The following is a 288,358-nucleotide window of genomic DNA, read 5'->3' on the forward strand; positions in this document are numbered from 1 at the left end:
GCTTGATGAGCAAGGTGATTGAGAAGCTTCCTATGCATGGGGAGTAAGGTGCTTGAGTAAAAAATATACCCTACAAACTTAATGAGAAAGGTGCTTGAGATGCTTCTTATGCATGGAGGTAAGGTGCTTGAGTCAAAAAGAGACCCTACAAACTTAATGAGGAAGGTTCTTGAGAAGCTTCCCCATGCATGAAAGTCTCAAAGTTAGAAGAATCTTTGACTTAACCTCCCACTCACTCAAAGGGCACCCCTTTTCTCAAGGGGCACATGGGACACATGTCAGACTCTCCCTATGCTTAGCCACATGGTGTGCTTGAATGCTATTGGTTGGGCTAAAGAGGGGTCCAATGAGCTTCTAGTTCCATCCAACAAATATCTAGATATTTTCAAGCTCTCTCTCTCTCTAAGGGGTAAGGAGGACACTTGTCCAAAGACTACCCATGTACTTGAATGCATGTTTCATGTGATTGGCTAGGGGGGAGAGGGGTCCAATGAGCTTGAAGCATGTGGAAAAGCTACAACTCGCCCCAAGCAAGCAAGGGGGTTGTTGGGGGGATATACACCACACACACACACTCATTTTGTGGATCATTCTCACTTGATGAAAGTTGAGGAACTCCACCCCCTTCTCCAAGCTTGTGAGAGGTGAGAGCCTACACCAACACTCTTGGTTATGGAATGCAAATCCAACCAAGAGCCATGCTTCAATGCTTAAGTTTGCCATCTTCTCCATCTTCATTTTTATGCTTTTATGTATGCTAGCAAGAAGAGTGATGATAAGTGAGGAACTATTTCTTTCTCCTATGGAATGTTTCTTCTTCCTCTTCCCTACCCTCATTCCCCGCTAGCTCTCTCCACCTTCGAAGGTGTTTGAGGCCTTGGGACTAAGGCTTGGGATAGTTAATGCTTTCTACAAAGTTTATGTTATGCTTGTGATGCATGAAGCTTTCCATCTTCATTGTATCACTTAGTCACAAGGAACACAAAGATTGTATTGTATCAAGTCTCTCTTGATGGGAAAAACTATAATACAAATGCCTATTGGAGGGGAGACCGGGCTCCATATGAATCGGGTACTCAATTGTTGTCATGTTCTCTAAACTCTCTCTCTCTTGAAAAAGTATTGTTCATGCCAAGTTAACTAAGTACCATGTTTATGTTGCTACCATCAATTAAGTTCACCCGCTATTATGCTCACAAAGTAATCTCACAAAAGTGCTTCATCTAATTTCCTAATTCTGCTCCTCTCAAAGTTCATAGGCCATTTCCATTACAAATTCTAGTGAAGAAAATTGCTTTTGCAAGCACAAGTTGTGCCTCTTCTAACATCCGTGTCCAAAAGCTTTGGTGGAAATATCTTTGTTGCATTTTTCCAAGTCTAACCTCGTTCTCATGCTTAGAAGAAACACAGCTACTAGGTATCGTGTCTCCTTGCGCATGTTGTTTGTTCAACTCTGTTTGCTCTTGGTACATATTCATAACAAACCTCTCTAGTTGGTGTCTCTTGCCACCCTTCTTCTTGAAATCTTCTCTTAAACGCTTTCCAGCTGTAGGTGCTTGAGGAAGTATGCATGTGCAATAGCTCTTTTGAGGCCACCCAAAAAATGCTCTATAATATGTGGAGACCTACCTGATTTTGTGATCATGCATAGTTTACACTGCCACTCTAAATACCGACTGCATATGTTGTTTGCAAACTCCCACTCTTTGCGAGAAGCTTTTATTTTTCTTTCATGAATGTGTACTACTTGTACCGACATTCTCTTACATTGCTTGCAATTGAAATTTGAAGGTTTATGAATCATATATTCAGTTGCAAAAACTATTTTCTACTTTTTAATATATATTACAAATAAGAGTTTTATTAAAAGCAAATTTACACATTACGCGATTTGGAAACAATAATTAACTTATGTAAAAATCACATTATCTGTATCTAGTGGTGGTAAAATTTTATTATTTGCTCCATTGTTTTCACATGTAACAATCACAATATCAAAATATATCGGCATTAGAGTTTGAGAAAATGTCACTTTATATATACAAAATTAGATAAACATAGGGCAACAAAGAATAATCAACTCAAGCATGGTAATGATGTTAATTATTTGCAATACACAAATAAAAATATGTATGATTTTACTTGTGTAGTAACAATCTTTCATAGTACATGATGCACTTTCTATTCGACATTACACATTAAAAAAGACTATGAAATCTTCAATGCAAACACACACTTGAGGACTACTTTAACCCAATCAAGGATTGTATCCCCTTCATACATTTGATCAAATATATAAGAACTAATTTCACTCAATTAAGGATTGTAGATCTTATATTATGTAGTGATAAACAATATACATCAAAAAAGCCTATGATGTGTGAAATGCAAAACTTCAAGGACCTTTATATACCCAATACACTAGTACAAGATGTCCAACCCTTGCCTAATGACTCATTTTTAGCATAAAATAGTCTTCTAAAACCAACTTCAACCCCTTTACATACCAATGGCTTTGCTGCGATGAGCATGACCCTAGAGAGATCCAAATTTGTTAAGTATCGTACCTTTGTTTTTTGTTTAATCTTCTACAATATGGTTACAATATTAAGAATCACGTCCAGTCCCATATTAAGAACTATGACTCAATAACCTTATATTAGTTCACAAGGAGAATTAACTATACTCATCACAAGGATACGCTCCCCAAGGATTTGTTTAGTCAAAAGACTGAATATGTCAGCCTTTTGTTTTATAAAAGGTAGCTTGTTGGGATTACTGGTTTGGGCAGTTTTTGCAAGTTAATAGGAAATTCATGTGAATATTTAACGTGATCACATGTTTTAAAGAGTGATCATTCAACTTTATTAACATGTCCACGCACTACAACACGGCGTTGTCAAGAAGTAGGCGGTCTTGCCAGGAAGGCACCGGGCCTCTTGCTATGAGAGTTTGTGAGGACGCTCAAGGGTTATGAGAAAGAGCTAAGATGTAGATAACATAGCTTCTAGAGCTAAAGAAGAAATGTAGCCAAAGAAGCCGCTCACTTTTCCTTACAAACACACACGTGATGGAGAGAACTCATGAAAGATAGTCAGAACAAAACAAAAATGAAAACATCGAGATTACGATCATATCGTATCATGGGTAGGATAAAAGGGTTAATGGATGAGTTAATGATATTTAATCTTTGTTGTCCAAATAAGCTACGGATTGCTCCTTGGAACTGTAGCTTTGTGCTTACTATAATGTATATGTTTTGTCTAGCGATGGGGATTAGTTGTGAGTACAAATCCTCTTGATTCATAATAAAATAACCACACTCACATCAAAAGAGAAGTTATAGTCAATAATAGGTAGTATGATGGGATCTGGTGAGAGAAGTATTTCGTTGAGCCTTTCAGGACCAAATACAAACACTATGCGTTGCTGAAAGTGAATCTTTCGACTAATCCAAATGTTGACCCTAATAGATTAAACAGAATGGAAATGAAAGAAATCACCTCTATGTGGATTATGGTTATTCATCGATGATATACTTAGTATGTTCAAAGATAAAGGTGTGAAAGAAGTGAAAGGAGAAGAAGAAGAGAGTTTCTCTCCCAAGCCCTATTGTTGCCCTTAGGCAATAAGGATACTGCGGGGAGAGAAGTACCTGAAGCAAGGAGATTCTAGAGTTTGTGGAAGAGAATGAGAACCTTAAGAGAGAGAGGTGCTTGTGAAAGATGAAGATATGGTTACTAACCTTGTGCACATAATTGTTTCCCGCAAGAAGGTTGTGCCCGTTACATTGACAAGATTGCTGCTTGAATACCTTCCAATGAAACAATTAGGACACAACAAGAGAGATGAATGGAGGAGTAAAGATAGAATTAGAGATAGATCTAAGTGTGGTTGTGGTATTAAAGATAAATAATGAGAGATAGAGAAGGAGTTAAAGACAAGTATTGGACTAGATATGCAAATGAAAGAAAAACTAGCAACATATATCTTACATGAGAGCAATTGCCACCACCTTAATGGAGAGAGAAGATGAGGCAAGACTTCAGCCTTTCTTCAAGAGAAATAGGTGAGGGAGCCATGTTTTACATAATCACTTGATTAGGCTAAAGAGTTAGCCCAAATCAAATGTTCTTTGGATATTTCTTAAAATGGGAAATATTAGGACTCAAAATATCATGAAATTCAGCATTTTTGGTCATTGAGGCTCCATGTGGGTGCATGATGTATATGGGCCCCACCTAGGCATCTTCTGTGTGGCTCCAACAGGGGGTCCCAACTTGTGTGTCTTGTCCTTCAAGGCATCTTTGAGGTGTCACATTCACATGCTTATGTCTTTTATCCTCTAAATATCTTATTTTATGGAAAAAGACCAAGATTACCTCTTTTCACTTGATTCACCTGTTTACCATCTCTTCTTGCAGTGTAGTTGTGAGAGGGTTTTTCACTAGTTTCCCTATAACTTTTGACCTGTAACTAGGATTGACATGCTTCAAAAGGAAAAATTGGCCTACTAAAAGAGCTTGACTTGGTTTTTTCCTTTTCTCCATGCCCTTAGGTCAGAATTTTCAAATTGGGATGGTCCAAGAAGCTTTGGATCTTCCTTTTCATAAAGTCTTCTAGTAAGCCCTTTCCTCTTGTATGTATCCAAGAAGGTATGCATTATTGAAGGGTTATATTATTAGATAAATGTGAAAAGAAGAAAATAATTTATATATGGTAGGGTATAGCTGAGATATTAGAAGAAATATACAAATGTTTTTCCCCGAGACAAAAAGAGGCACAATCATTGATACTTGCTTGCAGTACTTTCTAATAGTAATGTACATTTATATTACATCAAAGTTAAATACTAAGGTATGGTCGAAAGCTTTTATTTATGCATATGAGTATTATATGAAGTATACTTATGCGTCAAAAAGTCACAAGATAAATCGTTTAATGCCCGTTCCCACTATATACGTGCCACAGCACGACATCCACCCCCTCTAAACCTGCACATCCTCTGGTATGTGCCATATTGTCTCTTTGTAAGATCAGCCCTCTTCTACATCTTCCTTGATTTCTTCTTCACTGGATGATTCATGAGCTTCATGTTCACTTTGATCTTCACTTGTGTTTTGCTCTTCTTCTTCATCAACATCTTCTAGATCATTGCCTCCTCTTCTCTTAAACATTTTGATCCTTTTTCCTTTGTCAATTGCTTTGCTCCTGAGTCGATGTCGCTTATCAAAGTAGTCTTTGTTTTTCAACCTTGCATTTTTTAGTCGTTCTTTTGCAGCTTCAATGTCTCTAGGTCTTCTCTCTAGTTGCCTTATACACAGTGCAAGGAGATCTTCCTTGCTAAGCCCCTCTTGCCAAGGTAGTACATTCCATGTGGGAATTGTATCTTCAATCGGCATCACTCGCTTTTGACCATACATTAGCTCCGCAGGCATGTAGCCAGTTACTGAGCTATGTGTTGTACGATCAGCCCATAAAGCATATGGTAACAGTTTTGGCCACTCACCAACTCTTCCTTCACAAGCCTTGGCCAAAGCTTTGATGATAGGAGGATCCCTTCTTTCACTCTTTCCATTGCCTTCAGGGTTGTAAGCTGTGGTAAGAGAAAGCTTGATTCCTAATCTGGTAAAGAACTCCCTTGCTTCCTCAGCATCCAGCTCACCTCTATCTGCAGTGATCTTTCCCACACAACCATAACGGAAAATCACCTCATCAAGAAGGAATTTTCACACAGCTTGTGTGGTTTTAGCTCTTAATGCTCTTCCTTCAACCTGATTAGTTAGGTCCTCTCATGCAAGAACCAAGTATCTCATCTGCCACAGTCCTAAAGGCATTGTGACTCGATCCACAACCCATTTATAGTGCATGGCTACTGGATATGTAGGGTGCAATCCATCACGATGTCGGACATTTGAATACATTTAACAAGTTACACATGACTCTACAAATTGAGATACATCTTTATACATACCCTTCCACCAGTATTTTTCTTTCAACTTGGAGAAGGTTGCCCACACACCCCTGTGTCCAGCCCATAGACTCTCATGAAACTCTTGCATGAACTTTACTTGAGTCTCTTTTTTACATATAACCCGTTGTGGTGTAGCACCCTTTTGTTTGGGATGCTTCCACAAGTAACCATCCCTCAAAAAGTACCCATATGCTTTCCTGCGTATCCTCCTGAATTCTTGTTCAGACCAATCATCCTGTTTTGCTAGAGTACTCAAATAGCTTCCAATAAGAAGCCAATCACCTTCATAAAGATCTTTCAAGAACAATTCAAGTGTATTAGTCATGCAGACATAGTTACCTTTGACATGAGAGATGGAATAGAACTTTGTGCCCACATCATCTCCCTCATCAATCATCTGTGACTCATCTTCATACCTTGCCCTTGATAGCATATCTGTCACTGTATTGTCTTTACCTGCAATGTGCTTGAACTCGGGATTTAAGGACTTAATGTAGGCAATCCACTGCAACATAGCAATGTCTGGCGTTGAGCAGCTTGTAATCATCCTAAGAAGTGGTAGACAATCTGTTTCTACAACTACACATGCACCAATTATGTACTCTTTCCCACGTTTCAAGGCTGTAACCATACCCCATAGCTCTCTCTTTATCTGTGGATAGTTTCTTTGGCGAGCACTTAGTACCTTTGCTCCAAATCTTACCACATACCTGTGTCCTTCTTTGTCATCTTGCCATATTGCCCATCCAATCCCTGTAGGACTGGTGTCTACTGTCACAATTACTGGCCTTTGACACTCATAGTCTACCTTTCTCAAAGTCGTTGCTGACTGGAGCAACTCCTTTAGCTTTTTCATGGATTTTACATGTGCTACTGTCCATTTAAACTTTTCATTCTTTCTAAGCAGCTGATAAAGAGGATCAGCTACATGTGCATAATGTGGAATCCAAATAACATAGAAGACACATGCTCCCAGAAACCTTCTAACCTCAGTGATGCTAGTGCATGTTTCTTTCATTCTTTGGATGGCATCTACCTTTGTTGGACAAGGTTTCCTACCATATGGCCCGCACATGTGCCCCGCAATGAGCACTTCATTGACACCAAACATAGACTTTTTCCCTGACAATGTAAGATTCACTTCTTCCAGCCTAGACAAAATTTTATCACAATCATTTATGTGATTTACCACAAACCTACGACATCCCTTGAGATCCAAAGCTTCATCTTTGTCACTTTCTTCACATCCTTTGATAGGCAAATCATCAATGAAAGGCATTGTGATTTGAGGAATAAAGTCAAGTAAGACCTTATTCATCCCATTCATCATATGTGCAACCGAGTTGGTTGCTCCCTGTGTGGCAAGGTACACATCCTTACCAAACCCAAAGGTGTCCTCATGGTTGTCAAGTCTCTACTTTCAATTGCAAGCTGAAATTGATCATACCCTGAGTAGAGATCCCCCATTGAGTAGATTGCCCTCCCTGCAAACGCCTCCGCAAACTCATCCACAATTGGACATGTACCTACATTTCTAATTGTCACCTTGTTCACTGGTTGCATATCTTGGATGAAGCGTAGAGCTCCATTCTTCTTTGGAAATGTGGACCACCTGTTTGAGTATGGAGCACAAGAAGGCTCCAAGATTCCCATTTTGATTTTCTCATTCAGTAGCTCTACTAACTTTGGCAAATGAGCCTTTGGAACCGGAATAGATCGCAGATTCCAAGGCACATGAGGTATTGTGAAAATTACCATTGGAGCTACAATAGAAGGATCAACACATCCTATCTCATGTGGCTCAAATGCAAAAGCCTTACCATGCTTTGAAAGCATTTCTTTGAAGCACTTTGTCTCCTCCTGTGTTAGAAACTCCTCGCAACCAATCTGCAACTCTTGAAAAGACTCCTTTGTGAAGGTATGCCCAATCTTTTAAGATTCCTCAAACTTGGTTGTAAAGAAGCCTGCTCAATCTTTTCCCTGTTGTTGGGTGGTAAGGGTGAAGCTACGGTTTCACCTTCTTCGCTACACTCTTGTATTTAGTTTCAACATGGACTTCTGGGCCAATTGTTTGGCTTTCTTTAAAGGCTTCTATTACTTGATACATTTCCATAGAGCAAACTTCCACAACTTCATTTTCAAGATGCAAATTAGACCCCGTTATACCATCAAGCTCACCCATAGTATCTACAAAAGAAACTTGTTCACACAAACCCAAAACATTTTCAGTAGGCTCTAGCAACCCACTCTTTTTCATGCCTATTTGTACATTATGCACATATTGCCTCTCACATCTCTTCAAATCTTCAAGTTTTATAAAACATACTGATCCATTCCTTGTTACCAAGGAGCCCGTTGAAAAAGTTTCACCTATTTTTGGATCAGGCGAGACCCTTTTTCTTTCTGTACCACTGCAATCTCGCTTTACAATGGTACTTGACCAAAACCCATCATTTCTCTATGATCATGAAACTCTTTGCTCACCTTTGGTAGAGGATTTTCTCTGAGGTTGTCACAATTTCTTTCATGGTTTACAAAAACTGTGAGAAATTGGACAGCTCGTTTACCATCTTTGCTACGTATCCTAGCATATGTTGAACCATCATCCATTACCTTTGTTTCCATTCGAACTCCCACAATGTAGGGTTGTCCAAGGATGAGATGTCATAAAATCTAATATCTAACCAACCCAAATGATTTTCTCATATTAAATTGATCACTTAATGTGGGAGAATGAATGGGAACAAGTGTTAAGATATAGATATGTGCTTATAGATCTATCTCAACACGGGGCCAATAGTAAAGGGGCCCAAATGGGAGATGGTCTATCAAGAGCAAGGCTAACCAATGGAGCATAAGACCTTAGGGTTAGCTTCATTGAAGACCTCCGTTTTGATAGAAAGGCCATGCCTACTTGCTATCCATAGAAAGCATCATTGCATTGCTAGCACCTTGTGCCGTTGTAATTATATGCAATGATCACAAGCAAATATACTAGCTTCAGCTCTTTCTAAACATAGTAGTTGATGTTATAGCAGAAGTGTAAACCATGCTTTAGTGAAATGAGTCCACAATACAACCATGCCATGCATGCATATAAAAAAAAATTTATGATAAGCCCTTGGCTTCAATGACGTCTCCATAATGTGAGCAGATGCCATACATGCCTTGAATGGATATATCATATTTGGTCATTGCAAACCATGATTGTGAGCTTATATCCTCTTATTGCCAAACATAAAAGTCCTTTGACCTTAGGTAAGCTAGGGCTGAGCTTGAGGTGGGAACCCGGCCCAAGCTCGAGGTGCTTGTCGTGCTTGAGGTGCTTGTCCTGCTTGAGGTGCTTGTCATGCTTGAGGTGCTTGATTAAGATGCTTGAGGTGCTTGACTGGCTCCATGCTTGAGGTGCTTGACTTGGTGCATGATTAAGGTGCTTGAGGTGCCTTGAGAAGCTTGCCTGAGATGCTTGTGGGAACACCCCCTACTTCAAGTGCTTAGTCATGCTTGATGACTAAGGGGCTTGCTCATCCAAAGTCAAAAATATCTCTACAAGGAGGGGGGCGACCCTACAAGGGGGGAGGGGGATGAGAGAGAACACACACACACACACACACACACACACACACACACACACACACAAGGGAAGCCCCAGCTTGAAGAGGCAGCAAGGACACTTGTCAAGTTCCTCCCCATGTTGCCCTCATGGTGTGCCTGAAGCCTATTGGTTGGCCACCCAAGGGGTCCAATGATAATTTAGGATATTTAATTAATTGATTTTTCATTTATCAAGTCCTCTCGCTCAAAGGGGAAAGGGGGACACTTGTCCCAAGGCTACCCATGTTGCTTGTAATGGCTCCTGCTTGTGATTGGCTAGGCCTGGAGGGATCCAATGAGCTTCAAGCATGAGCTACAAGGGGGGGTCAACCCAAGCAAGCTAGGGGGGTGCTTAGGGGGTATACTCACCCACACACACTCACAAACACTCTCATTGTGTACTATGCAAAGTGCAAGAGCTCCCTCTCCTTCTCCAAGCAAGTAGAGGTTGAGAGCCTACACCAACACTCTTGGCTATGGAGTGCAAATCCATCCAAGAGCCATGCTTCAATGCTTGAGCTTGCCATCTATTTCTTCTTCATTACTATGCTATTATGTATGCTAGCACAAGAGTTATGATAAGTGAGGAACTAGCTCTTTCTCGTATGAAATGTTTCTTCTTCCCTCTTCCCTACCCTCATTCCTTGCTAGCTCTCTCCACCTTCGAAGGTGTTTGAGGTCTTGGGACTGAGGCTTGGTATAGTTAAAGCTTTCTTCAAGTTTAGGTTATGCTATGATGGTGATGCATGAAGATTTCCATCTTCATTGCTTCACCTAGGTCACAAGGAACACAAAGAATGTATTGTAACAAGTCTCTCTTTATGGGAGAAATCATAATACAAATGCCTATTGGAGGGGGGACCGGCTCCACATAAATCCGGTCCTCAACTGTTGTCATGTTCTCTAAATTCTCTCTCTTGCAAAAATATTGTCCATGCCAAGTTAACTAATTTCTATAATTATGTTGCTATCTTCAATTATGTCTACCCGCTATGCTCACAAAATCATTTCTTTAAAGTACTCTCATTAAATTCCGCTATTCTCAAATTGAATAGGAAATTCCATTACATTGGTATCAGAGCATTTGGTTTCTCTTTTCTTGCTTAAGAAGAGAGGTCCTTAAGTAGCCTATAAATGGTTGATGTTGTTAATTATAATAGAGTAAGTGGAACTGGGATCTACTATCGGTTTTGTTAAGCCCACTATGTGGGGGATGGTGCACACCTCGGGAGCTTTGGACTTAATAATGGAGTCTTTTTAGACTTGCCTACGGCTTTACCATTATTGAGCCATAAGAAGTCCGAAAGGAGCTAGCCCTTGGCAACTCTGCTATGTTAGACCTACTCCTCTACTCTCTATAATTAACCACTTTGAGCCGTGGGTGTAGATACTTAAGAGCCGATTTTCAAAGGCTAAGAGGAGTGGCAACTAAGGTTTTGAAATGCCAAAGCATACACTAAGTATAAGCATAAATTTTGTTAACATGACTGACAATAATCAATAGAGTAGAATGAACATTGATAGCTTTGATTTTGCACATGAAGGTGCTAATGATGATGCTCCCATGTTTGTGAATTATCTCGTCGCTAGGTTGCAGCAAGCTATGGGCAACCCTGCTTTGCAAGCCGAAGTTACTCAACAACTTCGTGCTTATGGAATTTCCCTTCCTCTCCCAGAGGAGAGAGAGCTTAGGAGGCCTCTTGAAGAGACCCCCAAAAGAAGACTCTCTCCCATTCGAGAGGAGGAATCCAAAGAGAAAAAAAGCAATGAAAGTCTAAGTTCTTCTGAAGAGGTGGCTCCACGAAGACGGCGGTCTAGACGATCGCCTACTCCTCCCAAGAGGAAAAGAGCAACCTATAGTCCTTCTCCTCATCACTCTGAAAGGCAAGAGAGGAAACAAAGGAAGAAAAGGGCTAGGAAGAGGTCACCCTCTTCTCCTTCTTCTTCACCTTCCTCCTCTTCCGATGAAAGTTATGGCTATTCTCCTAGAGAATACAAGAGGGGAGGACATCGCAAATCATTTCGTGCATGGCGAAGGTCACAAAAGCTAAAGAAGTTCAAGGAGGGAGGAAAGAGTATCTCTTTTCTCACCTACGATGGCACCTTTGGTGCTACCGACAAAGTGTTGGCCTTCATCCAGCAATTTGATGCGGCCTTTGGGGACGAGGGCTTCACAGAGTCCTCCAAGCTACGCCATGTAGCTATGCACTTCCAAAAATCAGCTCGTCAATGGTGGGCTAGCCTTCGTGGCAATGGAGAAGCCCCAAAGACATGGAAAACTCTACGAGTTTCCATCATGAAGCAATTTCTTCCAAGCGATACTAAAGATAAAGTTCTTACCGAATGGCACAGGTTGAAGCTTCTCTCTCATGAGTCTATCAACAAGTATGTAGACAAGTTTTGGGATTTACATCTCAAAGCTACTGTCTTTCAAAAGATAGACTTTGCCGAGCAAAGACAGCAATTCTGTGAGAGATTACCTAAAGAGATGGCCGAATACATCAACTCTCAACGGCCTGGTACTATTACCGAAGTAATCCATCACACCATGGTTGCTTCACACATCAATTTCCATCAAGGGGCTAGACGTAATGTCAAGCCCATGGAAAACAAAGATAAAAATGATGCAAAGGGGAAATCCAATGCACAAAATAATTCCCAAGGCACTTCCAACAACAACAATAACAACAACAACAATCGGTCCAAGGAGAAGGGAGTTTACAAAGGTAAAAACAAACTCTCTCCTGAAGAGCTTGAAGATTTTCGCAAGGACCATAAATGTTTCAAGTGTGGGGAGCAAGGACATGGCTATCGTTCTTGCCCCAAGAAGAATACTCGCAATGAGACTCCTAGGGCTTCCACCATCGAAGCTCCAAAAGAGGATGCTCATTGCAAAGGATCATCACTCTCCTATGCTTGGGGAAAGGTAAGAGAGCATGATGCCTTCATCTTGTTTGACCCTAGCTCTACTCTCAACTTCATATCAATAGAGTTGGCCACCAAGTTGGGCATTCAAGCTTTTGAGATGGGAGATATAGTAACAGATGATGTAGCTTTCAAGGGACAACAGCCTCCGTTACTCCCTTGATTGGGAAGTTGAGGCTTCATGTCCAAAGCTATGTCGACAAAGAAGACTTCTTCATCTCTCCTCTCCAACATCAGGATGTTAACCTAGGGGCACCATGGTTTGATCACATGGCTGCCAACATGAAGTTCCCTGAAAGGAGAATTTACTTCACCTACAGGGGAAAGAACATGTATATAGATGCTAGATAGCGTGGTCGCACTATTCCACTTGTAAATCCTCTTTCTTTTGATAAATCAATGAAGAGCTCAGTTTCTGCGTACATGATTTATGTCAAAGAGTCTCTAAAAGCTAATAATGTTTCATCAAATGAAAATGATAGGAATCAAGAAGAGTTAGCCTTGTCTACTTTTCTAAAAGGATTCCAAGATGTGTTCATCGATGATATCCCTATGGACCTACCTCCAAAATGAGGGGATGATGACCATCGTATTGAGCTCCTTCCAGGAAGCTCATCGCCTAACAAACCTCCTTATCGAGTCTCACAAGCTCAACAAGAGGAGATTATGAGGCAAGTACAGGAATTGGTAGACAAAGGGATGGTGACGCCTAGTTCCTCTCCCTTTTGTTCTCCAGTCCTTTTAGTGCAAAAGAAAGATGGTACATACCGTATGTGTGTGGACTATCGAGCACTAAACCATATCACTATCAAAAACAGATTTCCCGTGCCTTGGGTAGAAGATCTGTTTGATAAGATACAAGGCTCTACCTACTTCAGTAGGATTTACCTTAAGAGTGGCTATCATCAAATAAGGATAGTGGATGAAGATATCCTAAAGACCGCGTTTCGCACAACATTTGGTCTTTATGAATATCTAGTCATGCCTTTTGGCTTGACTAATGCACCAGCTACTTTCAATCGTCTCATGGAGAAAATTTTTAGACCATATCGTAAATTCACTGGAGTGTTCTTTGATGATATCATCATCTACTCCAAATCTTTGGAGGAACATAAGCAACATCTCCAAGTGATTTTTCAAGCCTTGAGGGAAAACAAACTTTTTCTCAACCAAAAGAAAAGTGAATTCTTCCTTCAAGAGATTCAATATCTAGGTCATATTATCTCTCACGATGGTATTCGTATGGATCCATCAAAGTTAGAGGTAATAAAATCATGGCCTAACCCAAGGAATCTACATGAGCTAAGAAGCTTTATTGGTATGTGTGCATACTATAGACGCTTCATAGCAAAATTCTCTCAAGTAGCAGGACCACTACACGACTTAACAAAGAAGAACGTTAAGTTTGTATGGACTGCTAAGGAGCAAAATGCTTTTGAAAAACTCAAAGAGAAGCTTACTTCCCAACCAGTCCTCGTGCTTCCGGATCTCTCAAAACCATTTGAGGTCCAATGTGATGCTTGTGGTGATTGCCTTGGAACGGTTTTGCTTCAAGAAGGGCATGCCATAGCATATGAGAGCCGAAGGCAGAATAGTGATGAACGAGTCTTGGGCATTTATGAGAAAGAGCTTTTAGCTGTTCTACATGCCCTAGATACATGGAAGCACTACCTATTGGGGACTCCATTTATCCTACGAACCGACCACCAAAGTCTCAAGTATTTCATGACGCAAACCAAATTTTCCAACAAACAAATGAGGTGGGCAAATTTTCTTTCACAATTTAATTTCCATATTGCTCACATAGCTGGTAAGCACAATCAAGTTGCCGATGCACTTTCACGATGACCAAAAGTTAATGCGGTGTCTATAGCTACTCACAATGATCTATCCTCTATGATAGATGAGTATGCTACTGACCCTGACTTTAGAGACATAATGTCATCCCTTGCTTTGGGGAAGAAAGAGGAACCATTCACCTTGCAGGATGGTTATCTTCTCAACGGCAATAGGCTATGTGTTACCCATTCCCTTCGTGAGAAGGTTATGTATGAATCCCATGCTCCTCCATATGCAGGGCATAGAGGTATTCAACCTACTCTCCGAGGAGTAGAGACGTATTTCTATTGGCCTACCATGAAAGTGGACATACAAGAGTATGTTTCAAAATGTGTAGTATGCCAAAAGACCAAGTATGATAGAGGGAAGCAACTTGGATTACTCCAGCCATTGCCTATTCCAAATTCACCATGGGAGAGTATATCCATGGATTTCATCTTTGGATTACCCAAGTCTATCCATGGGAATACAGGAATATGGACAATAGTCGACAGGTTTAGCAAGCAAGCACATTTTATTCCTATCAAAAAGACTATTAAGGCACATCAAATAGCAACTCTCTTCATATCTCAGATTTTCAAGCACCATGGATTACCCACATCCATCGTGTCAGATAGAGATCCTAGAATGACCAGTAATTTCTGGAAAGGTCTCTTTGAAAATCTAGGAACAAGATTGAATTTCTCTTCGGCCTATCACCCACAAACGGATGGCCAAAGTGAGATAGCCAATCTTACGATACTCGATCTACTCAAGAATTATGTTACCGAAGTAGATCAACGCTCACAATGGGAAAAGTATTTACCTCTAGTAGAGTATGCCTACAATAATATTGTACATACTTCTACGGGGAAAGCACCTTTCGAGATCATAGAGGGAAGACCTAAAAGTCCCTTGCTACTCAAAGTACATGGGAAGATCTTCGCCGCCGATGAGTATAGCCATGACCTACAAGAATCTTTTCAAAAGATTAGGGAGGCTATAGCCATCTCTCAACAAAGGCAAAAAGCTGCTGCTGATAAGCACAGAAGAGCCTTAATGTTCAAAGAAAATGATTGGGTCTTACTCAAGTTTCATAAGGCTCGATTAAGGCAAACGACGGGCAAAAATCCTACGGGCCATCAAAAGTATTATGCTAAACTAGCAAAAAGATACTATGGTCCTTTCCAAATCTTGAAGCCCATCAATGAGACAGCTTATCAACTCAAGTTGCCCAACCATTGGCTTATACACAATGCCTTTCATGTAAGCCTACTTAAGCCCTACAAAGGAGAGCCACCAACTGAACCAATTATTGAAGACCCTCCCGAAGTTGAAGACCAAGAAGAGGTGCTACAACCCGAAGCTATCCTTCGGCATGAAGACAAGGTACTACGACATGGTAAGATAATCCGACGGTATCTTATTAAGTTCAAAAATTATCCTTTTGAAGATGCTAAATGGATGCAAGGAGTACAACTTAAGGATAGTATGAACCTTGTCAATGCTTACAATGCTACATTAGATTAAGCAATGTACAACTCTCTTTTAAATGACTCATGTTTTTGTCTTATAAGACTAATCCTCTTTTTAATTGTGCACAAATTTAACTAGTATGCATGCTTAGAATCATGTTTGTGATGACGACGTCTCTCAAACACCAAGTAGAATTTGTCACTCTACTTTGGGAGAATGAAATGGACTAAAGAGCAGACATGCTTGCGGCAGCTATGTCTCCCAAGCACCAAATGGATTAGTTATCCATCTTGGAAAGATGTCGTAGGGTAAAAAAGGGATCCTCTACCCGCTAAGTACGATTGACTAATGACTAAGGATTTATCTCTTCTACCTCATAGTCGAGGACGACTATGATTTCAAGAGAGAGGTAATGTCATAAAATCTAATATCTAACCAACCCAAATGATTTTCTCATATTAAATTGATCACCTAATGTGGGAGAATAAATGGGAACAAGTGTTAAGATATAGATATGTGCTTATAGATCTATCTCAACACGGGGCCAATAGTAAAGGGGCCCAAATGGGAGATGGTCTATCAAGAGCAAGGCTAACCAATGGAGCATAAGACCTTAGGGTTAGCTTCATTGAAGACCTCCAATAATGTGTGTAAAAGTCCTTTGACCTTAGGTAAGCTAGGGAGCTTGAGGTGGGAACCCGGCCCAAGCTCGAGGTGCTTGTCGTGCTTGAGGTGCTTGTCCTGCTTGAGGTGCTTGTCATGCTTGAGGTGCTTGATTAAGATGCTTGAGGTGCTTGACTGGCTCCATGCTTGAGGTGCTTGACTTGGTGCATGATTAAGGTGCTTGAGGTGCCTTGAGAAGCTTGCATGAGATGCTTGTGGGAACACCCCCTACTTCAAGTGCTTAGTCATGCTTGATGACTAAGGGGCTTGCTCATCCAAAGTCAAAAATATCCCTACAAGGAGGGGGGCGACCCTACAAGGGGGGGGGGGATGAGAGAGAACACACACACACACACACACACACACACACACACACACACACACACACACACACAAGGGAAGCCCCAGCTTGAAGAGGCAGCAAGGACACTTGTCAAGTTCCTCCCCATGTTGCCCTCATGGTGTGCCTGAAGCCTATTGGTTGGCCACCCAAGGGGTCCAATGATAATTTAGGATATTTAATTAATTGATTTTTCATTTATCAAGTCCTCTCTCTCAAAGGGGAAAGGGGGACACTTGTCCCAAGGCTACCCATGTTGCTTGTAATGGCTCCTGCTTGTGATTGGCTAGGCCTGGAGGGGTCCAATGAGCTTCAAGCATGAGCTACAAGGGGGGGTCAACCCAAGCAAGCTAGGGGGGTGCTTAGGGGGTATACTCACCCACACACACTCACAAACACTCTCATTGTGTACTATGCAAAGTGCAAGAGCTCCCTCTCCTTCTCCAAGCAAGTAGAGGTTGAGAGCCTACACCAACACTCTTGGCTATGGAGTGCAAATCCATCCAAGAGCCATGCTTCAATGCTTGAGCTTGCCATCTATTTCTTCTTCATTACTATGCTATTATGTATGCTAGCACAAGAGTTATGATAAGTGAGGAACTAGCTCTTTCTCGTATGAAATGTTTCTTCTTCCTCTTCCCTACCCTCATTCCCTGCTAGCTCTCTCCACCTTCGAAGGTGTTTGAGGTCTTGGGACTGAGGCTTGGTATAGTTAAAGCTTTCTTCAAGTTTAGGTTATGCTATGATGGTGATGCATGAAGCTTTCCATCTTCATTGCTTCACCTAGGTCACAAGGAACACAAAGAATGTATTGTAAAAAGTCTCTCTTTATGGGAGAAATCATAATACAAATGCCTATTGGAGGGGGGATCGGCTCCACATAAATCCGATCCTCAATTGTTGTCATGTTCTCTAAATTCTCTCTCTTGCAAAAGTATTGTCCATGCCAAGTTAACTAATTTCTATAATTATGTTGCTATCTTCAATTATGTCTACCCGCTATGCTCACAAAATCATTTCTTGAAAGTACTCTCATTAAATTCCGCTACTCTCAAATTGAATAGGCAAATTCCATTACATGAGATGATATGAAGATGTATCCTGTACAAAGAAGTTTTGGTCAATCTTTACATCACCTATTGTTACCTTCACACCTGGACATGCTGCATACAATTCACCGGATGAATTGTTTGCCACTTTTACCATCTAGCCATGATCTGTGTCCATCGGCCATTTGCACTTGTTGTAGAGACTCTTTGACATTATGTTTATTTCTCAACCATGGTCAATCAAGGCAACAAATGGCTCTTCAAGATCACCTACCTTGACCAAAGTTTCTGTAGTAGCCCTTGCCCAATGACTTCGTGAATAGTAACTCCTAGGAATATCTTCAACTTCTTCATCTTCATTTGAGAAATGCACTTGCTTCACTCTCCCACTAGATTGGTAGCATCCTACCACAGCTCCATCATCCTCCTTATTTTGCAGCTGCATCCCTTGTGTCTTCGAGGTTTCCCCTTCAACCTGTGGATAAGAAACTTCAACAAGGGTTTGCCTCTTCCTCTTGATGATGTCAATGATCTCCTCATGGAATTCACGCTTTGCAATGCCAAGAACTTCTCCCAGAGTAAACTCAATCTTGCTATTCAAGATCCTTTCCTCCAAGACTTTCTTTAAATCTGTAGCAATCTCAATATCAGATTGTAGTTTATAAGTTGGGCCTTTTGTCTTACCTTTTGTTGGCTCTTTCTTCTTTCCTGTTGTAGACTCCTCCATGAGTACTTCAGGTGGAGACGCTCCTTGTGTTGAGGGTGTTTGGGAAGGCATTGAGTCGCTTCTTCCCCCACTTCTGTAAGCTCTTTTTTATGGTCCTTCATCAGCATTCTCACGTCTGCGCTTCTCTTCTACAATCGCCTCATTTTGTTGGCATTTTGTAATGTAGGCATGCATTGACAATGAGTCCACTGGATCAGTCCATCCTGTTTCTAGACGTATGCAATCACCTGCTTCATGTAGAATCTCTTTTGTAAGCTTTACCTTTTTAGCTAATTGCATGACATTTGGCCAAATTTGACCATGATGGTCACTCGCCTCTTCATCATTAAGGTGATCAATTTTTACTCCATAAGTAGCTGCCTCAACTGAAGAGCTGGCACGGTTAGTTGCCATATCTTCAACTAAGGTTTGCATTCCCCCCTTCCCAAAGTTAGTTCTCAAGGGTAGACCTGTCTCTCTTAAGTGGATTTTATCATCCTTAAAAAAGACAACATCTTTTGACAAAGCATCACTAAAATCATCACAATCCCTTCTTACATGGTCTGTACTATCACACCAAATACATCTATTAACAAACCCTTCTTTGGGCTGCTACCTTTGCCTAGGAAGTGGCCCTGATGGTTGGCCTTTTTCTTCAAGCTTTGCAAGCTTCACCTTCAAGTCAGGCATTCCCTTCACAAGCTCATCTAGCATGGACTCATCAAACTTAGGAGCGATAAAAGTAGGCTTTACCATTTTGTCAGAAGTTGAGGTGGAAGGACTTGTAGTGTTTACTACCATCTTGTCCCTTCTTCTTTGTCGTTTGGCAAGCAGTGAGACAGCACCTTCAACCTCATTCCAGTCGGTCTTTAGTCCTTGCTCAGCATCTTTATCTTCAAGAAGAAGCTCCAAATTTTCTTGAAACTCTTTACCTGTAGCTTGTAAGAAAAGATATGTCTTCTCTGCATCTAGTGTGGCCCTTTCTGTCCTTGTGAGTTGTGCATAGCGCCGTTCAAATTCCCTAAGTAGCTCTGTTATTGATAGTCCTTGCTTTGGCTTGACTACCCATTCTAAGAATGTCCTTTTGGTCACTCTCTCTAAGTCCTCCATGAAATATTCCTCCTTTAAAGCTACTTTGAGTTCTTCCCAATTTCTCCCATGCCCATCTTTAATTGCCCTAACATGCTCCCTAATTTCTGAAGCAACAACTAGCTCAAAGATTTAAATCATCTCACCTTCTGACACGCGATGCAGCTCCATCTCTTTCACATACTCGCGTAAGTACTTGGTTACATCTTTGCCATTGAACTGATCCATTCTGTTGAAGACCGCTTGTATGGCCTTCGTTGCTGAAATCTCCCTTCTTTTAGAAGCATGTTGTTGTTGCATGAACATTGCAAATGCTTAAAACATTTGCATTGTTGCTGGGTCAAAATGCATACCATGTTGCTCAACATGATCACCCATGGTTACGCACAAACTCTCACCCTGACAGTTTCGCGTCAGGTTCACTAAAAATATGTAGGGAAGTAGGCGGTCTTGCGAGGAAGGCACTAGGCCTCTTGCTGTGAGAGTTTGTGAGGACGCTCAAGGGTTATGAGAAAGAGCTAAGATGTAGATAACATAGCTTCTAGAGCTAAAGAAGAAATCGCCTCTATGTGGATTATGGTTATTCATCGATGATATACTTAGTATGTTCAAAGATAAAGGTGTGAAAGAAGTGAAAGGAGAAGAAGAAGAGAGTTTCTCTCCCAAGCCCTATTGTTGCGCTTAGGAAATAAGGATACTGCGGGGAGAGAAGTACCTATAGCAAGGAGATTCTAGAGTTTGTGGAAGAGAATGAGAACCTTAAGAGAGAGAGGTGCTTGTGAAAGATGAAGATATGGTTACTAACCTTGTACACATAATTGTTTCCCCCAAGAAGGTTGTGCCCGTTACATTGATAAGATTGCTGCTTGAATACCTTCCAATGAAACAATTAGGATACAACAAGAGAGATGAATGGAGGAGTAAAGATAGAATTAAAGATATATCTAAGTGTGGTTGTGGTATTAAAGATAAATAATGAGAGATAGAGAAGGAGTTAAAGGCAAGTATTGGACTAGATATGCAAATGAAAGAAAAACTAGCAACATATATCTTACATGAGAGCAATTGCCACCACCTTAATGGAGAGAGAAGATGAGGCAAGACTTCGGTCTTTCTTCAAGAGAAAGTGTGGCACTAAGATGAGTGTGTCACTACGGAATTGAGCTATTCTCACTCACTCATAACTTGCCCCAATAAAGAGAAGGTTGCCCTTTTTATAGGTGAGGGAGCCATGTTTTACATAATCACTTGATTAGGCTAAAGAGTTAGCCCAAATCAAATGTTCTTTGGATATTTCTTAAAATGGGCAATATTAGGACTCAAAATATCATGAAATTCAGCATTTTTGGTCATTGATGCTCCATGTGGGTGCATGATGTATATGGGCCCCACCTAGGCATCTTTTGTGTGGCTCTAGTAGGGGGTCCCAACTTGTGTGTCTTGTCCTTCAAGGCATCTTTGAGGTGTCACATTCACATGCTTATGTCTTTTATCCTCCAAATATCTTATTTTATGGAAAAAGACCAAGATTACCTCTTTTCACTTGATTCACCTGTTTACCATCTCTTCTTGCAGTGTAGTTGTGAGAGGGTTTTTCACTGGTTTCCCTGTAACTTTTGACCTGTAACTCGGATTGACATGCTTCAAAAGGCAAAGTTGGACTACTAAAAGAGCTTGACTTGGTTTTGGCCTTTTCTCCATGCCCTTAGGTCGAAATTTTCAAATTGGGATGGTCCAAGAAGCTTTGGATCTTCCTTTTCATAAAGTCTTCTAGTAGGCTCTTCCCTCTTGTATGTATCCAAGAAGGTATGCATTATTGAAGGGTTATATTATTATATAAATGTGAAAAGAAGAAAATAATTTATATATGGTAGGGTATAGCTGAGATATTAGAAGAAATATACAAATGTTTTTCCCCGAGACAAAAAGAGGCACAATCATTGATACTTGCTTGCAGTACTTTCTAATAGTAATGTACATTTATATTACTTCAAAGGTAAATACTAAGGTATGGTCGAAAGCTTTTATTTATGCATATGAGTATTACATGAAGGATACTTATGCGTCAAAAAGTCACAAGATAAATCGTTTAATGCCCATTCCCACTATATACGTACCACAGCATGACAGCGTGCAAAAATCGGCGCACATACCGACTAGTTTTAAAAGTAAAAAGTGATGAAATAGGCTTCAAAAAAGACGCCGGTTTCGTCACGTCGGTATAAGTACCGGTATACCATGCGTCGAAACAAACTATAAAATGAGTGTCGGAATACGCAATGAAATAACCGCCGAAAATTGTAAAGGATATTCCGACGCTTGTTCCGAAGTCTATACCAGTGCATATGCCGTACTCTGTACCGATGACCAAACCTGCAATTTTTTTTTTGGACAGAGAGAGCTGGGAATTGATTTTGCTGCATGTATTGCAGCAAAAGAAAACAACCCTCTCTGTCCAAAGGAAAAGTGCACAAGCAACCACACTCCACCTACAAGCTGACGCTAAAGAGCGAGTGTATGGCAATTAGCAAAATTGTAAGAATAACATAACCACAAAATCAAAAGCTTGATCATGGCATAATGACATAAATATTTTATAACCATGATTAAAACATGAGTCGAAAACTACAAAACCATAAACATAACGTGTTTGCCATACCATAACCATTACCATAACTTGCTTGTCATACCATAACCATAACAGCCATACCATCATTGCACAACCAGAACCATAAGCATAAGCATAAGCATAAGCATAACCATAACAATAACCATAACCATAACCATAACCATCACATGATTGCCATACCATCATAGCAAAACCCCTGGGGCGGTCACTTTTTAGAATGTGTATGATATCACGTGAGTTAACCGGAGAGGATTAATAAAAGACCAAAATGTATAAAAATGTATACATACAGAGGGAGGTGGGGTTTTTTAAATAGGCTCACAGTGTAAGTAGAGTATGTATATTGGGGTATTATTAATTACCTCTTGAACGCACGTGATATAGGGGTCTTTTGATAAGTGACTGTCCCAGGGCAAAACCATAACCTTAACTTGACTACCAAACCTTAACCATAACATCTGTGCCATATCATAAACATAACCATAAACCATAAACATAAGTACTACAAAACTGTAAATATGCAAACAATCACTGAGTGAGAAGACCCTCATGGTAATGCCTCCCAATCGACGTCCTCTTCCTCTTCCTGCAGCAACTGGGTCAAAAGGGCCACAAGTCCATGCTTGTACCAATACTTCTTCTCTTTGCGTGTCGGAGGGCGCTTCACTGCAACTTCCTGCAAATTATGATTTAATCATTATATAATCTTCAAATAACATATGTATTTTCAATAATTAAAATGATATGTATAATACTTACAAACTCATGTCGAAGCGTATTGTAGGCTCTACTCCCAAGATGTGATGCTCCAGCAGACTCCAAAAGTGCTCTGGTTGCATCTCTCTGCTGTTGAAATCTCTTAGGATTGTCTTGTGTCTCTCTAGTGCAATCCTCGCCCACTCCTCTGCGTCCAACCATGTCGGCTTGGGACTGTCGTCATTGTACCTGTCTCTCACCTCTGACCGACGGTGTGACATTGTGGCCTTTGCCACAGTCAAAATCCAGGAGTTTGAGACTGGATCGTACCCCTTTTCCGGTCTTTACTCCCTGTGAATGGCCTTGACGATGTAATTCTTTCTTTCAAGATCGAGGTTATCCCAAACCTCCATCACAGAGTGACCAAACTGAATCGTACAGAGCTGTTGAATCCTCTGTCTCATGGCCTTTTCGACCCTATCTGTCTGCCACAACAACCCCATCCCTACTTTTGTACACCTTGCTAGGATCATGCTCGTGTGATCCCCAAGGTGTACGTGGTGTGCCAAGCAGTGAAATATCTACTGAAGAGAGTGGTGGACGCTCTCTCGGTGGTTTGGACGCATCGGTAGAACCACTACCACAATAACGACCACCTCTAGAACGACGGCTACCTTGTCTCGAGGATGAACCACCCGTCGATGTAGGGGGCACACGAGTCCTAGGTGTAGGGGACACATTACACTGAGGTGTGGGGCCGCTCGGTGTAGGGACCGCACTAGTCCCGAGTGTAGGGTAGGCCGTAGTAGGTCTAGAGAGACCTGCTGCCCAAAGGTGCTGTGCCATTGTGATCTGCTCTGGTGTGCACTGAGACAAAAACGAGCCCATCTGCTCGAGTGACATGCTGACCGGAGTGACAGGAAAACTAAAACTAGGAGAGTATAGCTCATCATCATCGGCCATGGCTAATTATACACGAATAGCACCCACAAAATATGTTAGTTTACAGAAGAAATGCTTAATCAATACAAATAACAAATCAACGAAGCTGCAACACAAATGAATGAATCTAAAGTGTATTGTAGACTAATAAAAAGAGTTCCTAGCAAAAATCATTAGTTAATCTCTCATCCTCTATGAGATCTGATGCACCAAAGATGTATATCTCAATCTGTACTTTTGCATCTTTGTCATCGAACTCTACTTCTTTGTCACTCTTCGCATCAGCTTCAATATTTGACACCTCATCTCTCGGTTCAAACAATTGCTCACTGTTGACATCCACCTCAAAATCTAAACTTAAAGTTTCTGTTGGTCCTGCGCTTTGTTCATGAATCACCTCTTTGACCTCAACGTCCAATCCTTCACACACTTGCTTGCTACGTGGAGCAACTTGAACGACATAGAGCCAGCAGGGTTTAGACAGATCATTCTCATCATTTTTTGTCCATAGTGGATCATGTGTGAACACAGCTTGTTCACAATGCTACGGAAGTACAAATGTATCCCGCGCATTTGTCCACACCCGCCTAGAGTTCACTTGAATCAATCCATTCTTGTCTTTACGCACAGTTGCATTAGGGCCGCTGGTAATAACTTTGAACCACTTGACATCAAAGATAAACATAAACTTTATAAAACTAATCTTCAAGATTTCTTGGATGTAGCCAAAGTATTCAAGTTAGCTAGTATGTGTTCTCATCCCTGGCACTACTCCTACTTTCTTGGACGAAGCTTGCCCTAACACCACTATCGAAAGTGACCCTTTGTTCGTCGATTCGTTGCACTCTAAAGTGTTGCATTGTGATGTCCATCTTCCTAACGATGCCTTTTCCCTGCGGCTCATCCCTTGTCACCTTGATGTTGACCTCAGTAGTCCACATTAGAGGCATCTCTGGATCAATTGAGACCAAAAATTCACTGATGAGGACAAGAGACTCTTGTACAAGCCATCCTTCAGCCATGCTACCCTCAGGGCGAGCCCTTTGATGAACAAACCCCTTTAAAGTCTTCATAAATCTCTCCAAGAAGAACATCCACCTGCTATGGACCACTCCAGCAACTGCAACTTCATCGACCACATGCATTAGTACATGCATTTGGATGGTAAGAATGTTTGTTGAAAAGTACTTCTCCACCATGCACATTGCTTCAGTAGCATTTAAGCGTGCTGCATCGATGTTGTCTTCTCTTATCTCTTTTGAACAGATCCAGCGTACCAACTCACTGATTTTGTAGATTGTTCTTCTAATGTCATCTATCAAATAACCCTTTATGGCAATTGGTAAGATGAATTGTAAAAATTTGTGTCAATCGTTGGACTTAAGACCATTGAGATTGTCATCTCTCGTAAAAACCGTTTTCAAACATTGCATGCATCCTGTGGGAGTCTTGAATGAAGATATAGTCTTCTTCATTTATTGCTCTTCTGCACGACTCAGAACCCATGGACCTTTTGGTATAGTAAACTTTCCATTGGGTTTAAGTCAAGGCCATGCCGTCGATATGAACGGGATGACTGAGGTTGGTTTGCAATATTGCGTTCAATGTTGTTGTCTTCTATGTTTTCAATGATGGGATCCATGTCAAAGAACGCATCCAACATCTGCTCCATCTCTACTTCTTGAAATGCCACATCAGGTATTGGTTGAGAGGACTCAATCGATGGTTGCTCGTTTAAAAATGGTCTTCTCTGGGATGAAGTTGGAGCAATATCTACTTGCAGAGTTTGACCTTCAATCTCTAGACCATGAGATCTATAACGCAGGTCTTGTAGTTTCTCAATTGGAAAGAGACCGTGATTGCGTATGTGTTGGTCGTAGTTTTTTCATGTTTGAAAGATCTGATGCTTGCAATGCGCACAAGGACATGCCATCCTATTGTCCATACTTTATCTACCAATGATGCAACAAATAATTAAAACACTCTAGTTGTTATAACTACACACTACTAAGTACATGACAATAAATGACAATCTCACATTCTCTAGCCAGGCCCGATCCCCGCACACCTCGGTCTAGAGGTGCACGGAGATTAGGACCACGGGATAATAATCTCGTCTTTATTGGTCAATGACTATATATTAAGGTTCTTGAAGTCTGTGTGCACTTTTGAAGTCCAATTTGCCACTAGCTCGAGCTCTAACAATCTTACATTCAACTATTTGCTACTAGCTCGAGCTCTAACAATCTCACGTTAGATCCTCGCACACCTCAGTCTAGAGGTGCACGGAGATTAGGACCACAGGGTCAATGACTATATATTAGTTTTTTTGAAGTTTGTGTGCGCATAACCTAACCTATAACCAAATTAAACCTAACCTATAACTTCACCTACAACAAAACCTAACCGAAGTTCGTTTGCGGTTTATGAAGTATACGAGTCATTCTTGAAGTCCGTTTGCGTTTTTTCTACTATTTACCGCTAGCTCTAACCTAACTTATAATCTAACCTAACCTATAACCTAAACTCATTGGTTCCTCTACATCTCGGGTCTTACCATTATTATACAAGACTGCCTTCATCCTTATGAACAAGAAGAATGGAGGCCAAGAAAAATGCTCTATGTTTTGCTAAATGAGTCTATCTAGACCTACTCTCTCTCTCTCTCTCTCTCTCTCTCTCTCTCTCTTTCCCCCCCTCCTTAGTAGACCCTAAAAATTGAGCACTCAGGAAAACTTAAGTGTATAATCTACCCGAGCTGAAAAAAGTTCAAGGTACCCTTGCACATCCCAAGGAAGAGAAACCATCATGGTGGTTTCTAGTCCTTAAGGAAAGGCTCTAGACCAATCAACTCATTAAAATGAAATGCCAAAATCTAACTAACCTTTCGAGCTTGTTCCAATTGCCAGCTTGCAACCTTTTGTTTGGCAATGTTCGCCCTAAGTGAGTTGAAACTGTATTACATCAAAAAAAGTTACATCAATCTTCGAGCAACAAGAGTGCCATGGGGGCCATTAGAAAAGTAGCAGCAACAATCAAGATGAATAGGAAACCACCCAATAACTACAACCAAAGAGATCAAGCTAAACGAGGAGCCTACCCATAAAGACAAGTGTACATAGATGCAAGACCCAAAGGGAACTTGAAACTTTCCTCTATAAATAGGTTCAAGTAGTAATAAATATGTGCGCTAATAAAAGCAAGGCCCACACATTTTGAAGATTGTGACAAAAAACCTAAGAGTTTTAAACCACGAGGAGCTTCACCTTAACACATAGAAATCTAGATTTTGGCATAAGTGGTCATGTAGGTAAATATGCAACCTCAGCCCACCTATGATTTCACATGTTTAAATGTAGCAATACATAATCTTATTACTCCTCCCTAATAAAAATTTTAATTAATTCATTTATTCAAATGTAGTCTTAAAAGAACTGCAGACGAACTCATGCTAGAAAAAACTAAAAATAATGACATGGCACATCTTTGTTAGGGATTGCAATGTGTCAATAGGGATAGGGCTTGCGTGTTCTCCCACAAATTTTTCGACTCATAATAGACATTACAACACACTATGTCAAAAATGCATACTTATTGAAGTCCAATTAGAAAGTATTACACTCATGCACTTTCCATTCTTTAAGATTCCATCCTTGAAGAGATTCCTCAAGTAACACCCTACGTATGTAGTGTAGGGTTGGGTTTTAAGAAGGTTGTCACACCTTCATAGAGGAAGGGTTTCTTGTGTTGTTTGCTTATCATTGGGAAGAGCTAAAAACAAATTTCCCATAATGTGTATTTTCATGCCAAGGGCACACCCAAGGGGGGTCATGGACCTGGGTCAAGTCTCGGTGGTCAGTTGTCAATGTAAAATAAGGGATTCGAGGGTCAAGGGTTATATATGGGGAGTTGGGTGGTGAATCCGGACCAAGGTAGTCCTCTGGGTATTTTACTGGTATCAGAGCCCTATTTTGGGAAAGAGGGGCGTCGAGCCACCCACTCTTGCATGCTCATGCAAAGGAGGGCGTGTACGGTTGCATACTAAGCAAGGAACACAGTCCCTAACGAGGGGGAAGAGGCACGAGCGACCTGTGCAGAACCGTGTGCAGACAGGCTTGACATGAGCGCGAGGCCGAGGGGAGCAGTTCTTGTCATAGGCTCGAAGGTCGGGAAGCAACAGAATGCTCTCTCTCTCTCTCTCTCTCTCTCTCTCTCTCTCTCTCTCTCTCTCTCTCTCTCTCTCTCTCTCTCTCTCTCTCTCTCTCTCTCTCTCTCGCCCTCGACATCCTTCTTTTCATACATAAGCGCCCAAAGGCCTTTGGACTTAGGGCAAGGATATTTTTGAATTAAGGGCAACGCAACACGAAGCTGCTCGACAAGGGTTTGGAGGGTTTGGCAAGCTTTTCGACACATCAACAACAAACCACCAACTTTCTGCAGAAATTTTCCAATTTTTTGGAAAATTGGAAACCATATCAGTGAAGCGGTTGAATTGAAGCAGTAGGATTTTGAATATACATTTTACAGCCGACCGCTTCTAAAGCACATTTCTTTGCTTGTTTGATTGAGAAAAGGGGATTGTGCGTATTGACATCGGGCATGATTTTTCAAAATTTTTGCCTCTGATGTACCAAACTAATTAACACGGTTAATTGATTGCTGGTCGCGGCGGTTTCTGGACTTTGCGACTTGCTCTTCATCAGCAACAAACGTGAAGGGACGCAAATACCTAAAAATCACGTAATTAACAAGGCTAATTAGTGATGGTTCACGGTAGCGGCCACAAATATGATGGATTTACATCACATCTTTTGAAGCCAGGTATTCTTCTTTTCCTAGCAGTGCACAATCACCATGGATTTGGATATCAACATGACTTTTCATTTCGAGCACCATACGCCCGATCTTCTCAATGATGGCTCACGACAGGATACTCTCATGGAGGGTACCCGCAAAGCTACGGGAGGAGATGACGCTGACGAATTGCATGATATTCAAGAATTTCGAGCACTTCAAGCATGTATATCGGTGATGGAAAAGAATTCTGCATCACTAATTGATAATGTTTGTAAATTATCCACTTTAGGTACAACTTATGCAACACCAGGCCAAGGGTCCTATTGACATGCACATGCATGAGCACGTAGCCGATCAGGGGCAGGGTTCTCCTAGTCAGGGACAAGGTCCCCCTCCGGATTCTCTGCACTCTCATTGTGAAGGAGGTGAAAAAGTTGTTGGAAGATACAAAGCCACCGACTTTTAAGGGAGAGGAATGAGAGCGCAATAAGGATGCAGTCAATATCTGTCTCAGCAAGTGGGACGGAATTCACGACTTACGGCATAGTCCGGATGCAGTCAGGGCACTGCATCCGGAGAAGGCAAGGCCTATAAATGGTGGATGACTCTCAAGGAGAAGAACATCATACCACAGACTTGGGTAGCCTTTGAAGCTATATTTAGAAAAGATTTTTTGTCCATGAATGAGGTAGATAGAAATTGGACGGCTTGGGACATGTGTTCCATGCGCCAACATCCATCATTGCTTGAATATATCTTGCACTATCAGGATGATATCCTCAAGTTGGAAGGGTTAGACACCTTTCAACAAGTACGTGGGTTTATCCGTGGTCTGACGCTAGAGCTTAAGAAGCACGTCAAGTCTCAGGACCCTAAAACACTTGAGGAGGCCATAGTGCAAGCTCACATTCATGATGATCCAAATGATAAGAAATCACATAGTACTCATGTTCCTACTAATACACAAGGTAATACACGCACACAACATGTGTACAATAAAAGGAAATTTATAGTAGGCTAATAGCATGTTTAGGTGGTACCAAAAAAGAGTGTCTTAGGATGAAATGGGTGGTGGGTTATTCATTTTCATTTCATATAAAGGAAAGATAAAATCTTTTTTGACCGAGAGGTTGGAATCTAGGCGAGCTGGTTCCATTTCACTTTAATACTAAAGCTTAAAGTAGCAAACTACCTGCGCATTTACATTCCCTCTCGTTGCCACTCCTCTGGGCTCTCTGCAGTGCTGCCTCAATGGGTCCCTCTGCCTCTTGTGCCCATCTCTCTCTCTCTCTCTCTCTCTCTCTCTCTCTCTCTCTCTCTCTCTCTCTCTCAGTCCTCCATAGCCATTGTAGGTACTTGTGGGCGCAGCACAAAGCCATATCAACCAGCTCCTCATTGCCAGCCATATTCGACTTCAATGAAACCTCTCTCTCTCTCTCTCTCTCTCTCTCTCTCTCTCTCTCTCTCTCTCTCTCTCTCTCTCTCTCTCTCTCTGTCCTCCATAGCCGTTGCAGGTGCTTGCGGGCGCAGCACAAAGCCATATCAACCAGCTCCTCATTGCCATCCATATTCAACTTCAATGAAACCTCTCTCTCTCTCTCTCTCTCTCTCTCTCTCTCTCTCTCTCTCTCTCTCTCTCTCTCTCTCTCTCTCTCTCTCTCTCTCTCTCTCTCTCTGTGTGTGATTACTATGGCACTGTTTTGACTGTCTTCATTGTCGTGTCATTAGCATCCTTGCACGTTTGACATGGAATCACATAATACTCATAATGGCGGTACAAACCCCCTTTACCTTCCTCCATTATCTGCTACACAACATATCCATCTTCTGTCGAGTCTACAAAACTACTGGGCTGCAAAAAAGAGGGAACAAAGAAACATGCAAAAAATGATGGCACGAGCGTGAGAGGATGGTGAAATTGATGAGCAAGAGGCAAAGGAAATCTATAGGGCGGTTGCTAAGTGTTAGCGTAATCAAACAAACGGGCTTTTCGAGGGTCTTCAATGGAGCATTCCACAACAACTTCTCAGTCATCCAACGTTCTCAGTGTTGCAACCCGCATCAGAGACAGTTGGGAGACCGGTTTTCTCTAGCATTTGTCATACATTGTCTGAGGTGAAGATTCCTCGTTCAAACAATGAGCTATTTTTGAAACGGGCTACTTTCATGGCATGCCTCAATGGAGTCAATGGGACAGACAATGTAATGAGCAATAATGAAGCCAAAACATCTTCAAAGTGTGTCACAATGTGTTACTTAGTAATTTTGGGTGTTTGCCAAAGCTTTGAAATGCTTTATAAGTGTCTCAAAGTGCTTCAAACTGCATCACTTAGAGCCTGCAAAATGCTTGAAGCACCAAAAAGTGCTTCAAAGTATTTCAGAGCACTTCCAAAGTGCACTAAAGTGCTTCATGGTGCTTGAAAGTGCCACAAAGTACTTTAGAGTGCTTCATAGTGCTTTCTAAACTCTAAAGTGCTTTGGAGTGCTGCAGAGTACCATAAAGTGCATGAGAGTGCTCTTAAATAGCACTGAAGTGCTTTCAAAGAGACCTTAAGGTGCACTTCAAGGTGCTTTCAAGTGCCCAAACGTGCTTTAAAGTGTTGCAAAGTGCTTCAAAGTGCTGCGAAGTACTTCAGAGTGCTTGAAAGCGTCAAAAAATGCTTTACAGTGCTTCAAAGTGCCACACAATTCTATTTAGTGCTTTGAAAGTGCTTCATAGTGCTTGAAATTGCCATAAAGTGCTTCATAGTTCTTGAAAGTGCCTCAGAGTACTTTGAAGTGCCACAAAGTGCTTGAAAGTGCTTTTAAAGTGCCACCAAGTAGTTTAGAGTGCTTCGAAAGTGCACCAAAGTAGTTCAAAGTGCACAAAGTGCTTCAGAGTGCTATCAGGTGCCTCAAAGTGCTCTTAAAGTGCACTGAAGTGCTTCAGAGTGCTTTCAAGTGCCCCAAAGTGCTTTACAGTGCTGCAGAGGGCTTCAAAGATCACCAAAGTGCATGATAGGTTGCTTGAAAGTGTCTCGTAGTGCTTGAAACTACCACAAAGTGCTTCATAGTGCTTTCAAGTGCCCTAAAATGCTTTAAAGTGCTGCAAAGTGCTTGAAAGTGCCCCAAAGTGCTTCAGAGTGTTCTCCAAGTGCATTGAAGTGCTTCACTAGTGGACATAAGCTCAACAATACAAGAAATTGAAGTAGAAACTATGAATTTCCAAAATAGACACCAACTCCCACTGCTCAACCAACCCCACCTCACTTTGGTTGAAAAGGTGGAGAAATGACATACCTACTTTTTTTGTGGACAAAAGGTGAAGTCATACCTACTTTTGCGAAAATACACCTTGAGGTGGTAGTAGGAAAGTGTTGCAATTAGATTTCAGTACTTTATAGTATTTTTAAATGTCTTTTGTGTGGCAGAGGGATTTGTCATGCGGTTCCAGGAGGCTTATCCTAACATTAGGATGTCCCTTAGATGCTTTGAGGGTCTGAAGCCATACTTCGTACGTAAGTTGAAGGACCGCAACACCTGCTGTTGTGAATACCATGTTCAATTTGTTTACTTGAAGGAAGACTTAAATCAGATGCACCATGGAAGATACGGGCTACATGGAATGTCATTCTTTTGCAAGTGTCTTGTGTGCAGTCCGAGTGGTGGAATAGCGCAGTGCACATCATCAAAAGCCACTTTTTCATCCTTGACAAAACTATGGGACTCTGTATTGTGTCCAAAGCCAACTGATAGTGCTTTTCACCACAACAAATGTCTTTTGGGAACATGCACTTATTGCGGGATTGAAAGGCTCTTGTTGTGTCCCGTCGACGAGAGTGATGGTATCTCTAGAATGACTGTCAAGATTTTTGACAAGGTTCCAACATAGGAAATGGATGAAGAAGGTCTAGCTAAATGTCGAAAAGACCTCGTGGTTCAGCAGCTCAGTCCGATGAGTTCATTTTTGTGCTTCGAGGTAAACTAGGGAAGTTCATCAAACACAACTACTTGTACATGTGGCAAGCTCAACAGTTCAAGGAGTGTTTGGCCAATTTTCCTGACGATGTAACGGTGTCTATAGTGGATTTTGCAGAGAATTACTCCTTCAAGGTGCAGAATGAGATCCAGTCAATGCGTTGGTATTCATCTCAAGTCACAATCTTTGTTCACATTTCATACTTACGTGATGTGCTTGGTGATTGATAAATGTTGCATATTTGACCCACACCACTTTCTATATTTAATTGTAAGCACAAATGAATGTTTTTTGATAGGAGAGTTACAAAAATGTCAAGCACATATATAAGTAGTTACCATGGAATATTGCATGCACCCTGCTTATTTCTTTTTTCTTTGTAGCAAATCGCACACATCTCATGCGAGGTGATACAAATGTCCTTATGAGCACACATGGTCACTTGGCTGCCTTTGAACCCATGACCCAAGTCACAGAGGTCAAGGACTCAACCAACCAAGCTAGCTCCTTTGGACTAGAGTATAAATTTTAGTGAAATATCCACTGCTATTTTTCGTATGTGCTTTTCCACCTCAACAAGTTACTCACAGGCCCTCTCGCAAGTCTCCTTTTCTCCCAATGTCAATATGACTACTCCCCCCTAATTCTTTCATCTGCTCGTTTCTTACTTTTTCAATCGAGTTGTAGTCTATTCAATGGAAAGCCTCATCTACCTTGAGCTTTTTGCGATGGCTTCCTGATATGCCGAGTCGACGGGGGTTATGAAGCTCTCTTTGGACACAAAGTAATTACATTTCTCCACACGGTAGAGATGCTTTGTTGTAGCATGCGCCGCTTTGGACTTAAGCAAATTATTGTTTATAATATTCTAAGCTTGTGAATTTTATAAAGAGGTTAATCTATTCAGTTTTAATAAAGAATATTTTTTTCATCACTTTTTTGTTTTGGTCAGTGTCTCTGAGAATTCACTAGGAGTAACAGGGAGATGTCACCTACGTGCACCAACATTACCTTTTTAACCCCTACATAGGGGAGCTTCCTTTGTAAAATCTATCTTTCTTGCCTTTTAAAGCCCCCCTATTGTACACTCACTTGATACCATACAATAACTCCACGGTTAGTCTTCCTCTTGGATCATGCAAGCCACAATCAATGCACCCTGGCCTTGCACAGATTTGGCACCATAAGCATGAGAGTCATCACCACAAGAAAGGAGAAATTTTCAAAATCATTCATCCACATCATTGTGTACATTGCGCACGTTCAAGTTATGTTGGAGTGTCCCAACAAGATTTGCCTAGTATTACATGTTTGATCATGTTGCCAATTTCCATAAAGTACATGTTGCCTCAACAATGCTCAATAACATAGCCATCTCAAATGAAATGTTCACATCAATAGGTGCTGCTAGAAGCCAAAACGTACAAATCATGATGTCTACAACTTAGTTGCAGGTTCATGAACCATTGCAAAAACTTGGATTTGGCTCCAACCTCATCGACCAACACAGGGTACTAGTGGGATTACTTCAACTAACAAGGAGGTGCAAAGTGGTGAATTTGGGGTTGATGGAAGTTGTGTAGCTTGTATGGCCAATGCAGACACAATAAAGGTATGGGATGGGGCTACTGTACACTAGCACGACCATATCAAAATCCATACAATGTGTAGATACGGAGGCATATGCAATGGAGTAAACATATAGGGGGACTAGACGAGTTCCAAAAACGAACTTTGAGCCCTCTCAGACATGTTATTCACCCTGTATCTTTTGTTATGGCATTCCCTTACTCATCAATAATAGCCCTCCAAGCCCTCATGCTTTGCATTAATTTGATTGAATTCCTCTAAAAAAAACATGTGAGAGAGAGAGAGAGAGAGAGAGAGAGAGAGAGAGAGAGAGAGAGAGAGAGAGAGAGAGAGAGAGAGAGAGAGAGAGAAGCCCTATGATGAAGAGTGGTGGGCACGTATAAGCTGAAAGCGGCTCTTGAAGGACATGGAGAGGACATGACGTGAGAACTAGAGATGACTACCTACCACCATTTGAGAGAGGGGGGAAACAAAGGAGAAGCTTTAGGTACGAGAGGGCTTAAACGAGGCCATACTTGCAGTACTATGGAAGAGCATTCCAAATATCAACTTACCGATGAGAAATTTAGGTCTTTTAGCTTGTCCTTGAATACCGTGCATATAGCAAAAACTAGACTACATTACATGCCTCAACTTTCATTTTGTATAAATTTTGCATTATGCCAATTCTCCACCATATTTCCGTGCTAGATCCACTCATGCTGCACACAATTTACTTTTTGGATTTTTTATAAAACTTTCATAGTATGAAAAGTTTAATCAATGTCTTACTTGTTGTGTACCTCCTCGAAGGAGCAATTTTTAAATTGCACACTTGGTCGATTGTGAGACATTGTCATAAGGTTAGCACATTCTCTCGATGGATTGGTTCCACTTGTGCTTCACACAAAAAATGGGTGTTTAATTATCTTTTTAACAATTACAATATGTATTCCATAAGTCAAGCAATTTACCAATTTAGTGTCCTATTATATCTAGAGAACATAAATTGCCATGACAAGGTCAACCATGCATGACGAGTTCCATGTGCTTTTCAATGCCAATTTTTGTGGGCAGTGGACTTGACCTCTAACATCACAAGTTAACAACTAATGAGGTAGCCATGAGCTTCATGCAGATTTAGAGTCATTCTGTGGCTTTTGTATATTCTCTTGTGCTTCTAGTTTGAATGAGATGGACATCACTGGAGCTACATGGGACGGGTTAGCAACTGTCTGCAATATGAATGCATCCCTACATAAGTAATGGTCACGCGAAGCATAGTTATAAAATGAAGATGCCCCATGCATAGTAACATGTATCTATCATATGTAACTTTGCAAGTCTTTTGGCATAGTTGCACAGACTGCATCATGAGCATAACTGGTGTCCGCGTGACCACATTCTTATAAATTTCAAGAGTAAGATTGCCCCCCTGGGCCTTGGGTAAAAGCGCGCTTTGGAATCTAATTAGAGAGAAGCACGAAAAGCCAACATTATAATATTTTTCGCACGAATCGCAAGCTTTAAAAGTTCGTAAGGTGATGCGGACAGGACCCCTGAAAGCAAGCAAATCAAAACACGGGGAGCAAAACGTCGAAATGGGTTGCTGGTCCTAAAAGGCGGCCGGCCCACACACACGCAACAGAAACAGGTTCTGAGGCTTCCTACTTGGAGGTCTGTAGTCAACATTGTTTTCGTCACGCTTCCTTGGGGAGTTCCAGCTTCCTATTCCTACAGGTCTCTCTCTCTCTCTCTCTCTCTCTCTCTCTCACACACACACACACACACACACACACACACACACACACACACACACACAATACTCTCATGGGTTCACAACCCAAGAGAGCTTCTTTAGAGCTTTGACGCTTTGTCGCTTGTGTATGAGGCAGCTGCTGTTTCTGTCTGACACAGGCACTCCCTCAGGAAGATGCAAGCGCACCTATCTTGGCCTCCCCGCAAGCACATTTCCTTCCATTACAGGTACACCACGCTCCATCATCATCTTTTTCTCCCCCATGCCACGCACAGGGACGTTCACACCCACCCAACCACCCACCCACAGAAAAAACAGCTCGCATGCTTATACACACATGCATGCACGCGCACACGCCCCTACTCTAAAAGAAAACAAGAACATAGCTATAGTATTGTGTACGGTAGCAGGTGGACTACTGTGTGTAAAATGGCTGATTAGGGCCCATGACGGACTCATGCGGAGGGCTTGAGTCTGAGCTGGTCCAATAGAAGTGGCCATTATGGTGGGCGACATTCCAAGAGAGGATACAGTAGGGCCATGGAAGCAATGTTGCATCCTGATCACAGATGCACCATAGAGCGATAGGGGACTAGAGGATGAGCCCATAGAGTGATCCTAGTACATATCTCATGTACAGAAATCAAGCCAAGCCCAGGGGGGAATCAATCTTGGATCTTTCAAACGCTTAATAATACTATGAAGTTATGAACTCCATAGATAGCCAGCTAGCCCTTAAGTATCTCTCATGTACCTGAGTGGTTGCCTACATAGACTACTCTTCACTCTATACACTTTCTGAATGTAGAGAGCGCTATTTTACTTTTTCAAAATACCAACATAGCAAATCAAACAAAAATCAACGGACAATCATTTACTTAGCCATGCAAGTAGAAGACAAACTTGCACTCCTCCTAACTTGGAATGGCGAGTGATTTTAAACAATTATTTAGTCCATTTAATGTTGCATTTGCATCACATAAGCCGCTTGATCACACATGCGGGTAAAATACAACCACTTAACAATGCAAGTGGATCTCATGTATTTATTCCTTTGAGGAACCTCATAGGTGGGTCTAATTCAATTCTTCCCACTTAACTATGTAAGTGGGCAAGATTCCAAAGCGATATTGAACAGAAAGATGTAAACAAGAAAAAAAAGAATTATTTAAAGAAGTGGTTAACTAGTGTTGGTTGTAGGAAGGCTATAGTTATTGGTTTGCCATGAGGTTGAAGTATGATAATCCGCTGAACCCTGATGCTCTTCTCGGCATACCACGGCTTAACAAAGTGGATGCATTGCACTTTTCAAGCTTCATAATACGAAACTTGCGTGGCAAGATTATCCTAGACATGCAATGCAAAGAAGCAATAAAAGAAGTGGCCCTTGTGGTTAACTCTCCTTCAATTTGAGCTCGAGTATGGTTTAATTATAATCTGAACTTTCTTGCAAAGCCTAGAAAAGAAAGTTCTTTGTTGCTCTTGTAAAATTCATACATTTTTTGTCCTTGAATTTAGCTTGATATAACTTTTGGAGGAGACTTCTTAGTTGAAGCCTCAAAGAGATTTAAAGGAGTCTAGCCATTGGCCGGGCTTTCTTGGTAGATGATTGTTCCTTTGATTCACCATTGTTGCGTTTGGGGTAGAGAGATGTAGTAGCCTTGTTTGAAAGCAAATCAAACACTTGTCTTCACTCTGTAATGTCTCCCGTTGAAAAAAAGACGAGATTGGTATCATATGATTTCTATCAATTCCCAAAAGGGTTTTTGATTTGACAAAGTTAAGCCTCCCTTTCACCATGAGATAGCATGTTGCAACATTTGACGCTTAATTGGATAAGCAAAATTCTTTTTGGAGAGAGGGGAGTCTTATGGTATAGCCTTCTGTAAGGTGCAGCGGAAAGAATGTTGAACTTTGCTCAAGATGAGTGCTCCAACTGTGCTCAAGGGTTCCTTTTACTTACGGAAGGGAGAACCTTCCGTTCCTTTAGTGAGAGAGTGCAATGGACACAAACAAAGTGGATGAACACTGTGAATGAAGGTACTGAGAATGAGAGATAGAGAGAGAAGAGAATACGACACGGGAGATGCTGTCAAACCCTCCTCCACGGGCTCCACTCTCTATGGCGAGAGCGGTCTACTTATGATTGCACAAATCTCTACAATGCTTGTACTTGACGACGATGTCGACGACGACGAGACAGACTGAAATCTGAAAACGCTACTGGCTGAAAACTGCAAATCTTTATCTGCTGAATTCTGACTCTGTCGGTGACAATGTCGATGGCGATGATGTGACGACAATGCGCTGAAAAACGCAGATGCTGAAATCTGTGTTTTCCGGGCTGAAATTGCAAACTTCGCGGGATTTGACCGTGCGGCGAGGATCTGCTGCTGGAAGGTGAGATCTGCGACGTTCGGGACTTCTTCTGCGGGTACTGACTGCTGAAAACTGAAAACGCTGGTGTTCTTGATGTCCTTGTCACAAAGGTCTGTAAAAACGCTGCGGTTGATCAGCAAACTAAAAACGCTAGGGCTGATCTGCTGTTGTGAGGGAATCTGCTAATGCTAGGGCTGATCTGCTGTCTGCTGTCGCCGTGAATTTGTAAGTGCAAAAACGCTGGCTGATCTAATGTCAAAACGCTGGGCCTTCTGCAATGCTAAAAACGCTAGAGTTGTTGCTGGGATTGGTCTTGCTGAGAAGTTGCCTGTTGAGCAAGGTGCTCCTGCTGCCTCTTCTGCCAGAAAGTGCTAGCTCTGGTTTGCTTATATATTATCTTAACAAAATTGCCCTATCTACTTTCCAATAAAAGTCACTTAAAATTAACAAGTGAAAAATGTCAAAAATAGGAAAAATAGGTTTAATGCACTGGAAAATTCCCTGATGGATTCTGATGGTAATGCTTATGATCATGCTGTGTGCAACCAGAGGATATGCATCTACTCTAAGTGTCTGGACATGCACGGTTTGCAAACAGACTCACAAAAGTGACAGATCACTTCCTATTCTAGACTGACTTGACTGAACTGAACCCTTGTCATGAAGTAGCTTGTCCACGTACACACAGGGTTAGATGTGTCACGTGATATCCCTTCCTTTTCAAAGTGAGGTACTGGTACCGAACTGTATGGCGTCGAGGGAGATCGCCAACAACCTCCGGAATCCTCGAAACGAATCTTCGTCGGCCCACTTCGATGCGTGGGTCATGCGATACTTGAACTTCATAAAGGTCTGCAATGCTTGCTTCTTTGGGCTGCGCCGAAAGCGACACAAAGTCTTCTGTGGCTCCTTCGATGCCACAACTTCGTCGATAGTCATGTGTCTACCTTCTTCAAGAATCTCAGAGGATGAAAATTCCTGAAACCACCTCCAACACAAAAACATGAACATACCTTTTCCATGTAAAGTGACTGGAAAAACACTACTCTTCTGTAGAGCTTGTGCATGCAATGTAGATGAACATAGAGACGGAGTGCCAAACCGTTCATCAAACACACGCAAACAATGAGATCGAATCTTGACTTTTTGATCTAAATCAATCAACGGTGGCAAATCATAATGGAAATGCCGATGCTTGATGCTCAATCCTTCTTGTGCTCTTTCGGAAACTGTGTCATGCCAAGGAAGAGACATGGAATGCGACTTCCTTGAATGCATACTTTTCAGCTTTTCATGAGAAATCCATCTGTGCTCATTCATGAGTGAATCGTGCTCAACGTACAATATGGCATGCCTATGAAAAGGGATCACATAAAGACGCTGACTAAAATACAGGAAACGATCACGAATGAAACACTCGAACAATGCGTGCTGACTAATCATTCGAACACATAGTAGTACTTCTTGTGGGGGTTCTTTGGACCTAAGCTCGAGAGCCAAGGTCGGTTCTTCTTGATCGATTGAATCATCCTGTGGGGTTCTGTGGACCTCAACTTGAGAGCCAAGATCGGTTCTTCGTGATTGATCGAATCTGCAACGAGGTTAGCTTCACTAGAAAAAGTATCAACTAACACATCATCCTTGTGAACAATCACATCATCTTCATGCAAATCATCATACTTGTGAGAAATCACATCTTGATCATGCAAATCGTCATGCTTATCATCATGCTGATCATTATCATGCAAATCATGTGTGTCATGCTTGGGAGAAGAAGAGACTGAGAGAGTCTCCTTTTCTTGAATCTCTTGCATCTGTGCTTGCACTTGAGAAAAGAGTTGCAACATCTCTTTCATGTGTCGGTCGTTCATTGCTTGTCTTGCTTTGTTCACACGATCAAATTCTGCTTGTCTTTCTTTGTTCTCGCGATCAAATTTTGCTTCTCTTTCGTTGCGTTCACGCGCTCTGGTTGCCATTCTTTCTTTGTACTTACGATCAATCTCTGCTTTTCTTGCTTTGCGTTCTAACTCCCTGTCCATCATCATCTTGTCGAAAGCTGCCATATGATTTGGTGCAATCTTTGGCGTAGATGGGGAAGGGTCGAAAATACCTCCTGGTGAGGAGAACTCTTCTTCGCCACTCCCATGCTCACCACCTTCATGCGAAATATCCATTCCGCTTCGGGTGATGACCATCCACTGAAGTCTTGGGTTCTTAAGTTCCCTAGGAACTTGGGTTCTTGTGGGTCTTGGGTTCTTGGGCTCTCGAGGTTCTGAGTTCTTGAGGTTCTTGAGGGTCTTCTTTCGCTTGCAATCTGTGTTAGAGAAGGATCTTCTTTTCACCCGAGTTCTTCTCTTTTCCGCGGGCGCACCCCTTGGCGGCATTGCGCTCACACCAAGGTTGCTTTTTTCCACCTCACGTCGATTGGCCGGCCGCTAAGTGCATGGTCCGCTCTCAATGAGTGAAAAGAGGCACAAGGGGAGGCTGGACAAGCCCTTCTTTCTTGGGTTTCCCGTCACTCTTCAAAAACACGATTAGGAATCGACACGCCCAAGAGAACTTGGGTTGTGCAACCGCAACAAGCAAAAAAAATTCTTGTGGTTCTTTTGGTTCTTGTGACCAATGTAACGTGCAACGGAAAGAATGTTGAACTTTGCTCAAGATGAGTGCTCCGAACTGTGCTCAAGGGTTCCTTTTACTTACGGAAGGGAGAGCCTTCCGTTCCTTTAGTGAGAGTGCAATGGACACAAACAAAGTGGATGAACATTGTGAATGAAGGTACTGAGACTGAGAGATAGAGAGAGAAGAGAATACGACACCAGAGATGTTGTCAAACCCTCCTCCAAGTGCCCTACTCTCTATGGCGAGAGCGGTCTACTTATGATTGCACAAATCTCTACAATGCTTGGACTTGCTGACGATGTCGCGACGATGAGGACGACGACGAGACGGCTGAAATCTGAAAACGCTACTGGCTGAAATTTGCAAATCTTTATCTGTTGAATTCTGATTCTATGTCGGTGATGATGTCGATGGCGATGATGCGACGACGACGTGCTGAAAAACGCCGATGCTGAAATCTGCGTTTTCCGGGCTGAAACTGCAAACTTCGTGGGATTTGACCGTGCGACGAGGATATGCTGCGGGAAGGTGAGATCTATGAGGTTCGGGACTTCTTCTGCGGGTACTGACTGCTGAAAACTGAAACGCTGGTGTTCTTGATGTCCTTGTCACGAAGGTCTGCAAAAACGCTGCGGTTGATCTGCAAACCAAAAACGCTAGGGCTGATCTGCTGTTGTGAGGGAATCTGCTAACGCTAGGGCTGATCTGCTATCTACCGTCGCTGTGAATCTGCAAGTGCAAAAATGCTGGCTGATTTGATGCCAAAACGCTAGGCCTTCTGCAATGCTGAAAACGCTAGAGTTGTCGCGGGGGTTGGTCTTGCTGAGAAGTTGCCTATTGAGCAAGGTGCTCCTGGTGCCTCTTCTGCCAGAAAGTGCTAGCTCTGGTTTCCTTATATATTATCTTAGCAAAATTGCCCTACCTACTTTCCAACAAAAGTCACTTCAAATTAATAAATGAAAAATGTCAAAAATAGGGAAAATAGGTTTAATCATTGGAAAATTCCCTGATGGATTCTGATGGTAATGCTGATGATCATGCTGTGTGCAACGAGAGGATATGCATCTACTCTAAGTGTCTGGACATGCATGGTTTGCGAACACTCACAAAAGTGCTAGATCACTTCCTATTCTAGACTGACTTGACTGAACTGAACCCTTGTTATGAAGTAGCTGGTCCACGTACACATAGGGTTAGATGTGTCACGTGACACCTTCATATTGATTTTCTTAGAAGGGTTCTGCAAAGAAGAAGAGTGGCAAGCAAGTATCCTAGTTGTAGTTGTCAAGATTATTTGTGGAGACTATCTTCAGGTTTTCCCAATTCATTAGGAGTTGTACTTCAAAAGGTTGGTGTCCGATACTTCCAAGAGAAGAAGTCTTGAACATCTACAAAGGTTTGGGAGCATTCGGCTTGGTCGAGAGATCACTCCATCACTACGTAGTGTTGTCTTTGAGAAGCAACTCAAGTAATCTTTGACACTGGAGTATAGACTCATATTGATAAGGATTATCCAGAGGTCTTCGTTCTGTGTTTTATTCCAAAGAAAGTGAGAAGATTTTGAATTGCACTTTGTGGATTTGGATGGTGTGCTTTAGCCCACAGTGCATTTAGTATCATGGCGGATATTTTCTTGAGCCCCTTCGGTGGTTGCTTTGTCTTTTGGATTTGTGGTGTGATAATTGCTCTCCCTAGTGCATTCGAGCAGTAGTACCTTTGTTTTGTCTTCTAGATTCATCTCAGGAGATTGTATCCTTCAGGACACACTTACCTAGTACCTCCCTTATCCTTGGACTAGCATGTAGTTTCACACAGGTGGATAGTGGTCCTTCTTGGACTAGAAGTTATAGTTAGCTCGAGTATTCTTTGAAGTTGGGAGATGCTCTTCTCAATTCTCCTAGATTTGGTTCTAGGTTCCGAATGTATATTTTTTTTCAGATTTACCTACATTGGATGATCCAGTTACACAGGTAGAGACTGTTGGAGAGTTGTGGCAGTTATCTATGGTAGAAGGGTTTTCCCTGAGGTGGATGCGGAGTTAGCTTGGGAGTCAATTTCCGCGGACTACTTCCTTTTAGTTCTAGTGGTTCCATGTGGAATAGACATAAGGATCGATAGTCTATTTGGTGGCTTTCTTTAGCACCTTGTTCTTCTGTTGCAGAGCTTGGGTGCAGGGTCTCTTGATCTTGCAGTATTAGCTATAGTCTCATTATTGATGGGTCTTCCTTTTTGTTCCCAATTCACTCTGAGAGTGGGGTGATATTATCTTGGGATGTGTTCCATACAGATGAAGATGAGTAGCAGTTTTTACTCTTGAGTCTTGATGAAGTTGCTTCATATACAATTTGCAATTCATCATGCTATATGGTGGTTGGTGCAGTTCTTTAGTTCTATGTCATCGGACAATTGATTTCTCAGTAGCCTCGTTGTGTGCATTCTTCGGACTTCTCGTAGAAGCTTGGAGATTCTGGCACGTGGTATGTGACGAAAGTGTAGGTTTCTGCCTCTTTCCTCGAGGAAAATGATTCGGATACTGTAGTTTATGCCTTTATCCTCAGTTTTGATGCTTTCTCTTGGAACAGTCAGCAACAGTACCTTTTTGCAAATGCTAGTTGTGCGACTTGTGAGTCGGTTGAGTTGAGGAGATTCTTGTTAGATCTGGATTCTTCTCTAGCGGACATCATTTTACTTCTCGGGCATCTTTTAGAGGTAGTGGTTGGATGGTATAGCAGCTGCGTATTATTCCATCTCGGAGTTCTATTATTGCAGATATCCTTGTCCAAAAATACCCTCTCTTTATAGTTGCAAAGTGCTCACTCAAACTTCCTGGTGTGACTTCCTTTCCAAGAATTGAGAGGGGGCGTTAGAGTTATGGAATCTCTTTGGATTCGTCTAGTCAGCCCTGATTTCTCCCGAGGATAGGTGACGCAGAGTGAGGGTTGTCTTGTGGTTGTACCCGACCAGGGTGAGGTTGTAATGTGCAAGATAAGTTATTCACGATAAGCGTTCTCGGGCATCTTTCAGGGGTAGTGGTTGGATGGTATAGCGGCCGCGTAATATTCGATCTCGGAGTTCTGTTGCAGATATCCTTGTCCAAAAAAAACCTCTCTTTAGAGTTGCAAAGTGCTCACTCAAACTTCTTGGTCCGACTTCCTTTCGAAGAACTGAGAGGAGGTGTTAGAGTTATGGCATCTCTTTGGATTCGTCTAGTCGGTCTCGATTTCTCCCAAGGACAAGTGATGGAGCATGAGGGTTGCTTTCTGGTTGTGCCAGACCAGAGTGAGGTTGTAATGTGCAACATAAGTGATTTAAGGTGATAACTTAGGAGGAGTGCTCAATGTGCGGTGAGTGATAGAGAGAAAAATTTCACGTGCACAGCTAACCCTATGTGCATGTGGACAAGTCGTAAATGCTATTTCTAGGGTTTAGGACAACCTAGGAAGTGTTCTGGCATCCTTGCGACCCTATACGCAGGACGTGCATGTCTAGGCACTTTAGAGTAGCTACATACCCTTTCATTGCACATGAGCATAACTAGTGTCTACTAGCTGTAGGCACTTGGGAGTGTTCCCATTAGTACCAAGCCTAGGTAATAACTGCATACAAAGCACCTCTTATCAATAGTTCATCAACTTATTAATAAGTGACATATTAGCATCATTTTATAAAGTCGTGGGGCTCAATTTGACACTGCTCGACCCAGACTTTTGCATCTATATAGGAGGTCCCAAGGGCCACCTCTCTAGACATCCAGTACCCATAGTACAAGTACCCGCATCACAAGGATCATCAGCGTTTTTCAGCCATCAGCCCACCACCAACATTTGCAGCAGAACCAGCGCAACATTTTTAGATTTCAGCACTAGCCTCATCGTCAGATCGCAGTTCTAGGCCAGATCAGCCCTAGCATTTCAGTTTCCAACCCTTAGCCTCGTAGATCCAAGCATCTACAACAAGATGCCGTCAGTATCTCAGCATCTAGGACCATTGTATTAGCATTCGTGCAATCTAAAGCAAATACCTCTCTAGTGATAGAGAGGGGGGCCCTTGGAGGAAGGTTGGTGTCAATTTTCTCCCTCTCTATCACTCTCAGAACCTTCACTCACAGTATCATTCTCTTCTCTCTCTAGTCTTTGCACATCTATCATGAAGTAAAAGGAACTCTCATAAAGGTAAAAGGAACCTTGAGTACGCACTGAGCACTTATCCTGAGCATGCACCATCAATCACTTCCGCTGCACATTACATTGGTATTAGAGCTGTTTGGTAGTGTTCGGTATCATCACTCAAGAAAAGGACCCAAAGAAACTCTCTCAGGTTTATTTTATGAAAGAATCTTGGTGTCCCTGCTCCGGGCTTACTGGCCACTCTCACCCATAGTCCATCGCACATCGGGCGCGCTCCCGTCTTCATGTCTGTGTCTTAAGGGCCATTAAGACATAAAAGAATCGCATAATTTTTTTTTTGCTTGTTTGCGATTGCACGTAACCCAAGACCACTTGGGCGTGTCGATCTCTCTGGTCTGTTTTCGAAGAGTGATAGGTAACCCATAAAGAAGGGCTTGTCTAGCCTCCCCTTGTTCCTCTTTCCACTCATTGGGAGTGGACCTTGCACATTGCAACAGGCGAATCGATGTGAGGTGGGAAACAACTTTGGTGTGAGCGTAAGGCCACCAAGAGGTGCACCCGTAGGAAGGAGTTGAGCTTGGGTAAGAGAAAAGCCTTCTTCAACGCATATTACAAGCAGTACCAAGTACCAAGAATCCCAAGTACCCCAAGTACCCAAGAACCCCAAAGCACCCAAGAACCCAAGTACCCTTGTCACAAACTGCTGACGTGTCAAGCCACTGAAGAACGGAGCCAACTTGCAGATCCCAGCCAAGGAGCCTAAACCCTAGCAACAAAAGAAGTTCTACCAACTTACAAAGTCTTGCTGTGTGGCCCAATTTTAAAAGAAAGTTTCCACCAACTTATGGGACCCCGTTCGATGGGGCCCAAGGGCCTAAGGGCATTACAAATCAAGCTAGCACACACACACACAAAATTTTTGCGTAAAAACTTGATGACATGGCAATTGTGTTGACGCTCGCGATTTGCATTGATGATGTGGCAAATTGTACGGATTTTCGTGAATCGTGTTGACTATTGATGACATGGCAAGTGTATGGATTTTCGTAATTTGTACTGACAGCTTTTTAGCGCCATTTTTTGGACCATAAGTTTTTGAGTTTGAATGCTTTTCATGTAAACTGCTTTTAAGGGCCTTTAAATATGTGTCATGGGCTCATTCTCGGGCATGCTCCTACGTGGAGGTGCAGAGGATGGAGTATCGGCGTTGTACAGTGTTGAAGCAATATAAAGAAATACCGAAAGGAGCGCCAGGGTTTGGGGCCAATGCTCTCGTGGGGTGGAACTCTGCCACTCCGCGTCTTGTGTTTTGTGTCACTCTCTCTCGGTTCAATTGTTTTGAAGCGTCTAAAATCTGTTCAGTCTGTTCTTTCCCGTTTGCACGTGGTGCGCCTTCGCTGCCCCTCCCGTTACAACCCTAGTACTCAGTGCATGGTCATCACCATGAGCGGGATGGATACTTTGCATGAAGGTAATGAATTATGAAAGTGAGATTGGAGGAGAAGAAGTCCCTACACTAGGAGGACCATTTCCAGATCCTCCTCCGTCCCCATTTACGCCACGGATTGCACCAAATTCTATGGAGGCTTTGGTAAAGTCTATGATGGAGAGGATGCTACAACAAGAGGCTCAACGAGTCGTGGAGCAGCACGCGAAGCTCAACGTATAGCCGCTAAAGAAAAGAGGGCAGCTATTGAGCTAGAGTGTGAGGTGCTACGAGACCAACGCATGCAAGATGTGGTCCTGCAAGTGCTTTCCTTGAAGAATGACCCACTCAAGGAGATTGGCGAGTCATGATGTAGCCCAAGTAGAGATGACAACTACAACAATCGAGTCATTGAAAAGTTGACTTTCAGTAAGTATGATGGTAAGATGGATGCTTCTGTGATTTATTCTTGGTTGCCTCAATTTAATGCTTACTTTGTGACTAACAAGAAGAATAGTAACAGTAAAGTTTTGACGTCGCCATGTATTTGTTGGGTGATGCCATTAATTGGTATCAAGTTTGGCAAGAGGCACAACTTGCTAAACATCTTGAGCATGCCACAGATGGAGCACTACTGTCTTACAGTTGGGTCGACTTCCAAGACAAGCTCAAGGCTTGTTTTATGCCACCATAGTACCTTGATCGGTTGAAAGAGGATTGGAGAGGCCTCAAGCAAAATGGAACTTCGTTATGTCTTTTTCTAACCGTATCTTGCAGATTGGTGTTCAATTGCGTAAGTCGGATGAGGATTACATAGAGGCTTTCCTCTTTGATTTGGATGAGTACATCAAATACGATGTGCAAGTCTTCCACCCAAAGGACTACAATGATGCTATGAGAATCGCTCTTGCGTAGGAAATGAAGCACAACAAAGGTAAGCCGAAGGAGAACAAGTCAAGTACCCTCAAAATCAGCAGAATGGTAAGAACCACAATGCGTCTCCTTCTCAATCTTCCACTACACCTAGAGCATAGAACACTTATCACCTAACAATGATAATAAAGGAAAGGCTAATTTAAGTTGACATGTCACAAAGTGATGACGTGGTATGAATGACAAACTGGTATGACCAAGTGGACGAGAGAAACTGAATGGACTAACTTGAAGAACCTATGATGCACCGGCTGTGGGGCCCGAAACCCTAATAGACAGAAGCTTGAATACTGAAGGAGATTTTCGGAAAATGCGTTGACATGCTGATGTGGCAGATTGTACGGATTGTTGATGTGGCACGATTGTACGGATTTTCGGGTTTTACATTGCTGTGTTGACGTGGTAGGACGATACTGATTTTCTAAATTACACTGGCAGCTTTTGCAGCTTTCAGTGCTAGCTTTTGGGGTGTTGTGCTTTTGAACCTGATGCTTTTCGGGCTCTGCTTTTTGGGTAACCCTTGTAAGTTTATAAAAGCCCTTGGGCCTCTCACTCTGCAAAGCATCTGGACGTAGAGTCTGAGACTAGAGGACCCTCTAGAGTTGTACTTTGCAATGATCAATAATAAAGAAATATCGAAAGGGGCACCAATCTTTGGGGCCAATGCTTTTGGGCGCGGAACTCCGTCATGCCGTGTTGACTCTCTCTCTCTCTCTCTCTCTCTCTCTCTCTCCTGCCCCCTCGCCACCCTCGCCCTCTCTCTTGCCCCCTCGCCCTCGCCACCCCAACCCACCTCGCCCTCGCCACCCCAGCCCATCACGTTCGCCTGCCGCCTGTTGTTGCAGAGTGTGGCAGAGTGCCCCAGTCTACACCCCTAGCCTCCTCGGCTATTGCACACCCCCCAGTCTCCTTGTATACACCCCCAGACCCCTCGTTTGCTGCACACCCCCCCATCACCCCCGCCTACCTCGTCCACGTCCCCCCATTGGGCTGTACCCCACATCCTGCTGTACCAAGGCCAGAGCTGAGATGAAGTGACTGAGGAGGTACATCCAGTACAGTACCCTAGTGGACAGCAATGGCTCCAATGGACAAAAGAGAGGTGGAGGAGATGATCGCCCGGGCTATTACACAAATGAAGGACACCGACAAGGCATTGAATACAGAAGTGAGGAGGATGACCGAGAAAATCAAACAAATGGAAGACCACATCAAGGAACTCACCGAAGAGAAGAATGAATGGAAAAAGGCATTCGAAGGTCTTCGGGACACATTCAGCATGGAAATACACAGGGTGCAAGAAAGTATCAACCACTTACGCATCTCCAAAGAGGAAGGGGAAATTACAAGCTTAGAGGACATTGAGGTGGAGATCAAGAACAAGTGGAAAGCAGATATAAAAGAGGAAATTCAAACAGAAATGGAAGCAAAACAATCCGGATGGGTGGAGCTGGTCAAGAAGAACATCAAGAAAGAAGTACAGGAGGAGGCACACCTGGAAGAACACCGAAGGGTCCAGATCACACTTGAGGAGGAGCGACTACGCCAAATGAGGAAATACATCAGGAATACTGGCCTCAAGGAGGGTACCTCAGCGGAGGCGGATGCACAAGAGCTTTGTAGCCAATTAGGCTACAAAGACACCATGCCTTTTACAAAGGCATGGCGAGCTGGGCGGGATACTACTCGTGCACGCCCCTTGATATTACAGTTACGAGGAGATGAGGAGCGTACCACTTTCTTCCGTAAAAGGGTGCTTTTACGCGGCCTACAAGGGGGACACATATTCATGGATGAGGATCTCACTAAGATGCAGATCGAACACAGAAAATCATGTATGCCCAGGGTCCTCCAGGCAAGGAAAGAAGGCAAGAAGGCCTTCTTCAGGGATGGTAGGATCTTCATCGATGGTCGCCCAGTTTCATAGGGATTCGCGACCCATGAGACACAGGCTAGGGCACATGAGACACCACTCAGAGGAGCAGTATGGAACTACAATGGAGCTTTATGGGCACATCCAGAGCGCTTGGAGGAGATCGTCAGGGAGCATGACTTTATATGTTTCACTGAGACTCATGACAGCCTAGAGAGAGGACTACCCCACAGTCACAGGGTTTCAGTGGGAGTCGACCTGCAGACCCATGACCAAGCAGGGTACGGCTCGAGGTTCAGGAGGGGTGGCCATACTGTTTAGACAGGGACTACATAGACGGATACAGGTGATGGGCAGAGATGAGGAGGCGTGCTACATGTGGGTACGATTGGAGCTCACCCACGAGAGATGGTTATACATTGCCATATGTTATTTTTCTCCACATGGATCACGATATGCCATACAGGATCTATACTCCCGATTGTCGGAGGACATATCTCACTATACAGCACTCGGAGAAGTTCTCCTCATCGGGGACTTGAACGGGAGGACACAAAGCCGACAGTGTGAGATATATGACATGGAGCAGCCAGACATTATGAGGACACTAGATGCTGGGGAGATGGGGGTCAGCAGGCAGTCAGCGGATGAGGGTTAGGACAATACTGGATATGGCCGCCATCTCCTGGAGCTTGGTAGCAGACACCATCTCGTTATTTACAACGGGATGGCGAGATGGCCGGACTCTGGGGGATTTACATGTTTTCCTCATGGGGGAGGGGAGAGCACAATAGACTATCTATTGGGTTCCATTCCTACAGCAGATATCATACACACCTTTAGCATTGCACACCGACCCTTAGGGGCCGACCACACTTATCTTACTTTCTCCCTTTTAGCCACCCCCTACTTTGATCCGCCTACTCACAGCCACACTTTTACCACTATCTCTTTCACTCATGAGCTTACACCTGTGTATGTACACCATTTACATGAGCACCTTCTACATCTTAATCCCATGGCACCTCTTGACACACTTACTTCACAGATCACGTCTATTCTACATGAATCAGCCATCCGTAGTTTCCCGCATCATACACACACACCCCCCCCCCCCCGCACTGGTACTATGCCCCAAAACAGATGGTATGATGACGAGTGCTGAGATCTTCACAAGCAGTTGCGTGTACTAGAGGCTCGTGGAGAGATTGCACATCGGCAGGCTCAATGTAGGATGCAGACCCTTACCCGTCGTAAAAAACGGGAATGGGAGGAGCACCAGTATTGGGATCTCTATCATCTACTCATGAGCCAGGACAGTGCGGAGGCATGGCGTCGCCTCAGAACTCCTAGACCATCCACACCCATTCAGGACCCGGTGACATGGCACATATACGTAGAGAGCTTGTACCAGATTCTAGATCAACCACCTATACCCACACCACAGACAACACGTCCCATATCATCCACTTTCTTCACCCCTCTCATGGTGAAGAAAGCCATCTCTCACTTACAGCATGGTAGGGCCAGAGATCAGTCAGGATTACAGGCAGTCAGGATTACAGGCAGAGCATATTATATATATGGTCGGGACACACTAGCACCACTCATTGCCCACCTCTTCAACCGGGCGCTAGCTGAGGGATTTCCAGAGTCGTGGACAGAGCACACTATCGTGCCTATCCACAAGTCTGGAGACACTATGGACCCAGGTACTTATCGCACCATTATGATTGGGCCGATAGTGGCCAAGCTATATGGTGCAGTGCTGGAGGCAGAGCTCAGTTCTTTAGCCGAGGGAGAGGGCATGCGGACACGAGGGTTTGGCTGGATTTCGCCGAGCTTTCTCCACCATTGATCACATCTTCACTCTACGCTGTCTGATTGACCAGACACGAGTGAAGAAGAGGAGACTATATTGCTGCTTTGTGGATTGCCGCAAAGCATTCGACACAGTACTTAGAGAGAGGCTCTTTCGACGCCTAGCTGCCTTGGGGATAGAGACCGAGATGATATGGGGGATTTATGCATTGTATGAGCATGTATCTGGCAGAGTGAGATGCCCTAAGGGACTATCTGACACCCTTGTGAGCACCATCGGTGTGAAACAAGGTTGTCCCCTATCACCTACACTCTTTGGTTTATATATCAACGAGATTGTGGACTTCATTTTACAAAGAGGAGGAGAGGGAGTGGAAATGACACGAGACTGGTTATTCCGACATGGCATTGATATTGACAGACTACCACCACTCCATTATGATACTCAGGCTCCGACCTACTCTCTCTCACGTTCTGAGAGAAATCGGGTCATCAGACAGGAGATATGGCATACCTACATTCAGCGGACATGGTGTCAGCATACAAACGTCCTGCCGCCGAAAATGCTCTACTATTATGAGCATTTTCTGAGGCTTACTGATCAGGGTTTCATTGAGACCCCACGATACATGCAGGAGCATATGCCACACCGCTCACGAGTGAGCATCGGCCAGCTTCGAGTCTCATCACACCAGCTGGAGATTGAGAGAGGTAGAGCCAGAGATATACCACGGGAGGAGCGTATATGCCAGATATGCCATACAGAGGTAGAGAGTGAGGAGCATTTTGTGATCAGATGCCCAGCTTACAGAGAGCTGAGGGAGAGATATGACATTGGGGACTCCTTACAGCAGTGTATGACAGACTATGAGCAGAGGAGATTTGGCCAGTTCTTAGTAGCAGCTTCAGAGATCATAGAGCAGTTACTACAGCCACCACAGAGAGGGGATAGTAGGGTCCAGACCACTTATCACACAGTATTTTCACAGAGCAGCACCAGATCCTATTACACCCCATACCCGGGGGGGGGGGGGGGGGGGCTCACCCTTCAGCAGGCAGGGCACGACGCAGACCACGACTCCCAGGATACAGGACACCTCGATATCATCGGAGAGAGATTCTGAGTATACTATCTCTACACCAGCAGCATCTAGAGCAGAGATATTCATCAGCATCTTGGGAGACTGCACTCCAGAGCTGCTTCAGGCCACCGCCACCGATGTACCACATACTGTCCCCTACTTCTGTTGCATGTTGTTAGTATCCTGCATTTCATGATTGTACTACCTTGTTGCATATAGATGTTCTGGATACACATATGAGCACGTCCTACTTTAGGGCCGCCTATTGTATACTTCGCATTACACATACTACACCACATTCCATCATCCCACACCACAGGGAGTAGCTTTACACTTCATGTTCTTAGTTTGTACCATTTTATTTTTCTCGATGCCTGACGCATCAACACATGTATAGGATGTTGTCTCATAGGTCGAGTTCGGCCTTTTGAAGACGTTAATAAAGCTCTCTCTCTCTCTCTCTCTCTCTCTCTCTCTCAAAGTTCAGTGGTTTTGAAGTTTCTGTTTGTGTGTTGCTATTGATTTCTCGCTTGGTGTCCAAGCTTGTAACAGTGGTATCAGAGCTCAAAAAGATTCTTCTACAGAGGATCCAATCCCTTTTGCAGTGCACATAGTTTCCCGAGGAGAATTTGACAGAGTAGACAACACTTTGTTTGACAAAGAATTTTCGTGTCCCGACCTCGGACTTATTAGCCACTCCCACCCATCGTCCATCGTGCATCGGGCGCGCTCCCGTCTTCATTGCTCTGTCTTAAAGGGCATAAGCCATAAAGAATCCATGTGTTCTCTCGGAGAATCTGACAGAGATAACCTGAAATGAACTGGGAGAGTGGATCTCTCTGCTACACGGACCGCCTATAGACGAGCGTCGGACGAACCACCTGACCATAGCCACCATCCGGCAGCTCCCCCGTGCTGTGGGGCCAGCGTCCGAGGACGTAGGCGCGCACCTGTAAGACCGAGCATCCCATACCACCCGGCCTCACCTCCTCGAGGTGACCTCCCGCACTCCTAGCCTCGCGGGCTAACCACTGGCACTCTGCCAGTGGGGGCCGATAACTGCAAATGGGGCCTTGGCCTCCCTTATATAATAATGGCCGGCCACACTATGTCCGCCCGGACACTGGACGCCCATCCTGACGGCGTCTGGGCTAGATCCCCTCTCCCAAGATCGGGACATAACATACTTCCCCCCTTAAGAACCATTGATGTCCTCATCAATGAAGTGGGGATACTGAGCTTTTAGACCTCTAACTGGTTCCGAAGTAGCAAACCTTTCAGATTGACCCTTCCATTTAAGTAAGTACTCGTCATAAGTCTTTTGGCGCGAATGACGGGTAGATGATCTAAAAATGCCTCTGATTCTTGAGGAATATACTTAGTTTGCATATCTTGCCATACGTTTTCCTCGATGGGCACAACAACGTCGGCTTCGCCTAATTTTAGTTTAAAGCGGCTGACATGAAACACTGGATGTACACTAACATCCGAAGGAAGAGCCAGCTTGTAGGCAAGTTGGCCAATTTTCTTTGTGACCAAGAACGGACCACAATATCTAGCTGAAAGCCTATAATGCTTTCAGCTAGATAGTCTTGGAATCCTTGGGTATCTTCAGATAGACCCATTGTCCCACATCAAGAGTCCTTGGAGATCTCTTTTGATTTTTTTACTGTCGACTTCGTTGGTATAAACTTCGCCATTTTTGTGAGTCTATCGACCACAACCCAAATAGCGTCATTGCCCCGACTAGTATTTGGCAAACCAACGATAAAGTCCATGGAAATACTTTGCCACTTGGCATCTGGGATTTCCAATGGATGTAGCAAGCCAGCTTTCCTAAGGCGCTCTCCTAAGGCGCTCTGCCTTATTGACCTGACACTGGGCGCACTTCTTCACATAGCCCTCTATGTAAAAGCGCATTCTTGGCCAATAGAAATATCGCTTGACCAAAGCCAAAGTTCTTTGAATGCCTGGGTGCCCAGTGCTAGGAACATCGTGGCATTCGCACAAAATCCTTTGTCGAACCTCATCGGTTTCCGGCATGCAGACTTTTCCATTTTTGAACAATAGTCCACCTCTAATGGAATATCGTCGCTGTCTCGTCTCTCCAGCACGACTCACTTCGGTCTCCGGATCACCCAAGCCTGTACGCGAGTCATGCCCCGCTTCGACCTCGTTCCATATCTTGCCAAAATAGCCATCGGAATGACATAGCCCTCGAAGATAGAGATAGAAATCCGTCGAGATTTCAGCCATAGACAAGGCATTGACCTCAAGAATCCTGCTGAGCGCATCGGCAACTCGATTGCTGGATCCTTTTCTATAACGGATCTCAAAGTCAAACTCTTGCATAAGCTCAACCCATCTAGCCTTTCGGCCTCTGAGATCACCCTGATCACAGACATAGCGCAAGGAGTGATGATCTGTCCATGCAACAAACGTAGAGCCATACAAGTAGTGCCGCCGTTTCCTCAAGGCGTGGACTACGGTGTAAAGCTCCTTCTCATACATTGGATAACGCATCTCAACGTCAGAAAGTTTCTTACTTTCAAACGCAACATGACGTCCATCTTGGTATAATGCCGCACCAATGGCATAATCACTAGCATCCGTCTCAACCACAAACGGTTTGCTAGGATCCACAGTGTGCAATATTGGCGCAGTAGTCACCAAGTGCTTTAGTGTCCGAAAGCTCTCGTCGAGACGCTCATCCCAGACAAGAGGGGGATTACCCTTACGATGAGGACCCGAAGTCTTCGGCCCTTTCACACCTCCTTTTAAAAGTTGTGTAAGCGGAGCAGCAAGTAATCCTTGATAAATTTGCAAAAGAATCCAGTAAAGCCTAAAAAGGACTTTACTTGGCGCACATTCTTCATAATGGGCCAATTTCACACTTTATCCAACTTTTTAGGGTCAATGCGAATACCATCGCGAGTAATGATGTGACCCAAGTACAGAAGCTCTTTCCTAAAGAACTCACACTTAGAAGCCTTGGCATAAAGCTTCTCAGTTCTCAATACTTCGAGAACAGCGCGTATATGCGGTAAGTGCTCAGACAAACTTTGGCTGCAGATCAAGATATCATCGAGAAATACAACAACGAAGTTGCCTAAAAACGGTCTCAACAGATCATTCATCATCTGCTGAAGCTGGAACATCGGTCAAACCAAAAGGCAAGGCCAAGAACTCGTAGTGACCATAACGCGTATGGAAACCTGTCTTAGGAATATCTTCCAGTTTGATCCGTATCTGATGATAGCCTGATCGTAGGTCTATCTTTGTAAAATACAATGCGCCATGGAGCCGATCTATCAGATCGTCCATGCGTGGGAGCGGATACTTGTTCCTGACAGTGAGCTTGTTCAAGCCCTTATAATCGACGCAGAAGCGCATAGTGTTATCCTTCTTTCGAGAAAATAACACTGGTGCTCCCCACGGGGATTTACTTGGTCGAACAAAACCCCTGTCGAGATAATCTTTCAGCTGTCGCTGAATCTTGTCCGCCTCGGTTTTACTAAACCGATAGGGTTGCTTTGAGAAGGGCTGACTACCAGCCACCAACTCAATGACATGATCTACTCCTCTCGAAGGCGGCAAGCCAAGAGGTAGATCATTAGGAAAAACATCCTTGAAACCAGTCATGATTTCTTGGCTAAGGTTGGATTCGTCGGAATCCCCAAGTTCAACAGAGGAACATGAAACATTTTTACGAAATTCAGTGCCAGAAGTACCAAACACTAACGAATCAAACCAAGCAGATGGTACACATTGATAAAAGTCAACATTAGAAGACTTTGTTTCTTTATACATTTCCAAAGCAGTAACAACTGGTATTGCAAAACCATTATTTACAGACTTCTGATTACAAAGCGACACAGATACATGAGGCATGTCCTGCTTAACAAAAACAAGAGAGTGATGTATATAGTCTATATACAATGAGTCTTGTTTATCATAAAACCATGGAATTCATAAAATAACATATGCTCTGTCCAGGCGCATGATGTGGAAATCCAGGTTCTCTTTGTAATCAGCCAGCTCGAGCAACAAATCTGGAACCATCCGATTCCATATATCCGTATCCTCGCCACGAGCCATCTTTATGCGATACTCATGGTCACTGTCCCGCGTCCGCAAGCTCAGTTTCTACACCAATTTTGCATCCACAAAATTGTGTGAGCTTCCATTATCAAGGAGTACGGTCACGTCGTGACCACTGATCTTCCCGGGGAAACGGAGAAGATCGTGCTTATCAAACACTTTGGTGCTAAAAGTACAGTTAGTGCATGAATTGTGCGCTAAATGATGGATTTCAACTTGAATAACATCAGAGTTACCTGAGATCTCGTGAATCTAAACCGAAGGACAACCTTGCGGTTTCTGTGTCTTCTTCTTGGGGCAATCTTTGATTTGATGACCTGTTTGGCCACATCCGAAGCAAGCCTCCCTTCTTCACTGCATCAGCAACTGAAGCATTTTTGGCTTTCTTCTTCTCTTGAGAAGATCTCGGCGGTGATGTGGACTTATGCTGGAATCGGGGTCGCTTCCTCGAAGCACCCTCACCGGATTGATGGTCTGCAGTTCTTTTCTTCTCATAGTTCGCTCCATTTATCAAATGGAACATCTTGGCCTTTGCCACTGCATCCTCGACGTCAGTAGGGGCTTTGTCCTTGATTAAGGCCCGACGGTCATCCTCATGTAATCCCAGTAGGTACATGTGCACAGCGTGCGTAGAATCCACCTTGCAGAAGGTGAGCGCCTCTTTGAAAGCCGTGGTGTACTTATCAAAAGACAAAGCTTTCATCTAAAGACTGTGCAGTTTGGCGTAAGCTTTCAAAGGATCGATTTTGGCGAAATCCCGCTTGAATTTCACATAGAAATCAGCCCACGTCGTAGGCTTCTCTGTCATGTCGCGCCACCAGGTAAGGGCCTTACTGCGCAGACAGAGAGGAATCGTCTGAATCCTCTGTTCATCATGCTCCCCATGGAGATCAAAATACGTGGTCCATTGATGCAGCCAGTTATTTATGGCTAGTTTCGTACACTCCCTCTCTTCCCCTGAGAAATTTGTAGTTTTGTACGGAATCGTGGGAGTCAGACCACCCTGTGGATGCCCAAAAGCAGCAATCTGCATCCGCAATTGATGGAGATGGGTTTCGCCCTCAAAAATACGCGCAATCGTTGACTGAGCTGTATTTTCTAGAGTAGTAAGCCGGGAACTAAGCCCTTGCACGACCCCTTCGAGAGAGGCCAAGCGAATGTTCGTTTGAACGTTCGCGTTTTCCAGAGCGGTAACACGTTGGTCGAAACTCTAGAAAGTACTTGTAATCCATGTGTAGAGAGCATGCGTAAATGGAATTTGAACATTACCTAGCGCGTCGTCATGCTGCACATCCGAGCTGGAGGAATCCATGGCAAAGTGCGTGAAAAATTGGAAGTTTCACGCGAAACTGGGCCTTTTCTGCACTTTTCGGTCGCGAGAAGTTGAACTTTGAGGAGCTCTACGCGTCGGCGTGAGCGTTCGAAGGCGAGCAGGTGAGAGAGAGGAGCAGTGGGAGAGAAGCAAAGGGCTGAAAATTGAGTTCTTCTGGCAAAAACTCAGTCTCTGTAAGAGAAACATTAAAACGGTTAATTGATAAAGGGGATAGCGTTCAAAAAAAAAATCAACACAAAAAAGAAAGGGCTGCATGTTGCTGCGATGCGTGGAGGGAGGGAGGAAAGTGCGCTCGCTGTGGCCTTCACACGAGAGGTAGTCTACCTCAGATGCCAACGCAGCAATCACCTCCACGCTGGCAACGCTCTGCAACTGTTCCCTTTCTGTTTTTTTTTTACGCTGGATTACAGCCAAGGCCAACGCTTCCTCCTCTGCAGACTCACAACATTAGGCTACTCTCTCTCTCTCTCTCTCTCTCTCTCTCTCTCTCTCTCTCTCTCTGTGCTTCGCACAGAGAGAAGGTTATAGAGAGATTAAAAAAAATACAGTATGCTGAATTTTCAGTCCAAAAATCAGCAGGTGAATGAATAAGTGACTGATTTTCATCAAAAATCAGCAAAATTGACAAAAATCCTCTGATTTTCAGCACTTGCACCTGCTAGATCGCTGAATTTGATAAAAAATCAGCAAAAAGCACATTACACTCCACCTGCAAACATGCTCATGAGAAGAAACTAATCGATTAAACAATTATATCATCGAAAATGATATAAAACAGTGATTATCCGACTCTAACCAGCCCGTAGGTGTGCACACAATCCTTCGTGCAGCCAAGCTGGCTCTGATACCATGAAACGAACGTGGAGAGTGGATCTCCCGGCTACATGGACCGCCTACAGACATGCGTCGGACGAACCACCCGACCATAGCCACCATCCGGCAGCTCCCTCGTGCTGGGGCTAGTGTCCGAGGACGTAGGCGTGCACGTGTAAGATCGAGCGTCCCATACCACTCGGCCTCACCTCCTCGAGGTGACCTCGCGCACTCCTAGCCTCGCGGGCTAACCACCGGCACTCTGCTAGTGGGGGTCGATAACCGCAAATGAGGCCTTGGCCTCCCTTTTATAATAATGGCTGGCCACACTGGCTGTGTTCACACTACGTTCGCCCGGACACTGGACGCCCATCCCGACGGTGTCTGGGCTTGATCCCCTCTCCCAAGAGCCGGACATAACATAACCCCTCTCGGTGGGAAGGCAAAGAAAAGTTGAAATTTGGCACGGGAACTGAAGAAAAGAATGAAGAATTGGGTAAATTTCGGTGGGAAAGTTTTCTCGAGCGGAGTACAAACGTCAATTGCAGGTTGACATGTGTGTGAAAAGACTGATCAAGTACTCTAGAGACCTGAGATTTATGAAATAGCTGAAGAATTACCCGATTAATGAGATTCACTCGAGATGGCCTGAGGTTATTGATTTTCCTCTTTGGTCGGAGAGAAAGTTGAAAAGGATGGACGAGTGCAAAAAAGTGACAGCTGTACTTGCAGAAAGAGCTGGACAGAGCTCTCGACAAGAAGATGAACCACATAATGAAAGGCTTGAAGCACTCTCGGAAGGAGAGGAAGTTGGTGGATTTCCCCGGTTATTTGGGCCGGAAGTTGAGTTTTGAGGTGGCAAGCAGATCCAAGAAGCGTGCTTGTTTCGAGGATGACCCAAATTTTTCTTTGTCATCACAGAGTTCCGACAGTTTGTCATCCTCTAGTTCCAGAGAGGATGAGAAAAGGCGGAAGAAGCAGAGAAAAAGCAAGAAAAGTAGATTTGTGAAAAAGTCTAGAAGGCATGGGAGGCCATCTAGAAGTTCAAAGGAGGAGAGCTCGTCCTCTTCTGACAGTGACCAGATGAGCAAGAAGACCAAGGAGTTCAAGGAATGGGGTCAGGCTGTCGGGTTTGAGACGTGTTCAGGGTACCAGGACACCCATCGAGCCCTTGAGTTTGTAGAGCAGTTTGACGTCGCCTTCTCTAGAGGTCGGTTTACAGAACACTCCAAGGTGCGAAGGGCGGCATCTTACTTGAAAGGAAATGCACAGACATGGTGGTCTACTTTGTTGTTACGCAGAGAAGCACCTGCAACGTGGTTAAAATTCAAGAAAATTTTCACGTCAACTTGGTTATTAGATGGATATGAAAGAGATGTCATCACGGCTTGGCATCACTTGGGAATGACTAAGAAAGATACATTGCTGCCAGAGGTTTTGGGATACTTATTTTTCCAGTGTCTTTGTTTCGGAAGATTACTTTGAGGGACCATATTGAGCGGTTTCGTTGTGGTTTGCCAAAAGAGATTCGAGAGTATTGTCTAAACCAGAAGTTTGACTCTATTCATAGACTTATGGGACATGCTAAGCAAGGATTTGGAATGCATGCCGGCTCATCCTACGGACAGGATAGAATCCACCTCAACAGAGCAAGAGTCTTTCAATGAAGAGAATGAATCATTGGAACCGAATGACGGCTCATCACACGATTCTAGAGCAATAAGAGAATTAGACGGCAGCGCATCCGCGGATTCTGCCGAATCAAGAGAACCAGATGCAAGTTTATCGAAGGATTTCGAAGAAGAAAGGGGATCAGACGATAGTGCGTCTCAGGGTTCCGATGATTGAGACTGACGTGCCAATGGACAGGGGAGGCTAGCGAAGATACCCACATGTCCCAAGGCACAAGGAAAGAAAGGAAAGGGAATCAATTGGTGGATCAGAGAAATCCCCAGATCTAGATTGAGGTGCCAAGGACAGGGAGGCACCAACAGGTCACAGGGCACGAGAAAAGAACAGAAAGGTAAGCTAGGGCCACCGGATAATTTGGTCAAGGGTACTTTTTGGCCCTCAATGCAAAGTGGATGGAGAAAGAGAACCTCACAAATTCACTTCAGAGAGAGCTGTACCTTGAGCTTTTGGGCTATTAGCAGTTTCTATGCCAGAAGTTACCGATGAATCAGCAAGGTTGAATTTAGTGTTGTGCAGATTGCACAAGAGAGGAGCCACTCCTCTCCTTTGTCACAGATTGTCTAGATTGAATAAAGTCACTAATTTCTATTTGTCAGGTGCAGTGGAAGGGAATAAGGATTTGCTCGAATCTAGTACTCCGCAGACAAACACAAGGGACACTTTACTTCTCTTGAAAGAATTGAACTAAACTGAAAGAATGATAAAGACAAGAGAGAGAAAAGAGACGACACAGGGATGTCGTATTCCAACCCTCAAGGGCCCCCTTGCTCTGTTGCCAGAGCAAGTACTTTCTTTATTCTTGCACAAATGCTACTACAATGATGTTGATGCTAATGGGTATTGATGCTATTGATGCTGAGGACTATGACAATGGCGACAATGGTGTCGTCATCAAGCCCGGGATCTGCAATGATGGCGACGAAGGTGTCGTCGTCAAGATAGGGATCTGCGATGACGATGACGAAGGTGTCGTTGTCAAGATAGGGACTCTGCTGATGGTGATGGTGTCGACAACGACGGCGTCTAGGCTGAAAACTGAAAATGTTAAGACTTCCTACTGCAGATCTGCTATTGCTGCGGCACTGCGGCTTGGATTTGCAACCGCCGAGTCGCACTTGGGCTGAAAATGCAAAACGCTAGGCTGATCTGGGTTTTGCTTGGCCTATGCGGTGAGGATCTGCAACGGAATGGGGAGGATCCGCAAAGCTAAGGGCTGAACTGAAAACGCTGGTGGCTGATGGCCGAAAACGCTGATTTGCTGATGTTGAAAACGTTGGGCTGAACTGCTGAGAAAAGGTTAGAGAGCGTGAGGGTGTCTCCGAGTCTGTTGCGGTGCGTGCCCTTTCTGTGTCCCTGCTTCTACTGATTGCCCAATGGGTTTCATTTATAGGAATTATATGCTGCGTAGGGCAAGCTTCCCAACAAACATACAAAAAATAATTCCAAAAGTCACTTTTAATAAAATGACTTATAAGAGGCGGTTCACGCAGTAAAATGCCTGCATGATGAAACGACTGCCCTTGTGCAAGAGAGGGTATGCAACTATGATCAGCCTTGACATGCACGTCTTGCTAGAGGCTCACAAAGTGCCAGGCTCAGGCCTATGCTAAGACTGACGCTAGACTATGGTAGAAGCGTGTCCACGTGGCGCAAGTGAAGTGCGCACGTGCCCCCCCTGTTAAAAGCGAGGCACGATTGCCGAACTTCTATATGTACTTCTGATGCTGACTGATGAATGCTTTTGATGTTGTGGATGCACAAACCAATGCAAATTCCTCCGAAACAAGGGATTGATGGTACTGCGAGTGCTATGGGTACTGCTAACGATGCAAACACCGTGTAAGGGTCATTGTCTAGCCTTACTATGATTGCCGAATATCATCGTGGGCTCTATACCAGATAGTGTTGACTCTGCCTGTTGTAGCAAGAGCTGTTCCCCGAACACTGACTGTGGATAAAACATTACCCGTGCTGATGGATCGAGGTGTGGTTCCGGAGTCCTTTCCAAAGGTTCAATGACGAGGGAAATGGATGCACGCTACATGCGAATGCGAATGCGAATGCAGAAGAGGTGAGAGATCCTGTCTCCAACTCCTTCCATATCCGCATACAAAGCTGGGAGATCTTGGTACTCAAGATCTGGGTTTTCATGTATCCGATATCAATTTTCCTTCAAAGGCATGACAATGAATATGGGATCTGGTAAGTCCATGGTTGGGACTCAAAGATTCTTCAGGAAAAAAAACTGGGAGAGGTTCTTTGGGTTCTTGGTTCTCGATTCTTCTTGGGTTCTTCTTTAGGTTCTTCCCTTGAGTTCGTGAAGATGAAGCACACAGAGCTTTGATACCAATGTCAAGTAGAACGCACATAGAGCTCTGATACCAATGTTAGTTGCAGCGGAAGAGAATAAGGATTTGCTCGGATCTAGTACTCCAGACACAAACACAAGGGACACTTTACTTCTCTTGAAAGAACACAATTGAACTGAAAGAAAGAGAGAGACAAGAGAGAGAAAAGAGACAACACAGGGATGTCGGGTCCTAACCCTCAAGGGCCCCCTTGCTCTGTTGCCAGAGCAAGTACTTTCTTTATTCTTGCACAAATGCTACTACAGTGATGCTGATGCTAATGGGTATTGATGCTACTGATGCTGGGGACTATGACAATGACGACGATGGTGCCGTCATCAAGTCCAGGATCTGCGATGATGGCGATGAAGGTGTCTTCGTCAAGATAGGGATCTGCGATGATGATGACGAAGGTGTCGTCGTCAAGATAGGGACTGTGATGACGATGACGATGTTGATGATGTCAATGATGACGGCGTCTAGGCTGAAAACTGAAAACGCTAGACTTCCTACTGGGGATCTGCTATTGCTGCGGCACTGCGGCTTGGATCTGCAACCGCCGAGTCGCACTTGGGCTGAAATGCAGACATGCTAGGCTGGTCTGGCTGAAAATGCAAAATGCTAGGCTGATCTGGGTTCTGCTTGGCCAATGCGGTGAGGATCTGCAACGAAATCGGGAGAATCCGCGAAGCTAAGGGCTGAACTGAAAACGTTGGTGGCTGATTGCTGAAAACGCTGGGCTGAACTGCTGAGAAAACGCAGAGGAGCCTGAGGGTGCCTCCCAGTTTGCTACGGTGTCTGCCCATTTTGTGTCCCTGCTTCTTCTGCTTTTGTTGTGTGCCCAATGGGTTTCGTTTATAGGAATTATATGCTAGGTAGGGTAAGCTTCCCAACAAACTACAAAAAAGAATCCCAAAAGTCACTTTTAATAAAATGACTTATAAGAGGCGGTTCACGCGGTAAAATGACCGTTCTCGTGCAAGAGAGGGTATGCAACTATGACCGGCCTGGGCATGCACGTCCTGCTAGAGGCTCACAAAGTGCCAGGCTCAGTCCTACGCTAAGATTGATGCTAGACTATGGCAGAAGCGTGTCCACGTGGCGCAGTGAAGTGCGCATGTGACATCCCCCCTTGTTAAAAGTGAGGCACAGCTGCCAAACTTCTATCTGTACTTCTGATGCTGATTGATGAATGCTTCTGATGCTGTGGATGCACAAACCAATGCAGATTCCTCTGAAACCAGGGACTGATGGTACTGCGAGTGCTGTGGGTACTGCTGGAGATGCAAACACTGTGTAAGTGTCTATGTCCAGCCTTACTACAAGTGCAGAATATCAACCTCAACTCTATACCAAATAGTGTTGACTCTGCCAGCTGTAGCAAGAGCTGTTCCCCGAACACTGACTATGGTGAAAACATTACCGGTGCTGATGGATCGAAGTGTGGTTCCGGAGTCCTTTCCAAAGGTTCAATGACGAGGGAAATGGATGCACGCTACATGCGAATGCGAATGCAGAAGAGGTGAGGGATCCTGTCTCCAACTCCTTCCATATCCGCATACAAAGGTAGGAGATCTTGGTACTCAAGATCTGGGTTTTCGTGTATCCGATGCCGATCTTCCTTCAAAGGCATGACAATGAAGATGGGATCTGGTAAGTCCATGGTTGGGACTCAAAGATTCTTTAGAAAAAAAACTGGGAGAGGTTCTTTGGGTTCTTGATGGTTCTTGGTTCTTGAGGTTCTTGATTCTTTTGGGGTTCTTTTTTAGGTTCTTCCCTTGAGTTCGTGAAGTCGAAGCACACAGAGCTCTGATACCATTGTCAGGTGCAACGCACACAGAGCTCTGATACCAATGTCAAGTGGAGCGGAAGGGAATAAGGATTTGCTCGGATCTAATACTCCGCACACAAACACAAGGGACACTTTACTTCTCTTGAAAGAATTGAACTGAACTGAAAGAAAGAGAGAGACAAGAGAGAGAAAAGAGACGACACATGGATGTCGGGTCCCAACCCTCAAGGGCCCCGTTGCTCTGTTGCCAGAGCAAGTACTGTTTTTATTCTTGCAAACGCTAGTACAATGATGCTGATGCTAATGGGTATTGATGCGACTGATGCTGGGGACTATGACAATGACGACGATGGTGTCGTCACCAAGTCCGGGATCTGCGATGATGGCGACGAAGGTGTCGTCGTCAAGATAGGGATCTGTGACGACGATGACGAAGGTGTCGTCGTCAAGATAGGGATTGCGATGATGATGTCGATGGTGTCGATGCCGACGACGTCTAGGCTGAAAACTGAAAACGCTAGACTTGTTGGCTGCTGGGAATCTGCTACTGTTGTGGCACTGTGGCTTGTAACTGCAACCGCCGAGTCGCATTTGGGGTTAAATGCAAACATGCTAGGCTGATTTGGCTGAAAATGCAAAACGCTAGGCTGATCTGGCTGGAACCGAAGACGCTAGGCTGATCTAGGTTCTGCTTGGCCGATGCGGCGAGGATCTGCAACGGAATGGGGAGGATCCGCGAAGCGAAGGGCTGAACTGAAAACGATGGTGGCTGATGGCTCAAAACGCTGATTTGCTGATGCTGAAAACTGTGGGCTGAACTGCTTAGAAAACGTTGGGGAGCTTGAGGGTGCCTCTAGGTCTGCTGCGGTGCCTGCCCTTTCTGTGTCCCTGCTTATTCTGCTTCTACAGAGTGCCCAATGGGTTTCATTTATAGGAATTATATGCTGGGTAGGGCAAGGCTGCCAACAAACTTACAAAAAAGAATTCCAAAAGTCACTTTTAATAAAATGACTTATAAGAGGTGGTTCACGCGGTAAAATGCCGGCATGATGAAATGACTGTTCTTGTGCAAGAGAGGGTATGCAACTATGACCGGCCTGGGCATGCACGCCCTGCTAGAGGCTAACAAAGTGCCAGGCTCAGTCCTACGCTAAGAGTGACGCTAGACTATGGGAGAAGCGTGTCCACATGGCTAAGTGAAGTGTGCACGTGACACTATTTGAGATTTTAGGGCACTGACGGGCTGACAATATTTGTGGAATGACTTTATGAACTGTGTTCACTGAATTGGAAATTTCCTTGATTGAATTGAAACATGTTATCTTTCATGTGTGTATTGTTAGAGATATGAACAGAAAGATAAAATGTTTGCAGCATTTTGTTTGATGAACGATTTAAACTTAGTGCATCTCGACATCTGTTAGAGATTAGTGAGATCTAGATGTGCTACCTAAGTGAATGAAATTCTAGTGCATCAAGGTGTCTATCTGAATGCGATGACCGGATACTCTTGCGAGTGCATCAAGAGTTCCGAAAGGATGAGATGGCTACACAATGATCTAGCTGCATCAAGCGTTCTAGACGAAATGAGATGGCTAGATTGAATGATTGAAACACAAGTTCAGTGTGAACTAAGTGTGTGATTTGTGGATTGTATGCTATGTGGATGTACTATCTTGTGGGGATGGTCATGGGCATGGTTTGCTTGATTGAAATGTGAAAGGATATGAATTTGATAGTAACAAGATTTAGTAGATCAAGACATCCGTAAAAAGATTAGTGTGGTTTGGATGTGATTGCTAAATGGTTTCAATGATCAGGATCTGTATCTGAGACCCTCGACAAACATGTGATTGATCAGTCACTGTTGTCTTTGTAGAAGTGCTGGATTGGTGGAGTTTCGTGCATCATGAGTACATAGAGTCAGTGTCTACTGAAGAAAGTTTCTACCTTTTGGTTGTTTTTGCGAGCGTAATCGAGGGCGATTACAATTCTTTCAAGAGGGGGGGATGTCACCAAGTGATGACGTGGCATAACCAACTGGAAGAGAAAAGGCTGAGTGGACGAGAGAAACTGAACGGGCTAACTTGAAGAACTTATGAAGCATCAATTGTGGGGCCCGAAACCCTAAAAGACAGAGCTTGAACCCTGAAAGAGATTTTCGTAAAATGCACTGACATACTGACATGGCAAATTGTCCGGACTGTTGAGGTGGCGAGACTGTACGGATTTTCGGGTTTTATGCTTTTGCGTTGACGTGGCAAGACTGTACACTAGCAGGTTTTGTAGCTTTCAACGCTACTTTTAGTGACCAGAGGGAATGCTGTGCTTTTGAACTTGATGCTTTTGGGGCTCTGCTTTTTGGAAAACCCTTGTAAGTTTATAAGAGCCCTTGGGCCTTTCACTCTACAAAGCATTTGGACGCAGAGTCTGAGAGCAAAGGACTCTCGGGAGTTATACTTTGCAGTGATCAATAATAAAGAAATACCAAGGGGGCGCGAGTGGGCCAGTGCTTCTGGACGCGGAACTCCGCTGTGCCGTGTGTGTGTGTGTGTGTGTGTTAAATCTTAGTGGTTTTGAAGTTTCTGTTCGTGTATTGCTATGGATTTCTCGCTTGGAGTGTCCAAGCCTGTAACATGACACCTCATGAAAAATCTGCTAAAGGGAATAGTAGGAGGTTGGTTAAGTCTTGAAGAACGAACCAAGTATGGTAAAGAAGGAAGATGTTTTTAGTGTCACACTAAAGAAGACATGAAAAGGGATTGTCGTAAGAAAAAATCCACAAAAGAACCCAAAGAATCCACAAAAAAATCTAGAGAACTCACATCATTTGTTAGTGTCATAAATGAGAAAACTAATTTGCTCCAAGTTTCTAATGTTTTTCTAGATGAGTCTCTCATGAAGTGTTATGATCATGTGAGTAGTAAGCACATTGTGATCTTGTTTGACCCTGACAGTATGCATGATGTGATTAGGTGAAGAGCGCACATTTAGAAGCTATTCCAGTGGACCCTATAGCAGTTTTTGTGTGACGATTGTGAGGTATTCTTTATGTCTCTATTAACTTCCTCGCTTGGTTCTCTTGCGGATACGAAGACGTACCAGATCAAAGACCCCTGTTCCCAAAAGGATGTGCCTCTTTGCCCAAGAGTCACACCTATTCGGCGAATAGCCATGCCTCTTCAGCGAATGGCTGCACCTCTATGTCGAATGGTCACGACTCTACAGAAGAGAGACACGACTATTGGCGTAGAGTATGTCTTTTGACCTATGGTCATGTCTCTTCATCGTCTCTTCAGATTCTATATAAGAATGCCCTTGTAACACATTTCAATCAATCAAACACGTTCAGTCTCTGAGTCTCTTGTTATCAAGTTATCTGCAAAACGCTGAAGTGTGATGCTGATGCAAATATGCTAGGGCTGAAAATCTTCTGTTGCGGCGGAAATCTGCTAACTGCTGTGGAATCTGTAAACGCTAGGGGATTTGTTGTCTTCTGTTGTTGTCGGGAATCTGCAAATGCAAAATCGCCAAGGCTGGTCTGTCTTGCTGAAAACACTCACAAAAGTGTCAGATCACTTCCTATCTTAGATTGACTTGATTGAACTGAACCCTTGTCATGTTGTAGCTTGTCCACGGATACATAGGGTTGGATGTGTCACGTGACATCCCCTCCTTTTCAAAGCGAGGTACTGGTACCGAACTGTATGGCGTCGAGGGAGATCGCCAACAACATCTGGAATCCTAGAAAGGACTCTTCGACGGCCCACTCTGATGTGTGGGTCGTGCGATACTTGAACTTTATAAAAGTCTGCAACGCTTGCTTCTTTGGGCCGCACCGAAAGCGACACAAAATCATCTTCAAGACTTCCACTTCGTCTATAGTCATGCGTCTACCTTCTTCAAGAATCTCCGAGGATAAAAATTGCTGAAACCACTTCCAATACAAAAACATGAACCTACCCATTCCATGTAAAGTGACTGGAAAAAGACTACTCTTCTGTAGAGCCTGTGCATGTAATGTAGATGAACATAGAGACGGAGTGCCAAACGTTCATCAAACACACGCAAACAATGGATTCGAAACTTTGTGTTTCTGATCTAAATCAATCGACTGTGGCAAATCATAATGGAAATGCAGATGCTTGATTCTCAATCTATCTTGTGCTCTTTCTACGACTGTGTCATGCCAAGGGAGAGACATGGAATGTGACTTCCTTGAATGCATACTTTTCATCTTGTCATGAATAATCTGCATACATCCGTGCTCATTCATGAGTGAATCGTGCTCAACGTACAATATGGCATGCCTATGAAAAGGGATCACATAAAGACGTTGATTAAAATACAAGAAACGATCACGAATGGAACACTTGAACAATGCTTGCTGACTAATCATACAAACACATAGTACTTCCTGTGGGGGTTCCTTGGACCTAGGCTCGAGAGCCAAGATCGGTTCTTCCTGATTGGTTGAATCTTCCCATGGGGGTTCTTTGGACCTAGGCTCGAGAGCCAAGGCTTGGCAGATCATTTTCCTTCCTTGTTCTCAGGGGGGTTGGGGATCATAGACCCAACACAGTAGAGCAGAGCCCTTCTTGGGAAGTTTGTTGTCAGAGGTCTGCTTCCAGGGGAGGAGCCCTGGAAGGAGTTTTTGCTTCAGCGGCTTAGAGCTAGAATGCCCTAGGCTGGAGGCCCTTGGAGACCTTCCACCAAATTTTCGGCAGAGTTGGCTTGAGCAGGAGACTCGAGGACCGTTTTGCTGTGAGCTTGCTTTGCTCCTGGGAGCAGCTGCAGAGAGGCCTGGAGCGTACCACCAGCCTACTTGGATGGAGGAGTGCCTGAGACAGCCCCTTGTCTGGAACCCCACGGTCAGCACTCAGAGAGGCCACTTGGTTGGCAGAAGGACTCATGTTTCTTGGGGTCCCATGGCAGAGGGTCCAGCACGCACTTTAGACTGGCTACAGTTCTCAGGTTTGTGAGAGGAGCTTCAGAGCATCTAGCTATACAGGGCATGTGTAAAGTGCAGCGGAAGTGAATGTTGAACTTTGCTCAAGATGAGTGCTCCGAATTGTGCTCAAGGGTTCCTTTTACTTACGGAAGGGAGAGCCTTCCGTTCCTTTAGTTAGAGACTGCAATGGACACAAACAAAGTGGTGAACACTGTGAATGAAGGTGCATGAGTTTGAGAGATAGAGAGAGAAGAGAATACGACACCAGAGATGTTGTCAAACCCTCCTCCAAGGGCCCCACTCTCTATGGCGAGAGCAGTCTACTTATGATTGCACAAATCTCTACAATGCTTGGACTTGCCGACGATGTCGACGACGAGACGGGCTGAAATCTGAAAACACTAAGGGGAAATCTGCAAATCTTTATCTGCTCCATGTCGGTGACGACGGCGATGACGACGATGCAACGACGACGCGCTGAAAACGCAGATGCTGAAATCTGCGTGTTCCGGGCTGAAACTGCAAACTTCGCGGGATTTGACCGTGCGGCGAGGATCTGCTGCGGGAAGGTGAGGTCTGCGAGGTTTGGGGGTTCTACTGCGGAGTTTGACTGCTGAAAACTGAAAACGCTGGTGCTACTGCTGCTTCTGTCGCGAAGATCTGCAAAAATGCTAGGTCTCTGGCTGATCCAAAAACGCTTGGCTGATTTGGGGTTCAGCGGTGGAAATCTGCTAAGGCTAGGGCTGATCTGCTGTTGTGGGGGAATCTACAAACGTTAGGCTGATCTGCTGTCTACTGTCGCCGTGAATCTGCAAGTGCAAAAACGCTGGCTGATCTGATGCAAAAACGCTAGGCCTTGTGCAATGCTGAAAACGCTAGAGTTGTCGCGGGGGTCGGTCTTGCTGAGAAGTTGCCTGTTGAGCAAGGTGCTCTTGTTGCCTCTTTTGCGAGAAAGTGCTAGCTCTGGTTTCCTTATATATTTCATTAGCAAAATTGCCCTACCTAGTTCCCAACAAAAGTCACTTAATAATTAAGTGAAAAATGTTAAAAATAGGGAAAATAGGTTTAATGCATTGGAAAATTCCCCTAATGGATTCTGATGGGAATGCTTATGATCATGCTGTGTGCAACAGGAGGATATGCATCTACTCTAAGTGTTTGGTCATGCACGGTCTGCGAACAGACTCACAAAATGCCAGATCACTTCCTATTCTAGATTGACTTGACTGAACTGAACCCTGGTCATGATGTAGCTTGTCCACGGACACATAGGGTTGGATGTGTCACGTGACAGCATGAGAGGGGTGCAGAGCGTGTGTCAGGACATCACAGAGGCAGTATCAGTTGAGTGGCTTACACCTCTTGAGTCTAAACGCCCTGATGGATGGGGGCCTTCACACGACTGGAGGTCCTCATCGTAGTTCGTGCTTGCTCAAAGACTGTACCCTCCATGTTTTTTGAACTACAGGGCGAGGGTCGCTTACATAGAGTCTCAGTAGAGGCCCCACAAGTTGCAGGCTGTTGTTTTCAGAGGATCCATGTTGTGGGCATCTATGGGAGGACTTGTGTCATAGATCGTGACCCCATTGGCACGAGTGCAGTGGGACCCTGGAGAGTGGTTTTGGAGGGACCCTTTCTCCTCAGCCGACCATCTAGGTGTCCCTTTCTTTCAGTACATTGTTCGAGTGGGACGTCACATACTGGCAGCACGGAGAGGCTCGTCCTGTTGCAGCACCTCATTGGCAGGAGTAGGGTCTCACATCTGAGTTCTTGATAGCTTTTTGGGCGAGGTTGTGGGATGCCAGACAGTCGCGGTGAGTCACGTTGTTCCAGTGGTGGCTGGTTGCACATAGAGCTACAACAGTAGGGAGTTGGCTTGTACACAGTGGCTTCTCGGCAGCATGTGCAACTTGTGACCATCCTTTGGAGAGTCAACGTCACTGTCTTTGGGACTGCCCTATGGCACGACAAGTTTGGCTTTGGGTCCTTCGGCTGATGCGAGCTCTCTCCACAGCACAACAGTACACTTGGGGGGCAGCTGCTTGGTTCACTTTCACGGGCCCTGCATTACAATTTGAGGTATCCTCCATTGGCAGGATGATAGTGATACAGGGGTGTCGACCCACACTCCAGCTTGCTATAGAGCTTACTCCACAGGAGTGGTGCAGTGAGAGAGAGGAGTGTTGGGAGCTTGTCTGTGGCGTGACACTCTGGTTCATCTCGGGGGCCCGCTACTTCCGCATCTTTGAGACTCGCCTTGTGCCACCAAGAGAGACTGTTCGAGATTTTTGGTTAGGGCTGATCCATACTCTCAGGGGACAGTTTGAGGGACTCCAAGGCAGCTCCGATCGCATGCGGGAGCGTAGAGAGGCGTTCCTTTGACTTTGGCACCCTGGGCCTTTCTTCATCATGGTCTAGGGTGTACTCAGATGGCACTACCGTCCCCTTGTGTGGCTTTTCCCTCCTCTCATCTCCTGATTTAGCCTCATTGTACATATGTTGTTTTTTTCATTGGGAGAGTCTCCCCTCATGATTGTTGTAGCCCTCTCTAGTAGAGGTGGTTGTAGCCCTATGGGCAGTTTCATTAACTAATAGAAGGATCTCTTTCTTGGATTTTTTTTTTTGCGTACCACATAATTCGCGTTTGGGAAAGATGATTATTCGAGAACATCATGAAGTACCTTATGCTGCTCATCGCGACATCAACAAAATGTACAAACGATTGACAACTGTTTATTATTGGCCTCAAATGAGGCAAGACGTGGTGAACTTTGTCAAAGCTTGTCACTCTTGCCAAACTATGAAGGCGTCGCAACAATTACCACAAGGATTGTTACAGCCTTTACCAATTCCAAATGAACGCTGGGAAAGCATCAACACGGACTTCATTACAACATTGCCCAAATCTTCAAAAGGCAATAATCAGATATTGGTGATAGTGGATCGGTTTTCATACCTTGCAGAATTACTACTTCAACACCAGATGTTGCTTCATTATTTGTGCAACATATATTTCGAATCCGTAGATTACCAAAATCAATCATTTTTTATCGAGATCCAAAGTTTACAAGACATTTTTGAACCTCCTTATTCAAATCATTGGGAACGAATCTTTTATTTTGTTTAGCTTATCATTCACAGACTGATGGGCAAATTGAAGGAGTGAATCAATTATTGGAGGAAATGTTACGACATTATATACAGACGCGACTTAATTCTTGGGAAGAATATTTGCCATTGGTGGAGTTTGCTTACAATAACTCCTTTCACTCTGCAATTGGCATGACTCCCTTCCAAGCAGCCTTCGGACATACACCATTGATTTCTACAAATTTTGTGATACAACATAAGGTTGCTTTGGTAGATTAATTGGTAAATGAGATGCAAGGCATTCTTATTCAAATCAAGGACAGGTTGGCACATGCTCGACAGACTTATCAAAAGCAAGCAAATAACATCGTCGCCATATAGAGTTTCAAGAAGGTGACTTGGTGTTACTATATGTTGCTTTGCATCAATATAAGACAGTGAAGTTTGTTTTTCCCAAGTTACGGCCCAAATATTATGATCCTTTCAAGAGTTTGAAGAAGTATTCTACAATCAGTTACAGACTTGAACTTCCACCAACATGGGGAAAGATTCATCCAATATTTCATATTTCTTGGCTAAAGAAATATATTCTAGGAGATTCAATTATTCCAGATGTCTCATTCTATGTTCTAGACATAGAAGGAGAACACTTGATTCTAGTTCTAGAACTTATTCTTGATGTTCGTCAGAAGGAGACAAGACGAAAGATTACTACAGAATTCTTAGTCAAGTGGATGGATCTTGATGAATCAGATCATAGTTTTTTCATGCGGCAACCATGCGTCTCACTTGGGCGGGTATGGAAGCCCGATATAAGCCCGATTCAGACCCCCCGAAGATTCCATACGTGGAATACCATATGGCACTAAAAAATTAGTGTATATATATATATCTCATAACAAATAGCAGTTAAAATTAAAATACTAAACTCTAGAGAGTAGCCCAAAGCCACATAATGCATTAAAACATCATAGAAACTTGAAAATGTAGAATCTAGCTAAATCAAGGAGTCGGGAGCCGAGAAAGAGATCAAGATCTCTGATCAATAGATACATCAAATGATCAATGAATCATGATCATACTAGATGGCAAAATATGGAGCCTCCAAAACCAACAAGACTGTGTAGTGAGTACTCCAAAATTCAAATGACAAAACATAAATAGAGCCTAGAGGGTGGAGTCGAGCCGCTCCATGCTAAATAGTGAATCCAAAACATAAGTAGATTGTAGAGCTAAGAGGAGTCAGGACCGAGGCTAGAGCAAAATGCAATGAGCTCTAACTCTCATCAAAGGCCACCTCCTCATCATCATCGTCATCATCCTCATCCTCATCCCAAGCCTCATCCTCAGCAACGGAGCATGAAGTCCCAAAATCACTGGGCATGCTAATCGGAAGAGACTCCATAACATAAGCAGTGCTCTGTGCAATAGCCTCTTGAATCTCCTGCAACTCAAGCAAACGATCCTCATCCTTCTCTTTGTTAAGCATCTCCAATGTCACCTCCATTCTCTCATAGCCGCGCTGTTTGATCTTGCATAAGAGCCTCAAGTTGGTGTGTATGTAGACAAGCTTCTCGGTATGAGCAGGAAGTAAACTATTTCTTCTCTTGGTGTGAATGAGAGAGAAGGTGCTCCAATTTCTCACATGGAGAGGCACATGTCCCTTGAGAAAGCACCTTAAGTGCAAGATTCTGCAATGTGGGCGTGCAAGCCCCAAAAGTCTCCCACCATTTTACACTCTCTTGCATTCTCTTTGGATCCTTTGCAATAGGATGAGCAAACGACTTTCTTTCAGTGAGGAAAGTGTCCAACTCATCAATGAGGGTACCCTGCATGGTCAAATCACCCTTGGTATACCTGTCCAAAAATGTCATCCACCCGTCATGAACCTCACTATCATTGAATTGCCCTCTTCCTCGCCATATAGGATGCAACAAGTATCCCACAGCATGCAATGGTAAGTGCATCATATTCCATCTATCAACGCATAGGTCCTTGATCTCTTGCATCCTTGCCGCATCAATACCTTGCATGTTTTGAATTTGCTCAACCATGCGATCCGTAAGCTCATACACAAGCCCCATGGTGGCTCCTTCCCTATCAGCCAAACGAAGTATCTTCAAGATGGGAGCACAAATCTTCAAAATCAACTTGGCCTCTTGCCAAAAGGATGCATTAAACACAATGTCCGAGACCACTATGGCCTTTGCAGTCCTGGATGCCTTCATTTTCACAAATTTTGCATCAATCATAAGCCTACGCACACCTTGCATACATCTCTCATCCACAAGACTAGCCAACATGATGAAGTAGTAGGCAAATCGAGTGGCCGATGGCTTCAACAATTCCTTCTTGCTAAGCATTCGAAACAATGCCAAGATAGTGGACTTCCTTGTGACAAATGTGACAACCTTTGTTGCATCTTCAAGAATTTTTGCAATCCAAGGGAGCTTCCCAATATCCTCAAACAAGAGGTCCAAGCAATGGCATGCACACCTCGTGAAAAAAATGTGTTTCCATTTCTCTTCCACCATTTGCCCGGCCTCAACACAATTAGTTGCATTGTCCATGCATACCTGCACAACATTGGAGGGTCCTACCCCAATAATCACATCCTTAAGCTGCTTGAAAATAAATTCTGATGTCTTTGTCTCCCCAGATGTGTCCACAGATTTCAAAAACACAGAACCATGTATAGAGCATGCAAGAAAGTTAATGATAGACCTGCGTCTAGTGTCAGACCATCCATCACATACAATTGTGCATCCATGTTTTTTCCATTTCTCGCGCACACCCATGATCTCATGACCAATGCATTTGACCTCATCATTTAACTCTGTGGTGCGCAAAGCATTGTATGTGGGAGGCACATACGATGGACCAACTTGTCCAATTGCCTTGACCATTTCCAAAAAGAAAGGACTCCGCACTTTCCATTCAGGAATGTCCTTTGCATAAAAAAACCTGCGCAAGGCTTGATCTGCTTGCTTGCGTGCTTGCAAGCTAAATGCACTTGCCAAGGGCCCTTGTGCAACCTTTCTCTTCTTGCTCGAGGACCCCACATTTGATTTGGAAGCCGAAGTCCCAGTGGCACTTACATGAGCACTCCCTGATGCATGTGTACTCATTGAGTCTGAGGCAGAGGCATTAGCTCCCAAATCATCCACCAAGGCATCTACAAATGCATTTGGGTCCTTCCCATCATTCTGTACATCTACATGCAATCTTGTGACCACCTCTTTGATGTCCTCTGGCACCTGTCCACATGGGCCTACACCATAGCCAGAGAGGGACAATAAATGTGCACGAATACGGGAGGGACCGCCGTCCCAAGTATGCCCACAATACTTGCATTTACATGTAAATTGCCCTTTCTTTTGAGGCTTCAATTGTTCTACATACTGCCATTCGGGACGCTTCACTCGGCCCATATGGATTCTGCAAACTTGCAAGGTGCACATTGCAAAGTTGCAAACCTTGACAAAGTGGAGGCCTCACGAGTAACGGACGGCGTAGGTGAAGAATCAGCCGCGCGCGGGAGAGTGTGTGGGCACTGGGTAGGGCTCCCGGCTCGCGGTCTCGAGTCCTCTCGGCTCTCAAGCTTTGATGGGGGCTCTCTCTGCACAAACGGGATGGCTGCAGGTTTTTCACAATTCGCGCAGAGGCGTTTTGGGCCACATTTGACAAATCGGGGGTTTTTTTGCCAGCGCGTCAAAAATCCCTTGCTCGTGTCCGAAAAACTGAACCATGTGGCAACCATGCGCGCACGTGTGAGGATGCCCGATTGGGCAATCGGACGCGCCTGGAAAAAACTATGAATTAGATTCTACATGGCAAAGTGATGAAGAGATGCAACAATACCCTTAGCTTCTATGAGAGTTCTTTGATAAACGAATGTCTATAATTTAATATATACGGTTTTATTTTAAATAGGAGGGAATGTCACGATTTTGACATATTCTTTATATCTTCCTCGCTTGGTTCTCTTGCAGATACGAAGATGTACCAAATCAGAGACCCCTGTTCTCGAAAGGATGTGCCTCTTTGCCGAAGAGTCACACCTATTCGGCGAATAGCCATGCCTCCTCAGCAAATGGTTGCACCTCTATGCGGAATGGCCACGATTCTATAGCAGAGGGACACGACTATTGGCCTAGAGTCATCTCTTTTGACCTATGGTCACGTCTCTTCATCGTGTCTCTTCAGATTCTATATAAGAACGCCCTTGTAACACATTTCAATCAATCAAACACATTCAATCTCTGAGTTTCTTGTTATCAAGTTTTGTTCAGAGTTGAGTTTTCATCTAAATTAAGTATGAATAAACACACATAGTAAGCGTGTTCTTCACATTCTGGATTTGCCCCTGGCATGAACTCTTCAATCATGTGTGAATGTCCTAAAGTAATAGTCTCAGTACGTCAGTTTTCGTCATAAGTTTGTTGTTTCTCCTCTCTTTGGATGTGATATGGTTAGCTTTGGGAGCAACTTGTAGATCAGGAGAGCCAGGAGGTTCTAGTATCGGCGCACATTTGTGAACACGATTGCAACACCTGTGTGCATGGACATCCATTAGACTTGCTAGGACGAGTATCAAAGCACTTCTGCGGGCATCCATATCGGCATTAGCCTAGGACTAGTGGCTCACATAGCTGGGGTCTTGCATTGGCCGCAGACTCGAGGAGCATGGGCCAGTGGATTTTTGCAGCCGCCTTTCATGAGAATTCACTTGAAGTGACTTGGCACATTTTCTAAGTTACAATGGGATGCAGCTCAAACCTTATAGGCATGTGTGCATATCAACTAGTTGAATCTCCCTTTGCTACCACTAGCTGAAAGACTCGAGGCTCATCCAACCACACATGTGCTGTGGGAGCTCCTGAAAGTCTCTGCAAGAAAGAGAATAATTGTGGTCAGCAACTCTTTAAATATACATGATGTTTGGGAACAATCGAATGTGAGAGTGAGGCCTAGTGTATTATTGTGAGATGGCTTTGTATGTTTTCGTCCATGTGTGCAATTTGTAACGCCAAATCTGTTGTCATTTCAAGTGTGGAGAATTTTTGTGATGGTTGGTTTGCAGATATAAAACATTGTTTTCATGTTTCAAGGGTCCATTAAGTAATCCTGTTTACTTTTAATCAGGCATCATTGGGGGTTAAGCATTCATTGAACTAACGGTCTCTTGCTGTTGAGCATTCTGGATTCTGGTTCAATCAACCGCTCATTAGGGTCCATTGGCAGAAAACTTTTTTTGCTTCTTAGCACCACTTTCTAATGGTGTAGGAGTAGATTTTCTGCAGGCATTTCAATCCATAAAACAATTTTTTTAAATCTGTTTTCATTTTTATTTTAGTAAATTGCAATATATGAGTTGATTTGAACATAAAAAAATTCTTGATCTTCATGCAGATAAGAGAATCCTTCATTTTTGGATTTGGCAAGGCGCTATCAAATAGGAGTATTCAAGCATGGGAAAGTATCCAGTTGGGCCTACTGCCTGTTCTGAAAATTCATCATGCCATGTTCTTATTCAAAGCCTCACAAACTGGGCCCCTATACTAGTGTTTTCATTCTGGGGCTATGCCATGATTGTTATCATTATTTTTCTGCTCTATAGAAAATTTCAAACTCTTAAACGATCACTTACACCTGTAATCCACAAGGAAGGGCCATTTATGAGCGGTTCTGTACACTTTGAAAACTCAGCAGAAGAACTCGGGGCCAAAGAGGATGTTCGGCTTGATGTGAACAATAGGGATCTACATATTACAGGATATGAGAACACAGCTTTTGGAGAATTTTGCTACATATTGTGCTGTGTAGTTTCTCTTCATTGGCTGGCTCTTTTCATACTTATTTTCTTTGATGCTTACAACCAATGTGAAGTGGGTGGCATTGACAACCTTTGCTTCTATGGAAATCATGTTATCTTTGGTTCCTATGAATTCAATGCAAAGGTAAACTTTGTCCGAACTTAAGATTGATTTCTCGAGTTTCTTGCTTTTAGGCTCACAGATTTTCCTGTTTACTTGCATAGATTTTTTTTGTTATATGGTGGCTTGCAGCCATATGGTTTATAGGTTGGGTTATCAATCGCGGTAGAGTCAGGAATTGGTTTCGGTTGCCATGTACTTTGTCGCAAGCTCATGTTGTCAATGTCTGGGCCCAAGACCAACGAGAGGTTCTCTCTGTTAATGTCTCTTTTGTAATCCAAATGGTCCGCATAATCCAGGTTGGAATTTTTATCTTAGTTGACATAGATTATGGAACTAAAATTTTTGCATGTAACATACTCTATTTTTGCAGAATAAACTCATCCCACTGGAAAATAGAGGTCATTTTGAAACACATCTTGTTACAAGAACAGCACAAGGACAACATTTCTTTGTGTTTAGAGGGGAAAGATACCTGATAAAAGGGAACTCCATTTTGAAGGCGAGCATACGAGCTGGAAACTCTTTTTCGGACTTTCACCAGGTACCCTCATCACTTGTAGTATCTGTTTTAAACACGTGCACACACTCTTTTTTTTTTTTTTTGGTAGATTACTTTTGAATTTCTAGTGGGAAATCAAAGTAAATCATATACAATAAATACCCAAGCTCGTAGTGAACAAAGGCATAGTCAAAACACATCTGGGACAAGGGCATACAATGATGGGTCAATCTCCTGTAGAGACAGACAGACTGATGCAAAGATTGTTTGAAAAAAGAAAAGGTTTGAATCGGCAACTCACCAAAAACACACCAATTTCTGGACTGCCAAATCGTTACACATGGCCCACTACAGGGGCCAATAAAAAAAAGCTCTATACTGTTTGAGAGCAGGAGTAAGAATGCCAAACTGCCAAAAATGTTTCCCAAAAGACATAGAAGGGGAACAAGTTCTCCAAGATGAGCCGCCATCTCAGTAGAAATGACGTTGGCCTTGGCTTCCATGTCGAAAAATATTAAGGCCTCCTGATCTTGCACCTTGCCCCATGTTGCAAAGCTCAATAAAGTTGATTCGGCAAAATAAGTCCATAGTTACCCTAAATTTCTGTTGAGCAAAAGGCAGAGTATTACAAGCAAGGAAAGTGCCATGGATGTGGCAAAGTGGGCACATTTTACCGAAGTCTCATAAGGAGGAGCAAACAGATGACACACCAGAAACATACAAAGCGGTAGAGGAGAGAGCTGCAAAGAAGGGAAAGACGAAAGCAGAACTTGTACCGGATATCATGAGGACACCTAAAGACCATAATGATGATTTTTTACCCTTTCCTCATCTGAAGATTTGGATATAGGTGTAACTGTAGCAAATGTCAAGAGCCGGTCAACATTGATTAACCATCCAAAGCATGGTCTATAAGTTGCTGAATGCTCGAAGACTTTTGCTCTAGACAGTATCTTTGATGTTTTTTAGGTAGACAACAACAATATCGCCCTATCTGTTCTCTGAAGGGAGACCTCCGGAAAGAAGTTGTTGGTAGAAGAGTATCCCCAAATCTTTCACTCTAGGTGGAAAGTGTCGCTCCTCCTCCGTCCCCAGATGATTCCATGCAATCAAAAGTTTTGCTTCATATTGTGGTGTCAAACAGAGAGACAAAAACAATCTCCTAAACCCCACCCAACTGCGAGGTGCTTTTCCGTGTACTAAGACAATCGACCACCATGTTTGTATGTTCCTCTTAAGATGGGATGCTGCTTTCCTGGCGTTGGAAGCTTCATTAAAATTGCTTCCAGAGAAAGCAATATCAAACTATTGGATAAAAGAATGCTTTAGTCGTAACCTTGAACTTGGAGAAAGTATCAAACTTGGCACTTTGACTGTAAGGTGCAGCGGAAGTGAATGTTGAACTTTGCTCAAGATGAGTGCTCCGAACTGTGCTCAAGGTTCCTTTTACTTAGGGAAGGGAGAGCCTTCCGTTCCTTAATGAGAGAGTGCAATGGACACAAACAAAGTGAATGGACACTGTACGTGAAGGTGCATGAGACTGAGAGATAGAGAGAGAAGAGAATACGACACCAGGGAGTTGTAAACCCCTCCTCCAAGGGCCCCACTCTCGATGGCGAGAGTGGTCTACTATTGATTGCACAATCTGGTACAATGGCTGATGCAAATCTAAATGCTTGCTATGTCGATGTCGGCGGTGTGGACGACGAGGACGATACTATGGCTGAAATCTGCATGCTTCGAACGATGACTCGCTGCGGTTGCAAAAACGCTAATGCTGTTGACAAAAAACGGCGGTCTGATGCGGTTTGTTGCTGATTTCTGTTGGTCATAAAAATGCAAATCATGCAGGTGCATTACGCTGTTCTGCTGGGTATGCTAATGCTGAAATTCAGTCCCTAAAACGCTGAGGTTGCTGTCCTTTTTACTGCTGCAAGCCCTTGCTGAAAACGCTGCTAAGCGCTGGCCTTCTAAAGTGAAATCGCTGATCTTGCTGGGCTTCACAAGCGCTGAAGGCTGAGGGTTCCAAGGCTGAAAACGCTGAAGGGATGAGGTGAGGGAACGCCAGGCTGAGGGTGGTTCTTGTCTTGCTTGAGAAGGTTCTCCAGAGGCCTCTTACACTGAGTGCTTGATGCTCTCCATCTTCTGCCAGAGAGTGCTAGCCCTAGGTTGCTTATATATTATCTTAGCAATATTGCCCTACCTAATTCCCAACAAGTCACTTAATAAATAAGTGAAAAATGTCCAAAATAGGGAAAATAGGTTTAATGCACTGGGAAATTCCCTTTATGGATTCTGATGGGAATGCTGATGATCATGCTGTGTGCAACCGAAGGATATGCATCTACTCTAAGTGACTGGTCATGCACGGTCTGCGAACAGACTCACAAAAGTGCCAGATCACTTCCTATTCTAGACTGACTTGACTGAAGTGAACCCTGGTCATGCTGTAGCTTGTCCACGGACACATAGAGTTGGATGTGTCACGTGACATTGACGGCCATCCTTGAATCCTTTCTTTCCTCTGTGAGGCTCTAAATCATCATACTTGGTTGGCCCAAGTATATGGCTGTGCTTTCTTCCAAAGGTAGAGCCAAAAGTAGAGGATCTGTCATCTTAGTCATCCTCTTCTTTCGAATTGTCATAGCACCATCTAGTTTTACGAGACTCGGTTTATCAATGCTTTTGTTTCCGCGGTCGCCTCTCTTCTTTGTTACTAGAGTCCTTGTCCTTGAAGTGAAGATGTCATCACTGTTTTCTTCTTGACCTCTCCTTTGTTAGGTCGGAAAAAGTGGGTTTTCTAGTCAAATAGTTTGGAAAATACTTTTTTTTTTTTCCGAGAAAAAGATCCTTCTATTAGTTAATGAAACTGCCCATAGGGCTACAACCTCCTCTACAAGAGAGGGCTACAACAATCATAATGGGGAGACTCTCCCAATGAAAAAACAACATATGTACAATGAGGCTAAATCAAGAGATGGGAGGAGGGAAAAGCCACACAGGTGGACGGTAGTGCCATCTGAGCACACCGTGGACCATGGTGAAAAAAGGCCCAGGATGCTAGAGTCGAAGGAAAGCCTCTCTGCGCTCCTGCATGCGGTCGGAACTGCCCTGGAGTCTCTCGATCTGTCCTCTGAGAGTATGGATCAACTCTAGCCAAAGATCCCGAACAATCTCTGTTGGTGGTACAGGGCTAGCCTCGAAGATGCGGAAGCAGCGGGCCTGCCAGATGAACCAAAGTGTTAGGCCACTAATGAGCTCCCAACACTCCTCTCTCTCACTGCACCACTCCTGTGGAGTAAGCTCCGTAGCAGGATGGAGTGTAGGTCGATCCCCTGCATCACTATCATCCTGCTGGTGGAAGATAGCTCAAACTGAAGTGCCGGGCCCGTGAGAGTGGACCAAGCAGCGGCTTCCCCCAAGTGTACTGCTGAGTTATGGAAAGGGCTGGCATCAGCCGAAGGTCACAAAGCCACACCTGCTGTGCCAAAGGACAGTTCCAAAGACAGTGCCGCTGACTCTCCACAAGATGGTCACAAGCTGCACATGCGGCCGAGAGACCACTATGTACAATCTTGCTCCCAATTGTTGTAGCTCTGTGTGCAATCAGCCACCACTGGAATACATTGACTCGTCTCGTTTGTCTGGAGTCCCACAACCTCTCCCCAAAAGCTGCCAAGAACTCAGCTGTGAGATCCTCCTCCTGCCAATGAGGTGCTGCAATAGTTTGGAAAAGACTTGGACTTTGACTTATGTCCTTTGCTTGTTGCTGAATGTCCCAAACTCTTCATAGTTTACTCAATTGGTGCTCTACTCTCGTTGAATATCCTCCATTGAGATGGGAGGGTGTGAATTCTTAACACCTTCCGGCTTGTCTTCTTCTTGACATGAGTTTTGGGTTGGTGATTCTAACAGACTTGGACACCCCAAGTCGAGAATTTGCACGACACGAGAGAATCACTTAAAAACACTAAACAAACTTAATCACAATTCACTTGAGTCGACATGGCCCGATGTAATTTTGTGCCCAGAGGTATTGGCCCCAAAGTTTGGCGTCCCTTTCGGTATTTATTTTTATATTGGGCGGACATGCCACGTCATCATTTTGTGACATACCCTCTCTTGAAAGAATTGTAATCGCCCTCGATTATGCCTGCAAAGACAGACATAAGCCATAAACCAATTTAGTAGAGACTGACTCTAAGCACCGACGCACTAGACGGCACAAATCTAGCACTTGCACAAAGACGACAGTCATTGAACATCAAATCACATTCAAATCAAATCACATAGAATCCATTGAGATCTAGGACCATGATTCTTGGCAATGTGTTTAGCAATCGCATCTAGATCCAAACCTGACCTCATTGATGTCGGATTAACTGATTCTTATAGCGATCATGTCTATAGAATCTCAAGACCGAAAGGCTGCAATCATTTCGTCTTTCAAACTTGCACTCAAACAAAATCACATGAGAGATTACACATAAATCATATTTATTTCGGGAATTCCCATTTCCAAGTTTTTCATTCATAAAGTCACACAATAGAAAACTTCTAGCACATCAGTATCCGTGAAATCCAAAGAAAAATCAGTGACTTTATTCCATCTGGGTAATCTGTGACAGAGGAGTGGAGTAACTTCCCTCTTGTGCAGTCCCGTCTACACCAGATTCAACCCTATTGGTCTGCGGGATCTCTTGGAATAGACGCAGCTAGACCGAAAGCCTCAAGGTAAAGTTCCAATATCTGAGGAGTATCTGCTATGTCCTCCTCTTCCATCCACTTCGCATCCAATGCCGGATAGTTCTTAAATTTCACTAAGAACCGCCGTATCACTTTACCTTTCACTTTCCTTTCCTTGTGAGCCAGTATCTCCTTGCTCTCTTCTACTTCAGGTTGCGCCTCAGGCTCCCCATTTACTGGCACCTCACCTTTGAAAGGTTTTAAGAGACTCACATGAAAAGCATTGTGAATCTTTCAAGTATCTGTCAACTTTAGTCTGAAGGATACATCATTAATCCTTTCTTGAATCTGGAAAGGGCCATAATATCTCATACTTAGCTTTGGAAAAAGCTGCTACTTTCCCTTTCTTTTCGTAAGGCGTGCCTTCTCAAATCGTAAGAGCATCCAATCATCTTCCTTCAACTGCAAGTCGCGCTGATGTTTATCAGCTGCCTTCTTATGCCGTGCTTGAGACTTCTCAAGAGCCTCGCGAACCTTGGCAAAAGCAGTGTCCAAATCTCTCGTATATTGATTTGCTTCAAAAATCTTATCTTTGGTGCTTAGAAATGGAGGAACCTTCCTAGCACCCTTGATTACTTCAAATGGCGCCTTTCGCGTCGATGAATGAACCGTGTTGTTGTAGGCAAATTCCACCAAGGGCACATACTTTTTCCATTGAGTCTTTTGATTCAAATGTAAGACTTAAATAAATCCAAAACCATTGAATTTGCGATTTGAGACTGGCCATTTGTCTGTGGGTGAAATGAGGACAAGAATTGCAACCGCATGCCAACGTTCTCCCAGACTGCCCTCCTAAACAAACTCGTTAATTGGGGGTCTTTGTCCGAGACTATGGACTCAGGCATGCCATGTAACCGAAAAGTCTGTGAGATAAACAATCTCGCCAAATGGTCAGGCTTAACTGTCTTCTTTATTGGAATAAAGTGAGCTTGCTTGCTAAATCTGTCAATGACTGTCCAAATCCTAGCATGCCCACTTTGGGTCTTGGGAAGATCAAAAATGAAATCCATAGCAATGGTTTCCCAGGGGTGGGAGGATATGGATAAAGGTTGTAGAAGTCCTGGTGCCTTATGCCTGTCAAACTTGACCTTTTGGCATACCAAGCAATTGCGAATAAACTCGTCCACATCCTTTTTGATCCTCGGCCGTAAAAGTAACGTTCAACACCCTTCAAGGTGGTATGTATGCCGTGGTGGCTCGAAAAGGTGGACTATGGCACTCTGTCAAAACCTTTTTTTCTCAAAGGCTGTGTAACACACAACATCGTTTTCGGCATCAAATAGCCTGCAACTGTCTCCCCACTATGTATTCGCTGAAAGATTTGTGCAAAATCAGGATCTGAGGCGTACTGATCTACCATATCCTTGAAGCTTCGATGATGTATCACGGAAATAGCCAGAACCAAGGGCTTTTAAGACAATGCATCTGCCACTAAGTTCTTTTGTCCTTGAATATGGACTATTTGGAAGTGGAACTGTGACAATATGTTAGCTAATCGCATCTGCTTTTCCGAAAGCTACTTCTGCGGAAAGAAGTAGCATAAACTCTGATGACTTGTAAAGACGGTAAAATCAGCTCCGAGTAGATAATGTCGCCACTGCGTAAGAGCATGGATAATTGCCCATAGCTCTTTCTCATAAATCTGTGCCACCAACTCAGGACGTGAAAACATCTTGCTCTCGTAAGCAATGACATAGCCTTCTTGCATCAAAACTGCTCCCAGATTGTGACCACAAGCATCACAATAAACTTCGAATGGCTTTTGCAAGTTTGGTAAGGCCAATACTAGTTTCTCTTTGAGAGTCTTAAAGGCTGCAATCTTTGTTGGTCCCCAAGTAAAAGGAACCCCTTTTTGAGTTAGCATATGCAAAGGAGAAGCAATCTCTGCAAATTTTTGAATGAACCACTGATAATAAGAGCACAAGCCCAGAAAACTTTGAACTTTATGAACATTTTTCAAATCAGGCCAATCACGAATGGTCTCTACTTTGGCCGGGTTCATCTTTACTCCTACTGAGACGATGTGTCCCAAAAAGTGTATCTTTGGCAAGAAAAACTCGCTCTTTTTTGCATTGATACCAATCGATGTCTTCACAGTGCTTGGAAAACCTGTAGAAGATGGTGTCTGTGTTCTGCTTCATTCTTGGAGAAAACGATGATGTTGTTAAAGAAAGTGCCCACGAATGATTGGTACTCTCTGAAAATCCTATCGATCATTCGGTTGAATGTCGCTGGAGCATTCGTAAGGCCAAATGGCATAACCAAATATTTGTACAAACCAAAAGTTGTCCAGAAAGTTGTCTTGTAAACGTCCCCTGGAGCAATGCAGATCTGATGATATCCACTCTTCATATCAATTCTACTAAAACAAGAGGACCCCTTAAGTCTGTCGAGTATATCATCGATCCTTGGAGTAGGAAATCTGTTCTTGATATAGGAAATTTGTTCTTGATGGTGATTTTATTGAGAGCTCTATAGTCAATGCACATTCTCCAAGATCCATCTTTCTTTAATACTATCAATATTAGTGAACAGAAAGGTGAAGTGCTAGGTTAGGTAAAAGAACTTCTTGAAAAGGGTCTCATCCGGTTCATTGTTTCTTCATTTTGGGCTTGGGTTTGGTGGAGTACTACCGGGAATCAAATCAATCGTGTGATCCTCAGGACGAGAAGGTGGTAACTCGCCCGGTAGGCCTTTAGAGAAACAATCAGCCTGTGAGTGTAGAAATTCTTGTCTTTCCTTTTCTAAGTCCGACATATTTGACCTTTGTTCATCAATTCAGTTCTTTCAAGAAGATCGAGTAAACAAAAAGATTGGATTTCACTAATTTGGAAATGGCCGAAGCCGATACAAGTGGGATGAACTTGCCCTTCAACTTTACATCAAGTATCCTTCTTATTCTTAAAGTCGCTTTCCTGGCCCTATAATCGACCCGGCACTGTTCTTGTGGAACCAAGGGTCTTCAACGGGGAAGGCACACACGACAGGGAGTGGCGGAATTCCACCCCAGAGAGTATTGGCCCCAAACCTTGGCGCCCGTTTCGGTATTTCTTTATATTGTATCAACACAGTACAAGCTGGTACTCCACGCTCTGCACCTTCTCCCAGAAGAGTGCCAGAGAATGAGCCCTAGGGCCTAGTCTCATATTTAAAGGCCCTGGGCCATTAAAAGTAGTTTACGTGAAAAGCTTTAAACTCAAAAGCAACTGGTCCAAAAAGGTTCAAAAAAACTTCCAGCATGATTTATGGAAATCCATACAACTGCCATGTCAACAGTCAGCGCAAAACGCGGAAATCCGTACAGTTCTGCCACGTCAGCAGGCCAGCGTAAAATCTGGAATTTTGTACAGGATGCCACGTCATTAGTCAGTGTAAAATCCGGAATTCCGTACAGCAAGTGCCACGTCATCAGTTTTCCACTTCTTCTTCTACTGCTTCTGCTTCTTAGGGTTTAGGCCCCTCGGCCGGGATCTGAAGGTTGGCTCCATTCTTTAGTGATTTGACACGTCAACATTTTGTGACAGACTATGGGTTCTGTTCATCGAGTCCGGACAGTACTGTCCTTAGAGTGTTGTCTACTGTTGTTGTCCACTCTTGTCTGCTATATTGTCTCTTGTGGTTGCCTAACTTGTCTACAGTGGTCGACTGCTGTTTACTTGTCATATTGGTCACAATAATGCACAAAAAAATGGTGTCAGAATGATTTTATAGGATATGAATGGGGGAGATACCTCTTGAATGGCCTTTTTTTTTTTTTGGTTTAGAGGTCCTGCAGGGGTTCTCATGTCTCATACAAACGAACTTCTGTGCTATCTCTGGTGATTGTTAGGAATCAGGAATTGGAGGACATTAATGGTTTCCTGTCTTATTCTACTGCTTAACATGTTTTCTACAGATGATTTCATCTTCAACTTGATATTTCTAATTCGCGATATATATTTTGAATGGAAATTGTGTTTTGCCTAGAAGCATTGGGTTTTTTTCCATGCTTGTAGCAATCTTTCTGTGATTTCACTTTCAACTTCATCTCTCTCACGTACAGAACATCTTATGAATGTGGTGGCATGCGCAAATGCCACTTAATTGAAATCTTGGGCTCCTGTTTAGGGTGAAGGAGGCTTGACTCAGGAAGAAGCAGAACGACGTTTTAATATTATTGGCAAAAACGAGATACCTTTCCAGCCAGAAACATTGATGCAAACAACATGTGAAGAGCTGTTTTCTCTATTTCACGTATACCAACTTGTCATGTACTTATCATGGTTTTGGAACAGTTATCTTTTTGTTGCAGCACTTATGGCAGTAGTAGTGTGCCTGAGTGCTGCAATAACAATATATACAAAGCACCGGAGTCAACTTGCTATTGCTAAGGTACCAATTTTCTTCTTGTTTATAATTGTTTACTGGCGTGTGCATTCTAGTACTAATTCAATGTTCTCCAACAGCTAACCAGGTATGTGACACAAGTAAATGTTTTTCGCAATCAAACCTGGTGTAGTGTGGATTCTCGAGACATTGTCCCAGGGGACGTTGTAAAAGTAGCCGATGACTGGCTACTACCTTGCGATCTTGTTATCATTAGAGGTTGGTTGCTTGTTTCTTTTGCTGCCAAAATGAATCTCATCACCTTTCTGTCAGTTTTACTCCTGTACTGCTTTTTGAAGGTTCATGCATCTGTGACGAGAGTGCTTTAACTGGTGAAGCAGCACCAGTGCAGAAGTATCATGCACCAAATAATGCAGGTATTTATCAAGCTGAAGGTCATGGTACTCGACATACATTATTTTCTGGAACAAGAGTGTTGCAGGCGGGGAGCCGACAAAATCACAATGTTTTGGCTGTTGTAACAGCAACAGGTATGTGGTTTTGTCTCCTGGTCAATTCGAGAACATACCGTTTTGGGCTAAATTATATATTTACTGTTGGGCTTGGTTTTGTTAGGCATGGCAACTTCTAAGGGGAAGCTGCTTGCAGCAATATTATACCCTGAGCAGATGCTTTTCAAGTATGATGAGGAGTTGCCAGTGGTGGTCATTCTTCTTCTGATATATGCTCTTGTCTGCTTCATTATATCACTGTTATTTATGGTATGTCAATGTTTCCCTGTAGTGATGTGACTCCAGGACACTGTATGTGGTCTTAAACTCTGGGTTGTAGAATATGACAGGTGCAGAGACTATATGGGTTACCAAGTGGACTTACTGTATAGCTATTGTCAATCAAATTATGTCGCCATTGCTTCCTGTAGCTCTTGAAGTTGGGCAACTGCAAGCAGTTGAACGGCTCAAGGTATGTCCTATCATCGTAACATGGATTTAAGAACTTATTCATTTGGTAGGTAGCAAACTTTATCTTTTTTATGTGCAGACATGTGGCATTTTCTCCCTAAATCCCAGTCGCATCGCCATTGCTGGAAAAATTAGAGTATTTTGTTTCGACAAAACAGGAACATTGACAAAAGAGGGTTTGGACTTCATTGGGGTACAAGGACTTCAAAGACATGGTAATGAGATTTTGTTTGGATCTGTAAAGGCATTTGACAAGGGAGATGAGATTGACAATTTGACACGACATGGTCTTGCAACCTGTCATGCTGTGTCAAAATATGGCTCTAGATATGTTGGGAATGAAGTGGAGGTAATACTGAACACATAAAGTGCGCTGCTACAAGCTCTGTCCAATTAAGGCATGCTAAATTAGTCTTGCTGTATTCATAACAGGTAAAGATGTTTCAAGCAGTGGGTTGGGAGCTGATAGAAAATTTCAATGAGCCAGACGTTGTGTATGATGGCAATTCCGAAAAACTGAAGGTTATAAAGCGCTATGAATTTGATCACACAAGGGCAACTATGAGTGTGGTTGTGCAGGACATTCAAGGCTCTTTCGCTGTTTACTGCAAGGTATCTGTAAACTCTTGCCTTTTCTTCTTGAGTAAAACCGAAACGACTGAATCTCATATTCTTTGAGAACATGCTTGCAGGGTTCATTTGAAAAATTACAACAACTCTGCTTTCAAGAGAGCCTACCAGAAGATTATCTAAGAGTGGCACAGAAGCATGCTCTTGATGGCTGCTATGTACTCTCCCTGGGATATAAGTATATACTCACATAGTTATTAGTGCTCTTCACAGCATTTTCCTTAAGATTCTGAACACACCTCATCTGTGAATTTTGCAGGAGCCTAGGGGATGGACTTGCACTAGAAGAGATTTTGGAAATGCCAAGAGACGTGTTGGAGATGGAATTGCAATTTGTCTCTCTTATTCTTTTCAGAAATGAACCAAAGGCTGACAGTCAGGTTGCAATCAAGTCTGTCAAGGAAGGGGAGGTAATTTTCCTTGTTTGTACCTGTACTGACTTGGCATTTGAATGATATATTTGAGTCGGGTAAGGAAAAATGGTGGCCAATTTTTTCATGGACAAAGCCATCACTTGTGGTTCTCCAGCTAAGTACTTGCACATCCTTGAATTGCACAAAGCCGTCAATAGCCATGCAGCATGTCATTCCGAACAGAACTGATAATTGGTTACTGGCTGAATGACCAATAGATGCCATGGCTTCCCAAGGATGTAGAAAACTTTTTGAAGTAATTTTTGACAAGATGCATTACTCATTGTATTCAACATAGGCTCGAAAGTGCAATATTTCAAAGAAACAGAGTACAAAATTATCGAAACATAAAGGAGCATTGAACTTCAATGGAGCCTTCCCCAACAAGATTTTGAACATCTCCACAAGCTGCCACAACATTTGAAGAACTACGGGAAAGAACATGTTGGGGTTCCATACTCATATAGTCAAGACCTTGGTAAGAAACCATCTTCATTCTATCCAAGGACTCCATGTAGTGGAATATGGGGCTGATTGGAAAGTATAGCCTGTATCATCAAGATGTAACCAAGACCATAGCTCTTTCTTGAGCACAGAGTACTTGAAGGTGGACCAAGCCCCCTACACTTAAATGTGTCCATCAGCGGATGTGGGAAGAAGATTGCAAAGACTTAGAACATACATTCAAGTCTCCCATAGCAATCTTTGGCCTCCCAAGGCCAAAGCATCTGTGAGAGTGGCCACATACATTGCAACAAGCCAAATAATCTCCTCTTGATATTGAATTTCCAAGATATTGTAACGTCCATGTGCCACGTTTGTGCTAGCGCAGGTTGCAAAGAGGAGTTAACCAAAGACAAAAAGAAGATCCATGCTTGTCAAAATAAAAGCTACATAGCCATTATGATGAAAAGCAGCTCTTTCTTTAGTATGAATGATTCTTGTGCTCCACCACACATACAAATTTCAAGTTGAATTAAAAGGAATCTTCCACAATTTACATTGTTTCTGTCAAGCACAAATGCCCTGACCATTCCAAAGAGCCAATTTCATTGTGAAAGGATCATTGACGAGATAACATCTTGCCCTCTTTGGCTTTGGCTGCCAAAAATACCATTCAACCATATTATTACCAATCGCGTGCAACGAAGAAGGTGGAGGGTTTGTTTAAAGAATCCGTCTCTTGCATACGTGCTAGCCCATGGCGTAACCACTTTTCCCAATACTCAAATTGCAAAGCAAAAGAAGGTTGCATAAACATAGTCTCAAATTATGTGAGTGAGATTGATTGTCTCCTTGCGATTGTGTTGGAAGCCTATCTCGAACTAGAGAAGGTTGACGTTGTAAAGACTGTCATGCAAATGTATGAGGAGGTTTGGCCACCAAGGCCCGACTTGCTGTGTGCCCCAACTCAACATCTAGATTGCAGCCCTTGCAGGAGACCACTTCTTATCATTGGTCCTCTTTTTGCAGGGGTTGTTTGCCTTGGTCATCAAATATAGTTTGCACACAGAATTAGTTGCTTGGCAGTAGATCTGTTCATATATTCATGTGAAGACCATTGTGAGCGGGAACTAGTTGCTACAAAGAAACATCTTGAGATAACACAGGCTCAAAAACCGTTAGCATGCAACTAGAGGGTCTCTGGGGGAGTCCTCTAGCTCATGCAGATGCTTTTCAATGCTTCTTTCCTTGGGGGAGGGAGGCAGGGGATGAGCCCATCTGGTCCTCTGGTCCCCAAGTCTGACTTTTTCTCTTGTTTGTCTGGCTTGAGATAGTCATGGTCATGCATTCAGTATTTCGATACTGTTTTCGCTCTATTTTGTGATGGTATTTTTTATTACCTTCAAAAGTAGTTAAGAAAACCTTCGGCTGACCATTTGCTTCTAGGCTTTTTACCCACATGAAGCTTTGTCTCCATGCAAGGCGCCACGAAGGGGACTTTCATACAGGCCTTAAATTTGATGCCCAATCCTAGGCTTCTGGGAAGGATTAGTGATTTCTTACTGGTAATTTTTGGTCTTCTTGTGACTTTTCACACAAAGTAAAGCTTCAAAAGGCTTTGACATCTATGGTAAAGGATTTGACATCTAGGGTAAAGGAGCCAAGTTAAGGGTACCGAGATTGTGCTCCAAAAATCTAGAGCGCTGGTGGTCAAATGTGAGCAGGCAGGAGTGCCAAATGTTGCTGTAGACTTGTAGTATCAACAGCAAAGGCGAAACTCCTTCCGATGGAGATTTATGAAACCCTTCGTTAAAAAATAGGGTGTTAGTGCTGTTATGTGCAGCGGAAGTGATTGATGGGGAATCCTCAGGATGAGTGCTCAGTGTGGACTCAAGGTTCCTTTTACTGAATGAGATAGTTCACTTTACTTCATGAGAGTTGTGCAATAGACTAGAGAGAAAAGAGAATGACATTGTGAGCGAAGGTTCTGTGAGTGAGGCATTAAAAGTTGGGTGGAGCAGTGCCAAAAATGACCTCCCATGACCTTGAAAAATAATGCTAAATGTCACTTACTAGTAAGTTGAGGCACTAAAAGTTGGGTCGAGCAGTGCCAAAAAATGACCTCCCATGACCTTGAAAAATAATGCTAAATGTCACTTACTAGTAAGTTGAGGACCTACTAATAAGAGGTGCTTCATGTGCAAGTTTACCTAGGCTTGGTACTAACAGTGCTATATGGGAACACTCCCCAATGCCTACATTGAGTAGACACTGGCTGTGCTCATGTGCAATCAGAGGGTATGCAGCTAATGTAAAGTGCCTGGACATGCAGGTCCTGCGTACAGGCTCACAAGGGTGCCAAAACACTTCCTAGGCTGTCCTAAATCCTAGAAATAGGAGTTAGCTTGTCCACATGCACATAAGGTTAGATGTGCACTTGACAAGTGTGCAGGTATTGACCCCCTCCAGAATTGGGACAACCCCCAGCAGGATTTGAACCTTTAACCCCCGAATAAAACCACGCCACGTCAAGCTAACCATCCCATCTCTCACACTTGAGTGATTGAAAGTTGGTTCTTTTATGTATTCTGAAACTCCCCGTGGAGAGTCTCCCATTTGGGGCATGTCCGCTTATCGGCCCTTTTACCCTATATCGCGATACCGGGTCACATACCCAAATCTTCCATTGATGATTTGCATCAAAACTTAAGTCGTCCCCGTAATGCCTTGGCGTAATTGGCGAGCTTGATATGACACCTCAAATGGCCCTGGACGCCGAAGTGGGAGTCATAGTAACTCATGTGCCTAGATGACTTCATCTACAATTACATCCACTCTGGACAACTACAATAGTGCATATAACACTGTCTGAACCCACCATCCACGTCTTTGAGTGCTCTAATGTGCTCCTCCCAGCCTTGAAGGCCATGCAAGTGAAAAGAGAACTAGGACTGCTGCAAGAAAGACCCAACCCCTGATCTCATCCTCTCTAAAGAAGAATCTCGTCAAAACTTCTCATGATGCTCTTAAAATAGAGGTCAGAGTCCTTCTGTAAGCTCTCTTTTTCCATTAGTCCTCGCTACCAGCAAGTTAGCAACTGATAATTATGCCTGGAGTGAAGCAAGCATCAAGCAACTTCATCTACCACCTCCTCAAAGTTGAACCATGATCTCTGCCCACAAGAACTAATGACATCTCATGTTTTCCACACTTGCTAAAACTTTTTTGGATTCTTTTATTCCTGCAAGGTTGCCTCTTTATTACTAGCTGCACCAGAAAATGACATGAATGTGCCAGCTGTCATGCAAGCCCAACCGTCTCTATCAATCTATCAGTCAATCACAATCTCAAGACGTTTTCCACCCTTGTTGCTGAAGCGTGAACCGAACTATTCTCTAGCTGCTGCATGGATAATTCTTCCCAGCCCTCCCCCTCCTAGTCAATGATCTCCACAGATTCTGAAAATTTGGAAATCAGATCTTGCAAAGACCTCTAAATATGCTCCTCCAATGATACAAGTACCCAGCTCAACAAGTCTACCATGCATCTCCGAAGGTTGCATTTCAATTGTGCGTGTACAACATAAACATTGAGAAGTTTTCCGAGTGTATCCCATGCTTGCATAGCTATATGTTATCAAAGTTTAATTTTGATGTATTTCATGGCCTTTCTCACTCTAGAGGGACACCTTGTGCTCACCTGGTGTTCACGTTGCTAGGGCTCTTGCCCTTGGACACTTGAATGCATCTTCCTCCTGGGGTGGGCCAGGGACGAGGAGGAGGTTCCTAGTTGGTTGCTACTCTCTGTCGTTCCCAGCATGTGGTGCATCAATTAGGTGGCCATGGTGATGCTACGCATGGCTCTTGCCCGATGGTATGCGGCCCTTGCCCAACCATGTAACATGGCTAATATTTGGAAGGGATAAGCACCTTCCCCTGTAAGGCCCTCTGGTGTGTCGAAAAAAAAAAATGATTGTACGCGGGAGAGCACATATCGAAGGACAAGACAATGAGGCATGCAACAAAGTGCATTCATGGCCAAGGAAGTGTCAAAAGATGAATGCAGCTAGAACAGTGTTCTTAAAAACCTCACGAGAATCTTACGAGGCTTAAATGAGTTCCAGATTGATCTAAGACGGCAAAATATGGCCTACGGTGGGTGGGAATGGGAGGTAAAGTGGGTAGAAGGGCATGTGGATGGGCATTAGGGCTTAAAAACATTCATTTGCCTCTTCAAAAGTCCCAAAAGAAGCTAAATCTCCATGTTCATACTCCCATGCTTTGAACTCTTCCACCTCTTTACTATTTTTGAAAAGGGGGGAAAAAACAGTCTGCACTAAATCGGTCATAAGTTGCTCGTACGAGGTCCAATTTGAAATTTATTTTAATCAAAATTTAGTTCTTTTCAAGCTCTTCAACTTTGTAAAAGAAATCAAAAGCTAATTGGAGATTATAGAGGTCATATGATAGGTTAACAGAGACCATCAAGAATTTCAAGAATCTTCACTAGTATGCCATATACTATGCTATGGAGCTTCTTCTTTTCAAGCTCATACCAATGGATTTCACTCCTTTCTTCTGCAATATACTTGTATTGATTATTTATGATGCTTGGGAGAAGAGGAGAATGACATATGATGCCCTAAGAGCACGAGTAATGAAAAGCCTTTTGAGTCATCTCATGTTAATCTTTTTCTTACTTTTGGCTATATGTATGCTAGTAATATGTGTGGAAATGATGTTTGGTTATGTAGCCAAAAACGTGATCTATGCTAAGGTGCATTTATGCCTAAAGCAAGCTAAATCTAATTAAGGTTTCAATCTACATCACCCACCCAACCATAACTTTCATTCGATTTAAAAAAAAGCTGTTGAGCCATTAACTGCACACAAAAAGCATACATCATTGTTCCTACAATTTGACACATGGAAAATTGTCACCTGTAACACAAGTTCGCAAGATTGTTTCCTTGGCTGTTTAGTCATGCAATCACAAATTCTCTATGTGTATTAAGCATGCGCTTCTCAAACTTGGAATGCCTAACAATGTTTCTCCATCTCCAAGCTACGACCCAAAATCTTGTTTACAGGATAGGAAGCAAATTAACATGTATTATCTGCTGAACCAATCCCTTGTTGTTATTAGGTTCGTCCGGTGATGGTGACTGGTGACAATGCTCAATGTGGGTACTATATTGCGAAACAATGTGGAATGGTAGCACCATGTGCACAAATTTTCTTAGGCGAGGCAGATGCTGATAGCAGGTTCTAAAAATGTAGTTGCAGTAAGCAAGTCAATCAAAGAGTTTTCACAGCCTCATTCTCATTAAAAAAATTTGTTGACAGTATATTTTGGGTTCCGATGAGCGCACAAATGGATGACATTATGGAGTCTGTTCAGACTGCTGCTTTATTTGATCGGCACCAAAAAGGGCTTGAAAGTGGAGTGGTTGAGCTTGCTGTTACTGGAAAAGTATTCAATATTCTGAGAAGAAGTGGATGGATGGAAAAACTTCTTTTTTCAGTTCGCATATTTGCTCGATTCAGCCCGGAAGATAAGGTAATTCTTTTATGCCGAGTAACAATCAGCTCTCCAACATTGTCATTGTCAAAAAATTCACTTATGTTCTATTTTGAGAATAGGTCTCGATATTTTATCTCTATTGGCAGGTGTTTTAAGCATAACGTTCATTGGCTTGAGGCAAATTACTTTTTGGGTGCTTCGTATCATTTGCATTCTTTTCATGATACAATTTGACTGCACACTAGAAAAGACAACAAAGTCCAATTTTTTCTTGCAGTAAGGACAAAGAAATGTATGCTCAACCACATGCTAAGGGCCTTTTTCTTACATTTGTCTTGAATTGTCGATTTGTGCTAGTATGAAGATTTATGTACTTCAAATAGCATTCATGATAAAATCCTGACCAATAGGGAATATAACAACCATGGACTCTGCCCAACCTGCTCTCTGATGCTGATGTGTGGATCTGCACAGTGAAACTGTTGTGGCTGCAAGGATCGGTCTTTCCTTTACCCAAAGTGTTGCATCTCAAGCATAAATTTGGCCAGCCTTCAACCGCAAACTTTTGACTGCACACTGTATTCTCCCACTCAAATTGAATGCTATCTAGAAACTCCATGGAGGCGACAACAGCCACTTTAATGAAAGCAATATACTTGACCTTCAGTGTATGCCAGAGGGCATGCCAAAAACAGAAACAAACTACTCTTATCACCTTAGGCGCTCTGAACTCAGGTGGTAACGTGAGAAAGAAATCTTCGCTGAGAACTATGGAAGAGGAAGGGATTCCTCAAAAAGAGGCCTACTCGAGGATTGAGATGCTAGGATAGCATGTCATGGCATCCTTCTTTGATACTTCCGAGGAGATGTTGAGAGAGCTAGACTCCAGAGAAATGGGGCTCTCTAGGACCTCAGAGGATGCTGAGGAGTTTACAGAGTATGGGAGATACCTGATCGAGATGGGCACAACCCATGGATTGGCCATTTTGAATGGCCTTGATAGATACTCCTCTTCAGGCAGCTTGTTACAAGCTCGGACACTCCAAGCGAGAAATCAATAGCAACACACAAACAGAAACTGCAAATAACTAAACTGAACTTCAATAGAGATAGAGGGAGAAGAGGACACGGAAAGGCGGAGTTCTGCCCCAAACGCACTGGCCCCAAAGATTGGTGCCCCTTTCGGTATTTCTTTATTATTACTTCGCCAAGGTACAACTCCCGAGGCAGCTTTTTGGGAGAGGTTGTCGGACTCCAGATAGCCGAGACGAGTCACTTTGTTCCAGTGGCTGGTCGCACACAGAGCTACAGCAGTTGGGAGCTGGCTTGTACATAGTGGTCTCTCGGCTGCATGTGCAGCTTGTGACCATCTTGTGGAGAGCCAACGTCACTGTCTTTGGGAGTGTCCTGTGGCACAGCAGGTGTGGCTTCGTGTTCTTCGGCTGATGCCTGCTCTTTCCACGGCTCGGCAACACACTTGGGTGGCAGTTGCTTGGTCCACTCTCACGGGCCCGGCACTTCAGGATGAGCTATCTTCCACTAGTAGGTTGATAGTTATGCAGGGGGGGCGACCTACACTCCAGCCTGCCACCGAGCTTACTCCACAGGAGTGGTGCAGTGAGAGAGAGGAGTGCTGGGAGCTCATCAGTGGCCTAACACTCTGGTTCATCTGGCGGGCCCGCTGCTTCCGCATCTTTGAGGCTCGCCCTGTACCACCAGCAGAGACTGTTCGCGATCTTGGGCTAGAGCTGATCCATACTCTCGGTCAGAGCTGCCCTGGAGTCTCTCGAGCTGTCCTCTGCATGCGGGAGCACAGAGAGGCTTTCCTTCGACTCGGGCCTCCTGGGCCTTTTTTCACCATGGTCCAGGGTGTACTCAGATGGCACTACCGTCCACCTGTGTGGATTTTCCCTCCTCCCATTTCTTGATTTAGCCTCATTGTACATATGCTGTTTTTTCATTGGGAGAGTCTCCCCATCATGTTTGTTGTAGCCCTCTCTTGAAGAGGTGGCTGTAGCCCTATGGGCAGTTTCATTAACTAATAGAAGGATCTTTTTCTCGGGGGAAAAAAAAAGGTACAATTCCCGAGGGTCCTCTTCTCCAAGACTCTGTGTCCAGATGCTCTTTGAAGTGAGGCCCCAAGGGTCCTTATAAACAATGCAAGGGATGCCCAAAAGTCGAGACCCAAAAGCATCAGTTCTATAAGCATTAACTCGTACAATAGTGCCACGTGGCAACCAACCAGCGCAATTTATGAAAATCAGTCCAGAGTCCAAGCTTTTGACTTTTTAGGTTTTAGGCCCCTTGGCCGGTGCTCCATAAGTTTAGGCCCCTCGGCCACACTTTCTGGGTTAGTTCTTCTTGCCCTCTCGGCCAGTTTTTTCAAGTTGGGCATTCCACGCCATCACTTTGTGACACATCTATCTTCACTCGCTAGACATGGTGATAGCATCGTGGGTTATGTTTTGGCTCCCACATCACTTATACCACACATTCGAGACTTATAGTCTCGCCATACTTAATGGAGTGGCTGCAACTCATACTCATATATATCTTTTGTAGCAGATTTTGTGGCTTTTGCTTTTGTAACAGGCTTGGACACTCCAAGCAAGAAATCAATAGCAACACACGAACAGACACTTCAAAATCACTGAACTTTGAAAGAGAGAGAGAGAGAGAGAGAGAGAGAGAGAGAGACGACCTGGCGTAGTTCCGCGCCCAGAGGTATTGGCACCAAAGTCTCGGTATTTCTTTATCATTACTCATTGCAAAGTACAACTCCCGAGAGACCTCCGCTCTTAGACTTTGCATCCAGAAGAAGGGCTAACCCTCTCTCGCTAGGCGACCTGTGGAAAAGGCATTGCCAAGAGATCTCCTAGCCGCCAGAGAGGGACCGGTCTCTTGAGCCGACTGAGGAACTGGAGCAGGAGGGGGGGGGGGGAAGAAGGAGCTTGGGAGAGTGGAGGAGAAGAGAGGCGGGATGGGGCGACAGAGATACGAGGCGCGAGGTGGAGAGGCGATGGGAGCAGAAGGCGGGAAGGATGAGGCACAGGGGGGGAACTCGGGGGGGGGGGGGGGGGGGAGGGAGAAGCGGAGGTGGGGGTTGGCATAGGGATCTCCTCCTGCTCAAGAGGACCAAAACGGTTCCCCGTGGGAACCCACTGCTGTTGAGTAGGCACCTGAGGGCCACTCTGAGTGCTAGGTTGACGCTGTGGCCCCTGGCGTCGGCGGCCATGGGCTTGCTGCCACCCCTCCTCTGTTGGAGCCCTAGGCTCGGAGGGTGGCTCTGCATCTGCACGCTGTGCCGCTGGCTATGGCTGCGGCCTCCTCCGTGGACAGGCCTTCGCTAGATGGCCCATTTGTCGGCAAATGAAGCACTAGTTCGGGAGGCCCGCGTAGTCCACACTTTGTCGAAACCAACCCCCACTCACTCGAGGTAAAAGGATAACCTTCGGGAGCGTGTGGGTATCTCTGACCAAAACTCGAACTGAGGGAATGCCAGCCGCCTTGGCAGCTACTGATGCTGTCGTGCGAGGTGTCTCCAGGACTGTCCCAATGGCGGAACCGATCTTGGAAAGAAGTGGTAGGTACTCCCTCTGTAAACCCGGAAAGCAGACTGAGATGGGGATGTTTGCCTCCTCCACTAGAACATCCGAAGCTGGGTCAAAACCATGTCGCCACTGTCGAAAGTGGGCACGTGATGCTTGGATGGCCAGTGGACTCATAGCTATGACCTTGGACGCCATCTCGGAGCACTCAAACTTGATCTGATAGTAACCCCGTCCGAGAATCTGGACATCCAAAATCTTTCCCACCTCTGTGTGAGAAGGCGGGCCTGGAGAAGGTCTCGCATCTCTCCTCTGCTAGGTTGGGTGCCGAGAATCTTGTAGATGACCGAGGTCGCCTGCAATCGCTCTACCTCTGCGGCAAGGCTCGCTTGCTCTGTAGGTGAGAGAGCAAGTCGAATGGTGGGCTCAGCGGGGTCGGGCGAGGGGGCTTCTGGCGAGTCTCTCTGTAGCGAAGAGGGGGGGCGGGGGGGGAGGATTTATTTATTTATTTATTTTTTTGGCGGGCTGTGGTGAGCAGGCAGGCAGTGTACAGAAGGTGGGGCTGAGGGTGGGGGCGGCAGCAGGGGCTGAAAACGGGCGAACAGGCTGGGACAGGGGCAGCGGGGGCTAAGGGTAGGCGGGAGGGGGGAGGCAGCCAGCGGGAAGGCCGTGCAGCGCTGGGGGGGGGGGGGGGGGGGGGGGGGGGGGGGGGGGGTTGTTTAGCGATGGCGCAGCGAAGAAACACAGCAGTAGCGAGCGAGCGTCCCGGATGCGTTGGGGTAGAGAGATTAAACTAATTCTTATTGTGATCATGTCCACTAGAATCTCAAGAACGAAATGCTGTCGTCTTTCAAACCTGCACTCAACACAATCACATGAGTGAGCGCACATAAATCATATTCGTTTTCAGAAATTCCCATGTCAAAGAACTTCTTTCATAAAGTCATCCAGCAGAATACCGTCAGCCCATCAGTATCCTTGAAATCCAAATGAAAGTCAGTGACTTATGTCACGTATGCACTTCACTTGCGCCACGTGGACACCCTTCTGCCATAGTCTAACATCAGTCTTAGCGTAGGACCTAGCCTGGCACCTTGTGAGCCTCTAGCAAGACGTGCATGTCCACAATTGCATTACCCTCTCTCAGCCCTATAAGAGGAGGAGGGGGGCACCAATGAGCAACAAAGGAGGTAGCAGAAGATGGTGCACCAAGTGTTGCACCCGGCAGGTGGTCTCTCTCTCCGCAGTACCCTCAACACCAGCAGCATACCTGCGTTTTTGATCATCAACCATCAAGACCCCAAATTCAGCCAGCGTTTTTGGTTTCCAGCCATTGGTGTTTGCAAAACAGCCCATTAGCCTTGTAGATCTCGTCATCGCGTAGCAGATCCTCGTCGTACCGTCAAATCAGCCAGCGTTTTCAGTTTTAAGTCCTTAGCACAAGAGTTGTCATCGTCGTCATTGTCGGCACAGTACCCGATCGCAGCAGATTCCCAACAATCTCAGTTTTCAACCCTAGCGTGTTCAGATTTCAGCCTCAGCCTCGCATCGTCGTCGTCACGGCGACATCGTCGTGTCTGTGACGGTCATCGTCGTTGTCAGCATAGTCGCCGTCATTGACATCATCGTCTTTGACATAGACTAGCAGTACCCGTCATCGACATCATCGTCTTCGACATAGACTTCATCAGTACCTCGTCATCGACATAGTCCCCATCAGTACCTCGTCGTCGACATCATCGTCATCGACCTAGAACCTCAGTAGCTCAGTACCCTTCAGTATCATAGCACCAGTACCCAACATAAGTAGCATCAATACCCATTAGCATCATCATCTCAGCACTTAGTCATTGTAGTAGCATTTGTGCAAGAATAAAGAAAGTACTTGCTCTGGCAACAGAGCAAGGGGGCCCTTGAGGGTTGGGACCCGACATCACTGTGTGTCTCTTTTCTCTCTCTCGTCTCTCTCTTTCAGTTCAGTTCAGTTCTTTCAAGTGAAGCAAAGTGTCCCTTGTGTTTGTGCGGAGTACTAGATCAGAGCTAAATCCTTATTCTCTTCCGCTGCACCTCACATTGGTATCAGAACTCTATCTGTGCGTCAGCTTCGTGAACTCGAGGGAAGAACCTAAAGAAGAACCCCAAAAGAACCAAGAACCACCAAGAATCCAAGGAACCACTGTTTTTTTACTTTTCTTTCTTGAAAGAATCTTTGAGTCCCGACCATGGACTTACCAGATCCCATCTTTACTGCCATGTCTTTGAAGGAAGATCGACATCGGATACACGACAACCCAGATTTTGAGAATCGGGATCTACTTGCCTCTTATGCGGATATGGAGAGAGTTGGAGACAGGATCCCTAACCTCCTCTGCATTTGCATTCACATGTAGCGTGCATCCACTTCCGTCGACAAGAAACCCTTGGATTTTTCTGCGAGCACCCTTACCTTTTAGCTTCACCCGCAATGTTTTCACGACAGGATTATTCGGGTGGTAGTGCTTGCTTGCAAGTAGAGTCAGTACAAAGCCTGGTATTCTGCGACAATAGTAAGGCTACCTAGTAGCTCATATGGTCGGTGTTTACATCGCAGCAGTACCTACATCCATAGTATCCACCTGTTTGGAGGAATTTTCATTGGTGATACATCTACAACATCAAAAGCATTCATCAGTCAACATCAGAAGTACAGATAGAAGTTCGGCAGTCGTGCCTCACATTTAAAGAGGGGGGGGGGGGGTTGTCACGTCGCACTTCACTTGCGCCACGTGGACACTCTTCTGCCACGGTCTAGCATCAGCCATAGCCTAGCTTAGGATTGAGCCTGGCACTTCGTGAGCCTCTAGCAAGGCATGCATGCCCAGGCCGGTCATAGTTGCATACCCTCTTTTGCACAGAAGAATTATCCCGTCATGAGCATTTTCCAGAGCATAGAACCGTTTTTCCAAAGTACACATTTTTCACTTATTATTAATAAGTGACTTTTGTTGGAAAAGTAGGTAGGGCAAATTGCTAAGAAACTATAAAGAAACCCATTGGGCACTCAGTAAAAGCAGAGGAGGCAGCAGAAGGTAGTGCACCAAGTGTTGCACCCGGCAAGTGGTCTCTCTCTCTCCGTAGTACCCTCAGCACCAGCAGCATCACCTAGCGTTTTTTATCATCAGCCATCAAGACACCAAATTCAGCCAGCGTTTTTGGTTTCGAGCCATCAACAATTTACACATTCAGACTTTAGCTTCAACGATCCCTTTCACATTAGCAGATTGCCAGCGTTTGCAGTTTCAGCCATACAGATAAGCGAGTGTTTTCAGTTTTCAGCCCTTAGCACAACAGTCGTCGTCGACATCGCCGTCATCCTCGTCGTCGGCGGCACAGTACCCGATCGCAGCAGATTCCCAGCGATCTCAGTTTTCAGCCCTAGCGTTTTCAGGTTTCAGCCCTAGCCTCACGTCATCGTCACAGCGACATCATCATGTCCGTGACGGTCGTTGTCGTTGTCAACATCATTGTCTTCGACATCATCGTCGTCGATATAGACCATCAACACCTCGTCGTCGACATCATCGTCATCGAAATAGAACCTCAGTACCTCAGTACCCCTTCAGTACCTTAGTACCCAGTACCTAGCATCAGTAGCATCAGTACCCATTAGCATCAGCATCATTGTAGTAGCATTTGTGCAAGAATAAAAAAAAGTACTTGCTCTGGCAACAAAGCAAAGGGGCCCTTGAGGTTTGGGACCCGAGATGATTTGAAATTTGAGTTTATTTGATGAGCGGGTTTGCTCTAGAACCAAGTTGAGGAATCATTTGGTAAAGCGTGTTTGCTCTGAGAATCTTACAAAAGGAAGGTAATCTTCCAAGTTCATAAAAGCTCTGACTTTGACACAACATGAGTATTATGTACACTTTCAGGTACATGGATAACGCATGAAGATGCAGACCTTGTTGTCAAGGAAGCGGGTCGGCATACCTCTCTTGAGCACCTTTTTGCGCGCAAAGATATTCCAACACAAGAATCTCTTTGCAGACGTGTTCGGTTGCTTTGAATTTCTCATTTGAGAAGGGGGTATTCTGATGGTCGATGATCATCAAGTACGCTACTACAGTAGCAAGTTATGGTTGTAGCATACGCTTCTCCATAAGCATGTCAAATACCATTAGCATACTGCTAGTATGAACATGAGCTATTTTGTTTGTGCATGTAATGATCGGCCAACTATTCCAAGATGAAAAGAACTACCTTCACCATATTTGGGAGAAAATCCTGAGAATCAAAGAGAGTTCACCCTTAAGTGGGCCGAGGTTAAACTTATGTTCGCAGAATGGTATGGCTAGAATTTTTATCAGCCTAAGATTTTGTGAGCAGTCCTAAATGCTTGCTAAGTTAAAAAAAATTCTTGATGGTTTCCGCAAGAAATAGACGCAAGTAGGCATAAAGAAAACACTGCAGGTGGTAACAACCCGTTGGAGGAAAAATGAGGAGAGACGTGCGGCAATGCACAAGGGATCTTTGGATCAGAACAATTGGCTACCCAAAGCAAAGGCCCAGAATAAGAACTTGGTAAGATGACACACTTTGTTTGCCACCACAGGAAGATTCACATGAGCTTAATGCTCTCGACATGCCTTATGCGGGAGGACACAAGAGGTTTAATATCCTTAGGACTAATAGCGCAAGGTTATGCGCAAGCAAAGACACCTAGCTTGAGTTCTAGGAGGATAACTTTTCTCGGGAATGAGAAGGCGGAATTGACTTAACAGATTTTCGGATAAGGAAACTTCCGATTTGTTGAAAAGATGCAAATGACGAGTTCTTACATGGCTCGTTAGTTTGATGAATGGTGAAGGATATCCTCGAGGTACTAGAGGAAGGACATGAACAGTTAAGGTAAGTATTCAAATTATTGAATTTTTGTTTAGTTTAATTTTTAAGTTCCCTTTTGAGAAAGGAACAGATCAACTCACCATTGAGCAAGATTTTGAATTTTTCAGTTTCTTCCCAACAATTTAGTTAGATCTCTATAGTTGAGGACAACTGTTTATAAGTGAGAGGGATGTTGCTAAATTCGCTTTATATGACAGAAAAATAATTCTATATGAATTATTGGATTTATAAGTGAGAGGGCTTTCTCGCTTGGAACACCAAGAAAAATAATTTTAAATGAATTATTGAGATATTAAGTGAGAGGGTTTTTCTCACTGGAGACATCCGAGTACAAATATTTCTAGTGCGTCATTCGAAGTGATGACGGGAGCAATGTGAAAGGGAATATCTGTAAGGCCACTAGGAATGGGTACTTCTGATGCGTCACATCGGATGGGTGACACGGAGCATCAAAAAGAAGTATCCGACCATCCAAGAACGGATATCTCCGATGCGTCATAGGATGGGTGACAGAGCATCGTGAAGGAGATAGTACCGTAAGTTCGGTAGGAAAGGACTAGGTGATGGGTATTCCTGATGCGTCACAAGGTGGGTGATGGGTACATCGGAAAGGGAATATCCATAGTCAGGAGGAAATTCCGAACTGTGTTATAATTGTGCACAAGGAAGAGCAAGCACTTGAATGATGATGGGTTCAGAGGAAAATTTGAGGAAAAAGAGTTGCTTTCTGAGAAAGCGGGTTGCATTTTGGAAAAGCAGATGCTTTCCCGTGAGGAAGTCTATGTCTCCATTGCATTTGTGCATGTGGTTGCATCCAGGGATGCCTAGGAAGCGTTGTGAAAGCATTGTTTTTAACTTATAAGGTTTTACCGAGTTTTCGGCAGATTGAGATCGTTTTTAAAATACGCCAACCGCCCGCTTAATAAGTGGGCAGCCATCTGGAAAATAAAGCAGCAAAAACAAGCCAACGAATTCTCTCTCTCTCTCTCTCTCTCTCTCTTTCTGGCAAAAGAGCAAAAAAAAGAGGGGGGGAAAAAGAAAAAGAAAAAAAACGGCTGCAATCTCTAGGCGGGCAACCAACGCTCAACTATTCTTGTTGTGGCCAGGGAGCTATAAAAGTATCACACGCCCTCTCTCAGATGAGGAGTTGCCAACACCAACAAGAGGAGATTCTACCGCCAAAAGACGCAAGAGATCGCGAGACTACGAAGCACGGAGGTCGTTGTTCTCACGCAAAGAGCGACAAGTATCAATTGTTGATTCGCCATATGAATTGTTGTCCCGTGTTTGTGTGTGTTTGCAGGGGTACTTCCTCTTTACAAGGGAGTAGGAGTAGAGGAAGGCATGAGCCTCTATAGGAGAAAGCCCTCTGAGGAACTAGAGCCAGATCAGCCCAAGGGTTTCGTACCCGAGTTTGGGAAGTAGATCCACAGATTGGAGAGAGATAGTCTCTCGAGTTGTGATGCGGAAGTGGGGATTCCCGAGTAAGGACTTCGTGTCCGAGAAAGCAAAGTTGTTCTGCAAGAAGAGGACTCTGTTCCTATGGGAACAGAGTCGGAAAAGAGTTGTAGGGATGCCATGCCCTGAGTCTGGAAGGTGAGATCTAGAGGTGAGAACCATGATTCTCGAGGATTTGGAATAAGGAACGAAAGTTTCTTCGCATAGGGTTTTGCCCTAGGAATAGGAAGCTGAGGCTTCTAGGAACCATCAATTCTTATTCTAGAACGAACGTGGTAATACATTCAGTTCAAGTACTTGTATAGACTTCTCCTCAGTAATAAAGATATTATTACCGGGGGGGGGGGGACCAACCCATCTTCTGGTTCCTAGTACTGTGTCGATCTGCTCACTCTTTTTCTCTCTCTATTTTTCTCTATACCCTCTGGCTTCAGTATTAAGTGATAAATTCTATTTATCCGAGTATATTCTATAGTGCTATGCGCTCTCTTTTGTGACATCCTGTCTCCAACTCCTTCCATATCTACATAAGAGGCAAGTAGATCCTGGTACTCATGTGCGGCTTGTATCGATACGGAAGGTCCCGAACCCGTGTGCTTGGGATGCAATCCCCCCCTCGGGCGAGTGCCAAGGCTACCTTTCGCCCACGGGCTTGGCTACTTTCGGGCCGTTCTCGGGTCTTACGGGGCTCGGTAGGCGATGAGTGACGGCGGACCGTGTTCGGGGCCGGGGCGCCGACGACGGTGAGCTCCTACTCGAGCCGCGGTGTGATCAAGGAACGCGGCGGGCATTTTCCTCGCCGCGAGCTAAGATCTTGGTTGTCGTGTATCCGATGTCGATCTTCCTTCAAAGACATGGCAATGAAGATGGGATCTGGTGAGTCCATGGTCAGGACTAAAAGATTCTTCAAGAAAAAAGACTGGGAGAGGTTCTTTGGTTCAACTTGGGTTCTTGGATGCTTGGTGGTTCTTGAGTCCTTTCCTTGAGTTTGCGAAGCCGAAGGACACACAGAGCGCTGATACCAATGTCAGGTGCGGCAGAAGTGTTTATGGATTTAGCTCGGATCTAGTACTCCGCACACAAACACAAGGGTTGCTTTACTTCACTTGAAAGAACTGAAAGAACCTCAGTACCCTTCAGTATCAAAGCACTGATACCCAACATTAGTAGCATCAGTACCCATTAGCATCAGCATCTCAGCACTTAGTCATTGTATGTCACGTGACACCTATCTGTCCGTGGACAAGCTACACCATAGCAGGGTTCCCGTCAGTCCAGTCGATCTAGATTAGAAGTGATCTGGCACTTTTGTGAGTCTATTCGTAGACCGTGCATGCCCAGTCACTTAGTGTAGATGCATATCCTCTGGTTGCACACCGCATAAGCATAAGCATTCCATCAGATTCCATCAGAGTCGGTTTGGGGATTTTTCCAGTGACTTTATCCTATTTTCCCTATTTTTGACATTTTTCACTTATTTATTAAGTGACTTTTGTTGGGAACTAAGCAGGGCAAATTGGGTAAGTTAATATATAAGCAAACCCAAGTTAGCACTCTTGGGCAGATGAGCAAGGAGCACAACAGGCTTTCAAGCAACAGGTACTCCCCCCCTCTCTCAACAAGACCCTCTTCAAGCTTGCCTTGGTGAGTCCACCCCCATCAGCCCCTAGCGTTTGCTATCGCCATACCATCTCCCCCCTTGGCGTTTCCCCACCAGCAGCCATCGCCAACAAGGCCTGCTTCTTGGCGTTTTTTCCCACGATCAGCAGCCCCAAACCCTAGCGTTTGGATCGCCAGCAATACCTGCAATTGGGCAGCGTTTTCAGCCATAAAATGAAGCCCTAAACCTGTGACAAATCAGCGTTTTCAGCCTTCGACGACAGCCACAAAAACGCAGCCTTATCTTGCTAAAGCTTCAGTGTTTTTAACAGCCACAAGACCCTCGACAAATCAGGGATTTTCAGCCATAAAACAGCAGTAAAACAATCATTTCCAGCACCCCAAAGTGGTCCAGATTCTCAGCCATTACCCCGTTGTGGACAGTAGATAGAAGAGCATCGATTTCAGCCATAAAGTCATCATCGTCGTCATCGGCATAGTCCTAGATTGCATCAGTCCATTGCATCGTCATTGTACCACTTTGTGCAATCAATAAGTAGACCACTCTCGCCGACGAGAGTGGGGCCTTCGGAGGAGGGTTTTACAACCTCTCGGGTGTCGTATCTCTCTTCTCTCTTTCTCTCAGTCTCATACACTTGCACGCATAATATCCACTCACTTTGTTCATGATCATAGCACTCTCCATAGAGACGGAAGGCTCTCTCCTTCCCTAAGAACTAAAAGGAACCTTGAGCAAATATAGATCACTAATCTTGAGAAAATACAACAAACATTCCGTTGCACCTTACATTGTAGTAGCATTTCTGCAAGAATAAAGAAAGTACTTGACACCCTCATTGCAACATCCTTCTTGATCAAGCCGTCTAGCTTAGTTAGAGCATCCTCATTGCTCACGACGCTCGAGGATGCGAGGACCTTCACCTAGTAGACGAGGTCTACATCAGAGGCTACGGAGCATCGTTGAGCGACATAAAGCACGCCTCCCCAGAGAGTTGCCTATGAACGACGTTGAGGTCATACTGCAGAGACCCATGAGAGAGTTCATGTGATGATCACCGTTGTATACTTTCTCCGTTGTACACCTCATTAGCTCTCATGTGATTGTACCCTTCCCCATATAATTTGAGATGATGTATTATGTGATAATGATGATGATGATGTAGGGTAGGTTTACATTACATACCTACCCATTCTAGGTACCTTCATTTCTTTTTATTTTTATGTTACCCAGACATTGTACTAGAGCCACACATGGATGTAACCTTCTGGTATCATAGGTTAGTTTGGCCTTTGAAGACGTTAATATAACATTTCTTTCCATTTCTCTCCCTAGGTGGACATAAATCAAACAACGTGAGACATGATTTTGAGAACTTAGAGATGCTACACCCTTTGGACGAGGTGGGAGTAGAGAGGCTCTCAGCAAATATGGCAACACCCACGGTATATGGGTGCCACATACTTTCAACTGGGTCACATCATTGTCTCGTTATCTAGAACAGGATGGCTCAGTGACCCAACCTAGGAGGATTGACATGTCATTTGATCACCTCTCTTAGTACCGCCTAGCTTGCTGTTGGTGCTGACCAGTCACCACATACCTGGAACTTCTTTGACAACCTTTTTAGTCTAGATCATGATCCATTGGCTAATGGACCATCTTGCCAATCTAGACCAGTGGGCGGACCCACCGGTTACGACCATCTATACAATACGGTAGAGATGAGTGGTGGTCAGTTGGCCATCATCATAGTCCATTTATTGTAATGTGCAACGGAAGAGAATGATGGTGTATGGCTCAGGATGAGTGAGTAGTGAGCGCTCAAGGTTCATTTTACTAATAGGAAGGGAGAGCCTTCCTTGACTTAATGAGAGAATGTGCAGCGACCAAAACAAAGAGAGGGGAAGATTGCGAGTGCACAGTGCATGAGAGAGAGAGAGAGAGAGAGAGAGAGAGAGAGAGAGAGAGAGAGAGAGAGAGAGAGAGAGAGAGAGAGAGAGCACCAGATGGGGTCCCTAACCCCCCTCCAAGGGCCCCCCTCTCTATTGCTAGAGAGGTATTTGCTTTAGATTGCACAAAGTCTGGTACAATGCTTCTCGATGCTGTGGTACTTGACGATGACAATGTCGACGACGACGACGTTGTCAATGGCTAAAATCTGAAAATGCTAAGATCGACTGTTGTATATCTACTACTCCTGCAAGGCAAGGGCTGATCTGCTACCGCCAAGGCCTGCAAGGTTGAGGATTGCAAAAACATTGACTGCTTAAGGCTGAAAACAGAAAATGCTGGCTGATCTGCTGCGATGGGAAAGTCTGTGGCGAGGTTCTGCTACCGGGTGGTGCAGTACGGCGAGGCTAAGGGCTGAAAGCTGAAAACGCTGGTCCTGAATGCTGAAAATGCTGGTCTTCTTGGTGCAAAAACGCTAGGCTGATTTTGGAGAAAACGCTAGAGAAAGCCTGAGGTGCTGCCTGTCTGCTGGGTGCTTCCCTCCTTGTGTCTCTGTGCCTCTTCTGCTTCTAATAAGCGCTGGGTCTCCCTTTATAGCACTCAAGAGATGGGTCGAGCAGTGCTATTGATGCCCCACGATTCTGGTAGATAATAAATGGAATAAGTCACTTATTAATTAAATGACTTATTAGGGGTGTTTCATATGCAGTCGTTGAAATGGGTTCCTATGGTGGAAAATGCTCATGCTATGGGTTGTGAAATCAGAGGGTAAATGCTTGGACATGCACGGCCTGCGTACAAGCTCACAAGGTTGCCAGAACACTTCCTAGGCTACCTAAACCCTAGAAGTAGGAACAACTTGTCCACATGCACATAGGGTGAGATGTGCACGTGACATTTATCGTACTAGAGGAAATATTCTGCTCACAGGTCTGTCATCATATGTATGTAGTAGCTAGCTTCAGTGGATTATCAGTTGTATGGAGTCTAGCTCTCTGCACAACACCAGCACACCTCCATGCGCTACCGAGCCTTTGCACCCCCTTTCTATCCTACTGGTCCTTGGTTAGGAGTTGTGCGTGCTTCCTTCTAGGCATGTGAACACAGAGAGTCTAGTGGTTTAGCAGTAGAGAGTCTAGAGGTGGTCAGCCTTCAGTTTATCCTATTGTTCTTCCCATTCGTGTTGTCATTTTACTATTGCTATTCAATTCAGTTGTTAATTCACTATTGCCAGTTTGATTTTGTTGCCAATATCAGTTGTTGTACCATGCTTCGTTTGAGTGCGGTTTCGTGCACATTGCACTAAGAGACACCCACCAAAGAGCACATAGCATGGATTACACGACACATCTCTCCTTCTTCGGTATTTCTTTTTGTATTAATCTGTGTTCAAAGTACAAGAGAGCGGGTAGGTACTCACTCTCAGACTTTGCGTCCAGATTCTCTGAGAAGTGAGGCCCTGCCCACTTATTTAAAGGTACAAGGGATGCCCAAAAGTAGAGCCCCAAAAATCGCTAAACTCAAAAGCTTTAATCTCAAAGCAATTTGCCTAAAAGCTGTCATAAAAATCAGCCAGCGTAATTTCAGGAAATCCGTACACTGCCACGTCAGCATGTCAGTGCGTTTTGCACCGCAATTTTCTGAAATCCGTACAATTAGCCACGTCAGCCTGCCATCGCATTATGCGGAGGTCCGTACTGTTGCCATGTGGCATTTTTGTAGCGACCAGTGTATGTGCGTCTAGAAGCCTGCCACGCCACCAGTTTGTGACATACCCCCCTCTTGAAAGCATTGTAATCGCCCTCGATTACTCTTGGAAAACAGACAGAGGCCATAAACTGTCTTAGTAGACACTGATTGTTAGTACCGACGCACTAGGAACAACACATCTAGCACATGTACCAATCGACAGTCACATCACCGGACATCACTTGATATCACAAGACATCACATGACAAATCACATTCAAATTCATTTCAAATCTCAGACCATGATTAATCGACAACGTATTTAGTAAATCGCATCTAGGTCCAGTCTGCAATCATGTCTATAGAGATTCATGACACCGAAGTGCTACAATCATCTCGTCTTTCAGTTCCTGCACTCAAACAAGTCAAGTACAAATCAATCAATATCATTTTCATTTTCGAGAATTCCAGTTCATAAAGTCAATATTTCAGAATACTATCAACCCAGCAGTATACCTGAAACCCAAAGGGACATCAGTGACTCTATATCAAAAATCGGGGTAATCTGTTGACAAAGGAGCGGAGTGACTCCCCTCTTGTGCATGCCCACTGCACTAGATTCACCCATACTGAAATCGGGGTTCTATCGGAGTAGACTATGCTAAACCGAATGGCTCAAGGTAAAGTTCCACAATCTGAGGAGTATCTGCTAGGTCCTCCTCCTCCATCCACTTTGCATCCAATGCAGGATTGTTCTTGAAGTTAACCAAGAACCGCCTAATCACTTTACCTTTAATCTCTCTATCTTTATGTGCCAATATTTGTTCTGGAGTGAGTATCTTCTCGCTTTCCTCCACTTCGGGTTGCTCATCTGGCTGCCCATCATCGAGCACAACGCCTTTAAAAGGCTTCAAGAGACTCACATGAAAAGCATTGTGAATTCTCCAAGTATCGGATAGCTTCAATCTAAAGGAGACATCATTTATCTGGAAAGGTCCATAGTATCTCATGCTAAGCTTTAGAAAAAGCCGCTCTTTTCCCTTTTTCTTTCTCAGGCATGCCTTCTGAAATCATAAGAGCACCCAATCATCTTCCTTTAATTTCAAATCGCGACAGTGTCGATCTGCTGCCTTCTTGTGTCTTTTCTGAGATTTCGCTAAAGCCTCCAGACCTTGGCAAAAGCAGTGTCCAAGTCCCTCGTGTACTGGTCGGCTTCAAAAATCTTATTTTTCGTGCTTAGGAAGGGTGGATTTTTCGTAGCACCTTCAATAATCTCAAATGGCGCCTTTCCCGTCAAAGAGTGAATCGTGTTATTGTAGGCAAATTCCACCGAGCGCAGAACTTTTCCCATTGAGTCTTCTGATCAGAGATGTAAGACTTCAATAAATCCAGTAGAATTGAATTGCCAATCTCAGATTGCTCATCTGTCTGCGGGTGGAAAGATGACGAGAATTGCAACCGTGTCCCAATGTTCTCTCAAATAGCCTTCCAAAACAAACTCGTGAATCGGGGATCTCTGTTAGAGACTATTGTCTCAGGCATGCCATGTAATCTGAATGGGCAATGAACAGTCTCGCTAAATGATTCGGCTTGACTGTTTTCTTCACTGGAATGAAATGAGCTTGCTTGCTAAATCTGTCAATAACAATCCAGATACCATCGGGCCCACTCTGAGTCTTCGTGAGATCAAAAATGAAATCCATTGCAATAGTTTCCCAGGGGCGGGTAAGAATGGGTAAAGGCTGTAAGAATCTTGTGCTTTATGCCTGTCAAACTTGACCTTCTAGCATACCAAGCAACTGCGTACAAAATCGTCCACATCCTTCTTAAATCTCAGCCAAAAGAAGTAACGCTCCACACTTTTCAAGGTGGTGTCGATGCCGCGGTGACCCGTAAAAGGTGGACAATGGCATTCAGTCAAAACCTTTTCCCTCAACGGCTGTGTAACGCACAACATCGTTTTCTTCATTAAGTAGCCATCCCGTATGGAATATCCCGCTACTACCTCCCCATTGTGTATTCCAGTGAATACATGTGAAAAATCTGGATCTGTGGCGTACTGATCAACCATGTCCTCGAAGCTTTTATGATGAATCATAGAAATAGCCAAGACTAACAGCTTCCGGGACAAAGCATCAGCCACCAAGTTCTTATGTCCCTATACATGGACAATCTGGAAGTGAAACTGTGACAAGATGTTAGCCCACCGCATCTGCTTTATCGAAAGCTGCTTCTATGACAAGAAATAGCATAAACTTTGATGATCAGTGAAGATCGTAAAATCGGCTCCAAGTAGGTAATGTCGCCACTGAGTAAGAGCATGGATAACCTCTAAAAGCTCTTTCTCATAAATCTGTGCTGTCAATTCTGGCCTGGGCAACGACATGGCCTTCTTGCATTAAGACCGCACCTAGACTACGACCACAAGCATTACAATATACTTCAAATGACTTTTGCAAATCCAGCAAAGTCAAAACTGGTCCTGTAGTCAATTTCTCTTTCAAAGTCTGAAAGGCAGTCACCTCCGTGGGTCCTTACAAGAAAGGGACTCCTTTCTCTGTCAAAATGTGCAAAGAGGAAGCAACCTCTGCAAACTTTCTATTGAACCGCCGGTAGTAAGAACATAAGCCCAAGAAGCTTCTAGCTTTATGAATATTCTTCAAATTGGGCCAATCACGTATAGTCTCAATCTTGATTGGGTCCATTTGTACTCCTGCTCTGCTCAGACGATGTGTCCCAGAAAGTGCATCTCCTGTAAGAAAAATTCATTCTAAAGACCCTTAGCAGATGATGTTTATGTTCTGCCTCATCCTTGGAGAGGTCTATAATATCATTAGAGAAAGTGCCAACAAAAGATCTGTACTCTCTGAAAATCCTATCCATCATTCGGTTAAAATTGCTGGAGCAATGGTAAGACCAAAAGGCATAACCAAAAATTCATATAAACCGAAGCTCGTCCGAAAAGCTGTCTTATAGACATCTCCTGGCGCGATTCGGATCTGATGATATTCGCTTTTCAAATCGATCCTGCTGAAACAAGAGGATCCCTGTAGTCGGTCAAGAATATCATTGATCCTCGGAATCGGAAATCTGTTCTTGATGGTGATTTTATTGAGAGCTCTATAATCAATGCACATTCTCGAAGATCCGTCTTTCTTTAAAACCAACAACACTGGAGAGCAATAGGGTGAAGTACACGGCTGGATAAGACCCTTTCCAAGAGGTCTTTCACTTGGTTCATAATCTCTTCATTTTTGGCTCGGCTCACACGGTAAGGTGGCCGGTTCAATGGTGTGCTTCCAGGTATCAGATCAATAGTACGATTCTCAGGACGAGATGGTTGCAACTCGCCTGGCAGGCCCTCAGGAAAGCAATCGGCATGAGTGTGGAGAATTCTTGGCGTTCTTTATCAAGTTCAGACACATTTGTCCTTTGTTCATCATTTAACTCTTTCAAATAGATGCTGGTTTTCAGTAATTTCGAAACCGTCGAAGCCGATACAATAGGGACAGACTCGCCCTTTAGTTTTACATCAAGTACAATTTTTCGGCCCTTTTCATTTGTCAATGTCGCTTTCTTCGCCCGATAATCAACCACGACATTGTTCTTATGGTACAAGGGACTACAAGGAGGACATCACAACCTTCCAAGGGCATTATGTAAAAGTCCTCGTGCCCCAAATACCCCTGACAATGCAAGCGAAGTTTGCCAATGACAGGTGTAATAGCTACGTCTTGTCCGGGTGCCGCTAGAACTGCCTCTGCTTGTGGTCCCATCCGATCTCGAGCCGCGCCGCCGATTGAGATGAAATGAAGTTGGCCTTCGCTCCTCCATCAAAGAAAATCAAGGCTTTTTGATCTTTCACTTTGCCCCAAGCTCGGCAAAGTTCTGTACTTTCATCAATCGTGCTTGGGTCAGTACCCATGCAATCTGAAACCACTCCTGCTTTCATCTTGCCTTTTCTGCCACGTTCCTCTGTTGCTCTCAAACTCTCTGGCTTGTCTTCATTCTGTTCTTGCTATGCATTTTTAGGGCACTTTGCCGAGACATGCCCATGTTCCCCGCATCCGAAACACTTCCCCTCTTTGATATAGTTGGCCCTCTCTCGAAGAGTGAGCTGGGGTCGTGAATCCTTGTCTTTCTGTTCTTGAGAACTCTTTCTCTTTCTACTCTCATTATTAGAAGTCTGTTGGGTTCTCTAAGTGAAGATCTCATCCGTGGGGTAAGTCAAATTGCCCGAATGCATCGCAAAACCCCGTTTCGCATGACCCATCAATTCTTGAATAGAATTTGACTTTTGTTCCAAGCACTAGTCTCGGATCTCTATAGGAAGTCCACAACAAAACCGCTCAATCTGTTCTTTAAACGAGACCTTCTGAAATGAAGAGGCTTGTACAAAAGAGCTCCAAAATCTCTCGCAATAAGCGTCCAGAGAATCTCCCTTGGTCATCCGAAGATGATTCCAAGTAGTTCGTATATCTTGTTCGTACTCTCGAGTCAGCCAAGAAGAAATAAAAAGCCTTTCGAATTTCAACCATTTAACTAGAGCTTCCTTTCTCAGTAGAAGGGTGGACCACCATGTTCGATCATTTCCCTTGAAGAAAGATGTAGCCCTCCTAATCTTGGAGTGCTCTGAGTAATGCCCTCCAGTGAAAGCTATGTCAATCTTCTGTATGAAGGCCAAAGCCCTCGGAGCATCTCGGAATCCAAAAAAAGAGTCAAACTTAATTGATTGTCCACCTTCTTTGAATTCTCTTACTTTCTTGCTTTTATCTTGGAGGAAGTCATATTGGTTGGCTTCGTAGAAATGCTTCTTCTTTGCATAAAACATGTGATCGTTGGAGTCCGAACTGTCTGAGGATGACTCCTCTGTAGAACTGTCAGAAACTGGGCGAAATCTGTGTTTCTTTGCCTTTTTCTTGCCCTTTCCGAAGCTTTGCTTTTTGCTTCGCTTTTTACCTTTTCTGTCCTCCTTGCTCGAGTCAGAAGAGCTAGAAGAACTGTCAGAAGAAGAAGAACTAGATAGTCCTTCAAATCCTATACGCTTCTTCTGCTTTCTTGCCGATGCAAAAGAAGATTGACGACCCAAATAACCCGGGAAGTTGGTTCCTTTCTTGTGCTTTTTCTCATGCTTTTTGGATTTGTTGTTTGCGTCCAAAACCCGGGTGATCTGCGTAATTTCAGGAAATCCGAACGTTGCCACGTCAGCATGTCAACGCGTTTTGCGCCGCAATTTTCGGAAATCCGTACAATTGGTTACGTCAGCCTGCCAGCGCATTATGCGGGGTCTGTACTGCTGCCACGTGGCATTTTGCTGCGACCACTGTATATGTGTGTCTGGAAGCCTGCCATGTCACCAGTTTGTGACATCTCGGCTCAGTGCCCAGCACACCGACTCAACTCCACCAATTGGTGGACTTGTTGATACGTGTCAGCTCCCAATATGAAGATTGCCAGTGCCCAAAAGAAGTGGTGGAGCACATATGACATACATAGAAAGCATAAGTGTCCGAGGCTGTTCTTTTTCAGCTAGCACCAGTTATAAAGTGGCTGTCCTCTCCAGTAAAGGAGAACATAGATGTAAGATGTTCAACCTGCCATGCCATCTGGGAGTACAAAGCTGATCCATTGATAACATACGCAATGCACCTGGACGAAGCACGTACACATCAAGATAAAGGGCTACCAACCATGCTTCTATAATAGTTCGAGAGCGAGGATCTCTTGATTGTTTTTTTGGCTTGTGTATGTCTGAACGATTTCACAGAAATCGCTAAAAAAGGGGAATCTGGTGAAGATCCATTTCAAGTAGAAGTTGGTGGTGGGGAGGGAGGAGGGATAGGTGGCTAATGCCCCCTTTCAAGTCGAAACCGTTTCCGGGTGACCGTCTCTCTCTCTCTCTCTCTGCTGGAGGTACAGAAGACCAATAGGTAGGGTTCGCACAGGTACAGCAGGCCCTAGATTAGGGTTCGCGCAGGTACAACAGGCCCGAAATTAGGATTCGTGCAGGTACATCACGCCCAAAATTAGGGTTCATGCAGGTGAATTCCCTGTGTATTCCCTGCTCGGCGGTCTGCAGCCTCTCTCTCTCTCTCTCTCTCTCTCTCTCTCTCTCTCTCTCTCTCTGTTGGAGGTCGCTGCTGGAGGTCGCCTTATGCTTTTTGAGAGGTAGCGCTACTAACTACCATTGCCTCACCTCTACAGTTTCGGCACCTTCAACACCTACAGCGACTGACGTGCCTACCCGCAGCAACAACACACCCAGCTGTAGCCTTGCATGGAAATTTGCAACAGGGCAGCACGCAGGTACTCTCTCTCTCTCTCTCTCTCTCTCTCTCTCTCTCTCTCTCTCTCTCTCTCTCGCAGCGTGCATCATTCAGCAGGGCAGGGGTCAGCGTGCAACATTCCACAGGGCCTGTGCATTAGGGTTTCGGGCAGCAGGGGGCAGCACGCAGGGAGCCATGGCAGCAAAGTGACATGCGAAGGCTGCACAATAGCAAATTTCATACGTGCAAAGGTTTTTGGCAATAAAATTCAGTTAGCTACAAAATTCAGTAAGCGGGTAGGGAATTGGCTGCTGTGCAGAGTGCAATCCATTGAGCAGGGAGCAAGCAGCACACCGAGGAGCAGGCTAAGGGCACCACGTCAGTTCTCTGAATTTTGTGCAGGGAACAGGCAGCGCGCAAGGGAACATGCCTGTTTAGGGCAGCGCGAGGGCTGTGCAGGTTGTAGGGTGGTGGTGCTCTGATGTGCCAGCAGTTCACGCGAGGCAACAGCTAGGCAGAAGCGCGAGTAGCGGAAGTCAAAAGTCTCTCTCTCTCTCTCTCTCTCTCTCTCTCTCTCTCTCTCTCTCTCTCTCTCTCTCTGTGTTTTTTCTCAATTGCGGCGGCACAGAGCCAGCGTCTCTCTCTCTCTCTCTCTCTCTCTCTCTCTCTCTCTCTCTCTCTCTCTCTCTCTCTCTCTTGCTGCTGCTCCTGCGCGCGCCACTGCTGTTGCTCCTGCGCGCGCCACTGCTGCTGCCCCCTGTGCGCGCCACTGCTGCTGCTGTTTCACCCCCTGCGCGCGCCACTGCTGCTGCTGCTGCTGCTGAACCCGTTGTAGCTGACCTGTTGCGACTGCACGCTGCCAAGGCTGTAGCACTTGCCGCTGCCTCACTGTGGCAGCATTACCAAGTGCACCAGGCCCGCTGCCCCCAATCTCTCACACACGGATACATACCCACACACACACTACACACATACACGCATACACACAAGTACTCCCTCTCTTCCCCTTCTCCCCTCTTCTTCACAATATGAAGAGAGGGTAGTTACGAAGACAGCCATGTCTTCCCCCATCATCAAGACGCCGGCATCGACAATGAAGACAACGTTCATGCTCACGAACAAGAGGCTTGCACAATTGGAGAAGGACATGAAAGAATGGCGGATGGAGAGAGAGATATGGGAGGAGGAGAAAGCCACCCTCATCAAGCTATGGAACGAAGAGAAGAAGGACATGAGAGCGGAAATCCAAAATCTCAAAGAGGAGAAGGAGAGAAGGGAACGGGAGAACGGGAAGGAGAGGGAGAGATGGAGGAAAGAGCAAGAAGAGATGAAGGCACAAATCGATCTCCTTCATGCTTCCATCACATCCCTCACCCCCGAAGAAGGAGAGATTAAAGAGGAGGCTAAGGAAGCCCTCAAGGAGGAGATCACCAAAGCCCTCACCGCAAGCATTGAGGACAAATTAGAGGCCACCAAAGAAGGATGGGTCGAAGTGGTCAAAAAGAACATCAAGAAGGTTGCAAGAGAGGAAGCCCAAAAAGATGAGGTACTCATCGTACACACAACCATCGAGGAGGAGAAGATGCGACAAGCTCGCCGTCTCAATGTGCGAGTGACCGGCATCAAAGAAGAAGAAGGGTCTACACCCGAGAGCGATGGGAAAGCTTTATGCCAGAAAGTGGGATACAAGGAAGAAGAGATCCCTTTCTCCAAAGTTTGGAGAGCCGGCAAAGATCCAAAGAAGAGAGCTCTCATCCTCCAATTCGCCTCCGAGGAGTCTCGAACTTCTTTCCTCCGAAAGAGGGTCATCTTGAGAGGGCTAGAAGGCCCCCCGATTTATCTTGATGATGACCTCACAAAGATGCAACAAGATCACCGTCGCGCGTGCATGCCTAGAGTCCACCAAGCCCGCAAAGAAGGGAAGAAGGCAGTATATCGAGATGGTAGGGTTATCATTGATGGCAAGACCATCGCATAGGGACTCGCGGCTTGTGGGACACACGAGGAGATTCATGTCACGGTTTGGAATTGCAATGGAGACCTATGGACACACCCAGAGAGACTTGAGGAGGTGATGAGAGGTCGAGACATCATTCTACTTACAGAGACACACGAGAGCCAAGAGAGAGGGCTACCACGGATACATGGATTCCAGTGGGAGTCTCTACATCGGGGGTGTATGCGCCAGCACACCACTCGTGGCTCAGGAGGAGTGGCCATACTCTTTAGACAGGGGCTTCACAGTAGACTACAGATTGTTGCCCGGGACCCACAGGCCCGCTACATGTGGATTCGCCTCGAGCTCTCACGAGACAGGATCGTCTACATTGCCCTTTGCTACTTTGCTCCCACAGGCTCCAGATTCGCCCCTATTGAGTAGGAGTCACCGTACGCATGCCTCACGGAGGAGATTATGGAGTACTCCACACTGGGTGAAGTCTTCCTTATGGGAGACTTCAATGCTCGTACGCGCAGTGAGCAGTGTGAGGCATATGACCACGAGGACCCAGAGGCACTACACACTCTAGATGAGGAGGCTACTATGAGAGATACAACAGACAGAGCTCCAGTCACAGCCTACGGACGACATCTACTTCGACTTGGCTCCCAGCACCGTCTCGTTATTTATAACGGGATGGTCCAGTGGCCCACCTCAGGGGGCCTGACTTGTATGCCACATGGAGTTGCAGAGGGAGGGGGGAGTACAATCGACTATATTCTGGGACCCAGGGAGGCTACACACCTTATCACATCCTTCACCATTCCACCCATACCCATCGCAGCCGACCACACATACCTCTCTTTCTCCATCACCGGAGATACCATCCCACAGAGCTCCACAGCACACACTCCACACACCACCATCCATTTCACACATGAGCTAGCCTCTCTTTACTCGGCCGAGGTCGAGCATGGCCTATGCCTCCTCCACCCATCCACACCACTCTCAGTTCTCACATCACATATCTCTTCCGTTCTCCACACTTCAGCTATTAGCTCCTTTCCACACACCACTCACACAGGACGCACTCCCCCCCCCGGGACTATGCCTCAGAACCGCTGGTATGATGATGAGTGCAGAGAGCTATACCGACGCCTCCGCGCACAGCGAGCCTTAGGAGAGATCACAGAGAGAGAGGCCAGACGGCATATGAAGACGCTGACACGCCAAAAGCGGCGAGCATTCGAAGAGGCACAGGAGCTTGAGCTATACCGCCTATTCATGAGCATGGATAGCGCGACAGCATGGCGCACCCTGCGCGAGCCACGTCCGACTACAGCTATTGAGGATCCACAGATATGGCATGATTATGCAGAGCGACTTTACGAGGTGCCAGGACAGCCTCCTATCCCACAGCCACACGAGCCACGCCCCACGTGCTCCTCCTTCTTTACAGCACAGATGGTAGAGAGGGCCATACGCCGCATGCAGCACAGACGATCAGCTGACCATACTGGATTATAGAGTGAGCACATCATTTATGCGGCCTCCACTATAGCCCCGTTGATTGCACATGTCTTCAACCGGGCTATAGGGGAGGGCTTCCCAGAGGAGTGGACACAGCACACCATAGTGCCTATCCACAAATCTGGCGACACCCTGGATCCAGGGAACTACAGGACTATCATGATTGGCCACACAATGGCCAAGCTATATGGAGCAATACTTGAGGCACAGCTCAGCTGCTACGCAGAGATCGAGGGTTTACGAGCTCCAGGCCAGGCAGGTTTCAGACGAGCTTTCTCCACCACTGATGTAACAAACTTGGACACTCCAAGTCAAGAATCAACCGCGACAGCACCAAATAACCACTTCAAAACAATTCACAGATCACAATAGATTTGCACTGGCCCGGCGGAGTTCCGTGCCTAGAGATATTGGCCCCAAAGACTGGCGCCCCTTTCGGTATTTCTTTTTGTATTAATCAATCATCAAAGTACAAGAGAGCGGTTAGGGTTTCACTCTCAGACTCTGCGTCCAGATGCTCTGAGAAGTGAGGCCCTCACCACTAATTTAAAGGTTACAAGGGATGCCCAAAAGCAGAGCCCCAAAAGCTTTTAAAATCAAAAGCATCAGTTCTCTCTCTCTCTTAGAGAGTCTTTTCTCTTTTTTTTTTTATAAAAAAAAGCAAAAGCAAAATTCGCGTCGCTCATCATTTTCCAAAAAAAAAAACATATATATATATATATTTTTTTAATAATCCGCCTCCGCGATTTCCGGAATTTAGGGTTTTTGGCAAAAATTAGGGTTTGCAGGAATTTTAGGGTTTCTGGCAGAAATTAGGGTTTCTGCTGTCCGCCACGTCATCACTTTGTGACATACCCCCCTCTTGAAAGCATTGTAATCGACCGCGATTACGCCTGCAAAACCGACAAAAGCCATAAACCGTCTTAGCAGACACTGACTGTTAGTACCTACGTACTAGGAACACACATCTAACACATGTACAAAATCGACAGTCACATCACACGACATCACAGGACATCACCAGACATCACAGGACATCACATGACATTCAACATTCATTCGGATCTTAGACCATGATTTATCGGCAATGTAGCTAGCAATCACATCTAGGTCCAATCGGGACCTCATCGATGTCCGATTGACTAACCCCTATTGCAACTATGTCTATTCGAGATCAATCAGACCAAAATGCTGCAGTCATTTCGGCTATCAGTTCCTGCACTCACAAGAAGTCAAGAACAAATCAGTATCATAATCAGGAATTCCATTTCATAAAGTCATCCAGCAGAATACTGTCAGCTCTCAGTATCCCTGAAGCTCAAAGAGACATCAGTGACTTTAGTATCAAAATCGAGGCATCTGTTGACAAAGGAGTGGAGCGACTCCCCTCTTGTGCATCCCACTGCACCAGATCTTCGGCCAAGCTGAGTTTCTGGGTTCCGTTTGGAGTAGACTATGCTAAACCAAAACATCGAGGTAAAGTTTCACAATCCGAGGAGTATCTGCTAGGTCCTCCTCCTCCATCCACTTCGCATCAAATGCAGGAAAGTTCTTGAACTTAACCAAGAACCGCCTTCGGACTTTACCTTTCTTCGTATCATTATGTGCCAAAATCTGTTCAGGAACAAGGATCTCCTCGTTTTCTTCCACTTCGGGTTGCTCATCAGGCTCCCCATCATCAGGCACATCACCCTTAACAGGGTTCAAGAGACTCACATGCAATGCATTATGAATCCTCCAAGTATCTGGCAGGTCCAATCGGAAGGAGACATCATTTATCTTGTCAGTAATCTGGAAAGGTCCGTAGTATCACATACTAAGCTTTGGAAAAAGCCTCTCCTTTCCCTTTTTTTTTTCTTAGGCGTGCCTTCTCAAAAGTAAGAGCACCCAATCATCCTCCTTCAGTTTCCAGTCGCGACGATGGCGATCCGCTGCCTTTTTCTGTCGTTCTTGAGACTTCTGTAAAGTCTCGTGAACCTTGGCAAAAGCCGTATCCAAATCTCGCGAATATTCATCCGCTTCAAATTTCTAATCTTTCGTGCTCAGGAAGGATGGAACCTTCGCAGCAGTTTCAACAATCTCTCATGGCGTCTTCCCCGTCGAAGAGTGTATCGTGTTATTGTAGGCAAATTCCACCAAAGGTAAGTTCTTTTCCCATTGAGTCTTCTGATGCGAGATACAAGACTTCAATAAATCTAAAATCACTGAATTGGCAATCTCAAATTGCCCGTCAGTCTGCAAGTGGAACGATGACGAGAACTGCAACCGCGTGCCAATGTTCTCCCAAATTGCCTTCCAAAACAAACTCATAAATCTGGGGTCTCTGTCGAAGACAATCGTCTCAGACGTGCCATGTAATCGGAAAATCATCGTGATCATTCTGTATTCTCGGGAGATCAAAAAAAATGAAATCCATTTCAATATTTTCCCAGGGGCGGGTGGGTGGGTATGGGTAAAGGCTGTAACAATCCCTGTGCCTTATGCCTGTCAAACTTGACCTTCTAGCATACCAAGCAACTGCGCACAAACTCTTCCACATCCTTCTTCAGTCTCCGCCAAAAGAAATCTCTCTCTACCCCTTTCATGGTTGTAGCAATGCTGCGGTGACCCGTAAAAGGTGGACAGTGGCAATCAGTCATAACCTTTTCCCTCAACGGCTGTGTAACGCACAACATAGTCTTTTTCATCAAGTAGCCTTCCCGAAGGGAGTATCCAGCTACTGTCTCCCCATCCCGTATCCGTGTGAAAATATCTGCAAAATCTGTATCTGTGGCACACTGATCGACCATATCCTCGAAGCTCCTATGATGTATCGCGGAAATAGCCAGAACCAACGGTTTCCGAGACAAAGCATCTGCCACCACATTCTTCTGTCCCTGCACATGGACAATCTGGAAGTGAAACTATGACAAGATGTTCGCCCACCGCATCTGCTTTTCCGAAAGCTGCTTCTGTGACAAGAAGTAGCGCAAACTCTGATGGTCTGTAAAGACAATAAAATCCGCTCCGAGTAGGTAATGCCGCCACTGAGTAAGAGCATGGATAACCGCCAAAAGCTCTTTCTCATAAATCTGTGCTGTCATCTCCGGCCTAGAGAACAAACGGCTCTCGTAAGCTATGACATGGCCTTCTTGCATCAAGACCGCACCCAGACTACGACCACAATCATCACAATATACTTCGAATGACTTCTGCAAGTCCGGCAAAGTCAAAATAGGTCCCGTAGTCAATTTCTCTTTCAATGTCTGAAAGGCAGTCACCTCTGTGGGTCCCCACAAAAAAGGTACTCCTTTCTGTGTCAAGATATGCAAAGGGGAAGCAACCTCTGCAAACTTTCGTATGAACCGCCTGTAGTATGAACATAGTCCCAAGAAGCTTCTAACTTCATGGACATTCCTCAAATCGGGCCAATCACGGATATTCTCTATCTTGGCCGGGTCCATTCGCACTCCTGCTGCTGACACAATGTGTCCCAAAAAGTGTATCCATGGTAGGAAAAAATTCACTTTTCTTTGCATTAATCACTAGCGTGTGATCTCGTAATGCCTAAAAGACTTGAAGCAGATGATCTCTGTGTTCTGCCTCATTCTTCGAGAAAACAATGATGTCGTCAAAGAAAGTGCCAACAAATAGCCTGTACTCTCGAAAAATCCTGTCCATCATCCGGTTAAATGTCGCAGGAGCATTGGTTAAGCCAAAAGGCATCACCAAAAACTCAAATAACCCAAAAGTCGTCCGAAAAGCTGTCTTGTAGACATCTCCTGGCGCTATCCTGATCTGATGATATCCACTCCTAAAGTCAATCCTGCTAAAGCACGAGGATCCCTGTAACCTGTCGAGTATATCATCGATCCTAGGAATCGGAAATCTGTTCTTGATGGTGATTTCGTTGAGAGTGCTATAATCGATGCACATTCTCCAAGATCTGTCTTTCTTCAAAACCAACAACACTGGAGAGCAATACGGTGAAGTACTAAGCTGGACAAGACCCTTTTCCAAGAGGTCTTTCACTGAGTTCATAATCTTTTCATTCTGTACTCGGCTCACACAATAAGGTGGCCGATTCCGTGGTGTGCTTCCAGATATCAGATCAATGGTATGATCTTCAGGCCCTCTCAAAAGCAATCGGCATGAGCGTGGAGAAAAAAATCTTGGCGTTCTTTTCTTCAGGTCAAAACATATTCAACTTTTATCCATGGTTCAGTTCTCCCAAAAGAATGAGTAAGAAAACTGAAGTTCATCAAGTACAATCTCTAAGCCCTTCATTTATCAAAGTCGCTTTTCGGCCCGGTAGTCAACCACGGCGTAGTTCTTGTGGTACCAAGGGATCCCGAGTAGAACGTCACTCTCGTGCCCTGAACACCCCTGTCATTGCAAACGAAGTTTGCCAATGCTCGGTGTAATGGCAACATCCCATCCGGGTGCCAGTCGAACTACCTCCCCCTGTGGCGTCAGTCTGTCGGGCGCAGTTCCAAATCGAGCCGCCAATTCCAAGTGAAAAGAAGTTGGCCTTGGCTCCTTCAAAAGAGCTTCCTGATCCTTCACTTTGCCCCGAAAGCGGCAAAGTTGTACTTTCATTTATTTGATTCGGTGCAAGTCCCACGCCATGTGGTACCAGTTCTGCTTTTCTATCTGCCTTTTCTGCCACATTCCTCAGCTGCTCTCGAACTCTCAGACCTGTCGTCGTCTTTATCATTCTGTTCTTTCTGTGCCTTATCAGGGCACTTTGCGGAAATATGTCCATGTTTCCCGCATCCAAAGCACTTCCCCTCTCTGATGAAGCGAGCTCTCTCCTCAGGAGTAAGCTTGGGTCGTGCATCCTTTTTTTTTTCTCTGGGTTGCTCTTTTTCATTCTACTTTCATTCCCAGAAGTCTGTTTGGCTCGTTGTGTCATGGCCTCATCTGTGGGGTAAGTCAGACTGCCAGAGTGAATGGCAAAGCCCCGCTTCGCATGACTCATCAACTCCTGAATAGAAGCTGACTTCTGTTCCAAGCAGTGATCTCGGATCTCTGTAGGTAGACCCAAGGTAAACCGCTCAATTTGTTCTCTGAACGAGATCTTCTTGAATGAAGAGGCAGGTAGAAAAGAGCTCCAGAATCTTTCACAATAAGAATTCACTGTATCGCTCTTGGTCATCCGGAGATGGTTCCAAGCAGCTCGTATATCTCGCTCAAACTCTTGAGTCAACCAAGAAGAAATAAAAAGCCTCTTGAATTTCAGCCATGTAACTGGCATAGTCTTGCTTAATAGAAGCGTGGACCACCAAGTAGGAGCATTCCCCTCAGAGTAAGAGGCAGCTCTCCGAATCTTGGAGTGCTCTGAATAGCGTCCTCCCACGAAAGCGATGTCAAACTGCTGTATAAGAGACAAAGCCTTCGAAGCATCTGAGTATCCTGAAAAGTATCAAACTTGATCGAGTGGCCACCTTCCTTAAACTCTCGGACTTTCTTGCTGTTATCTTCGAGAAAGTCATACTGGTTGGCTTTGTAAAAATTCTTCTTGTTCGCTAAAACTTTCCGTCATCGGAATCTGAGCTGTCTGTAGACGAGTCCTCAGTAGAACTGTCAGTCTCTGGGCGAGATGTAGCCTTCTTTGCCTTTTTCTTGCCCGTTCCGAAGCTTTGTGTCTTGCTTCGCTTTTTGCTTTTTTTTCTGTCTTCTTCGCTCTAATCCGAGGAGCTAGAAGAACTGTCAGAAGAAGAAGAAGAAGAAGAACTGGGTACTCCTTCAAATCGAACACGCTTCTTCCGTTTCTTTGCTTTGTCGAATGTCGACTGACGACCCAAATATCCCGGGAAGTCAGTACCTTTGTTCTGCTTTTTGCCGTGCTTTTTGCCTTTCTTTTGCACGTCGAAAAGCTGAGCAATCCGTGCATCAACCACGTTCTCCAGTTCCTTCTCCGTATATTTCTTGGAGGTAGAAGGTTTCTTGAGAGCGGGTTTCGGGAGTGGTGTTGTGGTTCTCTGCCACTCCATCTGTACCTCTTTCAAAGAGGTCTGGTTCATATATTTTGCCATCTTCGGGTCCTTGGCAAAATTGAGCATCATCTTTGTTGCATCACCAATCAATTGACGACGCTCCATCTCTCTTTGCTCCGCCTGAGTAGGCCGAGGCGGGCCATACTCTCTGCCTGAATCTTCGTTGTGATCCCAGCCCGCATCTCCAGATGCAGAGGGAGTCGACTGATCATTGCCTGAAGCCATAGGTGCCGCGGAAAAAAAATTCGGGGATCGGATTTCCCGTAGAAGAGAAATAGGCCGTGCTCTGATACCACTGTAACAAACTTGGACACTCCAAGTCAAGAATCAACCGCGACAGCACCAAATAACCACTTCAAAACAATTCACAGATCACAATAGATTTGCACTGGCCCGGCGGAGTTCCGTGCCTAGAGATATTGGCCCCAAAGACTGGCGCCCCTTTCGGTATTTCTTTTTGTATTAATCAATCATCAAAGTACAAGAGAGCGGTTAGGGTTTCACTCTCAGACTCTGCGTCCAGATGCTCTGAGAAGTGAGGCCCTCACCACTAATTTAAAGGTTACAAGGGATGCCCAAAAGCAGAGCCCCAAAAGCTTTTAAAATCAAAAGCATCAGTTCTCTCTCTCTCTTAGAGAGTCTTTTCTCTTTTTTTTTTTATAAAAAAAAGCAAAAGCAAAATTCGCGTCGCTCATCATTTTCCAAAAAAAAAAACATATATATATATATATATTTTTAATAATCCGCCTCCGCGATTTCCGGAATTTAGGGTTTTTGGCAAAAATTAGGGTTTGCAGGAATTTTAGGGTTTCTGGCAGAAATTAGGTTTTTTGCTGTCCGCCACGTCATCACTTTGTGACAACTGATCACATCTTCGTTCTGCGCTGCCTCATTGATGGGGCAAAGGCGCGGAAGAAGAGGCTTTACTGCTGCTTTGTGGATTTCCGCAAGGCCTTTGACACAGTCCCACGCGAGAGACTCTTCCAGCGCCTTCACAGCATTGGGGTACCAACAGAGATGATTTGGGCCATATATGCTCTCTACGAGAAGGTGACGGGTCGAGTTCGTTGCCCAGGCGGTTTTTCAGAGACCATTGCTAGCACCATTGGTGTTAAGCAAGGATGCCCACTCTCCCCGACACTCTTTGGGCTCTACATCGACGAGATCTCCGACTACATACTGCGAGCAGGGGGAGAGGGGAGCGACTTGGCAGGTACTCCGGTCCACATCATGTTATATGCTGATGATATTGTGTTGATTTCAGAGTCACCCGAGGGCTTGCAACGCCATCTTGAGGCCTTGGACGAATTCAGCACACACAGGGGGTTGACTGTGAACCTTGGCAAAACCAAGGTTATGATCTTTCACACATCCAGTGCAGTGAGGAGCGCTGCCACCTTCACAGCAGCAGGAGGAAAGGTTGATGTAGTCACCTCCTATGTCTACCTTGGCATCACATTCACCAGCCTACCAGGACCCTTCACTATGAGGCAGGCTGCTGCTGACAGGCTCACCCGAGGATATGCAGCTCTGGCCATGCTAGAGCGGAGATGCCACCAGGCACACTTTCAGGAACCCCGCACGAAGGGGTGGCTTTTCGACACCTTAGTCACCCCGGCCTTGATGTACTCGGCGGCAGTATGGGCACCAGGATTGACAGCTGACCAGTGGACACAGCTTGAGAGGCCACAGGTATGTATGATCTCACGCTTGCTCCGCAGCAAGAAGACAGTGCCACATGACATTATTAGAGCCGAGCTCGCCACACCACCCATGGTGGTAGAGGCACTATTCCAGACAGCCTGCTTCATCCAGAGGATGAGAGAGCTACCTCCTGACAGACTTACTCGTAGAGCATTTGAGGCAGCTATACAGCTATCAGAGAGTGGGCATGAGAGAGCATGGTACTCACAGGTCAGAGCATGGTTTGAGGGACACGGTCTTGACATGGAGAGCCTACCACCATTCCAGTACGACCCCCACTCACCATATGTTCACCTCTCTCGCAGTGAGAGGAACTTGGTACTGAGACAGGATCTGTGGCAGCTATACACTAGGAGAGTCTGGGAGTCACCTGGCTTGGGGACGAGGATGTCAGATTACAGAGACCAGTTTCTCACCATATTGTCCGGGGGGTTCATACAGAGACCACGCTACATGGACACATATATGCCACATAGCTCACGGGTGGCGATTGGTCAGCTGAGAGTGGCTTCACACAGGTTAGAGATTGAGATCGGGAGACATACTGGTGTTCCCAGGGAGGAGCGCGTCTGCAGAGCCTGCACAGAGGAGGTGGAGAGTGAGGAGCACTTTGTATGTAGATGCAGAGCATACACTGAGATCAGAGGCAGGTATGAGGCCCTATTCAGAGGACAGCCCACTCTCCGAGAGATCATGGACTCTCGAGATCAGAGACAGCTCGGACGGTTCTTACTAGAGATACAGAGCCATCGGGACACACTACTACAGCCACACACAGCTACACAGACAGAGGGGAGACAGTCGCAGCTCACAGACTTCTTTCAGAGGATTACCGCCCCTCCCCCACCAGACACTCAGAGGGGAGTGACACTCCCACAGGCGGAGGTGAGCCGAGCTAGACGACGACCACGAGTCACAGGCTACAGGGGCGCGAGCTCCCACCACCGACAGATCGAGGAGATCCGAGCCCGGGAGCGCCGTGCCACTGAGGAGCGAGTGGCCCGGATGAGGGCCGACCCGACAGCTTTCATCCGGGCAACCTTGGCACCAGACCCGCCCATGTACCACATCTTACATCCCCCCATTAGTACAGGATGGAGCTAGATAGCTTGATGCATTCTCATGATTGTACTACCTTGAGCATATAGACATGCATATACCCCTAGAGATAGAGCTCCATCCCTCCTCAGATACCCCACTACCTACACTCAGTTCAGTTTTGTATCATTTTTTGTTTCATTTGTCTTTCCGATAGACGGATGACATACACACCATGTACATTTGATTTGTCTCATAGGCCGATTTCGGCCTGACATAGACGTTAAAAATCTTTCTTTCTTTCTCTCTCTCTCTAACCCTAACTCTAGCGCAGGTTACCACCGCCACCGTCCTCTGTCCCCCAGCCTCCCCCTGGGCGAGGGGCTGCCCTATGGGGAGGTATGAAGCCATAGCCCCGCCCCCTCCAAGCTAACCTGTGGCATCCTCGTGACCTGCTGCTGTGACAGCGTGCAGAGCCGAGACGACACCAGCAACGGAGACTCGAGAAGCCTAACGATGGTGAAGGCGAGTCTCCCTCTGCTGGGGACGACGAGGGGCTGCTGAAGCTGTTGGAGTTGCTGCGGCATGTGGTGGCACCCGAGCCGACAGAGGAGACTCCTCCTCTCTCCCTCTCTCTCTCTTTCTCTCGCCACTCTGAACCTAAAGAGCCCCTGCCCCCCTAAAAGCTAAGGGCTTCAAATCAAACCCAGATAAATCTCTGTGCACTTTGGGACAAAGTGAGCAGCAGCCATCACAACCCGATTTTTTACCATGAATACACCAAAGGTCACCATGAGGAGCCGACCCAGTTTTGCAGCCGTTGTGGCAGCACCGAGCAAGAACGACCGGATTGGACAGCTTCAAAGAGCCCTTGACCAGCTTATGGAAGAGAATCGGGATCTCAAGGCTCGCCTCGGTAAGCTTGAGGCGCGCTTCGACTCCATGGTCGATCTTGCCACAGACAAAGTAAGAGAAGTTGAGGTGAAAGTCACCAATGCTCAGTCTGTGGCTTTGGCAAAAGTACAAACTTGTGTGACGATGGAGCTTCACGAGCAGAAACTCCAGGAAGAGAATGCCCTTAAGATCCGAATAGGTGGGCTTCCCTCACCATGGTGCACTACCGAGGACACGCTTGAAGAAGCAATCATCAAGCTCAACGATATTATTCAGCCCATCGCCATCAAGCCAGAAGACATTTCTTGGATTAACGACACACACATGAAAGTATCACCAGAGCACTGCCTTCTCACTTTTAAGGACAAAGAGGAGCGAGTGAGGCTATTGCGCCAATCTTACCTCCTCAAAGGAACAAAGGTTTTGGATTGCTGAGGAGCTGACCATGAATCAACTCAAGGTTAAAAAGTGCGAACTCAAGAAGGTCGGAGAAGCCCGAAAGCAAGGCAAATGGGCAGTCTACCGCGGGGGGAAGGCCATCATTCAAGAGTTTTGAACTCCCAAAGGGGTTCTCCCCTCATCCAACCCTACTCAGGTTTAAGTCTTGTTTTCCTTTTCTTTTCTTATCTTCTACCCTGCTGACGGACCCTCAGTCCATAACTGATATGTATCTAATGCCCTCACTTAAAAGGCCGCGTTGTAATGTTTTTTTTTTTTCTCCGGTCCAATGGGTCATATATGACCTCCGTGGACGATAATGCTATCTATCTATCTATCTATCTCTCTCTCTCTCTCTCTCTCTCTCTCTCTCTCATACGCGTAGGACTCCGTGGGAAATTCTGTGTGCGAAATGGTAAGTGAGCCCGATACATCTCTTGAACGACAAAACATGGAAGCAATTTCCCTTGCACAGGACACGGAAGCCGTCAATGTCTCACCTGTTTGCAAGTCGCGAGCAAAGGCAACCTTCATGCTCACGAACAAGCGGATGGCGCAGATGGAGAGGGAAATGAAGGAGTGGAAAACAGAGATGGAAAGATGGTGGAAGGAGAAGGCCAACCTCCTTCAGATGGTCTTCAATGAAGGCACACAATGGAAGAAGGAGAAAGAGAGCCTTAACGCAGAAATACAGACACTCAAAGAAGAAGTCTCAGCCCTCAAACAAGAAAACCCAAACGCTAAGATACGGACACTCAAAAAAGAAGTCTCAGCCCTTAAACAGGAGCTTGCTGATAGAGTAAGCAATGGACTAGAGGAAGGCGAATTTCAGCCCTCGGTAATAGATGAAATCAAGGAAATCAAGGAACGGGTAAAAATGATCACAGAGGAAGAGAAACTAAGTGTGGCAAAGACATCTTCAAGGGCGGAGATGATAACAAGGACACAGAAAAAGGCGGATGAGGCCGAAAAATGGATTGAGGTCGCCAAGAAAGGGAAAGGTCAAGAAACTCCTTGTACACCGACGCTTATCAACATGACCCTCAAAGAGGAACAAAGAAGGAGGATGCGAACACTGCATGTGAGAGTGACCGGTCTCAAGGACATAAACAATCTGGAGAAAGAGGTCACAAGCCTTACATCCATGATGGGGATGGAGAAGCCTTCGCACACAAAGGCATGGAGGGTAGGTAAGAAAAGTGATGGGACGGAAGAGTCTTCAAAGGGGAGAGCTCTCATACTACGCTTCCCCTCGTTGGAAGAAGATGCTTAGAGAGCTGGATATGGGTGAGTTGGGACTTGACAGATGAGAGAGAGCAGAGGGAGTAGGGGAGATACCTCATGGAAATGACGACTACACATGGATTAGCCATACTTAATCGCTTACAGTGATTTCCTGGAGCAGCCGGTTTCACATGCTTTCCACACAGACATGGGGCTAGTACAGTGGATTATGTTATGACACAACCGAGCTTTGTCCCCTGCATTCAGGATTTCACAACGGGAGCCAGGCCAGTGGGCATAGTAGTAGATCATGCTCTCTTGAACTGTCCGTTAAATTTCAGTATAGTACAACCCAGACATTAGGAGGCAAGTCACACACCCGCTATACATTTACACCAAAGACTGATTTCGTTTATACAGAGGAGATTTGGGACCGTCTATTGGAAGGCACAGTTGACACAAATGGTACAGGCCTCTCAGTGGAGGAGTGCACCACTCTACTACTGACTGAGACACTGCATGGGGCTGCATCAGTGGCATACCCACACACACAGCCGGGCAAGAGACGACATTCTGGGAACATGCCCCAGAATAGTTGGTATGATGAGGAGTGCAGAGAGATGAGAGTCCAGCGTCAGAGGGATCTTCTTTTAGGAGTCATCACTTACAGACAGTCTCAGATTGCTTTCCGACGCCTTGTGCGACGAAAGAAGCTAGCTTACCTAGCTCAGATAGAGCGAGACTTATATCAGATGTTCTTGAGTAGGGACTCAAGAGAGGCATGGCGACTCTTTCATGAGCACTCCCCTCCCCCAATGATTACTTCACCTGATATTTGGGGCCAATATGCGACATCATTATATACGGTTCCTGGACAGGAACTCCTTCAAGACCCTACCAAGCCTTGCCCAGCTACGAGCACTTTCTTTACACCTGAGATGGTACAAAGGGCCGTCGACAGGATGAGGATCGGGAAGGCATATGATCATGACGGTCTAGTAGCGGAGCACTTTATACATGCCAGGGATATGCTGATAGAGGTTCTCACAATGTTGCTCAATCGTGCCATGTGTGAGGGATTACCTGAGACTTGGAGGTTGTCTAATATTGTGCCCATCTTCAAGGCTGGTGACCCTACAGAGCCTGGGAACTACCGCACTATTATGGTTGGACACACATGACACGGTTGTATGCATCTATTCTGGAGCAACATTTGAGTAATTTGGCAGAGGGCGAGGGTGTACGAGCAAAGGGTCGAGCCGGTTTCAAGAGGGTTTCTCCACTCTTGATCATATTCTGACACTCAGGGCCATCATTGAGGAGGGTAGAGCACATGGGAGATGGATCTATTGTAGCTTTGTGGATTTTCACAAAGCATTTAACATGGTACCAAGAGCTCGATTAATGCGCAGACTCAGGAGATGGGGGTGCCCATAGAGGTGATTTGGGGGATTATGGCTTTGTACAGATCAGTGTTGGGACATGTACGCACTCCGGAAGGGGTATCTGATTTAGTTCACTCTACTATTGGAGTGAAACAGGGCTGCCCATTGTCTCCTACTCTATTTGGTATGTATGTTGATGAGGTGTCTGATTACATTGACAGAGAGGGTGACAGGGGTGCCCAGCTGGCAGGGATGTGGATCCCATTGTTGCTATATGCTGATGATATTGTGCTGATATCAGACTCACCAGAAGGTATGCAATGACATTTGGATGCACTACGCAGTTTTGCAGAGGATAGTGGATTGTGTGTAAACCTAGGTAAAACCAAGGTTTTGGTGTTTAACACCACACCGCAATGGGTCAAGAGATCAGTACCTACTTTCAAATATGGTCAGGAGATTGTGGAGTATACAGATGCATACACTTACCTGGGGCAGTCTTTACTGGGCCGATATTTTCTTTGAGAAGAGCAGCAGAAACTAGACTAACTAGAGCTGGTGCGGCTCTGGGAGGAATGGAGAGGATGTGTTCGCAGGTTCAGTTCCAGGAACCTAGGACAAAGTTATGGCTCTTTGATACTTTGGTTGCCTCTACTATGTTATATGGGGTGCAGGTTTGGGGACCTTCTGTAGGCCAGGATGGTTGGAGGCGTATGGAGAAGCCCCTGGTATCTATGATCTCTCGGTTGATTAGAGCCGAGGCTTCCGTACCACATGATATCATTTGAGCGGAATTAGCTGCCCCCCCCCTATGGAGATTGAGGCGCTTACCAGGTCAGTCTCCTTTGTACACAGTCTGTGGGATACTAACAGAGACAGATATGCCAGAGTGGCTCTAGAGTCCTCCAGACAATTAGCTCTTAATGGGGATACATCATGCTGGTATGCACAGATGGCATCATGGTTTCAGACACATGGTTTCACCATGGACAGGTTGCCTCCTTTTCAATACTCTCTACAGGTACCCTTGAGGTCTCTAACGCGGGTAGAGATTAATAGACTCATTCGTCAGGATCTGATCTAGCTGGACACGAGGAGGACAAGGATAGAGCCGATACAAGAGTTGGGCACACAGATGGCTTTCTATAGAGAGCATCTTCTCCACCTCACGAGGGATGGGTTTGTGATTCGACCTAGCTATATGGACACGCATCTTTCTCATGGTTTGCGTTGTGCCATTGGCAGATACGCACGTCCTCACATCAGCTCGAGATTGAGACTGGCAGATTCAGAGGGACACCAGCAGATAGCAGGATATGCCGCTTATGCCATCTAGAGCCAGAGACAGAGGTACATTACATATGTCATTGCACAGTGTACTATGAGATACGAGGCCGTTTTCATTGTCTATCCAGAGAAGGTTTTGGGCCTCTATCAAGGGTCATGAGTTATGAGGATCAGAGATGTCTTGGGCTATATCTACTTGAGTCACACACGCATAGAGAAAATTTACTGAGGAGAGCTGAAGAGAGACAACCCCAGAGACAGATCACAGATTTCTTTACACTAGACATTGTACACCCAGAAGAACAGACAGAGGAGCAGCCAACAGTGGAGAGGTCTGCCCGCACTACTGGCATTCTCATAGACTGAGCATTGGAGCTAGGGAGATCCAGACGACCCCGATGGAGAAGAGGAGCTACACAGTTTCGAAGGAGGCTACAACAAAGGATTCGAGCCATACTTTTTCGTCGTCCAGAGTGCAGATGAAGATGGATCTCTACTTCCCTCCCATATTGTCTACACATTGTACTGCTTAGTTCACACATTTTACGCCTTTCACCTTTCACACCTATCAGCTTAGTTTAGGATTCTGAAGTGTTTATATTTTGTTATCCTAGTTTAATTTATTTTGTTAATCTGACTTTGTATCAGATACACCGCACTGTAACTTTCTGGTCTCATAGGTCACTTTGGCCTTTTGAAGACGTTAATATAACATTTCATTTCATCTCATTTCATTCTGGCACGTGGTTCTTGGTCTCTCTTTTGGAAGGCGTGCCGAATGCTCACCAACTCTCTTTCATTGGAAACCGGAAACCGGAAACCGAAAAGCGGTGGCTGGCCTGTCCCTCTCTATATAAAGAGGAGTTGTTGAGCCCGTGGGGAGCACACCAGAGAGGGAGCACTCACTGGTGCAGGCGTGGTGCACGGTGTGTTGGCGAGGGAGACGGTAACGAGAGGAAGCAGGGCAAGGCGAAGGGGATGGCGCACATGTCTGAAGGAGAGGAAGCATGGAGATGGTAACGAGAGGAAGCAGGTCTCTGTGTGTGTCCCTCCGTGCAGGTCCGACATAACGAGAGGAAGCAGGGCGAGGCGAAGGGGATGACATGGATTTTTAGAGGGAGAGGACCGGGGGGAGAGAATATCGGAAGGGTATCTGCTTACTTGGGGGTTTTTAAATTAGAATGAGCCAGTACGAGTGTCGAGTATTGTGTGTGTGTGTGTTCTTGCTAAAGAAAAAAAGTGGTTTCTTTGACAGAAGGCTAGTGTTCAATACTAACATGTAAAGGTTCGTGCAGGTGTTGATCACTAATATGTACAGAGATCAAGGAGTAATTGTCGGTATGTGTGGTGATGGAGGGAATGACTGCGGGGCATTACGGGTAGCTCATGCTGGAATTGCTCTCAGTGAGGCTGAAGCTTCTGTTGTGTCTCCTTTCACTTCAAAAGAGAAATCGGTACTTTTGCTTATCCTTTCTGCTGTTCGCCTCAATTGAATGAATTTGTGCATGCTTATAACAGATATCACGATGGCTCGAAGTCAAAGGATTCGGGTGTCAATTATTTATGTTGTCTTTTTAATGGATTTTGAGTTTCACAACTTGTCAGATTTTATCAGTAGTGGACTTGCTTCGGGAAGGACGTGGCGCTCTGCATACATCATTTGCATGTTACAAATTCCTGATTATGTATGGGTTGATGTTTTCCATCTTCAAGCTTTGTTGCTACTGGTATGCATCTTGATGCTCTTTCTACTAATCAATTTCTATCAACATTGTAAATTGCAGTCTTTAGATGCACAAATAATTTGTTTCAGTGTTCTAACTCAATTGTTTAGTAAACTAATAGTCTTTAAAATGCAAAAAACTAAGTGTTTCTTGAATGTATGTTTGTACTTCGGAGATATGAGGAACAAAAGTGGCATGTCCAAATGTGGAGTCGTCATTGTTTCATTGCTTGTGTGGACCTTTGGTTATTGCTCAACAAAAAATTTGTTTGGAACTTCTCTTTTATTGTATGGTGCCTCCATTTCTGCAGCACTTCTCTTTCTTTTACTGTTATATTCCCTAAATCAGGAAACATGTCATGTTGGCCTCTGGCCTTTTTCAAGGCGTTTAATAAAACTTTCTTTCTTTCATTGAGATCAGTCATGTCATTGGTGAAATGCCTGGCAGTTCAGAGACTGCTGATATGGCAAGGCAGCAGACAAGGTGGCATGCAGTGCCGATGTGGCACTGACCTCGTGGCAAAACGACAGTGCACGAGGATGCTGACTTGGCAGCAGGTTGATACTTATGTTGAGAGTGGGCAGCTGGGATGTAAAGAGCAGCAGCATGACTGCTGGCAATACAAAAACGATGTGAGATACAGAGAACAGAATCAGATGAACCGGCTAATGTGGCAAATGACCAGTTGGTGGTGCCGACATGGCACTCCTGTGATGCAGCCAGCATTGATGTGAAACGCAGCATGGCTGGCACGGAACAGAATCAGATGAACCTGCCGATGTAACACTCCTGTGATGCAGCTAGCATCGATGTGAGATGCAGAGAACAGAATCAGATGAACCTGCCGATGTGACACTCCTGTGATGCAGCCAGCATTGATGTGAAAGGCAGGATGGCTGGCATTGCATGCAAAACCGCCCTTTGCAAAAAAACAATGGCAGCAAGTGTCAAAAACTGGCACCCAACTTGTAGAGGGGAAACTTTTCATAGAAACTTTTGGCTAATTTAAAGAGAGCATTAAGAGGCCAGTTGTAACACACAGAAACCGAGAGCCCTCAAGTTGGAAAACTCAGAGAGAAGTCTTGAGTACTTGGGAGCAGAGCACACTCGTGGAGCCCTCAAGTTGGAAAACTCAGACAGAAGTCTTGAGTACTTGGGAGCAGAGCACACTACACGTACATGCAAGCAGAGCCACCCGAACAGGTGAAAGTTGTACCACACTTCGGTGTCAAGTATATTCTAAAAGAAAGGGGTGCTGAGTTTAGGGCCAAGGCTTCTCCGCAAAGTGGTGGTCTTGCCACTTGGATTGTTTTCATATGTGTCGTCTAATTTGGTGGTTTGCTAGGACACCGCCAATCTTGAGTGAAACCAGCCTCTTTACAAGTCATTTCAAGCTCGGGGTAGTACAACCATGAAGATACGTCAAGGTAGCCAGGTCCATCCCGTGCTAATAGGGGGGTGTAGAATGCGTACATGGGAGGATCGGGAGCAAGGGCTGCTCGGATGAATGCAGCTGGGTGAGCCATCATTTGGGCTCGTCTCTCCTCAGCAGCTCAGCACTTTCGGGTCTCCATCTCCTCGATCTGCCAATGGTGGAGTCGTGGGGCCCGCCATCCGGTGTCAGGTGCAACGGAAGAGATTAAAGGTTTTGCTCGGTCTAGTATTCCACACACAAACACAAGGGACACTTTACTTCACTTGAAAGAAGTTCAAAGAATTGAAGTGAACTGAAAGAAAGAGAGAGAAAAGAGACGACACAGGGATATCGGGTCCCAACCTCAAGGCCCCCCTTGCTCTGTTGCCAGAGCAAGTACTTTCTTTATTCTTGCACAAATGCTACTACAATGACTAAGTGCTGAGATGCTGATGCTAATGTATACTGATGCTACTAATGCTGGGTACTGAGGTACTAAAGGGGTACTAAGGTTCTATGTCGATGACGATGATGTCGACGACAAGGTGCTGATGGTCTATGTCGACAACGACCGTCACGGACACGACGATGACGCGATGAGGCTAGGGCTGAAATCTTAAGACGCTAGGGCTGAAAAGTGAGATCGCTGGGAATCTGCTGCAATTGGGTATTGCGCCGCCGTCGACGACAATGACAACGATGTCGACGACAACTGCTGTTCTAAGGGCTGACAACTGAAAACGTTGGTTGTCAGCTGTCCTTTCGAAAAAATCCGTAAGCTGTGACTGTCTCCCCCCCACCTGTCTGTGTATGTGGTTGCAAAATGTATCTCTATGCCTCTGTATCTCCAACAGGTAGCGCCCCAACTGTCTTTGATCTCGCGAGTGCATGATCTTGCGGAGGGTGGGCAGCCGGCTGCCCTCTGAATAATGGCTTGTATCTGCCTCTAATATCATCATAAGCTTTGCATCTGCAAACAAAATGCTCGTCGCTCTCCACCTCTCTGCATACTCTTCGACATACTCTCTCCTCCTTGGGAATGTCATGAGTTCGCCCCACATCTATCTCTAGCATGTGTGATGACACTCTGAGCTGACCGATCGCCACCTGTGAGCTTTGTGGCATGTAGGTGTCCATATATCATGGTCGCTATATGAATCTATCCTCGAGTATGTGACACAAACTGGTGACGTGGCTTCTGGCTGCCCAATACACACACACACACACCCTCTCTTGCAGGAACCCCCGCTGGAATGATGACGTGGTTGCACAGTACGGACACGTCCGCAATTTACGGCACTGATCACAGAAATCCATACAGCTGACTTGGTAGCTTTGCGTGGGCAGATTTTACGATAGTTTTGGCTACTGCTTTTGGCTACGCAATTTGCAAGAGAAAGATTGAGGGAGCTTTTGCTCAAGAGAGCTTGTGAGAGAGAGAACATGCTTTTCATTTTGAAGCTTTTGGGCACTGCTTTTAGCATCCCTTGTAAACCTATTTAATAGTGGCTTGGGCTCTCACTTCTCAAACCATCTGGACGCAGAGCCTGAGAGTGAGTCCCGACCACTTCCTTGTAATTTGAGTTGCAAACTAATACAAAAAGAAATACCGAAAGGGGCGCCAGTCTTTGGGACCAATATCTCTAGGCATGGAATTCCATCTAGCCAGTGTCGAATCAATTGTGAATTGTGATCTATTTTGAAGTAAATTCTTGTGGTGTCGCGGTAGATTCTCAACTTGGAGTGTCCAAGTCTGTTACAGTGGTATCAGAGCGCGGCCGATTTCTCTTCTACCGGGAAATCCGATCCTTTTTACGCGGCACTTATGTATTCAGACAGAGATCAGTCGCTCTCTGCATCCGGAGATGCGGGAAGAGATCACGAAGAGGATTCACCTGAGGAGTACGGCCCGCCTCGGCCTACTCTAGTGGAGCTTGAAGAGATGGGAGCGTCGACGACTGATCGACGACACAAGAAAGATGACGTTACATTTTGCGAAGGACCCGAAATTTGCAAAATTTATGACCCAGGCCTCCTTCGACGAGGTGTATGCACAGTGGCAACAAACCACAGAACCACCCCCCAAATCGGTGCTCAAGAATCCTCCTACTCCAAGGATGTTTACAGAGCAAGAATTAAAAGAGGTGGTTCATGCACGGATTAGTCCGAGAGTTCAAAGAAAACTCACGGATTTGACACGTTTTTTGGTTTTCGAGATGCTTCGAAGGCTTTGGCCTTCATACAACAGTTTGACATAGCTTTCTCTGGAGGGCGTTACTCAGAGCACTCCAAGATTCGGGGGGCTACTTCTTACTTAAGGGGAAATGCTCAAACTTGGTGGTCCACGCTTCTATTGAACAAGAAAGCGCCAGTTAAATGGTTGAAATTTAAAAGGCTTTTTATTTCTTCCTGGTTGACTCGGGAGTACGAACGTGACATATGAACTGCTTGGAACCATCTTCGGATGACCAAGAGAGATTCATTGGACGCATATTGCGACAGATTCTGGAGCTCTTTTCTACCAGCCTCTTCATTTTGTTGGGTTAAAGGCCTAAAAAATCCCTTTTTGTACATTTTTATACTTCGTCCAGGTTTATATTGAACCTGGACACATTGTTTAAAGGTCACTTATAATTAAAGGTGGGAAAACCCAAAACTCACTTATTGAGTTTTCCCCAAAAACGTGAGCTCTCTCTCTCTCCCTCTTCGTTCTGCTAGCGCTTCCCTTCTGCAGCACAGTGCCTCCGCTTCAAGCCTCAAGGCCTGCACATCTTCGCGTGCTCTATCACTTGCACACACCGCCGCGCGCTCATCAACTGGTATCAGAGCCAGATTAGGGTTTCAGAAGCTTTGCGGAGGTGGCTGGACAACAGGCAAAAGGCTTCTCGCGTCAAATTTCCGCTTTCATCGCGAAGCCCCTTGCTTCCGGTGTCACTTAGGGTTCCCAAAACAGCTTAAAACAGGCTGAAATTAGGTCAAAACAGGTAAAAACCAGAAAATTACAGGTCAAAATAGCAAAATGCATGTGTTCTAAATCGATTCCCGTGAATGCCCCTCGCTTTTTCCACTCAAAACAAGTCCATTTGATGCAAATTGATGCGCTAAAACAGTAAATTTGCAAAAAAATTCAGAATTGGACTGTTTTTATGTACACAAATTGAGGTTTATGTATGCCTTTTGTGGGTTTATGCAAGTACGCATTGGGGATACTTGTTAATTGCTGAAATTTTCAGCACATTGTATGCAACGTGTGGTACATTGTGATCATTGGAAATTTTCAGATTTTGTGTAGACACTTTCTGCTACATTTTTATCCGTGCAAATGGCCTCTACTTCCTCGTCCTCTGATGCCAAGAGCTTGATTAAAATCAAGCGATTTGACGGTACAGGTTTCGACCTATGGCAGGACAGGATGCAGGGGATTTTGTTCCTCAAGGATTGTAAGGACGCCCTTTTGGCTGTAAAGCTTGAGGATATGCCGGATGAGGATTGGGCCAAGCTCAACAAGAGGGCAAAGGCCTACATCAAAATGGCTGTGACCGATGACATTCTGGTGGACATAAAGGGCTTGGACAGTGCACATGCAATTTGGCATAAGTTGAAGGCCACTTATGAGAATGCCACCCCTGTGAATCAGGTGCATTTGATGCGCAAACTGGTGAACATGATGCTTGACGAAGCCAAGTCGGCTTCTGAGCACTTAAGTGTTTTCACCAGTGTTATGAGTCAGCTACAGGATACTGGCTTCAACCTTTTGATGACAAGTTGAAAGCCATATTTTTGTTGATGACTTTGCCAGACTCTTGGGAAACGCTTGTGGTTTCTTTGAGTAATAGCCCCAACCTCACATATGATGGAGTACGAGGCTCCATCTTAAATGAGGAAATTAAACGCAAGTCTAGTGGTGGGGAAGGTGGCAGTTTTGCTTACAAAGCGAGAGGCAGAAGTCAAAAGCAAAATACAGGTACCAAGACTCAAAACAGGAGCAAAAGCAAGTCTAGGGATAAGGATGTGACTTGTTATTAGTGTGGCAGAAAAGGCCATAAGAAGCCAGATTGCAGGTATTTCAAGAAAGAGAAGGAAAGAAAGAAGAAATCACAGGAGAAGAAGAAGACAGAGGATAAGAAAGGGGAAAAATCAGCAGGTACCTCCTCCAAGGATTCGGAGACTGCCAAAGTATCCTCTAGTGTGGTTATCACAGAGTTATCCGACAGTGAAGAGATCTTGGTTGTAGCTTCATGCCCCTCAAATTTTGTTGTAGCAAATGTAGAAGACATGCTTATCTCACGTAGAGATGTCACTGATGCATTGCTAAGTGCAAATGGCCTTACACAGTCTTGGATAGTAGACTCGGGTGCCTCATTTCATGTGACTCCATCTGTGGAGTGTTTTGCTTCTTATCATGCAGGCAAGTATGGCAAGGTTTACCTTGGGGATAACCATGCTTGTGGCATTGAAGGAATGGGCACTGTGCGCTTGGTATTAAACAATGGCCAAGAGTTTATGCTTAAAGATGTCAGGTATGTACCAGGCGCAAGAAGAGTCTATTGTCTGTTGGCCAGATGGATGCACAGGGTTATACAACCATTTTTGCTGGGGGTTCATGGAAGTTGCTTAAGGGATCAATGCTCATTGTCAAGGGATGCAAGAGTGGTACATTGTACTATTTACATGGCAAAGCTTTGCCTGGCAAGTTTCTTGCAGTGGCTGAAGTTGCTTCTCATTTGGAGTTGTGGCACAAAAGACTTGGCCATATGAACCAGAAGGGACTTGATGTGCTCTCCTCTTTGAAGAGGGTTGATGTAAAGGGCACCAAGTTAGATTTCTGTAATGACTGTTTATATGGTAAACAAAAGAAGTCTTCTTATTATTCTGATGTCTCGTGCAAAGCTAATGCTCTTGATTTAATTCACTCCGATGTATGTACAATGCTTGTTAAGTCTTTTGGTGGTGCATTATACTTTGTTACATTCATTGATGATTGGGCATATTTGTTAATGCATTTAAGAGGTTTCATGCTTTTGTGACCACGCAAAAGGGTAGTAAGCTTAAATGTCTGAGATCTGACAATGGGGGGGAGTACACGTCTGCTGAATTTCAGCGTTATTGCGAAGAATATGAGATTAAAAGGGAGTTGACAGCCCCTTATAATCCATATTCTAATGGTGTTGTTGAGAGGTATAATCGTACTTTATGTGAGAGAGTGCGTTGCATGTTGTCCACGGCTAATCTCTCTCATGGGTTTTGGGGAGAGGCTTTGAAAACTGCAGTTCATGTATGCAATTGCTCTCCTAACAGTACGCTGAAAAATGACATTCCAGAGGAGGTTTGGTCTGGCAAACCTGCCTCTTATGATCATTTGAGAGTGTTTGGCTGCGAGGCTTTTGTCCATGTTCGTAATGACTTGAGGACAAAGCTAGATGCCAAGTCCATCGAAGGACTCTTCCAAGGTTATGGGGAAGAGGGTGAAATGGGCTACAGGATATGGTTGCCTCAGTTTAAGAGGGTAGTACGCAGACGAGATGTAGTGTTCAATGAGGCTAAATTGCTAAAAAATGCTACATCTTCTGAAATTGACAAGAAATAGATCAAATTTCAGCCTCTCTTGCCACCTATTGATGCTGAAAAAGAGCCTCACGATACATTACCGCAAGCTGAAATTGATAATCAGCCGGTTAACCTTGAGCCAGAAGAGGTAGGACATGATTTAGATGCTCCAAATGAGGATGGACAGCCACCTGTCATGGCCGAAAATGATTTTCAGCAGCATGAGCATGCTGAAAATGAGTTGCCTCCTGATGTAGAACCTGTGCCTGAGAATGTAGATCATTGGGTGCGCAGGTCTACTCGTGTCAGAAGGTTAATACAGCGCTTTGAGCCCTCTTTGCATCATGTTATGTTGACAGATGAGGGAGAGCCTCTTACGTATAAAGAGGCAAAGACATGTGAGTCAAGCAGTAAGTGGGAGCTTGCAATGCAAGAGGAAATGAAATCCTTGTATGCAAATGATACTTGGGATCTTGTGCCATTGCCTAAAGGGAGAAAGGCTCTTCCTAACAAATGGGTATTCAAAATTAAAATTGTGGATGAAAAACCCAAGTACAAGGCAAGATTGGTTGCAAAAGGATATGCACAGAAAGAAGGAATTGATTTTCAAGAAATCTTTTCTCCCATTGTAAAGCTTACAACTTTACGTGTCCTTTTTGCTCTCGTTGCGGTGCTTGATTTGGAAGTGAATCAAATGGATGTAACGACAACGTTTTCGCACGGTGACATTGAAGAGGACATATGCATGAAACAACCTGAAGGTTTTGTAGTTCCTACATGTGAGGAACTTGTATGCAAACTGAAAAGGTCTCTGTATGGTTTGAGACAATCATCACGGCAATGATATAAGAAGTTTTGACACTTTTATGCTGTTCAAGGCTTTAAACGCAGCCATGCAGATCATTGTTTGTATACAAAAAGGGATGAAGATGGTAGTCCCATCATACTTGTTCTCTATGTTGATGACATGCTGCTTGCCGGGAAACATAAGATTAGTCTTGATGCTCTGAAACATAAGCTAAATTCAACATTTGCTATGAAGGATTTGGGTGATGCAGAGCATATTTTGGGCATGCGTATTAAAAGAGAGAGAAAGCTGAAATTGCTGTTTTTATCTCAAGAAAGGTACATTGCAAAAGTACTTGATAGGTTTAATATGGCTGATGCTAAGCCTCTTGGAGTACCTTTACCTCCATACACTAAGCTTAGCAAAGCAGATTGCCCAAAGGATGAGATAACATTGAAAGCAATGAAGGGAATCCCTTATGCATCAACTTGTGGTTCTCTTATGTATGATATGGTTGGCACTTGTTCTGACATTGCTTATGCAGTGGGAGTTGTTAGTTGATACATGTCGAATCTTGGCAAAGCGCATTGGGAAGTTGTCAAATGCATTCTGAGATATTTGAAAGGTACACAATCAAAGTGTATCTGTTATGGCAAAAGTGACTTAAAGTTGCAGGGATATTGTGATGCAGACATGGCATGTGACATGGATACCACGAAATCTACCAGTGGATATGTATTTGCCATTGTTGGTGGTGCAGTCTCTTGGTGTTCTAGGTTACAGAAAATTGTGGCATTGAGTACTATTGAGGCTGAATATATTTCAGCCACAAAGGCTTCAAAAGAGGCCATTTGGTTGGGCAGATTTGCAAAAGAACTTTGCATGCCTGCTCATACACCCGTGTTGGGTTGTGATAGCCAGAGTGCTGTCTATTTAGCCAAAAATTCCATGTTTCATGCGCGTACCAAACACATAGATGTGCGGTACCACTTCATACGACAAGTATTGGAGGATGGTCTAGTCAGCTTGACTAAGATCCATACACAGGATAACCCTGCAGATGTTCTCACCAAGAGTCTTGCTAAGGCTCAACATGAGCATTGCATACAGCTGGTGGGAGTTGGTTAACTTAAAGGCGTCATTTATGCCTTTAAGTGGGAGGCTGTTGGGTTAAAGGCCTAAATAACCCCTTTTTGTACATTTTTATACTTTGTCCAGGTTCAAGGTTCAATATGAACCTGGACACATTTTTTATAGGTCACTTATAATAAAAGTGGGAAAACCCAAAACTCACTTATTGAGTTTTCCCCAAAAACTTGAGCTCTCTCTCTCTCTCTCCCTCTTCGTTCTGCTAACGCCTCCCTTCTGCAGCACAGTGTCTCCGCTTCAAGCCTCAAGGCCTGCACATCTTCGTGTGCTCTATCACTTGCACACACCGCCGTGCGCTCATCACATTTAAGAAGATCTCGTTCAAAGAACAGATTGAGCGGTTTACCTTGGGACTTCCTACAGAGATCCGAGATCATTGCTTAGAGGAAAAGTCAGATTTCATTTAGGAATCGATGAGTCATGCATAACGGGGTTTTGCCATTTACTCAGGCAGTTTGACTTACCCCACAGATGAGACCATGACGCAGGGAACCGAACAGACTTCTAACAATGAAAGTAGAGAGAAGAAGAGTAACCCATAACAGAAAGAAAAGGATGCACGACCCCAGCTCACTCTTCGAGAGAGGGTCAGCTATATCAAAGAGGGGAAGTGATTTGGATGCGGAGAAACTGGGCATATCTCCGCGAAGTGCCCTAAAAAGGCATCAAATGAATAGGATGAAGAAAGGTGAGAGAGTTCGAAAGCAGCTGAGGAACGTGGCAGAAAAGGCAGATGAAAGAAAAACTGGTACCACATTGCGTGGGGCCCGAACCAAATCAATGAATGAAAGTACAAAATTTTGTTGCGTTTAGGGCAAAGTGAAAGATCAAGAAGCCCTCTTTTTCTTTGACGAAGGAGCCAAGGCCAACTCCTTTTGGCAGCTCGATTTAGAATTACGCCCAAGAGACTGAGGCCACAGGCGGAGGTAGTTCTAGCGGCACCCGTACGGGATGTTGCCATTACACCGATCATTGGCAACTTCGTTTGCAATGTCAGGGGTATTTGGGACACGAGGATTTCTACGTAATTCCCTTGGGAGGTTGTGACGTCCTACTCGAAATCCCTGGTACCACAAGAACAACGCCGTGGTTGACAACCGGGTCGAGAAAGAAACTTTGACAAATGAAGGGCACGGACATTGTACTTGATGAAATTCAAATTCTTTACTTTCTAGAAAGGACTGAATGATGATTGAAGGTCGAATATGTTTTGACCTCGAAAAAGAACGCCAAGATTTTCTCCACACTCATGCCGATTGCTTTTGAGAGGGCCTGCCAGGTGACTTGCCACTAGCTCGACCTGCGGATCATACCATTGATCTGATACCTGGAAATACACCACCGAACCGGCCACCTTACCGTGTGAGCCGAACCCAAAGATACCCTGTTTGGGACACATTGTCTCAGCAGCAGGAGTGCAGATGGACCCGGCCAAGATAGAGACTATCTGTGATTGGCCCGATTTGAAGAATGTCTATGAAGTTCGAAGTTTCTTGGGCTTATGTTCTTACTACCGACGGTTCATCAGAAAGTTTGCAGAGGTTGCTTACCGCCTTTGCATTTGTTGACTTAGAAAGGAGTTCTTTTCTTGTGGAACCCACAGAGGTGAATGCCTTTCAGAAATTGAAACAGAATTTGATAAGAGGACCAATTTTAACTTTGCCAGATTTGCAAAAGTCGTTTGAATTATAATGTGATACTTGTGGTTGTAGTTCGGATGCGGTCTTAATGCATTAAGGCCACGTCATTGTCTATGAGAACCGATTGTTTTCAAGGCCGAAATTGACAAAATAGATATGTGAGAGAGAGCTTTTGGTGGTTATCCATGCTCTTACTCAGTGGCAAGATTACCTACTCGGAGCCGATTTTACGGTTTTCGCAGATGGTTAGAGTTTACGCTACTTCTCGTCACAGAAGCAGCTAACGGAAAAGTAGATGCGGTGGGCAAACATCTGGTCACACTTTTACTTCCGGATTGTCCATGTGTAGGGACAAAAGAAATTGGTGGTAGATACTTTTCCTGTAAGCCGTTGGTTCTGGCTATTTCCGCGATACATCATTAAGCTTCGAGGATATGGTCGGTGAGTACGCCACATATATAGATTTTTACAGATGTATTCAGTTGAATACAGAATGGGGAGATAGTAGTGGAATATTCCATTTAGAATGGCTACTTGATAAAGAAAACGATGTTGTGCATTACACATCCGTTGAGGGAAAAGGTTTTAACCGAAGGCCACTGTCCACCTTTTACGGGTCACCGCGGCATTGTTACCACCTTGAATGGTATGGAGGCATACTTTTGTTTGGCCGAGACTCAAGAGAGACGTGGACGATTTTGTACGCAGTTGCTTGGTATGCCAGAAGATCAAGTTTTGACGGGCATAAAACACAGGGATTGTTACAGCCTTTACCCATACCCACCCGCCCCTGGAAAAGTATTGCAATGGATTTCATTTTTGATCTCCTGAAAACACAGTGTGGGCACGATTGTTTATTGCCCAGATCTTCAGATTTATGTGGCATGCCTGAGACAGTTGTCTCCAACAGGGACCCTAGGTTCACGATTTTGTTTAGACGGCTATTTGGGAGAACATTGTCACGCGGTTGCAGTTCTCGTCATCATTCCACCCGCAAACTGACAGGCAATCAGAGATTGCTAATTCAGTGGTACTGAATTTATTGAAGTCTTACATCTCGGATTAGAAGACTACATGGGAAAGGTTTTTACCTTTGGTGGAATTTGCCTACAAAAACACGATTAACTCTTTGATGGGGAAGGTGCCATTTGAGATTATTGACTTGGCTACGAAGGTTTCACCCTTCCTTAGCAAGAAAGATAAGATTGTTCTTTGAAGCCGACCAGTTCACGAGGGACTTGGACTTGGTCCGGAAGCTTTGGAGAAATCTCGGAAAAAGGCAGCAGATCGCTATTGTCGCGATTTGAAATTGAAGGAGAACGATTGGGTGCTCTTACATTTTGAGAAGGCACGCCTGAGAAAGAAAAAGGAAAAGGAGAGGCTTTTTTTGCCAAAGCTTAGTATATGGCACTACGGACCTTTCCAGATCAACGAAAAGATAAATGATGTCTCCTTCCGACTGAAGCTGCCCGAAACTTGGAAAATTCACAATGTTTTTCATGTGAGTCTCTTGAAGCCTTTTGAAGGCTATGTACCCGATGATGGGGAGCTTGATAAGCAACTCAAAGTGGAAGAAAACGAGCAGATACCCGTTCCAGAACAGAGATTGGCACAAAAAGATAGAAAGATAAAAGGTAAAGCGATAAGACGGTTCTTGGTTCAATTCAAGACCTACTCCGCATTGGATGCGAAGTGAATGGAGGAGGAGGACTTGGCAAATACTTCTCGGATTGTGAATCTTTACGTTGAAGCATTGGTTTAGCATAGTCTATCCTAAATGGAACCCCGAATTCAGCTTGGGCAGAATCTGGTGCAGTGGATATGCACAAGAGGGGAGTCGCTCCACTCCTTTGTCAACAGATTGCCCCGATTTTTGATACTAAAGTCACTGATGTCTCTTTGAGTTTCAGGGATGCTATGAGCTGACAGTATTTTGTTGTAATGACTTTATGAACTGGAATTCCCGAACATGATACTGACTTGTTCTTGAAGTGCAGGAGCTGATAGACGAACTGACTGCAGCATTTTGGTATGAATGATCTCGATAGACATGGTTGCAATAGGGATTAGTCAATAGGGCATCTATGAGGTCCTGAGTGGATCTAGATGCAATTGCTAATTGCATTGCCGATAAGTCATGGTCTGAGATCCGAATGAATGTTGAATGTCACAAAGTGATAACGTGGTTGCCCCGCTCTACAAGAAACCCTAACCCTAAAATCAAAAACCCTAATTTTGTTGAAACCCTAACCCTAAAATCAAAAACTCTAATTCTGTTGTAAACCCTAACCCTAAAAGGTTGCAAAAAATGTTGAAGTGACAAATGCTGACGTTGTTGGCCGTACGGATGACACATGGCAGCAGTACAGAACCTTGTGATTTGCGGCGCTTTTTGCGAAGATTTAGGGTAGCTTTTGAGCAATGCTTTTTCTACGCAATTGTTGAGAGAGAGAGAGAGAGAGAGAGAGAGAGAGAGAGAGAGAGAGAGAGAGAGAGAGAAATCATCCTTTTGCTTTTTGTTTGCAAGCAAGAGAGAGGAAGAACCTTTGCTTTATTTTCCCAAAGCTTTTAAGGCTTTTGATTTTCAGCTTTTGGGGCTCTGCTTTTAGCAACCCTTGTACCTTTAATTATGTGAGTAGACCTCTCACAACTCAGAGCATCTGGACGCAAAGTCTGAGTGTGAGCGCCTGCTGCCGCACTGTTGTACTTTGAACTCAGATTAATACAAAAAGAAATACCAAAAGGGGCGCCAGTCTTTGGGGCCAATATCTCTAGGCACGGAACTCCGCCGGGCCAGTGTCGAATATATTGCGAACTGTGAACTGTTTTGAAGTGGTTATTTGGTGCTGTCGTGGTAGATTCTTGACTTGGAGTGTCCAAGTCTGTTACAGTGGTATCCAAGGTTGCGTACGTACGGATCCGTACAGTACGGTACAGCCGTACGGTACGGTTCCGTACGTACGGGTAGACAATGTACTTTTTTTTCCCGCACAATTTTTTTTTTTTGCTTTTTTTTTTTTTAAAGGGACATCTTTCCATTAGTATCTGGATTTTAGACGTATTCAATCGAATACAGAATGGGGAGGTAGTAGCGGGATATTCCATTCGGAATGGCTACTTGATGAAGAAAACGTTGTTGTGCGTTACACAGCCACTGAGATTGTTTTTAGGAACCAGATTGAAGCAGTATCTAATGGATGTTTGAAGTAGTATCTATGTCTAGACTCTATGTAGAGTATGTATAGGCTGAAAAAGGCTAAAGTCACTATTCTTTTTGTTGTTACAAATGTTACGTACTGGTCACGTACCTTAAAGGCCGATCCGTACAGAAGTACGTATCTTATGTATTGATTACGTACCGTACACTGTGTACCTTTCCACCTTGGTGGTATCAGAGCACGACTGATTTCTCTTCTACGGGAAATCCGATCCCTAATTTTTTTCCCGCGGCCCCTATGGCTTCAGGCAAGGATCAGTCGACTTCCTCTGCATCCGGAGATGCGGGAAGGGATCACAACAAAGATTCGCGCGATGAGTATGGCCTGTAAAGTGTGAGCTTTGTCCTAAAGTGAGTCAAGGAGAAGAGAGTGGATTTATCCCACATGTTGTGGAGCAAGGTTGTAGAGCTACTTAAAGCTCATTTCATGAATGAATAAACAACAACTCCATTTTGCACTACATGCTTGTCTATGGTGAGCTTGTGCTAAGCTAAGTCAATACTCAAGATTGTGTTTATGAGTCCAAGCTAATTCTATTTTGGAACCTAATTCACTGGAGTGATAATCTTGCTTACACACACTCACGCATTGACGCTATGTTTCTCTTTCATCCACCCTAGCTAGCACGATCCCATTCCTAACATATGGTATCAAAGCTTTAGGTTATGCTAGCTATAGCTAGATTTGTCATCATGCATTAGTGTGTGTTAATCATTAGCATCTCCATTAGATCGATTAGCATTTCATTGTTACGGCCCATTGACATTTTCATAACTAGTTGCATCTCACTAATTAAGCACTAATCTAGTTATGTGTGGGCATGTCCTTGACACACCCAAGAGGCCACTACCCTCCATGGCTAGATAGGCTTGATTAGGGAGAAGATTAGTATCCAATTTTTTGCATGCTCTAGTCATTTTTTGTCCTAGTTTGCACCTTCAATTAATCCCTCCACTTTTGCAATCACCTAACAATATTGAGCTCATTTCAAAGTGCTCACTTCGAGCTTTCCATAGAACCTTCAAGCTCTGCAATCAGAGCCCGAGAACTCCATTAAACTCACCCTCAAAATTGCCTATATTTAGGTGTGTGTGTGTGTGTGGAAGCCTGCTAGCTCGAGTTTAACAGCCTGTTTTTCGGAGCTTTTCCACAAGCAAGGCTCGTGGGCTTGTTGGCTAGCCCAAATTAGGCAACTTATTGTTGGCATTGAGGTCTCGGCGTCAAATACCCTTGCCCAAATTTGGGGAGAGCGGGCAAACCTGAAAAGGCACATCAAAACCAATTTTGAAGGTTGGCGGGTTCGTTGGGGAGTGCTCACACGCATAAGCTTTTTCGACTGTTGCCCGGACTGCCCCCGCCTGCCCGGATAAGCTGCCTGCTGCCCGGCCTGACCCCGCCTGCCCGCGCGTGCCCAATTATGCCCCACCTGCCTCGGCGCTTGACAAGCGTGCTTTCCCACAGTTTTTCAAATGCCACTAGTTTCTTAAAACCTTACTCCCACGGACTGACTACCAGCAGCATCGAGCACTCCAAGAGGCCCAAAGCCCCCCCCCCCCCCCCCCAAGCCCGTTACCATGCATTGTTCCCACTGTGTGGCCAATTCTCCCAAGCCCACAAAGGCAACCATTCTCTTTGACATTCAAAGGCGGCCTCAAGCACTAAAGAAGAAAGGTAGAAGACGCTTCTTCGAGTATACAAAGCTTTTAAAAGGAGCTCCAAAGGTATCCAAAGCCAACTTCAAAGGCTCATTCCAATCATCAAAGAAGAACTCAAGGCTGTGAAGGGTGACTTCACCTCGAGTGAAGAGGTACTTCACATTCAGAGAGTTTTATTAAGAAGACATTAAAATTGAAATCTTGCAGCCAAGCACAACAATTTCTTGCAATGTATGCAATTATATTTGTCTACATGGATGACATTATGTGCTTTTGTAATGGGATAGACATTGGCATTGAAGAGTCTCCAAATTGCTAAAATCTCTCTATGTGTGAAGATTTTGTGACAAAGTGTATGAGAAACACTGCATGCTTGGGCTCTCGGAGTATGACCAAGATCGAAGAGAAAGCATTAATTTTTTGCATAAACCTTTTCATAGGATATTTTAGCATATTGTTGCATGTCATTATGACGCATGGAATAAGCTTGATTGCACAACAGAAAGGGGGACAGAAGCACTCGTTCGAGGGGAGGATACGAAGTCAGACCATGAAGCAGTTGAAAGCAACAGCAGAAGCAACGAAGGCAAGAGACCTGACAGAGGATCAGCTCACATAGTAAAAAACAAAAAGGATGAAGACGAGAGCAACGTTGTCTTTTATGAAGACCCATTGCAAACTCTCTAATTGTAGGGGAGGACTTTTTCTTGTGTGGACATCACCATCCTTTGTGGATTTTATCATCTTATGTGGATATCACCATCCTTTGTGGACTTTATTTTCTTGTGTGGATATCACTATCCTATGTGGATTTTGTTAGCCTGTGTGGATCATGCATCTCTAGAATCTTGTCTTAGTCCAAACCTCAAGGGGAGGATTGTAAAGTGTGAGTCAAGGAGAAGAGAGTGGATTTATCCCACATGCTGTGGAGCAAGGCTGTAGAGCTACTTAAATCTCATTTCATGAATGAATAAACAACTCCTCCATTTTGCACTACATGCTTGTCTATGGTGAGCTTGTGCTAAGCTAAGTCAATACTCAAGATTGTGTTTATGAGTCTAAGCTAATTCTATCTTGGAACCTAATTCACTTGAGTGATAATCTTGCTTACACACACATCACGCATTGACGCTATGTTTCTCTTTCATCCACCCTAGCTAGCACGATCCCATTCCTAACATGGCCCGCCTCGGCCTACTCAGGCGGAGCGTCAAGAGATGGAGAACCGACAATTGATCGGCGATGCAACAAAGATGATGCTTAATTTTGCCAAGGATCCGAAAATGGCAAAATATATGAGCAAGACCTCTCTGGAGGAGGTGCACACGCAGTGGCAGAAAACCACACCACCACCCCCAAAACCCGCTCTCAAGAAACCTTCTGTTCCCAAGAAGTATACAGAGAAGGAATTAGAAGAGGTGGTGGATGCACGACTTGCTCAGCTTTTTGACACGCAAAACAATGCTGAAAAGCATAGCAAAAAGCAGAAGAAAGGCGCTGACTTCTTGGGTTATTTGGGTTGTCAGTCTACCTTTGAAAAAGCAAGAAAACAAAAGAAGCATGTTCGATTCGAAGAAGTATCCAGTTCTTCTTCCTCTTCTTCTTCTAACAGTTCTTCTAGCTCATCTGACTCGAGCAAAGAAGATAGAAAAGGCAAAAAGCGAAGCAAGAAACAACGCTTCGGAAAGGGCAAGAAAAAGGCAAATAAGTCTAAATCTCGTCCCGTGAGTGACAGTTCTTCAGAGGACTCGTCTTCAGATAGTTCAGACTGTGATGAGAGTAACTTTTATGCAAAGAAGAAGAATTTTTACAAAGCCAACCAGTATGACTTTCTTGAAGACAAAAGCAAGAAAGTCCGAGAGTTTAAGGAAGCTGGACAGTCAATTAAATTTGACACGTTTTCGGGATATAGAGATGCTTCGAAGGCTTTGTCTTTTGTACAACAGGTTGACATCGCTTTTGCGGGAGGACGTTGCTCAGAGCACTCTAAGTTTCGGAGAGCTGCCTCTTACTTTAAGGGGAATGCTCGAACTTGGTGGTCCACGCTTCTATTAAGCAAGACTACGCCAATTAAATGGTTGAAATTCAAGAGGCTTTTTATTTCTTCTTGGTTGACTCGAGAGTATGAACGGGATATTCGAACTGCTTGGAACCATCTTCGGATGACCAAGAAAGATACAGTGGACGCTTATTGCGAGAGACTATGGAGTTGGTTTCTACCCGCCTCTTCATTTAAGAAGACCTCGGTCAAGGAGCAGATTGAGCGGTTTACCTTGGGTCTCCCTACAGAGATCCGAGATCATTGCTTGGAAAAGAAGTCAGCTTTTATTCAAGAGTTGACGAGTCATGCGAAATGGGGTTTTGCCATTCACTCTGGCAGTCGGACTTACCCCACCGATGAGATCATGACACAAAGAGCTGAACATACTTCGACAAATGAAAGTAGAAAGAGAGAGCAGGTCAGAAAAGAAAGATGCACGACCCAATCTTACTCCTCAGGAGCGGGCTCGCTTCATCAGGGAGGGGAAGTGCTTTAAATGCGAGGAAACTGAACATATCTCCGTGAAGTGCCCAAAAAAGGCACTGAAAGAACAAAATGACAAGGACGACGAAAAGTCTGAGAGTTTGAGAGCAGTTGAGGAACGTGTAAGAAAAGGTAAGATGAAAATAGGACCGGTTCCAGATTGCGTGGGTACCAATCCCAGCACGTTGGACGAAAGTACAGAACTTTGCCGAGCTAGGGGCAAAGTGAAAGACCAAGAAGCCCTCATCTTCTTTGATGGAGGAGCCAAGGCCAACTTCATTTCACCCGAATTGGCGGCGCGGCTCCAGATCACTCCCGATCGGATGGGACCACTTGCGGAGGCAGTTCTAGCGACACCCGACAGGGATGTAGCCATTACACCTGTCATTGGCAAACTTCGGTTGCATTGTCAAGGGTATTTGGGGCATGAGGCCTTTTACACAATGCCTTTGGAAGGTTGTGATGTTCTCTTGGGAATTCCCTGGTACCACAAGAACAACGCCGTGGTCGATTATCAAGTGAGGAATGCGACATTGACTACAGAGAAGGGCAAAACCATTGTACTTGACATTAAACTTAAGGGCGAGTCTATCCCCCGATTGCTTCTCAGAGGGCGTGCCAGGCGAGTTACCACCTACTCGTCCTGAAGATCATACCATTCATCTGATTCTTGGAAGCACACCACCGAACCGGCCACCTTATGTGTGAGCCGAGTACAGAATGAAGAGATTATGAACCAAGTGAAAGACCTCTTGGAAAAGGGTCTTGTCAAACCTAGTACTTCACCGTATTGCTCTCCAGTGTTGTTGGTTTTGAAGAAAGACGGATCTTGGAGAATGTGCATTGATTATAGAGCTCTCAACAAAATCACCATCAAGAACAGATTTCCGATTCCTAGGATCGATGATATACTCGATAGATTATTGGGATCCTCGTGATTTAGCAGGATTGATTTGAAGAGTGGATATCATCGGATCAGAATCGCGCCGGGAGATGTCTACAAGACAGCCTTTCGGACGACTTTTGGGTTATTTGAGTTTTTGGTGATGGCTTTTGGCTTAACCAATGCTCCGGTGACATATAACCGGATGATGGACAGGATTTTTCGACAGTGCAGGCTATTTGTTGGCACTTTCTTTGACGATATCACTGTTTTCTCCAAGAATGAGGCAAAACATAGAGATCATCTGCTTCAGGTCTTTCAGGCATTACGAGATCACAAGTTAGTGATTAATGCAAAGAAAAGTGAATTTTACCTACCAGAGATACACTTTTTGGGACACATTGTGTCAACAGCAGGAGTGCAAATGGATCCGGCCAAGATAGAGACTATCCGTGATTGGCCCGATTTGAAGAATGTCCATGAAGTTAGAAGCTTCTTGGGATTGTATTCGTACTACAGACGGTTCATTCAAAAGTTTGCAGAGGTTGCTTCTCCTTTGTATATCTTGACACAGAAAGGAGTCCCTTTCTCATGGGGACCCACAGAGGTGATTGCCTTTCAGACATTGAAAGAGAAATTGACTACGGGACCAATTTTGGAAGTCATTTGAAGTACGTTGTGATGCTTGTGGTCGTAGTCTGGGTGCGGTCTTAATACAAGAAGGCCATGTCATTGCTTACGAGAGCCGATTGTTCTCAAGGCCGGAAATGACAGCACAGATTTATGAGAAAGAGCTTTTGGCGGTTATCCATGCTCTTACTCAGTGACGGCACTACCTACTGGAAGCAGAGTTTACTGTCTTTACATACCATCAGAGTTTGTGCTACTTCTTGTCACAGAAGCGCTTTCGAAAAAGCAGACGCCGTGGGCGAATATCTTGTCACAGTTTCACTTCCAGATTGTCCATGTTCAGGGACAGAAGAATGTGGTGGCAGATGCTTTGTCTCAGAAGCCGTTGGTTTTGGCTATTTCCGCGATACATCATAGGAGCTTCGAGGATATGGTCGACCAGTAAGCCACAGATCCGGATTTTACAGACGTTTTCACACGGATACGGGATGGGGAGAGAGCAGCGGGATATTCCATTCGGGATGGCTACTTGATGAGGAAAACCATGTTGTGTGTTACACAGCCGTTAAGGGTAAAGGTTATGACCGAATGCCACTGTCCACATTTTATGTGTCACCGCGGCATTGCTACCACCATGAAAGGGGTAGAGAGATACTTCTTTTGGCGAGACTCAAGAAGGATGTGGAAGAGTTTGTGCGCAGTTGCTTGGTATGCCAGAAGGTCAAGTTTGACAGGCATAAAGCACAGGGATTGTTATAGCCTTTGCCCATACCCACCCGCCCCTGGGAAAGTAATGCAATGGATTTCATTTTTGATCTCCCGAGAGCAGAGAGTGGTCACGATGGTATCTGGACTATTATTGACAGATTTAGCAAATAGGCTCATTTCATTCCAGTGAAGAAAACAGTCAAGCCGGATCACTTAGCGATACTGTTTGTGGCCCAGATTTTCAGATTACATGGCATGCTTGAGACGATTGTCTCCGACAGGAACCCCAGATTTACAAGCTTGTTTTGGAAGGCAATTTGGGAGAACATTGGCATGCGGTTGCAGTTCTAGTCATCTTTCCACCCGCAGACTGACGTGCAATCTGAGATTGCTAATTCAGTGGTTTTCATATCTCAAATCAGAAGACTCAATGGGGAAAGTATCTACCGTTGGTGGAATTTGCCTACAATAACACGATACACTCTTCGACGGGGCCATTTGAGATTGTTGAAGGTGCTGCGAAGGTTCCACCCTTCCTAAGCACGAAAAATAAGATTTTTGAAGCGGATGAATACACGCGCATCTTAGATACGGCTTTTGCCAGGTCCGGGAAGCTTTGCAGAAATCTCAAGAACGACAGAAAAAGGCAGGTGATTGCCATCGTCGCGATTTGAAATTGAAGGAGGATGATTGGGTGCTTTTACGTTTTGAGAAGGCACGCCTGAGAAAGAAGAAGGGAAAGGAGAGGCTTTTTCCAAAGCTTAGTATGCGATACTATGGAACTTTCCAGATTTCCGAAAAGATCAATGATGTCTCCTTCTAACTGAAACTGCCTGACACTTGGAGGATTTACAATGCATTTCATGTGAGTCTCTTGAAACCTTTTAAAGGTAATGTGCCTGATGATGGGGAGCCCGATGAGCAACCCGAAGTGGAGGAAAACGAGGAGATCCTTGTTCCTGAACAGATTTTGGCACATAAGGACACAAAGAATGAGGGTAAAGTAAGAAGGCGGTTCTTGGTTAAATTCAAGAACTATCCTACATTGGATGCGAAGTGGATGGAGGAGGAGGACCTAGTAGATACTCCTAAGATTGTGAACCTTTACCTTAAAGCTTTTGGTTTAGCATAGTCTACTCCAAATGGAACCCAAAATTCAACTTGGCTGTAGATCTGGTGCAGTGGGATGCACAAGAGGGGAGTTACTCCGCTCCTTTGTCAACAGATGCCTGGATTTTTGTATACTAGAGTCATTGATGTCTCTTTGAGCTTCAGGGATACTGAGAGCTGACAGTATTCTGTTGTATGACTTTATGAAATGAAATTCGGGAATATGAAACTGATTTGTTCTTGACTTGTTTAAGTACAGGAACTGATAGACGAAATGACTGCAGCGTTTTGGTCTAACTAATCTCGAATAGACATGGTTGCAGTAGGGGTTAGTCAATCGGGCATCGATGAGGTCCCGATTGGATCTAGATACGATTGCTAGCTACATTGCCGATAAATCATGGTAAGATCCGAATGAATGTTGAATGTCATGTGATGTCCTGTGATGCCAAGTGATGTGACTGTCGATTAGTAGATGTGCTAGATGAGTGTTCCTAGTACGTAGGTACTAACAGTCAGTGTCTGCTAAGACGATTTATGGTCTCTGTCTGTTTTGCAGGCGTAATCGAGGGCGATTATAATGCTTTCAAGAGGGAGGTATGTCACAAAGTGATGACGTGGTTGCCCGCTCTACAGGAAACCCTAACCCTAAAATCAAAAACCCTAATTTTGCTTAAACCCTAATTTTGTTGTAAATCCTAACCCTAAAAGGCTGCAAAAAATGCTAAAGTGGCAAATGCTGACGTGGTTGGCCGTACGGATGACACATGGCAACAGTACGGAACCCCGTGATTTGCAGCGCTTTTTGCGGAGATTTAGGGCAGCTTTTGAGCACTGCTTTTTCTACGCAATTGTTAGAGAGAGAGATAAAACATCCTTTTGCTTTTTGTTTACAAGCAAGAGAGAGGAAAAACCTTTGCTTCATTTTTCCAAAGCTTTTAAGGCTTTTGATTTTCAGCTTTTGGGGCTCTGCTTTTAGCAACCCTTGTACCTTTAATTATGTGAGTAGACCTCTCACAACTCAGAGCATCTGGACGCAAAGTCTGAGTGTGAGCGCCTGCTGCCGCACTGTTGTACTTTGAACTCAGATTAATACAAAAAGAAATACCAAAAGGGGCGCCAGTCTTTGGGGCCAATATCTCTAGGCACGGAACTCCGCCGGGCCAGTGTCGAATATATTGTGAACTGTGAACTGTTTTGAAGTGGTTATTTGGTGCTGTCGTGGTAGATTCTTGACTTGGAGTGTCCAAGTCTGTTACATTGGATGTGATTTGTCATGTGATGTCTAGTGATGTCCTATGATGTCATGTGATGTGACTGTCGATTTGGTACATGTGCTAGATGTGTGTTCCTAGTGCGCCGTTACTAACAGTCAGTGTCTGCTAAAACGGCAATTACAATGCTTTCAGGAGGGGTGTGTGTCACAAACTGGTGATGTGACTGCTAGTTGCCCAATACACACACACACACACACACACCCTCTCTTGCAGGAACCCCGGCTGGAACGACGACGTGGCTGCATAGTACGGACAGGCCCGCAATTTGCGGCGCTGATCACGAAAATCCGTACAGCTGCGTGGCAGCTTTGCGTGGGCAGATTTTACGGCAGTTTTGGCTACTGCTTTTGGCTACGCAATTTGCAAGAGAAAGATTGAGAGAGCTTTTGCTTTATTTGCTCAAGAGAGCTTGTGGGAGAGAGAACATGCTTTTGATTTTGAAGCTTTTGGGCACTGCTTTTAGCATCCCTTGTAAACCTATTTAGTAGTGGCTTGGGGTCTCACTTCTCAAAGCACCTGGATGCATAGTCTGAGAGAGAGTCCTGACCACTCCCTTGTACTTTGAGTTGCAGACTAATACAAAAAGAAATACCGAAAGGGGCGCCAGTCTTTGGGGCCAATATCTGTAGGCACGGAACTGCACCGGGCCAGTGTCGAATCAATTGTGAACTGTGATCTGTTTTGAAGTGAATTCTTGTGGTGTCGCTTCTCGACTTGGAGTGTCCAAGTCTGTTACAGTATGGTAAGGAAATGATCTCTGTAATGTGACATCTTCCGTTGAAGGGGAGATGTGATCCAAGTATGTCTGATACATAGCTGCCAGAGATCCTATCGGAGCACTATGTTTCTCTTGCTACGTGGGGGTGAGCCGGGGTCATACTGGAACGGTGGCAAGTTCTCAAGTTCAAGGCCATGTGGTCCGAACCATGCTCTGACCTGGGTGTACCAAGCTCTGTCATAACCAGACTCTGCTATTTGTATGCCCGCCTCGAAAGCTCGCTGTGTGAGTCTAACAGCTGGGAGATCTCTCACACTCTCGATAAAGCAGATCGTTTGAAAGAGTGCCTCCACTACCATGGGGGGTTTGGGCGGGGGGGGGGGGGGTAGCAAGCTTTGGCCTGATGATGTCCTCGGGCACTTTGTGCTTGCCTCGAAACAAGCGGAAGATCATATATATCTGTGGTCTCTCGACCTGTGCCCACTGGCTATCTGTCAGCCCGGGTGCCCACACTAGTGCTGCATACATTAGGGCTGGGGTGACAGCACTTCACTTAGACATGGTTTACCCATTTGAACTTTGGAAAGTCAAGGAGTAGGTACCTAACTGCAAGTGTGCACTGCTATTTTTTTAAGGGGCTGTATTAAAAATATCACATGGTCCTAAACATCTTGGACATACTCCTGGTCAGATTGTAGGATTACTGATAAGAATCTCTGGCATGCGGCATTGATCGCTTATACATGAACGAGTGGGTCAAGGACGAGGAAGGGTGACATTCTTAGTTCTTGATGTAGTTTTTTCAAAAAAATAAAATAAACTTGGGTGTTTTTTTGAGCACCACAGTCTACTGGCTCAACATCTGATCTTAATGATCAGCTCTGTATGCCAAAAAACCACCTTTTATACATGCTATCGAATATATAAAGAACACTGAAATTGGCTAAAACTTATAAATCAAATGATTATGAGCTCCAAGGTTATCTTCAGAAATAGAAAGCCTGTCTTGCTTTACAAATTCCTTTTGAGTTTTTACATGTGGCTGACTAAAACAAAGCCTTACTTCAGGAGATTTCAGTTTGAATTTATTTTTCGTGAGGACAGAGTTGAAGGCACGAATATGTTGTTTGTGAACTTAACTGAGTACCAAAGAATCTGTGACCTTTATTCATTTGCTTTTCGTGAGGACAGAGTTGTAGGCACGAATATGTTGTTTGTGAACTTAACTGAGTACCAAAGAATCTGTGACCTTTATTCATTTGCTTTACTGCTCCTATAAATCCACGAACAACCCAAACTCGTTCTACTAGTTACCTGCTTCTATGAATTTGAATGCACAGGTACGGTGTGATTGTTTGCCAGATGGGTTACCTTTTCATCGATGGGGTAGCAGTTCTTACCCTTGGCTATGCAATGACATTAAGCCACCCAGAGGACATTCTTGGAAAAGTCAGTTCCACCATCTGTTCGTGCATACTTTAAAAAACTGTCGCCAATTAGTTTAATTTCTGAAAATTGCTTTTCAAAATTGCAGGCCCGGCCCACATCTAGCCTCCTGGGTTCATTGAATGTGTCTTCAGTATTTGGCGTTTGGTTTATCAACATCATGTTTTTGATTGGAGCCATCCACTTTATGGCCAGCCAACCGGACTATGTAAAATGGCCAGCACGGTAAGAACAACTAAACTCTATGCTTTTCTTCAATACACAATGATCAAGCCAAGTGCTGGGTATATTTTGAATGATTTGTGATGACTCTGTAGGTACTCGCATGGCGCAAACTGGTGGACTCTTGGAGATAATTGGGAGTCTACTGTGTTATTTTTCACAATGTACTTCCAATTCATTACCTCAGCTTTCATATTCACTTTTGGATCCAGTTTCCGGAAAAGCGTCTTTCATAATTGGACCATTGTGGTAAGACCCTTGAGCTTAAGCTTAAAAGTTAGAAGTTTGAGATTGCACACGTACAATCTTTGCTATGCATGCAATCCAAAAGCAATTATCGAAGGAAAAATCTAGCTGTGAAAGGATGGATCCTAGACGGTCGAAAGTCAAATCAGAAAATCATGAAAGGGAAAAGCGTTGAAAGGATAACTACAGTTGAAATAAAACAAGGATTGTCACTTAGAGCACATATATTAATGATCGGAAAAATCCAGACAATCAAAAATCTTTTTTTCCGAGAAAAAGATCCTTCTCTTAGTTAATAAAACTGCCCAGGGGGCTACAAACCACCTCTACTAGAGCGGGCTACATCAAAAGCATGGGGAGACTCTCCCAATGAGTAAACAAAATATGTACAATGAGGGCTAAATCACAAAATGGGAGGAGGAAAAAGCGATATTGGTGGTCGGTAGTGCCATCTAGGCCCACCCTGGACCATGGTGAAGAAAGGCCTGGGGTGCCAGAGTTGCAGGAAAGCCTCTGTGCGCTCGCGCATGCGGTCAGAGCTGCCGTGAAGTCCCTTGAACTGACCCCTGAGAGTGTGAATCAGCTCAAGCCAAAAGTCACGTACAATCTCTGCCGGTGGGATAGGGCGAGCCTCGAAGATGCGGAAGTAGCGGGCCCGCCAAATGCACCAGAGTGTCAGACCACAGACGAGCTCTCAACACACCTCTCTCTCACTGCACCAGCTGGAGTGTAGGTCGACCCCCCTCGATCACTATCATCCTACTGGTGGAGGCCAACTCAAAATGGAGCGCAGGCCCCGTGAGAGTGGACCAGGCTGCAGCACCCCCCAAGTGTATTGTCGAGCTGTGGAAAGAGCTGGCATCAGCCGAAGAACCAGAGGCCAAACCTGATGTGCCATGGGGCAGTCCCACAGACAGTGACGCCGACTCTCCGAAGGATGGCCACAAGCTGCACAGGCTACCAAGAAGCCACTGTGTACTAGCCAACTCCCAACTACTATAGCTCTGTGTGCAACTAGCCACTAGAACAAAGTAACTCTCCTCAGTTGCTTCCAATCCCACAACTGCTCCCAAAAACTTGCTAAGAACTCAACTGTGAGACCGTCCTCCTGCCAATGAAGTATTGCAGGAGGATGAGTCTCTCTTCGTGCTACCAGTATGTGACGTCCCAGTCGAACTGTGTACTGGAAAAGGAGATCCCAAGGTGATCAAGTGAAGCGAAAGAATCCATCCAGAACCACTCTCCAAAATCCCACTGTACTCGTGCCAAAGGGCAGCTCTCCCAAAGCCCAAAGCCGCCAGTGGCCTGTCTCAAGAGCTGCCGACTTGGGATCTATGATACAGGTCCTCCCACAAATGGCCACAACTAGTATCCTCTAAAAGCAACACTCTGCAACCCGAGGAGCCTCTATTTAGCCTCTGTGAAGGCGACCCTCTCCCTGAACCTCAAAGAACATGTGGGATACGGTCTCCGAGCAAGCTCGAACTACAATGAGGATCTCCAGTCGTGTGAATGCCCCCATCCATTTGGGAGCTGTTGTCTCTAGAGGGGTGAGCCACTCAATTGGTAAAGCCTCTGTAATATCCTAACACATGTTGTGCACCCCCCTCATGCCTCGTAGTTGGATGCTCTCAACCTCCTCGATTAATCCTGAAAACTGAAGCCAATCGTCGAGAGTGCGTGCTGGACCCTCTGCCATGGGACCCCAAGAAACATGAGGCCTACCACCAACAAGGTGGCCTCTCTAAGAGCTAACCATAAGGTTCCAAACAAGGGGCTACCTCAAACGCTTCTCTATGCAAGTGGGTTGATGCTGCTCTAGGCCACTCCTCAACTGCTCCTAAGACCTAAGCAGGGTGGCAGCAAACTGATCCTCCAACCTCCTGCTCAGACCAACTGTGCATCTCTATAAAAATCCACCTGATGGAAGGGTTCCAAGGGCCGTGCACATGGGGAACTCCAGCTCGAAGCCGGTGAAGCAATAACTCCTTCCAAGGCTCCTTCCCTGAAACCAGTCCTCTGGCCACAAACTTTCCAAGGAGGGCTCTGCTCTGCTGTGCAGGGGCAATGATCACCAGCCCCTCCTGAGAACAAGGTAAGGTGATGACCTGCCAGGCCACTTTGGCCTGGGCTAACTGGGTGTCACTCCTTTTGACGCAAAAAGTTCCTGATCAGCCTCTCTAGTTGGCTGATACAGGATGCTCGAGAAGATCTAGCAAGATGTGATGTACCACATAGTAGCCACCAACTATGTCTGCCGAAGAAAGCCATGCCGAACTCAAATGAAGCAGTTTCCTCCTAATGGAGGGGAGCAGTCTATGTAACAAGCTTGGACAAGTCAAGTCGTAAATCTGGCACAACACAAAAGAGAATCACTTAAAACACTAAACAAACTTTTATCGCAGTTAATAGTCGACACGGCCCGACGTAGTTTCGTGCCTAGAGGTATTGGCCCCAAAGTCTAGTGCCCCTTTCGGTATTTAATTTTATATTAATACTTGAGCAAAGTACAAAGTACAAAGGTCCTCTCTACTCAACTGTTTGTTAGCAAGTCTGAGAGAAAGAGTGGCCCTAGGTACATATTTATAGGCCCATGGCCTCTCAAAAGCAATACGTGAAAAGCTTCATGATCAAAAGCTTCTTGGCTCAAAAGCTGCCAGTAAAAAACATGGAAATCTGTACGCTGCCACGTCAGCACATCTCAACGCGTTTTGTGGAAATCCGTACGCTGTGCCCTGTCAACAATCCTAAGAACCGCTGTTCACTTTACCGTTCACTTAGTTCACAACTTTTTAATCATTCAGTCTAGTTATCTCATGCGTCCAGAGTCTTGATGCACCTAGATCCTTGTGATTTCATCCTCTAGAACTTTTGATGCGCTCCCCACAGTATCCAATCATCTCATTCATATGGGAATCTTGATGTACTATAATCTTATTTCATCATTCATCATCACCATTCATTCAAATTTCAAACAAAATTCATGATTCTTATGTTGAATCGTGATCAGATTCATTCTTGAGCCGTCATTGCTCCCAATTGCTTTCATATGCAAATTCCTCACCATCTCATCCTCGATTTCACCTGTTATCTGTACACAAATAACAGGATCTTCCAAAAACATTAATTCCATGCACCTGCTGAATTTTTTTGCAAAAACCCTAATTTTACAAAACTGTTGGATATAAAATTTGTTCACGTCAATGCGTAGAGCTTGTTGAGAGCATTAAGTTTGCCTTCTATCGCATATCTAAATTTTCAGCCGTCGAAGAGATTTTTAAAAGTTTCTACAACACAAAAGAGCATCAAAATACATGTTTTTAGAGTTTTTTAGGGCAAAACGAACGCCTTTTTCTCTTGCAAGTGATTTTGAATTCCTTATGGTTTATGCCCTGTACGACAAAGCGATGAAGATGGGAACGCGTCCGATGCACGATGAAGTAAGGGTGGGAGTGACTAATAAGTCCCACGTCTAGACATGAAGATTGTAACAAACTTGGACACCCCAAGTCATGATTCTACCGTGACATTACAAAGATTCACTTTAAAACAGTTAAAAAAAGAACGACACGGCCCGGCGTAGTTCCGTGCCCAGAGGTATTGGCCCCAAAGACTGGCGCCCCTTTCGGTATTTCTTTTTATATTAATCTTGGTGCAAAGTACAAGTGAATCTGCGGGGACTCTCACTCAGACTCTGCGTCCAGATACTTTGAGTAATGAGGCCCCAACAAACTTATTTATTATTTCAAGGGATGCCCAAAAGCAGAGCCCCAAAATCTCAAACTCAAAAGCAACTGTAGTCCAAAAGCTGCCAGAAATCAGCCAGCGTAATTTATGGGAGTCCGTACACTGCCACATGAACATGTCAGCGAAATAGCCAAAATCCGTACAACCTGCCATCTCAACCAGTCAGCGCGTTTTGCGACGCGATTTTTGGGACTGCTGCCACGTCAGCCTATCGGCGCATTTCAGGGTCCAGCCACGTCACTAGTTTGTGACATACCCCCCTCTTGAAAGAATTGTAGTCGCCCTTGATTATGCCTACAAAACAAACAGATGCCATAAAGTGTCTTAGTAGACACTGACTGTTAGTACCGACACACCAGACACAACACATCTAGCACTTGTACAAATCGACAGTCACATCACAGGACATCACATGACGAATCACATACAAATTCATTCCAAATCTCAGACCATGATTAATCGGCAACGTATTTAGTAATCGCATCTACATCCATTCGGGACATCTCAGATGTCCAATTAACTAATCCTTATTGCAATCATGTCTATAGAGATTTATAAGATTGAACTGCTGCAGTCATTCCGTCTTTCAGTTCTTGCACTCAAATAAGTCAAGTACAAATCAGTCATTTTCATTTTTATTTCCAAGAATTCCAGTTCATAAAGTCATACAACAGAATATTGTCAGCCCATCAGTATCCTTGAAACCCAAACAAGGACATCAGTGACTATTTAAAATCGGGGTAATCCGTTGACAAGGAGCGGAGTGACTCCCATCTTGTGCAAATGCGTTGCACTAGATTCATTCTATCGGAGTAGACTATGCCCAAATGCCCATCTGTCTGCGAGTGGAAAGCTAACGAGAACTGCACCATGTACCAATGTTCTCCCAAATAGCCTTCCAAAACAAACTCGTGAGTCGGGGATCTCTGTCAGAGACTATTGTCTCAGGCATGCCATGTAATCTCAAAATCTGAGCAATGAACAGTCTCGCTAAACGATCCGGCTTGACTTCTTTTTTCACTAGAATGAAGTGAGCTTGCTTGCTAAATCTGTCGATGACAGTCCAAATGCCATCCTGCCCACTCTGTCTACGAAAGATAAAAAATGAAATCCATAGCAATACTTTCCTAGGGGCGGGTGGGAATGGGTAAAGCCTGTAACAAACCCTATGCTTTATGCCTGTTTAACTTGACCTTTTGGCATACCAAGCAACTGCGTACAAAGTCGTCCACATCCTTCTTGAGTCTCGGCCAAAAGAAGTAACGCTCCACACCTTTCAAGGTGGTGTCGATGCCGCGGTGACCCGTAAAAGGTGGACAATGGCATTTAGTCAGAACCTTTTCCCTCAACGGTTGTGTAACGCACAACATCGTTTTCTTCATTAAGTAGCCATCATGTATAGAATATCCCGCTACCACCTCCCCATTCTATAGTCGAGTGAATACATCTGAAAAATCTGGATCTATGGCGTAGTAATCAACCATGTCCTCGAAGCTTCTATGATGAATCGCGGAAATAGCCAAGACTAACATCTTGCGGGACAAAGCATCAACCACCAAGTTCTTTTGTCCCTGTACATGGACAATCTGGAAGTGAAACTGTGACAAGATGTTAGCCCACCGCATCTGCTTTTTCGAAAGCTGCTTCTGTGACAAGAAGTAGCATAAACTCTGATGATCAGTGAAGACCGTAAAATTGGCTCCAAGTAGGTAATGTTGCCACTGAGTAAGAGCATGGATAACCTCCAAAAGCTCTTTCTCATAAATCTGTGCTGTCAATTCTGGCCTTGAAAACAATCGGTTCTCATAGGCAATGACATGGCCTTCTTGCATTAAGAGCGCACCCAGACTACAACCACAAGCATCACAATATACTTCGAATGACTTTTGCAAATTCGGCATAGTCAATACTGGTCCAATAGTCAATTTCTCTTTCAGTGTCTGAAAGGCAGTCACCTTTGTGGGTCCTTACAGAAAGGGACTCCTTTCTGTGTCAGAATGTGCAAAGGGGAAGCTACCTCTGCAAACTTTCAAATGAACCGCCGATGGTAAGAACATAAGCCCAAGAAGCTTCTAACTTCATGAACATTCTTCAAATCAGGCCAATCACGTATAGTCTCAATCTTGGCGGGGTCTATTTGAACTTCTGCCGCTGAGACGATATGTCCAAAAAAGTGTATCTCCGGCAAGAAAAATTCACTCTTTTTGGCATTGATAACTAACTTGTGATCTCACAATGCCTGAAAGACCTGTACCAGGTGGTGTCTATGTTCTGCTTCATCCTTGGAGAAGACTATAATTTCATCAAAGAAAGTGCCACGAATGATCTATACTCTCTGAAAATGCTATTCATCATTCGGCTAAAAGTCGTTGGAGCATTGGTAAGGCCAACATGCAACACCAAAAATTCATATAAACCAAAGCTCGTCCGAAAGCCTATCTTATAGACATTTGCCGGCGCGATTCGGATCTGATCATATCCGCTTTTCAAATCAATGCTGTTGAAACAAGAGGATCCCTGTAGTCGGTTAAGAATATCATCGATCCTTGGAATCGAAATCTGTTCATGATGGTGATTTCATTGAGAGCTCTGTAATCAATGCACATTCTCCAAGATCCGTGTTTCTTTAAAACCAACAACATCGGAGAGCAGTAAGGTGAGGTACTCGGCTGGATAAGACCCTTTTCCAGAAGGTCTTTCACTTGGTTCATAATCTCTTCATTCTGGGCTCGGCTAACACGGTAAGGTGGCCGGTTCGGTGGTGTGCTTCCAGGTATCAAATCAATAGTGTGATCCTCAGGACGAGATTGTGGCAACTCGCCTGGCAGGCCCTCAGAAAAGCTATCAGTTAGGTGCTGCAGAATGAATGTTGTATTTTCTCAAGATTAGTGATCTTTACTGCTCAAGGTTCCTTTTAGTTCTTAGGGAAAGAGAGAGCTTTCCGTCTTATGGAGAGTGCTATGATCACGAACAAAGTGAGTGAATATTGTGCGTGCAAGTGAATGAGACGGAGAGAAGGAGAGAGAAGAGATACGACACCGAGGGGTTGTAAAACCCTCCTCCGAAGGCCCCGCTCTCGTCGGCGAGAGTGGTCTATTTTGATTGCAGAAAGGTGTACAATGCGAATGCAATGGACTGACGCAATGGGACTATGCCGATGACGACGACGGTGATGACGACGACGACACAAGACTGAAATCTGCAATCTTTCTACTGTTGTCCAAAACGCTATTGGCTGAAATCTGCAAATCTTCTATCTGCTGAATTCTGACTCTATGTCGGTGACGATGTCAATGACGACGATGCGACGACGACGCGCTGAGAACACATATGCTGAAATCTGCGTTTTCCAGGCTGAAACTGTAAACCTTGCGGAAACTGACTGTGCAGCGAGGAATTGCTGCGGGAAGGTGAGATCTGCGAGGTTCGGGACTTGATCTGCGGGTACCAAGGGCTGAAAACTGAAAACGCTGATGTTCTTTGACCTTCCGTCGTGGAGAATCTGCAAAACGCTAGGGTTTGTAGCAGATGCAAAAACGTTAGGGCTGAAAATCTGTAAATCTGACGCCGATTGTCTGCAAAGGCAAAACGCTAGGCTGATCTGTTGTCTGTTGTAGTCGCCGGGGCTGATCTGCTGTGCAAAACGCCAGGGCTGGTTCTTCATGCAAAAACGCTAGGCCTCTTGGGGGGGTTCTGCTGAGAAGTTGCCTGTTGAGCATGTGCTCCTACTGCCTCTTCTGCAAGAAAGTGTGAACTTTGGTTTGCTTATATATTAACTTAGCAAAATTGCCCTACCTACTTTTGTTGGAAAGTCACTTAAAAATAATAAGTGAAAATAACCAATAAATAGGAAAATAGGCTAAATGCACTGGAAAATTCCCCTAACTAATGCTAATGGATTTTGATGGGAATTCCGACGATCATGCTGTGTGCAATCGGAGGATATGCATCTATGCTAAGTGACTGGGCATGCACGGTCTACGAATAGACTCACAAAATTGCCAGATCACTGCTAATCTAGACTTGACTCAACTGACTCAACCCCGTTGTAGTGTAGCTTGTCCACGGACACATAGGGTTGCAATGTGTCACGTGACATCTCCTCCTTTTCAAAGTGAGGTACTCGTACGGAACTGTATGGCGTCGAGGGAGATAGCCAACAACATCCGGAATCTTGGAAGGGACTCTTCGCCGGCCCACTCTGATGTGTGGGTCGTGCGGTACTTGAACTTCATAAAGGTCTGCAATGCTTGCTTCTTTGGGCCATGCCGAAAGCGACTCAAAGTCTTCTGTGGCTCTTTTGATGCTTCAACTTCGTATAGAGTCCTGCTTCTTCCGCCTTCAAGAATCTCCATGGCTGAAAATTCCTGAAACCATCTCCAACACAAAACCATGAACATACCTATTCCATGTAAAGCGAAGGAAAAAAATCTAGTCTTCGCTAAAGATTGTGTATGCAATGTAGATGAACATAGAGACGGAGTGACAACCCGTTCATCAACCACAAGCAAACAATGAGATCGAATCTTTCGCTTATGATCTAGAGCAATCAACTGTGGCAATTCACAACGGAGAAACCCATGCTTGGTGCTCATACTATCATGTGCTCTGTCGGAAACGGTGTCATGCCAAGGAAGAGACATGGAATGTGACTTCCTTACATACAAACTTTTCAGCTTTTCATGCACAATCCGCATACATTCGTGCTCATCCATGAGAGAAACGTGCTCAACATACAATATGTCATGTCTAGGAAAAGGGATCACATAACGATGCTGACTAACATACAGGAAACCTTCACGAATGAAACACTCAAACAATGCGTGCGTATCAATCATGTGAACACATAATACTTCCTGTGAGGGTTCTTTGGACCAAGGCTCGAGAGCCAAGATCGGTTCTTCTTGAAGGGGTTCTGTGGACCTAGGCTCGAGAGCCAAGATCTCTTCTTCTTGAATGATCGAATCGTCCTGTGGGGGTTCTTTGGACCTCGACTCGAAAGCCAAGATCGCTTCTTCGTGATTGATCGAATCTACAACGAGGTTAGCTTCGCTAGCAAAAGCATCAACTAACACATCATCCTTGTGAACAATCACATCATCTTCATGCAACTCATCATGCTTGTGAGAAATCACATCTTGATCATGCAAATCATCATGCTTGTCATTGTCATCCAAATCATTATGCAAATCATCATGCTTATCATTGTCATTCAAATCATCATGCTTAGCAATATCATTCAAATCATCATCATGCTTCAAACAATCATGCAAATCCTGTATATCCTGCTTTGGAGAAGAAGAGACTGCGAGAGTCTCCTTTTTCCGATTCTATTGCATCTGTGCCTGAGCTTGAGAAAAGAGTTGCAATAACTCTTGCATTTGTGCTTTGTTCTCGCAATAAAATTCTGCTTCTATGGCTGCCCTTCTTTCTTGGTACTTACGCTCGATGGCTGCCATATCTTCTTTGTAGGCTTTTCTTTCTGTTTCTCTTTCTTGGTCCAACTCCTCCATAAGATTTAGTGCAATCTTTGTCGTAGATGGGGAAGGGTCGGAAAAACCTCCTGGTGGGGAAAATTCTTCTTCGCCTCTCTCATGCTCATCACTTCCAAGCGAAGTATCCATGCCGCTTCGGGTGACAACCATGCACTATGATTTTGGGGTCTTAAGCTCGCGAGGAACTTGGTTCTTGAGGGTCTTGAGGTTCTTGAGATCCTTGATTCGTGAGAATCTTGGGTTCTTGAGGTTCTTGAGTCTTGAGGGTCTTGGGTTCTTGGGGTTCTTGAGGTTTTCTTTCGCTTGCAAATCGCGTTGAAGAAGGATCTTCTCTTCACCCGAGTTCTACTACTTTCTGCGGGCGCACCCCTTGGCAGCCTTGCGCTCACACCAAGGTTGCTTTTTCCCACCTCACGTCGATTGGCCGGCCGCTAAGTGCACGGTCCGCTCTCAATGAGTGAAAAGTGACAGAAGGGGAGGCTAGACAAGCCCTTCTTTCTTGGGATTCCTGTCACTCTTCAACAAAATGCGATTAGGAATCGCCACGCCCAAGTAAACTTGGGTTCGTGCGATCACAAGCAAAAACATTCTTGTGGTTCTTCCCTAGAGTAATGCAGAACACTTCCAAAGCTCTGATACCAATGTTAGGTGCAGCGGAATGAATGTTGTATTTTCTCAAGATTAGTGATCTTTACTGCTCAAGGTTCCTTTTAGTTCTTGGGGAAAGAGAGAGCTTTCCGTCTTATGGAGAGTGCTATGATCACGAACAAAGTGAGTGGATATTGTGCGTGCAAGTGAATGAGACTGAGAGAAGGAGAGAGAAGAGATACGACACCGAGGGGTTGTAAAACCCTCCTCCGAAGGCCCCACTCTCGTCGGCGAGAGTGGTCTACTTTGATTGCAGAAAGGTGTACAATGCGAATGCAATGGACTGATGCAATGGGACTATGCCGATGACGACGACGACACAAGGCTGAAATCTGCAATCTTTCTACTGTTGTCCAAAACGCTATGGGCTGAATTCTGCAAATCTTCTATCTGCTGAATTCTGACTCTATGTCGGTGATGATGTCGATGACGACGATGCGACGACGACGCGATGAAAACGCAGATGCTGAAATCTGCGTTTTCCGGGCTGACACTGTAAACCTTGCGGAAACTGACCGTGCAGCGAGGAACTGCTGCGGGAATGTGAGATCTGCGAAGTTCGGGACTTGGTCTGCGGTACTAAGGGCTGAAAACTGAAAATGTTGATGTTCTTTGACCTTCCGTCGCGGAGAATCTGCAAAACGCTAGGGTTTGTAGCAGATTCAAAAACGCTAGGACTGAAAATCTGTAAATCTGACGCCGATTGTCTGCAAAGGCAAAACGCTAGGCTGATCTGTTGTCTGCTGTAGTCGCCGGGGCTGATGTGCTGTGCAAAACGCAAAGGCTGGTTCTTCATGCAAAAACGCTAGGCCTCTTGGGGAGGTTCTGCTGAGAAGTTGCCTGTTGAGCATGTGCTCCTGCTGCCTCTTCTGCCAGAAAGTGTGAACTTTGGTTTTCTTATATATTAACTTAGCAAAATTGCCCTACCTACTTTTGTTGGAAAGTCACTTAAAAATAATAAGTGAAAATAACCAATAAATAGGAAAATAGGCTAAATGCATTGGAAAATTCCCCTAACTGATGCTAATGGATTCTGATGGGAATTCCAACGATCATGCTGTGTGCAACCGGGGGATATGCATCTATGCTAAGTGACTGGGCATGCACGGTCTACGAATAGACTCACAAAAGTGCCAGATCATTGCTAGTCTAGACTTGACTCAACTGACTCAACCCTGCTGTAGTGTAGCTTGTCCACGGACACATAGGGTTGGGATGTGTGTGTCACGTGACACTATCGGCATGAGTGTGGAGAAAATCTTGGCGTTCTTTATCAAGTTCATACATGTTCGTTCTGTATTCATCATTTAACTCTTCCAAGTGGATCGGGAAAACAAAGAGGCTGTGTTTTTGGAAATGGCCGAAGCCGATACAATAGGGACAAACTCGCCCTTCAGTTTTACATAAGTAAAATTTTTCGTTCCTTTTCTTTTGTGAAAGTCGCTTTCTTTGCCCGATAATCAACCACGACGTTGTTCTTATGGTACCAAGGGACTCCTAGGAGGATGTCACAACCTTCCAAGGGCATTATGTAAAAGTCCTCGTGCCCCAAATACCCCTGACAATGCAATCGAACTTTGCCAATGACAGGTGTAATGGTTATGTCTCGTCCGGGTGCCGCTAGAACTGCCTCTGCTAGTGGTCCCATCCTCTTGGGTGTAATCTCGAGCCGCGCCACCGATTCGGGTGAAATGAAGTTGGCCTTGGCTCCTCCATCGAAGAAAATCAAGGCTTCGTAATCTTTCACTTTGCCCCAAGCTCGGCAAAGTTGTGTACTTTCATCAATCATGCTTGGGTCAGTACCCATGCAATCTGGAACCACTCCTGCTGTCATCTTGCCTTTTCTACCACGTTTCTCTGCTATGCTTGAACTCTCTGGCCTGTCTTCATTTTGCTCATGTTGTGCCTTTTTGGGGCACTTCTTTGATGTAATTGGCCCTCTCTCAAAGAGTGAGCCTGCGTCGTGTATCCTTATCTTTCTTTTCTTGGGAACTCTTTCTCTTTCTACTTTCACTGTTAGAGATTTGTTGGCTCCTCTGTGTCAAGATCTCATCAGTAGGGTAAGTCAAATTTCCCGAATGTATCGCAAACCGTTTTGCATGACCCATCAATTCTTAAATAGAATTTGACTTTTATTCCAGGCAGTAGTCTCTGATCTCTGTAAGGAGTCCGTAGCAAAAACGCTCAATCTATTCCTTAAGAGAGACCTTCTTAAATGAAGAGGTTGGTAGAAAAGAGTTCCAAAATCTCTCGCAATAAGCGAGTCTCCCTTTTATCATCCGAAGATGATTCCAAGCGGTTCATATATCTCGTTCATTCCATCTCTTGAAGTTCATACTGAGTAGGCCGAGGTGGCCCGTACTCTTCCTCTGTTAAATCATCAAAATCTTCTTCGTGATCTCCCGCATTAACAGATGCGGAAGAAGTTGCTTGATTCTTGTTGGAAGCCATAAGTGTCGCGAGAAAAGGATCGGATTTCTCGGCAGAAGAGAAATTGGCCGTGCTCTGATACCACTGCAACAAACTTGGACACCCCAAGTCAAGATTCTACCGCGACACAGCAGAGATTCACTTTAAAACAATTCACAAAAGGACGATACGGCCCGGTGTAGTTCCGTGCCCAAAGGTATTGGCCCCAAGGATTGGCGCCCCTTTCGGTATTTCATTTTATATTAATCTTGGCGCAAAGTACAAGGGAGTCTGTGGGGACTCTCACTCAGACTCTGCGTCCAGATGCTCTGAGTAATGAGGCCCCAACAAACTTATTTATTGTTACAAGGGATGCCCAAAAGCAGAGCCTCAAAATCTCAAAACTCAAAAACAACTGTAGTTCAAAAGCTGCCAGAAATCAGCCAACGTAATTTACAGGCGTCCGTACACTCACACGTCAGCATGTCAACGGAAATAGCGGAAATCCGTATGGCCTGCCACGTCAGCCTGTCACAACGCGTTTTGCAGCGCGATTTTTGACAGGCTGCCATGTCAGCCTGTCGGCGCATTTCAGGGGCCGGCCACATCACCAGTTTGTGACAAGATTCTTTAATAGAATTTCTATGTCTACTCTTTGGAAGGACCAGTATGCTTTGAGAAAAGCACACGCCTAAAGCTCTGATACCACTGTAACAGACTTGGAACGTCAAGTTGTAAATTTGGCACAACACATGAGGGAATCACTTAAAACACTTCATAGATTTTTATCACTTAAATAGAGACGACACGGCCCAGCGTAGTTCCGTGCCCAGAGGTATTGGCCCCAAAGTCTAGCGCCCCTTTTGGTATTATTTTTATATAAATGCTTGAGCAAAGTACAAAGTTCGAGAATCCTCTCTGCTCAACTGCTCGTCCGTAAGTCTGAGAGAAAGAGTGGCCCTAGGTACATATTTAAAGGCCCGTGGCCTCTCAAAAGCAGTGCATGAAAAGCTTCCTGGCCCAAAAGCTGCCAGCGAAAAACGCGAAAATCCGTACGGAACGGTCAGCACATGTCAGCATGTTTCACGAAAATCTGTAAGTTGAGCCACGTCAGCAGTCCAACGTGATTTGCGACGTCCGTACAGCCTGCCAGATCAACGTAAACGAGGGGTTCCGTAATGTTTTACCACGTCATCAATTTGTGACAGTCTACTGCTCAGGGGACAAGTCCAAGCCAACCTAACAACCCAGACAGCGTATTGGAGTCCCTAGGCGAATGCACCTGAAGCCCTCACCTGGCGACCAATCAAGCATAGGAGCACTGCCAACCCAAAAAGGCATCGTCTTCCTCCAGTTGATCAGTGCTCCCGATGCACAACAAAACACCTCAAGAGCCTTCTCACACCTATGTAGAGTGGCCTTCTGGCCCTCCCAAGTACATGGTTGAGTCGTCAACAAACTCAACGTCAAGTAACTGGTCTCCCCTAATAGGCAACTCTAAACCACACAAGCCAACCTGTTGTGAAGTCAAAAATCTGCTCATCGCCTCAACATAGAAAAGAAATAGAAAGGGGGCTAGAGGGCAACCCTGTCTGACCAAACGCACGAGCATGAAGCGTTCCCCTCTGTCCCCTGCCAATAGCACCTGACTATGCGCACACCTGTAGAGAGCTGACACACCTCTGATCCAAGCATCTGAGAAACCCATCCTGCGTAAAGTGCCCTCCAAAAAGTCCAAGTCGACTCTATTGTAAGCCTTCTCAAAGTCGAGGAGTACGACGCGCGAGGACAGACGCCTCCCAAAAGGTGAAAATGTTGTCATCTTTACAAAACTTGCCTGGGTCCCATGTATAATGCTCCGTAAGAAGTGGTTGGATCCTCAAACACAGAGTCTTTGCTAGAATTTTGTAGGCTAAGTTGAGAATGGTGATGGGTCGCCACTGCCAAATCTCATCGAAGGAACGTCCCTCCTTGGGAATAAGGTAGATCAAGCCCTCACTCGTGCTTTCAGGCATCTCTCCAGTGTGCAAGATGTATTGATAGGCGTTGCAGAGATCCAAACCAAGCAAGTGCCAGTACTCCAAAAAGAAGCTGAGAGTCCAACCACCCTCCCTTGGACAACTACCTCGGGGGAGTGCTCTGAGGGCCTCATGGAGCTCCTCTAGTTGCTCTAGTCTCTGACGCATCTCCTCAGTAACAAGGCTAGGCATTTGCGCCCAAACTTGCTCTCTGCATGCATCCTAACTCTCTGACCAAGGCTCAACTGACAGCAAATCACGATAGAATTCGGTAGCAACTGCACGCTTATCCTCAGGCTCTGAGGCAACTAACCCGTCGGGTCTCCTTAACTGGCTCACACTAGTGTGCGCATGGCAGGGCCCCACTTTCTCAAAGAACTCCCCAGTAACTCTGTGACCCACTGGGTCCACTGAGATGCCTGTCGATGGAAGGCAAACTGATGGCACCGCTCCTCAATGCTAGTCAGCTCCTATCGAGCCTGCTGCATCTGCTCCTCCAACCAAGGACTGTCTGGGTGGTGCTCGTGCATCTTCTACAAGGAAACAATGCCCCGTCGAAGACGCTTCTCCTCCCTAGCTGGAGCCAAGTGATCTGTAGACTCGTGGAGGAAGAAGCGACTAAGCTCAACGAGTCCAGAGGCCACGCTACTAGCTGGGGTGTCCTGCGAATCCAAACTCTCTATCCAAAGTGTCACCACAAGCTCTCTAAGATTTGGATCCAGCAAGAGCCCCTCAAGGATGCGTAGCATCGTACTCCCCCTCCTCTGTCTGTCTATCATAGGCACATGGTTGGGAAAAGTAGTCCCTGCTAGAATGCAAACAGATCCACCCATGTCACATGTGTGGTCACTGGCGTAGGAGCGATCTATCCAAGATAGATTCAGTCCTCCTACTCTGTAGTCAGAGCAAGAGAAAGACAAGTTGTCTCGGGACCGCACAAAGCCTGTATGCTGCCAAACATCAGAAACCCATGCGGAGAAAAATACTCAAGTCCTGACAAATCTAAAGAACCAAAATGAGTGCCAAGTCGAAAACGACGAACCTTTCAACACCAAATCATGATGGAGGTTGCACTAATCAGGTCGAACATGGAAGCTTGAGAAAATGGCCAAGCAAGGGAACAAGTGGTGGAAGAGGATGGAACAGAAGTGCCAAAGATGAGCGTATCAAAGCCATCGGCTAGGGTAAAGAAGGCCGAGAGGGACGAAGAAGAGGTACCCCCTGAAGCAGGACACTTGGACAAAGGAGAAGGCCGTCGACTCTCGAGGTCGACAATAAACCGATGGTAAAGGCAATGAAGAGGCTAGAGGGAAATCATTGCAACGGATAAAAATCTCAGCCAAGGCATTGAAAGTAGCAAGGGTATAGGCTGTCTTGGTCCCATATTTGTGACGATCACGCCGTCTTCGATAACATGTAGTTGTTGTATGTTCTTAGTCTTCCACGATAGGTATGAATAACATTAGGTTGATTTTGTTGGGTAGCTCCACCCCCACGAGCAACCGCCCAAGTCGTATATCGCGCAGTAGTGCAGAGCTAGCTCTATCTAGAATATGCTAAGAAATTTGCTGCAACGCAAGTAGCATATCCTCGCAAGTGATAAACAGGCAAAGAGAGACCAATAGAGAGAATCATTTGAAGAGGGAAGCTTGGCCAACAATCTAGTAGCCAAATCTGTAGAAATGATCTTGCTAGATACAACAAGATTGCTACATGCGAATAATCAGGGCCTGAAGGGAAGAGAATTGTGAGAACTGAAGGCTCAACAAAGTCTTCTCTAAAGCAAGGCACTTGTACCAAACCTCATGTGCTGAATGAAAATACATAAAAAGTGATTTGGAAAACACCTTGCTATTAATCTCATTCCAAGAATTAACCATGGCTTGTGTAATGACCAACGATGTTGCCTGCCCTGAAGAAGTAGTCGAAGAAGCGAAAGTAGAAGATAATCCAAATGTCTTTAAAGGTTCTATGCTTCTGGCAGCCTTGTACTTTGCCTTTGGGCGGTTGCATCAGATTTACTTCCTTGTAGGTAGGCACCTCTTGGGCACCTACAGGGAGTCAAAGTAATAGAGAATCAGCAATGTGCTTTCTTTTTTAAAAAGGGAAAAAAAAAGATGATGGGAGTATGGCAGAAGAGAGAGAGAGAGAGAGAGAGAGAGAGAGAGAGAGAGAGAGAGAGAGGACAAGCCTTGTGGGGCACCTTTGTACGTTGGGCCCAAGTTAGAGGTCCAATGACCTAACTCCCCAAAACTAACAACCCCAAAATATGGGAAATATGAATAGTCGCTGCCCCAAAACACGGTGTCTTTTGAACTAAGACAACCAAAACAAAGTCCCACTAGATAAAATTTGTGAAAATGTCCTGGACCCAAACAAGAGAGAACAACACAAGGCCAGGCATAGCCACAAATAAGCCCTCACTCCCGGGATCTAGACATAAACCCAAGGGATGACCCACCAAGACTCTTAATAATAAAGAACTCACACAATCCCTATCATCACGCAGGTTCTCCAAAGACAAGCCCTCGCTCTCTGGATCGAAGAGATAACCCACCTAAACTCTTAACAATAGATGAACATACAATGTCTATGTACGTTCTGAAAATATAGTTACATCCTATCGACAAGTTCCACAAAAACAATAGAAAATAGGACCACCATTCAATTTTATGACGGATGCTCCTGTAGTACATACATAAATATTGCTTCTTGCTTTGGATGCTTCTTCAATAAACTATGCTTGTCCAATTCACTACATCAAGTTCAAATCAAGACCTTGATACTCTTCAATCGTGCCCCGAACTAATTTGGAGTGACACTACGATAAAATCTAGAGGGATAGCACTCTCGAACTCCAACTCCCTCTCGTGAAATTTGAATGCTCTAAGAAACATACTGTAAAGGGCTTCAATTATGCACAGCTTTTGACCTAATAAGAATGTATACGTATATAACTAAATGAGACACTTCTAAAGCGCATCTTTTTTGTTTCAGGTCTTTTATGGATCTCTAATGGTGTTGATGTCTGTACTACTGCTGCTTCCACCGAGTGGTTTTACTAGTCTGTGGCATGTTGCAAGTGAGCAGTTCAACAGTGTGAATTCTTCGTCCCCTGTATGGACCCTGTATCAGGTATTTCCGCTCTTCCCCTCCTCCACACACACACACATTCATGCACATGCGTGCACGCACGCACATTGTTTAGGTGGTGCTTTACTACTGGTGTACAACCCCCTGACCTACTACTGGTGTACAACCCCTGATCGTGGGAAAACCCCACAAAACTCAATCTCTCTCTCTCTCTCTCTCTCTCTCTCTCTCTCTCACACACACACACACACACACACACACACACACATACACACACACAAAATCTCCCTCTCCGTCATCCAGTCCACGTTCACACACACACACACACACACACACACACACACACACACACACACACACAGTCCTCTAATAGATGCTTCGCTTACTTGTGCTTTCAGGAAGCTGGAGGCTCTTCTTCACCTGCAATGTCATTCGATTTCCGCCTGCGACTGTGGCTGCTCATAATGGGGAGCTTGGCAACGATCATACTGTGGCAGAAGGTAAGGCTATGGTTGCGCAGCTGCTCCATAATGAAGGCCCGACCTCTCAAATTCTCTTCTTTTCTTGTTCTTTGTTGGTGGCAGGTGTTTGCAGAAGGTGTGATTGCCAAATTCGTCGCCAGCAGGTTTCCATCAGTCCGCCAAAAATTCCTAGTATAGGCCTAGTGATCTCTTTTATTCCATCATTTGGAAAGAGCAAATTCAATTGTATAATGTCCTCATTTTAACCCTCCTTTCTAATTGCCTTATTCATTCTAACCCATAGCCCTCTTTTTTGGCCTACATAAGGTGAGTCCCACTAGGGTAAAGGGGCCAATAAGTAGACGTCTCCAAAAGGGAGATTGAACCCAGTCCCCCAATTGTGAGACAAATATTTGGAATCTTGCTTATGTGTCCTTGTGATTTACTGTAAAAATACTAATAATGGGGGCTTTAGTGTCTAATCCCTGAAAAACCTCAAAAATTGTATTTTCTAAGATAGAGCATCAAGAAGAATATCAATCAAGGTATTATGAGAAATATGATGTGATCTTTGCAACTAAATATACCCCCCCTCCCCCCCCACCCCCCACCACCCCAACAACCAAAATAACGTTTTTCTTTTCTAGGTGTCTCTATACTACCTCCATTAAGTACTAATAAAATTAGTGGTGTGTATTTTAATATTCTTCCCTCCTTGTCACACTTAGGGAACTATATTTCCACAGAATGAAGCAAACACGTTCTTGAACTTTATTAATCTTCCAAGTACTTTGCATTTTGTGAGTCATTATCTTGTAAGGGAAAGTGTGTGATGCACTTGAAAGTTTACCTTGTTAATCTCACTAATTGTTTTACCTCAAAGCAAGATTCGGCTCTTAGTGTGAACCATAGAATTTTTGGGAGCAATTGTGGATCGTAAAAGGGCATATTACTTAGACAACTTGGATTTATGCAATTATTCGAACTATTTATTGTGATTTATGATTGATGATTGATGCCCGCATCTTAACCTTAATTTAATGAATTAAGGTCCAAAGCACTATATATTGAGATATTATGAACGTTGAATGCTTGTGTACATTGCTAGAAATAAATGAGTACTTAAATAGAGATTAGAGTGGTTTATTGAGATAATTCACACAAGAGAGATGATAGACACGAGAGAGAGAGAGAGAGAGAGAGAGAGAGAGAGAGAGAGAGCACACAGTATATGTGGTTCATCCAAGTGCGGATATGTCCACGAGAAAACAATCACTCATGGGATTTGTTACAAAGGGATTAGAAACCCTTAATTGACCTCGTGTAATTCTCTCACTTGTCCTTGCTTCACTCTCTTCATCACCTCATCTACTTGCTTTCATGTATGGAAGAGGTCTCCTTTTATAGGTCAAAAGGAGCCTCTATGGGTTGCCTTCTCACATGAGAATGTGTTTATGTGTAGCTATCCATGGGTAGACAGGTCTTGAAACTCATCCATTGGCGGTTGTTGAACGTCAGTCATCGGTCATTGAATTTCGGCCTCCGACCATTGACTATCGGCCATGGACCGCCGGTCATTTTTCAATCACTCTTCGGTCGTCGTTTAGCCAAGATATTTTGGTGGAATATTTTGGCTAAATTGTTTTGGTTTTTTAGCGAGTGTTTTTTTTTGCTTCTCATAACGGGCTTTATGTGCGTTTCTAGAATAGAAAATTACGAGGATAAATTAGACTCCATACTTAACAATCTTCCTCTTGGAGACTGATCTCCGCCAAACTTGTGACCACTTTTCGTTCTAGTTTCTTATCTTTGAACGCCAATTGAAAATGGGCAAAATCTCAACTTTTCCTTGTTAACCACTTTGTCTGAAGGATTCTTGCTTGTGTGCACATTTTCAAGCTTTACACATCCCTCTTCCAAAAGAGTACTTATGAAGTGATATCTCGTATCTATATGTTTTGTTCTTGAATGAAAGACTGAATTCTTTGCAAGATAAAAAACGCTTTGATTATCACTATATAAAACACAATTGTTTTGTTTGTAGTCAAGGCTCTCAAAAAATCTATGAAGCCACAAATTCGCTTTGTTAGCTTCTATCGGGGCTATATATTTTGCTTCCATGGTAGAAAGCAAGACCAACTTTTGCAAATGGTGAAGCTCAATTTACTGTTGTGTCTCCAATAGTGAAGACATAGCCATTAGTGCTTTCTCGAGTATCTTTGCCACCCACAATATCTACATCAACATAGCCTCACAAGAAAATGTATACCCTCGCAAGAAAATGTCAAGGCCTCCAAAACATAAATCATTTGTGGTTCTCTCTTTTAGATACCAAAGTATCCATTTCATATGTTGCCAATGTTCTTTACCTAGATTCTCCATGATCCTACTCACAACTCCTACCACATATGCAATATCTGGCCTTGTTCAAACTATATCATATATTAAAGAACCTATTATTGTAGCATGTGGAACTTTAGACATGTAGACTATCTCCTCTTGTGTCTTTGGACACATATTTCTAACCAAAGGTGTAAGAACCGGTTTTGCATTTTGCATTGCAAACCTTTTTAGTAATTTTTTGATGTAATCCTCTTAAGATAGTGTTAGTGTCTTCTTCAACCTATCCTTGAATATTTTCATACCAAGTACTTGTTTAGTAGCACCTAAATCTTTCATTGAAAAAAATTTAGACAACTTCTCTTTTAGGTCTTTTATATCTTGCATGTTAGCACTTGCAATTAGCATGTCATCAACATACAACCTTAGAATGATAAATTTTTTATCTCCCAAATTCTGTGTATACATAGTGATCTAAGTTGCATCGTTTGAATCTATAATCTAACATCCATCGGTCGAATTTTAGGTACCACTATCTTCATGCTTACTTTAGACCGTACAAGCTAAGTTGTATTTATACGTTGGTATAATCATTTTTATATGTGTAAACATTGTATATCAATATTCTACGCATTTATCTATTTAAAGTATATTTCAATCAAACTATATCTTGATCAAAATATACTTTTTATATTAAAAAACAAGGCGTCGACAATTTGAACAAATTGTCAAATTCCTGTATTTTTCGATTTGTTAGAGTACTTGCAGAGCCCTTGCAAAGCATTTGCTAGCGTATTAGAGCCCTCTTCTCCTACTTGAGGTGATCATTAAACTTTTTGTAAGTGTTTCTTATTAATAATTAACAAAAAAAATTCTGGCCCTATTGTTGTAGAGCATAGTCTCACTTTTTGGGATTAGTTTTGTCTAACACAAGGCAATAGCGCTATCACACTGCTTAAACGGTATGCCCAAGTAATGATGCAATAGTCCCAAATCTTTCATCTTGAGAGTAGCATTAAATTCAGCCTTAAATTCAGCAATATGTGCCTCATTCGAACCAGTGATAAGCAAATCATCCACATATAGAACAACAATGAGAAGTACATCGCTCTCATGCTTACATACAATGTGCTTTCTGTTGGACTGTTATGAAAGCCTCGTTTGACCAAATGGGTGTCAGCTTTGTCGTACCATGCACGAGGAGATTGCTTCAACCCATGAAAAGCTTTCTTATATTTGTACACTTCATCTTATTTAATGACAAAACCGCGAGGCTACGTGTCATAATATTCCTTAAATATGTCACCCTTCAAGAAAGTAGTAACAATATATGATTGATGTACATCCCATCGAAAACGAGATGCCAATGCACATAGAAAACGTACAGTAGTCATACAACAAGTAGGAGCAAAAGTCTTTTCATAATCTATGCCTTTCTGATGTGCATAACCTTTTGTAACAAGTCAAGACTTATATCGATAAACTCACCATCCGACTTGTGTTTCAACTTATAAACCCACTTTGTACCGATGGTCTTTTTTCCAGGAGGAAAATCACTTAAAGTGCATGTGTCATTTTCTATAAGTGCGTCATATTCTGATTGCATGACAGCCATCCAATTTTTTGAATTGTGTGCTTCATCAAAAGACAAAGGTTCCTCAATATCACATAAGATAGAAACATCCAAAGCATAGCAATCTGATGCATAAGATGCATGGCGAGAACTTAAATGAGTACGACTAGATAAAGGTGCATCCAATTTATTATCACACAGTATGCACCATCCATTTTAGCGTACCTCTAGCCTGCTCATTCTCAGGCCTTTCCTCATCAAGTACGTCATGTACATCTGCATTTGTAATAGGCTGATCTATAACATTTTTAGAAATCCCCATAGGCTCTACATTTTCCTCATTTGAATTTACATTCAAATTTCCACCACTGAAAAGAGGCAACAAACTATCATAAATGTCATGTGAGCTTATATTATTGTCTCTAGTATATGACAACAAGGGCCGAACAAAATCTTCCACAAACACAACATCCTGTGAAACCAAGATACACTTTGTTTGCGGATGGTACAGCCTGTAACCTTCGCTTTCAGCACTATAACCAACAAAAATGCATTTGACAGCCATATCATCCAAATTTCTATGTTGCATTTGTGGCACCAAAGCATAAGCCAAACAACCAAAAATGTGTATGTGATCAATAGAAGGCTTTCTATCATGCCATACTTCATATGGAGTCATAGACTGCAAAGCTTTTGTAGGACATGTGTTAAGTACATAAATGGCACACATGATAGCTTCAAGCCAAAACGAATGTGGCAAGGCTTGACTTTTGGCCGTACATTGTGTCATTTCCATAAGCGATCTATTTTTCCTCTCACAACAATAACATTTTACGGAGGTGTATACGACACGTTACATTGGTGTTTTATCCCACGACTAGCTAGAAATGCATTAAATTGATGAGACATATACTCCCCCCCTCGATCGGAACGGAGGGTGCCCATTATACATTTTGAGACATTTTCAGCCATAGCCAGAAATTACTGGAAGCACATAAACACTTTGGACTTTGGTTTAAGTGGGTACACCCATGCATGCCTAGAGTAATCATCAATGAAATTCACAAAGTAAAGGTAATTGCCCAAGAATGGAGTTTGCATGGGCCCAAAAACATCACTATTGCACAAGCTGCAACCTATATGTAACCCTAGCTGAACCATCCTTTGGAAACTTTGAACGTTGTATCTTACTCAAAATATAGCCTTCACAAACATGCTTGACAGATGCTTCAAGAGGCAGCAAAGAAGCAACCGTATTTGATTTTTGCAAATGTAGCAAACTGACAAAATTCAGATACACAAAATGTACATGTCAAAGTTTTGCATCTAAAACAGTCTTAGAATCCACAACTGCATTTGAAAAATTCTGCCCACACTTGTGATACAAAGTGCGATTATACAGCCCATGGCATAAAATGCCAGATACAACAATTTCATCTCTAAAACTGAGATCATGAACTATACATCTGTTATCCACAAATTTCACAAAAAGATAAATTCTAGCAAGTACAAATACATAAAAAAGGTTCTTTTTTATCACAGGTACATATAGTGCATCAACAAGTGTGAACAAACTGCCATTCACAGCAATTAGCACAATCTTTCTAACTCCCTTGATCGGATAAGAGGCATTTTTTGCACAAGTGACTGTATTCCCATGAAAGACATCGTCAAGAGAGGTAAAAAGTCCAGATGAGAGGTAATGTGCTTTGTAGCACCACTATAACAATACCACACATGAGCATCTGCAACAACTGACATACATACATCATGGACAGAAGGATCACAAGTGCACTAAAAGCCCATTCTGCATCTACATCAACATCATAATCTCCTTTCACAGAAGACTCTACAATAGATTCACTTGTAGTAGAAGCAACCTATTTCTTCTTAGCCTCTTTTGTCTTCAATTTCAAACACTGCTTGATCAAATGATCGTTAGTTTTACAATAATGGCAATGGATCTTCTTTTTGCCCTTTTATCCAAAATTCCCAGACGAAGTGCTACCAGCAGAATCATTAGGAACAGGTGCCTTTCCACTCACAGAAGAACCAGGAGAAGTGGCTACATTGTTGTTACCACTTTTTCTTTGAGCATTAATAAAGGCATATTCAACTGCACGCTGTTTAGCCCAATTTGTTCTGGAAAGTGACTCTTGAAACAGTAATGTGCATAGTGAATCAAACTTAACAAATTCAGGGTTTCCTTGGGTCATAAGTTTCCAAGTACTAGCAAAAGTCTGGTAAGAATCCAACAAAGCATCAAGAACAGTTTGCACAAGGGAACTGTCAAAAATGAATTCACCTGTAGAAATAAATTTCTCATTAATATCCTTGGTACCAGCAATGAAAGTGTCCATTTCATCTTCCTCATGCATAATCTTTGACATTTATGTTGTGGCACGTATATAGTGGGAACGAATGTTAAGAGATTTATTTTGTGACTTTTTAGATGCATAAGTATATTTCCCATTATGTACATATGAATATCTAAGTATAATAATAATCTTTCTATATTATCATAGGATTTATCTCAAGAGTAACATATTTCTACTTTATAATTAGAAAGTATTTGTGGAAAAAAGCGTTAGTAGTTGCACCTCTTTAACTTGGGACAAAAGCATTGGTTCTTTCTTTCTACAATCCCAGTTGAAATTAGGGTTGCAGGAAAACACACACAGCATGGAGAAGAGGAAGGAAGCTCAAGGCACACAACAGAGAGTGTATTACTTAGTGTGCATGCATGGAAAGATAGATAGCCCTAGAATGATGGGTGTATGTACAATGCACGGGGGGGAAAACCTCCTAGTGAAGGAAAAAATGTCATGACGGTCCTAAGTGTGTTCACATATCACTACCACATGTATATGGTAACAAATCCCCCCTGGAGTGATGCGGTGAACGAGAGCTGGCACATGAGTAAATGGAAGTGCCATGCCCTGAGGACATGATCAGTCCACAAAGGGCAGTAAGCCCAAAGCTTTGCAGAAAGCTTCGAGCTTCTCACGAGACAATGCCTTTGTGAAAAGATCTACAAGGTTGTCCTGTGTTGGCACACAAGCCAAGCTGATCTCTCGTGCTGAGAGTCTCTCTTTGACATAGTGGTAATGCACCTCAATGTGCTTTGTGAGAGCATGAAAAACTGGGTTCCTCACAACTGCCAATGTGCTTTGACTGTTAGTGTAGATAGTGTTGGCAATGTCCTGTCCAACATCCAAATTAGCCATAAGGCATCTAAGCCATAGACACTCAATCGTAGCTGTGAAGACTGCCTATACTCAGCCTCACAACTAGAAGTGGCCAGAGTAGGTTGCTTCTTGCTCAATTCGCTACTGTAGCAGGATCAAAACTTCCAACATGGTTGGATAAGCCTAAAGAACTGTGGATGTGTGGAGCTTCACAATGTGGAAGCTTAAAGTGAGAGGAAGGCATCCTAGAAAGGTCAATTGAAGATAAGGATTATATCCCAGAACCCTTTCTTCAGGAAGCTTTAGAGCCACTTGAATGGGAACACATCTTGGATCCTCTAGATCTGTGCGCTATTCAAGACAATCCAACAACAAAGTTTTGTGATGAAAATGGCTATGATGTTGTCATAAAATCTAATATATAACCAACCCAAATGATTTTCTCATGTTAAACTGATCACTTAATGTGGGAGAATAACCGGGAACAAGAGTTAAGATACAGATGTGCTTATAGATCTATTTCAACACGGGGCCAATGGTAAAGGGTCCCAAATGAGAAATGGTCTATCAAACAGCAAGGCTAACCAATGGAGCAAAAGACCTTAGGGTTGGGCTTCATTAAAGCCTCCAAAGGTAAGTGTTAAAAGCCTTAAGATAGTCTTCAATTTTTAAACTTTAGTCAATTAAGGTCCAGCAGGCAAGGGGGCAGCTTGCTTAAGAAAGGGTTGTGCTTAAGCAGGGGGCTTGCATGCTTACCAAGTTCAAAGAACTTGCTACAAAGAAGGGGGCAATCCCTACAAAGGAGGGATGTGAGTACTATGTATGCACCTCACCAAGGGTCCATACTCTCATGAGAGGAAAGGGGGCACATGTCAAGTGTAGAGGCACACTGCTCAAGCAGGCAAGGGCTGTGCTTAAGCAAGGGAGGTGCTAGCTTAACCTCACAAGAGGGAAAGAAGGACAAATGTCAAGAGACTATACAACTTGCCCAAAGGGAGCCAAGCTCTCATTGGCTAGAGGGCTACGTGGCCTAATGAGCTTCAAGGGAAGCCTAGAAAAGGGGTTCGACCAAGCTACCTCTCTCTCTCTCTCTCTCTCTCTCTCATTTTTGAGCATCCCACGAGCCATCTCTCTCTCTCTCTCTAATTCTTCTCTTCACGCACTCTTATGAAGCAAGAACTCCACGTCCTTCTCCAAGCTTGAGAAGTTGAGTGCCTACTACAACAAGCTCTTGGCCATGGATGCAAATCCACACAAGAGAATTCTTATGCTTGCTTATCAATTTCTCTAATCTCCATTATCACTATGCTAAGCTATTCTACAAGAGCTATGAGTGATTATGTGCAAGGGGGTATTGGTTTCTCGTAGAGCTACTTCTACTTCTCTCTTCTTCCTCACTCCCTGCCAGCTCTCCTCACCTTTCATGGTGTTTGAGGTCTTGGGATTGAGGCTGGGTATTTTTCAAGTTCATGCTAATCATGTCTATTGTTGTTGTTATGCTAATGCTTGGTGAGGGAAGCTTGCCATCTTCACATCATCAAGAAGGTCTAAAGGAACACAATCAGTTATATTGTAAACAAGTCTTCCGTCATGGAAGAATCTATAATACAAATTGCCTATTGGAGGGAGGACCGGCTCCAACTAATCTGGTCCTCTATTAGTGTCAATTTCTCTAAACTCTCACTCTCTTTTACAAGTATTGTTCATGCCATGTTAATGAAGTAATGTGTTAGTGTTGCTCTCTCCATCCAAGCACTTTCTTTCTCACTCTACATCTACACACAAAGGAATGCTCAAGGAAATGCTCAATATGTTATTCACTTTCTGCTCCAACTCAAGTTAAAAGGCTAATTCCATTACATTGGTATCAAAGCATTTGGTTTCTCTTTTCTTGCTCAAGAAGAGAGGTTCTTAAGTAGCCTATAAATGGTTGATGTTGTTAATTATATTAGGGTAAGTGGAACTAGGATCTATAATTGGTTTTGTTGAGCCCACTATGTGGGATATGGTGCACACCGCGGGAGATTTGAACTTAATAATGGAGTCTTTTTAGACTTGCCTATGGATTTACCATTATTGAGCCATAAGAAGTCCGAAAGGAGCTAGCTCTCGGCAACTCTTCTATGTTAGACCTACTCCTCTACTCTTTATAATTAACCACTTCGAGCCGTGGGTGTAGATACTTAAGAGCCGATTTTCAAAGGCTAAGAGGAGTGGCAACCAAGGTTTTGAATTACCAAAGCATACACTAGGTACATACATAAAATTTGTTAACATGGCTGACAATAATCAAGAGAGTAGAATGAACATTGATAGCTCTAATTTTGCACATGAAGGTGCTAACGATGATGCTCCCATGATTGTGAATTATCTCGTCATTAGGTTGCAGAAAGCTATGGGCAACCCTGCTTTGCAAGCTGAGTTACTCAACAACTTTGTGCTTATGGAATTTCCCTTCCTCTCCAAGAGGAGAGAGAGCTTAGGAAGCCTCTTGAAGAGACCCCCAAAAGAAGACTCTCTCCCATTCGAGAGGAGGAATCCAAAGAGCAAGAAAGAAATGAAAGTTTAAGTTCCTTTGAAGATGTGGCTCCATGAAGATGGCGGTCTAGATGATCGCCCACTCCTCCCAAGAGGAAAAGATCAACACATAGTCCTTCTCCTCGTCACTCGAAAAGGGAAGAGAGGAAACAAAGGAAGAAAAGGGCTGTTAAGTATGTATGGATTGCTAAGGAGCAAAATGCTTTTGATAAGCTCAAAGAGAAGCTTACTTCCCAACTAGTCCTTGTGCTTCTGGATCTCTCAAAGCCACTTGAGGTCCAATGTGATGCTTGTGGTGATTGCCTTGGAGCAGTTTTGCTTTAAGAAGGGCATGCCATAGAATATGAGAGCTGAAGGCTCAATATTGGTGAACGAGTCTTGGGAATTTATGAGAAAGAGCTTTTAGCTGTTCTACATGCCCTAGACACATGGAAGCACTACCGATTGGGGACTCCATTTATTCTACGAACGGACCACCAAATCTCAAGTATTTCATGACGCAAACCAAGCTGTCTGACAAACAAATAAGGTGGGAATTTTTTTTTTTTGTAATTTAATTTTCATATTTTTCACATTGCTGTTAAGCACAATCAAGTGGCCGATGCACTTTCACGACGACCAAAAGTTAATGTGGTGTCCATAGCTACTCACAATGATCTATCTTCTATGATAGATGAGTATGCTACTGACCCTGACTTTAGAGACATAATGTCAGCCCTTGCTATGGGAAAGAAAGAGGAACCATTCACCTTGAAGGATGGTTATCTTCTCCATGGAAATAGGCTATGTGTTACACATTCCCTTCGTGAGAAAGTTATGTTGAATCCCATGCTCCTCAATATGCGGGGCATAGAGGTATTCAACCTACTCTTCAAGGAGTAGAGATGTACTTCTATTGGCCTACCATGGAAATGGACATACAAGCATATGTTACAAAATGTGTAGTATGCCAAAAGACCAAGTATGATAGAGGGAAGCAACCTGGATTACTCCAGCCATTGCCTATTCTAAATTCACCGGGGAGAGTATATCCATGGATTTTATCTTTGGATTACCCAAGTCTATCCATGGGAATATGGACAATAGTTAACAGGTTTAGCAAGCAAGCACACTTTATTCCTGTCACAAAGACTATTAAGGCACACCAAATGGCAACTCTCTTTATATCTCAAAGTTTCAAGCACTATGGATTACCCACATCCATCGTGTCAGATAGAGATCCTAGAATGACCAGTAATTTCTGGAATGGTCTCTTTGAAAATCTAGGAACAAGATTGAATTTCTCTTCGGCCTATCACCCACAAATGGATGGCCAAAGTGAGAGAGCTAATCTTACAATACTCGATCTACTCAAGACTTATGTTACCGAAGTAAATCAACGCTCACAATGGGAAAAATACTTACCTCTTGTGGAGTATGCCTACAATAATACTCTACATACTTGTACGGGAAAAGCATCTTTTGAGATCATTGAGGGAAGACCTAAAAGTCCCTTGCTACTCAAAGTACATGGTGAGAAGATCTTCGCCGCCGACGAGTATAGCCGTGACCTACAAGAATCTTTTCAAAAGATTAAGGAGGCTATATCCATCTCTCAACAATGACAAAAAGCTGTTGTTGATAAGCACTAAAGGGCCTTAACTTTCAAAGCAAACAACTGGGTCTTGCTTAAGTTTCCTAAAGCTTGATTAAGACAAGCCACGGGCAAAAATCCTACTGGCCATCAAAAGTATTATGCTAAACTATCAAAACGATACTATGGTCCTTTCCAAATTTTGAAGCCCATCAATGAGACGGCTTACCAACTCAAGTTGCCCAACCATTGGCTCATATACAATGCTTTTCATGTGAGCCTCGTTAAGCCCTACAAGGGAGAGCCACCAAGTGAACCAATTATTGAAGACCCTCCCGAAGTTGAAGACCAAGAAGAGGTGCTACAACCCGAAGCTATTCTTCGTCATGAAGACGAGGTACTACAACATGGTAAGATTATCCAATGTTATCTTATTAAATTCAAAAATTATCCTTTTGAAGATGCTACATGGATGCAAGGAATACAGCTTAAGGATAGTATACACCTTGTCAATGCTTACAATGCTACATTAGAATAAGCAAATGTACAAATTTCTTTCAAATGATCCATGTTTTTGTCTTATAAAACTAGTTCTCTTTTTATTGTGCACAAATTTAAATGTATGCATGCTTAATATCATGTTTGTGATGATGACGTCTCTCAAACACCAAGTAGAATTTGTGACTCTACTTTGAGAGAATGAAACGGACTAAAAAGAGCAGACATGCTTGCGGTAGCTATATCTCCCAAGACCAAATGGATTAGGGTCATCCATCTTGGAAAGATGTCGTAGGGTAAAAAGGGATCCTCTACCCGTTAAGTAAAATTGACTAATGACTATGACTTTATCTATTCTACCTCATAGTAGAGGACGACTATGATTCAAGAGAGAGGTAATGTCATAAAATCTAATATCTAACCAACCCAAATGATTTTTTCATATTAAACTGATCACTTAATTTGGGAGAATAAACGGGAACAAGGATTAAAATACAGATGTGCTTATAGATCTATTTCAACACGGGGCCAATGGTAAAGGGACCAAAATGAGAAATGGTCTATCAAAGAGCAAGGCTAACCAATGGAGCAAAAGACCTTAGGGTTGGCTTCATTAAAGCCTCCAAAGGTAAGTGTTAAAAGCCTTGACATAGTCTTTTACTTTTAAAATTTAGTCAATTAAGGTCCAAGCAGGCAAGGGGGCAGCTTGCTTAAGCAAGGGCTGTGCTTATGCAGGGGGCTTGCGTGCTTACCAAGTTCAAAGAACTTGCTACAAAGAAGGGGGCGAGCCCTACAAAGGAGGGATGTGAGAATTATGTATGCACCTCACCAAGGGCCCATACTCTCATGAGCGGAAAGGGGCCACATGTCAGGTGTAGAGGCACTCTGCTCAAGCAGGCAAGGGGGGTGCTAGCTTAACCTCACAAGAGGGAAAGAAGGACAAATGTCAAGAGACTACACAACTGGCCAAAGGGAGCCAAGATCTCATTGGCTAGAGGGCTACATGGCCCAATGAGCTTCAAGGGAAGCCTAGTAAAGGGGGTCAACCAAGCTACCTCTCTCTCTCTCTCTCTCTCTCTCTCTCTCTCTCTCTCATTTTTGAGCATCCCAAGAGCCATATCTCTCTCTAATTCTTCTTTTCACACACTCTTGTGAAGCAAGAACTCCATCTCCTTCTCCAAGCTTGAGAAGTTGAGTGCTTACTACAACAAGCTCTTGGCTATGGATGCAAATCCACACAAGAGAATGCTTATGATTGCTTATCAATCTCTCTAATCTCCATTATCACTATGCTAAGCTATGATACAAGAGCTATGAGTGATTATGTGCAAGGGGGTATTGCTTTCTCATAGAGCTACTTCTACTTCTCTCTTCTTCCTCACTCCCTGCCAGCTCTCCTCACCTTTCATGGTGTTTGAGGTCTTGGGATTGAGGCTAGGCATTTTTCAAGTTCATGCTAATCATGTTTATTGTTGTTATTATGCTAATTCTTGGTGAGTGAAGCTTGCCATCTTCACCTCATCAAGAAGGTCTCAAGGAACACAATCAGTTGTATTGTAAACAAGTCTTTCATCATGGAAGAATCTATAATACAAATGCCTATTGGAGGGGGGACCGGCTCCTACTAATTCGGTCTTCTATTGGTGTCAATTTCTCTAAACTCTCACTCTCTTTTACAAGTATTGTTTATGCCATGTTAATGAAGTAATGTGTTAGTGTTTCTCTCTCCATCCAAGCACTTTCTTTCTCACTCTACATCTACAGACAAGGAATGCTCAATATGTTATTCACTTTTCGCTCCAACTCAAGTTAAAAGGCTAATTCCATTACATGATGTTGTTCCTTAGTTTGCAATGAGTGTAATCTAGGAAAATGAAGATGAAGAAGAAGACGAGTTCTACGACTCTGTAGAACACTTGGAGCTTCAAGAAGATGCAAACCATGAAAATCCGGACGACACAACAGTGCATAAAAAACGGATTCCAAAATCTTCAATAGAAACACAACTGCAACAAGCATCCTCATACGCAGATCCCATACGTGAAGAAAAGACTCAGACAAGAAGAACACAACTATGTCAACAAGCTACCAACACTCTAATCAAATGGATACCAAAGTCATCCCAAAAATAACAACCCAAGAGAAAACATACAACAACTTTCCATAACCAGCCAAACCACAAAGGGAAAGTGCAACAATGATGATTCTAATGACATCCCCTACCAACAACTCAGATCATCATGATTTCTAACAGCTTCAGTAACATCAAGGACGGCCAAAAGCAAAGAACAACAAGTTAGAACCAAAAAGCTCAACAAATTTGGATACCAAAGAGCCAGATTGGCCAAAAGTAGGTATGGATCAAGAAGAAAAAGATCTTTGATGGAAAAACACAAGATCCAACACCAAAAGGAAAATAGTCGGAGCCTGCAAGAACGGCTTAAAAAATGAAGGAGTACGAGCGGAAGTGCGACGTGAGAGAGAGTGCGAGAAGAAGAGCACGACGATATGGTGAACTCGCTCTACTGTAATGTGTAGAGCATAGTGAGTTCTTATTAGGTTTTTACAAAAGAATATGTGTACATACCTGGCGGCCCGCTCACTTACCTGGGTGACCACATTGGGCTTTATACCCCAACAACCTCCCACTTAAAGTCCAATGTGGTACTTTAAGTGTGAGAGAAGCTACTATACAAGCTAATATACAAGAGATGTAGAGAAGTGATGTACTACCCTACACCTAACTACTTGCGAAAATGCGCAAAGCTCTCTGAGGGAAGTCCTTTTGTAAATAGATCAACAGGATTTTCTGTGGTGTGAACTTTGACAAGCTGAAGTTGCTTATCCTCGAGCATTTCCCTGATGAAATGATACTTCACATCCACATGCTTTGTCTTTGAGTGATAAACTGGATTGCGAGCCAATTGTATAGCACTTTGACTATCACAATATAACACAGGCATCTCTTCTTTGATTCCCAAATCTGTTACTAGTCGATTAAGCCAAATTGATTCTTTGCATGCCTCTGATGCTGCAACATATTCAGACTCTGTAGTAGACTGAGTAACACAATCTTGTAATCTAGAATGCCATGATACTGCTCCACCAGCCAATGTAAAGACATACCCTGACGTAGACCTTCGGTTGTCTAAGTCACCTGCATAATCTGAGTCTGTAAAACCCTTTACACTTAGCTCCTGACTCCCATAGCATATATGCATACTCTTTGTAGCTTTCAGGTATCTCAATATTCCTTTCACTACCTCCCAATGTTTCTTGCCTGGGTTTGACATGTATCGACTTACTACTCCCACTGCAAATGCAATGTCTGGGCGAGTAGCAATCATTACATACATGAAACTACCCACTGCAGACGCATATGGAATCTTATCCATTTCAGCCTGTTCTTCCTCAGACACAGGACAATCTTGTTTGCTAAGTTTCACATATGGTGGCAATGGAACACTCAATGCCTTTCCCTTCTCCATATTGAAACGTTGCAAAACCTTGTCAATATACTCTGTTTGAGATAACCAAATCAACTTCTTTGATCTGTCTCTCTCAATGCGCATACCAAGTATATGACTTGCCTCACCCATGTCTTTCATGTCAAACGATTTTGCCATCTTTGACTTCAAAGCTGAAATTTCTTCCAAGTGCTTGCCAGCAATCAACATGTCATCCACATACAAAATAAGGATCAACCAACTACCATCCTTAGCCTTCTTTGTATATAGACAATGATCGAACTCACTACGTTTGTAGCCTTGAGAAAGCATAAACTTGTGGAATTTATGGTACCATGCCCTCGGTGATTGTTTTAAGCCATAAAGACTCTTTAACAACTGGCATACCCAATCTTCCTTGCCTTTCTCAACAAACCCTTCTGGCTGCTGCATGTAAATTTCCACATCTAAATCACCATGCAAGAATGCTGTCTTGACATCCATTTGGTGCAACACAAAATCTAATATGGCAACCAATGCAAGAAAGCATCTCAATGTAGTCATTTTGACCACCGGAGAGAGGACTTCATCAAAGTCAATGCCTTGTTCTTGCTTAAAGCCCTTGGCAACAAGCCTTGCTTTGTACTTTGGCTGACTATCATGAGCGGTGATCTTATACCTGTAAACCCATTTACAGGGTAGAGCCTTTTTGCCCCGTGGTAATTTAACTAGCTTCCATGTCTGGTTTTTATGCAGAGCTGTCATCTCTGACTGCATGGCCAATTGCCAATTCCCGGAGTCCTTCATTTGTACTGCTTCCTTGTAACATGAAGGCTCATTGCAATCAGTCAACATGACATAGTTCATAGATGGAACAAACCTATCAGGAGGTCGCGTGACACGTTCAGATCTACGCACAATAGGTGGCTCAGGTTAGCCACAACCTGTGGTTCCACTCTATCCTGTCCTTGCTCCTCTTGAGCCCTGACATTTTGTCTTGCACGTGCAGGTCCATCTTCTTGGAAGACAACTCTTCTAATCTCCTCAACCCTCTCTGGTTTAGAATGATATTTGGATTCATTAAAGTGAACATCATTGGTGCGGACAACCTTTCTGGATTCGGGATCCCAAAGTTTGTACCCCATCTCACCAGAATTACCATAGCCTAGAAAGATGCACTTTCTACTCTTTGGCTCAAGTTTGTTCCTAAATTCCTTTGGAATGTGAGTATATGCCTCACAGCCAAAGACTCTGAGATGCTTGTATGAGGGAATTTTACCTGACCATACCATCTCTGGCACGGAATCCTTCTGCAAAACCTTGCTAGGAGATCTATTTACAAGATGAACAGCTGTTGATATAGCTTCAGCCCAAAACCCATTTGGCAGCTGTGCATTAGACAACATACTTCTGACCTTCTCTTGTATGGTCCTATTCATCCTCTCAGCAACACCATTTTGAGGAGGATTGTAAGGAGCAGTAAGTTCACGTTTTATACCTTTTGACTCACAAAAGTCTTGAAAGGCCTTTGAAACATACTCTCCACCATTGTCAGTGCGTAAGCATTTAAGCTTCTTGCCACTCTGATTCTCCACAAGTGTCACAAACGTTTTGAAAACACTAAACGCTTCATCCTTGTGCTTGAGAAAGTAAACCCATACTTTCCTCGAGTAATCATCTATAAATGTCATAAAGTAAGAAGCTCCCCCTAGAGATAGGTTAGGCATAGATCCACACAAATCACTATGAACAAGTGCCAATTGTGTATCTCTTCTACCACTTCTATGCTTATGTGGCTGCTGTGTTTGCTTACCATACAGACAATGTTCACAGAATTCAAAATCATTAAATGAAAAGCCAGGCAAATAACCAGAACGAGACAAGATTTCCATTCCCTTCTTGGACATATGTCCTAACCGGCTATGCCACAAAGAAACGTTCGGTTGCTCGGTTACATTGATTACATTTTTAGAGACATTTGATACATAAATCATGTAAAGTCCTCCAGACTTTACTCCATGTGCTACTGTCATAGAACCCTTGGATATCTTCCACATGTTCTGTCCAAAAGTGGTGACGTAGCCGCATCATCAAGTAAACGTGTGCTGATCAAGCTCTTGGTAATTGCGAGAACATGTCTCACATTCTTGAGCGTGAAAGAAGAGCCATTCTGAAACTTCAATTGAACATCTCCAACACCTAAGATCTCACATGTCTGCCCATTGCCTAGCCGAACATGATCTTTAGTGGTCACATAAGAGGTAAACCACTCCTTGTTTGGAGACACATGAAGTGATGCCCCTGAGTCTATAATCCAGTCACTCAGTGCATTTCCATCAGATGCTGTAAGAAGAGCTGAGTCCATTGTATTCTTCAAGAAGTAGATGTCTCTTGACACTAGACTGTCATCCTCTGCAACAGTGTTTGTCACATTTATTTCTTGAATCTTCATTGAGGACTTGTTCTTCTCAACTTGTTCTTTAGTAAGCAGACTTCCTTCTACACCTGCTATGTTCAAACCATCTGGAGGTGCAGAATTACTCAAAGCTGTGCGAAAAGTGTCCCGACTTTCCGGCAATGTGATCAACAGGAACATAGCTCTAATAGGTTCATCAAACTTGACACCTTGAGCTGACAACTGACTATAGATTGTGTTGAATTCATTCAGATGATTGGACATAGGTGTCCCTTCTTTCATCTTCAAGTCAACAAGCTTCTTAAGCCAGTATACATGTGAAGCTGCACTTTGCTTCTCATAAAGATCACTCAGCTTTAACCATGCTTGATAAGCCGACATCTCGTCTGCTACATTGAAGTAAACGCTTTCTGCCAAAGTTAGCATAATGGTAGAAAGTGCCAATTCATCCATTTCGCTCCATTCATCTTCGTCCATATCTTCTGGTTTTATCCCCTTGAGCTTTATAGGTTTTATCTGCTTCTTTTGTACCAACACGTGCCAAATCTGCTTCTTCCACAATGGGAAATTGGTTCCATCCAGCTTCTTGATATTGTAAAGAGCAGTGTCCTGTGATCCAGCCATAGCTACGCTTCACAGTAGTTTACTTTCCTGGGAAAAATTCGGCAGAGTTTCCCCTGTAAACTGACCTCTGAACCAATATCAACCTGTCAAATGAACCAAGAAAGCTTCAGATTCTGCATAAATTTTGGCAGAGTCTCCTTTGTAAAATGGCTCTGGTGTACTCAAAAAACAGACCAAAAAACAGCTCAAAAAACACTATCTCTCTGACACTGTAAGCTGCGGGTAAACCTGTCCTGCACCTGTACTGTCTCTCACTGTCCTGTAAGCATAGACTGTGACAATGCCTCAACGGCAGTAAAGCAAAGATGCAATCCCAACTGTCTAACTCACAGTCAATACATCCTAGCTGCCTATCTAAGGGTGCTCGAGGGATCGCTCCAAGACCTATATCACCGAAAGGATCTCAACATTCGAGAATCCCCCAGCTCAATAAAACCTCACTCGACCCTCAACAAAGGCTGCAGTAAATCTGACAGTACATAGACTTCCCACAAAGTCATACATCCTCAAATTTCCCACTATATGTTGTAACCACTGCGGCGGTTGTTTGCTACGTGACTCACAGCCAGCAAACCCTCAACAAACATACATCATCTCTGACAATACATCCCATGTGGAAGTACCTGCAATGTCAGGATGAAATCTGGAATATCAAGCAGCAAACACAAGCTACCTGATGAACTAGTGGATGTCGCCTACAGTCTGTGTGTAGATGTGCCCGTGTCGTATGTGACACGCCTCCAAGAACTGTGAGCCGTCCTTCGATGTGTAGACAACCACAAATCAACACTCTGGGAGTGTTGATATCCTCAGCACCTGCAGTCGTATGCCAAAAACCCCAAATTTGCAGAGTCGGATATGCACCCGTCGAGACCACGTAGTCGAAAATGGCATGCGCAGACCTTTGTCGAAGCCGAACGATGGCCGAGATGACCTCAGAATTTGGGGCCGTGTCTTCGCCTGTCGAATTTCACTCCAATCTGAGCTGGTGACTCTAGCCTCTTGCAGTGCTGCCCCGAGCCTCGATCTGAGCTCTGATACCAGTTGAAGGAGTACGAGTGGAAGTGCGACGCGAGAGAGAGTGCGAGAAGAAGAGCACGACGATATGGTGAACTCGCTCTACTGTAATGTGTAGAGCATAGTGAGTTCTTATTAGGTTTTTACAAAAGAATATGTGTACATACCTGGCGGCCCGCCCACTTACCTGGGCGACCACATTGGGCTTTATACCCCAACAAAAAATCCTAAAGTCGCAAGCTTCCGCAACTCAGATTTGGGTTTCAAAGAAGTAGACTCAAGCACAAAGAGGTCATGAGTTCATTTGGATTTCGAAACGGTTAAGTTGTCAACTTCCAAAGTCTGAATCTTGTTGCCAACCTAGAGTACAAGAGCTGGAGCAAAGACCGCTGAAGATTTACACAAAGACAAGGTGGATCCTAAAGAAGTATCTTCAAACACAAACAAAACAGGGAAAAGTTTGGGTTCCCAAACGAGCAGCATCAACAAAGCAGCCAGTAATCACAAAGAAGTGGGTCCCAAAGGAAACCAATAAAACTATTGTTACTACACCGCCGCTTGAATTCTTTCAATTCCTTCTATGGATATGGTATAGTTAGAAGAGAACCACTCTGAGGAACAATGCAATTATGACAACCAACCACAAGGCTAAAATGGATCCCAAAGAAGCATCAAACAAATAGGTAAGCCTCGCCAGCAAATGGCAATAAGCAAATTATCTTGCACCACATAAATTTTTCCATGCATTGACTGTGTATTCATAATAGGTCTACTTACAAGGCCTGCATAGGCATAATTTTTTATTGCCCAAGCACAACACATACCCTTGGCCATACCCTATCATCAAGGAGGACTCCAAATAGGAGGGGGGGAGGCATTCTAAATGCGGACCTAGTATTATGAATATTATCATAATACTAGAGGGCGATGTTTTGTGAGTTGTATTGAATTTTATGTTTTGATTGTGATAATTTTTTGACAAAAGTTAGAGTATATGCCCTCATAGTAGAGTTACAAGTGGAGTACAGGGACAAAAGCCATATATGAGCCCCTAGGGACATGTGCATAATGTACATAGCGTTTAGAATTCTATTAGAATGATTTTTCTTTTTGAGTTCAATTGATTTTTGGTTTTATTTTGTTATTTTTGAGATTTTTAAAAAAAAGAAAAAAAAGGTAAGAAAAATACATAATCCATATGAAGAAAAGAGTGAAGAGATGTTGAGCCGTACAAAGCAAAGAAGGTCCAAGAAAATGACGAAACTTCACGAAGCATGTCTCAAAAGCCATATGCACAATGGGTAATGTCAAAGGAAAGAAAAGAATATTGATCAACCTTCCACTGTAAATAAATGGCCATAAAAATCTGGGATGGACTACAAGGATGAAGGAAGTTGGTGATGTGACTAAATGAAAGCAGCCCATCAAGTGTAAAGTTGCCTATCAAACACTTCATGGGACTAGAAGGCCACATATAGGATGTAGATCTTTATACTGTAATCTTCTATCTTTTATGTAACTTAATGAAGCCTAACAAACAAAAGGAACTAACAATATTGACAAGAACAAAAGGGGCAAAGATGACAGTTTAGTCTTCTATTGTGGTAGATTTACAAGAGAAATCAAGGGTCAAGACAAATTTTGGTCATCATCATTGGTTCTACATGTGTTTGGTAGCCATAAGGTGCCAACGATGTCCATCGGTCATTTTTGAGATTGACATCCAAAAAAGTTAGCTTGTAAAGCCAAATACAAGTTCAAATCAAGCCAAACTTTGTTAGTGCGTCTATGAGAAGAGAATAGAAGCTATGAGTTCTATCACCTAAGTAATCCACCACACTATGGTTGCTTCACACTTCAATTTCCAACAAGGGGCTAGAGAATACAAGCTATGTCAACTCCCAACGGCATGGTTCTATCACCGAAGTAATCCACCACACTATGGTTGCTTCACGCTTCAATTTCCAACAAGGGGCTAGAAGGAATGCCAAGCCCATGGAAAGCAAAGACAAAAGTGATGCAAAGAGAAAAACAATGCCCAAAATTCTTCCTAAGGAAATTCCAACAACAACAACAATCCATCCAAGGAGAAGGGAGTTTATAAAGGTAAAATAAACTATTTCCTGAAGAGCTTGAAGCTTTTCATAAGGACCACAAATGTTTTAAGTGTGGGGAGCAAGGAAATGGCTATCAAAATTGCCCCAAGAGAAATGCCCGCAATGAGACTCCTAGAGCTTCCACGATCGAAGCTCCAAAAGAGGATGCTCATTACAAAGGATCACCTCTCTCATATGCTTGGGAAAAGGTAAGGGAGCATGATGCTCATCTTGTTTGACATTGGCTCTACTCACAATTTCATATCAACAGAGTTGGCCACTAATTGGGCATTCAAGCTTTCAAGATGGGAGAGACTGTAAATGCCGATGGAGCTTTCAAGGGACAGCAAGCCTCCGTTCCCTTGATTGGGAAGTTGAGGCTTCATGTCCAAAGATAGGTCAACAAAGAAGAATTTTTCATATCTCCTCTTCAACATGAGGATGTTATCCTAGGGGCACCATGGTTCAACCGCATGGCTTTCAACACGAAGTTCCATGAAAGGAGAATTGTTAACCACCGACGTCCATTTCTAGTATTCATGAGCCGAGCTTGTCGGTCCAATAGGAAAAGGGTAAGAGTGATCGCCGATGAGAGGTGCACTCTAACTGGAACATTCAAGGGTTAGTTGGCTAAGCATGGGCACCCAAGTGTGAATGGGCGAGCTCATATAAAAGTCACCTAAACCTAAAAATCACTCATTCTCTCATTTGTGCAATTGAAGAGTGCTCTTGCTCCATCTCCATCTCCATCTTTTTCATCATCTCCTTGTGTGTGTGTATGCGTGTGTGTGTGTGTGTGTGTGTGTGTGTGTGTGTGTGAGAGAGAGAGAGAGAGAGAGACGGCACGGCGGCGATGAGGTGGTTGAGCACGGCACGACGGTAGCTCCCTCTTCTTCGTGGCGAGGAATCCTCCATGAAGGTGAGCGTAGGGCGGTGAGTGACACACCCTTGCTCTCTTGAGCTTGCTAGATTAATCTGGTTGTGTACTTGCAGCCATTTGTGGTTTGCACACAGTGTACGGCAAGTCCCTTGCTTTGACACGTGCGACAGACATGCACATTTTTGGCGCTGTTGCAGGGGAAATGCCTTGCACTAAGCTCGAATAGCACTCTATGCTGCTTTGTGTTGCATTATGAAATGTAGGAAAGGTAGAGAAAGAAGGTGTGTGTCTTGTTGAGGAAGATTTGTGACCTTTGTTTTTGTTGCAGTGTACTATTTTCTGTTAATAAGGTGTTAACTATTTTGTTGTAAGGTACTGTTTTCTGTTGATAAGGTGTTAGCTTTAAGGTATTAGATCTATAATGTTAGATTTGTAAGGTATAGTAAGTAGATCTGTTAGTTAATTAGTTGTTGTAGTACTATGTTAGTGTAATAGCTCTATTAGTTGCAAGTAGGTAGGTTAGGTGTGTGTGTGCTCGCGTGCAAGGTGCGACTGCGGCGATCTTATCCAAAAAATTAAAAAATAATAATAGTAATTTAAAATTTTTAAAGTTTTTTTAAAATTTTAAAGGTAGGACCGGGATCGGGAATATTCCCCAGGCCCAAGTCCATGCTCAGGCTTAGGCCTCAGTCACCCTTTGGAATTACTTATTTTAGCCTCATGCCTAAGTAAAAATCGAGCCTTTTGAGGACCACCGGAGCTTTGGGTAACCGAATGCTATGCTGTAAAGCACACCATGAATCCCTCAGCGATACGCTCGTTTCGAGCTATCACACGCTCTAATCCAAAAATCGTAAAAAGACATTAAAAAACATCAAAAAACGAGTGAAAACGGGGTGCAAAACGCCCAAAAAATCAAGCGGTTAACATTTGAGGGTATTTTCCGATGCTTGTAGGGTGCCAAAGGCACATGCATCTACGCTCTGGTTGTGTGCTACAGGCCGAGCAACTAGCGAGCACTTCAACTTATGTGGGTTCTCAATACCCACCTACCATAGGTTCCGAGTCCTCGGCGGGGACCCAAGTTAGTACCACTCAGGACCCGCATATAGCGTCCACTGACTCTTCCTTTAATTACGACATCATGGAGGGTTACCCAATGCCTAATCCTGATAGATCAAGCCAAGACATGCATTCTATGGGCCCACGGGCCGGGCCGAGCGTGCTTAGCCGCTTGAAGGAAACCTTTAGTAGAGCCACTTGCTCCGAACATAGAGCTAATGATGCAAATGAGGGGGGTGGGGAGGTAAATTCGCCATTTTTGACCAATGTAAATTCCATGCTCCTGGAAAGTGTGCAAGTGACTACTCCGGTCAATGCACCCTCCGACTCTTCATAGCTATTCCCCTTCGAGGTTATATTACCTAATGGTAGAAGCCTTGCCGAAGTTCAAGAGGTTGAGTGGTATATCCTTGCTGCGAGGGAAAAAGAAATCGAGAGCTTACGCAAGGCGGAGCAACGGAGAGAACTTAAGGCAAAGGTCCTTATGTCACCAACCATGCTAGTCGAGCAATCGAGTGCTCCTGACTTAGCAACCACTAAGGGCCAACCTATAGAGAGCCACATTGCAGCTAGCTCAAAGGACACCCCTAGCACCTCAATCCTATATGGAGCGTTTCTAAATGAGAACTGGGAGTATGAACTACAAACGAAGACTCTAACCGACCTATACACAGATCACACCTATCATGTGTTGGTTAGATTTCCTACAATCCACAACGGGTGCTACTAGTGTAGAGGATCAACAACAAAGAGTTTGTGATATTATCCATGGGTTATTGAGCTCGAAAGGCAGAACAGAGAGATCCACATGCCTTCAACGGGTCTCATCAGATCCTTGGATACGAGGAAGGCTAGGCAACCGACCTTATCGCAAATGGAGACTCCCTAGGTAAGTCCGATGGATCCTCCATATGTTGTTTCGCCAGGGGTCTCAATGCACTTTAAGCCCACAAGTGATATATTTACCTTTCCAAGTCTAGCTCATCTTTCCCTTGATGACACCATGGTTACCATGCCTACCCCAATGATGGGCATGCCAAGAAACACTCCATGGACCTCATTTGTTAGTAAAGCACTGCTACATGGTAACTCAATGCCTACAACAGTACCTACAAGTGTGTACCAATCGTATACACCTATAGGTCCTCTAACTCCTCATGTAGTTCCTACCCCTCCCATTGTTTCAATAACCTATGCTCCACAACCACAATACCCAAGCTCTGATTTCCGTGGGACCATACCGGCTAGCATTAGCATGTCACATCCTGTGGGACGCATGTCTAACCTCACCATCCTATCTTATTGCAGTATTAACAAGAACTATGATTAAATTGTCAATCCATGGGATGAAGCTGACTTGACTAGTGCATAGAGGCTACAAGAGGTTGTCAATCTCTCGAGAAACAACTAACAACTCGCATCTAACTCAAGCTACACTCAAGTGACTGAAATCACCAAAAGCCAATCGCTCATCGACAAACAAATCACATCCGTTACAGCATCAATGACATCCAAACGTAACGAGACTTTTAGGATATGTTTATAAAACATAAGCACACATGTTTATGGTCTCAAACCCCACTTTAGGTCAAGTTCCAAAATCGCGATTATTAACAGTAGTGGATTTTTGACCTAGTCGTTTTCGACCCAGAATGCATCTAAATGCTTAGCAATGATGCCCCAATACCCCGCCTATGCTTAGTTTTTGATTTGAAAGTGTAAATTCCTAGTTATGATGAAATTAGGCTACGGGTCGACGACCCCAAAAGCTACGAAATACTTTGATGTGTTTACGTCAATGCGTAGAGATCTTACCTGGGGTTGCAATGCAACAAACACGACTGCAATGTGACAACCGAGGAGGGAGTAGGAAGCGCGAGAAGGAGAGGAGTGAGCGCCAGTAGCTCATGCTGTGTATTTCATTATCCAAAACTTAATAATAACTTACAAAAATTGGCTTTTATACCTTAGCCAAGGTTTTTTGTGGTCAAAACTAATATTCTGGGAGTTCTACCAAAGATGGGTAATGATAGGTTGATACAATCTGGATGCTTGTAGTCCCGGCTCATTAATTAGAGAGTTTATCAGAGAAAATAGGAGTTATAATATTCTCGATTTATCAAAATAATAAGTGTTTTACAATGAGAACTCCAAAAAATGGTATCTGTGTGAGCTTGCTGCTAACATTCCCCCCCTTCTCGTCTGTGTCGTCCCTTGACACAACTTTATGGGTTGAAGTAGTCTTCGGGCTGGCGGTTGGTGAGGCGGTCTTTAAGCGCACTTAGTGCCTTTTGGTATCTGGTCTTCCTTTCTTTATCTGGCACTTGCAAAAACTGCATACTTACTCTATTTTTGAGCTCCACCGGTGAGTAGCCTACAAATCTTGATGTGAGATTACTGATCACCGGCACAAATATCTTTGTTTGCCAAGTGAAGAATCCTGTGTAGAACGCTTCCTCAAATGCCAGCATATTGTGTGAAGGTAGAAATATGCATCAGGCATAAAAGCCATAGAGGACCTCTTCGGAAGGTTGGCCACTGAGATTATAGCACAAACCTTTATTACCCTCGAGGAATGACATCCAAGGGGTGCCTGCTTGGTCTGGCTCATTGAACACTTCAATGCATGTGAGCAGCATTCGATAGATCTTATATAGCATAGCACATGACAAATCTGGTAGAATTTTAAAGAATGACATGGCACCCTTTAGGGTTTTCTCCATGTATTCTTTAGTCGTCGCTGGTCCCTTTTCTGGAGCAGGCAATCTGGGGTAGTTTAGCCAAGTTGGCCGCTTCTTGAGTAGTGCCTCATATGCTATCCAGGTCCTTATCCTTGGTACATGAGAGAAAGTCGGATCTTTTTGCAGGGCCGTAGGTGGTCTCGTGAACAGAATCAAGTATCTTGTGTTTTTGTTCAGCCAGCTCAACCTCCTTTTTCGAGTGGTCTTTATCGGCGCCCTCGACTTGCATGTCTGTGTAAAGTCTTTCTTTTACTTGCAGCAACTCAACTTTAATTAGAGGGTATGGCAGAGACTGTTGGTGCCATTGCACATTGATTTGATTGGGAGTGAGTTGTGTGACATTGACGGAATGAAGTACTCTCAGCTCCCAATCCATTGTTGCCTTCCATTGCTCATCTACCTCTTGTGTAACTTTTTCTTTTAGTGCATCTTCTTCAGCCTTTGAGAGCTGGACTATGGGCACTGTGTCTTCTTCTGTAATGGGTACCTGAAAATATTCGTGCCACTCAGCTCTACTGCGGACTGTGTCTCCATTTTCAGTAAATGATACTAAGGGTATTTCTATCTGAGGCTGATCCGAAGTGCCTGCCTCTCCTTGCATTTCCGGCTTTCCCTCTCTCAGTAGCTGGTTGACTCTTTTGAGTTCAGCTATTTCCTTCAGCATTTCATCTTCTCTTTGAACCCGCATCAAGGCCAGGTCCATGCACTGAGACTGTTCTAACTTCAGCTCCAGCTCGAGGTCTTTATTTTTCTTTTGTAGTTTCTTGTAGACCTCGTCTGTACCTTTGATTGAGGCGACGACTGGATTTTCTCGTATTTTCCATCGTAAGAATATCGCCTGATCATTGATTCTTTATCTGAGTACTGTAGAGAAGCATTGGCTACATCTAAATGTACTTGGATTTTTTGAGCTGATAGGGTGGTAGTGAGAAGTTCATTTTGTAACTTCCGTCAGCTGATCATCCTTGGCTTTGCATGCATTTGATAGTTTGGTAAGCAGCTCACCCAGCTCCTCCTTTTCTTTTTGTTGATTATCTCTAGCGAGTTGATATTGTTCAGCTTCCGCTCTTAACTCCTGCACTTGCCTCTGAAGATCAGTGATGACATTAAGTCTGCCGTCTAACTCCCCTTGGAGTGCGTCGATCACCATCTCTAACTCTTTGGCCCGTGTGCTACGGCCAAGTGTTGTTGAGCGAAGCCTTTCTGTCATCTCCTCCATTTGCTTAGCATATTCGTTAACCCACAGGATCACTTCGTCATTGGATTGCAGTCTTCATTGCGTGCCAACTGAGTTGATGTTTCTACAGCCTCTTGTGTGTCTTTTGGCTGTGTCAGGACGGCTGGTTACTGTCGTTCTTGTAGCTGTGGTTGTTCTTTTTCCGTGGAGGTAGAGTGTTGTATCTCAACCTTATCTTATTGTGTTGAGGTAGAAGGTGTTTCCTCGGCCTCCTGTTCTCTTGTGTGTTCAAATTGGGAGTCCTCTTCTGGTGTAGGACTGGCTGCCTTTTGGTCTCTGGCTCTTTCTCTATTTGCTTCTCTTGATTAGAGACATTTTCTTGTTGTGTTGTTTTCGCTGCTTCTTGGTGTTCGAATTCTTGTGTAGCTTCATCTGTTTTTTCCTGTTTAACTCCTACTTCTTTTGTTGGCTCATTTGTGGTGTCTTTAACTGCCGATGATGGTGGTGGACTCGACATTGGTTGATCTGGTGTTCAGAGACAGGAGAAGAGATGCAAGGAGACACATCACCTTGGGTATGTTGTGCTTCTCCTTGTGCAGTAGTTTCCTCTGCACGTTCTTGATGTTCTTCTACCTCTTTTTTCTTTGCCGCTTCTTCGGCTTCCTTTAGCTTTAAATATTCTGCTTCTTGGTACATCTGTTCTAGTACTTCAGCGGGCTCTTGAATTTTTCCTTGATGATGAATTATAAGGGCATTATTAGGTAATTTTGCAAAAAATCACACGTTAACATCGAACTTTTTCCTCCCTCTTTAAACATTGCCCTTAATTACTTAGTGCCCTTCCACCCCTCCTAGATGGCATACTCCGGGACGACGGTGTGCATGGGTTGAACAATTGTGTCTATGCATAGCCGTGGTTGGCTCTACCATGCTTTGAAGATCAATGCAATTCAAAACACTATGTTGTGCAAGAGCTGGGTCTTGAGTAATTAACTCAAGGGTTTTTTATGTCAAGGCTTTCTGATGCTGTCTCAAAAAGAGCAAATCTTGTAGCTTGTGTGATCTCTGTTTGATTGTACCATCAGGATGCTTCATCACGCTGATTGCTTGAGCTGTTGGTAGCACTTTTGACTTTTGTCGAGATTTTTCTCGCCATTGGTAGCTTGGTTTGCTTGGTGCTGTATGGTGTGGTGGAGTCTTTTGAGACTTAATTCGCCATTTCTTGATTCGTTTTACGGTTTGTGGAGAAGTAAAGTGATCCTTTTTCTTCCAGATCCATTTCAAGCTAGGTTCCTTGCTCAAAGATGCTCATCTCTGTGTTTTTACCCTTGAAACCTTCTTTTGTTTTGTCGGTGATGTTTTGGGCACCCAGATTTGAATTGGTTTATCCTTAAGCTGTGCTTTTGGTACCCAAATTTGCCCGACTCCTTGCATGCTACTTGTAGCATTTGCTTGTCGAGGGGATGGAGAAGATTGATTACTTTGTGGTTTGGTTTGCTAATTGCTTCCTTTCCATTCCTCCTTGCTTGGTGCAATTGGAACAATGAGTTGCCAGCCTTTAGGTGATAGCTTGAGCTGGTTTGTATCCCAATCTGGTATTGCTTTGTATATCCGCATCCAGGGAATTCCAAGAATCGTCGTCTCATTCATGTATTCATCTGGTAAGCATACAAACTGATGAGGATATGAACATCCATGTACTATCACATTCAAGTTGACTACTCCCAATGTTGGGGTTGGGTTCTGTTGCATTATTTGATTGTCGTTATTCCTGCTATCAATGCTTGACTTGTTGCCTTCTTGTACGTGGAATAACTGACTGCATTTACTCTAGCTCTTGTGCGACCAAAGCATTGATGATATGATTGTTGAGTTGTACTTTGATGCGCAGGTCCATTCCGTCTAACCAGTCATCATCTGTTGAAACTGCATTGTTAGGTAATTCCCATTGTCGGTCATCTATTTCCAGAGTGTTGATGGGAATCAGTATCTGTTGATTCCTGAGAGCATCTTTCCGTTTGAGTACCCAAAGCCGAGCTTCCTCTTGGGCTTCATCAATAATCTGTTGTTGTTTAATCCTCCTTTGCGTGGCTGCATGCATTCTTTCTAGCAATTCATTGGTTAGCGGCAAATTATATTTCTTTAAACGACATCCACTAATCCAATTAACCATTGGTTCACCATCTAGGGTGGATAATTTTACTGCTCCACTTAGAGATACATCTTCAATGATAAACGGTCCGTTTTCCTTTTTCTTAAACTTGGGAATGTGTTGCTTAAGGGAATAGATTAAAACTAAGTCCCCTTTCTTGAAGGTTTTTGTGATTAAGTGGGAATCAAAAAACTGTTTTTGTTTCTGCTTTTGTGCATAGATGTGAGCTACAGCAATTACCCTTTGCTCATCTAGCTTTTCCAAATCTTCAAGTCTTTCTGACAATTCATGTCCAGTCCACTCAAGATTCCTTGCCACCCTTAATGTTGGCAATAGAAATCCTATTAGGAGTATGGCATCACGACCATAAACAAGATTGAAGGGTGTAGAATTTAAAGCTGTTTTGAATGAAACTCGATAAGCCCATAGAGCAGCATGGAGATTCATTTCCCAGTCTGCCCTTCCTGAACTAACCACTTTAGTCAGCACCGAGCTAAGAATTTTGTTCGTATGCTCAACTTGTCCATTTGCTTGTGGGTGATAGGGAGCTGATTTGTTATGGATGACCATAAACTCATTAAGCAAATACTCGATTACCTCATTGAGGAAATGAGTTTCCGATCATTGACAATTTCTATTGGCAGTCCATATCTCATGAATACATACTTATATAAGAATGCAGCAGTGGTTTTGGCATCATTCTTTTGAGTTGCTTTAGCCTTGGCCACTTGGTCAAATAGTCCGTAGCTACAATGATATATTGAGCCTGGGTTCTATAAGCAGGTGGCTGTATCGGGCCCATTAAAATCTCTACCCCATTTTGCAAAAGCTCTAGCCCCCATCATTGGTCTTAAGGGCATGCTATCTACACGTGTTGGCATTTTTGCTTGTTGATAAGCATCACACCTTCGAACATATTCTTTGGTATCTGCAAAAAGTGTTGGCTACCATGCCTGCCATCAAGATTGCTCTTGCGGTGGTTTCACTAGAAAAGTGACCTCCAGTTAATCCAACATGTGCTTGTTCTATAATCAAAATCTACTCGCCTTCATTTGCACAAAGACGCAGATGTTGATCTTTACCTCTATGATACAATTGGTTCCCAATAAGAGCATAGTCTCTTGCTTCAGTTTCAATTGCTCTTTGACGGCGTTTACTCATATCCTTAGGAAATGTTTGGCTTGATAAGTAAGTAACTAGATAGTTACTCCACTTAGAAACAGGTGACATTTGAAACAATGTTACATGAGGTATGGGTGTTTGCTTTTGACATTGAGGACAATCCTTTACAAAAGATCGAACATCATTCCTCATAGTCGGCCAAAATACTTCAAGTCTCAAGATTCGTTGCATAGTTTGGTCTTTCGGAAAGTGAAGTCCTACTATGGTAAGATGTGCTTGACTTAGGTACTATTTTTTTTCTTCAGGATTAATACATAAGAGCAATATTCCATCTTGATTTCTTTTGTATAGCCTACCAGCTAGTAATTGATACATAGCCGATTGCTCAATTAATCCGATCGTAATAGGAAGTGGTATTTGTGAATCCACTTGAGCTATTATCATCAATGACACCATGTTTTTCGACCATCAAGGTATCATTTCCATGGAGAACAAATAGGTATCTGATAGATCATCGTCTACCCCTTTAGGTGATTCTCCTGAAACAATCCTTGACAAATGATCTGCTCGTTGATGTGTAGTGCCCTTTTTACAACCACAATGAAATTAAATTCCAGAAGAATGATGAACCATCTCACTATTCTTCTTGTGTTGCATGGCTTGTTGACCAAGTACAACAAAGCTTGGTGGTCCACAAAGAACACAAACTTGTTGGCTAATAGGTAATGTCTATACTTTTTAACGAGATAGATCATTCCTAATCCTTCCCTTTCGGTGGTGGTGTAATTCTTTTCCGCCATGGTCAACTATCGACTAGCATAAGAAATAGGAAAGTCAATTTTCTCGTCTTTTGGTTGAGCTAGTATACAACCGATAGCAAAATTGGAAGCATCTACATGTATGTGGAATATCTTATTCCAATATGGTGCTTTCAATATTGGAGCTGAGGTGAGAGCTTGCTTAAGCTTCATGAAGGATTCTTCACATGCCTCAATCCACTCAAAGTGTGTAATCAAGCTATACATGGGTTTTGCAATTATAGCGTACATGTAGATGAACCGTCGGTAATATCCACAATGCCCCATGAAGGCTTATACCCCCTTGACTGTTGTTGGTGTAGGCAAATCAGTAATGACATGCATTTTTTCAATATCAGTAGCTATGCCATTTTTAGACACTATATATACAAGAATTTTTCCTTGTCTATCCATGAATGTGCACTTTTTAGGTGTAAGCAAATCCTATAAAGTCTATATTTTTCAAATACCTTTTTGAGATGTTCAAAATGATTAGGCCGGATTGATGAATGTACGTACAGATCATCCATATATAGTGCTAAGAAATTCTTAAGATATTCTTTAAAAGCATGGCTCATCAACCTTTGAAATGTGGCTGGAGCATTAGTTAACCCAAACGGCATAATCCGATAGGCAAAAATACCCCATTTTGTTGCAACAGCAGTTTTTTGCTAATCTTTTGGGTCAACCAAAATTTGATTGTATCCCGAAAAGCCATCTAAGAAGCTGTAAGCTTCTTTTCCTGTAACTCGTTCCAAAACATGCTCAGTGATTGGAAGAGAAAAGTTGTCTCTAATGGTAGCTGCATTCACTTTTTTGAGATTGACACACACTCGTAATTTTCCATTCTTCTTGGGTACTACCACAATTGGAGACACCCAATCTGTGTGTTCAATTTCGTAACTGAATTCGGCTTCCTTTAGTTTTTCAATCTCTTCTTTTATCTTCGTGGCAAATGTTTCATTATACATGTATGGCCTTTGTCTACTTGGTTTCGCATTATCTCTCATGGGTATGGTATGTTGACAGATTCTGGATCAATACCCTTGAGATCCTTGTAAGACCAAGCAAAGATATCTCGGTATTCTTTTAGCAAGCTTAGAAAGAGATCTTCTTCTTTCTCTGTTAGGTCGTTTGCAATGTAAGTAGGTCTAGGCTCTTCTCCTGGTTCAGCCAGGTCTATCTTTTTAGCGTTTTTAGGCTCGTCGTAGGACTCGCCCTGTTTTTGTAGTTCGCTAACAGGTTGTTCGACTATGATTTTTTGATCTTGGAGAGTATATTTTTTGTAACGGGATGGAACACTCATTACATCCTTACCATCCTCTTCCATGGTTTCCATTTTGGTCGTATATATCTCCTTTAGAGATTTTTTCAACTCTTGATATTTCTTTTTTCGCTCAACTCGTGTCATGATTGGCTTCTTATCCTGTTGGTTTGCTTGAGTATCCTTCCTTGATTTTCTCGATGTTTTAGAAATTTTTGGATTTTTATTTGAAGGATATCTGCCAGTGATTTTGTCCTTGACACAATCATTTGCATCTACCTGCATCAGGAATTGTGTTCTACTGGAGACTGATGGCATAGGTCGTGTTTTTGCGTTTTTGTTGTCTCTTTTTAGTCTATACCATTTTTGTCTTCTTGATTTCTGGTTGGGAAAGTCAAAAAAATTTTCCTCCCCTCCTTTCAAGAGTAGCTTAGCTCTCACATGTTCTCTTTCGGACCTCGAATCTTCTGAAGTAGCTAAGTGTTCATCTAACTCATCTGTTGCATCGTAGTAGAGGTCTGAAAAGACTTGTTGAGCTTTCATAAAGTCCTTGGGTTCCTCATTTTCATCATCAATGTTGAGGGTTGAAATCAATTGGATGGGAATTATGTCATAGCCTTCCTCATTGCAAAATTGAGTAGGCATAGACATATTCACACATACATCCGTTGTCGCTAAAATTTGAGTCTACTCGAATGGCTCAAAAAAATGCTCTGGAAAGGGTTCAGGTACATAGGCTTTGTCTGTGCAATCCCTTTCTAGTATACATTCTTCTCGTTTTAAACTCCCATTTTCTGGAGCTCCACACATCCAAATAGGAGTGTCTTTGTTTAACCAGGATGGAAGCTTAGTTTCAGCCGAAGAGATTGAATCAAACTCCTGTATGGGTGTTTTCAAGACATCTCTATAAGTGTGATCTTTTAGATTTACCCTTGTTATAGATCCCACTTGCTTCAAGTACAGATAATTGTTTTCCCAATCTTGGATAAGTTGTACCTGTCGCATGAAAGGTCTTCCCAATATGATTTTATAATTTGAGTTTTTTCCCAAAGTCTACTATGGCAAAAGTGTGTTGATATTCAACTCCACAGGAATTGACTATCACTTTTTCAAGCAACCCTAATGGTCTCTCAATGTGTCCGTCAGCCAATTGCAATTTCATTCGAGTTTGTCTAATAGCTGGTTGTCCCCAAGATTCCCATACTGCTTTCATGGCTATGGCTATGCCTGCTCCACTATCCAGTATTTCCATGGTTTCTATGTCATTATATTTCACTAGAAGGGTGGTGTTTCCTTCTTCCCCTTCGTAATATTCTCCAACTTTGCTCATTGGAACAGATCGAATCTCTTCATTTTTCATTTCATTTTTCAATTTTCTTAATTTTTTTGAGATTAGCCCCGTTATCCCCACCTTCTCTAGTGTTTTCTGTAGATCATTCCATAAATATGGTCTGAGTTTTAATAGTTCTCCCAAGGTAAGAGTTCATTGGATGGGTGTAGACATGATTGAATGAATGTTGTCTACTTCTAGGGTCTGTTCAGCTCTTTTTACTTGAGTGGTCTTACACACTATGGATTCATCTTCGATATCTCCCAAGTAAGAGGGTAATGTTTTCAAGGTCAATGGTTTCGACATTCTTGAAGCTTCTGATCCGCAATCCCCATACAAGGATTGTACATCCATATTCATATCAGAAGGTAGGTTATCCAACCAAACTTCCTCTATAGGAGTTGACTTTAGAGTTAGGATCCCATCATTGATCTCTCTAACTTTTTTCCATAAGTGTCCTGTCCAGTCTTCCTCTACAAATGGAATTTCGTCTAAGGTATCTTCGTTGTTCGGCACTATAAGTTCTGGTAGGTGGGGTCCTGCCACCATATCGGGTTTTTCTTTAGTGTCTCTTACCACAAGCTCTTCAAGTTTTGCGATACTTTCAAGCTTAGGTTTTTGTTTTTCCAGCATTTCTTGCATGATTCTTACCAAATTTTGATAAGCTTCCAGCTTAGCTACTTTCATGTTTGGAGAAGGATAGTTTCTCCATTTGTTTTCCATGTTTTGGCATGCTTTAACTCTGCTTGGTAGGCTTCCAAGGCTTCATTAATAGGCTCAAAAATTTTATCAACCAAAATGGATCCTCGAGATTTCACGGTTGTTTCCTTGATTTCACTTCCAATTTCTTTCACCTTTTCCTGGAATAGCTTTTTTGTTTTCTCCTCGATTTCAATCCATTGTTTTTATTTTCTCATCTCATATCTTTTGCTTCTGTTTCTTTTGATCCTTTGAGAAAAAACTTTTGTATTTTCTGAATCATTAGAGGAGTTGTGTTTCTTTTTCTTAGCCTGGGCTCTAGTGATTACCTTGATTGGAACAATCGGTTCACTCTCTGATGAGCTACTAGGTATCACTTGGACTACGTTTAGTACTGTTGTACCCTTGTTTAAAGGATTTTTAGGAGAATCTTCCGGAAAGTGTCCTCCCTTTTTGCAACATTGTATGCAATAGGCTTCAACTGACTTGAGGTTTTTGTCAGTCTTTGGACATTCATTTTTCCAATGATCATCTGCACCACAGTTGTGACAGTTTCCCGTTTTTGGCTTAATCATGGGTCTTACTATGGGAGGTCTGACACCTTGATTAGCTACATAATACATTGGTGCGAGCTATGGTGGAGAATAAGTCACAGTTTCTTCCATTCGTGGTGGATGTGAATTATACCAATCTCCTTCTACCATTACTGTTGATGGACTAGGCTCCGCGTAGGGTGTAACAGGCACTAATGCTTGTTCATCTATGACTCCTTCGGAGGCATGTACTTTATAGGCACTGCATTATGTCCTGGGTACGGATGTTGTTGATCCAACACAGATTGAGTTCTTTCCATATCCATTGGTGGTCTTTGAGCTTGGGCCATATTAAGTTGATATCTGTACATGGGTTGTCCTTGTGGCCTCATAGGCACGTACTGAACATTCCCGTCATACTTTGGTCGGAAGTAGCACTCATGGGTCTCATGGTTGGTTCATTTACCCTCAATTGCACACCATTTTTGTGGCCTAATTGGTTGTCCCTGTTGAGGTATCCCTTGTCTTGGTCGCCTCGTAGGTGCTTTTTGCATATTGTTCATCATGTCGCTCATCCTTTTGAGCATATCTTTTATGGTTGAAAGTGGTGCTGCAACAGCCAATCCCACTTGTGCTGGTTTAGTGGATGCTGTTTTCTCGCTTTGGTTATCCTTAGGAACATCTTCTTCGTTAAAAATATCACATATTTGTCTCCTAAGTCAATAGCATCTGACACACAGTCTTCTAGGGTTGTATGCTTTTTACTATAGAGTATAGCATGAAGTTCTTTGTTTAGCAGTCCCTTTAGAAACAAAGATACGAGTCGTTCTTCTGCAAGTATCTCTAGCCTTGGGCATCTGTCAATGTATTGTTTCATTCGAGTTGCAGAATCCCTAACAGACTCACCATGTTTCTATTTAAAGCTGTAGATTTGAGGTATCGTATTCTGTTTGATCCTCGTTTTAAAACAAGCAGCTACAAATCCTTGAGCTAATGTGCTCAAGTCCATGATTGACCTTTGTGGAATGTTTTGGAACTATGTCAATGATTTTCCTTCTAATGATTCCAAACCCCTCGAATTGAGTATGGAAATCGAATATACATTCTGCTCTTAGCACTTGCTTAAAGCTTGCTAAGTGGTTGTATGGATCTCTAATCCACTGTATTTTCTGACCCATTTCTTAAAATCAGTTGGTCTGATGCATTTGTTTGGTTCAACTCCCGGTCTCTTGGTAGTTGGTCCTGTTGGGAGTCCTTCAAACCAGTTTGTTGGAAATAGTGACTCATGTAACCCTGGATTGGCCTTAGTGTCACCCGGTTTTTTACATGATGAGGTGGTTTCTAGTTTCTTAACATTACTCTCAGATGATCTCTCATGACGGTCATCTCTTGGAATTGTTTCTGGTCCTTGTTCCAATATCCAATCCCTTATGGAATACCCTTTGTATTTGGTTTGTTCTACCTCCTCAGCAGTCATCATAAAAAAAGCTGTTGTTATAACAATCCCTAAACAAGTAGGTTGGTAGGTCTGCTGATCCCTTATCTTTGATCTTGAAGATATAGATGATCTTCATGGCTGTTAGTTGTCATGATTTGGCATACGAAGTTCATAGAAGATCTTTTACGTTTCTATCCTCCCAGCAATAGACTCCGATCCTAGGATTATCCGTACTAAGCCGTTTCAAAGGCTTCAAATCTACTTGATCGTATCCCTCAAATTCTAAGGTTGGTGGTCCTTCTTTTGCTGACATATCTGGGATTATGGTGTTTACTTCTAACCCCCATTTTTCTATCACATCAAGGTTTTTGACTTGTACATTTTGAGTTCCGTTTCTGTCCATGTACATTTTTCCTTGTTTGTTTGTCCTAATCTCTTCTTTGAACTTAATACCATGGTCATCAATGCGAATAGCATACTCCTCGTTAGGGTCCAAGTAAACTTGGGCTCCATGGCGGTTAGTCTTATAAAAAGAGAGTATATGCTTATACCACATTGTCGTTCCGATTTTCAAGTGAGTCGAGTAAGAAGACATTTCAGATGTTGAATCTGAAAAAGTATCTGAGACTTCTTCAAGAATTGTGTGCAAGGAATTGCCTTGATTCACGCTTTCTTCGCTGAATACTTTACTGGAGTTTTCTCTGAGTATGCCCTGATTTCCTAGTACATGACCAAATCTAAGGTTCATATAGACTTATGAAGCCCTGGATAGAGTACTTACCTTTGGATTGACTTGTTGTCAATTTCCACTTGATTCGATTGCAACTTTCTGTCAAGCTACTAATTCCTCGTCTACAACCTGATTCATGTACAAATTTAATCAAGTTAGCTATTCTTTTATAAAGACAGTAGAGTTTTTGCTAACTCTCGTGATTGGTCTATGTGTATCACTTCAAATCGAGCTATGGGAGTCAGCAATTGACTTTCAGATTCGACTTTAGCAAAAAATCAAAGGATTAATCTCCAACTTGGAAACTGAGTGAACATGTACCAATATGGATCCGATTGAACCCAAAATTTTCCGGTGGCTTTGTATTATGCTCATCTAACACTTTACAAGTTCAAAAGTCAAAATTGATGTCCCTGGATAGCAGTAGTGAATAATTACAATTATTTACTTTTGCTAGGTTTTTTGCACTTTTTAGCTTGGTTTGGCAAGTATACAACCTGTTAAAGTCGCTGGACAAGTTTCAACAAGTTTTGACAAAATCTAATCAAGTTTATCAACTGTTTTGTGTTCGCAGACTCTGTTTTCAAGAATCTGGCTTAAGTCTCACTTTTGTGATCCAAATTTCACCAAAATTGATTTGTGGGGTCTACTTGATATGCTTGACCTTGATATTTTCAAATTTTGAAGCACAGATATGTTAAGCACCTCAAGTTAAGGTCCCTAGCCAAGTTTCATCAAGTTTGGACAATTTTTGGTCAAATCGTCACAATTTTTTGTCCACAGACTAACTTTACAAATTTGATCACAATTTTCAATCCAGTGATCCAAATCGTATCAAATTTGGTTTGTGGGCTTATTACAACCTGGTAAAACTAGTGGTATGCTGACTTGGTCAAAAAAGTTGAAAAATGGAACAGATGTAAATAATCACGATTATTTATAACTAACAACTTTTTGAATCTTTTTGGTCAACTGAGCATGTACACATGTTTATCACATCAATATAAGCCTATGAATCAAATTTCAACAAGTTTGGTCAATTTTTTCCCAAATTTACACTCAAGATTCAGAAAGTCAGTACAAACTTTAGTTTTTACCCAGTTTTTTGCCAGTTTGGTGATCCAAATCTTTTGTGCCTTTACAAAATTTGTTTGTACACATGCAATGAGTTAATGGTATGAACCTTGGTCAAATCTGAGCTAAATATTAATAATCGCGATTATTAACTTCAGGCTTGAAATGAACCAATTTTTGCAATTTTTCAATGGACAGTCTTTTTATGAGCTTTTTTAAGCATATGAATCAAGTCAAAACTTACTTTGGCCTAAAATATATAAAAAAAGTAAGTAATCTGAGTTTTGGCCAACTTTTGAAATTTTTACCTTGAAGTGTTCTTGAGCTTACCCACTGGTTCATACAACTTTTATGCTTACTCTCCAATCGGATTGAGTGGTTTCGAGTCTTTTCGTGCTATTTCTAGCCGTAGACCTGAAATTCTCCAACTTTCAATAACAACTCACACTTGACTTTTTTAGAGAGAGCAATGTTCTGAAATCCACCTCGGATCCTACTTACCCTACTCCTAGATTCTCATGCAATGGGGTTGTGGAAAGTGTCCACAAACACTCGTTTTCTTGTCTTTTATGGTTTTGTGAGCATTGATCTTAAGACTTGTCTCATCTACCAATCATCCTCAAAATCCTAATCTATTTCTACAATCCTATAGCCCTAAAGGCACTCAACAAGTACGATTACTTCCAAGCTACCTCTACACAGCAAAAGACAACAATCTTAGGCTATGCAGTTTCTAAAAGAAAGTTTTGAACTCTACGCAATCCTAGAGGAAGTTAAAGGATAACTTCACAAGACGCTCGTGTTTTTTCTTAGTTTAGGTCTCTTCGATCCCCGGCAACGGTGCCAAATGTGGGACGCATGTCTAACCTCACCATCCTATCTTATTGCAGTATTAGCGAGAACCACGATTAAATTGTCAATCGATGGGACGAAGCTGACTCGACTAGTGCATAGAGGCTACAAGAGGTTGTCAATATCTCCGGAAACAATTAACAACTCGCATCTTACTCAAGCTACACTCAAGCGACTGAAATCACCCAAAGCCAATCGCTCATCAGTAAACAAATCACATCGGTTACAGCATCGAATGACATCCGAGCGTAATGAAACTTCTAGGACATGTTTATAAGACCTAAGCATACATGCTTATGGTCTCAAATCCCACTTTAGGTCAAGTTTCAAAATTGCGATTATTAATAGCAGTGGATTTTTGACCTAGTTATTTACGACCCATAATGCATCTAAATGCTTAGTAATGATGCCCTAATACCCGGCATATGCTTCGTTTTTTATTTGAAAGTGTAAATTCATAGTTATGATGAAATTAGGCCGCCGGTCGGCGATGCCAAAAGCTACGAAATACTGTGATGTGTTTACGTCAATGCGTAGAGCTCTTACCTGCAGTTGCAATGCAACAAATGCGAATGTAATGTGACAACCGGGGAGGGAGTAGGAAGTGCAAGAAGGAGAGGAGTGAGCGCCGTTAGCTCACGCTGTGTATTTTATTATCCAAAACTTAATAATAACTTACAAAAATTGGTTTTTATACCTTAGCCAAGGTTTTTGGTAGTCAAAACTAATAATCTGGGAGTTCTACTAAAGATGGGTAATGACAGGTTGATACAATCTAGAAGCTTGTAGCCCTGGCTCATTAATTACAGAGTTTATCCGAGAAAATAGGAGTCAATGACCCTAAAGCCTATTGCTAAGGAGCCAAAGATATCAGAGATGACTTTAGCACATCTCACCAAGGCCATTCGGGAGAGTCTTAGAGACAATCGTGCTCCGCAAAACAATCATATGTATCCAAGAAGGGAGCAACAATGGTGCTCAGTATGCTATGGTCCACATAGTACTAGTGAATGCCCTACTTTTAGAGTAAAATTCAATGGAAATTGCAATGTCTGAGGGAGGTATGGTCGTCAAGCTAAGGATTGTATAGTATTTAAGCGCGTGATGACCAATAGACCAACCTTAGCATGGACAGACACACCTCGAGTGCCTGCATTGATGCTGGCCCCTCCTCTTGAACAACCGTCACAACACATGGTCCCTAGGGTCCAAAATGTTGTTCAAACAACACCCTTACCACCTTGAGTGCTAGGACCGCAACCACCACATCCGAGAATCACTTCTGTGAATCAAGTGGGTTGTGAGTCATCTATTGCTTGTTTGAAAGGCTGTGAGGAAGATATAGACCCTAATATTTCCTATGGGATTGATGCGCTTGAAGAAAGTCCACAATACTAAATGGAGGACTATTGGGGACAAGTCAAACCTGTCTATCAAGTAGCTGCTCTTGCTGCAAGAGATCAAAGGATCAATTACATTGCCAAGAGACCACCTCTTCAATACTATGAGCATGGAGGTCCACATGATGTGGCCGAGTGTCCTATTAGGCTACAAAAGAACGCCACGCTAATGCAAACGGATCAAGCGAGCACGTCTACAATGTCGATACTCATGTGTAATCGATATGGCATAGATCATTTGATTGCTCAATGTCCGAATAATCCAAATGCACCAAAGATCATGCCATTCAACTTGATTGAGGTTACCAAGGAGCCATCACAAAGTACACCTATGGTATCAGTAAATGTACTAACACGATCGATGATCCAAAAACAAAATTATATTCTTGAAGAAAGAGACACGACATCAATTGCCCAATTTCAGAAGAAGAAGAAAACACGAAGGAAGAGATCGCAAAAAGCAGCAAAGTCAGGCCCCAGTTCAAAGACCAACATAGGGATTGGTGACGACCCCATATATATGAACGACACTGAAGAGGATTCTGATTCAGGTGAAACCATGGAGACCAAAACAACCACTAAGAAAGAAACCAGCAAGGAAGATCTTCATGAGCCACAATGGCTAGGATTCAAGAAGAAGATAGGAACTTATCCAAACCCTATAGAGGAAATCGAGCGAGTCAAGCAATTAATGAGTTTGATATAAGATACCCAAAGGGATCTAGAGCCAGTACCTAGGCAGATCCAGATTACAGACACATTGTTCCCTACACAACAACAATCTCACAAAGTCCATAGATCCCTAGCCATACCTAGTGTCATCCAAGAAAAAAGTGACTTAAACTCATGGGAAAATGGGCGTACACACTTCTTGTTGGGAAGAATATTTACAGAGGGACTAACTGACTCTATTGAAAAAAAGGAGATCCCATCTTCCCCACGTCAAGGGACTGAAGCCCAAAAGACGTCGTTAAACATTGCCAAATTGATGGATTTCATGGCTTCAGAAGTTAGAACCACCATCATGTCCTGTTACAAAATCTAATATCTAACTCACCCAAATGATTTTCTCATATTAAACTGATCACTTAATGTGGGAGAATAAACGGGAACAAGGGTTAAGATATAGATGTGAGTATAGATCTATTTCAACACGGGGCCAATGGTAAAGGGGCCCAAATGAGAAATGGTCTATCAAAGAGCAAGGTTAACCAATGGAGCAAAAGACCTTAGGGTTGTCTTCATTAAAGCCTCCAAAGGTAGGTGGTAAAATCCTTAAGACATCGTCTTTAATTTTTACACTTTAGTCCACTAAGGTCCAAGCAGGCAAGGGGGCAGCTTGATTAAGCTAGGGCTGTACTTAAGCAGGGGCCTGCCTGCTTAACAAGATCAAATATCTTGCTACAAAGAGGGGGCGAGCCCTACAAAGGAGGGATGTGTGTAGTAAGTATGCACCTCACCAAGGACCCATACTCTTATGAAAGGATAGGGGCCACATATTAAGTGTAGAGGCACATTGCTCAAGCAGGCAAGGGGGAAACTTGCTTAAGCAAGGGGGGTGCTAGCTTAACTTGCTTAAGCAAGGGGGGTGCTAGCTTAACCTCACAAGAGGAAAAGAAGGACGCTTGTCAAGAGACTACACATCTTGCCCCAAAGGGAGCCAATGGCTAGAGGGCTACATGGCCCAATAAGCTTCAAGGAAAGCCTAGGAAAGGGGGGTCGACCTAGCTAGCTCTCTCTCTCTCTCTCTCTCTCTCTCTCTCTCTCTCATTTGAGTATCCCACAAGTTCTCTCACTCTCATTCTTCCCTTCACACACTGTTGTGAAGCAAGAACTCCATCTCCTTCTCCAAGCTTGAGAAGTTGAGTGCCTACTACCACAAGCTCTTGGCTATGGATGCAAATCCACACAAGAGAATGATTATGCTTGCTTATCAACCTCTCTAATCTCCATTAACACTATGCTAAGCTATGCTACAAGAGCTATGAGTGATTATGTGCAAGGGGTTATTGCTTTCTTGTAGAGATACTTCTACTTCTCTTTTCTTCCTCACTCCCTGCCAGCTCTCCTCACCTTTCATGGTGTTTGAGGTCTTGGGATTCAGTTTGGGCATTTTCCAAAGTTCATGCTAATCATGTTTATTGTTGTTATACTTGGTGAGTGAAGCTTACCATCTTCATCTCATCAAGAAGGTCTCAAGGAACACAAATGATTGTATTGTAAACAAGTCTTCCATCATGGAAGAATCTATAATACAAATGCCTATTAGAGGGGGGACCGGTTCCAACTAATCCGGTCCTCTATTGGTGTCAATTTCTCTAAACTCTCATTCTCTTGTACAAGTATTGATCATGCCATATTAATGAAGTAACGTGTTAGTGTTGCTCTCTCCATCCAAGCACTTTCTTTCTCACTATAAATCTACACACAAAAGAATACTCAAAGAAATGCTCAATATGTTATTCACTTTCTGCTCCAACTCAAGTTAAAAGGCTAATTCCATTACATTGGTATCACAACTATGAGATAGAAGAGATAAAGTCGTAGTCATTAGTCAATTTTACTTAGCAGGCAGAGGATCCCTTTTTACCCCTACGACATCTTTCCAAGATGGATGACTAATCCATTTGGTGCTTGGGAGACATAGCTGCCGCAAGCATGTCTACCCTTTAGTCCATTTCATTCTCCCAAAGTAGAGTGGCAATTTCTACTTGGTGTTTGAGAGACTCGTCATCACAAACATGATTCTAAGCATGCATACTATTTAAATTTGTGCACAATAAAAAGAGAATTAGTCTTATAAGACAAAAACATGAGTCATTTAAAAGAGATTTGTACATTTGCTTACTCTAATGTAGCATTGTAAGCATTGACAAGGTTCATACTATCCTTAAGTTGTATTCCTTGCATCCATGTAACATCTTCAAAAGGATAATTTTTGAACTTAATAAGATACCGTCGGATAATTTTACCATGTCTTAGTACCTTGTCTTCATGCCGAAGGATAGCTTCGGGTTGTAGTATCTCTTCTTGGTCTTCAACTTCAGGAGGGTCTTCAATAATTGGTTCACTTGGTGGCTCTCCTTTGTAGGGCTTAAGTAGGCTTACATGAAAGGCATTGTGTATGAGCCAATGGTTGGGCAATTTAAGTTGATAAGCCGTCTCATTGATGGGCTTCAAGATTTGGAAAGGACCATAGTATCTTTTTGCTAGTTTAGCATAATACTTCTGATGGCCAGTAGGATTTTTGCCCGTCGTTTGCCTTAATCGAGCCTTAGGAAACTTGAGTAAGACCCAATAGTTTTCTTTGAATGTTAAGGTCCTTCTGCGCTTATCAACAACAGTTTTTTGCCTTTGTTGAGAGATGGATATAGCCGCCTTAATCTTTTGAAAAGATTCTTGTAGGTCACAGCTATACTCATCGACGACGAAGATCTTCCCATGTACTTTGAGTAGAAAGGGACTTTTAGGTCTTCCCTCAATGATCTCAAAAGGCGCCTTTCCTGTAGATGTATGTATAGTATTATTGTAAGCATACTCTACAAGTGGTAAGTACTTTTCCCATTGTGAGCGTTGATCTACTTCTGTAACATAAGTCTTTAGTAGATCGAGTATCATAAGATTGGCTATCTCACTTTGGCCATCCGTTTGTGGGTGATAGGCCGAAGAGAAGTTCAATCTTGTTCCTAGATTTTCAAAGAGACCCTTCCAGAAATTACTGGTCATTCTAGGATCTTTATCTGACACAATGGATGTGGGTAATCCATGGTGTTTGAAAAAATCTGTGATAGGAAGAGAGTTTCCATTTGATGTGCCTTAATAGTCTTTTTGACAGGAATAAAGTGTGCTTGTTTGCTAAACTTGTCGACTATTGTCCATATTCTCTTATTCCCATGGATAGACTTGGGTAATCCGAAGATGAAATCCATGAATATACTCTCCCACGCTGAATTTGGGATAGACAATGGTTGGAGTAATCCAGGTTGCTTCCCTCTATCATATTTAGTCTTTTGGCATAGTACACATTTTGAAACATACTCTTGTATGTCCACTTTCATGGTAGGCCAATAGAAATACGTTTCTACTCCTCGAAGAGTAGGTTGAATACCTCTATGCCCCGCTTAGGGAGGAGCATGGGATTCATACATAACTTTCTCACGAGGGGAATGGGTAACACATAGCCTATTTTTGTGGAGAAGATAACCATCCTGCAAGGTGAATGGTTCCTCTTTCTTCCCCAAAGCAAGGGCTGACATTATGTCTCTAAAGTCAGGGTCATTAGCATAATCATCTATCATAGAAGATACGTCATTGTGAGTAGCAATAGACACTGCATCAACTTTGGGTCGTCATGAAAGTGCATCAACCACTTGATTCTGCTTACCAGCAATGTGAGAAATATAAAAATTAAATTGCGAAAGAAAATTTTTCCACCTCATTTGTTTGTCGGAGAGCTTGGTTCGCGTCATGAAATACTTGAGACTTTGGTGGTCGGTTCGCAAAATAAATGGAGTCGTTGGCTCTCATATGCTATGGCATGCCCTTCTTGAAGCAAAATTGCTCCAAGGCAATCACCACAAGCATCACATTGGACCTCAAATGGTTTTGAGAGATCTAGAAGCATGAGGACTGGTTGGGAGGTAAGCTTCTCCTTGAGCTTATCAAAAGCATTTTTCTCTTTAGCAGTCCATACGTACTTAACGTTCTTCTTAGTTAAGTCATGTAGTGGTCCTGCTATTTGAGAGAATTTTGCTATGAAGCGTCTATAGTATGCCCAATAAAGCTTCTTAGCTCATGTAGATTTCTTGGATTAGGCCATGCTTTTATTACCTCTAACTTCGATGAATTTTGCTATGAAGAATCTATAGTATGCCCAATAAATCTTCTTAGCTCATGTAGATTCCTTGGATTAGGCCATGCTTTTATTACCTCTAACTTCGATGGATCCATACGGATACCATCTTAAGAGATAATATGACCTAAGTATTGAATCTCTTGAAGGAAGAATTCACTTTTCTTTTGGTTGAGAAAAAGTTTATTCTCCTTCAATGCTTGAGAAATCACTTGGAGATGTTGCTTATGTTCCTCCAAAGACTTGGAGAAGATGATATCATCAAAGAACACTCTAGTGAATTTATGGTACGGTCTAAAAATTTCTCCATTAGACAATTGAATGTAGCCGGTGCATTAGTCAAACCAAAAGGCATGACTAGATATTCATAAAGACCAAACATTGTGCGAAACGCTCGCGGTCTTTAAGATATCTTCATCTACTATCCTTATTTGATGATAGCCACTCTTAAGGTCAATCCTACTAAAGTAGGTAAAGCCTTGTAGCTTATCAAACAGATCTTCTACCCAAGGCACGGGAAATTTGTTTTTGATAGTGATATGGTTTAATGCTTGATAGTCCACACACATGCGGTATGTACCATTTTTCTTTTGCACTAAAAGGACTGGAGAACAAAAGGGAGAGGAACTAGGCCTCACCATCGCTTTGTCTACCAATTCTTGTACTTGCCTCATGATCTCCTCTTGTTGAGCTTGAGAGACTCGATAAGGAGGCTTGTTAGGCGGTGAGCTTCCTGGAAGGAGCTCAATACAATGGTCATCATCCCCTCGTTTTGGAGGTAAGTCCATAGGGATATCATCGATGAAAACATCTTGGAATCCTTTTGGAAAATTAGACAAGTCTAACTCTTCATGATTCCTAACATTTACATTTGATGAAACATTAGGATCTTTTGGAGACTCTTTGACAAAAATCATATACACAGAAATTGAGCTCTTCATTGATTTATCAAAAGCAAGAGAATTTACAAGTGGAATAGTGCGACCACGCTCACTAGCATCATATACATATTCTTTCCCCTGTAACTGAAGTAAATTCTCCTTTCAGGGAACTTCATATTGGCAGCCATGTGATCAAACCATGGTGCCCCTAGGATAGCATCCTCATGTTGGAGAGGAGAGACATGAAGCCTCAACTTCCCAGTCAAGGGAGTAACAGAGGCTTGCTGTCCCTTGAAAGCTGCATCAACCGTTACCATATCTCCCATCTTGAAATCTTGAATGCCCAATTTGGTGGCCAACACCATAGATATGAAGTTGTGAGTAGAGCCAGGGTCAAACAAGATGAATGCATCATGCTCTCTTACCTTTCCCCAAGCATAGGAGAGTGATGAGCCTTTGAAATAAGAATCCTCTTTTGGAGCTTTGATGGTGGAAGCCCTAGGAGTCTCATTGCGAGTATTCTTCTTGGGGCAAGAATGATAGCCGTGTCCTTCCTTGCTCCCCACACTTGAAACACTTATAGTCCTTGCGAAAAGCTTCAAGCTCTTCAAGAGAGAGTTTGTTTTTACCTTTGTAAACTCCCTTCTCCTTGGACCGATTGTTGTTGTTGTTGGAAGTGCCTTGGGAAGAATTTTGAGCATTGGTCTTCCCCTTTGCATCATTTTTGCCTTTGTTGTCCATGGGTTTGACATTACGTCCAGCCCCTTGATGGAAATTGATAAGTGAAGCAACCATGGTGTGATGGATTACTTTGCTAATAGTACCAGGTCGTTGAGAGTTGATGTATTTGGCCATCTCTTCAGGTAATCCAACAAAAAATTACTACCTTTGCTCGACAAAGTCTATCTTTTGAAAGATAGTATCCTTGAGATGTAAATCCCAAAACTTGTCTACATACTTGTGGATAGACTCATGAGGGAGAAGCTTCAAGTTGCGCCATTCGGTAAGCACTTTGTCCTTTGCATCGCTTGAAAGGAATTGCTTCATGATGGAAACTCGTAGAGTTGTCCATGTCTTTGGGGCTTCGCCGTTGCCACGAAGGCTAGCCCACCATTGACGAGATGATTTTTGAAAGTGCATAGCTACATAGCGTAGCTTGGAGGATTCTGTAAAGCCCTCGTCTCCAAAAGCCGCATCAAATTGCTAGATGAAGGCCAACACTTTGTCAGTAGCACGAAAGGTGCCATTGTAAGTGACAAAAGAGATACTCTTTCCTCCCTCCTTGAATTTCTTTAACTTTTGGGACCTTCTCCATGCACAGAATGATTTGTGATGCCCTCCCCTCTTGTATTCTCTAGGAGAATATCCATAGCTTTCATCAAAAGAGGAGGAAGGTGAAGATGAAGGAGAAGAGGGTGACCTCTTCCTAGCCCTTTTCTTCCTTTTTTTCCTCTATTCTCTTTCGGAATGATGAGGAGAAGGCCTGTGTGTTGATCTTTTCCTCTTGGGAGGAGTAGGCAATCGTCGAGACCGCTGTCTTCGAGGAGCCACATCTTCAGAGGAACTTAAATTTTCATTGCTTTCTTTCTCTTTGGACTCCTCCTCTCGTATGGGAGAGAGTCTTCTTTTGGGGGTCTCTTCAAGAGGCCTCCTAAGCTCTCTCTCCTCTTGGAGAGGAAGGGAAATTCCATAAGCACGAAGTTGTTGAGTAACTTCGGCTTGCAAAGCAAGGTTGCCCATAGCTTGCTACAACCTAGTGACTAGATAATTCACAAATATGGGAGCATCATCATTAGCACCTTCATGTGTAAAATCAAATCTATCAATGTTCATTCTACTCTCTTGATTATTATTAGCCATGTTAACAAAATTTATGTATGTACTTAGTGTATGATTTGGTAATTCAAACCTTAGTTGCCACTCCTCTTAGCCTTTGAAAATTGGCTCTTAAGTATGTACACCCATGGCTCAAAGTGGTTAATTATAGAGAGTAGAGGTCTAACATAGCAGAGTTGACGAGGGCTAGCTCCTTTCGGACTTCTTATGGCTCAATAATGGTAAAGCCGTAGGCAAGTCTAAAAAGAATCCATTATTAAATCCAAAGCTCCCAAGGTGTGCACCGTACCCCACATAGTGGGCTCAACAAAATCGATAATAGAACCCAATTCCACTTACCCTAATATAATTAACAACATCAACCATTTATAGGCTACTTAAGGACCTCTCTTCTTAAGCAAAAAAAGAGAAACCAAATGCTCTGATACCAATGTAATGGAATTAGCCTTTTAACTTGAGTTGGAGCGGAAAGTGAATAAGATATTGAGCACTTTCTTTCTCACTATAAATCTACACACAAAAGAATGCTCAATATGTTATTCACTTTTAGCTCCAACTCAAGTTAAAAGGCTAATTCCATTACATGTCCAAACTATATGAAGACCCTAGCTATTCTTAGCTCTTTGAGTTTTCCTCAATGGAGAACTGAAGGTCGAGCTACCACAATTTTCACAGATGGATGGAGCTAGGGAGATGCCAATAGAGGAGGAACACTTAGATCCACAACCCAACCTAGATGAGAACCTTGTTGTAGAAATATATGTTAACAAGTTGGGCAATACTTTGAGGGCAATGAATCCAATGCGACCATACCAATACTACCAAGGGATTAACTGCGAAGAGAATCCTCGATGATGGCCCTGGGATTAGCATTGTGACTAAAAATTGATGGGAAACTATGGGAAGACCTCACCTTGGGACCACAACCATAGTAGTAAAGATGGCCAATGGGTTTATTGTTAAACCAATTGGGATGCTAAAAGATCTCAAGGTCAAGGTCTTTGGACATAAAATAAGAGATACCTTCATTGTTATGGATTTCTCCAAGCACACTATGGCATCTGAGATGATCTTAGGACGTCTTGTCATGATAGAAGCAAAAATGGTGCATGACTGGTTTAAAAACCATGTCTACTTGCAGTTCCAAGATTCTGTCATTCGAGTGGATCTTGTAACTGGTTGAGCACATCCTCTAGGAAACAAACTTATAATTGATCATAGATCTGACACCACAGTTCACTTAGTCCCATTGCAGTATTGTTACACATGTAAAGTGGACAGTGATGTTGGGGAAGATTCTCCTTATATGTATGTTCTACCTGGGATGATTGAGTCTGACAATGTGGATTGGGACCACTTAGCAGCAACCATAAACACTTGGGGAAATAGGGGGACGACCTGGGTAACACCTGAGGAGGATAAAATGCCACCACTCGTACCCTTAAATATGCTAGAAGCAGTGCATGATGACCTGTAAGATGAAGGTTTGATTGGCATTGGAACCAGTAGCGTCTCACAAGACTATAGCCCACACGATCTGGGGTCAGAATCATCAATTGAAATTGACTTTGAGGACAAAGAATCTGAGTTAAATCTTAGTGCAAATGTGGGGACAAACCATTCAGGGCCTAGTGGTACCCTAGATGACAATCTATCCAAGGGAGCGGAAGACACAAGTAGCGATTCATCTAGTGACCCTTCACTAGACATCGGCCGTAATCAAAAAATTAGACAAGAAGAGGAAGAGATATAAGAGGCGACGATATTGAGCAAATGTGCATGCTAGAATACATGAAAACAAAGCATCCAAAGAACAGGTAGAACTTAAAAAGACCCAAGCAAAAGTTGAGGCTTGAAAGACAGCAGCATCTTAGATGCCAATGAGAGGCTAATCTGGGAATCATGAAAGCATTTTTTGAAGACACTTATCTGAGTCACCTCTACAATATCCACTTGAACTAAATAGCCTCTATGGGAGAGTACTGTATAACACATTATTGGATACAGGATCTCAACATAATTTGTTATCCTATGGAGTTTGGTGTCAGCTAGGAAAACCACCTCTATCCACAAGCATCATCCAAGTCAAGTGTGTCAACAAGAAGAAGACTACTGTTTTTGTAATCCTACACACTCATGTTTTTTATGACAATGGAACCGTGGTTCAAAGCTTTTTGGTCATTCATGTTGGTAATATAGAGGGTAATATAAACCTGGGGTGCAAATGGATGTTAAGAGTCAAATGTAATATCGACTGGGAGACTGAGAGTATCACGATGCAGAAACCAACTCATGGCCCTGTGGCTCAAGGAATAACACCTGAAATCTCACCTCTTCATAACACAGAAAACAAAAAAATATTGCCAATCCAAAAAGTCTCAACATCCTTGCCAGTAGCACAACCCTCTAAAGCTTCAACTTCCATGGCTACGATAGACAGTGCTACATGAAAGGCTCTAAGTGGTCTGACCAAGGGTACATATCAATGGGTCCCCAAGGTATCGTTATCGGACCCCCCTATGGTTCAAGTTAATTCATAAAGGAAGGCGTCCACTCAGGTTAAGAAGGTGAAATCCAAATCATGTTAGATTCCCAACAAACAACTATTAGAAGCCCAAGGCTACTATGATGGAAATCATTGAATTTGGGTACCTAAATGTAAATCATGTCCTTCCCTATCCACTAAGAAACCATGTGAGTCAAACCTTTTGATTCCAAAGCCGATGGAAGACTGTGGGAAGCTGATGGAAGACTGTGGGAAGGGAAAGATCACAGAATTCTACACACCTATTCCAGAGCTAGTTTGGGTTCCAAGGCAAAATCAATCTATTCGGCTTAGCTCAGGAAAGGGGGAGTTCCATCTTCTAGCTCCTCATGTAATGCATCCATAGAGGTAAAAGCTTCTACAAAACCTCCACCTACCATAGGTAGCCTCCATGAAGCTTCAAAAGATTCGACTCCTGTTGACCCTGTACCAGATCAGTACTTGTACTTATGTTTAATCAATCAACTCTTAGTTAGTCGGATCGGATCTTAGTAAGTCGGAGTCTTGATAAGTCATATTTTGGTCAATCGGATGTAACAGTTATAACTGTCAGAAGTTCCTATTTAAAGGTCATGCTGGTTTACGCGAGGATGTAATTTTTGATTGAAATGGAAGTTATCTTTGGACCAAGATGAATCAAACTGTGTAGTCTCTTGCCTTTATGATTCATGTTTTGTTCTTCAGTCTGCTGTGTCGGAATTTGGTGAATGGTGAAATGTTGATGAGTTCGATATGTTTGCCTTTGTTTAACTCTGTCTTTAGTGTGTGTGACATGTTGTCAACATCTAAGTTCTGTGTGTGTTGAAGAACCCCAACACTTTGGCGATCCTGCTGTTGTGAATCTATGGAGAATCATGTATGTCACAACAAGAGAGGAGAGTAGGAAGAGTTTATTATACGAGGGCACGGGCGCGAGCAGGAAACCTTGATATTGACCCTTTTCATTATGATGATGCCTCTAATGGAGAGGAGGAGTTCGGTGACAGTGAACATGAATTATTGAACCAAGGGGATGAGGGTTCTGTGAGAGCATATGGGAGGCACGTGAGGCAATTTGTTGGAGCACTTGCCTTGACAGGAAGACTTGCAGGGACAAGAAGAAGGCTTCAGTTTGACCCACTACAGGGGGCTACCAGGCAAAAACCTAGAAGACCACCCATAAATCCTCCCATGGCCCATCCAAACCCTACAGTGAAAGCAGCCAAATTTAGAGGAAAGTTGAAAGAAGATGCAGACTGTCATGCTGCCCAGTTTGAAACAAAGTGCCAGGCTAGTGGTTATCAGGCCTTGCATAATGACCAAACAAAGATGGAGCAATTTGCAGCTACATTAGAAGGCAAAGCCATGAGTTGGTTTAGCCAATATGGTATAGTCCATTTTGCTACCTATATTGCTTTGACAGAAGCCTTTTTACAGAGATTCAGAAAGGAGAAGACTCCTACAGACATTCTGAAGAAACTCAGGGTGATCAGACAAAAGGATATGGTGGTTGAAGATTTTGCTCAAAAGTTCAGAGTTTTGGTTGAGAGACATCAGGGCAATGAGAGGCCCACTGATGAGATGTTGGCAGGATATTTTTTGACAGGTTTGAGGAAAGATTTAAAGAATGCCGTGGAAAGTATGGATATAGGTCCAGGTTTCGCTGCACTAGTTGATGCAGCAGTCAGAGTGGAGAAAAGACTTGACATACCCAAAATGAAGAGCAGGTCCAAAGAAGATGATGATTCTGATGATCAATCAGACTCCATTGATGCCCATGAAACTGATGAAGATGCTGATTCAAATGATGACACTGAGTCAAGTGATGTTGAAGAAAAGACAAAGAAGAAGAAGAAAAGCACAAAGAAGAAGTCCAAAAAGGATAAAGCAACTCAGAAAGGCGAATTGGTGAGTAAATTAAAGAGCATTGGTTATTCAGTATTGGCACCCAAATCTAAGTTGTATTTTGAAATATGTGACAAAGAAGGACATGCAATGTCTAGGTGTTGGTTTAACCCCAGGAATAGGGAGTAGCCCAATGCAAGAAGAGGTAGAGGTGAAGCTGCAACAAATCAGGTAGCTCCATTTAGAGAAAGAAAACCATTTAATAGACCACCAAGACCTCCAAGACCTCCTTGGAGAGAGAAAAACAATAATCAGAGAAGAGGATACATAGTGATTCCTTGTGTCTATTGTGGATCACTAGACCATTGGGTTGGTCTCAATTGTGAACTATGGGTTAGACACAGGGGAGAAAGAGGGATGCCCATTGTGAGGCCTGGTCAGGCAGACCAACAGGGAGTGCAGCAGCAACCACAACATAATCAACAAGCTCAGGCTAATGTTATTTTGGTGGACATTCAGGAGCAGCAGGAACCACAGCCAGCCATAGTATATCAAACTGAGCATAAGGAACATGAAGAAGGATGGTATTGCGATTGGTACCAATGTGGTCAGGTGGAAGAAGCTGAAGCATTGGCAGTCACAAGAGCAAAAGCTAAGGAACCAATTAATTGGAGAGAGCAGAAAGATGTGAGGGATAAGGTTCATGAGAAAGTGCAGAAGGAGCAGGTTCAGTATGCAGAGGAGAAGAATGAAGAGTTGGAGGTATCCAAGAAGCAACATAAGATTGACAAGCCAAGTTTGATGCCAGCAAAAGAAGACAAAGATTGGTTTGAGGTACTTGTGAACTCTCCCTTGCAATTGTCATTGGATCAATTATTATGTATAGTTCCAGCCTTTAAGGAGAAATTGTTGAAGAAGCTTCAGGGTCAGCAAGACCAAGTGTTGGCAAACCAATATCCTGAAGTAATGCTGTAGCAGATTGATCCATCAGATGTGGATTTTGTCGTACCTGTTGTGGAAGTAATGTTTCAAGGCATGCTATTCAAAGAAGTGCCTTTGGATGGAGGATCAGGGGTGAATATACTTCCTGAGGAGGTTTATAGAAGACTGAAGTTAGGAGGAACATTAGCTCCAGCACCATATCAAGTGAAGATGGCAAACCAGAGAAGAGTCCAACCTTTAGGCATTCTCAAGCAGCAAGCAATTGAAATTGCAGGTATGGTTTTTTTGTGAACTTTGTGGTACTTAGAATGAAGGATTCAGATTCTTCCTACAAGATGCTGTTGGGAAGACCCTAGTTTAGACAAGCTAGAGTTAAGCAGGATTGGGGAGAAAATGTTGTCATGATGAAAAAGGGGAAGCAGTCAGTAACCATATCAATGCAGGGAAGAAAACAAATCCCTCCAAAGACTAAACCATTATGTGCTCAGACCATAAACTTGGCAGATGCAGTGGAAGATGATGAAGAGAAGGAATTTTTGAGGGCTAATCCCACTATTGTGCCTCTCTTTGAGGTTGATGTAGAAGGGATAATACAGAAGGATGAAGATCAGGGTGAGGATGAAGTAGAAATAGTTCCAGGCCAGGAGATTGCTGGATCTGAAGTGTTGCAGATAATGGATCAGAATTCAGAGGTGCCTCAGAAAGAGCAGATTGATCAAGAGGAGAAGGAAGCAAGAGTAATGGCAGAAAAGATCTATGATAAAAGGTTTGGTACCTCCACTAGGGTAAAAGAGGATGAAGTCAAAGAGTTAATTTGGGAACTGAAGAAGATCCCAAGATGGTTACAATCAACATCCATGCTGAAGGTGAATTTTTGAAAGGTTTGGTTCAGCTGTTACAGGAGTATAAAGATGTATTTACTTGGGATTATTCAAAGGTAAAGGGCATTGATCCTTAACTACATCAACATCACATTAATCTCAGAGAGGATGCTAAACCAATCATACAACAGAGATACAGAATGAACCCCAATTTTGCAAAGCAGGTAAAGCAGAAAATAGATAAGTTATTGGCAGTTGGATTCATCAAGACAGTTAATGAATTTTCATGGTTGTCACCAATTATTGTTGTGCCAAAGAAGAATGGGAAGTTGAGGGTGTGTGTGGATTACAAGAAGTTAAATGCTGCAACTATTACTCATCCATTCCCTATGCCATTTTGTGATGCTGTGTTGGATGCAGTAGCTGGACATGAGATGTATAGATTTCTTGATGGTTTTTCAGGTTACAATCAGATCAAGGTAGCTCTAGAAGACCAACACAAGACAGCCTTCATCACTGAGTGGGAGCATTTGTGTATATAGTGATGAGTTTTGGTTTGAAGAATGGTCCACCTTCCTTCAACTTTGTGGCTCATAAGACATTTGAATCTTATCTTCAGGATTTTATGAGGGTTTTTGTAGATGACTTTTCAGTATTTGGAAAGAAGGATCAGCATTTGGTTCACTTGAAGTTATGTTTGGAAAGATGCAGTCTGTTTCACATGGCCTTGAATCCATATAAAAGTGTACTTGCAGTCAAGAGTGGTATTTTATTGGGACATGTAGTATCTGTTGATGGGATGGCCATTGATTCCAAAAAGATTGAAGCAATTCAGGCAGCCAAATCACCTCAGAATGTAAAGGAGCTTAGCAGGTTTGTGGGACAGGTGAAGTGGCACTCAAGGTATATTAGATATTTGGCTAATATATGTGCACCTTTGACTCATCTTACAAAGAAAGATGTTGCCTTTAAATGGGATGAACCACAGGACACATCCTTTCAGATGTTAAAGAAAATGCTATCAGTAGCACCAATATTGCAGCCTCTTGATTGGACATTGCCTTTTCATGTTTTTGTTGATGCATCGGATATTGCAATTGGAGTTGTGTTGATGCAGGAAAAGGTTAGAGGATGGTATAGACCATTGTATTATGCAAGTAGGATGCTGACTCCAGCAGAAAAGAATTATACTGTGACTGAGAGAGAGGCTTTGGGCATGGTATATTCATTGAATAAGTTCAGGCATTACTTACTCAGTAACAGGGTTATGTTTCATGTTGATCACCAAGCTTTGTTGTACTTGGTTAAGAAGCCCATGCTTACAGGAAGATTGGCAAGGTGGATGTTGCTTTCACAGGAATTTGAGTTTGTGATTATTCATACTTTTGGGAAAGAGCATGCTGTGCCAGATTATTTGAGCAGACTAGAAACAGGGGAATCTCCAACAGGTGTGGATGATCGGTTACCTGATGCAAGTTTATTTTCGGTTCAGTAGGATGTTCCATTCTTGGGATGATCAGATGTTGGTGTACCTAATTGATGGGGTTATGCCAGGAGGGTTTTCACCTGATCAAAGGAAGAAATTTGCATTGAAAAGCAGACCATTTCTGGTGATTGCAGGAGCATTATACAAGAAGGGTATTGATCAAGTGATAAGAAGGTGTGTTCAAGAATTTGAACAGTCAGCAGTTCTACAGGAAGCTCATTATGGACAAGCTGGTGGACATTTTTCAGAAGACATTACAGGAAAGAAAATTTTAGAGGCAGGTTTGTGGTGGCCTACTTTGTTAAAAGATGCACATGAGTATGCTAAAAGATGTGTGGTGTGTCAGAAGCTTGGTCAGCCAGACAATAGGGACAGGATGTCAGATCATCCTATTCTATCCGTGGAACCTTTTCAAAAATGGGGTATGGACTTTGTAGGACCAGTGAAGCCCACTAGCTCTAGGGGAAACATGTACATTTTGGTTGCTACAGATTATTGTACTAAGTGGGTGGAAGCTGTGGCACTGAAGGATAACAAAGCAGCCAGTGTTGCAAAGTTTTTGTATCATAACATTATGACAAGATTTGGGTGTCCAGTTGAGTTGGTGAGTGATAGGGGGACACATTTTTTGAATGAGGTCATACAGGAGCTGACTAAAATTCATATGATATTACACAAGAAGTCTACCCCATATCATCCCTAGGCCAATGGATAGGCAGAAAGCAGCAACAAAATTCTGTTTAAAATTCTGAAAAAGATTGTGCACGATGATCATAAGGATTGGGACCTGAAGTTGGATTCAGCTCTATGGTCATTCAGGACTGCTTTCAAAGTTACCACAGGGATGGCACCTTTCAGGTTGGTCTATGGGTTGGAGGCTATAGTACCGATGGAATTTGTGGTACCTAGCTTGAGAGTATCTGCTTAGAAAATGTCTCCTGCATTGTCAGTAAAGCACAGATGTAAGTATTTGATGCAGCTAGAAGAGGATAGGCTGGTGAGTTCTTACATCACTGAGATCATCCAGAGGAGAAGACAAGCCTGGGTAGCTATGAATGTCAAGTACAAACTATTCAAAGTGGGAGATTGGGTGATGCTGTATAATTATAGGCTTGGTCCATTCCCAGGGAAATTGACCTTGAGGTACAAGGGTCCTTACCAGATTGTTGAAGATTTAGGCCAAGGCACATTTATAGTTGCTGATGTATTTGGAACCAGATTGGACAAACCAATTAATGGATTTAGGCTGAAGAAATTTCAAGGTAAACCACCTCACCTTGATTGGTTGACACCAAAAGTGGTAGGTGGTGCTTTGTGTGAGGCAGTTGAATTACCAGTTTTCAGAGTCAGCAAGCAGTGCTATCAAGTGGGCATGGTATTAGAAGCAATGTTGATAAGGGTTTCAGCAGAGAACATGTGATGAAGGAAGGTAGGAGGAGTGCTTGGCAAGGTTCTGACGGGTGGAAATTCACTTCAGATAAACATGATACAGTATGCAATCATCTAGTTTGGTGCATCGGATGTTGGTTGATCGGAATTTGGTGCATCGGAATTAACTGGATCGGAATTTTTAAACCTAAAAGTAAAGGGTTTAACGTTCAAAAATATTTGGGTTTGTGGGAAAATTATTCGCCACTAGCTGAAATCATTGGGGCGCGGGAGCTGTCAAGGAGGTCACTCAGCGGATGCATGCATCACAATTCTTATGAAATGTTCGTCTCTTCGCCGTGCAAGTACTTATCTGCTGATTACTTCTTGCAGTCGCCTTCTTCATCTACTCCTTCACCAAGCACTATGGCCCCTAAAGCAAAGCCTGCAGTAGCCATGAGACCCAAGACTGAAACTGAGTCGGCAGAGCCTGTCGCAACCAAGCTGAGGAGAAAGGGACTCAACTTGAGGGTGGATGCAAGTGATGAGGAAGAAGAGGAGTTCTCAGAGGAGGAACTGCCACCTTTGTCGGCAAACAAAATGCTGCAGAGTTTGATGGACCCGTACACAGATCTCAAGATTGAGATGGAAGGAAGCTGATACAGAGAAGAATAAGAAGTGGCTCAGACAGTTGGGGCTTTATGGTATGCAATGTTGCCATGTAAAGAATGGAAAGGAAATTTTTATGCAAAGTCATAAGCAGAGTTGCTGAGGTAGACCAGAGGAGCAATATCTGACAAGGTCATGTTGTGCCCACAGGTGATTGCTGCAATTTTCAAGTTACCATTCACAACAGTAACTGTTCAGATGATTGTTTGAAGAAGGAGTTTGGGTCTATAGAAGGGACAAGGTTGTATTACATGCTTAAAAATGTGGAGTATGGCCGTAGGGAAAAATTAAAGTGGTATCTTGAGAGGGTGTGTTTTCTGGCTAAATTTGACTATATGTCAAAAGAAAATTATGCTCCATTGGCATTTGCAAAGCAGGGAGGCTGTTTCGGTTGGGCCCATTGGGTCCATGACAAAATTCATGTAGAGGTGTTTACTCCAGATAAGAGGAAGCGTCAATGTAGCAATAGATTGGCTCCATTCCTAGCTGCATTATTCAAGTATGTTGGGATGGTGAAAGCAGGAGAAACAGTGGTGCTAAATATCTCTGCTAGTGTTGCTGAGTCGGAACTTCACAAGAACAAAAGTAAAGAGTAGGTTGATGAACTAGACAAGATTTTTGATGGAGAACCAGAAAAGAGAAAGCAGTTTCAAGATTTGATGGAGGCTGGTTACACAGAGGAGGAGGCTAGAGAAGCTGTGGCTAGCCGAGATTTCTTCCAAGACTTTGGTGAGTTATCTGTCTTCTCACAAAAAGTCCTTGCAGATGTTCAAACACCAGTAAGGTTGGGTAAAACATTTACTTTGTCCAAGAAGAGAAAGGAAAGTGCTGGTGAGCAAGGTGTTGCTAAAGCTTTAGATTTTGCATTTGCTACTCCAAGTACATCTTTTAAAGCTGAAGGCAGATGTGAAGATGCTAACAGTGCTATAAGGATGCTTAAGTTGGTGCAAGAATTTGTGCTGGGTCAGCAAGTACAAATGGAGGAGCAACTTAAACAGGTTGCAGATTTAGCAGTAGGTAAAGTGAAAGTAAAGCAGAAGGACATGGAGTTGGAAGCTATGACTTTGCAGCTGGGTCAGATTCAGGAAGTACATCAGAAAGAGTTGGAGGATATGATGAAAAAGCATCATGCAGAAGTTTCAAGAATAAAAATGTATTTGGAACTGTTTAGAGATTGGACAATGAAGTTAGATGCCAAATTGAATGAGGAAATGGAGCATTTGTCAAAGACTAATGCTGATTTGCAGGTTCAGGTTCAAATGCTACATCAGAGGTTGATTCCTTTACAAGAATTGGAGAAGCAAGTAAAAGGTGAGGATGTGGATGTCAATGCAGTGCTTATGTCATAGGGAGAAATTTCTGTCTTGAAAGATCAGATGTTGCAAGCAGTTCAGGAAGTTTGGAAGTCTATGAAGAACAGACTTGCTCTAGCAATAAAGCATCCATATGAGATGATGAAGCAGGGATTTGTAAGTGAGCATGAGGGTGAATTATTGCAGGAGTTAGAGGATGTGAAAAAGGACAGAGATATGTGGTTCAAAATAGCTCACGATTTAAAGATGAAAGAATTGCAAGGGGATATGGCTGATGTTCAGTTGGAGGAACCTATTGAGGAAGGTCAAGATTTGAAGGATGATGCAGAGATGAAGCAGTAGGTTGATCAGCAGGTTGAAGTGCTTGAAGCAGTGGAAACTGTATCTGTTGGGATAGTGGCACCTGAGTCAGTAGGTGAAGAGCAGGGTATGGCTGAGCCAGATGTGCAGGCTCAGACTGAAGCTGAACCAATGTAGAGAGTAATGTTGATGGTGCAGAATATGCCGATCAAGGGATTGTGGATTTAAGTCGGATTTCAAGGAATCCACCACCGGGTTGTGCCAGGTGTTGACCCTGCACCAGATCAGTACTTGTACTTATGTTTAATCAATCAACTCTTAGTTAATCTGATCTTAACAAGTCGGAGTCTTGATAAGTTAGATTTTGGTCAATTGGATGTAAAAGTTATAACTGTCAGAAGTTCCTTTTTAAAGGTCATGCTGGTTCACGCGAGGATGTAATTTTTGGTTGAAATGGAAGTTATCTTTGGACCAAGATGAATCAAACTGTTTAGTCTCTTGCCTTTATGATTCATGTTTTGTTCTTCAGTCTATTGTGTCGGAATTTGGTGAATGGTGAAATGCTGATGAGTTGGATATGTTTGCCTTTGTTTAACTCTATCTTTAGTGTGTGTGACATGTTGTCAACACCTAAGTTCTGTGTGTGTTGAAGAACCCCAACAACACCTTTGATTGTTCAATTATCACCTGATGCACTACTTCAAGTTCGTTCATGGGAGAGTACCTTACCACCCTTGCAACTCGATGAGGCACCCAAGGTAGTAGAGAACTATTGGAAAAAAATCCTTACCTATTACCAATTGAAATAACTGGTTCCACAAGGTGATGACATCCTTTTAAAGTATGATCTACCCAAGGAAGGGGGGAGTCTTCATTCACGTCAGCCTATTGAATTATTTCCCTCTTACCCTTCTTTCCCAGACACTTGAGCTTTTTGATTTTAGGGATTGTATATATATAGATATATAGTAACCACCCTAGTTTAAAACAAAAAATAACTAACCACCCTTGTATATATAGTAACTAACCATCCTAGTTTTAAAAATAAAATAAAATAAAAATAGTAAAGAGCAAGAGCAATTAGCAAACGAGTGTGCACAATACTAGTCAAAATCATTAACCCAAACCTACACATGTCACATCAGGTACACCAAAACAGAAACCTATGTCATCAAACACCTAACCATCCTCTAATTGTGCTCACAGATATGGTTGATTCTTATAAATATTCTTTTTACCTGTCCCAAGTAATGCATTTATGTTATCCTCATATTTCCTCTAAATGGGATTTGGTTGAACACTCACTTGTGAGAGAAATGTTGAGGGGTTAGAGTGGATGGTCTGCCTCTTGACTACGATGGATCCCTATTCTATCCAGAAAGTTCGCCCAATTGCCCAAGTTTACCCTTGTGCCCAGGCTGAGTATGCACGCCTCATGAAATTTCCTAATACTATTTTGCACGGAAGAGGACGAGGACGATAATGGTGATTGGGCATATGAGACACACTGCCTTACCGAAGAGGATTACACCTACCTTGATGATGGGGATAGCGGTTTGGCCTTAGAGCTATTGATCGAGCTCTCCAACCTCCACTTACTTTGGTCCTCATCACTCAAGTGATGGAGGGTAAGTAGGATTAGTACGATAGGAGTGTGAGAATTTGGCTATGAAGCGTCTATAGTATGTACACATACCAATAAAGCTTTGTAGCTCATGTAGATTCCTTGGATTAGGCCATGCTTTTATTACCTCCAACTTTGCTAAATCCATATGGATACCATCTTGACAGATAATATAACCTAGGTACTGAATCTCTCGAAGGAAAAATTCACTCTTCTTTTGATTGATAAAGAGCTTGTTCTCCCTCAAGTCTTGAAAAATTACTTGGAGGTGTTTCTTGTGTTCTTCCAAGGACTTGGAGTAGATGATGATATAATCAAAGAACACTCCAGTGAATTTGTGGTAGGGTCTAAAGATGTTCTCTATTAAATGATTGAACGTGGCTGGTGCATTAGTCAAGCCAAAAGGTATTACTAGATATTCATAAAGACCAAACGTTGTATGGAAGGTTGTCTTTACAATATCTTCATTCACTATCCTTATTTGATGGTAGCCGCTTTTAAGGTCATTCCTATTGAAGTAGGTAGATCCTTGTAGCTTATCAAACAGATCTTCTACCCGTGGTACGGGAAATCTATTTTTGATAGTGATATGGTCTAGTGATCGATAGTCCACACACATGCGGTATGTACCATCTTTCTTTTGCACTAAAAGGACCGGAGAACAAAAGGGAGAGGAGCTAGATCTCACCATCGCTTTGTCTACCAATTCTTGTACTCGCCTCATGATCTCTTCTTGTTGAGCTTGGGAAACTCGATAAGGAGGCTTGTTAGGTAGTGAGCCTCCTGGTAGGAGCCCAATTCGATTGGTCATCATCCCCTTGTTTTGGAGGTAAGTCTATAGGGATATCATCGATGAACACATCTTGGAATCCGTTTAGAAAATTAGACAAGTCTAATTCTTCTTGATTCCTTACATTTTGCTTTGTTAAAATATTAACATCATTTAGAGACTCTTTGACAAAAATCATGTACGCAAAAAAACTAAGCTTTTTATTGACTTATCAAAAGCAGATGAATTTACAAGTGGTATAGTACAAACGGACTCACTAACATCTATATGCATGCTCTTTTCCCTATAGGTGAAGTAGACTCGTGTGCACATCTGTCACACGTGTCAAAGCAAGGGACTTGCCGTACACTGTGTGAGAGCCACAAATGGCTGCAAGCACACAACCAGATTAATGTAGCAAGCTCAAAAGAGAAAGGGTGTGTCACTCACTGCCCTACGCTCGCCTTCGTGGAGGATTCCTCGCCACGAAGAAGAGGGAGCTACCATCATGCCGCACTCAATCTCCTCACTGTGCTGCTGTGCTATCGCAATGCTCAATCTCTCTCTCTCTCTCTCTCTCTCTCTGTCTCTCTCTCTCTCACGCATACACACACACATACACACACACACGGAGATAAAGAAGAAGATGGAGATGGAGATGGAGCAAGAGCACTCTTCAATTACACAAATGAGAGAATGAGTGATTTTTAGGTCTAGGTGACTTTTATATGAGCTCGCCCATTCACACTTGGGTGCCCATGCTTAGCCAACTAACCCTTGAAAGTTCCAGTTAGAGTACACCTCTTATCGGCGATCACTCTTACCCTTTTCCTATTGGACCGACAAGCCCGGCCCATGAATACTATCAGAAGTGGACACCGGTGGTTAACATGCACCCCTTCTTGATGTAGATTTCGCCCTTGGAATATAACAGTATAGCATCGAGATCCATGATAGGAGTACCTGTAACAAAAGAAAAACAACATTGTGAAAGCTCAAAGGCAGCATGTGCAGGCATGCAAGTGAGATGCATACATGATATTCTAGGAAATGCAAAAAAAAATCATGAATTGTAACATTGCCAACTAGAACAAGCATAGTACCTGAATATTATGCAATTGAGTTAAGGTCTGTTAGGTTGACTCTAGGAGAAGTACACAAGAGCTAGGGCTACAGTAAGTACTAGATTGACCAACGTCAATTAAAAAATGTGGACTAAAGAGTAGTTAACCCTAGGAATGCTCGTTGGGTCCTAAAGACTAGTGATCTTGTCACTTATACCACTTAAGTGTGACCAACATAAAATACAAGGAATTTTGTGCTATTTTCTTTCTCTTTTCTCTTTTTTTTAATTCTTTTCTGTTGTTGTCATAGTTGCTACAAGTAGCTGGGGGACTTGAGGTCTCAAATACCAGCTTGAGCATAAACTAGCCGAGAGACTCTAGGTCTCAAATACCAGCTTAACACATGGACTTCCACAACACAACTCACACTTAGGTGGAATAATCTAGAGAGAACTATATACTCATAGCCTAAAACATTACTAAAGTTAGTATAATTAATAGACTATTTAGGAATTAAAGTCAGCAATTAAGTGGCCTAGTTTAGCCTAAGGTCCTGATACCTACTTAAAGCCAACTAATAGACCAAACTCAAAGAGAAGAACAAGGTACTAGAAGTTTGAAAAATTATAGTATCTAAATTGGCAATGTCACAACTTCATAAATTTTATGCATTGTTGTTAGAAACTCAAATGACAAGATGCAAACATGTAATTGTGGAAATCATAGATAAAAGGAAGTAGTACACCTGATATAGTGGAGAACATCCGTTGTAACATGTAAACATCCATTGTGGTTGTCCTTCGAAGGCATCCTTATGTAGTCACAAACTGCACAATAGTCACCACCAAACATCCACCTTCCAGAGGCACATCAGTGGAAAAAAAGAACTTTGCTAATCACTAAACTCTAAAATAGAAAAATAGCACGACCATTACATGACGTAACAAAGAAGAACATTAAGTACTCATGGACTGCTAAAGAGAAAAATACTTTTGACAAGATCAAAGAGAAGCTTACCTCCCAACCAATGCTCATGCTATCGGATCTCTCAAAGCCATTTGAGGTCCAATGTGATGCTTGTGGTGATTGCCTTGGAGCCATTTTACTTTGAAAAGGGCTTGCCGTAGCATATGAGAGCCGAAGGCTCAATGCCGATGAGAAGATCTTGGGCATATATGAAAAAGAGCTATTAGTTGTTCTACATGCCCTAGACACATGGAAGCACTACCTACTATTAGGGACTCCATTTATTTTGCAAACGTGCCACCAAAGTCTCAAGTACTTCATGATGCAAACTAAGCTTTTTGACAAACAAATGAGGAGGGAAAATTTTCTTTCGCAATTTTATTTTCATATTGCTCACCTTGCTGGCAAGCATAATCAAGTGGCAGATGCACTTTCACGATGACCAAGAGTTAATGCGGTGTCTATAGCAACTCCCAATAATCTATCATCTATGATATATGAGTATGCTATTGATACTCAATTTAGAGACATAATGGCAGCCCTTGCATTGGGGAAGAAAGATGAACCATTCACCTTGAAGGATGGTTATCTTGTCCATGGAAATAGGTTATGCGTTATCCACTCCCTTCGTGAGAAAGTCATGTATGAATCACATGCTCCTCCCTATGTGGGGCATAGAGTCATTCAACCTAGTCTTTGAGGAGTAGAGATGTACTTCTATTAGCCTACCATGAAAGTAGACATACAAGAGTATGTTTCAAAATGTGTGGTATGCCAAAAGACCAAGTATGATGGAGGGAAGCAATGTGGATTACTCCAGCCATTGCCAATTCCTAATTCACCATGGGAGAGTATATCCATGGATTTTATCTTTGGATTACCCAAGTCTATCCATGGGAATACAAGAATATGGACAATAGTCGATAGGTTTAGCAAGCAAGCACAATTTATTCATGTCAAAAAGACTATTAATGCACACAAAATGGCAACTCTCTTCTTATCTCAGATTTTCAAACACCATAGATTGCCAACATCCATCATGTCAGATAGAGATCCTAGAATGACCAGTAATTTTTGAAAAGGTCTCTTTGAAAAGCTAGGTACAAGATTGAATTTTTCTTTGGCCTATCACCCACACATGGATGGCCAAAGGGAGATAGCCAACCTTATGATTCCTGATCTACTAAAGACTTATGATACAAAAGTAGATCAACATTCACAATAGAAAAAGTACTTACCCCTTGTAGAGTATGCATACAATAATATTGTCCATGCTACTACGGGAAAGGCACCTTTTGAGATCATAGAGGGAAGACCTGAAAGTCCCTTGCTACTTTTAAAGTACATGTGAAGATCTTCGCTCGCCGATGAGTATAGTTGTGACCTACAAGAATATTTCCAAAAGATTAAGGAGGCTATATCCATCTCTCCAACAAAGGCAAAAGGTTGCTACTGATAAGCACAAAAGGGCCTTAACTTTCAAAGAAAATGATTGGGTCTTAATCAAGTTTCCCAAGGCTTGAGTAGGTGATACAATTTTTGTAAAAGAAATGAAGAGGAGAATAAAATGAGACGCCTGACGTGAGGCACCTTCGAGTAGATTAGGAGGAGAAGGCGAACTCGACTCTCTCTCTCTCTCTCTCTCTCTCTCTCTCTCTATATATATATATATATATATATATATATATATATATATATATAATATTTATATGCAGTTGACATCTGGAGTCTCTCCCTTCTTTTGCATGATAATCTGTGTGTGTGTGTGTGTGTGTGGTAACTCCTTCCCGTACGAAATTAGAAATCAGGAAAATACCATCTTCGTGCAGAGACGTAGAAGGTGGGTGAGGTGCAGGGGAGGAGGTTGCACATACCAACGGAGATAGGAGAAGCAGAGGTCTTCAAGTAGAGAAGGTGGAGAAGGTGGGCAAGGTGCAGGGGAGGGTGCCACTAAGCGAAAGGAGAGGGGGGGATGGGGAAGGTGGGTGGTGCTGCAGACGAGGGCACAGATTGGCAAAGGCAAGCTGAGGCACATATGATGAAGGGAGAGGACGTAGATGGCAAACACGAGCTGAATCACAGATTACGAATGGTTTTAGGGGGAATATTCTTTAGTAATGCTTTTTTTTAATGTAGCACGAGTAGGAGCCTTGACTAGGATTATGATGGCAAACGATTGGCAAAAATCCTACGAGCCACCAAAAGTATTATGCTAAATTAGCAAAAAGATACTATGGTCCTTTTCAAATGTTGAATCCAATCAATGACATGGCTTATCAACTCAAATTTCCCAACGATTGGCTCATACACAATGCTTTTCATGTGAGCCTACTTAAGCCTTACAAAGGAGAGGCATCAATAGAACCAATTATTGAAGACCCCCCAAAAATGGAAGACCAAGAAGAGGTGCTACAACCCGAACCTATCCTTCGGCATGAAGACAAGGTACTACGACATGGTAAGATTATCTGACGGTATCTTATTATTTTCAAAAATTATCCTTTTGAAGATGCTAGATGGATGCAAGGAATACAACTTAAGGATACTATGAACCTTGTCAATGCTTACAACGCTACATTAGAGTAAGAAAATGTACATGCTTCTTTTAAATGATCAATGTTTTTTTCTTATAAGCCTAATTCTCTTTTTCTTGTGCACAATTTAAGTAGTATACATGCTTAGAATCATGTTTGGGACGACGAGGTCTCTCAAACACCAAGTAGAATTTGCCACTCTACTTTGGGAGAATGAAATGGACTAAGAGAGCAGACATGCTTGCAACAGATTAGTCTCCCAAGTACCAAATGGATTAGTCATCCATCTTGGAATGATGTCGTAGGGTAAAAAGGGATCCTCTACCCGCTAAGAAATATAGACTAATGACTAAGACTTTATCTCTTCTACCTCATAGTCGAGGACGACTATGATTTCAAGAAAGAGGTAATTTCATAAAATATAATATTTAACCAACCCAAATGATTTTCTCATATTAAACTAATCATTTAATGTGGGAGAATAAACGAGAACAAGGGTTAGAATATAGACATGTGCTTATGGATCTATCTCAACACGGGGCCAAGGTTAAAGGGGTCAATGAAAGAGGGTTTGTCAAAGAGCAAGGCTACCTAATGGAGCTTAAAGACCTTAGAGTTAGCTTCATTAAAGACCTACAAAGGTTAGGGTTAAAATTACTTTGAACTTAGGCAATCTTGAATTGTACTTGAGGTGGGAACTTGGCCCAAGCTCGAGGTGCTTGGCGTGCTTGCTGACTAGGGTGCTTGAGGTGCTTAATGACTAAGGTGCTAATGTGCTCCATGACTAAGGTGCTTAAGGGTTCAAGGTGATCCCAAAAGTCAGCAAGATCCCTACTCAAGGGGGGGGGGGGGAGCCCTCATTGTAAGAGCTAGAGAGAGAACACACACACCCTCACCCAAGTCAAGACTTGCCTAATGAAGCAACGGGGACACATGTCAAGTTCCTCTCCATGTTTCCCTCATAAGGTGCCTAAAGCCTATTGATTGGCCTGTCAAGGGGTCCAATGATAATTAATCTAATTAAATTAATTGTGTATGCATTTATCAAGTCCTCTCTCTCAAAGGGGAAAGGGGGACACTTGTCCCAAGACTAGCATGGTTTCTTGATATGCACTCTGCATGTGATTGGCTAGGCTTGAAGGGGTCCAATGAGCTTCCACCATGAGCTAGAAGAGGGGGTCGAGCCAAGCAAGGATGGGGCTAGCTTGGGGGGTATACTCTCACACACACACACACACACACACACACACACACACACACACACACACACACACTCCCATTGTGTGTGCAAAGTGCAAAAGCTCCATCTCCTTCTCCAAGATTGTTGAGAAGTTGAGAGCCTACACCAACACTCTTGGCTATGGAATGCAAATCCAACCAAGAGCCATGCTTGAGTGATTCCCTTTCCATCTTCTTCATCTTCATTACTATGCTATTATGCTATGCTAAGCCAAGAAGAGTGATGATAAGTAAGGAACTATCTATTTCTCGTATGTTACTTATTCTTCTTCTTCCCTACCCTCATTCCCCGCTAGCTCTCTCCACCTTCGAAGGTGTTTGAGGCCTTGGGACCGAGGTCAGGGATGGTTAATGCTTTTACCAAGAATTATGTTATGCTTGTGATGCATGAAGTTTTCCATCTTCATTGCATCACCTAGGTCATAAGGAACACAAAGATTGTATTGTACCAAGTCTCTCTTGATGGGAGAATCTATTATACAAAAGGATATTGGAGGGAGGACCGGCTCCACATAAATCCGGTCCTCAACTATTGTCAAGTTCTCTAAACTCTCTCTCTTGCAAAAGTATTGTTCATGCCAAGTTAATTAAGTATAATGGCTATGTTGCTACCGCTAATTAAGTTCACCCTCTATGTTCTCAAAGTAGTCTCATAAAAATGCTCACTCTAGTTCTTCTAATTCCGCTATCCTCAAAGTTTATAGGCCATTTTCATTACACCGCCTTTGGACACGAGGGCTTCTCGGAGTCCTCCAAGCTACGCCATATAGCTATGCACTTCCAAAAATCTTCTAGTCAATGATGGGCTAGCCTTCATGGTAACGAAGCCCCAAAGACATGAAAAACTCTATGATTCTCCATCATGAAGCAATTCTTTACAAGCGATGCAAAGGACAAAGTGCTTACGAATGGCAAAGTTTGAAGTTGCTCTCCAACAAGTCTATCCGTACATATGTTGACAAGTTTTGGGATTTACATCTCAAGGCTACTGTCTTTCAAAAGATAGACTTTGCTGAGCAAAAGCAACAATTTTGTGCGGGATTACCTAAAGAAATGGCTGCATATGTCAACTCGCAACGGTGTGCTACTATCACCAAAGTAATGCACCACACTATGGTTGCTTCGTGCATCAATTTCCAACAAGGGGAAGAAATGACAAGCCCATGGAAAACAAAGATTGAAATGATGCAAAGGGGAAGAACAATGCTCAAAGTTCTTCCCGAGGCAATTCCAACAACAACAACAATCGGTCCAAGGAGAAGGGAGTTTACAAAGATAAAAATAAACTCTCTCTTGAAGAGCTAGAAGCTTTTCGTAAGGACCACAAATGATTTAAGTGTGGGAGCAAGGACATGGCTATAGTTCTTGCCCCAAAAGAAATGCCCGCAATGAAACTCCTAGAGCTTCCACAGTCAAAGCTTCAAAAGAGGATGGTCATTGCAAAGGATTAACTCTCTCCTATGCTTGGGAAAGGTAACGGAGCATGATGCCTTCATCCTATTTGACCCTGGCTCTACTCACAATTTCATATCAAGAGAGTTGGCCATCGAGTTAGGCATTCAAGCTCGTGGGATGGGAGAGTTTGTTGTAGCCGATGGAGCCTTCAAGGGGCAAGAAGCCACAATTACTCCCTTGATTGAGAAATTGAGGCTTCATGTCCAAGGATATGTTGACAAAGAAGATTTTTTCATCTCTGCTCTCAAGCATAAAGATGTCATCCTAGGGGCACCATGGTTTGATCGTATGGCTGTTAATGTAAAGTTCCACGAAAGAAGTTTGATTTTCAAGTACATAGATGCTAATGATCTTGGTCATACCATACCCCTTATAAATTTTCTTGCTTTTGACAAATCAATGAAAAGCTCAGTTTTCTCGTACATGATTTTTGTCAAAGAGTCTCTAAATGAAACTAATGTTTTAACAAAACAAAGTGGTAGGAATCAAGAAGAATTAGACTTGTCTAATTTTCTAAATAGATTCCAAGATGTGTTTATCGAGGACACCCTATGGAGTTACCTCCAAAACGAGGGGATGATGACCGTATGATAGAGCTTCTACCCTGACGCTCACCACCTAATAAACCTCATTATAGAGTTTCTCAAGCTCAACAAGAGGAGATTATGAGCCAAGTACAAGAATTGGTAAACAAAGGGATGGTGAGGCCTAAGTCCTCTCCCTTTTGTTCTCTAGTCCTACATAGTGCATGTGTGTGGACTATCGAGCACTAAATCATATTACTATCAAAAACAGATTTCTCGTACCACGGGTAGAAGATCTGTTTGATAATCTAGAAGGCTCTACCTACTTCAGTAGTATTGACCTTAAAAGTAGCTATCATCAAATAAGGATAGTGAATGAAGATATTGTAAAGACCAAGTTTTGTACAACGTTTGGTCTTTATGAATATCTGGTCATGCCTTTTGGTTTGACAAATTCTCCAGTTGAAGGTGCTACGGGAAGCGTGTGCGAGTGCAAGTGCGAGAGCAAAGAGAGAGAGAAACCTGCTTTGGGTGGAGCGCACAACAACGTTATCCTGTTGCAACTCCTTATTTTGTTGTATTAAAGAATAAGTGTATAATGGTTAAGTTAGTAGATGGGTTAGTAGTAAGTGGAATGTCTAGCCAGTTGGCCTGAATCCCAACAAACTCCCACTTGAAGGCCAACGCAGCCCAAGTGACGTGGTATGTACAACCGTGAAGCAATCTAGTGGCTTCAACCTATAGCCATCAACTCATTGCAATGTGTAAACCGCTGCAAAGCTAAGCCTTTGGTCAAAGCATCTACTGGGTTGTCGTCAATGTGTACCTTGACCAAATCAATGAGCTTTTTGGACACGAAATCTCTCACGACATGATACCTGACTTCAATGTGTTTTTATTTGGAGTGAAACACGAGATTCCTTGCCAATGCAAGAGCACTCTGACTATCACAATATATCACTAGAGTCTCATCAATGCCAATATTTTTGACCAAGCGAGATAACCATACAACCTCTTTACTTGCATTCGACAATGCAACGTACTCTGCTTCCGTAGTGGAAGACGACATACAATCTTGAAGACATGACCTCCAAGATACTGCTGCTCCAACAAATATGAAAACATAACTAGATGTCGATCTCCTATTGTCGACACAACCCGCATAGTCTACATCTGCATAACCCATGATGGATGAATCACTATTCTGGAAGCGTAAACACCTGCCAATTGTACCTTTGAGGTACCTAAGAATGTGCTTCACTACTTCCCAATGCTTGATGCCAGGATTTTCCATATATTGACTCACCACTCCCATTGCAAAAGAAATGTCTGGTCTGTGGCCACCATAGCATACATGAGACTACCCACTGCCGAAGAATATGGTACCTTAGCCATTTCAGCTCGCTCAGCATCAGATTTGGGTGCATCTTTCTTGCCGAGTTTCAAGAATGCCTGCATTGGGGTACTCAATGCTTCCCCCCCCTACATATTGAAATGCTGCAAAACTTTCTCAATGTATGTTTCCTGAGATAACTCAAGAGTACGACGTTTGTGATCGCTTTTGATTCGCATGCCAGGAAAGTGTGTAGCATCCCCCAAATCTTTCATTGCAAAATTATTGCTAAGTGTTTTCTTCAAGTTGGCAATTTCCACAATGGATTTCCCAGCTATAAGCATGTCATCAACATACAAAACTAGAATGATCATTGAGACATTTATCTAGCTTTCTTGTGTACAAGCAGTGATCCTCTTTGCTCCTTTTATATCCTTGAGACCTCATACATTTATCAAATTTATGATACCACTGCCTTGAACCCTGCTTTAAGCCATAAATTGCCTTTTTGAGCTTACATACTAGCTCCTCACGAGATGCGTTCTCCTGAACAAATCCTTCAGGATACTGCATGTAAACATCCTCATAGAGATCCTCGTGAAGAAATGTTGTCGTCACATCCATTTGGACAAGTTCCACGTCCTGAATCGCTACAAGACCAAGTATGGTTCTAAGTGTGTACATCTTGACCACAGGCGAGAAGATTTCATCAAAATCGACTCCCTTTTGCTGTTTGAATTCTTTGGCTACAAGTCTAGCCTTTTACTTTGGATTTGGATCACCTGAGGTAAATTTCTTCTTGTAAACCCATTTGCAAGGTAAAGCTTTCGCATCAGTTGGTAGTTCTCCCAAGTCCCAAGTGTCATTAGACAGAATCGAGTTATACTCAGATTCCATAGCCTGCTCCCACTTCACCACATCATCCATTATCATGGCTTCTTGGTAGCATCTTGGCTCACCGCAATAGGTCAACATGATGTAATCAAGACTTGGCTTGAAACGCGCAAGTGGACGAGAGACTCTAGTAGACCGTCTCACTCCTTGAACATTGCTATCCGCTCCCTCTGGATTATTGCTAGTGGAAGGTACATCAGTAGCCCGCTGAGTTGATTCACTGTCTCTGAGACAACATCCTCAAAAGTGACTCTCCGAATCTCTATTTCCTTGATCAGTTGTTTATGCATCTTTAATTCATTGAAGATCACATCTGAACTATGATGACTCGATGGGATTTTGGGTGCCAAAGATGATATCCCATCTCTCCATCTGCACCATATCCAATGAAAATACATTTGTGTGATTTTGGCTCTAATTTCCATCAAAGTTGGTTAGGCACGTGAGCATAAGCTTCACAACCAAAAACACGTAGATGGTCATAGTGGGCCTTATGGTTAGAACATAACTCTTCTCGAATCTCATAATTCAATGGCGTACTAGGCGAACAATTTATAATGTGCACTGCAGTCAAGACGGATTCTCCCCAAAAGCCTTGTGTGAGATTTTCCCTAGAAAGCATGGCTTGACTCTTTCCTGAATTGTACGATTCATGTGCTCAGCAAGTCCATTCTAAGCTGGTGTGTATGGTGCATTAAACTGCCTTTTAATCCCCCTTTTGGCATAGAAATTGTCAAACTCCTTGGAGACATACTCTCCACCGTTGTCAGTCCGCAACCTCTTGAGTTTCTTGCCAAACTGATTCTCAACGAGTGCTAAAAATTTCTAGAACACAGGAAGAACTTTATCCTTATGTTTCAAAGGATATGCCCACACCTTTCGAGTAGAGTCATCTCACAAAGTAGCTGCCCCCCCCCCCGAGAGATTTGGTTGACATAGGACCACAAACATCACTATGTACTAAATCTAGAGGTTCAGCTCGCTTTTGACCCAATGGTAAGTGCACGGACCTAGTCTGTTTTCCATATATACAATGCTCACAAACAAGAAAGTCAACATAAGACAAGACAGGTAAGTAGCCAAAACGAGTCAGAGTTCTCATTCCTTTTTGGCTAATATGACCTAGCCAGCAATGCCACAACTCAGTAGACGGCAGCTCGGCTATAGATATGTAATCATGACCAACATCTGACACATGCATGGAATACAAGGTACCATGCTTCTGACCTCTGAGTGCAACAAGATTACCTTTGCGTACTATCCATGAACCATTGCCAAATGTGGTGTTGTAGCCCAAATCATCAAGCTGACCAATAGAACTCAAGCTTTTAGTCAACTTGGGCACATGTCTGACATTACATAAAGTAAAGTGCGTGCCATTCCTTAGATGCAATTTGATGTTTCCAACACCCTCAATGTCTAGTTCATAAGCATCACCAAGTCTCACTTTGCCACAAGAGTGAGAATAAGTAGAGAACCACTCTCTATGTGGTGTCACATGGAAACTCGCACCAAAATCTAATATCCAATTCTGTGCATACTGCGCATCTTCTATAACAAGAGCCTCGACAAGTAGATCTGTTGTGAAGACCAATACATCAGAGGTAAGTGGCATAACAACCGCTGGAAGAGTCTCTACAATAGGAGCATTTGAAGACTGTAGCACATTGATCTCCTCTAACTTTGCTTTGCCCTTGTTTGAATCATCAGACTTAGAAGTTTCACCGGATTGTTTATCCTTCTTGCTTTGCTGCCATTTCGTGCAATCCTTCTTCACATGCCCTTTCTTATGGCAGTGATAGCACTCGACATTACACATAGAACCCCGAGACTTACTGCGTGAGCCCCCACGTTCCTTGCTTTTGGCACGGATAAGCATGGACACACTGCCTAAATTGGTGAATCTGTGTGCATGTGACCAATGGACTAGACAAGACATAAAGGAGAAAAAATAGTTACTATGTGTTTGACACCATTGTGCAGTATAACAAAGTACTTACAAATTGTTGTTCAATATCCCAGAGCATCTTAGTTGATCAAATGAGTAGCTGCATAGCTTATAGACAAATCGTCTCAATAAAAATTCCTTTCAATATAATTAGAAGTGATGACCTTAGCATTGTTTGAGTATTCAGGTGAGAACACAATGCAGAGAAATGAAATATGAAAAGAGGAATGACATATTTGATGTACATACTAGGAGGGTGTACTGTATTTGAAAATATATATACCCTTGTTGGCATATGGGGAGAGATACAAGTGCTGCAGCTAGCAAACTTACACCAAAGTATAGCTAACAAATCCAAAATGTGCTATTGTGGGATTAATAATTAGTCATAAACTTACAATGACCACTACAGAGGGGATTAGTATACAACTGGGACAAATGTGAGACAACTGAGCGAAAAGAAAATTTCTGCAGTTCTAACTTAATAGCATAGATAAAGTAGAATCATAAACAAAAAGTAAAGTAGGAACCAGATGTTATTTGAGTGTCTCGCTCAATGTAAGAGCCAAAATTACACTGATTATTTATAGACATCTACTATGATTAGCCTTGCATCGATTAGAAAGTGAGATGAAATCCATATATTGTCAATTGTTTTGTTTGAATGAATGTAGTAGTCCTCTTGATATTGAAAAATTGTTGTCTCTAAAATACAGTCCTCTTGAATTTTAATTTTTTGGTTTTTTTTTTTTAATGTGTAAAGGGCATAGACTAGTGTTTAGTCATAATATCACAAGGGTACATCTTGTATATCATGTAAAGGCCAGAGGACACACAATAGATTGGGCCAACAAATAAATACCAATACAATATTAATTCCTAGAAGTCTCCATTTAGGACAGGCGGTTCCAGTTAGACATATACATATACTTCAACACTATTGTGGTTGACCATCTACTATAGACATGAATAATTTCATTAAGTACTTGCTTTCCTTGAAATTATAATTAACAAAATATTAAAATAGATACATATACATGAGAAAAATTTTAGACGGTCTGACTGATGAAGGAGTACGAGCGAAAGTGCGACGCGAGAGAGAGTGCGAGAAGAAGAGCACGACGATATGGTGAACTCGCTCTACTGTAATGTGTAGAGCATAGTGAGTTCTTATTAGGTTTTTACAAAAGAATATGTGTACATACAAGGCGGCCCGCCCACTTACCTGGGCGACCACATTGGGCTTTATACCCCAACAACCTCCCACTTAAAGTCCAATGTGGTACTTTAAGTGTGAGAGAAGCTACTATACAAGCTAATATACAAGAGATGTAGAGAAGTGATGTACTACCCTACACCTAATTGCTTGCGAAAATGCGCAAAGCTCTCTGAGGGAAGTCCTTTTGTAAGTAGATTAGCAGGATTTTTTGTGGTGTGAACTTTGACAAGCTGAAGTTGCTTATCTTCGAGCATTTCCCTGATGAAATGATACTTCACATCCAAATGCTTTGTCTTTGAGTGATAAACTGGATTGCGAGCCAATTGTATAGCACTTTGACTATCACAATATAACATAGGCATCTCTTCTTTGATTCCCAAATCTGTTACTAGTCGATTAAGCCAAATTGATTCTTTGCATGCCTCTGATGCTGCAACATATTCAGCCTCTGTAGTAGACTCAGTAACACAATCTTGTAATCTAGAACGCCCTGATACTGCTCCACCAGCCAATGTAAAGACATACCCTGACGTAGACCTTCGGTTGTCTAAGTCACCTGCATAATCTGAGTCTGTAAAACCCTTTACACTTAGCTCCTGAATCCCATAGCATATACGCATACTCTTTGTAGCTTTCAGGTATCTCAATATTCCTGTCACTACCTCCCGATGTTTCTTGCCTGGGTTTGACATGTATCGACTTACTAATCCCACTGCAAATGCAATGTCTGGGCGAGTAGCAATCATTGCATACATCAAACTACCCATTGCAGACGCATATGGAATCTTATCCATTTCAGCCTGTTCTTCCTCAGACAAAGGACAATCTTGTTTGCTAAGTTTCACATATGGTGGCAACGGAAAACTCAATGCCTTTCCCTTCTCCATATTGAAACGTTGCAATGTCTGGGTGAGTAGCAATCATTGCATACATCAAACTACCCACTACAGACGCATATGGAATCTTATCCATTTCAGCCTGTTCTTCCATAGACAAAGGACAATCTTGTTTGCTAAGTTTCACATATGGTGGCAATGGAACACTCAATGCCTTTCCCTTCTCCATATTGAAACATTGCAAAACCTTGTCAATATACTCTGTTTGAGATAACCAAATCAACTTCTTTCATCTGTCTCTCTCAATGCGCATACCAAGTATATGACTTGCCTCACCCATGTCTTTCATGTCAAACGATTTTGCCATCTTTGACTTCAAAGCTGAAATTTCTTCCAAGTGCTTGCCAGCAATCAACATGTCATGCACATACAAAATAAGAATCAGCCAACTGCCATCCTTAGCTTTCTTTGTATATAGATAGTGATCGAACTCACTACGTTTGTAGCCTTGAGAAAGCATAAACTTGTGGAACTTATGGTACCATGCCCTTGGTGATTGTTTTTAGCCATAAAGACTCTTTAACAACTGGCATACCAAATCTTCCTTGCCTTTCTCAACAAACCCTTCTGGCTGCTGCATGTAAATTTCCACATCTAAATCACCATGCAAGAATGCTGTCTTGACATCCATTTGGTGCAACACCAAATCTAATATGGCAACCAATGCAAGAAAGCATCTCAATGTAGTCATCTTGACCACCGGAGAGAAGACTTCATCAAAGTCAATGCCTTGTTCTTGCTTAAAGCCCTTGGCAACAAGCCTTGCTTTGTACTTTGGTTGACTATCATGAGCGGTGATCTTATACCTGTAAACCCATTTACAAGGTAGAGCCTTTTTGCCCTGTGGTAATTTAACTAGCTTCCATGTCTGGTTTTTATGTAGAGCTGTCATCTCTGACTGCATGGCCAATTGCCAATTCCAGGAGTCCTTCATTTGCACTGCTTCCTTGTAACATGAAGGCTCATTGCAATCAGTCAACATGACATAGTTCATAGATGGAACAAACCTATCAGGAGGTAGCATGATACGTCCAGATCTACGCGCAATAGGTGGCTCAGGCTCAGCCACAACCTGTGGTTCCACTCTATCATGTCCTTGCTCCTCTTGAGCCCTGACATTTTGTCTTGCACGTGCAGGTCCATCTTCTTGGAAGACAACTCTTCTAATCTCCTCAACCCTCTCTGGTTTAGAATGATATTTGGCTTCATTAAAGTGAACATCATTGCTGTGGATAACCTTTCTGGATTCGGGATCCCAAAGTCTGTACCCCATCTCACCAAAATTACCATAGCCTAGAAAGATGCACTTTCTACTCTTTGGCTCAAGTTTGTTCCTAAATTCCTTTGCAATGTGAGTATATGCCTCACAGCCAAAGACTCTGAGATGCTTTTATGAGGGCACCTTGCCTGACCATACCATCTCTGCCACTAAATCCTTCTACAAAACCTTGCTAGGAGATCTATTGATAAGATGAACAGCTGTTGATACAGCTTCAGCCCAAAAGCCATTTGGCAGTTGTGCATTAGACAACATACTTCTGACCTTCTCTTGTATGGTCCTATTCATCCTCTCAACAACACCATTTTGAGGAGGATTGTAAGGAGCAGTAAGTTCACGTTTTATACCTTTTGACTCACAAAAGTTCTGAAAGGCCTTTGAAACATACTCTCCACCATTGTCAGTACGTAAGCATTTAAGCTTCTTGCCACTCTGATTCTCCACAAGTGTCACAAATGTTTTGAAAACACTAAACGCTTCATCCTTGTGCTTGAGAGAGTAAACCCATACTTTCCTCGAGTAATCATCTATAAATGTCATAAAGTAAGAAGCTCCCCCTAGAGATAGGTTAGGCATAGGTCCACACAAATCACTATGAACAAGTGCCAACTGTGTATCTCTTCTACTGCTTCTATGCTTATGTGGCTGTTGTGTTTGCTTACCATACAGACAATGTTCACAGAATTCAAAATCATTAAATGACAAGCTAGACAAATAACCAGAATGAGACAAGATTTCCATTCCCTTCTTGGACATATGTCCTAACCGGCTATGCCACAAAGAAACGTTTGACTGCTCGGTTACATTGATTACATTTTTAGAGACATTTGATACATAAATCATGTAAAGTACTCTAGACTTTACTCCATGTGCTACTGTCATAGAACCCTTGGATATATTCCACATGTTCTGTCCAAAAGTGGTGACGTAGCCAGCATCATCAAGTAAACCTGTGCTGATCAAGCTCTTTGTAATTGAGGGAACATGTCTCACATTCTTCAGCGTGAAAGAAGAGCCATTCTGAAACTTCAATTGAACATCTCCAACACCTAAGATCTCACATGTCTGCCCATTGCCTAGCCGAACATGATCTTTAGTGGTCACATAAGTGGTAAACCACTCCTTGTTTGGAGACACATGAAGTGATGCCCCTGAGTCTATAATCCAGTCACTCTGCATTTCCATCAGAAGCTGTAAGAAGAGCTGAGTCCATTGTATTCTTCAAGAAGTAGATGTCTCTTGACACTAGACTGTCATCCTCTGCAACAATGTTTGTCACATTTATTTCTTGAATCTTCACTGATGACTTGTTCTTCTCACCATGGTCTTTAGCTTTCTCTTTGCCTTTTTCTGCTTTCCATTCTCTGCAGTCTCTTTTCATGTGACCCTTCTTGCCACAATGGTAGCATTCTATGTCACTCTTGCCTTTAGCACTACGGGACTTGCTAGAGACTGATTCCTCTTTCCACCTTTGTACTTTTCTTTGGTCCTTCCCCTGAAAACTAAGGCTGTTCCTTTGCCTTTTTCCATTGTCTTTCTATTGGTTTCTTCAGTAAGCAGCCTTCCTTCTACACCTGCTATGTTCAAACCATCTGGAGGTGCAGAATTACTCAAAGCTGTGCGAAAAGTGTCCCAACTTTTCGGCAATGTGATCAACAGGAACATAGCTCTAACAGGTTCATCAAACTTGAAACCTTGAGCTGACAACTAACTGTAGATTGTGTTGAATTCATTCAGATGATTGGACATAGGTGTCCCTTCTTTCATCTTCAAGTCAACAAGCTTCTTAAGCCAGTATACCTATGAAGCTGCACTCTGCTTCTCATAAAGATCACTCAGCTTTAACCATGCTTGATAAGCCAAAACAGACCAAAAACAACTCAAAAAACCACTGTCTCTCTAACACTGTAAGCTGTGGGTAAACCTGTCCTGCACCTGTACTGTCTCTCACTGTCGTGTCACTGTCTTGTAAGCATAGACTGCGACAATGCCTCAATGGCAATAAAGCAAAGATGCAATCCCAACTGTCTAACTCACAGTCAATACATCCTAGCTGCCTATCTAAGGGTGTTCGAGGGATCGCTCCAAGACCTGTATCACCAAAAGGATCTCAACATTTGAGAATCCCCCAGCTCAATAAAACCTCACTCGCCCCTCAACAAAGGCTGCAGTAAATCGGACAATACATAGACTTCCCACAAAATCATACATCCACAAATTTCCCACTATATGTTGTAACCACTGCAACAGTTATTTGTTGCGTGACTCACAGCCAACAAACCCTCAACAGACATACATCATCTTTGACAATACATCCCATGTGGAAGTACCTGCAATGTCAGGATGAAATCTGGAATATGAAGCAGCAAACACAAGCTACCTGATGAACTAGTGGATGTCGCCTACAGTCTGTGTGTAGATGCACCCGTCTCGTATGTGACACGCCTCCGAGAACTGTGAGCCGTCCTTTGATGTGTAGACAGCCACAAACCAACACTCTGGGAGTGCCGATATCCTTAACACCTGCAGTCGTGGCCGAAACCCCAAATTTGCAGATTCGGATCTGCACCCGCTGAGACCATGTAGCCGAAAATGGCCTGCGCAGAACTTTGTCAAGGCCGTACGGTGGCCGAGATGACCTCAGAATGAAATTCTGAGAACACCTAGCCCTTCAGGATTTCCCACAAGATTTGGGGCCGTGTCTTTGCTTGTCGAATCTCACTCCAATCTGAGCAGGTGACTCTGGCTACCTGCAAATGCTGCCCCGAGCCTCGATCTGAGCTCTGATACCAGTTGAAGGAGTACGAGCGGAAGTGCGACGCGAGAGAGAGTGCGAGAAGAAAAGCGCGGCGATATGGTGAACTCGCTCTACTGTAATGTGTAGAGCATAGTGAGTTCTTATTAGGTTTTTACAAAAGAATATGTGTACATACCTGGCGGCCCGTCCACTTACCTGGGCGACCACATTGGGCTTTATACCCCAATAGCTGATAGCTTCAAGCTTGTCGTAAACGTAGGCTGTGTTCAATGCACTTCCTTGCGCGTGGCTCTAGCCCTTGTGTCGGATGCGGGGGGTCCTTCTTCGCCAGCTCTTGCACACTCTTCCGGTGTTCAAGCACCCTTTGGGAGAGTCTTGCAGAGGAACTTGCCCCACAGACTAGTGATTTCCTCAAGGAGGCTTGCGTCACTTCATCCAAGGCGAAAGTAGTGTTTGAGAAGATGAACAAGAAGGGCCAAAGGGACAATGTTCTCTCCAATTTTCTTTTGAAAATGATCTTGTGGAAGGCGCTTGTAAATTTGATCTTGTCATTGGCAGAGATGATGAGATTGGTAGCATCATTTTCATCCTGATCAAGAGATCCTGGATGAATGTGGTGCTTGTTGGGAACCCAGGAGTTAGAAAGGCTACAGTAGTCAGAGGCCTTGCTCTGAAAATTGCCAGGAGAGAGGTGCCAAGCACTCTCTTTGACATAAAAGTAAAAGATTTGGACGTGGGTGCTTTAGTTCCAGTGCAACCCGACATGGAGATGTTACGAGACTGGGCATCCTCCTACTGTAGTGGCTAGCTGCAATTATGTGCTATCTATTTATTTTCTAGATGATGATGATTTTGTAGAGTGAAATGCGGGAGTTGATGAAGAGGCGTCGACAATTACTCTTGGCCATTTTATATTTTCACACTATTTTAGAATCTCATTTCAATAAGCCACTATGGCTCTGTAAATAATTCTAGTGGGAACTCCCCTTATGGGTTATGCAAGAACTAATGAGCTTCACTCATTTACAAAAGTGAAGTGGTTGTAAAATGAGGAGCCTCAATTTTTGGCACCTTAAACTCAAAAATAATATATTAAATACCAACTCCACAAGAGAACTGCCGTGGAGTTTGGGGTTAGATTTAGGCCTTTCTCTTGCAGATTCTCTTCTCTACTCTCTTATGCTATGCTCTATTTGTTGTGTACTCTCTAATCTAGTCTCCATCTCTTACAATTCTCTTACACTCTCTTACAAGCATGTCTATGTCAATTCTATGTGTGTGTGTCATATTCTAGTCTCCATCTCTTACAATTCTCTTACACTCTCTTACAAGCATGTCTATGTCAATTCTATGTTCTCTGTGTGTGTGTCATAGTCTAGGTGTGTGTGTGTGTCATAGTCTAGGTGTGTGTGTGTGTGTGTGTGTGCTTGGAAATTGGGAAAAGAGGTGGATAGGTTGATGGTCATGTTTTGGAGCATGTGTTGAACAGCTTAAGCAGTCAATCTCCCCCTCTTCTCCCAGCAAGAGATATGGAAAGACGATTCGGGGCTCTTTCAAAGGAATCAAAGCAAACTGGCAAAAAACTTCTTCTCTTTATCAATAAAATACATCGTGTGCTAGGAGCAGGTTGCACATAGGGATTTATGATTGGAACAAACATGTTCAAGTCATTGCTTGCTAAAGGTAACCTTAGATGTATTTCCGCAACAACCGCAAAACATTACATGAAATATGTTCATCACGTGCAGTTGATGACAATGGCATGTGCGTGTGGCTGCTAGGTGTGTGAGCGTGTGGTTGAGAGATTGAAAACAATTGCAATGCGCATTATTTTTTGGGTGCTCTGGCATGACAAGGGAGTTGAGTGGGTAGGCTGCGCTAACTTAAGCCGAAAACAAGCAGCTGGAGTTAGTGTGTAGGTGGTGGATAATGGTCAAGCATGAGGGCCACCGAAACGTAAGGGTTGGCACAATTCCAAATCTGCATGGAGGGTTATGTAGTTGGCACCCGCCGCCATGTAAACATGCACTGTTGTGCACTACCATGCAAAGGTGGGTTGATGGGTGGGGGCAAAAGTGAGAGGGTTGGAAGCATGCATGGAGGGAGGGAGGGAGTGAGGGAGAAAGTTAGATTGTGACACGATGTAGTGGGTGGTGGTCTGTGCTAACTGAAGCGGAAAAGGAGTGGTTTGCATTTAAAAAAAATATAAAGTTGGCAGTTGTTGGTCTGCATGAGAATTATTGGGTATGGCATCTAGTGGTTGAGGACGACTGCATGGTAGGCAACGGGGAGGGTGTGTGTGTGTGTGCAATTTTAAGAGAAAAAGAGCAAGCCAGACTATAGAGGGAATTGGACAACTTCCATTTGTGTTTGTGTGTGTGGTAGACAGAAGCCAACTCAACTGAGGATGTTGGTCGCATATGCAAAATTTGAGGATTTGAACGAAAAGTGTGTGTAGGTACACAACAGTCGTAGGTCTCACGATTGCATGCAGTTAGGGTGTGCGTACTATGGGAAAGCAGCCCACCAGTATCTAGCCAATGAATGAAAGCAAGTAAAAAGACCACTGTGTAGGTCTGATTCCGCGAGTGATCATGATATCTATAATATTGAGATGGAATAGATTTAAGAACCTTCGCAAGTTGGCCATAGATAGAGCGCATACCCTTTGTATGGGCCTTGATCTTACTCAAAATCTATGGGGAAGGGCGAGAATGGTGAATAAGAAGAAGTTGTGCATGCATCAGGCGAGTAGCATTGTCGACTTCAGAGACAATGGCACGAAGCCTCTCTCGCACAACACCCGATTCTTCAAGCTTGAGACAAAATTCTCTCTCTCTCTCTCTCTCTCTCTCTCTCTCTATATATATATATATATATATATATATATATACACACACACACACACACACACACACACACACACACACACACACACACACACACACATATATATATATTAAGGGTTTGTTCCTACGACATGAAGGGTTTGAAGCGTATTTTCATTCGTTCAACAACGGCCGTGGTGAATCTTTCCTCTTCATCTTCTCATGTGCCCTCCGATTGGAAAATCTACAAGGATTTTTCCCCACTTAATTTCACCAACTCAATAACACTACACTCCGTTCCAATGTTAAGAATTTTTTTTGTCTATCTTCTTGTAGCAGATCCTATGAAGATATTTATCATGTTTGTTAATATATATATATATATACATATACATATACACGTTAATACCATGTAAACTTTGCTCATAGTATAAATTGTCATTTCTACTATCTTATTCATATATCTTTCACTAATTACAAATTAATGAAGGATTAATGCCAGATTTTCATGAAAAAGATTATATAAAACAAGAAAATAGAACTATACATTTTAAAGACCAGAAGAAAACAAGAGCACTTAGCTTTTGGTTGTCCGAATTTACAATCGTTGGAGCATAGCCTTGGCTCTTGATACCACTGCTACAAACAAGAGCACAGAGAGCCCTACAAAATACTCGAAATAGCACACAACAAGCCATAAATAAACAAATCTACATACTTGACGACTCGCACAAATCCATAGTCCAGCTCAACACGAACAGAGAGAGACAGAAAGCGGGAGAGAGAGAAAGAGCATGTGCAAATGCACCTCCTAGAGCTGAGTGCTACGTCGACACGGTGAGAGAAAAGAGAGGAGAGGAGAGAAGAACTACGCAGACATTGGGTGCAATCTCCCCCCGTGCAAGAGTGACCATTTCCCTCTTGCATGTATTTCATTTATAGATTTCTTGAATGGTCAAAGTGAGTACAAACTGGCTGGCCAGTCATAAATGGCCAAAGATCATAAAAGAGCACTTGAATAATAAAATGTATAATATATATTTGTTTGTAGAGGCCTAGATCGGTTAATCCTTTTCCACCTGTTAGCTGTAATAAATAGTAGAATATCCATTCCATAACAAGTATAGCCATGACCTACAAGAATCTTTCCAAAAGATTAAGGAGGCTATATCCATCTCTCAACAAAAGCAAAAAAACTATTGTTGATAAGCACAAAAGGGCCTTAACATTCAAAGAAAATGATTGGGTCTTACTCAAGTTTCCCAAGGCTCGATTGAGACAAACAACGGGAAAAAATCATGCGGGCCATCAAAAGTATTATGCTAAACTAGCAAAAAGATACTATTGTCCCTTTCAAATCTTGAAGCCAATCAATGATGGCTTATCAACTCAAATTGCCCAACCATTGGCTCACACACAATGCTTTTCATGTGAGCCTACTCAAGCCTTACAAAGGAGAGTCACCAACAAACCCAATTATTGAAGCCCCCCTTCAAATCGAAGATCAAGAAGAGGTGTTACAACCCGAAGCTATCCGTCGACATGAAGACAAGGTGCTATGACATGGTAAGATTATCCGACGATATTTTATTAAGTTCAAAAATTATGCTTTTGAAGATGCTAGATAGATGCAAGGAATACATCTTAAGGATAATGAACCTTGTCAATGCTTACAATGCTACATTAGAGTAAGCAAATGTAAATGTTTCTTTTAAATGATCAATGTTTTTGTCTTATAAGACTAGTTCTCTTTCTGTAGTGCACAAATTTAAGTAGTATGCATGCTTAGAATCGTGTTTGTGATGAGACGTCTCTCAAACACCAAGTAGAATTTGTCACTCTACTTTGGGAGAATGAAATGGACTCAAGAGCAAACATGCTTGCGGGGCAGCTACACCTCCCAAGCCCCACATCGATTATTCATCCATCTTGGAATGATGTCATAGGGTAAAAAGGGATCCTCTACCCGCCCCCTACTTGCTAAGGACTAATGACTAAGGCTTTATCTCTTCTACCTCATAGTCAAGGACGACTATGATTTCAAGAGAGAGGTAATGTCATAAAATCTAATATCTAACTAACTGAAATGATTTTCTAATATGAAAATGATCATTTAATGTGGGAGAATAAACGGGAACAAGAGTTAGAATATAGACATGTGCTTATGGATCTATCTCAGCATGGTACCGAAGTCAATGGGTCCAAATGGGAGATGGCCTGTCAAAGAACAAGGTAACTATGGAGCTTGAAAGACCTTAGGGTTAGATTCATTAAAGACCTCCAAGGGTAAGCGTAAAAGTCCTTAGACATTAGGTAAAGATAGGCCTCTGCTTGATGTTCTTGATGATTAAAGTCCATGAGATGTGTGATAACTAAGGTGCATGCTTGAAGCTAGGCATGTGCTTGAAGTCAAAGCCAATCCCTACAAAAGGAGGGGGTGAGCCCTTGAAGCTAGGGGCATGAGAGAGAGAGAGCCCATGCTCTTGATGACTAAGGTGCTTAAGGTACTTGGGGGCTAGGATGCTTGAGGTGCCTGAAAGTCAACATGTATGCCTACAAAGGAGGGGACGAGCCACACAAGTAGGGGATGAGAGAGAATGACCCAACCCTCACCCAACGGGCACCCCTTTCTCAAACATGCAAACAGGACACATGCCAAGGCCCTAGCTAAGTTGCCCCCATTGTGTGCCTAAAGCCTATTGGCTGGCCATGGGAGGGGTCCAATGATAACTTGGCTAATTAAATTAATTGTTTAGGCATTTATCAAGCCCTCTTTCTCAAAGGGAAAAGGAGGACACTTGTCCAAAGGCTACCCCTATTGCTTGAATGGACCAAGGCTTGTGATTGGCTAGCCTTGAAGGAGCCAATGATCATAAGGCATGAGCTACAAGAGGGGGTGAACCCAAGAATGTAGGGGAACTTGCATGCAAGATATACACTCTCCCACACACACACACACACACACACACACACACACACACACACACACACACACACACACACACACACACACACACACACACACACACACACACACACACACACACACACTCATTGTGTGAAGTTCTAAGTGCGGGAGCTTCATCTTTTTCTCCAAGCTTGTTGAGAAGTTGAGAGCCTACACCAACACTCTTGGCTATGGAATGCAAATCCAATCAAGAGCCATGCTTCAATGCTTAAGTTTTCCATCTTCTTCATCATCATTATTATTGCTATTATGCTATGCTATGAAACAAGAGTGATGATAAGTGAGGAACTATTTATTTCTCGTAAGACTGTTTCTTCTTCCTCTTCCCTACCCTCATTCCCTGCTGCTAGCTCTTTCCACCTTTGAAGGTGTTTGAGATCTTGGGACTTAGGTCGGGGACAAGTTAATGATTTCATTTAGCTAAGTTACGGGCATAATGTGGTGCGTGAAGCTCTCTATCTTCATTGCATCATCAAGGTCTCAAGGAACACAAAGCTTGTATTGTACCAAGCCTCTCTTCATGGGAGATATTATAATACAAAAGCCTTTTGGAGGGGGGACCGGCTCCACATAAATCCAGTCCACAATTGTTGTCAAGTTCTCTAATTCTCTCTCTTGCAAAGTATTGTTCACGCCAAGTTAATAAAGTATAGTGGTTATGTTGCTACCGCTATTTAAGTTCACCCTCTGTCTTCTCAAGTAGTCTCATAAAAGTGCTCACTACATCTCTGTTAATTCCGCTATTCTCAATGTTAATAGGCCATTTCCATTACATGGACACTTCTTCAAAGCCTACCCATGTTGCTTGAAAGGTACAAGGCATGTGATTGTCTAAGCTTTAGGGGGTCCAATGGAAGAGGGGTCGAGCATGAGAAGCTAAGGCCTTGCTTGAGGGGTATACTCTCACACTCTCATTGTGTAAAGTGCTAAGTGCAAGAAATTCATCTCCTTCTCCAAGTTGTTGAGAAGTTGAGAGCCTACACCAACACTCTTGTCTATGGAATGCAAATCCAACCAAGAGCCATGCTTCAATGCTTAAGCTTTCCATCTTCTTCATCATCATTGCTATGCTATTATGCTATGCTAAGCAACAAGAGTGATGATAAGTAAGGAACTATTTCTTTCTCGTAAAAATGTTTCTTCTTCCTCTTCCCTACCTTCATTCCCCACTAGCTCTCTCCACCTTCTAAGGTGTTTGAGGTCTTGGGAATGAGGCCGCGGGGACAAGTTAATGCTTTCATTTAGGTAATTCACGGGCATAATTGTGGTGCATGAAGATCTCTATCGTCATTGCACCATCAAGGTCTCAAGGAACACAAAGCTTGTATTGTACCGTCTCTCTTTATGGGAAAAATTATAATACAAAAGCCTTTTGAAGGGGGGATCGGCTCCACATAAATCCGGTCCTCAACTGTTCTCAAGTTCTCTAGTTCTCAAGAGACGTATCAGCCATTCTAAGTCCTCAAAATTCCTCTCACATGTTAGCGTACCTACCAAATCCCATTCACAGGTAAGCACCGGAAAGACCATGTGAAACACTTGTGAGAAGTAACGAGGGCACCTCTCACCCAAGGCAGGACTAGATGACTCTAACGTACTAGCCATATCTGTACACACAGATAGATGATGGTTAGAGTGCAAATATTACAAGGGTCGTGTTCTTGTGGATAATGTGTTTTTATGATTTTGCGTTATGTATAGAGCTTGTAAATTTCCACATTATTGCTTGGTGGCTCTTGCTCTTTTACTTTTTTATCTTGTTTTTGTGACTATAAAGCTTTATATGTACATTCCCTAGGATTGGAGATTGAGAGGTTAGGGAGGAAGGTAGAGAGGGAAGAAAGTGAATGATGGATGTCAGCAAACACTCCCTCCTTCCTTGGGTAGATCATACCTTTTGGAATGATGTCGGCACCTTTTGAAACCAATTGTTCCAAGTTGTTATGGGTGAAGGTTTTAACAAATAGTTTTCGACCGCCCTATGCGTTTCATCTAGTTGCAAGGGTGGTAAGGTACTCTCCCATGATTTTATTTGCAACCTTGTTGTAGGTGGTGAACTTAGAACGGGAGGTGCAAACTCTTCCTTGTTTGTATGGATATGTACAATAGTAGGTGGATGTTGTTTAGAAGCTTCTATTTTCGTATAGGATTTACATGAAGATCAAGAAGCTTTATTTAACTTCCCTGTTCCTGAGCTAGGTGGAACAAATTGTTCTTTCTTTGGTACCCAAACTATCTCTGGAGCAGGTTTGTAGCATCTGTGATTTTTTGCTTTTTGCGATCTTTAATTCATTTTGGAGCCACAGGATTGGGCTCACATGGGCCAAGTGACAAGTAAGAGCACAATTTCATAGTAGCTTTGGGCTTCCAATAGTTTTTTAGGAATCCAACACAATGTTTCTTTACATTTATTGGGGCGAGTGGGACGTCTCTTACCAGGATCCTGTCTTTTAGCACTAGTGATGGTCGCTAAAGAAGCTTTAGGGACCCACTTGTATGTTTTATTTGTTATATTGGGATGGGTCTTGTGTGTCTCAAGCTTTAATTCAACTACATCAATTGAAGCCCTAGAGAGTTGGGCTATGCGGACATATGGTTCAACCTCTTGGACATGCAATGTTTTGAATTTTATTTCCTTAAGAGGCAATATCTTAGGGACTATGGCTTGAGTGGTAGGGCTAAGAGTTGGTTTCTGCGTTGTGACACCCCCTGTCCCCCAATCAACAGTGCACTTGGTGACTATCATCCACATGCGTCCTAGGTTTATATTACCCTCCATAGTTCTAGCACGCATGACCGAAAAGTCTTGAGCTACAATCCCATTTTCATAACTGACAGAAGTTTGCCAAATTCCAAAAATCGCAGTTTTTTTCTTGTTGACACCCATGACTTGGATAATACTCTCAGATAGAGGTGGATTTCCTAATTGACACCACACCCCATATGATAATAGATTTTACTTAGCACCCGTATCCAATAAGGCGTTATATAGCACTTTTCCATAGGCGCTTTTTAACTCAATAGGTTATCATAGAGGTGTGTCAGAGTTCAACCAATCCTCGTCGGTTTCAACGTGGAATGCATGTGTAACTCCAAGGTTGGCCTCTCGTTGACGTCTTATGTGTTTTTGTCGCTCTTTTGTCTCAGTTTGAGCTTGTATCTTTTTCAATTCTGTTTGTGCCTTGGATCCCTTTTTTTGATGGATGGCACGTAGTTCCTCTTGGATTAAAGAATCATAGTACCTTTTGAATTTACTCCCATTGAGGAATCCAATGGTTTCAACTCCATCTAGAGTCTCCACACGAATGGTCCCTTGTGGGGTGATTTCACATACTCTATATGGTCCTTTTCCCTCATATTTCAACTTTTTCTTTTCATTACGCACTCCATATATAAGGACTTTATCACCAAAATTTATATCTTTGTTCTTTAGATGACGGTCAAACCATTTCTTCCTCTTATCTTTCTCCACAAGTGCATTTTGCACAGCTAATTGCCTCTCTTTATCTAGCCTTTCAAGGATGTATAATTTCTCAAATAAGGGGTTACATCCCAACCTTCTTGAGAAGCTACTCGAAGACTAGGAACGACAAACTCCCATGGCATAACCGCTTCTTGGCCACACACCATCTTAAATGGTGTGCACTTAATGACAACTTTGTACGCAGTACGATAAGCCCATAAAGTTGAAGTCAGCTTTAAATCCCAATTTGTGCGATGAGCTTTCATTGTTTTGGTCAAGATAGAGATTAAGGTCTTGTTGGTGCTCTTAGCTTGGCCATTTGCTTCTGGATAATAAGGTGTGTACTTATGGTGAGCTATCATAAAGTTGGTAGTGAGTTCTTTTATTACTCCATTTATAAAATGAGTACCATTGTCACTCACAATCTCAAAGGGACAACCAAATCTTGTAATAATGTTCTCAAAGAGAAACTTGGCAGTTGACCTTGCATCAGCCTTACATGGTGCCCTAGCTTCCGCCCACTTTGTCACATAGTCAGTGTGGCAAGGATAATATATCAAGATTGAGTGCTACGAGCTGCCAGACTAATTGGTCCTACAAAGTCCAAACCCCATTTTTCAAATGGTTGATCACTTTAACAAGATGTAAGGGAAGCTTATCCTTTCATTGTGTGATCTTATAAGGTTGTCATTTATCACATCCTTTTGCAAAAATTGATGCATCCTTGAATAAGGTAGGCCACCAATAGCCTGATTGCAACACCTTTCTAGATGTTAGTTCCCTTGAGAAATGATCTCCGGCTATACCCATGTGGGCTTCTTGCAGTATGTATAAATACTCATCCTCACGGGCACAACGTCTAAGAATATCATCCTTTCCTAGCCTGTAGAGAGTTCCTGGAATGAGAGATTCTTTTAACAGTTTTTGCGCTATGTCCTTACAAATCTCTTTGGGTGGAAAACCATTAACTAGAAAGTTCACAATCTTCTCACTCCATGCAGGTATGGTCTCGACTAGGAATAGAGGAGTGTCGGGCAACTCATCATCGACTCCAGTAGGGGCTTCACCATTGGGTATCCGAGACAAATGATCCGCCATGACATGTCTTTTACTAGGTCTCACCACAACGGTAAAATCAAACTTGTTGGAATTAGGGTTGCAGAGAAACACACACAGCTTGGAGAAGACGAAGGAAGCTCAAGGCACACAATAGAGAGTGTGTTACTTAGTGTGCAATGGAAAGATAGATAGCCCTAGAGTGATGGGCATATATACAATGCACGGGGGAAAAAACCTCCTAAAGAGAGAAAAAATGCCCCGTCGGTCCTAATGTGTTCACACACATCACTACCACATGTATATGGTAACAAATCCCCCTGGAGTGATGCGGTGAACGAGAGCTGGCACATGAGTAAAGGGAAGTGCCATGCCCTCAGGACATGATCAGTCCACAAAGGGGAGTAAGCCCAAAGCTTTGCGGAAAGCTTCAAGCTTCTCACGAGATAATGCCTTTGTGAAAAGATCTGCAAGGTTGTCCTGTGTTAGCACATAAGCCAAGATGATCTCTCCTGCTGAGAGCCTCTCCCTGACATAGTGGTAATGCACCTCAATGTGCTTTGTGCGAGCATGAAATATTGGGTTTCTCGCAACTACCAATGCGCTCTGATTGTCAGTGTAGATAGTGTTGGCAGTGTCCTGTCCAACACCCAAATCAGCCATAAGGCGTCAGAGCCATACACACTCAACCGTAGCTATGAAGACTGCCCTGTACTCAGCCTCACAACTCGAAGTGGCCATAGTAGGTTGCTTCTTGCTCAACCATGATATACATGAACTGCCAAGTATGAAACAAAAACCACTTGTGGACACTTGCGTGTCAAAACAACCAGCCCAATCTGAGTCCGAAAAAGCATGTAAGTCTGGCGTCAATGATCCCCCCTTGGGATAAAACAAGCCAAGATGTAAAGTGCCACTAAGGTAGCGGAAAATCCTCTTGACAGCCTGCCAATGCTTAGACCCTGGGCTATGCATAAATCTGCTGACCTGTGAGACTGCAAACTGAATATCTGGCCTCGTGTTGCATACATAAATGAGGCAGCCAACAGCAGTTTGGTAAATAGTGACATCAGCAGGATCGCCAACACCATGTAGACTCAACTTCAAACCTGTTTCCATGGGAGTGGCAATAGGTTTGCAATCCTCAAGTCCAAACTTACATAGCAAGGTCTCTATGTAATTTTTCTGACACAAGGCAATACCACCATCACACTGCTTAAACTGTATACCCAAATAATGATGCGACAGCCCCAAATCTTTCATCTTGAAAGTAGCATTCAGATCAGCCTTAAATTCAGCAATATGTCTCTCATTTGGTCCAGTGATCAACAAATCATCGACATAAAGAACCACAATGAGAAGTACATCATCCTCACGCTTTACATACAATGTGCTTTCTATAGGACTGTTACGAAAGCCTCGTTTAACCAAATGAGTGTCAGCTTTCTCATACCAAGCACGAGGAGATTGCTTCAACCCATTCAAAGCCATCTTACATCTGCACACTTTGTCAAAATGCGAGGGTGCGTTACATAAACTTCCTCAAATATGTTACCATTCAAGAAAGCAGTAACAATGTCTGATTGATGTACATCCCAACCAAAATGAGCTACCAATGCACATACAAAACGCACAGTAGTCATACGACAAATGGGAGCAAAAGTCTCTTCATAATCAATGCCTTTTTGTTGTGCATAACCCTTTGCAACAAGTCGAGCCTTATGGTGATCGATCTCACCATTCGGCTTGCGTTTTAACTTGTAAACCCACTTTATGCCAATGTCCTTTTTGCCAGGAGGCAAATCACATAAAGTCCATGTGTCATTTTCTATAAGTGCATCATATTCTGATTGCATGGTAGCCATCCAATTTTTTGAATTTTGTGCTTCATCAAAAGACAAAGGCTCCTCAACATCATGTAAACTAGACACAGCCAAAGCATAACAATCTGATGCATAAGATGCATGGCGAGAGCCTGAACGAGTACGACTAGACAAAGGTGCATCCAATTTACTGTCACGCAAAGTGTGCACCAGCAATTTTGGCATACCTCTAGCCTGCTCATTTTCAGCCCTTTCCTCATCAAGTACATCATGTACATCTGCATCAGTAATAGGCTGATCTATAACATTTTCAGAAACCCCCATAGGCTGTACATTTGCCTCATTGGAACTTCCATTTGTATTACCAGCACTGAAAAGAGGCAACAAAGTGTCATAAATGTCCTGTGAGCTTACATTACTGTCTCTAGTACATGACAGCAAGGGTTGAACAGAATCTTCCACAAACACTACATCCCGTGAGACCAGAATACGTTTTATTTGCCGATGATACAACCTGTAACATTTGCTTTCAGCACTATAACCAACAAAAATACATTTGACAGCCTTATCATCCAATTTTCTGCGCTGTGTTTGTGGCACTCATCAATGACAGTCACGAAGTACAGGTAATTGCCCAGGGATGGAGTTTGCATGGGCCCAATAACATCACTATGCACAAGCTATAACCTGCATGTGGCCCGAACTGAACCATCCTTTGGAAACTTAGAACGCTACATCTTACCCAAAATACAGCCTTCACAAACATGTTTGATCGGTGCTTCAAGAGGTGGCAAAGAAGCAACCATATCAGATTTTTGCAAACGCAGCAAACTGACAAAATTCAAATGACCAAAACGTGCATGCCAAAGTTTTGCATCTGAAATAGCCCTTGAATCTGCAACAGCATTTGCAAAATTTTGTCCACACTTGTCCTACAAAGTGAGCTTATACAGCCCACAACACAAAAGGCCAGATGCAACAATTTCATCACCAAAACTGAGATCATGAACTGTACATCTGTCATCCACAAATTTGACTACAAGTCCAAGTCTAGCAAGTGCGGATACAGACAAGAGATTCTTCTTGATCCCAGGTACATAAAGTGCATCAACAAGTGTGAAAGAACTGCCATTAGCAGCAGTAAGCACAATCTTTCCAACTCTCTGAACCAGATTAGAGGCATTGTTGGCACAAGTGACTGAATTCCCATGAGGGACAGACTCGAGAGAGGTAAACAATTCACGATGTGAGGTAATGTGCTTTGTAGCACCACTGTCGAAATACCACACATGTGAATCTGCAGCAACTGAGAAGCATGCATCATGGACAACAGGATTGTAAGTGCACTCTACGCTAAAAGCCCATTCTGCATCAACATCAGCATGACAGTCTCCTTTCACAGAAGACTCAACAATGGCTGCATTTGTAGTGGAACCAGCATTTGCAGTGGAACCACCCTCTTTCTTCTTAGCCTCTTTGGCCTTCAACTTAGGACACAACTTGATCAAGTGATCATCAGCTTTACAATAATGGCAGTGTATCTTCTTTTTGCCCTTATCACCACAATTGCCAGACGAAGTGCTGCCAGTAGAAGCATTAGGAACAAAATTTTTGCCACTCACAACAGAACCATAAGAAGTGGCTGCATTATTGTTACCACCCTTTCTCTAAGAAGCAATAAAAGCCTGTTCAACTGCACGTTTTCTAGTCCTATTTTTTATGGAAAGTGACTCTTGCAACAGCAATGTGCATAATACATCAAACTTGACAACTTCTAGATTTCCTTGGGGGATAAGTCTCCAAGTACTAGCAAAAGTCTGGTAAGAATCTGGTAAGGCATCAAGAACAGTCTGCACAAGGGAACTGTCTGAAATGACTTCACCTACAGAAATAAGCTGCTCGTTGATATCCTTGACACTAGCAAGGAAAGTGTCCATATCATCTTCCTCATGCATAATCTTCGACTCCATCTCTTTACGCAGCAAAGCAATTTTAGCCTCATTGCGACTTGCATAAAGATCAGCCAAAATATCCCAAGCCTATTTTGCAGATTTTGCTGAACGGATGTGAGGAACAATGGTGCGCTTCACAGACAACGCAATCAGTGCATGAGCCTGCGCATCCTTTACATCCCAACGAGCTTGTTCTGACGTAGGCAAAACAACTCTAACAGCAACAATCCTTGCAGCAAGACCTGCAACATCCTCAACATCACCTACATCCTCAGAACCAGGACGTACATCAATGTCATGCACAATGTTCCAGACGCCCTTTGACACAAGAACATGTTGCATCATATAAGCCCACATAGGGTAGTTGTCCCCATCCAACCTGTCCTCAGCAACAAACATCTTGAACACATCTGTGTTGTTGTTGTCAACCATGGTAAATGTTGCACCTGATGTGAAAACTGCCCAAAAATAGGAGAAACGGAGCGGGAAAAACACATGCTATATAGCACAAACCGTAGAAGATTATAAGGCACCTGTTATGCAGAAAACGACACTGAAAAAAATTTTGCGCAAAATGACGAAATAGCCTATGCAGTACTGCTTGTAGTGGAAACAGAGGCCAAAATGAGCCCAAATCAAAAATCTGAGCAGACCGAGCTCTATGAGATCTCCCGAAATATTTGTCAACCCGCGAACGCTCGCCAAAGCTCACTGAAATCGGAGAAAGTGAACAGGCGTGTACTGGAGCAGTTGGCGACTAAGCCCGGGAGGACGCAACCTGCTCTGATACCAATTGTTGGAATTAAGGTTGCAGAGAAACACACACAGCTTGGAGAAGACGAAGGAAGCTCAAGGCACACAATAGAGAGTGTGTTACTTAGTGTGCAATGGAAAGATAGATAGGCATAGGCTGATGGGCGTATATACAATGCATGGGGGAAAAAACCTCCTAAAGACGGAAAAAATGCCCCGACGATCTAGTGTGTTCACACACATCACTACCACATGTATATGGTAACAAAACTCAAGGAGAATTAACAACCATCATGTAATTCTTTCTGTGGAACAAGGTTTATTTACTAGATACAACAAGACTTGATGATCAACATAGAAAACAAACTTGTTGGCCAGAAGGTAGTAGCGAAATTTCTTCACTGCATAAATCATACTGAAGCGGTCCGGGGCGGGCAACAAGAAGAGAAACCTCTAGACACCCTTCAAGGCTCCCGTGCTGCTCAATGGGGCTAGGGCACAACACAACACAAACCAAAACAACAAACCCACAGCCAAATCCCAACTACACAAGGGGCACCACCTAGTTTAAGAGCGAACTAGGACGCAAAAGAGGAGAATCGTTAGAGCAACCCACAAACAAGCAAGGAATTTACACTAACCCTAACACCAATGGAACACTCTCACACACTAAAACACGAGAGAGAGAGAGAGAGAGAGAGAGAGAGAGAGAGAGAGATGGTGCTCGTGCTACTTTGAAGTGTATCGTTAATGATCAAGCAAACATAAAGATATATATGTAAGAAAGAGAGAGAAGGGCGAAGGGGGTGCTTGTTGTACTAATGCCTTCTTACAAATCTGTCATGATCAATCAAAATGAGATTAGTATTTGTTCAACATAGCCTGAGTAAATTACACCACAACACATCACAAGAAAAAAGCCACCCCAATCACTGTCTTAAGGCCAGGGGAGTCCTCTCCACCCTGTCGCCCTCTTACAGCATGTGGGATTTATGGCTAAATTGATAACAATACCCGGAGACAAGCTATCAAGAACTTAAATAAAACACCAAGACACTTACACATCATTATTGTCCATGACTTCACGTTGGAAGGGAGACAAGGTATCCATGCTTAGTCCAAATTCACCCTCCTTGATTCAACAAATGTTGGGCTTACTCTAGTAGGAGAAATGATAGATTTCCTACTCTCAATTTAATGATCACTCTCTCTTACAATGGCATAGAATTCCCTTTCTAATCACCCCTAATACAACACATACATATGCCTAATGCAAATGAGATTCCACTCAAGAGCTCCTTCTCAAGAGGTTGAGCTTGGCTTCTCAAGCTATAGCATAGTGCTCTTTCTTCTCCCCCCTTTTTGTGCTAGCTACACCCTCCTTTTATAGCAATTTTGAAGGCTAGGGTTACTCCTCTAACCATGGTTGGGTTAGATTTTCAGCAATTTATCTAATTTCTTTTGCTTGGAATTATCAAGAAGTTGGTGGGGAAAGAGAGAGGAGAGAAATGGAGGTGATAGGACTTTTCATAGTGGGTTAGTGTTAGTAGAGTTAGTATTAATTTACAAATGGAATTGGATATTTACAATGGGAGTATCCATGTAGGATACAAATAAGGAAGAAAAACTCTTAAGAGGTAAGAAAAGGTGGATTTCTTACAAGGTTTATGTTCCAAGTGTCTTGAGTAGGGCCAATTTTGACGCTTGTTGACGGTCCACTAGCTTTGACGGTACATTTTTTCTCCACTCTTGACCTTCCTTGAGAGACAAGGTAATTGAAGCTGAATAATCAACCACCATGATGCTGTCTTTTAAGAGAAGAGGCTGAATTTTGTGGTTTTTTTGATAGATATGGGTAATTTGGAGGAGGAAAAATGAGACTAGGTGGTCAATTTTGGAATGGAATTGTGTGTGGGAGGTATGAGTTCACCATGGTTTCTCTTATTCTTCAAGGTTGAGGAGAAGGTGAGTAGGGTGCAGAGAGGAGTGGTGAGAGAGGTGGGGATGATGAGTGGAGAACTGTGTGTGAAAGAGGAAAATGATAAAGTGGAAGAGAGAGTGTGGCTGCATAGCATGGGAAAACTGGGGTCCACTAATAAAATCATAGCTCACAGCTCGTAGCTCAAAAAAATATGAAAAAATTTGAGGCAAAAGTTCAGCCCACGAGCTACAACTTTTGTTTGTATCACCTTTTCAAATTCGGAGAGCAAGTGAACTTTAAAAATTCAGCAAAACCGACCGTTTTTTTCCACTGCACAAGGTCCTTGTGGGGTCCTTCTTTGGATGATTCTTTTGAATACCTCCAAGAGTGAGCCCTCCATAGTGCATGTATGCATGCCACCTACCCTTGACCTTATTTGGTAGGTCTATAATTGAAGATATTGTTGAGATCATGATATAAGTGAATAGTACAACTAAGAAAATCAAATATTGAGGGGTCTAAAAAATATGTACATGTCAAATATAAATAATATAAGTGAAAAAAATATAAAGGGGTCAAAAGAAATCTCTCTCATTATGAGGCTACCATAAAAAGATAAATATTTTTGGTGTTCTAATTTTTTAGAAAAAAAACAAAATAGATGTAGGAAGGGAAAAATCACAATAGTGAAAAAATATACACATAAATAAAACTAGTTTTTTTGGATTTTTTTTGGGGTGGAGTTACACCAAATATAAGAGAAGCTTACATGAAAATATTTCTATATGGAATAAAGAGTATGAAAAATGGTAAGAAAAATTGTGGTAATGGTGAGGCAATGTACAGAGCATAAATAAAACACACCTAGGTAAAAATATTTAAATAAATGCCAAAATAATTATGAAAAAATCTTTTATTTAGGCCCTATATACAAAGAAATATTTACATACGCATGGACCATAATATACTTATATTTTTTATTTTTTTGGCTCAACTAGCCCAACGCCTAGCTAATTGAGGGTTTTTTATTTCAGTAAGGAGATATGGGAAAAGTCCCCTAACTCACACGCACCTATATACAGTGAAAGGGTGAGGGTAACCACAGTGTTTGAGTGATTTGATAGGGGGGGATAACTCACTATGGCAATCACAGAGAGCCGAAAAACGGCTATCAATACCTAAACCTTCTCGCTCTGTAATGGTGTAGTTTCTCTCGCCATCATTCAATTGACGACTTGCAAAGCTACTGGGGTAGTCCAGTTTATGTTCTCTTGGTTGAACTAGAACACACCTAATAGCAAAGTTCGATGCATCAATATGCACATGGAAAATTACATTCCAATCGGGCACTTGTAGAATAGGAGCGCTAGTCAAGGTCTTTTACAATGACTCATTAGCATGGTCACACTCCGCGGTCCAGTGGAACTCAATAAGAAGCTTGTACAAAGGACGAGATATCTTGGCAAAGTTTAATATAAACGGTCGGTAATAACCAACATGGACCATGAACCTTTGAATTCTTGTATAGTTTGTAGGTGGTGGCAATTCAGCAATGGCTTTAATTTTACTCTCATCTGTGGAAATCCCATTTTTGGATACTATATGTTCTAAAATGACTCCATGTTTAACCCAAAATTGGTATTTGAAAGGGTTTAAGGAGATGCAATACAATCTGCACTTCTCAAACACTTTTTGTAAGCATGATAAATGTTCTTTCCAAGGGGAATAAACACAAAGGTCATCTAAGAAATCTTCACAAAACTCCCTCAAATATTCTCTAAAATCAGTGTTTATTAATCTTTGAAAGGTAGCAGGGACATTGGTTAAGCCAAAAGCCATAACACAAAATGCGAACACTCCAAATTCGATTATAAAGGCTATTGTAGCTTGGTCCTCTAGCGCAATTGTGATTTGATTGTAGCCAGAGTACCCATCTAAAAAGCTATAAGCTTCCTTCCCTGCAACTCTTTCAAGCACATGTTCTGAATATGGAAAGGGGTAATGGTCCCTCCTAGTGGCGGCATTGACCTTCTTGAGATCCACGCACACTCTGAGTTTCCCATTCTTTTTTGGCACAATCAGTATTGGAGACACCCATTCTGAGTGCTCAATATGGTATCTGAATCCGCATTTCACAAGCTTTTCAATATCTTCTTGAACGATCTTTGCATATTTAGGATTCATTGGGTAGGGTCGTTGCTGAAGTGGTTTAGCCATGCTATTCATGGGGATTGTGTGTTGCACCAAGAAAGATGGAATAGATTTCATATCATGATATGTCCAGGCAAATATATCCCTGAATTCCTTGAGAAGTTCTTTTAGTACACACTCCTTAGTCTTTGTCAGATATTGGGCAATGAAAATAGGCTTTTGGAAGAGGATGGGGTCTACGAGGGCCTCTTTATTTGCCATGAGATTATGAGCATGATTAGAATTTTGACAAATAGATGTACGCCATGTGTGCAAGAATGGTGGGTGTGTAAGAGAGGTGTAAGAGTGGTCAAAGGATGCACTTTTCCCCCAAAAAAGAGGGTGGACAACTTAACGATTTTCGGCCCTCCATAACACTTACATACGATCTTCGATTTGAGCGGAGATTATAGATCTATAATCTTGATGCCCATCTCTTTCCATAGATATGTTAATGATATGGTTTTGCCCGCTAGATTTTAAATTTCATTTTGGGGGGAAATTTTGAATTCAAATAAACTAGCCTTTTTGCATGTTTGAATTCAAACGTTGTCCTTTGATTGCTTTCTTAATAGGAGAGGTTTGACTCCCTTAAACTACCAAATAAAGAGGCCCTCCTAGACCCCATTCTCTTCCTAATGGTTTGGACTCTTCTCCTGGGTCTGCTAACTCTATTTCCTTAACTATTGTTGGAACGTCATAGACTCCATTGCTCCCATCGATAGGTTTTCTTTGAGCCTTTGTATACACAACCTTACGTTCCTCTGTGATGTAGGATTTGAAATGTTCATGTGCAGGGTGTAAGTCTGTGGGGTCCTCTTGTTCTGTGGACTGTGATTTCACTGTTGATTCCTTTTGTTGTTGAGCTAACTCTTGATTTTATCGTCTCCTTATGGTACGGCTCAACTTTAACTTCTCTGTAGCCTCTAGTTGTGCGATGTCAATGGGTTGTGGACTACACCACATAACGCTTTGAAGGTATTCAGCCTAGTTATCTACCAACTTCCAATGAGCACCACATGCCCCTATTTAATTAAGCCATTCTGCGGTAGATTTGTTTTCATTTATTCTAACACGCATATTTGCTCGATATCGTTGCCTCTTATATCTCTTACTCTTCTTGTCTAATTTTTTATTACTGTCGATCTCTAGTGAAGAGGCACCAGATGAATCGCTACTTGTGTCTTCTGCTCCCTTGCGTTGCATTTATATGCACGTATAACAAAAATTATACGTATAAAACGTCAATATACGTCGTATTTCTGAATAATTACCGAATATCCGTATAAAACAGTTTTTGATCGAGATATTTTTCGATCAAAAATTATTTCGATCGAAAAATATCTCGATCGAAAAACTGTATATATATACAATCGTCGCCGTATTCGATTGAAAAGCATTGTGGACTTTTTTGGAGCTTGGAGAGCTTGGAGCTTTTGAGAGATTAGCAGATAGCGATAGCCTCTTCGGTTTACAGCGGTTTTCATGTATATTTTTTAAATTTTCAGTAAATACTAACTTTTTTTGTGTTGTGCCAGACTTGTGTGGTGCAGTAGTTTCGACTCTCACCACAAAGTTGGCTTGCAGGTCGTAGGCCACTTCGTGGTGTGTAGCCATATGGCTCACTCCAGAGGTGTGTAGAATATAGTTTCCTTTCCCGTGGTGTGTAGTTATATAACTCACTCCAGGGAAGCTTTAGGGTAAATTTAGATTCTCACTCGTATGGTGTAGTAGTATATCTCTCACCATAGAGATGAGTTAGGATTCGAGGTCGACTCGTGGAGTGTAGTAGGCATGATGCTACACCTCTCACTTCAGAGTGGCCTATAAAATTTACAATGTTAAAGTAAATCATTAATGATTATTCTACATAAAAGCACAAAGATTAACGTTCGTCGTTTTAAGAGTGTAGAGATGCATACTTTATGCCCTCTTCATCTTAATGCGACTTTCGTTATTTTTGTGCTTCTATTTCTGTAGTAATATCATTGTTCATCAGCAGATGACTTGGTGTTACTTTGAACGTAGATATATACAACAATTGATTTACATTTGAGATTGTTGAGCTGTTTGGTGATGGTTGTGTTGTGCGTTCCACACACTCCATTAGAAATAGCTTATAAAATTTACAATTTTAGATTAAGTTTTTCTGTCATATGTGTTACATAGAAACACAAGCGTTACCACTCGTTATATTAAGAGTGAAGAGATGCATATTTTCATGTCCTCTTCATCTTAATGTGACATACTCGTGTGTTTCATATTCCAAAGAACATCATTTTTCATCATTAAATGACTTGGTGTTGTTTTGGACGTAAACACATACGATAGGTAACTTACATCTGCAATTGTTAATTTATCCGCTGATAGTTGTGTTGTGAGTTCCACACACTTTATCAGGGATTAGATTGATAAAAACTATCAATCTATTTTACAACAGCATCCAGGACTTGTGCTGAGAATATCTCACACTAGCTAAGTTGTTCACATGTACGATTTTCCAACCCTTTAGATGTAATTTCTTTCATCATCTCACACTTCTGCACATGGCAGGGTCCAATTCTTTTGTTGAGAGCATCTCACACTCCTGGCCTCTCTCTCTCTCTCTCTCTCTCTCTCTCTCTCTCTCTCTCTCTCTCTCTCTCTCTCTCTCTCTCTCTCTCTCTCTAATTTAATTTTCATGGTCGATTCGCACAATGTGGTTTGTAATCATAAGATTCTCTTTAATTTGAAATAATTTAATATTGTTTAATAAATTTGTATCATCATTTAATATATATAGGGTTAACACTCATTATATAATAACTATGTTACTATGGTGTACAATCTTTTCGTAAGATTCTTAATTTATAATTTTGTCATACAGATATGGCAGACATGAAGCTAGAGAAACATCAACGAAAGTTCGTCTCCGAAGTGATTGTGAGACACTTTCATTACACATCAGAGGCAGAGATTAGGCGTTGTTTAAACCCTGTCCCTCCGGAGCATTTTATCAGCTTACAGAGACTTTGACCAAGTCTGTGTTTGAGCAGCTCCAGGCAGAGTTTGCACCAGCTATTTTTGGCATAGCCCTCCTGACATCAGGTGCTTTAGTAAACATGGTCAAACAAACCATTGGACAGATCATGAAAACCTTTCAAGAACTGAAAAATCCTGCAATTACTTCCTTGCCAAACATAGCCGAGCGCATACATCTTGTGCAACAGCTTTACACGGAGTTCAAGAGCAAGGAAAAGTGAGAAAGAGCAGCAAAGCGTGCAAGAGTGGAAGCCATCTCTTTTGAAGCTGCTGTTGAACCAGAAATCATTCTTAGAACAGAACCTGCAGCGTCATCCGTTGCTACATTAGACCTCTCTCAGTTACCACCTATTTTATACCTTTTACCCGACACAGCTGTCTTCAATATCCAAGCTCCACAGCTGGGAGAGGGAAGATGGGCACATGTGAAGCGTGTGGGTGTCACACATCCCGCTTTCAAAGATCAAGTGTATGCTGCAAAAGTGTTCAAAGTACACTTACATGGGCCCACCATGGAGCAACAGGTCAAAGACGAAGCAACAATTTTGGATATTTCACATCGAGGTATTATCTACCCTCTTGCCATGGTGCGCCACGTGGAGCGACCAATGCTCATTTCACGATTTTGGAATGGCGGCCATGTGGAGCAATGGATCAAAGAATGCACTGCAGACGGAAGCCAGCCTGTCATTCACGATTACGTACTCACTGCAGGAACTGTAGAGCTATTCCAGGAGAATATTTTGCAGATCATCAATGCTCTCCTCCAAACTCTGAAGTATATACATACGCATAACTACCTCCACAATGATCTACACTCTTGAAATATGATGTTGCATTTTGGAGAAAAAGGTGTCTACGCCGGCATTGTGGATTGGGGTTCATGCACCAAAAAAAATATGACAGTCGGTTTTCCTCCTCTACGCGATATGCAGATAGAAACTAGAAAACAATATGAGAGAGATTATCCATGGGCAGCCCCCGAATGTATATCTAGTAATCCTCCCTCCTGGACCAAAGCTATGGATATTTATTCCATGTGTCATACATGTAAATGCATTTTGAAGTGCTTACCAGAGCCCCAAGAGCAAAGCAAGAGACATTTTTTGAGTAATGTACTTGCTCATCTTGAAACCGGCAAGCGCATTCACCCCAAAACCCGTCCTAATGCTTTTGATCTCTCCTTATGTTTAAATGGTGCCCATAGAGTGGGTTACAACATTGTAATGCCATCTAGCTTATGACTAGCTAATGATTAATGAAAACACAGTCTCATGATTTCATCATTGTTTTACTTTTGGTGTCAGATTTAATTGTATGTTTAATTGAACAAAAAATCTATGTTTGTCATTCGATATACTGTCCAATGTCAAATTAATTGAATGGGTATTTAAAAGTAATGACATGTTCACGTGATATGCAGATATGGAAGAAGAACTTAACCACGCGGAAGCTTAGGCAATTTTTAATGAAGAACAAGTTAGATGTGGACAAGCAGATCTTTCTATTGCCAACATTGAAGAAGATGAATCTGAGCTGCAGGGCGAACCATTAACCCTTAAAGAGTGCAAAAAGCTTTTCCTTAATCACTTTGTACGCCATCAACTATTTCAAATAAGTGGCAATGCAAAAGATACAGCTCCGTTAAAGCTCTTTGATTTGCAACATAAAGGACTGGCACGTGTATTGCTGCAAAGGTTTATACGACAAGAGAGATGCCTACCAAACAACAACCAAGTAGCAATTTACTTTATCCAGCAATGCTATGTTCGATATGTTTTGCTGAAGAGAGTGGATTGGTCAGATCGTTCAGGCACCGCTGGCGTTGGACGTGGACACATTGCAAAAAAGGTGGCAGCACGCAATGCAAATAATCCAATGCCTCCTCGCAAGCGTCCTATTGTTTTACTTCCTGAAGAGTCAGAAACACTGACTGAATTAGCCAGCCAAGGACAGGACCTTGCCAGCCAAGGAGAAACACCGGACATGCTTCGTGGCCATATTCTTGAGCTTGAAATAGAGTTAAGTGATGCACAAGCAAAGCTTCAACGATATGAATCATTGTATGGACCTTTGCCAGATGATACTACCACTTCACATAAAGATGTTGCTCAACCATCCCCTAAGCTAGGAATTACAGATTTTACCATAGACAAACGTATAGCAAATCTATCAAATTCATAAGTCACTCAGAAGCTTTTTGTAATCTCAAAATTATATCAAACTCTTTTCGATTGAGTAATTTCCCAGAATCTTGTTGTAATTTCAAACCTACATCGACTTTATGTAATTCTTATTCGACAAGATATTATCGGCAGTTTATATTTGAGTGTGAGTGAATATGTGTGTCTGAGAGAGAGAGAGAGAGAGAGAGAGAGAGAGAGAGAGAGAGAGAGAGAGAGAGAGAGAGAGAGAGAGAGAGAGAGAGAGAGAGAGAGAGGTTTTGATGTGAACGACAACGAGATAACACTTTCTTTCATCATATACAAAAACTTGTTGATTAAGTATTACAATGGTACTCTCACAAATCATCTCCATCTTCAAAAACTACAACCATATCATCTACTTCATCCATATCTGAGCATTATGAAACTATCTCCCATTCCATATCATCATCATCATCAACTTCTGCAAAAATAGCTTCATGCGTTTGAAAGACTGCATATTGCTTTTGAGCTGCTCTAGTTGCAATGTTTTGAGGCTTATAAATAAGTCTCATATTGCAAAAAACATACACCAAATCAGCAACCCGTTTAGTATGAAGTCTGTTTCGCTTTTTGGTGTGCACAAAGTCGAATGCTGACCAGTTTCGCTCACAACTTCCACTTGATGCAGCTACTGATAAAACTCTAACTGCAATGTGTTGCAACTCCACTTTCTCTCCACCATACTCCTTCCACCATAAAGGTGCACTTGTTTTGCCAATGGCATCTATATGCCACGGATCCTAAAACATACCAGTTCTGTTGGCATAATCTACTCGCTGATGAAAAGCTATTTTTTCATCTTCGTGCCCTAAGAGTTGGGAGCACACTGTTTTGAAGTCGGACATAACTTCTTTGTTGGCAGATTGCTGATGCATTTGAAACTTAGGATCCAATACAAAAGCCGCACCATACAATGGCGTATGCAACTGCACCCAATGCTTGTTAACAATTGTAATCATGGTAGCTTTATCCTTTGCACCAAAACTGACATTTTCTCTTAGCTTGCGTATAGCCTCTGACATATACTAGTAGACCCGACCAAAAATAAAATAATCTGTGTCAACTGCTCTCAAAAGATCTACAAATGGCTTTGACACAGTTACTATTCTTTCTACATTACGCCAAAAGACTGGCGAGTTTACTATTTGCGCACATCGACCAGCTGCTTCCTGATAACTTGGATACTTGTTGAGCCATCCATCCCATCTTCTGTCTGCTAAGGTTTCCATCAATGCAGGCTTCAACTCTTGCAAAGAAGCAAGAACATAGTATGCCGTAGCAAACCTTGTCGCGCAAAATATTTGCAAAGCTTTATTTGGTGACTTGGTTCGAAAAAGAGCATACGAAAATTGATGCTCTCTAATGAATTTCACCACATGATTTGCATCCAATAAAGTTTGCTTCACACATGCCATTTTACCAATATCTTTTAAAAGCAAATTTAAAGTGTGAGCTGCACATGGTACCCAAGAAATCTCCGGATACTTGACTTAAATAGATCTTCCTGCTCCTTTGTAGTTGGCCGCATTATCTGTGACAATAGCAGTCACATTCTTTGGTCCACCTGCCTTTGCAATTGCACGCTCATACACCCCTGCTAGGTAGGTGATAGTCTTCTCTTTCAATGAGCTATCAATTGCTTCCACGAACATAGCCCCTCTAGGGTTAGTAAGCATTACATTGATTAAAGGTTTTTTCTGACAATTAGTCCATCCATCCAATGCTATGGTGCATCTATATGCTGGAACAAACTCTAGAACTCTGCGTTTGAGAATGGCTTCAGTACTCTCTTTGAATTTATCAAGATATTCAGTTCGCATCTTGTTATAGTCAGGAAGCACAAATCCTTTTTTGGTTGTACTCATCAAAGCATCTTGAAATATTGGATTGCGCACAGCATTGAACGATATGCCACACGCAACAAATGCTTGTGTCCATTTTAAATGCAACTCAAGCAACCATTGTTTACCTAATGCTTCAGGCATTGTCTATCCATTGGATGACGCTCTGTCGGATTTTCTTGTGCTACGAACTCCTCCTGATGTAGAAGCATGTCCATGAAGAGGGTTCAATTGAGAGCTTTGATCGTTTACTTGAGTGTTACACACCTCTTCTGTTGCCTCATTGCATACAGATGGTTCAATATTCACATGAATATCTTTAGAAACATCACCTTTATGTTTAGCTGCAAGAATAAACTTTACTTTGCGAGAATACATGGCAAATTTTTAATGAAATTTTTTTGGTGGTGCCCCGCACTTTTCAACATTGCCAGGGACTTTAAATAAATGCTCTTTAATTCTGGTTGCATTACCACTGAACTCTTGGCCACAAGATTTACATTTAAGTCGAGATGTATTTCTCCCAACTTTCAACTCATGCACATAACTCCACTCTTGTCCTTTCATCATGATGCACAAAAGTAATTTGCTAGTAAAAACAAAGTCAATGATCATTTTCATAATCAAAATCAATTAAAACGTTAAATTAATTTAACTAACAATGATTGAATGAAATTAAAATAATTAAAAACAATGATTGAACAAAAATACAATAATAAAAAACAATACCATTGGATTACATATAAATTGCATCGATTTATCTAAAGTGCAAACTTGTAGCTTTAACACATTACGATAATCAATAATTACAATTAAATCAAGTATTAAAATGATTATCATTATAAATTGTTATACACACAAGAGCTATAAGTGACATTTTTAAATGTCTAAATGATAATCACTTACAATACTTGATAATTATCGTATCTATGCAAAGTGCGAACAAAAAGTTATTACACTTTACCATAGATTTTTAAGCGATTATCTATCTACAATGCGAGCATGTGTATGCTCTCACACAGTACGGTAGATTTTGCAGTCCAAATAAAGATAAGAGAATATCAATATTTTTGGACATGTTTTTCCTAAATTTTTACTCTAGTGAGAGCATAGCAGTGTGAATAGCTCTACACAAAATGTAAAAATATAATTTTGTTTCATTATATTCATTTTGAAGTGAGAGAAAATCTCTACACATCAAAATCGAACTTTAAATTACATAAAATTAATTTTTATGTAATTATATTTTTAAACTAATTATCTCATGTGAGAGTACACTCTACACACAACGATAATATCCCACTTTTTTTTTATTAGTCACTTTCAAGTGTCAATTAATTGAACACATTGACAAGTGATTCTTATAATTACAGTTTGTATTAGGTGAGAGATTAAACTCTTCACAAAATACAAACTTTCAACTATTTACTAATTTTTTCGAAACAAATTCATAAATTTGAATCACAAAACTTAAATTCTATTGAATTTTAATTTTTATTTAATTCAAATTGTTTTATTTCTTTACAAATTATTCTTTTGATCGTTTGGTGAGAGTACTCACATGGAAAACACTGACTGTCAAAGATGGTATGAGGCCTGTCGCGTGCTGTTATATATACTAACATATTCGATCGTTATAATTTTTGATCGAAAATAATTTCGTTCGAAAAGTTTTTCGTTCGAAAAGTTTTTCGTTCGAAAAACCAAGAAGTTATACGCTTGGCCGTTTATACTGATGTGGCACCGTATAATACGGCCGTATAATTTAGATAAACGAATAATACACACATTATTCGCGTATTATACGTCTCCCGAATAACAAATAATGCAACTTAGGGATAGATTGTCATCTAGGGTACCACTGGGCCCTGAATGGTTTTTCCTCACATTTACACTAAGATTTAAATCAGATTCTTCGTCCTCAGAGTCAATTTCAATCGATGATTCTAACTCCAAATCGTGTGGGCTATAGTCTTGTGATACGCTACTGGTTCCAATGCCAGTCAAACCTTCATATTGTAGGTCTTCAGAAGCTATATGCATTGCTTCTAGCATATTTAAGGGTACGAGTGGTGGCATTTCATCCCCCTCAGGTGTTACCCAAGTCGTCTCCCTGTTTTCCCAAGTGTTTATAGTTGCTGCTAGGTGGACCCAATCCACATTGTCCGACTCGGTCATCCCAGGTAGTACATCCATATAAGGAGAATCTTCCCCAACATAAATGTCCACTATACACGTGTAACATTTTTGCAACGGGGTTGAGTGAACTATGGTGTCAGATCTATGATCTTTTATAAATCTTTTTCCTAGGGGATGTGCTAGACCACTTACAAGATCTACTCGAATGACAGAATCTTGGAACTGCAAGTAGACATGGTTTTTAGACCAGTCATGCACCATTTTTGCTTCCCTCATAAAAGGACGTCCTAGATCATCTCCGATACCATAGTGTGCTTGGATAAATCCATAACAATGAAGGTAATTCTTATTTTATGTCCAAAGACCTTGATCTTGAGATCTTCTACCATCCCAATAGGTTTAACAATAGACCCATTGGCCATCTTCACTACTATGGTTGTGGTCGCAAGGTGAGGTCTTCCCATAGTTTTCCATCAATTTTTAGTCACAATGCTAACCCAGCACCACCATCAAGGATCCCCTTCACAATTAATCCCTTGGTAGTGATTGGTATGGTTGCATTGGATTCATCTCCCTCAAAGTATTGTCCCAACTTGTTAACAGGTATTTCTACAACAAGGTTCTCATCTAGGTTGGGTTGTGGATCTAAGTGTTCCTTCTCTATTGGCATCTCCTCAGCTCCATCCATCTATGCAAATTGTGGTAGCCCAACCTTCAGTCTCCATTGAGGAAAGCTCGAAGAGCTGAGACTAGCTCAGGGTCTTTATATAGTTTGGACATGATGGTGGTTCTAACTTCTCAAGGCATGAAATCCATGAATTTGGCAATGTTTAACGGCACCTTTTGG

At 43.1% G+C, this 288,358-nt stretch overlaps 2 protein-coding genes and 1 pseudogene across 2 annotated transcripts; 2 read left to right on the forward strand and 1 right to left on the reverse strand.

Moving 5' to 3' along the window:
• Window positions 1-35,815: 35,815 nt before the first annotated feature.
• Window positions 35,816-180,008, forward strand: LOC147439145 (uncharacterized). The gene is made up of 24 exons (XM_086485052.1): window positions 35,816-35,965; window positions 36,143-36,211; window positions 77,780-78,327; window positions 78,408-78,602; window positions 78,677-78,847; window positions 87,659-87,922; window positions 87,997-88,135; window positions 88,216-88,407; window positions 88,493-88,638; window positions 88,709-88,840; window positions 88,919-89,188; window positions 89,272-89,451; window positions 89,532-89,647; window positions 89,729-89,879; window positions 95,472-95,590; window positions 95,672-95,885; window positions 135,977-136,135; window positions 136,287-136,408; window positions 161,006-161,114; window positions 161,200-161,336; window positions 161,429-161,582; window positions 178,894-179,031; window positions 179,388-179,489; window positions 179,574-180,008. Exons 3-24 carry the CDS (start codon window positions 77,839-77,841, stop codon window positions 179,646-179,648), a joined length of 3,774 nt encoding a protein of 1,257 aa, XP_086341178.1. The 5' UTR covers window positions 35,816-35,965; window positions 36,143-36,211; window positions 77,780-77,838; the 3' UTR covers window positions 179,649-180,008.
• On the reverse strand, window positions 73,644-75,798 carry LOC147439146 (uncharacterized; annotated as a pseudogene).
• On the forward strand, window positions 130,225-130,782 carry LOC147439147 (uncharacterized). The gene has a single exon (XM_086484501.1). It carries the CDS (start codon window positions 130,225-130,227, stop codon window positions 130,780-130,782), a length of 558 nt encoding a protein of 185 aa, XP_086340627.1.
• Window positions 180,009-288,358: the final 108,350 nt, after the last annotated feature.

The sequence above is a fragment of the Adiantum capillus-veneris genome, chromosome 16 (assembly GCF_014529385.1).
Source record: "Adiantum capillus-veneris isolate H3 chromosome 16, ASM1452938v2, whole genome shotgun sequence".
Classification (NCBI taxonomy): Eukaryota; Viridiplantae; Streptophyta; class Polypodiopsida; order Polypodiales; family Pteridaceae; genus Adiantum; species Adiantum capillus-veneris.

What these genes read in the sequence shown, in the direction of transcription:
- LOC147439147 (XM_086484501.1), top strand. Translation starts at nt 130,225, where the DNA reads ATGAATACACCAAAGGTCACCATGAGGAGCCGACCCAGTTTTGCAGCC.
- LOC147439145 (XM_086485052.1), top strand. Translation starts at nt 77,839, where the DNA reads ATGGGAAAGTATCCAGTTGGGCCTACTGCCTGTTCTGAAAATTCATCA. An exon ending in TATGTAAAATGGCCAGCACG is followed by an intron (nt 161,337 to 161,428) that starts GTAAGAACAACT and finishes ATGACTCTGTAG; the next exon opens with GTACTCGCATGGCGCAAACT. An exon ending in CGATCATACTGTGGCAGAAG is followed by an intron (nt 179,490 to 179,573) that starts GTAAGGCTATGG and finishes TGTTGGTGGCAG; the next exon opens with GTGTTTGCAGAAGGTGTGAT.